This window comes from Notamacropus eugenii, chromosome 1, assembly GCF_028372415.1.
Source record: "Notamacropus eugenii isolate mMacEug1 chromosome 1, mMacEug1.pri_v2, whole genome shotgun sequence".
NCBI classification, from domain to species: Eukaryota; Metazoa; Chordata; class Mammalia; order Diprotodontia; family Macropodidae; genus Notamacropus; species Notamacropus eugenii.
Genome location: NC_092872.1, coordinates 748,103,273 through 748,391,630, shown reverse-complemented (window position 1 = coordinate 748,391,630; position 288,358 = coordinate 748,103,273).

The following is a 288,358-nucleotide window of genomic DNA, read 5'->3' as shown; positions in this document are numbered from 1 at the left end:
TCAAATAGAAGAGAAAGAGGCTTGCTGGTTGGTAAAGACAGATAATGTCATTTTAGCAGCCTGCAGAGAGAAGGCCTCCCTATTCAACTCTGATTTCAGTCTTGGCTTTCCCACCCGGGACAACGGTTTTCCAACTGAGAAGAACATAATGCTGTGAAAAGACAATGGAAGCCAAAGATGAACAAATTCATGCTAAGAGAGCCTCTAGAAACTTGAAGTACAACTTGTTGGTTGCCAGACCCAGATACATTCCAACCCCCACTGTTCAATGCCACTGTAATCCAGAAGAAGGGCCATTGATTTGTGGGGTAGTTACTGTTAATTGCTTTAAGTAGGGATCCAGTGTTCCATCCATTCTTAGGGTAATTATAAGCCACAACACAAAAGACAAGAGCATGAGCCTCATGGTCTAGGTATTGTCTAGTCCACTATTCAGCAGCTCCATGGTGCAGTGGATAGAGCACCAGTGCAGGAGTAAGGAGGACCTGAGTTCAAAATCTCACCTCAGACACTTGACACTCACTAGCTGTGTGTCCTTGGGCAAGTCATTAACCCCAATTGCCTCATCCTGTGTCATCTCCAGTCATTCTGATGAATATCTGGTCCCTGGATTCAGATGGCTCTGGAGGAGAAGTGAGGCTGGTGACATGACCAGCCCTCCCTCACTCCAAATGAAGTCAAGTGCAAGTAATGTCATTATTTCTCTGATGACATGGTCTTCTTCGGCAACGAAGGATGAACACACACACACACATAGTGTGACAAAGTTGAACAGAAGAACAATAAATGCCTATGAGGAATACATATATATATATATATATATATATATATATATATATATATATATATATATATACACACACACACACACACACATATAGATACATACACACATATATATGTATATACATACATACATACATGCATGCATATATATATACATATATACATATATATATATATATATATATATATATATGTTCTTGAGGATGTTTCCTCAGAAATGTTTCCTGAGAAATGAGAATGAGGGACTGAGTCAAGATAGGTGTAGGTAACAGTATCTTTGAGAGTTGTCTTCTAAGCCTTTCCCTGTTCTGTTAGGTTTGAGCCTGATCATTTGGGGGAGGGAATTTCTCTTCAAATCTATTTATTTATTTTTAACATTGTTGATTTTTTTTTCAGATTTTGAGTTCCAAATTATTTCCCTCCCTTTAGCCTCTGACCTACCCATTGAGAAGGCTAGCCTTGTATGTATGTGTGTGTGTGTGTGTGTGTGTATGTGTAATGCAGATTTACAAAATAAGAGAATGAAAGAAATAAAGAGACTGACTGAGAGACAGAGTCATTGAGAGACAGAGAGAGGAGACCAACAGACATTCAGTGTCAATTAGAGAGACAGATAGATGGAGAGAGAAAGAGAGAAACACAGGCAGACCGACATACTAAGAGAAAAAAATAAAAACAAAGAGACAAAGACAGAGCTACAGGATGATAGACAGACAGAAAAAAGGTAGCCAGAGAGGAAAAGGGAGATGTGTAAGGAGAAAGAATTAGAGAACTCTTGAGAAATTAGGGAGCAGGACAGAGAAAGTGGTCTTGGATTGGAGAGACAATTTCAGAAGCTGGAGGAATACTTAGTATCCCCTACTAATCTGGCAACATTTAATAGCAAAGCTCTATAGGTGGATGGTTATACCGTAAGCATTACTACCATGCCTTTGAAATGTGAAAATAGTCTGATGTCCAGGATTTACTGAAGTAAGTTTTTTGAAAGTTATCTTCTATCTAGCTGGATCCTTGATGGATAGAAAATTCAGAGACTGCTATTGATGACAGAAAGATCTCAGGTACTTCCAAATGATGATCATACTACTCTACACTCGTAGAATTATAGGCTCCTTACTAGTTATTAGGCTCTCTACTAGAACACCGATATCTTTGAGACACTCCTAGGGCAGGTTTCACTGTCAATGTGATGTGATTTGGATTTGCCATTGCCTGCAAAGAGAGAATTGAGTTCAGGGAAACGAATGACTTTGAGTTAAACCAAGCAGTTAACAAACAAAACCAAAACTTTGAAAAAATAGAAGATAATGTGAAACAATTCATTGGAAAAACAATTGACCTGGAAAATAGATCCAGGAGAAATAATTTAAAAATTATAGGACTACCTGAAAGCCACGATCAAAAAAGAGCCTAGACGTTGTCTTCCATGAAATTATCAAAGATAACTGCCCTGATGTTCTAGAATAAGAGGGCAAAATAAATATTGAAAGAATGCGTTGATCACTTTCTGAAAAAGACCGGAACAGAGAAACTCCTAGGAGTGGCCAAATTTCAGTATCCCAGATTAAGGAGAAAATACTGCAAGCAGCTAGAAAAAAACAATTTGAATACTGAGGAAATACAATCAGGATAACACAGGGTCTGGCAGCTTCAACATTAAGGGATTGAAGGGCTTGGGATGGGATATTTCAGAAGTCAAAGGAACTGGGATTGGAACCAAGAATTACCTACTCAGCAAATCTGAATATAATACTTCAAGGGAAAAAATAATCATTCGGTGATATAGATGACTTTCAAGAATTCATGTGAAGGAAAAGACCAGATCTGCATTTAAAAATTTGGCATCCAAAGAAAAGAATCAAGAGAAACATGAAAAGGTAAACAGAAAAGAAAAATCATAAAAGACTCTCTAAAGCTGAACTGTTTATATTACTACATGGAAAGAAAATATTTTTAACTCTTTCAAATCTTTTCTCAGTATTTGGGTAGTTGGAGAGATTGTACATACACACATATACACATAGATAGATAGAGAGTACAAGGTGTTTTATATCAGAAGAGATGATATCCACACAAAAAATAAAATAAAATAAAATATTAAGGGGTGAAGGAGGAAAATTCCGGGAAGAGAAAGGAAGAAATGGAACAGGGCAGGCTATAACTCATAAAAGAGATAAGAAAAATCTTATTCAGCAGAGGAGATAAGGAAGAAGGGGGGGGAATAAAGCTACTCTCTCCACATGTGGCTGAAGGAGGGAATAACATACTAAATTTGATATGAAAATTTAGATCACACTACAGGAAAGAAGGAGAAGAGGTGACAAGTGGGATAAGGGGATTGTTAGAAGGGAAGGCAAATGAGAGAAGGGAGTCACTAGAAATAAATACTTTTGAGAAGGGACAAGGTCAATTGTAGGGGAAAAAATAAGGGGGAATAGAATAGGACAGAGAGCAATATAATTATTACTATACAACATGATTATTATGGAAGTCTTTTGCAAAAGAACACATATTTAGCATATATTGAATTGCTTCCCTTCTCAGTGGGGCTGGGGAAGGAGGGGGGAGGGAGAGAAGTTGGAATTCAAAATATTAGAAAGGAATGTTGAGAATTTTTATTGCATATAATCAGGAAATAAGAACTACAGGGAATGGGGTATAGAAATTTATCTTGCCCTACAAGAAAAGAGAGACAATGGGGATAAGGGAAGAGTGGGGTGTGATAGAAGGGAGGGTACATTTAGGGTAGGAGTAATCAGAATGCAAGGTATTAGGAAGTGGGGGGAGGGGAGTGATGGGGAGAAAAATAGGAAATGTTACAAAGTGAGGTAAAAGCAATTAGTATTAAAACAATTGACTGAATTAATTACTGAGAATAAATCAATGACATCTTTAGTTTGGGGAAAAGAATTTCAGTCTAAATTTCCTAGAGGAAGATAGCCTCAGATAAAATTTGGCATTGATGGAAAAGTTAAAGTTTTAATGGTAAATTTGATTTTATGATTTCTATTTAATCAGAACTAGAACATGTATAGAAAGGCATGTAAGCACTTAAGACTTGCCTCAAAAGATGTTCCTTAGCCAAAATGAAAGTTGTAATCATATTTGAAACCTGGTTATTGGAACTTGCCATTTTTTAGATGCTATGGGACTATTAAGTGACTGTTCTCCTGAGTCTAACTCCAGGTATGGGTAGCAAGAAAGGCGCCAACCCATGATGTCAGTAAGCTAGTGAGATGCTGGTATGAACTGCAAAAGGTGATCTCATGGGAAGGCTGGGAGAGCAACTGTTCAGCCTGGGCTGAGGTAAGATTCTCCTGATTCAGTTTCTCCACTGACACCTGGCAGACCTTAAGCCTGACTGAATGCAAGTTGATAATCTAATCCTGCCTGGAACTGAAATGAAGTCAGGGAGATATTGTATCCCTGCAATGTCCCTACTCTTGGTGGCAATTTCCTATAGTCAAAAGGTTAGCAAGCTTAATACCAGATCTGTTCAATTATAGATTATTTGTAGGGGAATATCAGAGGTTAATTCTAAAATTAACCTATTAGGCATAGGACTTTAGACCAACAGCAATAAGTTAGGGTTCTTTAATTCTTAGTAATACTGTGGAGACAATTAGGTTAAGAGCTTGTGAAGTTAGAAACTTAAATATTATTTGTGTCTCAGTTGGTTAATGTTTAAAAAAAATTCTTTTGTGGTCCATAGTGTAAATGTTTTAAAAAGAAGTATCACCTGACCAAAAGTTTGAATTGCCTTATCTATTATAAACTGCATTAAAAATAAAATGAAAAATAAATAAATAAATAAATGAATTTAAAAAAATATCAACCTTCATGTCTAGATCATGTACTCATATTGATCTTATATTGGTATTCCAGGGGAAATGCTGATCTGACTTAATTTCTTCCAACGTAATTGCCAATTTTTGTAGCAGTAGTTTTTCCCTAAAATCATGAATTCTTTTCTGAAGTCTGGATCTTTGAGTTCCTCAAAAACTAGATTATTACAGTCATTTACTAGTATGTGTTATTTATCTAATCTATTCCACTGATTCACCATTGTATTTCTAAAGCAGTACCAGGAGATTTTGATAATTACTGTTTTGTAATACAGTTTAAGATCTGGTACTGCTACACCACATTCCTCCACATTTTTCTTTTTCAGTTGTTTTGTCCTTTTAATATTCTGGTCCTTTTGTTTTTCCAGACAAATTTTGTTATTACTTTTACTAGTTTCTTAAAGGACATTTTTGTTTGTTTTGTGTTTGTTTGTTTGTTTGTTTTTTTGGTAGTTTGATTGGTATGGCACCAAATACATAAATTAATTAGGCAAACGACATTATTTTTTTATACTGGTTCAGACTATGCATGAAAAATTAATATTTTCCTGCTGTTTAGACCTGACTTAATTTCTGAGAAAAGTGTTTTGTAATTTTGTTCATATAGTCCCTGGACATATCTAGCAGGTAGACTTCCATGTCTTTTAAATTTTCTGCAGTTATTTTAAATCGAATTACTCTTCCTGTCACTTGTTGCTGGACTTTGTTGGTAATAAATGGAAATACTGATCACTTATTTAGGTTTATTTTGCATCCTGCAACTTTACTGAAACAGGTTTTAGTTGATCCCTAAGTTTCTCCAAGTATGCCATCATATTACTTGCAAAGAGTGAGGGTTTTGCTTCCACATTTTCTATCCTAATCTTTCAATTTATTATTCTTATAGCTTGCAATTCTAGTATAATACTGAATAATAGCAGGAATGATGGTCATCTTTGTTTCACACCTGATCTTTATGGGTTGGCTTCCAGCTTATCCCCATAATAGATAATGCTTGTTGATGGTTTTAGAAAGATATTTCATATTATTTTAAGGAAAGCTCAATTTATTCCTAGAATTTCTAGTGTTTCTAATAGTAATGAGTGTTATATTTGGTCAAAATCATTTTCTGCATCTGTTGAGATAATTATATAATTTCTTTTGGTTTTATTACTGATATAGTTAATTATTTCAATAGCTTTTCCTAATACTGAAGCAGACCTGCATGACTAATACAAATTCTACCTGATGATATTAAGTGATAATGTGATAGAGTGGTGTAATCTCCTTGTTAGAGATTTGTTTAAATTTTTGTACCAATATTTACTAAGCAAATTGGTCTATAATTTTCTTTCTATGTTTCTGTTCTTCCTCATTTAGGTTTCATCAACATATTTGCGACAGGGCAGCTAGGTTGCACAGTGATCAGGGTACTGCACCTGGCGTCAGGAAGACCTGAGTTCAAATCCAGTCTCAGATACTTACTAGATGTGTGACCTTAAGCAAGTGACTTCATCCACTTTGCCTTAGTTTCCACATCTGTAAAATGAACTATAGGAAGAAATGTCAAACCACTCTAGTACATTTGCCAAACAAAACAAAACAAAAAATAAATGAGGTCTTGAAAATTCAGATTCAACTGAAATAACAACAACAACAAAAGAAAACATTAACATATTTGCACCATAAAAGTAATTTGGTAGGACTCTTTCGTTACATATTTTTTTCCTACATGGTTTATATAGTATTAGAATTAATGGGGTTGCAGAGCCAAGATGGTGGACTAGAAAGACACACTCATGCAGGGTCTCCCCCCACAGCCCAAAAAATACTTGTGGAGAGGGATTCTCAACAAATTCTGTAGCAGCAGAAGTGGAGAACAACAGAGTGGAGGAGATTTCCAGCCCATGGTGACCTGAAAGGTCCCCGGAAATGCCGGTTGTGCTGGATGCAGAGTGGAGCAAGGAGCCCAGCCCAGCCTTGGCTGCACTGCGCAGTGCAACAAGACTCTGGGAAGAGAGTCAGAATCTTCAGTCACAGCAGTGGGACCTCAGATCCGTGGCCCACAGGAGCCAAAGTTCAGTGATAGGGTTTTATCAGCTGGCCAGGAAGGGAAAAGGGCCTTCCCATAGCTCCAGCAGCACGCAGCAGCCACATAGGCTGCACAGCCACCAGTGCAGACCACACCATTGTTGGAGCGTAAAAACCCCTGGGGGCACTGAAGAGCTGAGTCTTACCTCAGCCCTGGGTGGAGGCCTTGGCCAAGCTGGTTTTTGTCTCACACTGAATGGCAGCCCTACCTATCCAGCTTATCTGAAAATCAGGAACTGGAGGCCAAGTGACTATGGAGAAGTATCTGCTAAGATTCTGGGAACAAAAATCCCTCTCTGTGTCCAGACCAGTACACGCTTGATTGTGCCACCTTGGAGGAACTGAGATCTCACAGATTCCCAGAGTATACCCAATTCTTGACAAAGGACCCAAAAGTCAAGTAACTGGTTGGGAAAATGCCCAAAAAGGGGAAAAAAATAACACCATAGAAGGTTACTATCTTGGTGAAGAGATATCTCCTCCCTCCTTTTGGATGAGGAAGAACAATGCTTACCATTGGGGAAAGACATACAAGTCAAGGCTTCTATATCCCAGACATTCAAAATAAATATTCAGTGGGCTCAGGCTATGGAAGAGCTCAAAAAAGGATCTTAAAATTATCAAGGAAAACTTCCCTGATATTCTAGAGACAGAGGGCAAAATAAGTATTCAAGGAATCCACCGATCCCCTCCTGAAAGAGATCCAAAAAGAGAAAGTCCTAGGAACACTGTGGCCAAATTCCAGAGTTTCCTGGTCAAGGAGAAAATATTGCAAGCAGCTAGAAAGAAACAATTCAAGTATTGCTGGAATACAAACAGGATAACACAAGATCTAGCAGCTTCTACATTAAGGGACCAAAGGGCATGGAATATGACATTCCAGAAGTCAAAGGAACTAGGACTAAAACCAAGAATCACCTGCCCAGAAAAACTGAGTATAATACTTCAGGGGAAAAAATAGTCTTTCAATGAAATAGAGGACTTTCAAGCATTCTTGATGAAAAGACCAGAGCTGAAAAGAAAATTTGACTTTCAAACACAAGAATGAAGAGAAGCATGAAAAGGTAAACAGCAAAGAGAAGTCATAAGGGACTAACTAAAACTGAACTGTTTACATTCCTACATGGAAAGACAATATTTGTAACTCTTGAAACTTTTCAGTATCTGGGTAGTTGGTGGGATTACACATACACACACACACACACACACACACACAGCACAGAGTGAATTGAATAGGATGGGATCATATCTTAAAGAAATGAAATTAAGTGGTGAGAGAGAAACATATTGGGAGGAGAAAGGGAGTAATGGAATGGTGCAAATTATCTCTCTTAAAAGAGGCAGGTAAAAGACTTTTCAGGGGAGGGAAAAAGAGGGGAGGTGAGAGGAAAAACATGAAGCTTGCCCTCATCACATTCGACTAAAGGAAGGAATAAAATGCACACTCATTTTGGTATGAAAAACTACCTTACAATATAGGAAAGTGGGGGAGAAGGGGATAATGCAGGGTGGCGGGGATGATGGAAGGGAAGGCAGTGGGAGGAGGGAGCAATCTGAAGTCAACACTCTTGGGGAGGGACAGGATCCAAAGAGAGAATAGAAGCAATGGGGGGCAGGACAGGATGGAGGGAAATATAGTTAGTCTTACACAACACGACTATTATGGAAGTCATTTGCAAAACTACACAGATATGGTCTATATTGAATTGCTTGCCTTCCCAAAGGGAATGGGTGGGGAGGGAGGGATGAAGAGAAGTTGGAAGGCAAAGTTTGAGGAACAGCTGTTGAGTATTGTTCTTGCAACTAGGAAATAAGAAATAGAAGTAATGGGGTATAGAACGTTATCTGGCCTTTCAGGACAAAAGAGAAGATGGGGACAAGGGAAGGGAGTGTTGTTAGAAGAGAGGGCAGATCAGTGATAGGGGCAATTAGAATGCTCGGAGTTTTGGGGTGGGTGGAGGGGAGAAAATTTGGAACCCAAAATTTTGTGAAAATGAATGTTAGAAGTTAAATAAATAAATTTAATTTAAAAAATGAAAAAAAAAGAATTGTTCCTTAATTATTTTGTAAATTTCACTTGTGAATCCATCTAATTGGTGGATTTTTTTTCTTAGATTGCTCATTTATAGTTGGTTCAATTTATTTTTCTAAGATAGGGTCATTTAAATATTTTGCTTCCTCTTCTCTTTTTTCGGTGCATTTTTATTTTTGTTAATATTTAGTTATCTATTTTAAAAGCTATTGTCCTCTATTTGGGCAAAATAAGCCCCAATAATTGCATTAATTTCACTTTCAGGGTTGGTGAATTACCCTTCTCATTTTTGATATGGGTAATTTGATTTTCTATGCGTTTTTTTTAAAGAAATCAAATTAATCAGTGATTCACCTGTTTAATTCTTTTTATTGTTTTTGTAAAACCATGACCTACTTTTTTATAATTCAGTGGCTTTCTTACTTTAAATTTTTGTATTTTTCCTTTGTTTTTCAGGTTTCCAATTAGGTGTTTAATTGGGAATTTTTACTTTGGTACTTTCATTATTTAATTTTGCCAGGCCTAGAGGCCTGAGGGCTACCCGAGTCTTACCTTACCTATCGCAGGTCTTCGGCTGGCCAAACCGGATAAACGTATGAGAGAAGAGACGTTCCAGAGTCGAACAAGGGTTAAGCTTTATTCAGGGTCTTGGTTACATGTGCAGGGGGAACTCTTCCTTAGGAGAGAGGGAAATCTCCCAAGGAGGCAAAGATCTTACAGTAAGAGAATGAAAGCAGAAGTGGAAGTGGGGAGAGAGGGGAGAGGGGCCTCTGTCCTGTAAGGGTCCATCTGCGCTAAGAGCACCTTCAGGCTTTCCTGACCCTACTTAAGCTCTCCTTCCGAATAGTTTGCACCTGAATACCGTGCCTATTAGATAACAATGGGTGTGCTCAGATCTGGGCCAATCTCGAGGGCGGGGATGCTCTCTCCCATCACGTTCTCACGGGAAGAGGCGGAAATGCACGAGATCGCTCAGTCTCACACCTCAATTCCCTGCTGTTCCCTGGGGGGCCTCATGAGAACTCTAAGGTTTAGAAGTTCTCACCTTTACCCGCCCGAGACTGTCCACATGGAACTGAGCTTACACCCCCAACATAATTTGGTACAATTCATTAATCTGTTCTTTAGTTTATTGATGTAGGCATTTAGAGATAGAAATTGTCCCTTAAGTACTGCTTTGGCTGTGTCCCATAAATTTTGTTATGTTGGCTCTTGGTTGTCATTCTCTTAATGAAATTATCGATTGTTTTCCAATGTTCCATGCTTCTCTTTAATCTCTCTCTCTCTTTTTTTTTTACCTCTAGTTTAGATTTATGTAGTTTTGAAAGGAAAATTGAGGTCACCCACAAGTATAGGTTTAACTGCCTATTTTCATTTGTAACTCATTTAGCTTTCCATTTAAGAATTTCAATGCTATACCATTTGGTGCATATATGTTTAATATGGAAAATACCCCATTAAGCATGGTACATTTTAGTCAAAATGTAGCTTCCCTGTTTATTTTTTTAATTAGATCAATTTTTTCTTTTCCCTTTTTTTGAGATGATAATTGCTACCCTTTTTTTTAATTTCAGCTGAAGCATAATACTTTATGCTTCAGTCCATTACATTTAATCTGTATGTGTCTCTCTGCTTCAGATTTGTTTGTTGTATGCAACATATGTTATGACTGTGGTTTTTATTCCATTCTGCTATCTGTTTTTGTTTAATTGGCAAGTTGATCCCAGTTATGTAGCTCCTTCCATCCTGTTTTCTCAGTTTATACTCTCTCTCTCTCTCTCTCTCTCTCTCTCTCTCTCTCTCTCTCTCTCTCCCTCCTTTAACCCTATTCCTCTTCAAAAGTATTTTTTTCCTGAATACTTTGTTCTGTAATCCACTTTTCTTTCTATCAGCCTCCTCTTTTTCTTATTCCCATCCCCTATTACTTCCACGTAGGATGTGATAGATTTCTTTTAAAAATATATTATCAATTTCAGTTTTCAACATTCACTTTATAAGATGGTAAGTTTTAAAATTTTCCCTCTTCCTCCTATCCCCCAACCCCAAAATTCCATGCAATCTGATATAAACTATGTATGCACAATCATATGAAACATATTTCCATATTAGTCATGTTGTGAAAGAAGAATCAAAATAGGAAAAAAAAACACAAGAAAGAAAAAGCAACAATGATAAAAGGGAAAATTGTATGCTTTAATCTACATTAGACTATATAGTGCTTTATCTGGATGTAGGTAGTGTTATGACAAATTTATTATGACACATTCATACCAAACTAAAGATGTAGGGGCCTGAGATGTACTCACATTTCTCTTTGAGGTTCTGTATATAGCAGTTTTGGCAATATTTTTCTTGAATTTGTGTCTTTATCTTCTCTGTCACAATAGTAATTTTCAATGATCAGGTTTTCTTTTTTTTTTTTTCCTTCCTCCCTCCCTTCCTTCCTTCCTTCCTTCCTTCCTTCCTTCCTTCCTTCCTTCCTTCCTTCCTTCCTTCTTTCCCTGCTTCCTTCCTTCTTTCCCTGCTTCCTTCCTTCCTTCCCTTCTGTTGTTTGCTCATTTTCTTAACTTTTTTGCCTTTTTTACTTGAGTTTTTCTTGAGTCATGTTTCTTGACTATTAAATTTATGTTATAGTTGGGCTCTGCTCCCGGGGATGCTGTCACAAGTTTCAGGGTTTTTTTGTTTTGTTTTGTTTTGTTTTTGGTGTCTTGAGTTAGTAAAGGGATCTGTAAGTTTTCAGTTCTTCCAAGATCCAAGAAGAGGAGTGGCTCCTATCCTTTGTTTTGGTCTGTGAGTACTGGAAAGAACTCTCTTACACCTTGGGGCTGTGACCAAGTCCTTTCGCCCCAGGTTGGCAAAGTTTAGCATGCTAGAATTCTTCCTCTCCCCATGATTCTGACCAGGCAGCATAGATGGGTAAGGCAAGAGAGTCCTATCACAATGACAGAAAATAATCCCCTGTATTCTCCCTATGATCAATTTTCTGACTCATTTTACTGTTTATGGGCTGAGAGGTCTGGACGCTCTGACCCCAATTCAGCTTCTCCCAAGGTCTGCTTCTGGCTTCCTGTTGAGTGACCTGGATTACACTGCACTATCTCATGCCAACGAGATAAACCTTTCTTGTTTATCTTCTAAGTTGTCTTTGGAGGAAAAATTGTTGCACTCTTTCCTTTGGCTGCTTTTGCCACTAAAATTCTTTTTTAAATGTTATTTCAAAGTCATTTCAAGTAGCATTTAAGAGATGTCAGTTGAGTTCCTGTCATTCTCCCACCATCTTGGCTCTACCTCCCTATTAAACTCTTTAACAATAAATCCAAAGAAATAAAATAGGTTATACTATGCTTTAAACAGTAGAATTTTCTCAACACACAAAAGGAAATATTGCTATTCATTCTACTTAATATAACTGTTTCTTCTCCTTAGGAAGGAAATGTCCCCAGTTGCACTCATGAGTTCAGTATCCATTAAATAAATGGATGCGTTATTATGCAAGTGGTGATTTTGTCATTTATGTTCAGGAGCAGAAATCCATGTTTACATAAGACACACATTGAATCATGGGAAAGCTAGAGAAACAACATGAGGCATTGACCCTTAATAGTAGAGGCTTAGCTCATGTGCTACTTTCTACATGAAGATTTTCTTCATCTACCTCTCTCCCATCATCTCATAAAGCTTTGTTTTAACTTTGTATATAATTTGTTCATATCATTTCCCTGATGAAATATAATAGCAACTGCTTGAAAACAGGGCTTATTTTATTTTGCCTTTATGTCTATATACTTTATAGTGCCTGTAGCGTATGGGAGACAACTCATAAATTCTCCTTGGTTGAGTCTTTCCTATCATCGGCCCAAAAGTAAGGCTACTTACAGCATTAGAGAGAAACAAACCCCCTTCTCCCCCCAAATTAGCTTATTGTCTATCCAGTCTTGCCATTTCCCAAAGCCTAATTAAGGCAGGCAGCATTGCCTGCTTTCCACTCAATGGAGCTCTTTTTCAGGGTGCCTTGGGGACTATGTCTTCTCCATTTCAGCTCTCTCCACCCTCACACCTGGTCATTGTCCAAGCAATTAAAGCACTTTGACCTATTGACCAAACCATCACTGAAAATCAACATTCCTTAGAGACTTTTAGTCCATATCAACTCAATCTACAAATAGTTTAAACCTCAAGGAAGGATCCCAAACTGTCTAATCTCATTTGTATGAACTTTTCCCAAAGCTCAGATACTCTTTGGACTCCCTTCTCAATGGTTAGCATACTCCTAGCCCCACCCCCATCCCACTGACATTAAAATTGACTCTTCTTTAGATCCACCCCTGTCATACATCACCACCTCTTATGCCCCACTGCACATCATCCTCTTCCACTATTCACACTGAAACATTTTGTTAATCATTGACAAATGTCCTTTTATTGTAAAACTCTTTCTAGCTCCCTCCATTTTTAGGCTCTCTCTGGAACATGACTCTCCTGACAAAACTGATTTCCTCACCACCTATTTTAGTGTTTTTTTTTTGAATCACTAGTCATGATGTGGGGGCTGGAATACTCCTTGTTCCCCTCTGTCCCTTCTAGACCCTCCCTTGATCACTTTCATTAATCTATCTTTCCTACTCTGAGATTCACACTATCAGAGAGTACTATATAATCCAATCCTGGAAGCTATGAACCTCCAGGACATTCTCCTTTCTTCAATGAAGATAGTACCTTATTAACAGTCTTTCTTTCCCCTCTATCCCCTGCCCACATAGTAGGGGACTTCAAGACATTTATCAAATATTACCTCTTCAAATAAACCAATGTGTCATTTCCTTAATCTGTTCCTTTCTCATGACATGTCCAACCATTTTATATTAGCTACACACAGAGATGGTCAAAGCCTTGGTCTTGTCACCAGTGTTTTACTTCTTTGTTCATGAACCTTGAAATTTCTCTATCAGATCTTTTTTTATTTTATTTTTTGCTATCCCTCTGTCACTATGTTTCATATCCTCTAACTGTAATCTTTGAAGCCATTGTGTTATCTATTCATTTGAACACTCAATTCTTTCCCAAGATGTAATCCTTAAGGTGTCTGCTTTTTATTTTTAATTTCTCATCTTAATTCCTTGGTAGTCCAACTCAACTTTACATGGTCCACCGCTTCTGATTCTCTTGCCTCCTTGTCCTATCTCTGATCATACATTATTAAGTTTCAATCCTGTATTATTCCCATCATTATCCACTTTACTCCTTTCATTCATTAATGAATGGAGCTGGACAAAATTTTGACTGGGCCTAAACAAATTTAAGATATCTTATTTTAATTGAATACTCATTGAAAAAAAAAGCATTCTGCTCCTACCTTAATGATTCATTATCCCATTCACCACAGTTGCTTTTGCAAATTGTTTCCTCTCATCTTCTCTTCCAATTCCCCTGCAAACCTTTTCAGTAAAATTCTTCATGTCATGAGAGAAAGATACTAAATTCCAGCCATTATATACCCTTTACCATTCCATATACTCTGCAGTTTAACTACACAGGTATATTTGCCATTCCCTACGCCTAACATTCCATCCCTCATCCTCTTGCCTTTCTACTATCTGTTTCCCATACCTGAAGTGAACTTCCCTCTACCCTCTGTCCCTTAGTTTCCCTGGATTCCTTTAAGACTCAACCCAAATATTATCATAGGTAGAGGTGGGTCTTTCCACATGTAGATGACTGCCCCTTTCAGACACGCTTCATATCTGTTGTATAGAGATTATTTTTATGAATGGATATATATATATATACATATATGCTTGTATGTATGTAGGTATGCATACATGTATGTGTGTATGTATGTGTTTGCTTTTTTGTCTTCCTCATTGGAATGCATACTGATTTAGAGAAGGGACAATTTGGTTTGTTTTTGTTTAGGTTTTCCTTTTGTTCATTGCTATGGGTTGGTTTTGCTTTCTTTTTCATTCGTTTGCATGTCGATGACTTCTCAGAATCCCTGACACATAGGAAGCACTGAATGAATGCTTATTGAGTAACTGAAGAAAAAGAACTCTATAACAAAAGTAAACAATATGGTATAATGGGGGATGAAGTGATCTATGTGATTTAGAAAAATAAAAATAGTGACCACAAAGAGCTAATATAGGTTGACTAATAAATGAAATTATAAAATCGCTATGTGTTAGTATTTGCTACTTTGTTTTCCTTTATTTCAGTTGAGGTGATTGGTTTTTCAGCTGAGTAGAAAATACAAAAGACCCCATGTGTCTTGATTTCAACTGATCTCAGAATACAATCACCATGATAATCTTGCCAGAAAATGGTAAAACAGATTGGTTGCTAGCACTCTAGTGGTTTTCAGCTTTTTCTACCACTTGGATAAAGAGCAATGATTAATAGCTTGTTGTCACTCTGAAGGGAGGTAGTATGTCAGAGGTCTAAGTCATCATGCCTGACATGTTCAACATTTTAATCAGTAACTTGGATAAAGATACAGAAGAACACTTATAAATGTGTAGATGGCACAAAAAATTAATGAAAGGTAGGATGACAGATGACAGACTCAAGATTCTCTTGATGAGTCGAAAGAATGGGATAAAATCAGCATACCAAAACAAAGATGAGATAAATGCGATGTCCAAAATTCAGGTTTTAGAAAAAATGATGACTGTCTAAGCAGACTTTGGGGAGGGCCTGACTTAGCAACAGCTGCATGGATCTGGCTGTGTCAGTGGCAGAAGGGGATGTGTCAACCTTAGATTGATTATGAGCTTCATTGTGATACTTGGAAAATAGGACCTTACACACAGTAGGGGCATAGCCAATGATTGATGGAATAAAATAAAGCATGACATTCAATTCCACTGTGGGAAAAAGAATACAGCAGAAGCTGGGAACAAGCCTAATAGGGCACAAAAGTTCTCCCCATCTTAGGAAACAGAGTTGTATGTACATTTTCTCAAATATGTAATGAGCCTAGAGAATAGCAAGGCCAAGCAGAGCTCATACTGATACACATGTCGGGGCTTCTCTTCCCATCATCTCAACTAAATTTCCAGGCACTTATAACAGCATAATGATGGCATATTTGAATGATACTTAAGAACAACAATATTCCTTTCACTAGGGGGAAAGAGTGAGAGTGGTTGGTATAGGGGATAATTTAATGAATGACAAAATTAGAAAAAACAATACCAGCAATGACCATTTCAACAAAATGTTTTGAGGTTTGCAAAAATCATTCATCAAAACATCCATATTTACTTGATAGTACCAATATTTCTATTTTCTAGATGAGTAAATTGAGGTTTAGAGAGAGTAAATTACTTTAAAACTGTGATTTAGTATACACAAGGTTTAAGTTCAAGTTGAACTTTCAAAGTAGAAAACATGTGTTTGGCCCACATCTGTCCTTTTTTAAGAGGAAAAAAAAGGAGTACCTGATTGATTTTTCAGTGACTGTGGCTGCCCCAATATGATTTGTTGGCTGGTACCCTGTAAAAAGAAGGACTCCAGCATACACAGGAGGGTCTGCTATCCCAGGTTCTTAGATCTGCATTTTTGAAAGGAAAGCAACTTTTTGAGGGGTAAACAATAACTTTAGTCAAGCACATATATTATTCACTTAGTTCAGAGGAAAAAGTCAGCATCCTGAACTACAAAGAAAACACAGAAGAGTCAAAATCAACAGACAGGGCTTCCAGCTACAGGACCATAAGCAATATATATATATATACACACATATACATGCATACATATATATCACAGATCAACAGACACATCCAACTGTGTGACCATTATATACATACATAGTTACCAAAAAAAGAAGGACCAAGATCTGAGTTTTCAAAGCTGGGGGCTCCTTAGCAGCTTCCCAGAGTCTCATCTGGCCAAACAAACACTTCCAAGGAATAAGCCCCAAAATGAAACCTCACCTCAGAGTATATATACAATTTTCATAGCCATAGGGTATCACATCCCCTGAGAATCACTGCTTCATTAAGAAAAGGTGTGGTCCTTCCTACAAATCTTCCCAAATTTCCCTGAATGAGCAGACCCATTAATAGGTGGGGAATATTTTTAATCTCATTAGAATTACATACCCTTTGGTGGGATGGTTAGTGGAGCCATGATTCTGGGTGATCCTATAAAAAATATCCAATAGAACACCTTTACCAATTTGTTGTCTTGAGCATAGTCTTGATTGCTTTCTTTCATTAGATGTAGATAACCAACAGAACCATTGTATGTTATATCATATGATTTGTGAGGAGAATTTTCATTCTTCAAGTTCTTGGCCACATTTTGTGGAAGTTTTTCTGAACGTTCACATTAAAAATCACCTGTGTAATTTCTTGTAATGGTAAATAAGAGGGTTAAAGATCTTCCCCACTCATCAGTGGGTCTACCCTTCAAGGACAGCTTGGTTAGGGGAGGCATAAAGCATTCATCAAGAGGTTATTATGCACCAGACACCAGGATAAATGCTGTTAATTTATATACAGGCAAAAAGAAATTTAGTTGATACATTCAAGAGTTTCATTGTACTGTAGTAATATGGAAAAAGAAAACTGGGGACAGAAAGAACACTTTGAGGACAAAGTAGAGATGCAATCTTTTGTTAATTTTCTAATGAGGCACTGGTTCTCAAGGGTTGTGATGACTTCTGGCTCTGAAAGTGTATAAATATTCTGAGGTAAGGTTTTACTTTGGGGTTTACTCATTGGAAGTGTTTGTTTGTCCAGATGAGACTCTGGGCAGCTGCTAAGGAATCCCTCGACTTTGAAAACCCAGATGTTGGTGCTTCTCTTTCTGGTAACTGTGTATGTATCTTCAGACAGTTATATTTATCTGTTTGTCGATCTGTGATATGTTTATTGCTTCTGGGAAGACAGCTGGAAGTCTTTTTTGTTGGTTGATCTTTATTTCTCTGTTTGTATTTTTTCTGAAGTTCAAGTTGCTGACTTTTTTCCCCTGAACTAAGTGAAAGATATATGTACTTGATTAAAATGATTGTTGATCCCTCAAAAGTTGCTTTATTTTTAGAAAAGCAGATCAAAACCCTGTGACAGCAAGCCATCCTGGATGTGTCAGGGTGCTTGCTTTTACAGTCATGTTCTTTTCAAACCCAGACTAGCCGTTGACTCTCTAGATTGCCTCTCTACTTTGCCCTCAGTGTTCTTCCTGTCTCCAGTTTCTTTCTCCATATTCCTACAATACAATGGAACTCTATTGAATGTATCAACTACCTTTCTTTTTGCCTATATATAAATTAACAACGCTTATCCTGGTGTCTGGTGCATAATAACCTCTTGATGAATGCTTTATTTACCTAATTGGTTTCAGAGGATTTGATTCTAAATCCCAGTTCTACTACTTTAGGAAAGTCAATGAAATTATTGGTCTCTATTTCCTAGTCTGTAAAATAGGAACAATGATACCTCTAATATGCTACTGGATGGTTGTGAGCCTTAAAACATTGAATATGTGCAAATAACAGTGTAAAAGCTAAAACAGTATAAATATTCATTCTTAGCATTTGTGTTGAGTTACCAAGGAATGACAGACAATGAACTCGTCTAGTGGTCAAGAAAACTTGCCTCCATCCTCAATGAGTCATGTGTCATCAGACAAGTCAATTAATATCTAGGTGCTACAGACAGCTGCCCAAGATTTAATCTATTAAATTGCAGACAGTTTGCAACCTATTTTGGTGAAGACAGTTCCCTATACTGACAAAACCATTCATTCAACTGGCCAATGCAAGTTGACAATGCATATCATTTTCATGGAAGTATAATGGCCCCAGAGGGGGAAGCAATAGTCCCACCAGGTAGCTTGCCAGTTCAGTTTTAGGGCATTGTTTTAGGACATCAAACTGTCATATTATATTTAAAAAGTTCTTGAAAACTAGAGAGGACTTCGATGACCTTGACCACATATGTGAAAATTGTAGAAAACATGCCATCAAGTGAAGAATTCTAAGAACTTGCTATGTTTAGGATGGAGAAACCTAAGAGAATGTTGTACTATGTTCTTCAAATATATGAAAAAGGGATTTTCTATATTACTATTGATGACAGACTCAGGTTAAACAGGTAGGAGCCACATGAAAGATGTGAGGACCCACATAATGAACATCTACCTAGTAATTAGAGCTTTCAAACACTGGTGAATACTGTTTGAAGAGAAAGGCTACATGGCCAATTTTCAGATTTCTAGCATTAAATAAGCACTTGTTTCAAAGTAACAAACATTTGCTATGTACATGCTTTTTGCCTGGCACTGTGATTGATACCATGAAGTGAAAGAGGGAAAAAAAAAAAAAGCTATTTCTTCATGGAAGTAATGTAACTTCTCCTCAAGGGGAGGAAACTACAAAATGGATTTAGAAAAAAATATGCAAAAGAAAATAATATGAACCTGCAAATTTATGGACATAGTAGTTTTCTTTGATAAGGTAGAGCACAGAACATACTTACTTGCCCCTCCTTGGTGTGTCCTGTCATTGCAAAGGCACCATTGCCGCATGTGGACTCTCTGTGATTCTACTGAACCTCATCCTTACCACATGACTCTGTGACCTTCATTTTCATCATATAGTTACCTAATGATATCTGCCACTCCAGTAATTCAGAGCTTTTCTTTGGTTACAAGCTACAGACTGCTCATAACTTCCATGACCCTCTCCATTGCCCTCTCTGTGATGCTCATTATGGATTCTTAGGAAAGTAGTGTTGCGCATCTCACAGCCACTGAAAAAAGGTGCTTTTTGGCAGCAGGGGAAACTAATGCAAATTGAAGGCTCTTCTAGCTCTTTGGCTTCCTGCTTCTCGGATTTAGTTCAAGAAAAACACTGTGAAAAAAGCCTTCTAGTACTACAGGGCCTAAAGGGATGAGAACTCCCTTTTAAAATCCTTCCCCAAAGACATGCCAGACCACTGCTGGGTTTGTTTTTCCATTTTCCATTTTGTCCTTCAAGTCTTCATTTTAGGGATTTAGCATTTACAGCAATAATTCCAATTAGGTTACCATGTGGAGGTGCTAACGAGGGAGGTCCCGGGAGTCAACAAATGTCTCTTTATTGGATTAGTTTATGGATTACTCCTTTCCTTATGATTTAATATCCTTTTATTTCTCTGTATCAAAAATTCAACCCTCATACAAAACATTAGAAATATGGAGTTTAAAGGAATAAATGAATTGTTCAAGATATAATGGGTTTTTTTTGTCTAGCATAGTACCCAGCTCATATATTTTGAAAGAAATATTCCCCACTTTTCAATTTCCCTCTGTATATATATACATATATGTATATATGTATACACACATGTGTATATATGTATATAGTTTATATTTATGTATATATGTATACCTACATGTATACCTATAAATATATACATATATGCACACATATATGTATGTGTGTGTTTATGTGTATGCACATACACATGTACATATTTAGATTGTGGGAGGTCCACTATCTTCTCCAAGTTCTCCTTTTAATGGTTTGAGAAAGATGAGAAAGGCAAATGGTGGAGGGTTACAGGGTAGGTGAACATGGGAATCCATGAAACTTCATGGCTTGGTTGTCTGGAAGCCTGAGCAAGGAAGAACAAAACTGTTTTAAAAAGAAGAGCAATGAAACATGTTCACAGGTAAATTGTGAATGGAGGCAAGAGGTAACCACATCCTAGGTGGAAGGGGATGGCATTTTGGAATGAAGGATGGGGTGGGGGTGGGGGAGGAAATATCCTTGCCAAATATACATTTCACAAGTAAAAGTCACAGGTCAAGGAAGGCCAGGCCAGGCCAGGATTAGAGGAAATTAATAGGACGGCCAAGTGCCCCTTTTCTCTACCTCTATTCAGGAGTAAGGAAATAGATCCTCTCCCTTCCCCTTAACTTCAGACCTACCTACCTATGGGGCGGGGAGGGGGGGAAATAGGGAGTTTGTTAACCAAGTGATTGTTATAGATATTTTTCTCTTTTTGTTTTTCAAAATGCACTTTATATGTACATAAAACCACATAGATATATGCACATATGTATGTTTGTACATGTAAGCATACACATTTATATACATGTATATGTATATATACACATACACATTTATGCATACACACATGTGGTTTAAAATTGCACTAAAACTTTTGAAACACTTTATATCTAAATGAACCTATATTTTTGTAATGAAATAAATTTTATTTAGAAAGATCTAAGTGGGAATGTAGTGGTCTTATGGTTTCATTACTCTAGAGCACTTCCATGATAGGAAATTCCCTAAACCAATGTTGATTGGCATCTTAACTACAGTATATAATATTAGAAAATTATGAATAAAACTGAGAGGTTAAGTGATTATCTCAGTCACAATGCAAATACCTAGAAGAAAACTATCCATACTCACAAGGAATCATATATATATATATATATATATATATATACATATACACACACACACACACACACACACATATGTACACATATGTATATATGTATCTATGTGTGTATACACACATAAATATATACATATATGTGTACATACATACACACACACTCAAAGTGTAGAAATGGAATGCCTTGTTTGAATGGGGGGAAAAGAAAGAGACCAGTGTTTCTGGATGAATGCGTCTGTGTAAGTGGCTATGGTCTTATGAGAAGCGAGCTAGAGGAACTAGTAGGGCATGTTATGAAGGAGTTTCAACATGAAACAAAAGCTTTGGTATTGATAATAGAGGTGATGGTGACAGGCAAGTGCTGGTGTTCATTGAGTCCAAGCCATTTTGGTGAGGTGGAGAGGGTGCCCTGCACCATGGTAATGACAGTATTAACAGAGAGATGGGTCATACACAAGAGATTTGGGAAAGTGAATTGGACAACCCTTGGCTGCAGATTGGATCTGAGAAGGCAGAGAAACTGAAGAGTCAGGTGATCCCCTAATTTCAATTCTGGATGACTTGGAGGATGTAAATGTCTATATGTATGTATGAGTATATATGCTGACTACATTTTGTGTTTATTTTTATGTGTGTGTCTATGCATATGTATGCACACATATTTATATATATGCAGATTTACTAGTCATATACCTGTATTTGCCACATATATTTTATGCCCAAATGTATTTGTCCATGTATTCATATAAATACATCTATGTGTTCTTATCTATTGATTTATATTATTAAAATTTGTACATATGCATAAATATATGTATAAATGTATATAAATACATCTATATCTATGGAGATATAGAAATAGAGAGAGACACAGAGAAGGGATAGAGACAAAAAAGAAAAAAAGAGATTGAGAAAAATATACAAAGTGAGTCAGAAAGTGACACAGAGAGGGTGAGAGAGATAGAAAGAGAGAGACACAGAGACACACAAAGAGAAAGGCAGAGACACAGACAGAGAGACAAGAAGATGAGGAAGAGGAGGAGGAGGACAGGGAGTAGGGGAGGAAGGGGAGAAGAAATGAGTAAGAAAACACATACAGATGTATCTTAAGAGTGGAAAGATCATTTGGGATCTTAATTCATATCTTTTGGGTGAGTGACTCTCTGGGCTTCAGATTCCTCATCTGTGAAAAGAAAATATTTGATTAGATGAAGCCAAATGGCCCTTCCAGCTCTCAGCTGTGATAAATGCCATAGTCAGGTGACTAAAAACCACCATGTGGGTACCAAACATATCTGTCCCACTTAGAAAAGAGAAAAGAGCTGAGCTGTATGATATGGAGGATAAAGCTTTGCAATGGGAGTCAGAGGACCCAGGTCCAAGTTCATGTTCAGGTTTAAATCAATAGTGTGACTTAAGAAAAGATACTTCACCTCCAAGAAGTTTCTCATTTGCAAGGTTCTGAAGTAAAGACATTGGGTTTGAGTAGCTCTGCTTCATCTCTTGTGTTCTATAAATCAAAATCATGGTACTAGACATCATGTGAGAATACCTGGTGTTGGATAAATTGTCAATGAAACTTTGAGAGCCCCCATTTGTCCATCATAAAAATGGACATAAAATTTCCGTACTGTTTACCTCTGAGCAAATCTTGAGGAAAGAGCTATATATATGTTAATGTTCTCTACCAATACAAACCATTACCCTTTTTCTTACATCAGTGTTGTCTGGGATGGTCAGGGAAGGCTGTGAGGATGAGAGTTCATGAGAACCAATGTTGCACAGTGGTTGAAGCTAGGGACTTAAAGTGAAGTGAGACCTTGGTTCAAATCCTGACCTTGATGCTTGCTAACAATGGGACCTTAACAAATTCCACTCATTCTGTCAACATGCATCAAGGTCTTACTCCGCATCAGGAATTTCCATCTCTTCTTGATATACAAAGGCAAAAATGGGTCAGGTCCTGTAATCTAGGATCCTACTTTGTAGGAGGAAGAGGGAAATTATTTAGTATGCACACAACTAAGCATAGACAACATATTTCCAGTGTGCAAGAAAATACTCAACTCCCCTCTAATTCATTCTACATGGCTATAAAATGATGAGAATGATATTAAGAATATCTCCTTCAAATGCTTGTAGTGGCACACTAATGAGATTATGAGGGTGAAGTATTTTGGATATTTTAGAGCACTATAGACATGGCAGTTATTAGCATCAGGTCATGCTGACACACACAGTTTCAATTTCACCTTCAGAAATGAGACCCAAATGGGGCCAATCTATCAACCCCATGGATTTGATTTTTGTTCAAGATTCCCTACTGTGTTCATCAGCTTAGTTTTCATCTGGTCACCATCTCTTTGAATTTAAATTCAAAAACTGCACCGCCTTTCCCTTTGCAAGATAAAGCTACTCTAAAGAAGCAAATGGATGAAGCTTTCTGCCAGGAGGTCTTACTATAAAATGAAAGCCAAATCCTCAGCAGGCTCTTTATCTAACCCCTACCCTCCCCGCTGGCCTCCTTTACGTAGGTTCCTTGGGGCCAGTTACTTACATTCTATTAATAAATCAAAGATTCTTTCCCCTTTGCCAGGCCTGTGAGCCATGACTGGCATTCTGAGCGTGCATTCTGAGCCATTAGGGTTATATGGTTTGTGGATCACCTCCCCTCACCCCAACATAAATGAGGTTCAGCCTCTATCTTGCTTCAGGATCAGAGAAAACCACCATCTTCAGTAAATCACCCCTTTTGGTAAAGACACATAATCTGATTACAAACCTCCAAGCAAAAGCTGCATATTCTGTCTGACTCTTTCTACTCTTTTCTCCTTTCTGCCATTTCTTCCACTTTCAATCAAAGTATTTTTTTCAGTATTTGCAGATTGGATCATGTCATGGCTTTGCTCAAGTCACTTTAATGGCTCTGTGTGCCAAATGAATGAGGCAGCTGATGGCTCAGTGGATAGAAGAGTAGGCCTGGAGTCAGGAAGACCTTAGTTCAAACTCCAGAGTCAGACACTTCCTAGCTCTGTGACACTGGGTATGTTCCTTAACCTCTGAAAATTTGAAAAAATGGATCCACTGCATCCCCTGGAGAAGGAAATGGCAAATTACGCCAGTATCTTTGCCAATAATACCCAAATGGGGTGACAAAATATTAGATTGAACTGAACAACAAAAAATGCCTAAAGAATAAAGTGTAGTTTCCTTCCTTCCATTCAAGGCTTATTCACGTTATCTTTCTAGAGAGACTATTGCAATTGATCCTATATCATTTTCTTATTTATCCTGTTTACAAGTAATGGATTTTGCCTTATAATTGCTTTTTACTCTGTAACTGCTTAAGTCATGTTTTTTGGTCTTTGAATTTAGCTCACAATTCTGAAATTTACTCTGTAATTGTTAAGTTGAAAAATCCAGCTCTCTTGCTCATGGAGTTTTGCTAACCTTGGGTAATGTGTGAGAAAGCAAGGAAGTTTGGACCTGATATCTCTACACCACCAAGCTGTCCTTCAAGGATGTCTGGCTTCTTCTCCAACAGTCTGGGCTGCTATCTCATGCCTGGACTCAAACAAAAAGCACTTCTTAGTCTCATGAGCAAAGGAGGGAGTGGGGATGTCATTGTCAGTCTCCATTATCAAACTTCCAACTAAACTTGTTCCTCCCTGCTTCTAAGCTCTGTAACTGATCATGTCCTTCATCCCATGATCTTTCACCTACCCTATTTTACTTTTCGTTATTTTGTTCTTTGCTCCACAAAAAAACTGTATAAGGAGAACTGTCCTCTTCCTCAGGGTCTTTGGCATTAATGGACGGAAGTCTTTGACCCATTTATTGCCAGGCTAACACATACCTGCTAATACATGTTCTCTTGGTTGGTGATCTGCCTCAGTTTACCTCTTTGTTAAAATTCAACTGTGATACTAGTTTCAACTTATGCCACTCTTCTCTCTCTGTTTTATGCTATGGTGAAATGGACCAGTTTTACTTCAAGTTCTGGTCATGTCCTATAGTTTATTGCCTACATCAATGGGTTCAAAGGCTTGCTCAGAGAGCTATAAAAGTCTAGGCAAGGAATTTAACTGTTCTATGTCTCATTTTCCTCATCTGCTAAAGGGGAGGGGTTGTATTTGATGACAACTAAATTCCATGCTATCTCAAACACTATCATCCTACAATCGTTACCCAAATCATGCCAGGAATGTTCTCTTCCCTTCACCTTTCCAATATACCCACAACATGAAATATAAAACAAAATATTAAATATTCATGTTTCCTTTTCAGGGATTTTTTGACTGCAGATGCCATTGATACACTGAAAATGCAAGAGAAGTTCTATTACTGGGTGAGACGTATTCATGCAAAAATGCATTTTAGTTGCATTCATTAATTGGAGACTTCCCTGCAGCAAATCTTCACAATTTTTTTTTTAGGTAGAAGTCAGGGCTTAGATTTAAGAAGATGAACTTGAATTCTACTTCAGACACTTTGTAGCTGGGACACTAGGGAAGCTATTTAACCTCTGTCTACTTCAGTTTTCTCATCTGGAAAATAAGAATGTAATAGCACTTTTTTCAGAGAGTTGAAAGAATATAATGAGCTAACATATATAGAGCATCTTATAAATCTTAAAGTGATTTGTAAATGTGTGGCTGCTAAATACTCTTTCCCTTCTGACCATATGTTCTGTCTATCTGTCTGTCTGTCCATCTGTCTATCCATCTGTCTGTCTGTCTCTGTCTCTGTCTCTGTCTCTGTCTCTGTCTCTCTCTCTCTCTCTCTTTCTCTCTCTCTCTGTATGTAAATGTCTATTTCATCTCTCCTCCATTTTATTGAATTTGCCTTCCTCAGGTAACTTTCTTAAGTCTCAGTATCACAGATCCTGAGCAGCAGAACTGCAGTTGCTTTATAAGTAGCTTTCAGTCAGTGCCCTAGAAAGCTGAGTGGGAGACTTTTGGTTTGCATTCCTTGGGAAATTTTGATGCCGTGGCTCTATTTGTTTTTGTTCATGAGCCCTATATAGTGAGATGCATGAGATTAATGTCTTATAGCTAGTTTACTCTGGGAGAGCTGTTGGAATTCCTTTGCCCCATTCTGGAGGAATGCTCTTGTCTCATGAATTTTCTCGCTTTCTGTTTCTCATGAAAATGTGCCAAGGTATAATAGTAAATGACATGGAGATTACTTTTGCTGTGTTCTACCAAAGTATGTGCATCTCCATTTTCTCTCTCCTCTCTCCCTCCCTTTCCTGTGTGGTCCCCCCTTCTATTCTTGATAGCCCATTTCCTTTCTGGAAAGCTTCTAATGAAGGAAAGCTAACAAAGTGAAAGGAGACATGAAGATAGGTTAAAAAGACCTGAGAGTATTTAAGTTGTAGAAGAGCCTTGGAGTCAGAAAAAAATGGCAGTGATTTGAACATAGTAGGCACTTGATCCTGGTTAAATTATCTTATAATACAATTGTTTTCAAGCATCTAAAAAGCTGCCATTTGTAAGAAATTATATTTGTCTTATTTTGTTTCAGAGAACGAAATTACCATCACTGGGTATATGATGAAGAGGCAGCTATTGAACTGTAGAATTTTTTTAAAAACATTTATGATTTCATCTGTGTAGGCAATTGCCTGAAGTATTGACAGCATGAGTGATTTCCCCTGGATAACACAATCCCTATATTGAAAAGGATTAATTTGAACTCAACTTTTTTTTGAATTTGAGGGAATCTCTCCTTATCTTCATTGTACCATACTGACTATTTATAAATATACGATTGATATAAGCAGAGGGAAGTAATCTTATTTTTAGGGCTAACTCACAATGTAGTGGCTTTGATTCTTCCTCTAGATCTCTTCAAAAATAGAGTCCTTGGTCATTTGCCCCGATATTTTTGGATAGTATACTGAAGTTCCTTTCAGTTTTGATGCTTGGGGGACTCTACAGAAAAAATCAACGCTCTTTCACTATTTGAAAATTGTTTCAAGGTGGTATTAAATTATTTAAATTTAATTATCTAATGATGACTGCCATAAATACCCAAATTAACTACAAAGGACATATGAAAGACATTATCTGCATCCAGAGAAAGAACTGATAAAGAGAATTATGTACAGAATGATTTTACATACATATATGCATGTGTGTGTACATACATGTGCATATACATATGTGTGTATGTGTATAGTGTGTGGGTGTATACACACATACATACACATATATTTGTGTCTACTGGAAGCCATCTCTAGTAGGCTAGGGGAGGAGAAAAGAAAAATATTGCATGATTATAGAAATGCATATGGTATTTTATTACATTATATTATATTAATTGTATTGTATTGGTTATCTGCATAATACCAAGTTGAACATAACAAATTAGCAATTTTGTGTGTAATCATCTTTTTCATCATACTATGTGTTGGAAACCCTTGTTTTATTCCATAAATTAAAAATGAGATAAAATTAAAAAGTAAAGGTTGATATCCTCCAGTTGCCAGCCTGGGAGCATCATTCATGTATGTGGACAAAGAAACGCAATGAGATCGTTAGATGACAAATTTTACATTATCAAGAAAAGGAGTTTCATTTCAAATCAAGAATAGCTTAGAAATGATGATGAACCAGTGTCAATGAGCTTCTGTTGGACTTTGTTCTGGATAAGCTTCTGAGTCTATGGACTCATTTATTCATTTATCCATTCCCCAACCCTCTACCCACCAGGAAACAGCTATTGCTACTGCTGTACTTGCTTCTTTCTATATGCTCATCACTGTATTATGTTATGGGGATTCGACAAAATGGGATCACTGCCCTTAAAGAGCTTACAGATGAATTACCATCTTGTTAGCACACTAAACAAATAGCTCAAGAATCCACCACTTGGTCTTTAAGAGTAGGTATTGCAAGAAATCTTTCCATTAAGACAGAAAATAATTCACTTATGGATTTATTGATAAGTGATAGGAAGTCCCTGCAAGGACTCACAAAGGAAGAGACTTCACAAAATGAGTGTCAAAAATCTGTCTCTAAATTCTATCTACCTACCTACCTACCTATCTCTCTATCTATCTATCTATCTATCTATCTATCTATCTATCTATCTATCTATCTATCTATCATCTATCATTTGTCTGTCTGTCTATCTAAATATATATATGCATATATACACACATCCATACACAAAGAATGCCTATATTTTTAAAATTACATAATAAATATATAGTTTCATATATAATCATCTTTTTCTGACTTACTTTGTGTATGGAAATGATCATATATGTTAATGATTTTCTAGTGCATAATTTTTGAAAGTCATTTAATTGCAATGATTTACAGTCTTATAAATATCCCTAGCTTGGTTCTTCTATTTTTGTTTTAATATGTAAATCACTTCTGTTTCATCTGAGAACCTTCTCTCCCTTCCTTTAACAAGGGGCAAGGAAATTCAAATTTCTGTTTTGTGTCTCTATTATGATATCACTAGGCAGCAATGACTTTGATAAAATAAATGAAACTGCAAAACACATTTCATCTTTTCAATGCTCAGATAAAATTGACATTCTATAAACCCCCCAAACAGGTTTTCACTCATTTTTGCCTTGAAACATATTTTGTATTAGTTTAGGTACAAAAATGAAATGAAAATTTATTGGAGATGAAAGAGAAACTTGAGGAAAGTTTTTTTTCTCTGTAGGGATCTTTCTTTTGCAAATCGCCTGCAGTTTAGAATTTCTTAGCTGTATTTTAAGAAAAAAATGACAAGTTGGAAAACGGGTCATCTAATGTATTTTTACTAATAACAATAATGCAATGGAGAATTCAGGAGGTGGAAAAGCCTAGAATCTGGGCTAATTACTGATGAGGTGTAATTGACATTAGCTTTATTCCCATTGGTGAAAACATTATGGTGAAAACTCTCATTATAGTGGCTAAACTCTCTCTCTCTCTCTCTCTCTCTCTCTCTCTCTCTCTCTCTCTCTCTCTCTCTCTCTCTCTCTGTTTGTCTTTCTCTGCATTTTTACACACATACCCATACACACACACACACACACACACACACACTTTGACAGCAAAAGAAATTGAGAATGGAAATGTCTGAAGTCAGAAATGAATCAAATTCCTTCAATTTTGTGGCAAATAATTGGGCCCTCAAGGATTTGACGCTTGCAATCGTTCCCTTCATTTGCTGTATCTACCTATCCTCACTACTTCTCTCAGAGACCTCACAGCCAGACATTTTGACAGAAGCCCTGAGGAGTAACACCTCAAAGAAAAGGGGAAAACCCCCCAAACTTTTAGGGTGAAACTAAAGTGATGTGGGCTCTATTCAGGGAAACTGTCCTCTTGGGAATTAAATCATAATATGACAGAAATTTACCTTTAAGTTTAAAGGAGAAAAACTGAATTTGTGCTTTCAATATTCGTCCATTCTATTTGGTGCCCTAAAGAAGTCCAGTCCTTAACTTGTATGAAGGACTCAGGTTTGTCATCACTTCTGGCAGCTATCCATCTGTGTTGAGTGCTGAATTCAAATATGTGGATAAATAAAAGGAATGAATATATTTTTAAAACTTTTAGAGTTGGAAGGAACCTTATAGCTAATGTCATAGATGATGAAAGGGAACCTGGAAATTTGAAAGAACTAGTCCCATGGCAAACAAGTAAACAGGAGAGGAAGGATTTTTATCTAAACCCCAGACTCCAAGTACTATTCTCTAATTACCATAGTGAAATGCCTTTTCTATGCCATACCTTATAGAATGGCTCATTTTGTAAAAGACTTGCAAAGGTAGATCGTATTTTCATAAACAGGTATTTGAAAAATACAAAATTATTTTTTGGAAGTGGGCACCTAGGTTGCTCAATAGATAGAGTGAAGGTCCTGAAGTGGGGATGACTCATCTTCCTGAGTTCAGATTTGACCTCTGACCATTGTTAGTTATGTAACCCTGGGCAAGTCGCTTAACCCTGTTTGCCTCAGTTTCCTCATCTGTAAAATAAATTGGAGAAGGGAATAGAAAACCACTCCAGTATCTTTGCCAAGAAATGTGACTGCTAAATAGAGTCATAGAGAGTCAAGCATGCCTGAAATCAATTAACAACAGCAAAACACTTTGAAAGCCATTGTCTTTTAAATTCGATAGGTCAGTGGTTTATATTATCAAGATTTTTTGTAACACTGTCTCCTTCTATTTTCACTATCCTTCCTCACTTTTGAACTGTCTGAAAAATAAAGACAGGTACAATCTAGAACTCAACTGCCTTGAGGATAAAAACCCTGAAAAGTAAAACAGTGGCAAAGCTGGTGAACTTAGAGTCAGAAATCCCTTTATAGGACTCTAATTATAACCCTGAGTTGGAGTCATGGACTCTGACTCTCATTATTTTCATTGTTGGTTTTGAATTTCTAGTGAAAAGCATAGTTGACTGCACAGAGTAGTGCTTAATGAATGCTTATTTAATGAACCTAAAATGACATAGTACCAATCATTCCTGGACCATCTCACCAGATGCATCCTTCTATGTAAACATGTAATCATTAAAGTTTATTTCCCAGGTTGTTGTTGAATCATTTCCAGTCATGTCCAACTCTTCATCACCCCATTTTGGGTTTTCTTCATCAAGATACAAGTTTGCCATTTCCTCCTGTAGTTCATTTTATAGATAAGGGAATGGAAGCAAACAGGGCTAAGTGACTTGCCCAGGGTCACAGAGCTGGTAACTGTCTGGGGCCTAATTTGAACTCAGGTTTTCCTGACTCCAGGCCAGGTACTTTACCAACTGTGTCACCTACCTGCACATTTTCCAGTTAGAGCCTCTTAATTATTTCTTAATCTACTTAAGTATGTGACCATCTGGCCCACAGCCTTACATCTTTTTGAATAAGAATATTCAATAAACAATAGTCGATAAATATATATTAACCATCTGTAAGGTGTCAGGCACTGCGCTAACTGCTGGGGATACATTGTTCCTGTTTTTTGTCTTTTACTCTCTCTTTTGAAATTAATTTCATTTTAGACTCAAACACCAAAACACAAATACAAAATAAAGACAATTTTTAAAAATCATAAACTTAAATATTGGAACTTAAATACCAACTAAGTAAAGAAAAAAAAGGCATGTCATATGCATAGAAGAACGTAAGAGAAGATTCAAAATATGTAACAGTAAATTTTCATTTCAAGAAAGTCTGTATCATAATACTTCACATTGCGTTCGGAGCTGTCCATCTTTTCTTTGCTTCCTTGTAAGTTTCCTTTTGCTCTCCACTATGCACTTTTTACTTTCTTCTTTTTTCACCCTCCCCCACAAAGGCTATAAATATGTGTGGTTATATTGCTACATAAGTATAGATATACATGTGTGAACCTATACACTTATATTCATAAATATGTAGACATAATTTCCCTAATTCTACTCCTGATCTTTGTTTTTTGTTTGTGCATGTCTTTTGTTTCCTATCCCTCCTCACTTCCATACTTTGCTTCTGCCCACTAGGTTGCCCTCTTATTATTTAGCCTACCTCCCTCCAATAATCCCCCCATCTTCCTATTCCCATAAATCTAAAATTTTTCTGTAGCTCCCTATAACCTATTCCCACATGTTCCCCTCTAGAAATTCCTCCATTATCCTCCCGTTGCCATTGGTCTAAGCACCCCCACTTTAAGCTATTCCCTCACCCTCCCTTAGGCATCTAGGTGGTGCAGTGAATAGAGCACCAGTACAGAAGTCAGGAGGACCTGAGTTCAAATATCACCTCAGACACTTGACATTCACTAGCTGTGTGACCTTGGACAAGTCACTTAACCCCAATTGCCTCATCCTGGATAATCTCCAGCCAGTCTGATGAGTATCTGGCCACTGGATTCAGATGACTCTGGAGCAAAAGTGAGGCTGGTGACCTGCACAGCCCTCCCTCACTCAAAACAAAGTCAAGTGAAAGTCATGTCATCACTTCTCTAATGGCATAGTGTTCTTCAGCAATGAAGGACTAACACACAGTCACTCTCCCTTCCAGTGATCCCTCCTTGATCCTCTCCTCCTTTGATATCCCCTTACCATTTTATTCCTTCTGAATTTAGAAGACTTTTATACTCTTCCAGATATATATGTATATTTTCCTCTTAAACATATCATCAATGACAGTTGTTGCTAGAAATACCAGCTCTTCCCCACATCTAATTCCTCAGTATCAGCTCTTCCTCTTTCACCTCATTTGTATAAAATAAGTGCCATTTTTAGCTGTTTCCAAATTGTTTTAGTTTTAAATTCATATCATACTCAGATGTACCCCAGTTTTTCTTATGAACTATCCAGTTACTAATGACTATCTTCTTTTGTATATACTTTACATTTCTTTTGGGTTTATATGTCAAATCTTCTGTTAATTTCAGGATTTTTTTTAAACAAAGTCCTGAAAGTCTGACACATAATTAAATGTCCATTTTTTATACAGGATTATGCTTAACTTTGTGGTTATGATATTTTCAGCAGAGTCTCATCACTTTTGCTCTTTGATATATATAATATATATATATGTATATATATATATATATATATATATTGTTCTAAGACCTTGTAGTATAAAGAGAATTTTTGTTCTTAAGCTCAGTTTCCCAGGGCCCATGGCCATAACAATTTCTTGTCACCCTAAAAAGTATTACCTGTGTAGATTGTAAAAGCCTCATCTTACCTGTGTAAATTTAAGAGTCCTATAAAGCAGGTGGGCTCAAGTCAATGAGTAAAGAACCCTTTGAGTTGAATGCACAAGCTAGAATGTGGTGTGTGCCTTGACTAGCCCCATCAAAGCTTGGGAAGAGAAGAGACCTATGAAAGAATGAAAGTGGAACTTTTAGGGTTGAGTATGCAAACTGGAATGCAGTGTGTGTTTGTGTGTGTGTGTGTGTGTGTGTGTGTGTGTGTGTGTGTGTGTGTGTGTGTGTGTGTGTTGACTGCTCCCATTAAAGACTGAGGAATTTTAGGGGAGTGTTCAAGTTGTGCCTATCTCAATTGACCCCGTTGAGATGTAGGGATAGTTGCTCTCCACCCCTTCTCACTGGCCCCTGTGAGAATGGTGATTAGGGATTTCTGTAGGAGTTAGTGGTTCCATTGTCAGCAACCTTTGTGAGAACACTGGAACACTGAACTAGAACAGAGTAAGATTATTAACTCCTCAAATGGTGACTGCATATCTGACCAGATCAAGAGTAAACCAGGGCTAGGAGCCCTTGATTGTACTGTGGGGATATAGACCTACAGATACTTTAGTGTCTCCTCTGATAGGTCTTGTGTGATTCTAATTCTGGAACCATCATACATAAATTGATTTTTTCTTGTTGCTTTTAATATTTTGTCCTTTAGCTGGAGATTTTGAAATTTGACTATAATTTCCCTAGGAGATTTCCTCTTAAAGACCTCTCTTTCAAGTGATGGATTTTCTTTTTTTCTATTTCTACTTCTTTCCTTGTTCTAATGTTTCAGGACAATTTTTAATTATTTCTTGTATTATTGTATCAAGATTATTTTTTGATCATAACTTCCATGTAGTATGATTATTCTTATGTTTTATTGATCTGTTCTCCACATCATTTTTTTAAACTAAGATGTTTCACTTTTTCTTTATTTTTTCTCGTATTTTGTGTAATTACTGTTTGACTTATAATTTCACTGCCTTGGCCTTGCCCAATTCTAATCTTCAAGGAGTCATTTTCTTAAGATTCTATATCTCCTTTTCTATTTAGATGACTCTTTTCATAATTTTCTTGTTCTCGAATTATTCTGTTTTTTTTCTTTATTTTTCTTCCATCTCTCTCATTTATTTTTAAAATCATTTTTAAGTTCTTCTATGAATTCATTCTGAGCAGGTGAGCATTTGATGTTACTCTTTAGGGTAGAATGGGGCTTCTTTACTACTATATCTTCCTGTCAAGATGAACCTCTATCTTCTCTATTCCCATAATAACTTTCTATGGTTGGATTCTTTCTTCCTTATCTCTGAAATTTTTTGTAGTAATAGCTTGCCTTTTGTAATCCCCTCTAGCACTGTGATATGGAGGATGATGCCTCTTGTCCCAGATCTCAGTTCTCCCCTCTAGCCTGGAATGAAAGCCAAACCTCCAGCCTTCTATAAGTTCCCACAGCTAGGCTCATTCTGCTCCAGTGCTTTTGTACTCACTGGGCATGTGCTATTTCCTTCTTGCCCTTTTCTCTCTGCAGCATATCTAGGGCTAGTATTCCTTATCAGCATAGGTTCTCTTGATCTCCCTGTCTCAGATGCCCAATTCCCCTTACTATCCAAGGGAGTTCTGGGGTTGAGGTTTCAAGGTGGGATTCAGGGACACCCTAAAGACCAGAGTACAGGAGAAGGTCATCTGGAACGAATTCACTGACTCAGATATTCTTCAATCAAGATGGTAAAGGTTTATTGCATTCTGTAAGGAACTTACAACTTAACAGGAATGATGTTAAAGCTTATACAGGAGAAGTAGTGGATTTTCTGGCAAATATGCTAATTAGGTGATAACTTACAACTTTGGTGACTAGCATCATTCACTACTAGAAACTAAGGGAAGGGGTTTCTCAGGGGTTTATTTTTCATCTGCTACTTCTGTAGCAAGATAACTTTGAGAGTTGATGTCTATAGCTTGACCTCTTGATCAAATATGATAACTTGGGAGTCAATTCATGATAATTCTATGGTTAGAAGATGGTCTTGTTTTTACAAGAGAATTTCTTTGTTCTTGTAATAGGGAAAGATATTTATTTTACTGGGGCCCATGTATGAGTAATTGCGGAGAAAGGTAGTTGTTTTTTTTTTTTTTTCTTACTGGGACCCACTCATGAGTTATTGCTAGGCATAGCATCCTTAGGCTGGGGAGAAAACTGTCAGGGATAGTGTTTTTTGAATATAGGGAGAAATGTGATCTTGGAATTAGGGTTCAAGTGCCCCATCACTGGTGTCTGGGGCTGAGGCAACATCTCAAGCATGTTATACCCAGGACTTCCTGCTTCTTATTAACAGGGACCCTTGTCTTGAGGTGTTTTCTTCTTTGCAGGAACCAGACGTCATACTGGAAGTTTTTTTTCTGATCTTTTTGAATGGTCCCAGAAAGATCCCTTTTGTGAGGTATTTGTATTTATTTTTATCAGTACTTTGTTTACCCTAAGGTACTATTTCATCACTTCTGTGAGGGAAAATATTGAAAGCTTGCAATTTTCTCACCTACTCCACCATCTTCCCATTTTCATTCTGAGAGAGGACCAATGATATCAGGAGAGTGATGACTTGACTTGTAGATGAATTGGATTTAAGTGAAGCAGGGATGTGCAAAGTCATCAGTCTCACTTTCTTCTCCAGAGTCATCTGAGCCCAGTGGCAATACATAGGTTAAGATGACTGGAAATGACTCCAAATGCAGCAGGAGACCTTGGTCTTTTTAAGCTAAGGTCTTTTCCAGGTATTAATTTTTCTTAAGCAACACTCATTCATTGATTTAAGCTTGGTAACAAATGAGGCAAAAAGATGGTACAGTTTGCATACTCCAAAGAAAATGGGTTTGGTGGAATGGGAGTAAAAAGTCTATGTTATCTCCATCTCTAGAGGCATTCTCTCCCACATGACTGTTTCTTTCCTTGATTTCTCTCTGTAACTCTCAAAAGGATAAACTTATTACATTCTATCAGGAGCAATATGTATCTATATTTTTGCTTTTAAACTGATCCAGTCATATTCAATTCTTTATGAACCTATCTTAGGAGATTAGGAGATAATTGACAACATCAATAAGTGAATAAACACAACCCTGGGAAGTATGTGCTATTTTTATCCACATTTTACAGATGAGGAAATTGAGGCATAAAGAGGTTAAGTTAATTGTCTAGGATCATAAAATTACTAAGTATCTGAGGTAGGATTTGAATTCAAATCTTTCTGACTCCAGGCATCTAGCTAACTACAGCACAGAATGTTCTAATTTTCTATTGATTCATCATAGTATAATACCAGATATGTACATTATTTGGAGATCCATCTAATAAGTTTCTAAGGCGATATAATTAAACTATGGTACTTTTGAGATTGTTGAATTTTGTGTTATAATTACGTGGGGAAAAAGACAATAAAATAAAGTTAAAATAGGACTCTGGTTATGGGAGAAAGGAGTTTTGTTTTTATTAAGAAGGAGATTATCCTGGGCATTCCCAGTAGTTTTCATCTTCTATGCTGCTGCTTAGGACATATTAAGCCCTTGTCAGAAGCCATAGCTGTGCATAAGAGTAATATGAAGACACATTTTTAGCTCCCTTTTCCTGAACCTGGTGGAATTCAGATCTACTTAAAACTGTGAAGAATTACAAAATGATGGCACCAAGGTGAAAGCCAACTGGCAAAAGGTATCAATGTCTAGAAGTGGGCCAATGCAAAATCTGGGATCAACATTATGGGCTAAGGAAACTGCCAGGAAACACAGCAGGTCATTGGAGGGAAAATAATTCTAAATACAAACAAAATTGTAATGGGAAAGATACTATACAAGATGAACAAAAGAGGTACTGTCAGGTAATTTGAGTTTCTAACACTTTTTTTGGTGTTGATTGGATTAACTTCCTTCAAATGGTCAATTATATTTGATTAACATTTGCAAAAATGAGTCCACTCACCATCTGTACATGGAACCTACAAACACTTATCGACAACACAAAATCCAATAGACCTGAAAGATGAACTGGTCTTGTTGCAAAAGAACTCAGCAGGTATCACATCCGACTAGCAGCCCTGAGTGAAACAAGGCTGGCAAATGAAGTACAGCTTACTGGAGTTGGTGCTGAATACACATTTTTTTTGGAGTGGTCACAGTGAAGGGGAGAACAGTAAAGCTGGTGTAGGTTTTGGAATCAAAACTAATCTAATCAGCAAGCTTGTTTGCCTGCCAAAAGGAGTGAAATACAGGCTCATAACAATGTGATTGCCACTTGCTTGAAAAAGTCATGCTACCATCATGAGCTCCTATGCTTCCACCATGACAAACCCTGTTGAAGTCAAAGAAAAATTGTATGGATACCTAGAAACCCTTATAGTCAATGTGTCTAAAGAAGACAAGCATATAATTCTGGATTATTTAAATTCCAGAGTAGACTCAGACTACCAGATTTGGCAGGGAGTCCTAGGGAGGAATGGAGATGGAAACAGCAACAGCAATGGTCATTAACTTCTGAAGACTTGTGCATCTCATGACTTTCTCATCACTAGCACTGTTTTCTGTTTACCTAAACACAATAAAACTTCAAGGATGCACCCTTGCAACAAACATTGGCATCTGATAGACTATGTGATTGTAAGGAGAAGAGATAAACAAGATGTGAGAGTAACACAGGCAATGTGTGGTGCAGAGTGCTGGACTGATCATAGACTAATCATTTCCAAGCTAAATATTCCCATTCAAAAAAGACAAAAATGAATACCAAAGAAATTAATGTCAACAAATTAGAGCTCTTCTCTGAGCATGTACAGTATTTTGCTAACTTGGAGGAAAAGTTGAGCCAATACACATTTGACAACAGTGAAGCAGAAAAAGGAGTGGGCAGCTTTCAGAAATCTGGTATACAGTACTGCATTTGCTCATCTGGGTCAGAACACTTGCAAACACCAAGACTGATTTGATGAAAATGATGGGGAAATTCAGGAGCTGATAAATGAAAAATGAGAACGCCACAGGATTTACCAAAAGGATAGTTCATTCACTTCTAAGAAGGCAACATTTAATTTCATAAAAAGCAAAGTGCAAGCCAAGTTAAGGAGATACTGGAATCTTGGCTCAGTGAGAAAGCAGATGAAATTCAGTTTTATGTTGATAGTAACAATCCAAAGTGATCTTATGATTCCCTGAAAACTATTTATGGACCAAAAACCTATGGTACATCACAACTACTCAGTGCTGATGGAGCTATATTGATTAGTGATAAAGACATGATCCTAGAGAGATGGGCTGAACACTTCCATAGTGTTCTCAACAGACCATCATCAATCAATGCTGAGGTCACTGATGATATAACTAAGATTGAAGTCAATCTCTCCTTAGCTGAACTTCGAACTGAAGAAGGGGCTTTGAGGACCATTAGGCTCCTTTCATGTGGCAAAGCACCTGGTGCTGATTCTATTCCAGCTGAGATTTATAAGGGAGGGGATCATTGCTCATACAAGAACTGACTGAAATTTTCCAGGTTTTATGGCCTGAGAAAGTTATGCCTGAGGAGTTCAAGGATGCCTCCACTGGCCATCTCTATAAAGGTAAAGGGAATAGATTGTCCCATGACAATCACAGGGCAGGGGATGGTCTCTCTCTTAGTCATTGCTGGCAAAATTCTTGCTAGAGTCCTTCTTAATAGGATGATCCTTCACTTGGAAAATGATCACATACCTGAAAAACAGTGTGGTTTCAGAAAGGGCCAAGGAACAGTCAATATGGTGTTACTCCCCGACAACTCCAGGAGAAATGCCAGGAACAGAACTGAGGTCTGTACACAAAATTTATATATCTTACCAAGACATTTGACACTGTCAGTCATGAAGGCTTATGGAAAATTATGTCAAAATTTGGTTGCCCAGAGAAGCTCATCAGTATTGTATATCAATTTCATGCTGGCATGTCTGCCTGTGTTCTGGATAGTGGACTATGCTTTCGTGCCTTTCCATTCTCCAATGGAGTGAAACAAGACTGTGTGCTGGTTCCTTTGCTTTTTAGCATGATGTTTGCAGCCATGTTGTCAAATGCTTTGAATGAGGATGCACATGGCATCAAGGTCAAGTACTGTACTGATGGCTAAGTTCTTCCATTTGAAAAGGCTACAAGATAAGAGCAAAGTGGAGGGAGTGTTGGTGCAAGATTTTCTGTTCACAGATGATTGTGCACTCAATGCAACCTTGGAAGCTGAGATGCAACCAAGTATGGATCAATTCTCTGCTGCCTGTGCTAATTCTGGTCTAATAATTAACACCAAGAAAACCCACTTCATCATCCACCACCACATCATCCATACGTGGAACTATTGGTCACAACAAATGGTTATGTTTTGAATGTTGTGGATGGTTTCAGTTACCTTGGTAGTGTATGTTCCTGGGATGTACACATTCACAATGAAGTTGACATATGCATTGGCAGAGTTAACTCAGTGTTTGGGAGGCTCCAAAGAAAAGTTTGGAAGAGAAGAGATATTAGACTGACTACAAACTACAGAGTCGTTGTGCTGACCTCATTGTTGTATGCCTATGATGTACAGTCTTCCAGTGCCATGACAGGAAACTGAATTGCTTCCATCTGAACTGTCTCAGGAAGATTCTGAGGATCACCTGGCAGGATAAGGTACCAGACACTGAAGCCCTTGCTGGAGCTGAACTGCCAAGCATTCAACCTGTTCAAATGCAAACGCATGCTTGCTAAAAAGACTACTTTATGGAGAACTTGCATGGGGCAGGTGATCACATGTTGGTCAGAAGAAGTGATAAAAGGACACTCTCAAGGTCTCTCTCAAGACTTTGGATTTGACTGTGCGACATGGAGAACACTGGCAAAAGACCACTCAGTATGACATGCCCACATCAGGAAAGGTGCCATGCTCTATGAGAAAAGCAGAATTGAAACAGAACAAAGGAAACATAAGATGGACACATTTGAGTAATGACCCCAAATATTCATGCAGACTCAATTGCACAATCTGTGGTAGAGCATTCTTAGTTCGTATTGGTCTTATCAACCACTATTCAGAAACACAAAACTTCACTTTGTCATGGTGATGTCATTTTGCTTGTCTTCGAGAAGGAAGGACAACAACCAAGCAACATCTGATTACATGTCCTTCTATGTCCTTAATGGTTACTAGTGTGAATAGGTAGAGGAAAGGTGGGGTATTAGGGACAGCCACCCAGCTGAACTCTTCTAATATTCCCTTACTAACAACTTTAAAATAATATCTTAATATTTCACAGTGGCAAATCCAACAAAAAGTTAAGATGAGATTTTTTTTGAGCCTGAGCGAAATAAAACTCCTACGAACATTATAACCAAAATCCAGGGCTCCCCAGTCCAAGAGAAAATACTTCAAGAAGAAAGAAGTCATTCAAATATCATGGAGCCATAGTCACTACCAGACAAAATTTAGTGGCTTCCATTTTAAAAATAGCCAGAAGGCTTGGGATATGATATTCACAAAGGCAAAGGAACTTGCATTACAACCAAGAATCACCTACTTAAGAAAACATTTCCTTCCCATTCAAAGGAAAAAAAATAGCTATGTAACGAAATAGAGAATTTTCAGGCATTCCTAAGGCAAAGACAATGGCTGAATAGAAAGACTGACATTCAAACCAAAGACAAGGGAAGATTTAAAAGGTAAAAAATGACAAAGTCAACATAAGGATCTCAAAAAAGTTAAATTATTTACATTCCTCTATGGGAATATGATGCATTTAGCTTCATTGTTATTAGGGCTGTTAGGCAGAGGACATGGTTATGAATGATTATGTTATAATGACCTTACAAAATGAAGGAATGAGAAAGAGGGATACACTAGGAGAATGACAAGGGAGAGTTAGAATGGGGTAAATTTTCTCACATAAAAGAGGTATGCAAGGAAAAGTTTTTGCAATGTAAGGGAAAATGGGGTTGGGTAGCAGGCAATGCTTAGACCTCACTGCCTTTTGAATTGATTCAAAGGGGAAGACTACATACATATTTGCATACATACACGCATGTAGAGACATACACATATGTAAAATGTTATATATGTGTGCATATGTATATACACATGCACACATATAAACAAATATAAATGCATGTATACTTACATACATACATATACGCATACACGTATACACATATATAGACATATACATACATACACAAGTGTGAGTGTGTATGGATACACGCATATTCACTTCTGGAAAGAAATATAGCATACCAAATTGGGAAATATGAGGAGGAGAATGATAAAAATGGGAGGGAAGGTTAAGAGAAGCAGTGGTTAGAAGCAAAGCAGACTTTTGAAGAGGGGCACAAAAAAGGAGAAAGAAAAGAAACAAAAAAAATGGGATAGAGTTAAATATACAGTAATAGTAATACAGAATCCTTCCTATCTGTGCTCTATGATACAGAGGGTATCATACCCTCCCTGAGAGTCCTCTGTCCAAAAGAATGTCCATTTTCATCATTGAAACTTCACAAGAAATCTTGGCCTTTACCAGCTGGATTTCTTCCTTAACTATAGTGCCTTAAACCCTATTCACTATGACTCTCATTGATTACCAGACATAGGTCCCAGCCAAACCACACATCATGGACATTGTTTGAGTTCTGATGACTCAGAGTGAATAAATGGTATATTTTTTCTGTCCTTGCCAGAAACCTTGAGAATCTTACCCTCCCAGACTGATGTTTGATTTTTTTTTTTTAACTAGGTAAAAGAGGCCATTTTTTGCCTCATTTTTTACCTAGCCTTGATTACCGAATGGGCTTTACTCAGTCAGGCTGAGATCTGTTAAAGACCTTAGTTTTAAAAGACCAAAGTCTCCCATTGCATCCAAGGCCATCTTCAGTCTTCCTGATCTATATTTTGTCACTGGACATGGATGGCTCTGGCAGAGAAAGTGAGGCTGATGTCACTTTGCACATCCCTCCCTCACTGAACTTGAATTCACTTGCAAATCTTGGCATCACATTCTTGATGTCATGACCCTCTTTGAGAATGAAGAACAAATAGCAATGCATGATACTATACAATATTAGACAAAGGGTAAGTGGGGTTAAGTATTTTTGTCTAACCCATTGTTTACTAAGAAATAAGTCAACATACTAGCTAGTTTATTGGATTCAGACAAAACCAAACATTGATTGAAATACGGCTTTTCACCTTTGCTAACTGAGTGGCTATGCATTGCTCATTTGCATAACTTCTCTCATTTTAATTTTCCTCATTAGAAAAATGGAAATAATAACAAAAATAATAATACCTCCATTACCTACTGAGAAAAATTACTATGAGACTCAAATTATGTATTATGTACAATATTTTGAATTCCTGATAATACTGTAAAAAATTCTATGTATAATTACTGATAGCAGGCATGGTTAGCAAATACCCATTGTCAGAAATACTTTGTGGTCAAGTCTGTATTGCCAAAAGCTAGAATAAATCTATAAATGTAGCAGCAGAATTCTAAGATAAATCACAGTTCATTTGAAGGTATTTTAGGTTTTCTGTTTTTTTTTTTTTCTCAGCGTATTTACGGTCTTCTGAGATAGTTCAGCAACAATTTAGCTCAGTATACCTTTATTATACACATTATACATTCAGTAAATTGTGCTAGTTTCTGGGATTAAAAAAAGAACCAACTAATTTTCTTCCCGTGAGAAACTTAAAAATCTAGTGAATTTATATCAAATGCTACATGGTCATTTTCCATGCAAAGTAAGTGGTTCTAACTAATGCCAATTACATAATATGCACTTTGGGCTCACTAAATATTATTTTTTTTTAATTTAGATCATGTGTTTTATTGATTTTGGAAAAACATTATCCCCATATGTTTTGTACGGTATCAATATTAGGAGTTTTTCTTTTATTTAACTAGAATTAGTGAATTGTTCCCACTATAAATGTAGTATACAAACATTAAAATTCTCAAGACTGGTCCATTCAACGTTTGCTAGAAGAAGATTTCATCTCAAATATTATGCAGTCATGTGTAGATGTCTTTAAAACTTAAACAAATTGATGATATCACCATGTAGGGCTGTAATTTTAGAACAAATATTTTCCTAAAGAATGTTGATTCCAAATAGGAAACTCAAGCCCCTAAACAAATGGTGAACTGAGAACACTGGTGAAAATGTTTTCTTAATAGGCTTGGGAAGCTTTAGTTTTAGGTTAAATAAGGGGAGAAAAGGATGCTATGCTATCATGTATTTTGTTCCTATGGGCGTTGACAAAACAAGTCATGCTTCTCTTATACATGGCCTTCTGATTCCCCTGTATTTGTCACAGAAAAGAAAAAAAAATTCTGCACAAAGCAGTATCAGGAAGTGGGCTGCTGGTTTGAAAATTTTATGATTTAGAAAGGAGAATTTTCTCCTATCTGGAAATATTCTCCCATATGACATATATTTGTATGAATATTTTAAAATTTATTTGTATAAAAGCAACTGTACATATATACAAACGTGTGTATATATGTGTGTGAGCATGTATGTATATTTATATATGTATATATATTTGTGTATGCATGTATATATGTGTGTGTATTTGTATTTGTGTATATGTATATGTGTGTATGTGTACATATATATGTATGTGTGTGTAGATATTTGTATTTGCACCAAGTGTATCTTTGCTCTGTGACTTCTGAGAAACCTTCCAATTCTAACCCTCTGATAATCTATGCTTTATGTTGTAAGAATTCTATGATCAAGGTAATTCATAAGAGGAAAGAAAAATTCCTTGAAATGAAGCATCATAATAACTCAGTCTAAAAAAGTCTTGAAATATATTATCTTACACTCAAACCTTCTTGAAAGAGAGGCATTATTAATACTTCAAATTTCACAATTTTAAGAGTAAGCTGAGTGACATAGTGAACAGAGTGCAAGTCCTGGAGTCACGGAGATCTGATTGCTAATGTGAGTTCAGATACTTCCCATCTATAATACCCTGTGCAAGTCAATTGACTTTTCTTTCCATCAGTTTTCTCATCTATAAAATGGGTATAATAATAGCACCTACTTCCTAGGACTTGGAGGGAAAAAAATGAGGCAGTAGCAGCAAAGAGCTTTCCAAAGTTTAAACTATTGTATAAGTGATAAGAATAACAAAGTTCTGGTAATTGCAAATCAGAATTGAATTTATTTATCCCAAGTCACATGGCTGGGAAGTTTTGAAGTCAAAATTTAAACATATAGAAGCTCCTGGAAAAACTCCTCTGGATATATCTGGGGGGAGAGTCTGACCAGACTTTGGGGGTGTAAAATCCAGTGGGTGACGGACTTTGACGGATTCGGAGCCCAGGCTGGACCAGAGGGTCCACGGGAGGGATCTGTTCCGCGGGGGTAAGACCCCGGCGCACAGCGCAGCGCGGTCAGCGCGGCAGGGCGGAGGGGACCAGAGGAGCCCGAGAGTGGCGGGCGAGACCAGCGGAGCAGGAGATAAGCCAGGCCGAGCCGGTGAGAGCCGCTGAGTGCCAGACATCAGCGCAGCAGTCCTTGAAATCTTCAGCCTGAAGACGGACTTCGGTGGGTCACTACTTAAACTTCCAGGAACTGGGATGGCAGAGTGATCAGTAAGTGCTCTCTCCTCCCCCCTGATGACCGTGAGGGAACCATAAAATTCTTCCCCAGATTAATCCTGGATCAGCGGGAACAGCAGAAGGGGGCGGGTGGTCTCATAACACCAGAGGCTGGAAAAGTGGCAAAGGGGAATTCTTCCTACTGTGGTGGAGGCGATCTGGAGGGACAGACGACCCAGGGCAGAGAAAATTCGTACTGAGACCCAGGCAAGCCTCAGAGCCGGGAGACGAGCCCCAGGAGGGGCGGGAACACGCGTTAGCCTCTAGGCGTGCCCCAGCCCTCCAGGGGAAAAGGGAAGACAATAGGGAAGCTGGGATTACCATCCCCTGACCTTGCCTTTGCCTCAAGTCAGCTGAGGAGATAGCCTGAGACCAGACCACACCTCCCACACACCTAACAAGCTAACCCCAGGGTTGATCTGGGAAACAAAAAACAAAAGCCTGCTTTTAGCCTAGACACACATCAGCTCAACTTAAAGATCTGTACCTTCTGACTGAAAGAACCAAAAGCTACAACACTCAGCCAACATCATGAATCGGAAAAAGCAGACGAAAAGTGAAAAAACCATAGAATCTTTCTATGGGGATAAGGACCAAAACACAAACACCAAAGAGGTTAGAGCTGAGACTGTATTTCCATCTGAAACCTCAGATGGGACTATGAATTTCTTGCAAGCACAACTAGATTACCTGGAACGTCTGAAGAAGGATATAAAAGAAAAACTTGCCAATGATTTTAAAACTATAAAAAAAGAATTCACTGATGAGAACATCACCCTGAAAAAGAAAATTGAAGAAATGGAAAAGGAAGTTCAAAAATTAACTGGAGAGAATAATTCCCTAAAAGGAAGAGCTAATCAAATGGAAAAGGAAACCCAAAACCTAATTGGGAAAATTGATCAGATGGAAAAGGAAACCCAAAACCTAACTGGGAAAATTGGTCGAATGGAAAAAGAAGTACAAAAATTAAATGGAGAAAATAGCTCCTTAAAGGGAAAAATTGGTCAGATGGAAAAGGAGATGGAAAAGCTAACTGAAGAAAACACTACGATGAAGATTAGAATTGGGCAAGTAGAAACTAATGACTCAATGAGGCAACAAGAATCAGTCAAACAAAATCTAAAGAATGAAAAGATAGAAGAAAATGTAAAATATTTAATTGGAAAAACAACTGACCTGGAAAACAGATCCAGGAGAGAAAATCTAAGAATTATTGGCCTGCCAGAAACCCATGATGAAGAAAAGAGTCTGGACAATATCTTCCAGGAAATCATCAAGGAAAACTGTCCAGAAGTACTAGACTCAGAGGGCAAAATAGTCATCGAAAGAATCCACCGTTCCCCTCCCGAAAGGGATCCCAAACTCAAAACCCCAAGAAATATAGTTGCCAAATTCCAGAGCTATCAAGTGAAGGAGAAAATACTACAAGCAGCCAGAAAGAAACAATTCAAATATCAAAGACACACAGTCAGAATCACACAGGACCTTGCAGCTTCTACATTAAAAGATCGAAAGAATTGGAACCCAATATTCCGTAAGGCAAAGGAGTTGGGACTTCAACCAAGGATCAACTACCCAGCAAAGTTCAGCATAACATTTCAGGCAAGGAGAAAGTCATTCAACGAAATAAGGGATTTCCAGAGCTTCCTGACCAAAACACCAGAACTCAATAGACAATTTGATCTTCAAATACAGGTCTCCAGAGAATCATAAAAAGGTAAACAGAGGGGAAAAAACAAAAACAAAAACTTGCTACTCAATTAGGGCAAACTGTTTACCTCCCTATAAGGGAAGATGATACCTGTTAATCTTGAGAACTGTGCAGCTATTATGATAAAAGGGATATATGTAGAGGGAATGGGCATAAAGTAAATGATGTCATGTCAAAAATATGATTTAAGTATGAGAAGGGAATGTAATAGGAGGTGTGGAAAGGGGGAAGCAGAAAATGGCAAATTATATCACAGGAAGAAGTACAAAACTATAGTAGAGGGAAGGAGGGGAGGGAGATGAGCATTGTTTGAGAGGTACTCTCATCTGATTTGTTCAAAGGAGGGAACAATAATCTTAAGTAGATAAGCCTAACTAGCTCTATAGGTAGTAGGAGGGGAAGGGGGAAGAAAGGGGAGGGTGGCTAAAAGGGAGGAAAGAAGCAAAAAGAGTAAAGGGAACTAAAAGGGAGGGGGGTCAAAAGAAGGAGGGGAAGGCTGCAGGAGGAGGGGGAGAAAAGTGAATACTATTGAGGAGGGGAAGGGAGACGGGAGAGCTAAAAGCACAAATGGTGGGAAAGAGGTTGGAGGGAAATACACAGATTGTAATCATAACTGTGAATGTGAATGGGATGAACTCTCCCATAAAACGGAGACGGATAGCAGAATGGATTAAAAGCCATAATCCAACAATATGCTGCTTACAAGAAACACATTTGATACGGGGAGATACACATAGGATAAAGGTCAAAGGATGGAGCAGAATATATTGTGCTTCAGCTCATGTAAGAAAGGCAGGAGTAGCAATCCTAATCTCAGACAAAGCAAAAGCAGAAATAGATCTAATCAAAAGGGATAAGGATGGAAACTATATCCTGCTAAAAGGCACCATAGACAATGAAGCAATATCATTACTAAACATGTATGCTCCAAGTGGTATAGCATCCAGATTCTTAGAGGAGAGGTTGGGGGAGTTGAAGGAAGAAATTGATAGCAAAACTATACTAGTGGGGGAACTCAACCTCCCCCTGTCTGAACTCGATAAATCCAACCTCAAAATAAACAAGAAAGAGGTTAAGGAGGTAAATAAAACTCTGGATAAGGTAGATATGATAGATCTTTGGAGAAAATTAAATGGGAATAGAAAGGAATATACTTTTTTCTCAGCGGTACATGGAACATTTACAAAAATTGACCATGTACTAGGACATAAAAATCTCACAATCCAGTGCAGAAAGGTAGAGATAATCAATGCATCCTTTTCAGATCATAATGCATTAAAAATTACATGTAATAAAAGGCCATGGAAAGAGAAACCAAAAATCAATTGGAAACTAAATAATCTAATTCTAAAGAAGGGTTGGGTTAAAGAAGAAATCATAGAAACAATCAACAATTTCATTCGAGAGAATGACAATAGTGAGACAACATACCAAAACTTATGGGATACTGCAAAAGCAGTTATTAGGGGAAGTTTTATATCTCTGAATGCTTACATAAATAAAATAGAGAAAGAGGAGATCAATGACTTAGGCTTGCAGTTGGAAAAGCTAGAAAAAGAACAAATTGAAAATCCCCAAGTAAATACCAAATTAGAAATACTGAAAACCAAAGGAGAGATTAATAAAATTGAAATTAAGAAAACTATTGAATTAATAAATAAAACCAATAGTTGGTTTTATGAAAAAACTAATAAAATTGATAAACCTTTGGTCAATCTGATTAAAAAAAAGAAAGAAGAAAACCAAATTACTAATATTAAAAATGAAAGGGGTGAACTCACCTCCAATGAGGAGGAAATTAAAACAATAATTAGAAGCTACTTTGCCCAACTTTATGCCCACAAATTCGATAATCTAAATGAGATGGATAAATATTTTAAAAAATACAAATTGCCCAGATTAACAGAAGAGGAAGTTGAATACTTAAACAACCCCATCTCAGAAAAAGAAATTGAACAAGCCATCAATGAACTCCCTAGGAAAAAATCTCCAGGGCCTGATGGATTCACAAGTGAATTCTATCAAACATTTAAAGAACAGTTAATTCCAATACTACGTACACTATTCTGGAAAATTGGGGAAGAAGGAGTCCTCCCAAATTCTTTCTATGATACAAATATGGTTTTGATACCCAAACCAGGAAGAGACAAAACAGAGAAAGAAAATTATAGACCAATTTCCCTAATGAGTATAGATGCAAATATTTTAAATAAGATTCTAGCAAAACGAATACAGCATCTTATCACGAGATTAATATATTATGATCAGGTAGGATTCATACCAGGACTACAGGGCTGGTTCAATATTAGGAAAACTATTAGCATTATCGATCACATCAACAACAAAGCTAACAAAAACCACATGATTATCTCAATAGATGCAGAAAAAGCTTTTGACAAAATACAACATCCATTCCTACTAAAAATATTGGAGAATGTAGGAATAAAGGGAACTTTCCATAAAATAATAAGCAGTATCTATCTAAAACCTTCAGCAAGCATTATATGCAATGGGGATAAGCTAGATGCATTCCCAAAAAGATCAGGGGTGAAACAAGGTTGTCCATTATCACCACTATTATTTAATATGGTACTAGAAATGTTAGCTGTAGCAATTAGACAAGATAAAGATATCCAAGGAATTAAAATAGCCAAAGAAGAAACTAAGTTATCACTCTTTGCAGATGATATGATGATTTACCTAGAGAATCCCAGAGATTCAAGTAAAAAATTACTTGAATTAATAAACAACTTTGGCAAAGTTGCAGGGTACAAAATAAACCCACACAAATCTTCTGCATTCCTATATATTAGCAACAAAGTCCAACAGCAAGAGATAGAAAGAGAAATCCCATTTAAAGTTAGGGTAGACAGTATAAAATACTTAGGAGTCTACCTGCCAAAACAAACCCAGGGATTATATGAACACAATTACAAGACACTTTTTGCACAAATAAAGTCAGATTTAAGTAAGTGGAAAAACATTAGTTGCTCATGGGTAGGCTGGGCTAATATAATAAAAATGACAATTCTACCCAAATTAATATACTTATTTAGTGCCATACCAATTAAACTATCAGACAATTACTTTCTAGAGCTGGACAAAATAATATCAAAATTCATTTGGAAAAACAAAAGGTCCAGAATATCAAAGGGACTAATGAAAAGAAATGCTTGGGAAGGTGGCCTAGCGCTACCAGACCTCAAACTGTACTATAAAGCAGCAATTATCAAAACCACTTGGTATTGGCTAAGAAACAGAGAGGTAGACAAGTGGAATAGACTTGGCACTCAAGATGCAGTAGGCAAGGAATATAGCATCCTTCTGTTTGATAAACCCAAGGACCCCAGCTTCTGGGATAAGAACTCATTGTTTGACAAAAATTGCTGGGAAAACTGGATAACAGTGTGGCGGAAATTAGGCATAGACCCATACCTGACACCGTACACAAGAATAAAGTCCAAATGGGTACATGATTTAGGTATAAAGATTGATACCATGAATAAACTGGAGAAGCAAGGAATAGTGTATTTATCAGATCTATGGAGAAGGGAAGAATTCTTTACTAAAGGAGAGATAGAATGCATTATGAAATGCAAAATGGATAACTTTGAGTACATTAAACTGAGAAGTTTTTGCACAACCAAACCCAATGCAACCAAAATCCGGAGGGATGTAGTAAATTGGGAAAGAATTTTTACAGCTAAGCTCGGGGATAAAGGCCTCATTTCTAGAATATATAGAGAACTGATCCAAATGTACAATCATACAAGTCATTCCCCAATTGATAAATGGTCAAAGGATATGAACAGGCAATTTTCAGAGGAAGAAATTAAAGCTATCTATAATCATATGAAAAAATGCTCTAAATCACTATTGGTTAGAGAGATGCAAATCAAAACAACTCTGAGGTACCACATCACACCTATAAGATTGGCAAACATGACAGAACAAGAAAATGATAAATGCTGGAGAGGATGTGGGAAAGTTGGAACACTAATTCATTGTTGGTGGAGCTGCGAGCGCATCCAACCATTCTGGAGAGCAATTTGGAACTATGCCCAAAGGGCTACAAAAATGTGCATACCCTTTGACCCAGCAATATCGCTACTAGGACTATATCCCCAAGAGATCGTAAAAATGGGAAAGGGTCCCACATGTACAAAAATATTTATAGCAGCACTCTATGTAGTTGCCAAAAACTGAAAGTCAAGGGGATGTCCATCAATTGGGGAATGGCTGAATAAATTATGGTATATGAATGTAATGGAGTACTATTGTGCCATAAGAAATGATGAACAAGAAGACTTCAGAGAGGCCTGGAAGGACTTATATGACCTGATGCTGAGTGAAAGGAGCAGAACCAGGAGAACTTTATGCACAGCAACAACCACAGTGTGTGAGAGTTTTTTCTGGTAGACTTGGATTTTTGTAATAACACAAGAACTTCTTACCAAAAAAAAAAAAAAAAAATCCCAATGGAGGATCTCAAGGCAAAATGCCTGCCACACTCAGAGAGAGAAATATGGAAGTCACTCACATATTGTAGCAGATCATGTTTGTGTATGTGTATGTGTTTGTGTATCATGTTCTGATTTGTTATACGATTTCTTTCATTTATCTTAGTCTGACTACATAGCATGACTATAGTGAAAATATACTCAATAGGAAAGTGTATGTAGAATCTATACAGAATTGTATGCAGTGGTGGGGAGGGAGGGGGGGATTGGGGGGTAGGTGGGGGGGATAAAATCACAATTGTATGGCAGTGACTGTTAAACATTACAAAATAAAAAAATAAAAAAAAAATAAAATAAAAAAAATTTAAACATATATCCTACTGAATCCAAATCAAAAATAAATTAATGATGCTAGTAATTGACCTTACTAGCTTGCTCTTAATATGACTAACTTTAACTAGGTTTAGATTTAAAGTGAATAGAGCACCATAGAAAACCTGACATATTTTTAATACTGTACTGTATAGTCTCTTCAATTTAACCTGCATTTAGAAGGTGGTTTAGGCATTCCTTCTGAAAGGAGCCTGAATATGTAAACACCTAGATTGAAATGAGTATATCAATAGATCATATTCATCTGAAGAGTGGTAAGAATACTTTCTTAAAATAAAAACTAAAAAAAAAATATCAAAAAGTTTAAAAATGAGGAGAAAAAATTTCATTTTACTGGCAAGAAACAAAGAGAAATAAAGGCATGTGCAAATGAGTCAATTACTTAGATAAGTCCTTTTTATTATTAAGTTTGCATTCCATGCATCTCATGACAATATCTATCGAGACTATGATGCTGAAAGGCACTCAAAATGACTTGTCCGAGTGCATGAGGGCTTTCATCCTATTACAATAACTATACCTCATACAAAGCTGTTTGAAAAGATGAGCTTCATTGCCTTGCACTCATAACACTTCTCTTCTCTAACCCCTTTTCATACACCTGTTATCTCATCCCTGGCTGCCACAGATCAATTTGTGGTGAATGCCAAGTTTTCTGGTGTAATAGGAGCATGTAATTGGGGGAAAAGTAGCATGACCATATCTTATCAGTTTTTGGCAAACAGCAAATTTGCTGATATGGAAGGTCACAAGATAGCAGGTGGACACTGGGCTGTAAAGATAGGCTACTGGTACATGATGGAATTGAAGTTGGCTCTTGAAGGAAATGAAATAACTGCATCCTTATCCACAACAAAAGGAAAATTTTTTGAAAAGCTGTTTTGTATTTTTTTGCAGGTTGCTCTCAAATTCTGACTTCACCTTTTTTCTCATTTTTCTGCTCCAGAAATAGAATCTAAAATCAGGGAGCTATGTATTGCCCTAAACATATTTCTGGAGAAGTTATTTGGGACTAGGCTAGAAGAGTAATTAAATAGTCATGGAGAATGGTAAATGACTCTACTACCTGCTCCTGGAGAGGCAAAAAACATGTGTTCAAAATTCTTGACATACAGTAAGGCTGAAGTTGGTCAGGGGCATCTCCATCATCTGGAAATAATATGGTAAGCTCAAGGAAGGGAAGAGCCACTTGGTTGTCTAGGAAAGGAAGGCCAGAGCAAGGTCTCAAAAATGAGGCAAAATATATCAGTAGAAGAATATGAGCCAGAAATGACTGTTTTTCTTCAAACTTTTTCAAGATAGGGCAACCGAATCTCATTCCCTCTCCCAAAAATGAAGGATTGAATTGTTCATGTCTTTTAATACAGTGGTATCACTGTTAGGAATACAGCTTAAAGAGGTCAAAGAGAAAGAGGAAGATGTACTATGGAGCGACATATTCATAGCAATGATTTTCGTGTTAGTGAAACATAACCCCCAAAATAATGCAATTTTCATCTATAGGGAAACTGTTAAATAAGCTCTGGAATATGAATATAATGCAATATTATCATAAGAACTAAAAAAATATTAAGAATGTAGAGAAACTTGAGAAGACGTGCTGAGGAAAGAAACCGATGAACACAGTATGTAAGAAAAATCAATACCAAAACAAATGAGAATTCAAATTGATTTAATGGACAAATCTGATTCTGGGGAACAGATGACAGAGCCCCGGTAGGTGAAGGATAAAGGCTTTTGAATGTTTACATGCAATGTAACACATGGATGACACATAATTAAGTTTTGCTCAATTATTTTTCTTTAATTCTGTTGAGGAATGTAAGAGGAGAGTGCTATGGTGAAGTGAGAGTAATGTTAAGAATAGTAAAAAATCACAGTTAAGAGAAAACACCTATTGAATTATTTGATAAGATTAAAAAAATCTTTGAAGAGTCAAAGAATGGTGGCTCTAGGAAAATGTTCTCATTAAATAAAAATTGAGTATAAAACCTTGTTTTAATTCAGACTCTGTCTTTATCCAATTTCAAGATTTTCTTCAGAAAATTGCATTCTTTGAAAGGTTACCTTCCTAAAAATAACAAGACCAGAGGATGGCTCCTCATGTTAAGTGGCATTACCACTGCCTATAAAGAACTAGGTGTGTGTAACTTGAAAGGTCAACAGTCCTTCTATATGTTAATAAACAATTAACATTCCCGAGGAATGTGGCATTTGGCTCTGCAACAAGAAATTCTGCACAAATTAACTATTTCTTTTGGAAAAATAATGAAATTCAAATGAAAAAATGTTTTACTACATAACTACTATGGGTTAGGTATTGGGAAAACAAAGATAAAAATGAAATTGCTCCTGTCTTTAAAGAGCTTACATTCTAGTGGACATTTGGGTTGGGGGAAAAAAAAACTATAGATTTATAGATGTGTAAAAGCAAATTAACTTTAACAGAGAGATGGCAATGACATCAAAGAATTTCTGAAAGTATCTTACAGAAAGTGGCACCTGAATTCTACTTTAAATGAAAATATTCAATCTTTTCCTTAATATTTGGGTATGAAGAGGGAATACATACCAACATTGATTGGGGATCAACCATATAATGGCATAGAGAGGGCAAATAAATGGAATTCTCATCACACGTAATAGGATATTTGAATAACATGAAAATAATGTGAATTAAGGCTGGAAATGTATGTGGAACTGATCTTATATAAGATTTTTAATGCCTGATATTCAAATTTTATATTTATATTATATCCTAATGACTATATTGGGCCACATGAGATTTTTTTTCTTTTAGTGTTTATTTGTTGTTGTTGTTGTTGTTTCCATGAGGGAGTGATATACTCAGATCTCTGTTTTATGAATGAAAGCTTGAGTGCTATCTCTTCCATGAAGCATTTTTTGGAAATATCCCCATGTCTCATGTTTGCCTTGAACCTGAAAATGACTTATTTGCAACTGCCATACTCATGTACCATGTACTATTGAGTTCATATACACCATAGTCATACTCTAGATTATTTGGAAGAATGACAGTTTGTGTCTTTGTTATTCACAAATGGTTTTCATTAGGAGATACCTCCTGACAACTTTAGGGGGTCTCTTCTGATGCATTGTAACTAACACAACATTTCCTAAATAATGGGAAACGGGAAAAAAATGAACAAGAGTGTATCACTGCATAAAATAGGCCAAATCAAATATTCAAATATATGATACAGATGAGTTAGAGACTGATAATTCTCATTAACATTACCAAAATTCTCCCTGGTATTCTTGGCTAATATGTCCAGCTACTCTCTGCCATAAGAATACAAATTCTACCAGAATCTACTAAATGAGAAATACTTTGAGTTTGATCTTGAAGACTTACTGTCAACCTCTTTGAATGTTAACATTTTCAGTCAGTCAACAGGCATTTATTAAATGCTCTGCACAAGGCACTGAATTCATATATCATGCAGAAAGTCACGAAGATCATCTTCTAAGCCATGAATGAGTTGAAATCCAAAATAATAAAGAAGTTAATTATAACACTAAATTCAAAACTGTTTTGGAATATTCATTCCAATTCAATTTAATTATAATTTATCCACATACATACATATTGGATAGATTGACACACTCAGGTTGTTTTAAAAATCTATCTTACCCAAAGGGAAATAGGAGGGGGAAGAAATATTAGATATGGGGAGGGGATGATAAAAAGGAGGGTGGATTAAGAGAATAAGTGGTTAGAAACAAAAAAGACTTGAGGAGGGACAGGATAGAAAGAAAAATCAATTAAAAACTGGGATGGAGGAAAATATAGTTAGTGGTCATAAATATGAATGTGAATAGAATGAATTAAATTATAAAACACAAGTCAATAGCAAAATGCATTAGAAGCAAGAATGAAACAATAGCTTTGTAAAAGAGTTAAAGTTTAGGTACAGAATCTAGACCTCAATATTTGAAAGGAAAATAATGCTAAAAAGAAATAGTAATTAAAAAATAGTTAATCAAAAGAAATACATATTGACACTCCCTCAAATATCAAAATCATTCAGTTCCTAAACATATTCATTTTCTATGGCCTACTACTCCACTGAATCTGAGACACTTACAGATGTGTTTATATGTTTGATCTTCCCTTAATACATAAATGTACAATATCCATGTGAAAGAACTGTGAAGTCTTATCATACAATAATCTATTAATTTTCTACTTCTTTCTTTGCCTTTTCTTATAAAACTCTGTCCTTTATACACAATGTGATATTCAAACCCCTAAGTTCTTTCCCATCATCATATCTGCACTATGCACTCTCTTCTTTGTCCCAACTTATTCCGTTACTCACAGTTCAATTCTATACTGTTTTCTTCTCTTGCATTCCTAGTTCCCTTGTCATATTACCATGCATCTTTCTAAGCTTCAACATTGAATCACTCCCATCTTTTGCAGCCTTTTCTCCTACATAAGTGCTTCTCAAAAAAGGTAAAGATAATAATTCAAACTTTCTGTTAGGTTCACTACAAATTTATGTTACATATTGTCAACTGGGTCTTTACTCCTGATAGGTCATCCTTCTATTTCTCCTTTATTAACTCACTATCCCTTTCAGAAAACGAGTTATTCCAGGCCCTGAAAAAGCTAAAAAAATCAATAAAATGAATGAGGCAGAAGGAAATAGGGAAATAAAAGACATTGATTTAAGGAAAACTTTTAAAAAAAGTCAACAGTTTGGTTAAAAAAAGGCACAAAAACAATGAAAAAATCATCTTAATTAAAAAGAATAGTGGAATGGTAAAAGAAGCACAAAATTCTACTAAAGAGAACTCCTAAAAATTCAGAACTGGTCAAATTGGAAAAAGTTCATGTGAATTCACAGAAGAGATTTATTTAAAAAGCAGAATTTACCAAAGAGAAAAGGAGGTACTAAAAGTCTCTGAAGGAAATAATTCTAAAAATTTTAAATTGGGCAATTTGAAGCTAATGACTCCACAAGACTTCAAGAAACAATAAAACAAAGACAAAAGAATGAAAAAAAATTGAAGAAAATGTAAAAGATCTCATTGCAAAAACAAGTTACCTGGAAAATGGATCCAGAATAAATAATTTAATAATTACTGGACTATGTGAAAGGCATGATTTAAAAATATAAGTTCTCAGACATCATTTTCCAAGAAATTATCAAGGAAAGCTTGCCTAATATACTAACATTGGAGGATAAAATGGAAAAGAAAATAATTCACCACTCACCTTCTGAAAGAGATCTCAAATTGAAAACCTCCAATAATATTACAGAAAAGTGCCAAAGATTCCAACCAAGGGGGAGAGGGGGGGAAATATTGACAGCTGCCAAAAAGAAATGATTCAAATACCATGGAGACACAATCAGCGCAACAGCAAGAACAACAAAAATAAATTTAGCAACCTCTACATCATAGAATCAGGGGATTTAACATATGAAATCTTATAGTTGAAAGGAGTTAGGATCATAAAGAAGAGTCATCTATCCAGCAAAACTAAGTATTATCTTTCAAGGGAAAAAAATGTGTATTAAATGAAATAGAGGGCTTTTAAACAGAAGGCTCAAAAAAGCATATAAACATTTACTTGAAAGAGAAGTCATATGGAATTTAAGAAGGTTCAATTGCTTAATTTCTTACATAGGAAGATGATATATATTCTAAGAACTGCATAAATGTTAGAGCAGTTTAATTATAATTGTGAGCCGGAATAAAATGAACTCAAACAACAAAACACATAGGAGAGTCAAGTAAAAATAAAAACAGAATCCCACAATGTGATATTCACAATGTTCACAAAAGAAGTATTTGAAGCAGAGAAACACAAATAGGGTAAAAATAAGGGCAAAGCAGAATCCATTATGCTACAGTTGAAGTAAAAAAGAAAAAAAATGGGATAGCAATAATGATCTAAAAAAAAAAAAACCCAAAGCAAATATATTCTAATTAAGAGATATAATCAGGGAAACTAGATTGTTTTAAATGCATTATAGACAATGAAATAACATCAATAATAAACATATATGCACCAAATGGCAGAGCATACAAATTCTGAAAGGAAAAAATAAATGAAGTACAGGAGGAAAAAGAAAGTAAAATTATACTAGTGGGGGACCTCAACTATCCCTTTTCAGAACTAGATAAATCCAAATAAAATATAAAAAAAGGCATAGGATTTTAGAAAAGTTTTGCATGATAGTACTTTGGAGAAAATAAAACAGAATAATAAGAAATATATCTTTTCACTTAGAGGTACATGGCACCCACACAAAACTTAACCACATAAAAATTAGGATACAACAACCTCACAACTAAAAGCAGAAAAGTAGGAAAATTAAACTCATTTTTTTCATATCACAATGAAATAAAACCACACTAAGTACAATTCTGTGGAGAAAGATTATAAATAGATTGGAAACTTAAGAAACCAATTCTAAAGAATGAATGAATCAAAGAATTAATAATAGAAACAATCAATAATTTCAGGAAAGTGAATGACAACAATCAGACACCATTTTAAAATTTATGCTATTCAGCCAAAGCAGTGCTTAGGAGGAAAATTCAAATCTCTAAATACTTTCATCAGTGACATAGAGAAAGAACAGATCAATTAACTGGATATGCAACTAAAATAAACAATATTCAAAGAAACCTAGACAAAGAAAAATTAAAAACCTCTAATTAACAATATAATTGGAAATCTGAAAATCAAAAGGGAGATTAATACAATTGACACAAAGGAAACAAATAAAATTTTATGAAAAATAAGCAAACAGACAAAAGTAAAATAGATAAGTCATTGGTTGATTTGATTTAGAAAATATAAGAAGAAAATTATAGAGAAATTATTAAAAGTGAAAAAAGATGTATTCACCACCATGAAGATGAAGTTAAAACAATTATTATCAGCAATTTTGATCAATTATATGTCAATAATCAAACAATCTAAGTGAAATAGATGAACATTTATAAAAATATAAATTTCCCAGATTAATAGAAGAACCTGGAAAGATAAACATGAATTGATGCAAAGTAAATTAACCAGAACCAGGAGAACATTTGTACACACTATCAGCAATATTGTATGATGATGTAATGGCAAACCAAATATGATCTTTTGGTGTTTTTGTTTTAGTGTTATCAAGTGCCTCTGATTGAATCTTGCCTTTATTAATCAAGAGTCTTTTCACAAGGTGTACAATACAGAAACAAGAGTTTCTTTAATTAGAAATAGTATATGTATTTGTATTGTCAACAATTTTAATGTGATTAAAGATCATCCTTGCCTATTAATGGGCCTGTATATTTAGGGGAGTTTGATTAAGGAAGATTTGTGGGAAGGACCAAGCCTTTTGTTAATGAGTCACTGGTTCTCAAGGGTTGTGGAGGGTTGTGGGATTCTCTAAATCTAAAAAAGGTATAAATACTTAGAGTTGAGGATTTACTTTGGGGCTTCATTTTTGGTAAGAAGGTTTGAGTGCCAGATGAGAACTCTGGGAAGCCACTAAGGAACCCTCTGGCTTTGAGAATGCTGATGTCATACTTCCTTCTCTGGTAGCAATCGTCAGAAATCTGTACATGTCTGATAAGTTAGGGTCAGTCAGAGGAAGTCATGTCTGTTTGAATACTTTGGGGTTTACTGGCAGGAAATGTTTCTTTGGCCAGATGAGGACTCTGGGAAGCTGCTAAGGAGGTCCCCTTCTTTGAGAATCCAGATGGCATGCTTCCCTCTCCAGTAACTATGGTCAGACATTTGGGGTCCAGTTTTCTGTTGAATTCAGGTAAAGGAAGTCATATCTGTGGATCTTTTGATTTTACTGTATTTTCTTTGAAGTTCAGGGTACCGACTCCTCTGAATTAGGTGAATGACACATGTGCATGGTTAAAGGAATGAATGACTCATGTCCTTGATTAAAGTGATTGTTAACCCCTCAAAAGTTGCCTTTTCTTTTGTGAATGCAGCTCTAGGAACCGGTGATAGCAAGTCCCCCAGTTTATGTTGGGGCACCAACTGGTATTGATGATCAGTTGTAAATGATATAACTATTTTCAATAATACAAAACAATTTTAAAGGACTCATGATAAAAAGTGCTATGAGCCTCCAGAGAAAAAAATGTTTATCTGAATACTAACTGAAGTATCCTTTCTTTTCCTTCATTTCTTTCTTTCTTTCCTTCCTTCTTTCTTTCTTTTTCTTGTATTTTATTCATTTTCTTGCATAAAATGACTAATATACACATGTTTTATATGATTTAACACTTATAATATATCTAATTGCTTAATACTGAGGAGGGAAAAAAGGGATGGATAGAATTTGGAATTCTGAATAAAAAAGTAAAAATTAAAAATTATATATAATTGTGGAAAACAAAATATTATTTTTCAAAAATCTCTAAGATAGAAAACATTCCCATCATATATTATCCAAGAAATATTGCACAGGTAAACTCAAGGGTTAATCTAGAGAAGTTATATCATGGCCATTCTAATGGTTAAAGGATGAAAATAAGAACAGAGAAATAAATTCTTTTAATGGGACAGCCCTGTCCATGAATTGGCTGGAGGTGATCTGTGTCCATGGAGGTACTAGTATTATTCACCTTATGGATATTTGAGAGTTTTACAAAGGCAATGTTCAAGGATCCATATTGTCACACATTTCTATAGTTCCTCCCTCTTATCTGTGTAAATCACACTCAAAAGAAATTGTCAGGTAACGATCAATAATATTTCCTTATTTCAAAAATGATGCCACATACCCAAAAGAAATTAATTTCTCTCTTAACTGAGGTGTGTTGAGTGAATTAATTTTCACTCATAGCTCAGGACTTCAAAAAAAAAATTAGCCACACTACAGATGGTGGTAGAGAGGGTAAGGTGGAATCTATCTCCTTTAGATCCTATTTTAGCTCCTACATTTGAGAAATAGAATTGGTATTTAGCTTAATAAATCCTTGCTTGTTGTTGTTGTTTTATCCTCAAAACACCTCAACCCTACTGCGTAGTGTTTATTGTTTCATTGAACTTCTCTGAACTTTTGCTTTCATTTCAGCAATAAAATAAAATAAAATCTTTTTGGCTCTCATGCTGATCTTAAGAGAATCAGTACTTCATGTAAAACAATCACAGAATTCTAAGACTTGTTAACATTTTCATGTCCCTATTATTTGTTTTTGTCCTCAGAAGACCAAACTTTTTTTTATTTTTTTTTATTTTTTTTTAACTTTTAACATTTATTTTCACAAAGTTTTGGGTTACAAATTTTCTCCCCTTTTATCCCCTCCCCCCCCCAAACCCAAGCATTCTAATTACCCCTGTGACCAATCTGCTCTCTCTTCTATCCTCCCTCTCTGCCCTTGTCTCCGTCTTCTCTTTTGTCCTGTAGGGCCAGATAGGTTTCTTTACCCCTTAACCTGTATTTCTTATTTCCGAGTGGTAAGAACATTACAGTTGATCCTAACACTTTGAGTTCCAACTTCTTTAGCTCCCTCCCTCTCCACCCCTTCCTTTTGGAGGACAAGCAATTCAATATAGGCCAAATCTGTGTAGTTTTGCAAATGATTTCCATACTAGTTGTGTTGTATAGAACTAACTATATTTCCCTCCATCCTATCCTGTCCTCCATTACTTCTATTCTCTTATGATCCTTTCCCTCCCCATGAGTGTCAACCTCAAATTGCATTCTCCTCCCCATGCCCTCCCCTCTATCCTCCCTCCCACCCTGCTTGTGTCCTTGTCCCCCACTTTTCTGTATTGTGAGATAGATTTTCCTATCAAAATGAGTGTGCATTTTATTCTTTCCTTTAGTGGAAACTGATGAGAGTTGACCTCATGATTTTCTCTCGCGTCCCCTCTTTATCCCTCCACTAATAAGTCTTTGCATGCCTCTTTTATGAGAGATAATTTGCCCCATTCAATTTCTCCCTTTCTCCTCCCAATGTATTTCTCTCTCACTGTTTGATTTCATTTTTTTTAAAGATATGATCCCATCCTCTTCAATTCACTCTGTGCACTCTGTCTCTATGTATGTGTGCATGTGTGCATGTATGTGTGTGTAATCCCACCCAGTACCCAGATACTGAAATGTTTCAAGAGTTACAAATATTGTCTTTCCATGTAGGAATGTAAACAGTTCAACTTTAGTAAGTCCCTTATGACTTCTCTTTGCTGTTCACCTTTTCATGGTTCTCTTCATTCTTGTGTTTGAAAGTCAAATTTTCTTTTCAGCTCTGGTCTTTTCATCAGGAAAACCTGAAAATCCTCCATTTCATTGAAAGACCATTTTTTCTCCTGAAGTATTATACTCAGTTTTGCTGGGTAGGTGATTCTTGGTTTTAGTCCTAATTCCTTTGACTTCTGGAATATCCTATTCCATGCCATTCGATCCCTTAATGTAGAGGGTGCTAGATCTTGTGTTATCCTGATTGTATTTCCACAATACTTAAATTGTTTCTTTCTAGCTGCTTGCAATATTTTCTCTTTCACCTGGGAATTCTGGAATTTGGCCACAATGTTCCTAGGAGTTTCTCTTTTTGGATCTCTTTCAGGCGGTGTTCTGTGGATTCCTTGAATATTTATTTTGCCCTCTGGTTCTAGAATCTCAGGGCAGTTTTCCTTGATAATTTCATGGAAGATGATGTCTAGGCTCTTCTTTTGATCATGGTTTTCAGGTAGTCCCAGAATTTTTGCATTGTCTCTCCTGAATCTATTTTCCAGGGCAGTTGTTTTTCCAATAAGATATTTCACATTATCTTCCATTTTTCCAATCTTCTCGCTATGTTCTGTGATATCTGTCTTTCTCATAAAGTCCTTAGTGTCCATCTGTGCCATTCCAGTTTTGAAAGAACTATTTTCTTCAGTGAGCTTTTGAATCTCCTTTTCCATTTGGCTAATTCTGCTTTTGAAAGCATTCTTCTCCTCATTGGCTTTTTGAACCTCTTTTGCCAATTGAGTTAGGCTAGTTTTCAAGGTGTTAATTTCTTCAACATTTTTTTGGTTCTCCTTTAGCAGGGAGCTGATCTGCTTTTCATGCTTCTCTTTCATCCCTCTCATTTCTCTTCCCAGTTTTTCCTCCACCTCTCTAACTTGATTTTCAAAATTCTTTTTGAGCTCTTCCATGGCCTGAGCCCATTGGGTGGGCTGGGGCACAGAATCCTTGATTTCTGTGTCTTTGCCTGATGGTAAGCATTGTTCTTCCTCATCAGAAAGGAAGGGAGGAAGTGTCTTTTCTCCGAGAAAGTACCCTTCAATTGTTTTATTTCTTTTCCCTTTTCTGGGTATTCTCCCCAGCCAGTGGCTTGACCTCTGAATATTCTCCTCACACCCACCTTGCCTCCTGGTCCTCCCAGCCAGCGTTTTGGGACTGAGATTCAAATGCTGCTTCCAGCCTTACAGCTTTTGGCAGGGTCAGGGCTGCTATTCAGTGTGAGAATTAAGTTCAGATGGTCAGGTCGGGGCAGGGCCACCTCTCAGGCTCAGTTCCCTCAGGGGGTTTATGCACAGACCTTCCACAATGGATTCAGGCTCCCGCCCGCTTGGGGAGCCCCTGTCTGCACCCGCCTCTCAGCTTCTACCTCCCGGGGGGGCCTGAGTTATGGGGGCACCCCACTCCCCTCTCGACCCTCCAAAGAGACTCTTTCACTGACCCCTGTCACCTGTGGGTGGAGGGACTTGTGTGGCTGCTGGAGATCCCGTCCCTGAAGCCTGCTTGGGTCTGTTTCTCTTGGTGCTGTGGCTGCAGCAGGTCTGGGCTGGGCTGGGCTCTGCGTCTGCAGCGCGATGGACCTTTTGTGAGAGGTTTGCAGGTCCCTCTGTGGGTGGAGGGACCAGTGTGGCCGCTGGAGATCCCGTCCCCGTAGCCTGCTTGGATGTTTTCCTCACAGTGTCGCGGCCGCTGCGGGGCTGCACTCAGCTCCCAGTCCTGGTGCCCAGTCCGCAGCGCGAAGGACCCCCACGAGAGGTTTGAAGGTCTCTCCGGAACAGAAATCTCCCTCGCTCCAATATTCCGTGGCCTCTGGGTGCAGAATTCACCGTGAGTTGGTCCCCTCTAGCCGTTCTGTGGGTTGTGGGTTCAGAGCTATGTGTATGTGTGTCTTTCTACTCCGCCATCTTGCCTCCGCCCCCCCAGAAGACCAAACTTTTTACAAAATGTGACAATTATGAAGATGACAGTGTAGAAACACACATACACTCTAACACTTCACCCACAGCCCATAAAATACCTTTAAAAATGACTCTCAACAAATTCTAGAGCAGGAGAAGCCACAGAATGATGGATGAAAGACATGTCCAGCCAAAGGTAACCTGGAAGGCCTTCAGGAAAGGTCAATCCCATGAGACACTGAGTAGAGTCGACCCCAGCCCTGGCCATTACACAGGGAAAAACAGGATCACAACAGAGCCGTGGGGCAGAATCCCTAGAAAGGAGAGTCCCAGATCCCTCTATCCACAAGCAACAAAGAAAATTTGAAAGGTCAGTGTGGGAGGGCTTTCCCAGCTGGGCGAGAGGGGAGCAGGGTCCCTCCAGCACTGACCGCAGGTGGTGGTAGAGGTCACAACAGCAGCTGCACCACCAGGCATCTATGGTGGCTGTGGAAGTAGCCTTGATCCATTGTCCAGACAGTTCAGCTTAAAATCTCTAGGGGAATTAAGAAGGGGATCTGAAACTCAGTCCTCAGTGGTGGCCCTGCCCCCATCCCAAGCCCCTGGGGGAATTGAGCAGCTGATCTGAATCTAAGCCTTGATCAAGGTCCTGGGGGAAGGAGGAACACTATGACCTTTTGACAAAGAATTCGGAAGTCAAGTAACTGGCTGGGAAAATGCCCAAAAAGGGGGAAAAAATAAGACCATAGAAGGTTACTTTCTTAGGGAACAGGTATCTCCTTCCATCCTTTCAGATGAGGAAGAACAATACATATTGTCAGAGGAAGTAAAGGCTTCTGACTCCAGTACCTCCAAAATGAATATGAAATGGACTCATGCCATAGAAGAGCTTGAAAAGCAAGTCAGCAGCTTGATAAAGGATAATAATAATAAAAAAAAAAACATGCTGAGGAAAATAACACCTTTAACACTAGGCTAATTCAATTGGAAAAAGAGGTCCAAAAAACAGATGAGGAAGAGGATGTTTAAAAAGCAGAATTAGCCAAATGGAAAAGGAGTTTCAAAAGCTCACTGAAGAAAACAGTTCTTTAAAAAGGAGACTGGAGTTCAGGGAAGCTAATGACTATACAAGAAATTACAAAAGAAAACCAAAAAATTGGAAAAAAATGGAAGGTAATGTGAAGCATCTAATTAGAAAAACAACTGACTTAGAAAATAGATCCAGGAGAGACAATTTAAAAAAAATTACGGGACTACTTGAAAGTCATGACCAAAAAAAGAGCCTAGACATTATCCTTCATGAAATTATCAAGGAAAAATGCCCTGATATTCTAGAACCAGAGGGCAAAATAAATATTGAAAGAATCCATAGATCACCTTCTGAAAGAGATATGAAAAGAGAAACTCCTAAGAATATTGTGACCAAATTTCAAAGTTCCCAAATCAAGGAGAAAATATTGCAAGCAGTTAGAAAGAAACAATTTGAGTATTGTGGAAATGTAGTCTGGATAACACAGGATCTGGCAGCTTCTGAATTAAGGGATAGAAGGGCTTGGAATATGATGTTCCAGAAGTAAAAGAAACTGGGATTAAAACCAAGAATCATCTACCCAACAAAACTGAGTATAATACTTCAGGGGGAAAAATGGTCATTCAGTGATATAGAGGACTTTCAAGCATTCATGATGAAGAGACTGAATAGAAAATTTGACTTTCAAACACAAGAATCAAGAGAAGTATGAAAAGGTAAACAGGAAAGAGAAATCATAAAGGATTTTCTAAAGCTGAACTGTTTACATTCTTACATGGATAAATAAATTTACAACTCTTGAGACTTTTCTCAGTATTTGGGTAGGTGGAGGGATTATACACACACACACACACACACACACACACACACATGCACACATACACATATAAACAGAGATTACAGGTTGAGCTGCATCAGAAGAGATGATATCCATAAAAAAAAATTAAAATTAAGCGATGAGAGAGGAAAATATTGGGAGGAGAAAGGGATAAATGGAATGGGACAGGCTATCACTCCTAAAAGAGATAAGAAAAATCTTGTTCAATGGAGGAGAAAAGGTAGGAGATGAGAGGGGAAAAGTCAAGCTTACTCTCTTCACATATGGCTTAAGGAAGGAATAACATCCTGACTAAATTTAGTATGAAAATCTATCTTACACTACAGGAAAGTAGGGGAGAAGGGGAAAAGTGGAGTCAGGGGGATGATAGAAGGGAGGGCAAATGGGAGAAGAGAGTAACTAGAACTAAACAATTTTGGGAAGGGACAAGGTCAAATGAGAGTATAGAAAAAAATTGGAGACAGGGTAGGATGGAGGACAATACAGTTAGTATTACACAACATGATTATTATGGAAATCTTTTGCAAAAGACACACATATAGCCAGTATTGAATCGCTTGGCTTCTCAGTGGGGATGGGTGGGGAGGGAGGAAGGAAGAGAAGTTGGAATTCAAAATATTAGAAATGAATGTTAAGAACTGTTATTGCATATAATGGGGAAATAAGAAGTATAGGTAATGGGGTATAGAAATGTATCTTGCCCTACAAGAAAAGAAAGATAAGTATAAGGGAAGAGTGGGGTATGATAGAAGGGAGGGCACATTGAGGGAAGAGGTAATCAGAATGCAAAGTGTTATGGAGTGGGGGGAGGGTAGAGATGGGGAGAAAAATTGGAACTCAAAATTTTGTGGAAATGAATGTCGAAATCTAAAAATAAATAAATAGAACTAAAAAATAGTCAAAAATTATGACAATTATTTGTTGAATTACTCTGGGTAAGCTTCTTAACCTTCCTGTCATGAAGATGACACAATATTTTTCATGCATATTTCAAATGGATCATGAGGGGAATTTATGAATTTGGCTATCTATTTCATGAGACTGCTTAGAAAATACAGGGTTATTCTTCTGCACCATAAACATAACATGTAAATATATTTATGTGACTGTATTAGAAAACTATATTTTTTATTATTGTTCCAAGATAGGACTTCCTCTTACAGATAGACTTATACATCTATCTCTCTGAAAATTGGCAAGTCATTGATGTTCCTGAGCCTTCATTTTCTCCTGTACCAAATGAGGATTGAAGTATTTATAGTACTTAACTTGTAGGGTTATTGTGAATCCCCAGTCCCACAGTGTATGGATGAGATTTTGTATGCCCTAAATGTGAAATATAGTTCATCTACTACCTTTCATTCCGTATGTATCTATGCTGATCTGGAGTGAACTAGCAACTTTTCAGTTGGTAAATCACCTAGAGAATAAGACTTCTATTACAAATTGTCTTCACACCATCCAATCTGACTCTTCTTAATGCCCTTGCCCAGTGAAGTTAATTTATGCTCTCTCTCTCTCTCTCTCTCTCTCTCTCTCTCTCTCTCTCTCTCTCTCTCTCTCTCTCTCTTTCTCTCTCTCTCTGTCTCATATGTATGCATATATACATATGTATGTGTGTATATGTACACATGTATATGTGTGTATAATTTATGTTGATTTTCTTTTGTTTTCCTTATACGTTTACATGATATTTTGCCCAGGAGAATTTAGTCTCTTCAAGAAAGGAGATGATATGAATGGGGTATTTTGCATCTGTGTGTGTGCATGTGCGCATGTTGTCTTCCTATTCATGGTGTCTATTATTTTTTCAGGTACACAGCCAGTGTTTAATACTGATGCTGAGTGAATGAATTAATGTTATACCTGTATTTCCCTTTTCACTGTTCTACTAAATAGAGAAGCTTAACCTAGCAAGTACACAATAATTTCTGATTATTCAATGTCACATTTTCATAGAATATCCATTATTTCTGTCACAGATTGCTTTCTTTATATTAGTTTCATATTAGTTATGCACAAATGGATAACTTGCCCTATTTCATTTTAAGAGTCTACTATTCAGTAAGGACTAGTTTCAGGAATGAAATGAAATTGATAATATATTCTCATTTTACCAGGTACAAACATTCATCAATTTCAGACTTATGCTTTTTTCCCATTCCTCATTCCAATTTGCTCAATTATCATATACTGAAAGTATAAGTTTGATCACTCTGAAACTTCATAAAATATTCCAATTGGTGGACATCCATGACATAAGTATGTTTAAGTCAACCAGACATACAGGTTCTGTCTACTTAGAGTGTTTCTATTTTTCCCCTTTTCAACTGACACATGCCAAACTTTCAGAGAAAATGTAAAGATAACTATGATGTTACTGGTACTACATTCTTACTAAATTTTCTTTTACCTAAAGTTATGCAAATTTCTGCATCATTACTGATATTTTAAATCCATTCATCTCAATCATAATATTAGTAAAAATAATAACTGTAATTTCTATAACATTGTCAGATTTGCAAAATAATTTTCTGAAAACAGCTTTGTGAGTTTGGTAATATGGGTGTGCACATCATCATTGTACAGAAGAGGAACCAAAGACTATTTTTAGACTGTTACCTTCCTCCTATAAATGACCTCCAATCTATATTTTCTATTTACATGATAATTCCTATAGTAAATAAGATACCTAACAATAAGAATAACTTCATTTTGTCTTTGCACCCTCAGTTCCTGACACAGACTAGACATTTAAAAAATGTTTATTGAATTCATATGAATTAAACTGAGCTGTCAAAATTAGTAAAAGAGAACAGTAGTGAACGCTGTCACCTCATATCAGAAAAACCTTGTGGTATTATCACCCCAATCTCAGCCCCAGTTCATAATTCAATAAGGGTCACAAAAGAAATCAGCATAATATTAAATACAAATCAGAATCACAATGGAACCTTTCAAATGAGTCCTTCCCCTCCCCCTTCCCACCCACTGCCTCTTCCTTTTAAACTAATACCCTTATTAATGAACTGTGAAAGCTGACATTTCCAATAAGGAACAATTAAATCTGAACCCAAATTTAATGAACTCATTCATTTAAAAAATAATAGCTAACTAGCAGGAGGTTGGAAAAAAATGATTTCCAAGATTACAAGTCATGAATATGAAGAAAGATGAGGATAAAGTAAATTAAGTCTGACTCTATTAATATGCTCTAAATACTTTTATTGCTAAGAAAAATTAAACAGGAAACATTCCATTAACAATTTTACATAAAGCATTTATATATTTATTGTAAATAGTTAATCCTACATATCTGGATTTCTATTTTATTAGAAAGCATATATTATAATGAGGATCAGCTAACTGCTTGCTCCACACCTAGTGGAATCGTAAAGTGAACTAGTTACTATATTTTTGTATCTCAGCTATTTAAAGGGATTACTCATTATTGGCAGACTGTGGTTAGAATACAGTACCAGTTCAGTAGGCAGGCATGGTGGAGAAGGACTGGAAATTTGTCCTGTGAGGCAGGGAAGAACTTCTCTGGGAATCTCTTGAAATTCTCCCTCTTCATAGGGCAGTACACATCTGAATGCCAAAGCTCTCCCTCCTCATTCCCGTCTTTTCCTTTCTTTGTATCTCCAGTACTTACCACAGTGCCTGACACCTAATAAGGGCATAATAAATTCTAGTTGCCTAATAGACTTTCAAATTCTGAATGGTCACTTACTTGGTGTGGTGAAAAGGAAATTATTTTTCAAGGTTGTGATAAAAAATGTGGCCTCAGGTTGCTGACAGCTCTAAAATTCTATGATTCTGGGATTTTTCTAGAGACAAAAGTAACAGGAATTAATAGCATAGTAGTAAAGCAGAGCAATTAACTTACAGACTTAGGTGGTGCTAAATTTGTTTCAATACCATTACATAGTATATAGTTATATTAAATGTTTATCACCATAGGGAATTCCTACTGTAGGTACCACCTTCATCAGGGTCAACCATAAGATTTTAGATCTTTAGTAGATATGCCTTAGGCCCAGAGAGGGTAATTGACATCTTCAAAGTCACTTAACTACTGGAGGAGGGGGAGGAATTTGAACCCAGTTCCCCTAGACAATAAGTAAAACAACATTCCTTCTTAGCCAACTGGATTTCATAAAGCCTAGTACAGCCTGAATTTTGAGCCAGAACTACCTGTATTAAAAAAAAAAAAAGAATAGTTTCAAGCATCTATGTCCAATACTATAATGTGGTTGCAGTATACCTATGTCGTAGGCATAAATTTACTTCTCAACATGGTCTCCCTCTTGTTGGACATGTTTTTCACAAAATTTCTTGCTAAATTGCTTCAAGACTATTTCACATTTATTGCATGCATTTGAGGATTAAGCAATATCATAGATCCTTTGATATGGTACCATTGAAATAACATTGATGATTCTTAAGACCAAACATCATCTCCTCCTTCTCCAACATAGTATCATACTGAGTTGCATCTTCTACTTGCTTCTGAAAGACAGAAAATAACATATTTTCAATGTCACATTCATCTGAAAATGTTAGTGTATTTTTTCTTAAATTAGAAATTACTCAAAGAGTGGACCACATTTTTTATCCATTATACTTGGTAGAAGTTTTTAATACATTCCTCTTTAACAAAAGAATAAAAAGAAAAAAAAGATATAGAATGTAAAGTCCTTCACAAATAGATTTAAAACGTATTTTTAAAATAGTAATATATCCATGTGGGATTTAATAATTCTATTTTTTTTCTGAATATAAGTAGAAAGACATTCTTGAAATGAGTTATGTATAAAATATGAAATCATCATGGTAATTATGTCAATAGATTAGCATATTACCACCAATAGTCTTGAGTATTGATTGAATATTATTTGCATAATCTATAAGCCATTTGGAGGGACTAACCGTAAAACCCAACTACATCAGAAGCACAGCTCACCACCTATTCCAAAGAGAATAAAAAGTCCAATATTGTAGGATTGACTAAAGTACCTAGCTCAACTGTGTCCACATCAGAATGTGCTTGATAACCATACAAAAAATATACTGTGAGCCTTGAAACATTATATGTTTATAAGTCAAACTCTTCTTATTCAAATTAGGAAATTCATCAAACCAGATGAGGCAAGGCCATGAAGTGACTTGCCTTAGATATCCTAGGAGTTGGTAGACCTAAATTTCAAACCCAGTTCCACCAGTTTCAAACTCCATGTTCATCTAATCATACCACATTGTCTAACGGTAACAAACAAACAAAAAAGTGCAAACCTCTGCCAGCCTGTCATATTCCTGTGACGCTGAATGTGGAAACAGTGTAGGAATTTATTTTCTGCTAATATTCTCCCCTTGAAAAGAAATATTCTCAATGGTCTAGATATAGAGTTGATGATTATTTTAAATCTAATCATGGTTACTAAAATATATTATATTCTCCACAAAACTGTAATTCTCCTTTATAGGTATGTTCCTCTCAAATATTTTAAAAATTTTTTCTTTTGATACTTTTTAAACTTGTAAATAGAACATTGGGAAAGAAACTCTCTCTCTTTCCACTCCCTGTCTCTCTCTTTCATTCACACACACACACACACACACACACACACACACACACACACACACACACACACACACCATATTTACAAATATTTCCCAAGAAACAAGGATAGACAATTTTAGAATATGTAGGACTAAAGTGTCCTTTGATTAATATAGGGCCATTTTAGATAAAAAATAAATACGTCATTCTAACAGATAACTTTGCTAAGGGAATTACAGCTTCATTTAAACTACTAACAAAACCTTCACTCCAGGGAAAATATGTAGAGACAAGAAATAAAAAAAAGACTCTAAGTCCATATCTTCTGAAATTCTGGGTGTATTTCTCAGGAACTTCTAAGCACCAGAGGCCAGAACCCCCGATACCCCCCCCCCACACACACACATGCACACCAACTTACTGATGGGACAAAGTTCATACAGGAAAAGGCTGAACTTCCCTACCCCTGCCTCTGCTCTCTAGTTTTACATCAAATCTACTCCAGTCCGTTGGACTCTCTGACCATCATTAGCTCTTTACACATTCTGAAATCAAAGCTTGTGGGAGTGGAGGATGGGGAAGATCAGAAGGGAAGGAAGGAACACCCCTGAGAAGGGTCTGAAGTTGAAGCATTGTCAGTTTGAGAAAGCTGATGGGGTGGAGGTAGACACATAGTTTGAGAGTTGGAGACCAAGCCAGATGGAACATGGAGAATAGAAATGACTTTCCTAGAGGCAAAAGGGTAATGAATATCAAGGCTTACGTGAAGATAATCTAAAAATCTGAGAGATGGAAGACACTAAACTATCTGGTCTGATCCAGACATGAAAAATATCTTCACTATAACATACTTGATAAGTGATATCAGTCTTTTGATTTCAGTTTCTGTATTCTCCCTACTTGACTATGCTATACTTCTTAAAGCACTTTTGCTTCCAGATCTCAGATTTATGTACAGAAATGTGACTTGAAAATTTGTCTTCAACATGTCATGTACAAGATGCAATTGACTGATCAGGAAGGAAATGCAGTGCCTGAATTATTAATAGCCTTCTGGTGATAGCTTTATTCCTTTGAGCCTCCCTCTTTTCTCCTGGCCAGTTTTCCACACAGCACCTTGGGTATTTCTTCACACACCTTTTCTCTTCCTTCCCTCATTCTCACTCTTTTCTTCAAACTTCTTTTTGTCTCTCAGGATGCTCAACCAGAAAATACACCTCAAGAAAGTGAACTCAACTTTCAACTGGCTGTTCTCCCTACATCTATCTTAATTAAATATATATATTTTTTGAGCATCTGTACTGGAAGTAGCTGAATGTGTGATAAGCAGAGGGCTGATATTACTAACTTTATATTAATTCTCATATGTCTATGTTCACCTACCATGAGAGGCAGTCCTCTGACAGGCTTCTTAGATACCTTCAATCTGAGAGATGGAGAAGCCTGGATATAGAGCAGAAGGTGCCATCTTTAAGTCAACTTTTCTTTCAGACAGATAGACAATCAACTTGAATCAAGGAGGATCAATTTTAGGAATGGAGGATTCAATTCAATAAACATGTATAAGCACCTAATGTTTCTCTGGCACTGTACTGGAGATAAAAATAAGATAAAAACGGTGCCTGATTTCAAGGAACTTAAGACAGACAATGGGGAGAAACACAGAAAGAAGCAGTAGAGGTGGGGCAGGCACGAAGAGGCACCTCTGGGTGATGAGAATTCAATAATAAGCTTATTCAGGGGGAAAGTATGATTTTCCTTGCAGTCAAAATGAACTGTAGCTGCAGATAAAGAACAGGAAAAAATAATAAGTACAGCATTAGAATAACTTTAAAATAAGGAATAAATTTAAACTCAGGCAAAGTTAAGAGTTAGATGCATTGTAGCTGAATGTTTGTAGAGGGAGAAGAGAGGGAGGACGGATGACAGAGAGGGAGAGAAAGAAAGAGGGATATTCAGGTGTCATGGTGCAGTGAAATGAGTGCCAGACGTGGAGGTGAGAGATTTAGCTTCAGATCATATTTGTGTCTTTGTCCTAACAATAATATTTTAAACAACCTCATTACTTTGGAATTACTATTTCACCTCTAAGATTCAGTTTACTAATCTGGAAAATGAGAATAACAATACTTACACTACCTGTGTCACAAAGATACTGGGAGAAAGACACTTTGAACTTCAAGTCACCATATAAAGAAGCATAAGGATAGGGAGGGACTTTTGATCTATCACCTAGAAAGGAGACCCTAGGAAGAAAATGATTTCTACTATTAGATTTCTACTATTTTCCTACAACTTAAAGACTTTGAGGGAAGTGAGATGTTAAATTACTTGTGTAGGATTATGCATAACATAATTCCTGGCTTGTAATAAGCACTTAATAAACACTCATTGATGGATTGACACAGAAAATCCTGCTAAGAATATATACTAGATTTGTAACCCTGGGCAAGGCACTTAAATTCACCCTGACCCAGGTTCCATGTTTGTAAAATAGAAACAATAATCTTCCCCATTCAATAAGGTGGGGCTCAAATGAATTAACATACATGAAATACTTTGCACACCTTGATTTGCTATATACATGGTAGGTATCATTGTTGATGTTCTTTTCATGGTGGGTGTGGTGGTAGTGATAATAGTTATATAGCATAAAAAATACTTGAAATAATAAAAGCATATTATACAGAAAATTTCTCTCTAGATACTGGTTGACCTGACCAGTTCTGAAGTCCTTTTTGATTTTGTCATTTAGAGTTGGAGTACTTTATGTAATGATGATTGCATGTCTGTATTTGAGGATAATAGAGGTCTGGGGTTGTTGAAGGAAGGGAGGCCTTTAGCTGTGGGCAGTGATTGCCACAAGGTACTGTCAAATGAAGATGCAGTCATTACCTGTAGGGCACCCTCGAACCTGGATTCTCATGTTGCAATTTATAAGGTTGGTACAATATTGGCCATAACTGGGCTAGAGATCTTGGTCATTATTGTAACACAAAGCCTGACAATCAGTTAGCTGGGATCTGGCAATGCTGCACTTATGTAACTAATACTTAATCCATATCCAAGTGTATTTGAAGTAACGTCACTACCAAATTGATCCAATGCACTTCGGTTGTTATCATTAATTTTTTTAAAAGACCACTGACAAGGTTATTAGTCATCTTATATTCAGAAAACACATGCATACATCAAGTTACCTTAGCAAATATCCATTTATCACAACTCATATGAATATTTTATGACATTCATGATATTTTTTAAAGTTCTTGAGTACACGTGGTCAGATCAAATTCAAGATGAGTCAGTCATTTTAGGATTGTGTCTATTACAACGACTGAGAATCACATAGAAATTGACATAGTAATTATTGTAATTGTTTGTCCTTCATTCTCAAAGAGGACCACGACATCAGGGAGGTGATGCCATGACATGCAAGTGAATTACAGTACAGTGAGAGAGGGCAATGAAAGTCACCAGTTTCACTTTCTCCTCTAGAGCCATCTGGGTTCAGTGGCCAGATATGGATCAGAACTCCTGGAGATGACCTGGATGCAGTGGGATATCTTGGCCTTTGTAAAAACTCACATATGTAGAAGATCTCAGTTTGACTGAGACAATGATCAATCAGTGATTATGGCTAGATATAGAGATAGAGATAAAGGAACATATATAACATGTCCTCTTGAAAAAAAAATACAATGAATTGCTGAAGGAAAGTGTTTCTCTGCTATTTTTAATTTCAGAAACTAAGGAATTTCATGTTGACTAATAATTTTGACCATTGCACATTGCCACCTACCGTGGACTGCATTAAGAGAGTTTACATAAAAATAAATTCAAAGTTATAATGGCCTTTAGTGATTACATAGTCTAAACTCCTCATTTTCTACATGAAAAATTGAAGGCCAGAGGAGGTTAGCTGACTTGTCCCCTTGTCTGGAGTCACACACAGCTCATAGATAGAAGCAAAGGCAACTGATTGTAAATCCAACATCTTCTCAACTGACTCATGGTATAAATATCATTATCACGTGATGGTGCCTAATTTTCATGATTATAAATATATGTAAATATTAAGAATCTTGTTTTTTTCTGCTGGCATTTCTCCTTTCCTTCATTCTGTTTCTCAGCATTGCTTTTCATTTTATCTCTTCTCCAATCATCAGACAATACATTCCCTTTCCATACTTTTGCCAAATTCAGAGAAAGCCATGACAGACTTTTACCAAATGATGAATGTATTGTTTATATGTCAGTGCTAACTTCTATGAGCAATGACGGGGGAGAGTAGGAGAGGGGAGAAGCAACCTCAGCCATGGGAAGGCTCTGGATATCAGAGAGTGCAGATCTGGCTGTTTAGGGAAATTTTCTTAATTTATGAAGACCGATGTTAGCATTCTGTTTGTCAGCATGCTTCATCAATTGCACTTTTACTTAAAGTCACTCTTTTGCACATGTTTGCACATCTCAGCAAACCAAAGTTAATTTTATACTCGCTTGTCCTTTTAGAAAATGACACTATTCGTAAAATCTACATAAAGTCTTAAATTCCATTAAATTCTATAGTTCTATTACAATTAATCTTGTGGGAGAAAGACAGAGAGAGACAGATACAGAGAGACACAAACACAGAGAACTAGAATACTGTTTTTTTTTTTCTCTAGAACTTTGGACTATTTAAAAAATGGGAATTAGAGAAATATTTGAGCTCAAGATGGAATAGTGATTCCTTCAATTACACTTAAGGTCTTTTGATATTGTGAAACAAATAACCTGAATAAATATATCAAGGATGATTAAAATCTCATTAAAGCATGTAAGCAGAGTAAAATTTGACTCACTGGATTTTAAAAAATTCACCAAATAACAATATCCATACCTAAAACTCTTATTAAAATGAATATGACATTCAACTCATGTGGTAACTACTGTTATCTTGGTCTCAAAATGGAGATATTTTTTCCCAATAATGTGATAAGACTTTAATGAATAAATTAATACATTATCATGAAAATTTAATAAATTGCAAGTCTAGTGCTCACTAGTGTTGGTTTGTCATTTTGGCCAGATGGCAACACCTTGTTCAGCCGTCATCAAAATTTGTGGTCTCAGATGTTCCTACCAAAAGCATGAAAGGTTTGTGCAATAGGAAAAAGTACTATTAACTATAATAGCCTTCAGTAGCATTTATAAGAGGATGAGGTGGAGTAGGATGTGGCTTAGACAAGCTTATTTCAGAACTGGTGTTGCATATGACATGGTGAAACAGCACTATCAGGAGTCAGCAAGCTAGGCTCCCTTCTGACCCTCTGATCCACTGCTAGAAGACCCTTGGGCAAGTGACTCAACCTTCACACACGAGAAAACTGAGCTTTACTTTTCACATGGATGAAAAGAGAGAATTGGAAGAAATAACCTCTGAGGTCTCTTTCTGGTGTAAAACTATGATATGATCCAAAGTACCAATGAGTCAGCAATAATGGGGTATGGTAAGTGCAACAGAATCACGTCATCATTAGAATCAGCATCATTTCTCTAGAATATATTTAACTTATTATTTCAAAGCAAGAGAAAGGGGGAAACATGAGAGACAGACAGAGATACATACAGACAGAAAGAGAGAGAGAGAGAGAGAGAGAGAGAGAGAATAGAAAATGTTTAGTCACTCCTTCAACAAGACTTTAATGACTTATCATGTGGCAAACACTTCACCTTTCCATTCAATAAACTTATTCTTTTGAGTAAATCTAAATGGGTAGCTACAACTAGGCTTTTACTTCAAATGTATCTCCTCCTAGTCATATTTCTTAGACTTTTAGAACTAAATGGAGAGACAGCCTTAGCTGATCTTTTTGATATTCTTGGTCAGATGCCTACTATGTCCCTTCTGATGCTCCACTCTCCTCCTTTTCCTCACTGGGAAGTGTTCAAAAGAAAATATTATGTGGTGATGTGAACATATCTAGGGCCCTATGTATAGATGGCAATCGTTCCAGCTAGGTGGCAGAGTGGCCTAGAGCAGTGGGCTTGGAATCAGGAAGGCTTTATCTTTATGAGTTCAAACCTGGCCTTGGACACTTCCTAACTATATGACTCTGGGAAAGTCACTAAATTCTTCTTGCTTTTGCTTTCTTTTGTGGAAAATGAGCTGGACGAGGAAATGGCAAAGTCCTTCAGTATCTTTGCCAAGAAAACTCCAAATGGGGTCACCAGGAGTTGTACAGAACTGAAAAAAATGACTGAACAGCAGCAAACCATTCCATGCACGAAGACTCTTCAAGATTCCTCACTTACAGTTTTCATATTAACTAAGGATTTATTTTCCCCACCTACCTCCCTTGTTTTTCTTTGGGTAGAGATGTGGGATCATGAAGTCACAGAACAAGTGTTAAGTATGGGGCTGAGAGCTAAGCTCTAGAGATATGTAGCAAGACAAAAGGGGGTTCCGGCCCTCTAGGAATTCATATTCTAGTGGTGGAAACAGTACGCAAAAAACAGCAAAGGGCTAGAGTAGGGGTAGGCTTTCTATCCTACCTTTTTTGGAGTTCAGTGCCTTACAGTAAGACTAGAAGTGGATTCTGAAAAATAAAATTTACATTAAAATTATTTTCATAGCAAATATCTCAGATAATTTTGTTTCACATTGAGTGCCTTTAAAAATCAATTATATTTTATTTTCAGTATCATATTCCCTCTACTTGACCCTTACTCATGAAAAATGTAAGAAATATGAAAACCACAACAAATATAGTCATACAAATATATCTATTACTCATGCTTAAAAAAAGAAAAAAGAAAGGAAAGGAAAAAGAATAAAGTGAAAAAATGCTTCTCCTGCAGCCCTTAACATACTCTTAACAACACCCACACACTCATGCTCAGAAATAAACACACTTGCACCCCTGTGTACACACCATACATTGAGACACACACAGATTGATGCCCAGTCTTGCAGACGCACTCAGAATGATGGATTCTTTTCCAAAAACTTACATATTTGGTCACACTGAGATATATTGTATTCAGGGACCCAGGACCAGATTACACAAACCTACAACTCAACACACACACACATACACTCATAAGAAAGCACTCTAGATATGTCATCAAACAAGTGCATCCATAAGGAAACATTGACATTCAGACAAACAGAAACATCAATTCAAGTGGTACATAGTCAGCCTAGCTGTAGTACCCTATACTCATTTACAAACACACAAGTATACTTTTGCCTCCCTCCTCCCCCTTTCTTTTTTTAAATTTATCTATTTATTTTTAGATTTTGACATTCATTTCCACAAAATTTTGAGTACCAATTTTTCTCCCCATCTCTCCCCTTCCCCCACCCCATGTTACCTTCCATTCTGATTACTCCTTCCCTCAATGTACCCTCCTTTGTATCACACCCCACCCTTCCCTTATCCCCATCTTCTCTCTTTTCTTCTAGGGCAAGATATATTTCTGTAAACCATTATCTGTATTTCTTACTTCCCAGTTATATGCAGCAATAATTCTCAACCTTTGTTTCTAATACTTTGAATTCCAACTTCTTTCTTTCCCTCCCTCCCTACCCATTCCGACTTAGAAGGCAAGCAATTCAATACAGGCTATATATGTGTCATTTTCCAAAAGACTTCTATAATGGTCATGTTGTGTAAGACTAATTATATCACCCTCCATCCTACCCTGCCCCCCATTTTTTTCTGTTCTCTCATTTGACCTTGTCCCTTCACAGAAGTGTTTACTTCTAGTTAATCCCTTCTCCCATTTGGCCTCCATTCTATCATCCCCCTGACCCCACTTATCCCCTTCTTTCCTACTTTCCTGTAGTGTAAGATTTTCATACTAAATTTAGTGAGCATGTAAGAGTAAGCTTGACTTTCCCCCTCTCATCTCCTACCTTTTCTCCTCCATTGAACAAGATTTTTCTTATCTCTTTTATGAGTTATACCCTGACCCATTCCATTTCTCCCTTTCTCCTCTCAATACTTTCCTCTCTCACCCCTTAATTTTATTTTATTTTTTATGGATATCATCTCTTCTGATTCAACTCAACCTGTACTCTCTGTCTATGTGTGTGTGTGCATGCGTGTGTGTGTGTGTGTGTGTGTGTGTGTAATCCCTCCACCTACCCAAATGCTGAGAAAAATCTCAAGAGTTGCAAATATTATCTTTCCATGTAGGAATGTAACCAGTTTAGCTTTAGAAAGTCCCTTATGATTTCTATTTCCTGTTTACCTTTTCACACTTCTCTTGATTCTTGTGTTTGAAAGTCAAATTTTCTTTTCAGCTCTGGTCTTTTCATAATGAATGCTGGAAAGCCCTCTATATCACTGAATGACCATTTATTCCTTTAAAGTATTATACTGAGTTCTGTTGGGTAGGTGATTCTTGGTTTTAATCCTAGTTCCTTTGTCTTCTGGAATATCCTATTCCAAGCCCTTTGATCCCTTAATGCAGAAGGGTTATCCTGACTGTATTTCCATAATACTCAAATTGTTTCTTTCTAGCTACTTGCAATATTTTCTCCTTGACCTAGGAACTCTGAAGTTTGGCCACAATATTCCTAGGAGTTTCTCTTTTCATATCTCTTTCCGGAGGTGATCAGTGGATTCTTTCAATATTTGTTTTGTCCTCTGGTTCTGGAATATCAGGGCAGTTTTTCTTGATAATTTTATGAAAGATGATGTCTAAGCTCTTTTTTGATCATGGCTTTCAAGTAGTCCCATAATTTTTTAAATTGTCTCTACTGTATCTATTTTTCTAAGTCAGTTATTTTTCCAGTGAGATGTTTCACATTATCTTCTATTTTTTCAATCTTCTGGTTTTGTTTTGTAACTTGCTGGGTTATTTCATAGTCATTAACTTCCCTGATCTCCACTCTTTCTTTTAAAGAATTATTTTGAACCTTTTTTTTCCATTTGGCTAATTGCGCTTTTTAAAGCTTTCTTCTTATTATTGACTTTTTGGACCTCTTTTTCCAATTGAGTTATTTTTAAAGGTATTATTTTCCTCAACATTTTTTTTTTTTGGTTCTCCTTTAGTAAGTTGCTGAATCACTTTTCAAGCTCCTCTATGGCCTGAACCCATTTCATATTCATTTTGGAAGTACTGGAGGCAGAAGCCTTGACTTCCTCTGACAGTATGCCTTCTTCTTCCTCATCTGAAAGGATGGAAGGAGAAACCTGTTCACCAAGAAAGTAATCTTCTATTGACTTATTTTTTTTCCCTTTTTTGGGCATTTTTCCAGCCTGTTACTTGACATCTGAATCCTTTGTCAAGAGGAGGGTCCTAGTGCTCCTCCTCCCCCCAGTATGGTGCTCAAGGCTGAGATTCAGATCAGCTGCTCAATTCCCCCAGAGGCTTTAAGATTAGCTGCTTAGACAATGGACCCAGGCTGCTTCTGTTGCTAATGTACCCACCCGCTGCCTATGGTTGTCATTTCTGCCACCACCTGGGGCCAGTGCTGAGGGGACTCCTCTCACCTCTTGCCCAGCTGGGAAAGCCCTCCCACACTGACCTTTGGAGCTTTCTTTGTTGCTTTTGAGTTGAGGGATCTGGGACCCTCCCTGTTGAGAATTCTTCCCTGGAGGTCTGTTCAGGTCCTGCTCCTCCCAGTGCCAATTGGCCAGTGCTGGGTTCCACTCTGCTCAGCATCCCATGTGATAGACCTTTCCTGTTGGCCTTCCAGGTTACCTTTGACTGGAAACCTCTTTCACTCTGTTATTCTGTGGCTTCTGCTGCTCTAGATTTTGTTGAGAGTCATGTTTTACAGGTATTTTATGGGCTGTGGGGGAAGTGCTAGATTATATGCATCTTTCTACTCTGCCATCTTGGCTCTATCCCCCTTCTCCCCCTTTCTTTTTTTTTTTTTTGTTGTTGTTTTTGTTTGTCTTTCATTCTCTTTTTTCTTTTTTCTTTTTTTTTTGTTGTTTTTGAATATCATTATTTATTTATTTATTTATTTTTATTTTATTTAATTTTTAACATTCATTTTCACAAAATTTTGGGTTAGAAATTTTCTCCCCTTTTATCCCCTCCCCCCCCAAACCCAAGCATTCTAATTGCCCTTGTGACCAGTCTACTCTTTCTTCTATCATCCCTCTCTGCCCTTGTCTCCATCTTCTCTTTTGTCCTGTAGGGCCAGATAGCTTTCTTTACCCCTTTACCTGTATTTCTTATTTCCTAGTGGTAAGAACATTACAGTTGATCCTAACACTTTGAGTTCCAACTTCTTTACCTCCCTCCCTCTCCACCCCTTCCCTTTGGAAGGTAAGCAATTCAATATAGGCCAAATCTGTGTAGTTTTGCAAATGACTTCCATAATAGTTGTGTTGTATAGGACTAACTATATTTCCCTCCATCCTATCCTGTCCCCCATTACTTCTATTCTCTCTTTTGATCCTGTCCCTCCCCATGAGTGTCGACCTCAAATTCCACTCTCCTCCCCATGCCCTCCCTTCCATCATCCTCCCCACTCTGCTTATCCCCTTATCCCCCACTTTCCTGTATTATGAGATAGGTTTTCATACCAAAATGAGTGTGTATTTTATTCCTTCCTTTAGTGGAATGTGATGAGAGTAAACTTCATGTTTTTCTCTCACCTCCCCTCTTTTTCCCTCCACTAATAAGGCTTTTGCTTGCCTCTTTTATGAGAGATAATTTGCCCCATTCAATTTCTCCCTTTCTCCTCCCAATATATTTCTCTCTCACTGCTTGATTTCACTTTTGTAAGATATGATCCCATCCTCTTCAATTCACTCTGTGCACTCTGTCTCTATGTGTGTGTGTGTGTGTGCATGTGTATGTGTGTACTCCCACCCAGTTCCCAGATACTTAAATGTTTCAAGAGTTACAAATATTGTCTTTCCATGTAGGAATGTAAACAGTTCAAATTTAGTAAGTCCCTTATGACTTCTCTTTGCTGTTCACCTTTTCATGGTTCTCTTCATTCTTGTGTTTGAAAGTCAAATTTTCTTTTCAGCTCTGGTCTTTTCATCAAGAAAATTTGAAAATCCTCTATTTCATTGAAAGACCATTTTTTCCCCTCAAGTATTATACTCAGTTTTGCTGGGTAGGTGATTCTTGGTTTTAGTCCTAGTTCCTTTGACTTCTGGAATATCCTATTCCATTCCCTTCGATCCCTTAATGTAGAGGGTGCTAGATCTTGTGTTATCCTGATTGTATTTCCACAATACTTGAATTGTTTCTTTCTAGCTGCTTGCAGTATTTTCTCCTTGACCTGGGAACTCTGGAATTTGGCCACAATGTTCCTAGGAGTTTCTCTTTTTGGATCTCTTTCAGGAGGTGTTCTGTGGATTCCTTGAATATTTATTTTGCCCTCTGGTTCTAGAATCTCAGGGCAGTTTTCCTTGATAATTTCATGGAAGATGATGTCTAGGCTGTTCTTTTGATCATGGCTTTCAGGTAGTCCCAAAATTTTTAAATTGTCTCTCCTGAATCTATTTTCCAGGTCAGTTGTTTTTCCAATGAGATATTTCACATTATCTTCCATTTTTCCATTCTTCTCTCTTTGTTCTGTGATATCATACTTTCTTGCAAAGTCCTTAGCCTCCATCTGTGCCATTCTAGTTTTGAAAGAACTATTTTCTTCAGTGAGCTTTTGAATCTCCTTTTCCATTTGGCTAGTTCTGCTTTTGAAAGCATGCTTCTCCTCATTGGCTTTTTGAACCTCTTTTGCCAATTGAGTTAGGCTAGTTTTCAAGGTGTTAATTTCTTCAACATTTTTTTGGTTCTCCTTTAGCAGGGAGCTGATCTGCCTTTCATGCTTTTCTTTCATCTCTCTCATTTCTCTTCCCAGTTTTTCTTCCACTTCTCTGACTTGATTTTCAAAATTCCTTTTGAGCTCTTCCATGGCCTGAGCCAATTGGGTGGGCTGGGACACAGAATCCTTGATTTCTGTGTCTTTGCCTGATGGTAAGCATTGTTCTTCCTCATCAGAAAGGAAGGGAGGAAATGTCTGTTCTCCAAGAAAGTAGCCTTCAATAGTTTTATTTCTTTTCCCTTTTCTGGGCATTTTTCCAGCCAGTGACTTGACCTCTGAATATTCTCCTTCTCCCCCTTTCTTAAGCAAGGAGGAGGACTGTATGGTTTGTAAAAGGTTCACATTCCTGACTTGCTGATGGAGTGAGCAGGCCCTCCTAAGTCCCTGCCATCAGCCTGTTGGCTTTCTATGCCTTCAGGGGGTGAGAATTGTGGGTGGGGAACCTGAGTCTGCAAAAGGAGTCTTAGCAGTCTCCTTTTCTCTCATGTAGTGTGTTCTACTGCAATAAGCATTTAATTCAGAGGGAACTTGTTTGAAGCCCAGCTCAACTCCTTAGTCTCTACATGACCATGGGCAGGTCACTTCTCTCAGCCTCAGTTTCCTCATCTGTAAAATGAGGACGTTGGATAAAATGACTTTTAAGGTCCCTTTTCTCTCTACGTCTTTGCTCCTCCCCTTTGAAGAGAACGGATAGCCTGAGTTTCTTTCCCTCTTTGCCCACTTGGTTCTTGGAGGTGTGGGATTTCCTTGAAGCATTGAGCGGGATCTGAGGAGTGATCCCTGGGAGGCAGCCCAGGTGGGATCTAAACCTCCCTGGCTCTTTGTCTGTGAATGGATAAAGATATTCCCAGTGTGGGTATTTCCTCCCAAGTGCCCCAGGACTCCCTAGGAGCTAGTTTTACTTGGTCCTGCTTGGTTATGGTGACTCAGAAACCAGAACTTTCCTCTTTCCTGGCCCTTGTGAATCTGGAACAAGATGAGAGTGAGAGAAGGATGAGACTTCTTCTTCCCCAGAAACACTCCTGACATGAATGATGCCATTTGATTCAGTGAAAACTGGGCCTCCTTTCCTAACTCTCAGTGGAAACACTCCCATAGCCCTTGCTGTCTCGAGTTCTGCATGTTAAACTTTTGCTCTAGAATGTAGGGACATTGTTGGAGATGTTGCTCTTTACTCTCAGATCCTCTTCAAGTTCAGAGTCCAGGTCTGGAACCTGCTGCAGAGTCTAGACCTTCATGTGAGAGTTCTACTCTCCAAAGTGGGGACAAGACCCAGGGCTAGACTATTGATATGGTCAGTCTGGACCAAATGCTACCCTCCCCCAGCACCAGATCACATTGAGTCAGATGCAGTTGGGCTATGGAGTGGCAAGGGGCAGGGCCTCCTCCCAACTATGGGCAGTAGATGCCATTACAGAACCACTGCCATGGCCCTGAGAACCCTTTGCTCTATGGAGGGGAAGTGAAGTTGCAGAAAGTTTGGGTGACTTCCCCACAAGATTCACTCAACCTCACTCAGGGTAGACCCAAGGTTATAGATGTGGGTACCCCTAGCATACTTCTTCCTAGTTGATCATGCTCCCTCTCCTCCCCCCTTTACCTCCTGGACCTTCTCCATCTGGTACTTCTCTCATTGACTGAAGCAGATCCAGGGTAGGAGGGCACTTAATGCCTTCTTTTCCTTTCTGCTTTGCTGACCAGTTTGGCTTTGGTGGGGAACAAAAGGATGCACTCTTCCCCCTATCCCAGGATGGTGTAGAAAGACCCAAAGTTTTGGAGCTGGACCCTTTAAAGAACAGGGCTATATACAAGACACTGACTCAGACCTAGGTGTTGGAGTTGGGCTCTTTGTGAGCACCTCCCACTGGAGTAGCCTGGCCCACTTCCCTCTCCTTGGTGTACTGAGGATAGCTTTCACTGTGCTTCCTTCATATCAGGGTTTGGTCTATGAAGATCAATCCAGGCTGGACTGGGGTCATTCCTTTATTGGACCAAGTAGTTTTGGGACAAAGACTCTCCACCCCTGTGAATTCTCATGTTTCCACTACCAAGAAGAGCATTCTTTTCATCCTTATGACCCCATGGTTCAGAAGTCCCCAATTATGTGAATTCTAAAATCGACAGACTAATGAGCTGGATATCAGTGCCCAGGAAAATTGCATTCTAGGGAGTTTGGAAGTATTTATAAAGGGAAGCAAATGGTGATCACTAGGAGCCAGCATGAGTCCACTAAGATGAAGTCCTGACAGCCTCTTCTTTCATTTTTTGCCAGGGTAGTCAGACTGATAGGTCAGGGAAGGTGAGAGGCCACTGATTTTGGCAGTTCTGACCAATGGCCCCTGTGGTATGAATCATGATAACAAAGATTTCAACGCTAGTGATATTTTTCCCTTGAAAATTTTAAGAATGAAATTATGTGTGTACCCAAGGAAAAAAGAAAAAAAATAATGAAGTGGGGGGGGGGGGGGCGGAGCCAAGATGGCAGAGTAGAAAGAGGCACATACACATAGCTCCTAAACCACAACCCATAGAACGGCTACAGGGAAGTAACTCATGGCAAATTCTGCACCCAGAGGCCACGGAACATTGGAGCGACGGAGATTTCTGTTCCTGAGAGACCCGCAAACCTCTCGCGGGGGGGGTCCTTCACACTGCGGACTGGGCACCGGGACTAAGAGCTGAGTGCAGCCCTGCCGCAGCCGCGGCACCAAGAGGAAAAGATCCGAGCGGGCCTCAGGGACGGGATCTCCAGCAGCCACGCGGGTCTCTCCACCCACAGAGGGACCTGCAAACCTCTCGCAAAAGGTCCGTCGCCCTGCAGACGCGGAGCCCAGCCCAGACAGGCTGTGGCGGCGGCCGCAGCACCAAGAGAAACAGATCTGAGCTGGCTTCAGGGACGGGATCTCCAGCGGCCACACAAGTCCCTCCACCCACAGGTGACAGGGGTCGGTGAGAGAGTCTCTTTGGAGGGTCGAGAAGGGAGTAGGGTGCCCCCATAACTCAGGCCCCCCCGGGAGGTAGAAGCTGAGAGGCGGGTGCAGACAGGGGTTCCCCAAGCGGGCTGCAGACTGAATCCATTGTGAAAGGTCTGTGCATAAACCCCCTGAGGGAACTGAGCCTGAGAGGAGGCCCTGCCCCAACCTCAGCACTTGATCTTAATCTCACACTGAATAGCAGCCCTGCCCCCGCCAAAAGCCCTAAGGCTGGAAGCAGCATTTGAATCTCAGACCCCAAATGCTGGCTGGGAGGATCAGGAGGTGAGGTGGGTGTGAGGAGAATATTCAGAGGTCAAGTCACTGGCTGGGAAAATGCCCAGAAAAGGGAAAAGAAATAAAACTATTGAAGGGTACTTTCTCGGAGAAAAGACACTTCCTCCCTTCCTTTCTGATGAGGAAGAACAATGCTTACCATCAGGCAAAGACACAGAAATCAAGGCTTCTGTGTCCCAGCCCACCCAATGGGCTCAGGCCATGGAAGAGCTCAAAAAGAATTTTGAAAATCAAGTTAGAGAGGTAGAAGAAAAGCTGGGAAGAGAAATGAGAGACATGAAGTCAAAGCATGAACAGCAGATCAGCTCCCTGCTAAAGGAGAACCAAAAAAATGCTGAAGAAAATAACACCTTGAAAAATAGGCTAACTCAATTGGCAAAAGAGGTTCAAGAAGCCAATGAGGAGAAGAATGCTTTCAAAAGCAGAATTAGCCAAATGGAAAAGGAGATTCAAAAGCTCACTGAAGAAAATAGTTCTTTCAAAATTAGAATGGCACAGATGGAGGCTAAGGACTTTATGAGAAAGCAAGAAATCACAAAACAAAGCGAGAAAAATGGAAAAATGGAAGATAATGTGAAATATCTCATTGGAAAAACAACTGACCTGGAAAATACATCCAGGAGAGACAATTTAAAAATTATGGGACTACCTGAAAGCCATGATCAAAAGAAGAGCCTGGACATCATCTTCCATGAAATTATCAAGGAAAACTGCCCTGAGATTCTAGAACCAGAGGGCAAAATAAATATTCAAGAAATCCACAGAACACTGCCTGAAAGAGATCCAAAAAGAGAAACTCCTAGGAACATTGTGGCCAAATTCCAGAGTTCCCAGGTCAAGGAGAAAATACTGCAAGCAGCTAGAAAGAAACAATTCAAGTATTGTGAAAATACAATCAGGATAACACAAGATCTAGCACCCTCTACATTAAGGGATCGAATGGCATGGAATAAGATATTCCAGAAGTCAAAGGAACTAGGACTAAAACCAAGAATCACCTACCCAGCAAAACTGAGTATAATACTTCAGGGGAAAAATTGGTCTTTCAATGAAATAGAGGATTTTCAAGCGTTCTTGATGGAAAGACCAGAGCTGAAAAGAAAATTTGACTTTCAAACACAAGAATGAAGAGAACCATGAAAAGGTGAACAGCAAAGAGAAGTCATAAAGGACTTACTAAAGTTGAACTGTTTACATTCCTACATGGAAAGACAATATTTGTAACTCTTGAAACATTTCAGCATCTGGGTACTGGGTGGGATTACACACACACACATGCTCACATGCACACATACATAGAGACAGAGTGCACAGAGTGAATTGAAGAGGATGGGATCATATCTTTTTTTTTTTATTTAACTTTTAACATTTATTTTCACAAAATTTTGGATTACAAATATTCTCCCCTTTTATCCCCTCCCACCCCCAAACCCAAGCATTCTAGTTGCCCCTGTGACCAATCTGCTCTCTCTTCTATCATCCCTCTCTGCCCTTGTCTCCATCTTCTCTTTTGTCCTGTAGGGCCAGATAGCTTTCTTAACCCCTTAACCTGTATTTCTTATTTCCCAGTGGTAAGAACATTACATTTGATCCTAACACTTTGAGTTCCAACTTCTTTAGCTACCTCCCTCTCCACCCCTTCCCCTTGGAAGACAAGCAATTCAATATAGGCCAAATCTGTGTAGTTTTGCAAATGATTTCCATACTAGTTGTGTTGTATAGGACTAACTATATTTCCCTCCATCCTATCCTGTCCTCCATTACTTCTATTCCCTTATGATTCTTTCCCTCCCCATGAGTGTCGACCTCGGATTGAATTCTCCTACCCATGCCCTCCCCTTCATCCTCCCCCCCACCCTGCTTGTGCCCCTGTCCCCCACTCTCCTGTATTATGAGATAGGTTTTCCTATCAAAATGAGTGTGCATTTTATTCTTTCCTTTAGTGGAATGTGATGAGAGTAGACCTCATGTTTTTCTCTTGCCTCCCCTCTTTATCCCTCCACTAATAATTCTTTTGCTTGCCTCTTTTATGAGAGATAATTTGCCCCATTCAATTTCTCCCTTTCTCCTCCCAATATTTCTCTCTCACTGCTTGATTTCATTTTTTTTTTTACGATATGATCCCATCCTCTTCAATTCACTCTGTGCACTCTGTCTCTATGTATGTGTGCGTGTGTGCATGTGTGTGTATGTACTCCCACCCAGTACCCAGATACTGAAATGTTTCAAGAGTTACAAATATTGTCTTTCCATGTAGGAATGTAAACAGTTCAACTTTAGTAAGTCCCTTATGACTTCTCTTTGCTGTTCACCTTTTCATGGTTCTCTTCATTCTTGTGTTTGAAAGTCAAATTTTCTTTTCAGCTCTGGTCTTTTCATCAGGAGAACCTGAAAATCCTCCATTTCATTGAAAGACCATTTTTTCTCCTGCAGTATTATACTCAGTTTTGCTGGGTAGGTGATTCTTGGTTTTAGTCCTAGTTCCTTTGACTTCTGGAATATCCTATTCCATGCCATTTGATCCCTTAATGTAGAGGGTGCTAGATCTTGTGTTATCCTGATTGTATTTCCACAGTACTTGAATTGTTTATTTCTAGCTGCTTGCAATATTTTCTCTTTCACCTGGGAATTCTGGAATTTGGCCACAATGTTCCTAGGAGTTTCTCTTTTTGGATCTCTTTCAGGCGGTGTTCTGTGGATTCCTTGAATATTTATTTTGCCCTCTGGTTCTAGAATCTCAGGGCAGTTTTCCTTGATAATTTCATGGAAGATCATGTCTAGGCTCTTCTTTTGATCATGGTTTTCAGGTAGTCCCAGAATTTTTATATTGTCTCTCCTGATTCTATTTTCCAGGTCAGTTGTTTTTCCAATAAGATATTTCACATTATCTTCCATTTTTCCAATCTTCTCGCTATGTTCTGTGATATCTGTCTTTCTCATAAAGTCCTTAGCATCCATCTGTGCCATTCCAGTTTTGAAAGATCTATTTTCTTCAGTGAGCTTTTGAATCTCCTTTTCCATTTGGCTAATTCTGCTTTTGAAAGCATTCTTCTCCTCGTTGGCCTTTTGAACCTCTTTTGCCAATTGAGTTAGGCTAGTTTTCAAGGTGTTAATTTCTTCAGCATTTTTTTGGTTCTCCTTTAGCAGGGAGCTGATCTGCTTTTCATGCTTCTCTTTCATCCCTCTCATTTCTCTTCCCAGTTTTACCTCCACCTCTCTAACTTGATTTTCAAAATTCTTTTTGAGCTCTTCCATGGTCTGAGCCCATTGGGTGGGCTGGGGCACAGAATCCTTGATTTCTGTGTCTTTGCCTGATGGTAAGCATTGTTCTTCCTCATCAGAAAGGAAGGGAGGAAGTGTCTTTTCTCCGAGAAAGTACCCTTCAATAGTGTTATTTCTTTTCCCTTTTCTGGGTATTCTCCCCAGCCAGTGGCTTGATCTCTGAATATTCTCCTCACACCCACCTTGCCTCCTGGTCCTCCCAGCCAGCGTTTGGAGACTGAGATTCAAATGCTGCTTCCAGCCTTACAGCTTTTGGCAGGGGCAGGGCTGCTATTCAGTGTGAGAATTAAGTTCAGATGGTCAGATCGGGGCAGGGCCGTCTCTCTGGCACAGTTCCCTCAGGGGGTTTATGCACAGACCTTCCACAATGGATTCAGGCTCCGCCCGCTTGGGGAGTCCCTGTCTGCAGCCGCCTCTCAGCTTCTGTCTCTCGGGGGGGGGGGGGCGAGCCATGGGGGCACCCCACTCCCCTCTCGACCCTCCAAAGAGACTCTCTCACCGACCCTCGTCACCTGTGGGTGGGGGGGCTTGTGCCGCCGCTGGAGATCCTGTCCCTGAAGCCTGCTCGGATCTGTACCTCTTGGAGCCCCGGACGCCTCAGGTCTTGCCTGGGCTCTGCGTCTGCAGCACGACGGACCTTTTGGGAGAGGTTTGCAGGTCTCTCCGGAACAGAAATCTCCCTTGCTCCAATATTCTGTGGCCTCTGGGTGCAGAATTCACCGTGAGTTGGTCCCCTCTAGCCGTTCTGTGGGTTGTGGGTTCAGAGCTATGTGTATGTTCGTCTTTCTACTCCGCCATCTTGGCTCCGCCCCCGGATGGGATCATATCTTAAAAAAAAAAATGAAATCAATCAGTGAGACAGAAATATATTGGGAGGAGAAAGGGAGAAATTGAATGGGGCAAATTATCTCTCATAAAAGAGGCAAGCAAAAGACTCATTAGTGGAGGGATAAAGAGAGGAGGTGAGAGAAAAACATGAAGTCTACTCTCATCACATTCCACTAAAGGAAAGAATAAAATGCACACTTATTTTGGTAGGAAAACCTATCTCACAATACAGGAAAGTGGGGAATAAAGGGACAAGCAGGGTGGGGGGGATGATAGAAGGGAGGGCATGGGTACGAGAGTGCAATTCGAGGTCGACACTCATGGGGAGGGATAGGATCAAAAGAGAATAGAAGTAATGGGGGACAGGATAGGATGGAGGGAAATATAGTTAGTCCTATAGAACACAACTATTATGGAAGTCATTTGCAAAACTACGCAGATTTGGCCTATATCGAATTGCTTGCCTTCCAAAGGGAAGGGGTACAGAGGAAGGGAGGTATAGAAGTTGGAACTCAAAGTGTCAGGATCAACTGTTGAGTAATGTTCTTGCCACTAGGAAATAAGAAATACAGGTAAAGGGGTATAGAAAGCTATCTGGCCCTATAGGACAAAAGAGAAGACAGAGACAAGGGCAGAGAGGGATGATAGAAGAGAGAGCAGATTGGTCATAGGGGCAATTAGAATGCTTGGTGTTTGGGGGGGAGGGGATAAAAGGGGAGAAAATTTGTAGCCCAAAATTTTGTGAAAATGAATGTTAAAAGTTAAATAAATAAATTTAATTATAAAAAATAATGAAGTGAAAAAATGCCTCAATCTGTTCTCTAAGTTCATTGTCTGGGGTGGGCAGCACATTTCATCATGAGTCCTTTGGAACTATGAGGGGATCATTGTATCAATTACAGTTTTTGTCTTTCATAGTTGATTAGTTTTATATTATTGCTACCACTGTAAACAGTACACTGTTTTGGCTCTGCTCACTTCACTTTGAGTCACTTCATATACATCTTGTGAGTTTTTATTTTTTCTGAAGCTACCCCCTTCATTATTTTTTAATAGCACAGTATTATCTCATATTAATATCACATAAATTGTTTATCACAGTTGGTCATCCCCTCAGTTTCCACTTTTCTGCCGTGATAAAAAGAACTGGCTAAATACTTTCATGCATAGAGTTTGTTCTAACTTTGTTTTCAAATGTTTTTGCAGTATAAATTTAGTACTAGTATTGGGTGGTTCAAAGGTATATACAGTTTAATAGCTTTTTGGACATAGTTCCAAATTGCTTCCTAGAATGATTGAACTAACAATAGATCCACCAACTGTGCATTAATGTTCCCATTTCCCCATATTTTCCCTTCCAGTATTTGTCATTTTTCTTTTCTGTCATCTTAGCCAATATGATAAGTGTGAGATGGTACCTCAGAGTTATTTTAATATAAATTCCCTAATTATTTGTGACTTAAGAGTATATTTCATACGACTACTGATAGCTTTGTTTTCTTCCTTTAAAAACTGCTTAGTCATATGCTTTGATTATTTATCATTTGGGGAATAGTCCATAATCTCATAAATTTGGAAAAGTTCCCATATACTTGACAAAAGATACCTGGATCAGAGAAATTTGCTGCAAAGATCCCTCCCCACCCCCAGATTTTGCTTTTCTTTGAATTGTAGCCACATTGGCTTTGTTTGTACAAAAACTTTTTTAAAAATTTCATATAATTAGTTATTGATTTTATCTGTCATGAGCATCACCCTCTCTTGTATGTTTATGAAATCTCAATCTGTTCCATTAATCAATTACTTTATTTCTTAATCTGTACCATATTATTTCGATGATTACAGACTTCTAGTACTGTTTTAGACTTGTACTGCTAGGGCCCCTTCTATTGTTTTGGTTTTTTTTTCATTGATTCACTTGATTATCTTGCCCTTTCAATGAATTTTATTTTTATTTTTTCTAGCTCTATGAAGAAATTCTTTGTAGTTTGATCAGTGTAGCACTGAAGAAGTAAATTAATTTAAGTAGCACTGGCATTTTATTATATTGACTGAGACTACCCCTGAGCAATTAATATTTCTCTAATTATTTACATCTGCTTTTGTTTGTGTGAAGAGTGTATTGTAATTGTATTCATGGAGTTCCAGTGCCTGACTTGTACTGGCTCCAGTGAGAATAGAAAGGATTTCTCAACTCAATCTTCTTCAAACCAATAGGGATCTTTAAATACAAAACCCAGGGAAGGAAAACTAAGGATTACAATGGAGAAAGTCCAAGAATTTATCAAATGCTGTCTATGTCCTTTACCTGGGAATTTGTCCCTAGAAAAGGAAGGGAAAATGGGGTTTAAGTCTCAAAAGGAAGAGCCCAAGGGTTTCATCTAATTCCCTGCAGTTAAAATACAACAAACCATAGAGCAGCACTGTAAGCATGCTGCAGAGTGCTTGCCAAAATATCTCTGTGAACAATCTTTTTGATTCTATTTTATCTGCCTTCAATTAGAAGAAATTCAACTGGAAGTGACATGTCTAACCTCAGCTGATGCCGCTACTGCTTAGACACTCTTGATTATCTTCTGCTTAAGTGGCATTCTCTCTCTACTTTCATGACACTGATTTCTCTTGGTTCTCATACTATCTGTGTGACTATTCATTCTCAGTCTTGTCTGATGGATCTTTGTCAAGGTGACATCTATCAATAGTAGGTGTCCTTCTTGTCTCTATCCTTAGCTTTTTTATTCTTTCCCTATGATATCACATTTTATGATGCCATTAGCATCTATGGGTTCAATCATCATCTTCTCAGATGGAGAGTAGCAAGTCTATTTATTGACATTTAGTCTATTTGACTTGAGTCCCATCCCACATCACCAAATATCTTGTGTACATTCCATAGGCATATCAAACTCAACATGTTCAAAACCAAATTCATTACCTTTCCACAAAGCCACCCTGTCTTCCAAACTTCCCCATTACTCTTGAGAACACATTCATCCTCCCAGTCATGCAGGCTTGCAACCTGGTTGTTATCCCTGACTCTTCACCTGACCTCACCCAATCAATTGCTAAGTCTTATAGATTCTACCTTCACTAAGTCACTCCACTCTAATTCACCTTCTTTGGACTCACATATACACCACTCTAATTGAGGCCTTCCTGACTTCCTTCCTGTGTATTTTTATGTCTATCCCATTTAATTCTCTGCCTCAAGTCTCTCCTTATTCCAATTTATCTATCACTATATTTCATAAAACTTAGATCTAACCATATCATGAGCCTATTCAATAAATGTCAATGTTCCTCTATAATCTCCATGATCTAATGTAAATTCTTGTGCCTGACATTTCACATCCTTTCTAATCTGACCCTCTTTACCCCCACGTATCTTATAGTTTAATCCACATAACTCTATCAAGTCACACTTGAATACTTGCTGTTCCTGAGCCATGTCACTCCACATCTCTTGTTTCAGTGGCCACCTTCTTGACTGGGATATGTCACTAATTCACTTACATCTTCTAATTTTCCTAGCATTCTTTGAGATTTAGTTCAAATCCTATAGACAGGTGGTTCAAGGAATAGAGTGCCAGATACACATGAGCGAGACCAGAGTTCAAATCTGGCCTCAGATATTTATGATCTGTGTATCGCTGGGCAAGTTAATTCACTGCTGATTGCCTCAATTTACTCATCTGAAAAATGAGGAAATTTTATTACATCAACCCCCAGTGTTTTTGTGAGGCCAAAATGAGGTAATGGTTGTAAAATGCTTAATACAGTACCTGGTACATAGCAAGTGCTATATAAATTGATACTGGTGATGCTGCTGGTGATGATGAAGAATGTTTTTCTTAATTTTTTCTAGGTTCACCCAGCTTTTAAAGCCTTTACTCTGAAATTAATTTTTCCATTATTCTGTGTATATCTTGCATGCACCTATCATTAACCTGATAATGTTATCATTAGAATGTGAGATTCTGAAAGGACTTTATTGATTTACTTTTTATCCCTTGAACTTGGCTATACTAGCACAAACTAATAAATTAATAATTGTTGAAACAAGGGCTTATTGAATGATGATGATGATACACATGCCTGTTTCTATATCTATTTGTCTCTCTATTTATCTACCTGGCTATCCATGATGTTTAACAATGCCTGTTATAGTAAGTACTTGTTAAATGTGTGTATATTATATACAGACATGTTTACACATACAGGAAGCACTTATTTTTCATATATATAGGATGCACTTATTAACACATATGTATGCATTTAATTTCTATTTCTTTGTGTCATTTCTATGCATTCAGTTGCTATCCATAGCGCTTAATAATGCCTGGCTTACTATACAGAAATTCAAGCAAACAGGATAATGACTACTAGACATATTATAGTCTTATATTCAATTCAGGAAGACAACACATAATGGGGATCTGGAATGTGTGAGGGGAGGTGAAAGGAAGGAAGATAGCAATACATTTTGAGAAGATATGAACAATATTCCTATGGAGTCAGTTGAAATAAGGCCCTTCCTGAAATCCAGGATATATATCTTAGTGGGTGTTCATTCCCCTGATTTTAGTTCTTTTTTATAATTCAGTGTTTTCAGATAGAGTTCCCTGTTAGAGGGGGGAAATGTCCAAATCTTGATTTTGAATTCTGGGAGTTATTGTCTAAGAAAAAAATTATATTTTCTATATTTTCTTATTGCCCCATGGTTCTCTGGCTATCTCCAGACTTGGCCCACTGGTAGAATTTGATTGAGTTAAGAGGTGGTCAGCTGGTTAGTTGTAGAAGAGAAGGCATGTGATGGAGACCAAAGGTAGACTACTAGGTGTTTTCTGGGTATGATGAAGGAATGGCAGGTACCAGAAGGGAGAGAGAAGTCTGTTGAGGTATTCTGTCAAATAAACTTAGAGACTCTCAACTAGGTGGTTCAGAATTGAATTTACTGTCTTAGGTACTACTAATGAAGAATCAACATTTTGGGGAAAGGTATAAAGGAGTGACTAGACCCAGCTGAAAATGTTGGCTGTGCTCATCCCTTTGAAATCAGGCTAAATCTTAACTCTCGCTTTGCTTCCTCAATGACCATAGAATCCTGGAACTTTCTGCTTGATTTCTACTATTTATTTTAGCTGTTTCTATTTCCTGATGTTATCTCTTGTCAACCATGATCAATTATAATTGCTTTATAATTCGTATCCTTTTTATTAATTGCATGCAGAGAAGGAACGTATTGTAAGAAAACATTCTGTGCACTGTTATTCATAGGATTAAATTGTTTAGAGGTTTAAGCATTTGTCTAGGAATCTAAGAAATTTCTCATGGGGGCTGAGCCAAATTATGATTAAATTTTATAATTTTGATTCATTAATAAGTTTTGAACTTCTTAATAAAATAGATAACACAACATGACTTGGTATTATGATTTTAAGCAACCTGGTGAAGCACATTCAGGGTGTTAGAGAATGGGTGTCATAAGGAAAGTTCTGATCTTTGAACTGAGAGCCCACATCTCAAGGTATGTGACAAATAAAGGTCTTACTTTCTGGGATACATAGTAGGAAGAGAAAACTGAGGTCTGAGAAGGATATGTCTTCCCATTTTTCACACTAAACCTTCAAACCTTACCAAATGCTTATACTTACTGGTTATAAAAGTGACACTTCAATGATAGGATAAAGATAATCTCTCTCTCTGTCTCTCTGTCTCTGTCTCTGTCTCTCTCTCCCCCCTCCTTTATGTATCTCCCTGAACTGAGCCGGTAATTTTGCTGGTGTATGGAACTCTTGTTAAGAAATGTCTTCTATCAATCCAAATATATATATATATATATATATATATATGTATGTATGTATGTATGTATGTATGTATGTATGTATGTATGTATATATACACATATATGGTCTGTAATTTAAAATCATAAAAGTTTTCCTATGGTACAGATTCAATGATTGTCTCAGAGTAAAATAATCACAGAGTCAAATTGTATGAGAAGCAGGACTGGAATTCAGGTCTTCTTGACTCATAAGTTTGTTCATTAAATATTTTGCCAAACTACTTCTCTCCACTTTGTTTTCTACAAAATATTTTTAAAAAATTATTTTCAAGCTAGTCAACCCAAATAAAGGCATAAATTTTCTACTTCCTTTTGAAAAGGTATATATAATTTGGTCAGGATGAATGAGCAAAATTTCTCGGAAACAATTATTCCCTGACTGGAAATGGGGACTGCTGAGGTTCTGGCTGTCAAAATCCCTGATAGAGGAAGAAGTTGCGGGGGAGTGGCCTTTGATCCCTTTCTTTGTGAACTTCCAGGAGGAAACCTAGAATTGATTAGGCTAATTTTCAAGAACTATTGTTTCACTGAAGTCATTGTATTTAGGTCCTCTTAAATAATTAGTTTGGTGAGCCATATTTTTAGTCAACCGTTTTTTAGTAGTGTCTGGCACATCATGACACAAATTGTGGTTTTCCCAGCAAAAATAATAGAATGGTTTGTCATTTCCTTCTCCAGATCATTTTTAGAGATGAGGAACTGGGGCAAAAAGGGTTAAGTGTGACTTGTCCCAAGTCACACAGTTAGTAAATATATGAGGCCAGTTTTCAACTCATGAAGATGAATCTTTCTAATCCCAGGGCTGGCACCCTATCCACTACACCATCTACCTACCCAGCCTTATTTAAAGGCATAAATCAATTGAATTCCACCTGGATTTATTTATTAACCATCTTCTATGAACATATCACTGTTTTTTTATGGAAACATAAATAAATGAAGAAATATCCACTATTCCCCATAAATTTATAATCTCCTGGAAGGAAAATATATACACAGATGAAAAACAAATGGATGAAAGAATGAATATATACTGAGGTATGTAAAGCAAATTCAAGAGGGGGAGATCACTAAGAACTGTAGGAAGATCTTGTGAATTTTAAGTAAATATATAATTTTTATAAATACACATTATATGTGTAAATGTATTTATAAACATATAATATGTTTACAGATAATAAATATTTATAAATAAATAAAAATATCCCTTAAAATGAAATATCAGGCTCTTCCTTAAGCCAAACTATAGATTCTGAGGGAGAGAAATGAACGGGGGCTGTAATATAGCCATGAACAACCATGTGAGTAAAAATGTGAAGTCAAGAAAAGAAGAATTTCTCTAATTTCAAACCCACCTTTCCTCAACTTTGAACTACTTCTCTCACCCCAACTCAACTCCAAATTTTAATTCATCTGGAGATCTCCAAGTTGAACCTGAAGTGTTAGATGACAGTTATATTTCAAGGTTTTAATAAACTAAGATAACTTATTCTTGTCTTTTTTTCATCCTGAGTTTTCATGATTCAATCGATTAATCATTAAAAAAAAAAAAACTTGTTATGTTAGTGGTTCAGTTGTCAATTGTATCCCATTTTTCGTTGACATATTGAAGGTTTTCTTGGCAAAGATAATGAAATAGTTGGCCATTTCTGTCTCCAGTTTATTTTCCAAGCGAGGAAACTGAGGCAAGTAGGGTGCCCAGGATCAAACAGCTATTGTCTCAAGAAGGATTTGAACTCAGTTTCTCCTGACTCTAGGAAAAGCCCTCTATGCAGTGCACACCCTTGCTGCTCCAAACACTTATTAAGCACCTACTATGTGCCAGCCATGGTGCTAAGCACTGGAAATACAAAAAAAAAAAAGAGGAAGAAGATTGTCCCTTTCCTTGAGGAGCTTACAATCTAATTTGGGAGACAACATGCAAATGCATATATGCAAAGCAAGCTATGTATAGAATCTATAGAATATAATTGATGTGGAGAAGACACTAGAACTAAGAGGATTTGAGGAAAGCCTCTCCAAAAGGTAGGATTTTAGATAGAACTTAAAGGAAGCCAGGGAGGTGAGTAATCAGAGAGAAGAGACAGCATTCTGGGCATGGGAGACAGGCACAGAATTATTGGATGTGAAAGGTAGACTGTCTTTTTCCTGGAACACCCAAGAGGCCAGTGTCTCTCAATTGAGGAGAAAGTGTCAGACATTAAGCTGTAGGAGGACTAGGAAGGTAGGATGGGTTACTTTATGCAAGGTTTTGAACAACCGTTTTATATTTGAAACTCCAGGAAATAGGAAGCCTCTGGAATTTATTAGTCAGGGAGGTGACATGGTCAACACTGTGCTTTAGGAAAATCACTTTGGTGCCTACAAAAAAGATGGAATGGAGCAGAAATAGATGTGATGGGGCACAATACTATAATAATCAAAGCATGAGGTCAAGAAGACCTGCACAAGAAAGGTGGTAGTGTCAGAAGAGAGAAGGAGACATACTCAAGAGATGCCACAATGGTGAAATCAATATGCTTTGGCAACAGTTTGGATACAGTGGGTGGGGAAAGTGTTTAAAAGATAATGAGAAATTCAGGATGATTCTTAGATTGTGAACCTGTGGGACTGGAATGATGGTAGTACCCTCTACAGTGATAGGGAATGTGAAAGGTAGGGAGGATTTAGAGGAAAAGATAAGTTCTGGATATACTGAGTTTAAGATGCCTACGATACATTCAATTCTAGCTGTCTGAAAGGTAGCTGGATATGTGAGATTAGAGGTCAGAAGAGACACTGGAATAGGGAAAGTAGATTTGAGATTGATCAGCATAGATTGACAATTAAATTCATGGGAGCTGATATGATCACCAAGTAAAGTAGTATAAAAGGAGAAGAGAAGAGGTCCAAGAACAGAAAACTGAGGGACACATATGGTTAGAATGTATGATATAAGAGATGTAGAGGAAAAACCAGTAGAAAGTTCTGCCCTAAAAACATAGAGGGAAGAGAATGTCAAGAAGAAAGTAATCAATGGTGTCAAAGATTTCCTAGATCATTAGTAACTTTGGAGAAAGAAAATGCAAAAGAATAAGTTCTGAAGTTAGATCATAAGGGGTTAAAAAGAGAATGAGAGGAAAGGAAGTGGAGGTACTTGAGTTGACTGAACTAGGCAGTGCATTCAGACTCTGAAAGAAAGGAGAGACATTTCTTATGAACTTTGAAAAGGGGCTAAGAGAATGCCTGGGAACTCTAATCTAGTGATACAGCAGGTTACACAAACACACACACACACACACACACACACACACAGAGGCAGCGGGAATTGAGCCACTGATCTGGGTCTCAGTCATGAGTGGCAGTCGTGGGGTGAGGAAGAATGCTGGCATGATGGAGCTGGTGGAGGCTCTGGAAAGGGAGTTCTACTTTCAGATCCTGGACAGAAAAGCTTTGGTAGCTCCCAGACCAGAGTGCAGGCTAGGAGAGAAGTAAAGTCCTCTCCCTTGATTGTGCCATCATGGAGAAACTTAGAACTTACAGGTCCCCAGGGTATAGCCCCCTCTTGACAAAATACTCAAAAACCAAGTAACTGGCTGGAAAAGTGTCCAAAAAAGAGAAAAACAAAAAGACTACAGAAAGTTACTTTTTGTTGAACAGGTATTTTGTTCCATTCTTTCAAATGAGAAAGAACAACACTTCCCATCAGAGGAAGACATAAAAATCAAGGCTTCTGCATCCCAAACCTACAAAATAAATATGCAGTTGTCTCAGGCTATGGAAGAGCTCAAAAAGATTTTGAAAATCAAGTAAGAGAGGTGGAGGATATTTGGGAAGAGAAATGAGTGCAATGCAAGAAGATGATGAAAAGCAAGTCAACAGATTGCTACAGGAGACCTAAAAAATGTTGAAGAAAATAACACCTTTAAAAACAGGCTAACTCAACTGGCAAAAGAAGTCCAAAAACCCAATTAGGGGAATACTTTCAAAAGCAGAATAAGCTAAATGAAAAAGGAAGTCCAAAAGCTCAATGAAGAAAATAGTTCTTGAAAAATTAGAATGGAACAGAAAAAAGCTAATGACTTTATGAGAAATCAAGAAATTACAAAAGAAAAACAAAAGAATTAAAAAATGAAAGATAATGTGAAATATCCCATCATTGTTAAAACAACTGACCTGGAAAACTGATCCAGGAGAGAAAATTTTTAAATTATGGGACTATCTGAAAGCCATGATCAGAAAAAGAGCTTAGATAAAATCTTTTGTGAAATTTTCCAGGGAAACAGGCCTGATATTCTAGAAACAGAGGGGAAAATAAATATTGAAAGAATCCACTGACCACCTCCTAAAAGACATTCAAAAGGAGAAACTCCAGGAATATTGTAGCCAATTTCCAGAGTTCCCAGGTCAAGTAGAAAATATTGCAAGCAGTCAGAAAGAAACAATTCGAGTATTATGGAAATACAATCAGGATAAGGCAAGATCTTGCAGCTTCTACATAAGGGACTGAAGAACTTGGAATATCATACTCTAGAAATCAAAGGAATTAGGATTAAAACCAAGAATCACCTACCCAGAAAAACTGAGTATAATACTTCAGGGGAAAAAATGGTCTTTCAATGAAATAGAGGACTTTCAAGTGTTCTTGATGAAAAGACCAGAGCTGAATGGAAAATTTGACTTTCAAACACAAGAATCACGAGAAGCATGGAAAGGTAAACAAGGAAGAGAAATCATAAGGGATTTATTAAAGTTGAACCGTTTACATTCCCACATGGAAAGATGATATTTGTAACTCTTGAAACTTTTCTTAGTATTTGGGTAGTTTGAAGGATTACACACACACACACACACACACACACACACACACACACACACATCATCTATCTATCTATCTATCTATCTATCTATCTATCTATCTACACACACACACAGAGAGAGAGAGAGAGAGAGAGAGAGAGCATAGGGTGCGTTGAATAGGAAGGGATGATATCTAAAAATATAAAATGAGGGGGTGAGAGAGAAGTATATTGGGAGGAGAAAGGAAGAAATGAAATGGGGCAAATTATCTCTCATAAAAGAGACAATAAAAAATTTTCTTCAGTGGAGGGGTAAAGGGAGGAGGTGAGGGAAAAAGTGAACCTTATTCTCTTCCCATTTGGCTTAAAGAAGGAATAACATGCACACTCAATTTGGTATGAAAATCTATCTACTGCAGGAAAGTAGGGGACAAGGGGATAAGTGAAGTGTGTGGGGGGATGATAGAAAAGAGGGCAAGTGGGAGAAAGGGTAATTAGAAATAAACACTTTTGGGGAGAGGCGAGGTCAAAAGAGAGAATAGAATAAACGCGGGGCAGAATAGGATGGAGAGAAACACAGCTAATCTTTCACAGCATGACTTTTATGGAAGTCTTTTCCAAAACTGCACATGTATAACCTATATTGAATTGCTTGCCTTCTTAGTGGTGATGAGTGGGGAGGGAGGAAGGAAAAGACATTGAAACTCAAAGTTTTAGGAACTAATGTTGAGAATTGTTTTTTCATACAACTGGGAAGTAAGAAATACAGGTAATGGAACATAGAAATTTATCTTGCCCTACAAGACAAGAAAAATGTTTGAGATGAGGGAAGGGAGGGGCATGATAGAAGGGAGGGCAGATTGGGTGAAAGGACAATCAGAATGCATGGTGTTTTGGGGTGGAGGGAGGGGAGAGATGGGGAGAAAATTTGGAACTCAAAATTTTGTGTAAATGAATGTTGAAAACCAAAAGTAAATAAATAAATAAATATTAAAAGCCCACCTATCTTTCCAGAATTATTTCCTTCCACTTACTATCATATATCTGGCCTATTTATCATTCCTTGTACTGATCATTTCAGCTTCTCCCTCAATATATTTACAGAATGTATCTCTTGTCTGGAATAAACCATTCCTGGTTTTCCTTTACCAACTGTTCCTCTTGGAATTCTTAGCTATAATCAAGCTTTTTTTTTTGTACCAACCACTGCAACATTCCATTACTGCACACCCTCTGCTCTATGGCTAGACCTTCTTGTCTTACAGAATGACTTTGAATATATTTTGTGTTAAGCTGTCTATTTGCTCTTAGGTGTTATATATCCAGCTTCTCCATAGAGGATAAGAAGTAAATGTATGATATCATTTGTTTTAAGGGTGTGCGTGTGCTTGTGTGTGTGTGTGTGTGTGTGTGTGTGTGTGCATGTGTATGTGTTATGGACTTCTTTATCAATATGGTAAAGCCTATGGACTCTTCTAAGATTAATATTTTTAAATGTATATATTAAAATGCATAGAGTGACAGGAAACCAAATGTCAGCTGTAATTTTTTCCTTTTTTAAAGTTTATCAACCTCCTGAAATCTATAAAAGAACCTTGCCAGGGAAAGGGTCTTTAGATTTTAAATTAAGAACTGCTGAATCTAGAGTAAGGAAAACCCATCTACTCTGTCTCTCAGAAGCTTAACTCATTCTCTTCAATTTATCGTCTTTGATAGTTTCATAGAACACTGTCATTAGCCTCAGACATAGTAGATGCTTAAAAGTTTGCTTAAAAGTCAATTATTTGTTAAATAAAAGAATGGAATATGATACCATATAAATACTATTGGCACAAGCAAGTATCAAGAATTTTGAGGTCTGACTATGATTTTGCTCCTCAATGGCTATGTGATCTTGAGAAATCATTTAACTTTTTTTGTACTAGAGGTTCCTCAATTTTAAGGTGTTGGGATAGAATTAGATGATATTTCCAGTCACTGGCAGGTCTCAAACTCTCAGAGTTTAAGTTGGAAGAGGTTAGTAGATTGGGAGCAGATGTTGAGAATTCTTTTTGAATTCTGCAATACTAATTAAGCTGATGACAGCCAAAGAGATAGTCGTACAAATGTTATCTTTGATATTTCTCATCTAGAATGGGATAAAGGAACTATGTTTTCTAATTAAAAGATTGCTGTCCTTTAGTATGTGGTTCAGGAATTTCCAAAATAACTTGAAAACTGCCAAATCAAAGTGATTTGGGTGGTATTACGCAAAGATGGTTGTCTTTGGTAAAAGCTGATAACTTAGCTTCTTCATTACTTAGCTGCTTTGGAATGATTTTCAGTCACTTAGCTTCAATATGCAATTTCAATGAACCTCTAGCAGTTACATGACTTACTAATGTAAATTTTGTCTCATTTCATTATTTTTACCTTTTTTTTCTTGAAAATTATTATCTACTATATCATCGGATGGGATAAAAATTACTTCAATGTTTTGAAGATTTCTATCCACTATATCCACTATGGAATGCTATTGGAAAATAATCTGTGAGCAAAAGATCTGTGGTACCTAGTGGACTGGAGGCTTAATTGAGAGTTATAGTAAAAATTTTTAGTATTTTAGAAGAGAGAAAGCACAATTTTATTAAGAATTAATAAAAAGATCATATAGAATGAAGGCAGTGATTCTTCCAATATACTGGTTCTAGGTCAAACAACAGATATGCTTTGATACAGGTAGTTCTCAATTAGTGTAAAAAATGAAACTAATAAAGAGTTTTCTTGAATTTGAATTCACATTGTCCAAATTTATAATTAGGTACAAAAGAATATTTTGCTATACCTCAGTGGAAATATGCATTGTGAATTCAAATAATGCAACCATTCAGTAGGATTTGTTGTTCACATTAATATGAACCTAGTTACATTGGGTTCTAAGTACCACATTTTAAGAACATTGAGAAGTTGGAAGAATGTAGAGAAAAAAAATTATTTAGAAGATGAGGAAACCAAAAATTAGACCATAAATGCTTCTGAGATTATGATAATCTTAAAAGGATTGAATAGCAAGGGGTTATTGATTGATCACTATCTTCTTTTACTTGAAAGACTGGCAACTCTGACTTTTGCTTGGACCCAGGGTGAAGAAAAAAAAAGACTGATGGATAAAAGTATTAAAGTAATTTCAGATTCATGGGAGGGAAACTTCTTAAAATTAGAAACAATAAAGAACAGTTGTTGTGAGTACCCTCAACCTAAGGTCTTCATGCCAAGACTGAATAATCACTTGGTTAAAATTAGATAGGATTTACATGTAAGATATAGTTAGGATTTCTGTTCATGTCAACTTGAGGCAAGAAGTATTTATTCAATACCTCCTGCATATCTTCCATGTACCAGATATTGTGATAAGTTCTGGAGATAGAAAGAACTGGGAGGGGAAGTCCATGCTCTCAAGGATCTTACAGTCTAATGGTGGAAACACCATCCAAGCAACTGTCTGAACTATCTCCATATGTCTATCTATCTACTCTCTACTCTCTATCATCTATCTATCTATCTATCTATCTATCTATCTATCTATCTATCTATCTATCTATGAATTGCCAATTAGCTTGAAAGAAAGGCACTAATATTAAAGAAGACTGGGAAAGGTTCCTGGTAGAAAGCAAGATGCATGTTATGAACTAGAATACTTTGAAGTAATTTTCAAATTGGCGATTTTGTGATTCTATGGAATAAACCTTTTTGCTTATTGAGAAAAATGAATTGGTGCCCCCAAACAAAGGCTAAGTTATCTCATGTTCAATACTCATTGAACGGAAGTGTGGTGGGTGGGAAAGAAATGTTTAACTTGGAGTAAAAAGGACAAGATTCTAATTCTGGATCTTCAACTCACTTCCTAATAACTCTGGGAACATAATTTCCAATTTGGGGGTCTCATCTCTAAAACAAACTTGTTCAACTAGATAACCTTTAGGTCCATTCCAGCTTTAAATCTATGATTCTTTAATTCCATTGAATTTTCTCTTCAAGCACTCAAATAAGCAAAATTCTGGTCCTTCCCATAAATAAAAGTTATGCAGTCAATATTAAGCAGTATTTCAAATGAATGACTTGTAATAATGCCCTCAAGCCCTACTCCTTCTCATACCACTTAATCAACCCCCTTCTTCCAATTTGCTAGAAAAGCTGTGAAAAATAATTTGAACCAATTGTAAGCTTTTCCCCCTCATTATCCTTATAATAATGGGGTAGCCATGACAGTCTAATGATAAGAGTACCAATGATTCTATTCAGTGTGAAGAAGGTGAAGGCATGGGCTAGATTATTTTTGTAAATAACTATGTGATTAATTATAGTACTTGGCTTTGGGCCTGCTTTCTTGGGGAACTTGGATCATAACTTATATTAAGACATCAGCTATTCTTTTTTTTTCCACCCTCCCCCAAGGAGTATTAATATATATATTTTTAGGGAATGAGTGAATGAATGAACAAAATAAATAAAGGGCAACAATCCAATACTTAATTTCAAATAAAATATAACGATAGTGGAACAACTAAGTTGTTGTGATATTGGGAGATAACTATTCATTCAGCAATTCATTAATTCTTTCAGCAATCATTGATTGTGAGCATACTACATGAAAAAATTCCTAGATGTTGGAAGAGTTATAGAAATACTTAAAAACTGAGTTTCTACCTTCACGAAGTCTCCATTCTAGCAGGTTACAAGTTATAAACTCTGTGAAGGTACAGAATATTTCATTTATGTCTCTGAACCCCAAGCACCTAGCACAGTTACTGATACCTGGCAAGAACTGAACAAATGCTTATTGATTTATTAATATTACTCAAAAATTCTATTGTATTCAGGAAACAGTAGGAAGGTATAGAATAGATATGAGTAGATAGAGATAGCTCCCCAGAAGTGAAATCTCTACAGTTATGAAATTCCAAGTCTTAAGTCAATAGATTAACTGAAGTCCACTCCATACATTCCTCTTTGGAGCCTGGTTCCACCCTATGAAATAGGTACTGTATGCTTTATTTTCCCTCTTTTACAAATGAAGAGTTGGAGACCCAGACCTATTAAGTTACTTGTTAATGGTTATATCAAAAGTGAGTGCTGGAGGTAGAATTGGAACAGAGATATGATATTCCTGATTCCAAGGTTGTCCCTCTATCCACTTTGCTAATCTGAGCAGCTGAAAGATCGTCAATGCTATGTGTAAGATCAGTTCATTTTCAACATCAATGGTATGGGAATTAGAAGTCATCCTTGTTTCCCTACATGCCCCAAAGCATGGTCAATGTGCATTGAAACAAAATAAGTAAAATTGTTACCTTGTAATTCCTGCAATTCTGTTTTCTTTTCTTTTTTACATATTCACCATCGTCATGTTTCATAGAAGAATTAAAATGAATGGGAGAAATCATATAGCAAATCAAAATTTAATACAAAAGAAGATGATCTGCTACATTCTGTGATTGAATTCCATAGTTCTTTCTCTGGATGGGGAAGTACTTTACCTTAAAGACTATTGGAATCTTTTATGTCCTTCTATTGCCATGAGGTTCTAAGTCAACTGGAAAAAATCCTCACACACTGTGTTCGTTTCTGTGAACAAAGTTCTCCTGATTCTGTTCCTTTCACTCATCATCAATTCATATAAGTCTTTTTAGCCTTCTCTGAAGTCTTTCTGTTCATCATTTCTTGTAGCAAAATGGTATTCCATTACATTCATATGCCACAATTTATTCAACCATTCCCCAATTGATGGGCATCCTCTTGATTTCTAGTTTTGTGCCACCACAAAGAGTGCTGCTATAATATTTTTGTACATGTGGGACCTTTTCCCATTTTTATGATCTCTTGGGGATACAGTCCTAGAAGCATTATTGCTGGGTTAAAGGGGATGCATATTTTTGTAGCCCTTTGGGGCATAGTTCCAAATTGCTCTCCAGAATGGTTGGATCAGCTCACAGCTCCACCAACAATGAATTAATGTTCCAACTTTCCTGCATGGTCTCCAACATTTGTCATCTTCTTGTTCTTTCATGTTAGCCAATCTGAGAGGTGTGATGTGGTATCGCAGAGTTGTTTTAATTTGCACCTCTCCAATCAATAGAGATTTACAACATTTTTCATATAACTATAGATAGCTTTAATTTCTTCCTCTGAAAACTGTCTGTTCATATTGTTTGATCATTTATCAATTAGGGAATGACTTATATTCTTGTACATTTGACTCAGTTCTCTATATATTTTAGAAATGAGACCCTTATCACAGACACTAGTTGCAAAGTTCTTTCCCAGTTTTCTGTTTCCCTCCAAATCTTGGTTGTATTGGGTTTGGTTCTGCAAAAACTTTTTAGTTTAATGTAATCAAAATTATCCATTTTGCAGTTCATAATGCTTTCTATCTCTTTTTAGTAAAAAATCCTTCCCTTCTCCATAAATCTGATATATGCACTATTCCTTGCTGCATTATTTTGTTTATAGTATCAACCTTTATACCTAGATAATGTAATTATTTGGACTTTACTTTTGGGTATGATGTCAGGCAACTCTGTCACACTGTTATCCAGTTTTCCCAGCAATTTTTGTCAAACACTGACATCTTATCCCAGAAGTTGGGGTCCTTGAGTTAATCAAACAGGAGATTGCTGTATTCATTGACCACTCTGTGTTGTGTACTTAGCATATTCCACTGGTCTACCTTTTTGTTTCTTAGCCAATACCAAGTGATTTTGATAATTGCTGCTTTATAATACCATCTGAGATATGGTAGAGGTAGGGCACCTTCCCTAGTATTCCTTTTCATTAGTTCCCTGGATATTCTGGACCTTTTGTTCTTCCAGATGAACTTTGGTATTATTTTTTCCAGCTCTAGAAAATAATTATCTGATAATTTGATTGGTATGGCAGTATATAAGTAAATTAATTTAAGTAGAATTGTCATTTTTATTATATTGACTTGGCCTACCCATGAGCAATGGATGTTTTTCCACTTACTTAGATCTGACTTTATTTGTGTGAAGTGTGTTGTAGTTGTGTTCATATAGTCCCTGGATTTGTTTTGGTAGGAAGACTCTTGAATATTTTATAGTGTCTACCCTAGCTTTAAATGGAATTTCTCTTCCTATTTCTTGTTGTTGGGCTTTGTTACTAATATGTAGAAATGAAGAAGATTTCTGGGGGGTTATTTTGTAACCTGCAATTTTGTCAGAATTGTTTATTATTTCCATTGTTTATTATTTTACTTGAATCTCTTGGATTCTCTAAATATGTCATCATATTATCTGCAAAGACTGATAACTTAGTTTCCTCTATGTCTATTCTAATTCCTTCAACTTCTTTTTCTTTTTTTATTGCTTCAGCTAACAATTCTAGTACCAAACTGAATATTAGTGGTGGTAATGGATATCCTTGTTTCATCCTTGATCTTATTGGAAATGCATCTAACTTATCTCCATTACATATAAAGGTTTCTGAAGATTTTAGGTAGTTACTGCTTATTAATTTATGGAAAGTTTAATTTATTCCTGTGCTGTACAGTGTTTTTAATAGGAATTGGTGTTGTAATTTGTCAAAAGCTTTTTCTGCATCTATTGAGATAATCATGTGTTTTTTGTTAGTTTGTTGTTGATATGGTCAATAATGCTAATACTTTTCCTAATATTGGACCAACCCTGCATTCCTGGTATGAATCATATGTGATCATAATGTATTATTCTCATGATAAGTTGCTGTATTTTTTTTGCGAAAATTTAATTTAAAACTTTTGGATATATATTCATTAGAGAAATTTGTCTATGATTTTCTTTCTCTGTTTTGTCTCTTCCTGCTCTACATATCAAAACCATATTTGTATCATAAAAAGAATTTGGGAGGATGCCTTCTTCCCCAATCTTCCCAGATAGTCTATACAGTATTAAAATTAACTGTTCTTTAAATGCTTGATAGAATTCACTTGTAAATCCATCTTGCCCTGGAGATTTTTTCCTAGGGAGTCTGTTGATGGCTTGTTAAATTTATTTTTCTGAGATGGGATGTATTTAAGTATTCAACTTCCTCTTCTATTAATATAGGCAATTTATATTTTTTAAATAATTATCCATTCTATTTATACTGTCAAATTTGTGGCCATAAAGTTGAGCAAAGTAATTTCTAATTATCATTTTGATCTTCTCATTATTGGAAGTGAGGAGGAAATTTTTTTCATTTTTGATATTGGTAATTTGGTTTTCTTCTTTCTTTTTTTTACTCAAATTGACCAATTTTATTGTTTTTTCATAAGACCAGCTCTTAGTTTCAGTTATTGGTTCAATAGTTTTCTTAATTTCAATGTTATTAATCTCTCCTTCGGTTTTCATTATTTCTACTTTGGTATTTATTGGGGATTTTCAATTTGTTCTTTTTCAAGCTTTTTCAGGTGCATGCCCAATTTATTGATCTCCTTTTTCTCTATTTTATTCATGTAGGCATTCAAAGATATAAAGCTTCCCCTAAACACTGCTTTTGCAGTATCCCATAAGACTTGGTAGGTTGTCTTGTTATTATCATTCTCTTGAATAAAGCTGTTGATTGTTTCTATGATTTCTTCTTTAACCCACTCCTTCTTTAGTATTAGATTATTTAGTTTCCAATTAATTTTTGACCTATCTTTCCATGACCTTTTATTACATACAGTTTTTATTGCATTATGATCTGAGAAGGATAAATTGACTATCTCTGCCTGTCTGCACTGGATTGTGAGATCTTTTTTTTTTTTTTGCCCTAGTACATGGTCAATTTTTGTATATGTGCCAGGTACCACGGAGAAAAAAGTATATTCCTTTCTCTTCCCATTCAGTTTTCTCCAGAGATCTATCATATCTGCCTTATGCAGAGTTTTATGCACCTCCTTAACTTCTTTCTTGTTTATTTTAAGATTAGATTTATCAAGTTCAGAGAAGGGGAGGTTGAGGTCCCCTACTAGTATAATTTTGCTGTCTATTTTTTCCTATAACTGCCTTAACTTCTTTAAGAATTTGGATGCTATACCACTTGAGCATGTATGTTTAGTAATGATATTGCTTCATTGTTTATGGTACCTTTTAGCAGAATATAGATTCCTTCCTTATATCTTTTGATTAGATTTATTTCTGCTTTCGCTTTATCTGAGATTAGGATTGCCACCTGTACTTTTCTTACATCAGCTGAAGCACAATATATTCTGCTCCAACCTTTTGCCTTTACCTTGTGTGAAGCCTGCTGCTTCAAATGTCTTTCTTGTGAACAACATACTGTTAGATTATGACTTTTAATCCATTCTACCATGTCTTCATTTTCAGGGAGAATTCATCCCATTCACATTCACAGTTATGATTACTATGTGTTTCTTTCCCTCCATCCTCTTTCCCACCCTTTGTGCTTGTAGTTCTCCTTTCTCCCTTTCCCTCCACAATAAAGTTTTAATTTTTGACCACCACCTCCTGTAGTCTTCCCTTCCTTCTTTTAGCCTCCTTCTTTTTTATTCCCCTTTATCTTCACTACTTCTTTACCCCCTTTTAGTCTCCCCTCTACTTTCTTTCCTCCTTCCCCTCCTACTGTCTATAGAGCTAGCTAGATTTATATACTTAATTAAGTTTGTTATTCCCTTCTAGAAGCAAATCAGATGAGAATACATCTCAAACAATGCTCATCTCCCTCCCCTTTTTCCCTCTACTGTAATATAAATTTGTACTTCTTCATGTGACATAATTTACCTTTTCCTGCTTCCTCCTTTTCGTATCTCCTAATGCAACCCCTTCATATGCTTAAATTACATTTTTATCATCAAATCATTTACTTTATTTCTCCTCCCTCCATCTATATATATATATATATATATATATATATATATACATATCCCTTTTATTTTTCATAATAGATATACAATTCTCAAGATTAACAAGTATCATCTTCCCTTATAGGGAGGTAAACAGTTTGTCCAAATTGAGTAACAAGGTTTTCTTTTCCCATGTTTAAATTTTTACACCTCTCTTGAGACCTGCATTTGAAGACTGAATTTTTTTTTTTTTTGAGTTCTGGCCTTTTTATCAGTAATATATGGAAATCCCTTGTTTCATTGAATGTCCTCTGCTCTGGACTCCTGCCCTGAGTTGCTATCCTGCCATGCAGCTTCCTCAGGCTACCCTGGGGCTTTCCTGCTCTGCCCTGCTGCAGCCTGGGATGCATTGTGCTGTGTGCTGTGAGCTCTTCCACTCCCATGAAACAGATTCTTCCCGTCGATCTTCCAGTCTGTCCTGGGTTGTGAATCTGCTACACTCTGTCTCCTATTGGATTCTGCAACTCTAAAATTTGGTCATAGTCTCTTTTTAGAGGGGTCTGAAGGAGTTTTTCTAAGAGCTTAGGTGAGTAGTTGCTCTCATTCTGCCATCTTGGCTCCACCTCTAATTCCTGCTATTCCAAAACACAGTGACTGACTGCTGAGTTTCAGGAAGGTTCCTTGATATTAATGGGAAGATTGTCCAGAGTTAATAACTCAAGATGGAATCAAGTATTTTGGGAGGTCTTCTGTATAGGTATTTTATGGGCTGTGGGTTAGGAGCTAGCATATGTGTATCTTTCTACTCCGCCATCTTGACTCCTCCCCCCAGAATCAAGTATTTTGTTTTGCAATACTGTTTCCTAACTTTGCTGGGCTCAAAAACAGCCTTAATGTCATAACTCAGGCTATTGAAGAACAGAGTCAAAAATCCTTCCTATTAAAAAGCATAGATGTTCCTGTTCTAGGTTCTATATTTGAAGAAACAGAAATTCAAGCCATAATTTAACAGGCTGGGTGGGGGAGATATAACTGAATTGCGTGATAGAGTGAGAATGGAATCATAGAAAGTAGACCCGAGAAAGACTATACTGGTCAACTAACAACTCAGTTTTACAGATAACAAAACAGCCTAAGAAAGATCGCAGTAGAAGTAACATAACTTCTACTACTGCAAAATTTTAAGCCATGTCTTGCCTCTTTAATGTCATATGTATTTTAATCATGTATATAAAATTGTGTTTACTATTTAGAAATTTTGGAACTATATTTTCAAATTTTCACTCATGGGTACAAGTGCATGGATACTGCTTACTACATGCTTACTACTGTGTAGTGGTTATATTGCTACATTGTGGATGCTTTCTCATTAACATAAGAACTCTCCTTGACAGAATGAATGTCTCATTCAAAGACACAAAGTAGAAAGAAGAGAAGCCAGCATCTTGGGATGAGGTCCTCACATCCAATCAAGTTTACCTTCCACATTTTGTAGGCTATTATATCTGTCTCACATTATAGAAAGAGAAACTGAAGTCCAAAGATATGATTTTCACAAGATCACATGGTAGCAAGCAGCAGAAAAGAGATTAGACCTTGAGTTATTAGATTATAGGATCATAGGTGTAGAGCTTGAAAGAACCTCATAAATCATATAGTTCAAACTCTTTTTTTAATAGAGGAGAAAACTGTGGTCAGCAAAAATTAAATGAATTGCCCAAGGTCCAATAATTCGTAAATATCTGAGATAAGATTTGAATTCAAGTCTCCACTTTCTAAAGATGGTACTCAATCTACTGAACCCCACTATCTTCCTTGGAAAATTTAAAACAGGACCCATGAAGAACAGAGTAGATGGACTGACAAACTTAATTTGAGGAGACTCATGATTGAAAGTAAAAATCTTTAAGTATTCCAAATATTGTTAACGAGGAGCATCAGTGATCATTTCCCGTTGAGAAGATGAATGAGAGGAAATGGGCTTGCAAATACAGTGAGAAGAATGTTAGGTAGTGGAGAAAGAAAAAAAGAATGCAGTTAGACATAAAGTACATAGCATGAAATTATATCATTTCCTTGCTGGGGAATCCTCTGGAAATGGAGAAATAATTTGACTGTGACTGATTTTCCTTGAAGTAAGCAGACAAGATAAGGCTCTATTATTAGAACAGCAACTCTAGCATCCAGAAAAGGTTGGACTTGGAATTCAGAATACCTGAAATGTCGTGGCACATTAAAACATTCCCAGCTGCATAATCATGGAAATTTAACATTGTTCAGCCTTACCCCACAAGCTTTATTATTGAATCAAACCTTTAGCCAATCCTTTATTGTATGGATGTAGAACTGGGGCCCGAAGAAGTTAGTTGAGTTTTTCAAGATCTTTCATGTAGTTGTTGTCCATACTTTATTTTCAAAGCAGATCAATGAGGCCATGGTGTGATATCTTGACTTGTGCATGAATCATTTTTAAGTAAGGCAGAGTTGCAATAAATTATCAGCATTACATTCTTTTACAGAATCTTCACAGTCCAGTGTAAGACAAAATTACAGAAAGCTGGGGATGGCTCAGGATGCACTGGATGACTTGGGCATTTTTGATGTCTGACCAAGCTATGAGCATTCCACAGCACTTGCTTCAGTTGCCTTCAGATTTATTGGAACAAATTATTGTTATCCATTCATTCTGCCAGAGAAATCTTCACAATTTTCTATTTAAGACCTGTTGGTTTCCCTCAGCCTGGTTTAGTTTATCAGCTGAGTTTATTGAGGAGTGGCCACTGTGTATGCTACAACTTCTTGGAACCACAGCTAAGAGTTGGGTGCAAATGGACACCAAAGTTGGATGAGCAGCCCTGAAAAGTACTCAGAAAACCCTCATGCCAAACTGCTGCTCCTTCTGAACACCCCATGTACCTCAGATAGTAAGTCATGGAGGAAAGATTTGAACTTAAGCTGTCTGACCTCAATTCAAGTACTCTTCATTATATCACACTTTGGAGACTTTTGGACCACACTTAATCATTCTGGATATTAGTTGTTTTATCTCTAAAATGATGACTCATGGCCAAGTGGTGGCAAATGATGGCCTTGAAATAAAAGAGACCTGGAACTAAATCCTAGGTGTGTCACATACTGGGGACACTGGGGAGGTATATGTGACACTGAGGAAGTAACTCATTTAATGTTTCGGTGATCTAGGCAATTCCCTCAACTGCTGATATACACTGGTGGATAGAGTAACCTTATATGGGTGTTCCATAGAAACTATAGATCCAGATGCCATACTTTATTTCCAAACCAAGGGAGTTGGAATAGATGACATCAAAAATCACTTCCAACAATAAATCTGTTATACTATGATCAAGTTTCTCATCAATAAATTAATTATAATAAATTTTGTACTTACACGGAGGAAAGGACTCAAAACCTAATTGTTATATGTGAGTTGATTTTCTAATTCCTGGCTTATACTCCTGTAAGAGAGATAAACAAAGCACACAGGAGGGCTGCTAGCACAGGTTCACTCTTGATTTGGTCAGACAAGAAAGATGCTAAGAAGGGGTTAATGACCTTACTTTATTCTTGTCTAGTTTTCTCAGAAGTGATTGCTGTCCTAAGAGCACAAACTCCTACAGCATTCGCTAATCACCCTTCTCTCAGGTACTGGAAGAGAAGGGTTGGGGAGAAACTACCCCTCTGTCTCAATGGAGTCAATCAAGATAGGCTCAACTTGTGCTTCCCCTAAATCCCCTGAAGCCTCAATGGAGGCCAGTTGAGGAGAAGACGGATCTCTACCCCATGCCTTGATGGAGGCCAGTCAAGACATGCACAGCATTCCAGCTTGTGCACTCAACCCTAAGGTCCCCCCAAACTTCAATGGGGGCCAGTTGAGATACACGCAGCATTTGTGCATTCAACCCTGAGGGTTCCTCATTCACTGTCTGGTGACCACTTGTTTTACAGGTTAACAGACAAAGAAAGCATATTAATCAATAGCCTCATAAGATTTCATCACAGAATCCCTGTATCTCATTGTGCAGCTGCAGTGAATGCTTAGATTATTTACCATTATATAACTCTCTGCAAATGGTGGAGATGTTTTGAACCATAACTGTGGGAATTCATATCTCATACCTGGGAACTGAGTACTGTTATGGCTGTGGATCCTGGGAAACAACTCCAAGAAATAATAATAAAAATTAATTCCATACACTAAAATCTACCTTACTCACACTAAAAGTCACTTTCCATACAACCCCAATTGCACTCTTTGTTAAAAAAAAAATGCACATTATTATATTAGGAAGGGGAATTAAGTAATTATTTTTTCCATCTCCAATCATCTATATTTCATAATATACAAAATCCCAAATGTATCTGTAAAGAAAGACATTTTATTTATCTATGTTTGTGTTTCTCTGATACTTGAAATATTCAAACACAGAAGATTCAAAAAGGCAAATTGACATTGGGTATCAGTGTAGCATATATTTTGAGGTTCTTATCCCAATGTTTTACTATTGGATCAGGTCCCCAAGTCTTGCTACATATTCCCCTCAGAGTGTAGAGGTACCCCTGAAAGGGTTAGAAACTTATTTTGACATTATTGCTTTGAGTCCATGTTCTGGTATGTTTATTACCATTTACTGTTAATTTCTTACCTATATTATGGATGGACACAGTTATCAATGTTCTACTATCCATTCAACCATTTATTATCAATTAACTTTCACAAAGTTATGTTTTCCAAGAAGATGTAGCAAAAACAGAAGCAACAAATCATTCCCCCAAATTTGGAGAAGATGCTGCCCTTCTTACGTGGTCTCTGGGGAAACTTAAAGTAGTTACTGCAAAGAATTCACCCCCAACAAGTTGCTGGATGCAAAAAAAATTACTCACTTGAAAGGCACTCCCTTGTTGTAGGACATGGTGTCTTAGCTACTGTGGATTCCTGCTGGTCCCATCAAGCACCTTTTGTACTTGGACAGCAAATGACTTGAATGCTGACAGATTCTACTATAGCTACTTGACCCTTCAAAATTTCACAAAGTTTTACTGAAAATGAAAGGAAACATAAACAGGAAGGATCCCTACCTTAGATGTATCATTCCTCAAGAGGACATTTACCCCTCCCTAGCCTTGAGAACCATAACCTTGAAAGCCCTCATGCACTCCTCATTTTAACATAATACAAGAGAAAAAAATGAAAGGAGGGAAAAGAAAAAGCATTGACATGTTGCCTATCATGTCCTAGGAATAGTGGTAAGTATTTGGCACATATTGTCTCTGAGTTACAAGTCAAGGAGTTGGAAACTTTTGTATGTCCTCTAAGCTTCAGTTCAGTGGCCAATCAAAAAGCTTCACTTTAACACATAGCAAGCAGATAGGAAACACTCATTAAATCACTATGCAAATTCTGATGTTGAAAGCAGGGGTCTCCATTATTGAGGCTCAGTAACTTTTTGAGCAGAGGACTGTTTCAGGCAGGGCATACACTGCATATGGTTCTCAGTCCTGGGCTCTCTGACCAGTCTCCAACTATGATAGGATAAAATTTAACACACATCTGAGCAGACACCCTCTTTCTGAAAATGAAAGTGATTCCCCAGTGAAATATTGTCTTGAGAGTTGGTGGGTTTCCTCCCATGGAAGTCTTCAAGCAGATGCTGGATGAGTATATCTTGGGTATATTTCATGAACATTTCATTTCTTTTTCAGATAAAAGAATGATGAGATGTCTCCTGAAGTCCCTTAAAACTCTCCTGTTATCATCATTCTTCTGTGGATCTTTAAAATGCCAGATGTTAAGGTAAGTAGATAAAAGCCTGAGAGACAGAGAGAATTAGAGACAGCTGGTAGAGTATAAGGTTACATTAAGAATACTCATACAAAGTATAGCACCTTCTCAAGGTTTTCCTAAGCTCAGGGGTTATTGCTGTGGAATAAAGAAGTGCTGAAAATCTTCTGCTATTTTAAGGTTGGCTTCCCCCCAGACCCAAGCTTGGATAACTTTTTTGGTGTTCCTGTAACACTCACTTGTCATTTCTGGACATAATAAAAGAGGTTAGCATTCTATATGAAATAATGAAATGTAAATCATTCTGTTTATACTTTTAAAACATCATTATTTCCTTCTACCTCTTGTCTTACAAGGATGGAGGCAAGCTAATCCCTTACAAAAGAATTTGGAATCACTAGGAATGGGGTAAGGTAGAAAATGAAGGACATTATAGAAGTTTGGTTCTCTGGAAGCCTTGAAAATATTTTTTTATAAATTGAAAGGAGGAGACATTGTGAAGATTGTGTTCAAAAAAATAGTAAAGAGGTTTAGAAGAAAATCATCCATTAGAATCTAAGAAACATGGAACAGAGACTTAAATGGAAATAAAAGATGTGAACAGGAGATGTAGCAGTTCTGAGGAAGGAGAACAGAAACAGTTGAAAAGTAAGAGCCCATATGTGCTATTTGAGGGAAAAACTTGCCCATTTTGTCTCATTTTAAGAAAAGGAGTAGTTTACAGCTAATGTAGTTAAGAAAGAACTGAAAATCTTGTGGATTTTTTTTTGTTACTGTTGTTATTACTTTTCAAATACACATAATTATTTATCCCTGCCTTTCTCACTTAACTCGAAATGAACAAATCCTAAACCCTGGGCAATGTGTTTAATGGCCAGAGGGCAGGATCTGTGATCAAACATCACTTCAATCACTGGTTTCCAGACTCTGCGTAAGTCATTCAATGCTTCAGCGAAGTAGCTGATGAATAGATCACAGAACTTGGAGTAAGGAAGACCAAGAGTTCAAATCCTGCCTCAGATAATTATTGATTGTGGCCCTGGACATGTCATTTAATAGAAGGCAAAATGGAGATAATGATAGCACCTTACAGGATTCTAATTAGAAACAGATGAAGTAATATAGCGAAATTAGCAAACCTTAAAGTTCTTAGGTAGATGGATAGATAGAAAGATACATACATAGATGGATGGATAAATAATGTTTGTTATCCTATTGATATTTGTTAATCTCTCTGAATCTCAACTTTTTGGCTCTAAAATGAGCATTTTGCTATCACTTATCTCATAGGGTTTTGTGAGGATAATGAGTGAAAACATTTAAACCACATCTCTAAAAAATGTAAGTTTTTGTTTTCAACCTAGTCAAGAGTCATCAGTCACCAGGTGGGAGCTCTCCGAAGTGGGGCATGGGAGAAGTGGGAGAGGACGTTGTTTTACTAAAAGGTGTTTTATAAATCAGTCCTTTCCACAGGAGCATGAAAAGAACAAGAATTTTTTTAGTATCCCTTGTTGGTATATTAAAATATATATTTGTCGTAGTTGAAGCTTCATTCATTTACTCCTGATTTGTTTCTTTTCTCTCTGAGAGAAAATCTAAAGAATTGACAGCTCTAATTCTGACTTTTATCAAAAAATGCACAATGATTTCATTTGAACAAAATGCATTTCCTTGATGAGAGAAAATTTATTTTGAATACAGCTATAGAAAGTGAGATAACATGGCTACCATGTGACCATACATTTATGAAAGCAAGATTAATTTAGACCTTGATAATATTTTCAGTTGGCTCCTTTCCCTACAGCAGGGGACACCCAACTTTCCCCCCAATCTTCCCTTATTCCTGCTGCCTTACAGTAGCTGTCTGCTCTAGCAAAAAAAGATTCCTTACAATTTCTTAGAATACATGTTATATTTTGTTTTAATTTCTTTTAAAATTAAACATCTATATGTAATATCAGATGGCTATACTTCTTTAAGCATCTAGTGACCTGATACTTGAAGAAGCAGTCCTTAATATTGGACTTGGTAGAGATGCTTAATTGTCATTAGCAGTACTGTAGTTCAGAACCCCCAAACTCAAGCAACTCAGTAGTTTAAAACACAAACTTTGACTGGTCAAATGCTTCTGAAATAATACCTGCTGAGTGCCAAGTTTTCAAAGGGCTTTGAGAAATTGAAAAACATTTGCAGTAAGGCAACCAACATAATTCAGACCATATGAATACAGAAACACACACACGTGTGTGTATATGTATATAAATATGTACATACATATGCACATGCATATGCCCACTTACATATGTATATATGTGTAGGTATATACATATGTGCACACACGTGCATATATGTGTGTATATGTATGTATTTATTGCAACAATTGGAGATGTTTAGAGAAAACATATTTTATGAGTGATATGATCACTGTTTTTTGGTCCTATGTTTGAATGATGAGATTTCTTTGCTCTTTTCCTCTTTGGTCTCATAGAGCAAATTTTTTTTTAAATTTAGTTTATTTATTTGTTTTCAGTGTTCAACAATCACTTCCAGAAGTTTAATGTTTTCTCCCCCTCACTCTCCCTTCCCTCCCTGACAGATTGTTGTTTTAAATATAAAGATTAGATTAGATCACTTTCTAATGCGATATTTTGTGACTTCCCATCCTGACCTGAAATGATTTCTATTGTATTTGGTAAACTGTTACAACAAATATTGTCTATGTACTTCATTCACAAGGTATCATGTTGTACCTTGTGATGTGCCTTTCATTGGTGTCTTCAACTACTACTTAAATCTGGTTTTGTTATTTAAATTTAAAAGGATTATATCCTATTTCTTCAAATATAGTGTAGGTCATTTTACTGAGACTGGATAATGTTCTTCCGGAAAAGATTTTGGGGGTATTTCTGTTCAAACCTTGGTTGGGTCACAGATAGAATTTAAGGTCCTTTGAAATAAATATTGATTTTGCTCTTTATATCCCTAACAGCCCTTTGCTAATTGCCCATCATACGCCAAGAACAATGTTAAAGGCTGGGGATACAAAAACTAAAACCAAATTGTCTCTCTTTGGAAGTCCCACGCATTCTATCAGGACACTGAATGCACATAACAGGTAGTTGAGAACTGCCTAGCTTCCTAAAATGTGGAGATCAGAATGACAAATGTTTCATCTCATCCCTGAGAGGAATTGGGATAATCATCAGTTTTAGTCCAGAACATGAGAGTGAGTCAAAGGGAAATGCAGTGTTGGAGACATCATTGAGAGAAAGGAGTGGGCATTATAATAGTTGACTAGCAGCAGGACCATGGAGACAGCACTCACAGCATCAAAAAAGATTTAAAAACTGATGTGAAAAAAATTAGAGATGTAAGTGCAATAGACAATACCAGAAACTGAAATAATGACCGGAAAGATGACAGTACAAAGAGCACTGCACTGTGGCAGAAAAGTGAGACATGCAGGATGACCAAAGGGCCCATACAGAATACTGGAACTTCTCAGGCTGCAAGTGCTGATTATAGCCAATTTGTCTAAGTTTAAGAGAAGTACCAAACAAGTGTCTACTCTTCCATCAAATTTCTCTCCCATTGGTTGACCAGCAAATGACATTATAATATAACCTACTTACAAGTTGATTCTTTCTAAAGTGCAGATTTGACAGTCCCTCAATGTTCATGAACCCTAGGTGCCTTCCCTCAGTTTTAGGATCAAATATATAAATTTTACTTTTGAAATGTAGATCTCTTAATAATTTGACTCTTTTCCTACCTTTCTGATTTCTTTACACTTTATCCACATCCAAATCTTCTAAAATACAGCATTTCAGGGCTCTTTTCAGTTTCTCAAACATAATGTATGCTCTCCCAATCACTATTGTTTCACACTGGCCTCTTCACCTCCACTTTTCAGTTTTTAATACTTTCCCCTTTCAGATTATGATAAATCTTCTCACTATATATTTTCTGTATTCATAGTTATTTGTCTCCATTAGAAAGAAAGCAACTTGAGACTTGATATTTTTGTTTTGTTTTCTTTTGTTTTGCTTAGTTTTCTATCCCTAACTCTTTGCACATTGCCTAATACATAACGATATTTATTATAGGTTTTATTGACTGGTTGACTGATGAACTATATATCTTTCTTGTATCCTAGTTTTTGACTCAGAATTAAAGAGGGTTAGCCACAGATATAAAAATAAAATAAAAATATAGCAGGTATTCACAGCACTATCTGAATGTTAGGAATTTTCCAAATTGAGGGCTCTAAGCTATTATGATATATATATATATATATATATATATATATATATATATATACACACATATATATATGTATATACACATATATATATGTATATATATATACACACACATACATACATATATATGTGTGTATGTATATATATGTGTATGTATGTATGTATATATGTGTGTATGTATATGATTCTGAAATAACCCCCACAAAACAGAAAAAAAAAAAAGAGTAACACTTGAAACTGAAGACAGTGCCATTATTCCCAGTATAGAAACTGAGCTCACAGTTCCAGGCAATGTGCTAAATAGTAGGGATACAAAAAGAGGGGAAAAAGACATTCCTTGCCTCAAGCAGCTCACAAATGAATGACAGAGACAATACGCCGAAGAAATAAATACATACAAATTATATACAGAATAAGTGGGAAATAATTAACAGAGGGAAGGCATTAGAATTATGAGGAGTTAGAGAAGACTTCCATTAAAAAAGAGATTATTTTGGGACTTAAAGGAAGCCAGGGAGGTGAGTCTGAGCAGTGGAGAGAGAGAGAGTATTCCCAACATTTGGGACATTCAAAAGCTGAAAGCCAAGAAATCAAGAGTCTTTTTTGTGGACCAGCCAGAAGACCAGTGTCATTGCACCAAAGGGTATATACCTGGCAGTAAGATACAAGAAAACCAAAAAGATAGGAAATCAATAGGTTATAGAGGGTTTTGAAAGCCAACCAGAGCATTTTATATTTGTTCCTAGAGCCAATATGAAACCATTGGAGTTTATTTGAGAAGTCATATTATCAGATGATTGCCTCAGAAAAATCATTCTAGTGACTTAATGGAGGGTTAACTGAATCAGCAAGAAAGTCAAGAAAGCCCACTACTAGATGTATGACAATAATCCCTGCACGAGGTCATGAAAAGTAACTAAAGCCGGAGTAATTTCAAAGGAGGAAAAGAGGAATATTCAGGAGATGGTGCAAATGTAAAACTAATAGACCTTAGCAAGAGATTACATATGGTGGATGAGAAATTGTAAGGAGCTCAAAATGATACAAGAAGGTTAAGGAAAAGCCTGAAAAGTATTAAGTCCTATCAATCAAGGAGGAAGGGGATAGACACAAATTTTATTCCCATTGTTAGGTCATTTCAGTCATGTTTGACTCTTGGTGACCCCACTGGGGTTTTCTTAGAAAAGATACTAGAGTGGTTTTTCATTTTCTTCTCCAGTTCATCTTACAGATGGAGAAACTGAGGCAAATAGGATTTAGTGACTCATTGTGGTCACTCAGCTAGTAAATGTCTGAGATCAGATTTGAATTTAGATTTTCCTGCCCAGATAGACAATAGATAGATGATGATGATAGATAGATAGATAGATACATAGATAGATGATAGAGAGATAATAGAATAATAGAGACAAATGTTGATAACAGATAAATGCATAGATATGATACACTAAGTCCTAGAGATGCAAATAAAATCAAGAAACAAAGACATTGCTTTCCAGCGGTGTACTTTATAACAGCAAACGATGACATTTGAAGGAAAGCTGGGCATTTTGGGTAGAAGAAGCCTAGTGAGTCGGCATGGATACTATGAGGAAGTGCTACAAAGTGGCATCATAATTGGGTTCTCCAAACTCATGTAGCAGAATTGCCCACGAAACCCAAGATTTCAATGGTGGAAAGATGATGATTACAATGAGTAAGTAATATTCAAATTCGATAATTAGGGCATAGTTGGGAAGCATCAAATAGGATCCAGACTAATCTACTCAAGAAATGACAGTTATAACTTACATTAATATATACAAAATGACAAGTATTTGGGGAATATGGAGGGACTAGTCTCTGAATGAGGAGAGCAGAAGAGGCTTCATGAAGCAAAATTCCTGGCTCCAGCTTGTTGCACTTCCAGCAGGATGGCTTATATTAGTCAATAAATATTTCTTGATCAGCCAAAACTATGATATTCTGTGATTCAAATTACATTCTCCTTTCCATGTACTTCTGGCAACCTGAAATTTCCTTGTTAATCAAATAACAAGTGAAATGGGAAGTTATAATAGTAATAGAAATACCATAAGTTTAATCCTGTTCTTGAAAGCCTGTATTAGGAGAGTCAATTCTAAATTTTCCTGCCTTGCTCCATTACCTTGACTGCATGATTCTGTCAGGGGTTATCTCCGTAAAGGCATAAGAGATAAGTATAAGAACAGAAATTGGGAAAACCTGAATTCAAATCCTCCTTCAAACACCTAATAATGGTGTTCCTTTATAAGTTACTTAACCTCTGGGAATCTAAGATCTTTTAAATCTAAATTAAATACAAAATGGGAATACTAGTAGTCCCTCCCTCACTGAGTGGTGGTGAGATCAAAATGGCAGAATGCTTGTAAAGTATTTTGCAAACCATAAAATCCACATAACAAAATATAAACTGCATTTATAGTATGCTTGTCCTTTTTCTGCTTGAAATCTCTTGAAGCCTGGATTGATATGTAGCTCTCCTTTTCATTTTTTTGCAGTCTCAGTCATCAGCAGATGACCCCTAAGTGAAATAAGAAGTGTTAATTAGAACCCTGTAGGATCTAGATAGATTTATTTAGATCTCAGAGGGAGCTCCATACTGATAGATGGCCAGAAATAATTCTCAGCTTCAGAAATGGTCAGAGAAAAACAAAGTTGAATAGGAACTCAGAAGTTATCTAGAAGTACAATATCAACTGTACTTACTTGGCTATCCTCTCTAAAAACAAGGGTTGTATGATTCAGTGTCTCCTGGAATGTTTCTGGGGATGAGCAGCCCACCAAGTGTCCAAAAAAATTCATTTCTGGACTCTCATTGGTAGGAAGCTATTACTTCTCTAAATCTCTGTCTCAATACCTTCCATCTGTTGCTTCTAGTTTCATCCTCATGGACTAATCAGAATAAGGTGAATTTCACATTTAAATATATATTCAATTGCCCAATTGCCTAGGTAGTTTAATTCATTTGGAATTTCCCTAAAACGGAGATCACACCAATTCATATCGGCTTCTTCCCTCTGACTTTTGTTCATATCATCCGTTAAGTTTTTTTGTATTTGATGCTGTTGTACTTGTTATTTTTTAACATGGGATCCACCCAACATTCTTCTTCCTCATCTTTTACCAATGCCATGTAGATGCAGTGAAACACTGAGCTGTCACCTTTTATCTCTCCCCCTCACCAACTGTCTGATTCATATTTCTCTTCCTATCAGCAATTCCCTACTAGCATCCTTCTTACCTAATTTTTTTTTTTTTTGGAAATTTCTAATTTGTTCTTTGTTATATCATGCTCATGCCAACATATGCCTCATCAAGTCTACTCCTGATGATATATCACAGTGTGAAGGTGACACTAAGTTTTTGAAAGCCAGTCAACTGCCATTCTAAGTTTCTTGCATGCTAATGCAGCTTCTAATTGGGTTTTAAAAGGAGATCATCTACTTTCTGAGAACAATTTGAATTAAATACTTAGAGGCCAATCACTGAGAGACTGGCTTCTCAGTGATGACTTCTTTGTCCAAAGACATCTATTTGTTTTACATAATTATAACAGCTGTGACAGCAACAGCAGCTACTACTACTAATATGAATAAAAATAAGAATAACACTATTACTGTTACATTTGTGTACCAACATCAGCTTTATGATAATTGACTGAAAATAATTCCATAAGAAGATGTTGAATTCCACATATCATAATAATCCTTATTTTACCAAGGACAAAATTGAGATTCAGATTTTAAATGGCCAACTCACAGAGATGTAGCGAGTCAATATCAGAGTTGAGTACTGAACAAATTATTCGGACTCTATTTTGTTCCTTTTTCCCCTCTTGCACCATGATGTGGTTATGCAATGAGATTCTGAGCAATGTTGTTGGAAACTTCAGCATCTCATTTCATGATCTGAAGTTCAAGTATTGATTCTTGTACCACTTACTCCTCCTTCTGGGGCAAAACATATATAGCATAACAACATATAACGTAACATAATGGGGCATAGCATAACATTATAACATTACAAAACATAACACATATCTATAAAAACAAATCAATTAAAACTATAAGAAATCTATAATGAGTACCAATAATCATGTAATAGTAAGGGTGACATAACATCTATGGACTTTCAGAAGAAATTATTATTCTAAATGCAAAACAGCCTTAGATCCATTATTAAGCAAATATCTCCTGCATTTTTTTAAAGTTGGTTAAGAAGACCTTAAGAAAGTTCACAAAAAAATTTTTAATGTACACATTAAAACTAATAGTTGAAGAAAAATGCTCAACATACAAATATACATGAATAATAAATCATAAAATTTCAGAAATAATACAAAAGAAAGATTCAGGAAGACTTGAAAGCTGTCACAAAATGTTTCTTAGAATGGTGGTCAAATGACAGAGGAATTATCTTGGATCTGCTCAGTCTCAGTAGCAGAACAAGGAATATCTAGGAGACTTGTATATAATAATTAGATAATAGTACAGAAATCCTGTTAAAGCTCTCCTAAAAAGAAATAGGTTACCTCAGAAGTTGTGAGCTCCTCCTGTCTAGGGATTATCATGTAGTGACTGAATGATCATTTGATAAGAATATTTCTAAGGGAAATTGGGACTTAGTGCATGTTGAACTAGACTTATATGTTGAAGATTCCATGAACCTGGGATATAAAGGTCTGGAACATAAATTCCCAAAGTGGATGATACCACCTCCTGGGGGTGGCTCTAGAATGACCGGGGGGATTGGTAGTAACTTTGGGTGCAATTGGGGGTGTTGAATAAAAATAAGTGGACGGTGGAAGCATAAGGAAAGAAGAGAAAAATCATTCCCACATATTTCATCTGTTGAGTAACAGAGGTAAAGTCATAGTGATTACATTATTTTCCAAATAAACAAACAAAATGCCAGTTATAATCAATCAATGGTGAAGTCCACCAGCAGATCTTAACATGTGAGTGTTGGAAGGCAAGCATGTTGTGCATTGTCGGGAAGTCCAGCAGGAGTATGTGCATGTAATGACTTGTTTGTGATATGATACTATATGGTTACATGGCACAATGTTGCATCATCAAAATTTGAATGCAGGAAAGTTCCACAAATTTACAATAAATCACTAAATTAAGTTGTGTCATTTTAAAAATCATAATTTCTAAGTTGACAAAAATGTCAAAAAACTAAAGAAAGTAGATTTATAGGGAGCACTAATTATTATTATTATTTTTAAAAGGGGGTAGTAGACTAAATAAGATTGGCGACCTCTGTTGGGGGTGTAAGCTCAGTTCCATGTGGACAGTCTCGGGCGGGTAAAGGTGAGAACTTCTAAACCTTAGAGTTCTCATGAGGCCCCCCAGGGAACAGCAGGGAATTGAGGAGTGAGATCTCGTGTATTTCCACTTCTTCCCGTGAGAACGTGATGGGAGAGAGCATCCCTGCCCTCGAGACTGGCCCGGATCTGGGCACACCTATTGTTATCTAACAGGCACGGTATTGAGGTGCAAACGATACGGCAGGAGAGCTTAAGTAGGGTCAGGAAAGCCCGAAGGCTCTCTTAGCGCTGAGGGGCCCTTACAGGACAGAAGGCCCCTCTTCCCTCTTTCCTCTCTTCGCTCTTCCCTCTCCCCTCTCTCCCCACTTCCACTTCTGCTTTCAATCTCTTACTGTAAGATCTTGACTCCTTGGGAGACCCCTCTCTCCTAAGGAAGAGTTCCCCCTGCACATGTAACCAAGACCCTGAATAAAGCCTAACCCCTGTTTGACTCCGGAAAGTCTCTTCTCTCATACGTTTATCCGGTTTGGCCAGCCGAATACCTGCGATAGGTAAGGTAAGACTCGGGTAGCCCTCGGGCCTCTAGGCCTGGCAGACCTCTAGTCTAGAATTTAGTCTAGAACCAATTGATGCCAACAGAATTCTATACTCAATAGAGAATTCCTAGTTCAAACCCAACTCAATTTATAAAGTAGATACCATCAAAGCTGAACTTGCAGGACTCAGAAATGTCTAAGAGATTGACCTAGGTAGAAATTTTTAAAGTTACATAGGGTTAGAGTAATGGACAAACACAGGGAAAAATGAATAATAAGGATTATATATCCTATTTTAATCTCTTTCTTCTTTCATTTCTGTGTATTTCACAAAATTAATGTCAGAAAGCAAGTGCTAAAGATTCACTCGATGACAGCCGATACTTTCATGTGAACTTCTAATTTATATAAATTCAGGGAACTGCAAACCCTGTGTCATTTCTCTCTTTACCCTTTTTAATGAGTTTGTTTAAACTGGAGCCTGAGGGCTCTAAATGATGGTGAGTTTTTAGGTGAAGCTCCAGATTCTGCATTCTAAGAATTTCCTTTTTAGAAGTATTCTGAATGATTTAAGAGGAAATAGAGGTGAGTCAGAGATGAGACTGAGCAATCAGAAGGTTCCTTCTTACAGGGGCAGACCAGCTTGACTTTTAGCCTTGATTTTCAGCAAACATGGTATATTTTCTTATATAAATTAATCTTTGCTGGAATGCTGGACCATAGCTTTGGAACTGGAGAAGATCTTGGATATCTTAGATGCCAACCCATTCATTACGTAGTTAATAAACATTCAGAGATATAAAATAATAATGTATCCCACCCACAAATACACATAAATTGATATATACATATATGCGTATATATGTGTATTCATGCATGTAAATAGATTTAGACTTGAATGGTCCTGCAGGTATCCCTTCTCATTTCCATGTCTTATTTATGTTAACTTCAAAACTCAACTCCACTTCGATCTTTTACATGAAGGCTTCCATAGCTCAGTAATTTCCAGGGCCTTCTACCCCAAACTGCTTTGCATTCCTGTTTTACTTATCATCTATATACTCAAATGTTCATATACTTTCTCTCTCAGTAGAATGTAATTCCCTTGAGGGCAGTAAGTTTTTCACTTCTGTATCTACCTTGCTTAGTGCTTAGCACTAAGGTTCCTAAGTACTTAATACATGTACAAGGACTGACTGATTCTAGTCCAAACTTTTCATTATACATATGAAAAAAGTAGGTCCCAGAGATATCAAATGACTTCTTCTGTAGTCAAACAAGTACCAAATAGAAGAGCCTGCATTCTGATTCAGGTATTTTGACTCCAAATTCAGTATTCAACCCTCCCTACTCCCCAATACACATACACACACACTTCCCACTTCTCTATGGCACCTTCTTATAATCTCAAACTATTGAAACCTGTTATCTTATTATTGAAAATGTGAGAAAGAGAGGGAGACAGAGAGAGATGGACAGTCAGATGGAAAGACACAGACACAGACAGACGGAGACAGAGAGACAGAGACACAGAGAGACAGAGAGAGAGATAACACCAAAGAGTAGAGAAGAGGTTAAATGACTTACTCAAATAAACATAGGTAAAATTACAGTAACATAAAGTTATAAATAAAAGGATCCTTCGTCATCTTTAAATCTGATCCTTTCATAGTACAGATACAGACACTAAATAATAGTAGCCATCCTGCACATAACACTTGAAGGTTTACAGAACACTTTATATGTGTTCTTTCATTTGATCATCATAAGAACTTAACTGCTAATATTACCTGCATTTAAATGGAGGTTCGGAGTTTAAGTGACTTGCTCATAGTCACAGAGCATTTAATTGTCTGAGGGTGGATTTGAACTGATTTCTTCCTTACTCTAAGTCCAGTACTTTGTCCACTGAGAAAACTGACTGCCTAATCATAGGCCTAGATCTAGAAAGGACTTGGGGCAATACCATCTAGGAAAAAGTTATTAATAATTTCACTATAATAAACTTTGGTCAGACCAAGCCTACATTCATCTAGGCCATCCCCTTCAAGAAAGTAAATCTCATTGAGATGAAGTGACCACCCCACCTCCACACAATTATAGTAAATGTCTGAGGTGAGATTCAAAATCAGCCATTGTTCTTCCTATTTTCCCAAACTGCCTCTCTAGCCCTTCACAGTCTCTAAATAAGGCATTAGCGATAAATATCTTTAAAAAATAAAATTTCCCATTCCTTCTGTGAGATTAGCATATTTCCCAGAAAGGCTTTGGTTTCTACAACTATTCCTCCACACCCACCATCACACACACACAGACAGACACACACACACAGACAGACACACACACACAGACACACACACACACACCATCCTCACACACAATTCCCTGTCTCTTGCTATTTACAGTCTTATACTAGAGTGTTCAAAATAACAAGTCCGTCCTAGGAACGAAGAAATTTCATATGAGAGCATACATATTTGCCTTCAAATGAAGGAACTAATAGATTCAGAGGAGGTCTGCTAAATGGAACATGCCCATGGTATTTTTCCTTGCATAGGGCTAGTTTAAGAATACATAGAGGTATAGAGAGATATTAGATACATGTACTTTTCATGATTCTGGGACCCCCAGTCCTGGGCTCCTAATAACCTCTATCAAGGGTTTAATCCCCTAGTTCAAAATAATCTTAGAGTTCCTTTTTGAACTGAGCATTGTGCCTCTTCTGGGGGTACTGTCTTCAGAAGAGGTCACTAGACCAAGGGACGCATTTGAAAGAGATTTGGTTTGACCTCACCTTTCACCAGGTAGGATTTACTCTGTAAAGAATTCCTTTCCTCTAAATTCAAATACAGTCTCTGTGCAGGGAAGGGAAAAGCACCCTGTAAATATAGTGACTTATGGAAACATGAGAACAGAACTGAACATCCACATACTACCAATGAGGGACCCTGCTTGAAGAATCCACAGAGCTGTTCTGATATGCTCAGTTATTAGAACTGGCTCCCTCCTCAAGGTGTTTATGTATCTGATTCCATTGTGTAGCTCTCAGCAGGCAGTAATCATCCTGAGGGCTAAAACTAGTTTAGTTTGTTTCTTTGTCTCTTGTATATCTTTGAATCTTCTTGGTGGAATGAGTTGATGAAAACAATTTGTTTCATTGGCCATGAAGATAGTTGAAATAGGCACTGTGGAGTTCTTGGAGCTTGGTCAGACCTCCAAGTCCCCAAGGTCATCTGCTGCATTCCAGGACATCTCGAATTGCCTTGACTTTTGTCTCGCCACTGGACTTTAATGACTAGAAAATAGAGTGAGGCTGAACATTCTGTGCAACTTGGCCTCACTTAAAAGCAATTCAGGCATGAGTCAATACATCACTTGTGATATCATTGGGCCTCCTCAAACAACCAAAGGGCAAACAACCACAACATTGCCCCATAACTACTAGCACACTAATTTGCTCATATTTGGCTGTTGAATGGATGAGTGTTGGGAATCTCCCTGATTCAAGAAGTCATAAATTTCCCAGGCCATAACATTCTCACCTAATAAAATCCATACGCCAGTTAATTATTTTAAGTTGAAATTTGGAAGGCAAGGAAAGAAATCTCAAGGAAACTAAGAAGCAACCAGGAGGCAAGGGAGTCTAGAGTGACAAAAGTAGGGACCCTCAAGTCATGGGACTTGGGTTCAATGAAATCTTAGACAAAAAGAAAAAAAAATACCTTTATTTGGCCTAAGTTTTCTTATTTATAAAAGGAGGGGTTTTCACTTAAATGTACTTTTTGTTTCCTTCCAGTGTTAGATCTATAGTCTTATGTATAATGAGGGAAGAAAATGGTCTGAATAATAAATGAAAGGCAAGCAAAATGGAGGACAAGTAATTCTCCAGATTTAAAGCTCCAGATGAGCACATTATATACCTGATGGGCATAGGATGCTGTGATCAATCCACTCCACAATCATTTCTGTAATTAAACTTCATCCTGAAGATTGCCATGCCAAAGAAAAGTTACTCTCAGTTCATTCACCTTCTTGAGGGTAGTTTAGTTTAGTAGGCCCTTCACTTTTATAGTAATGCCAAAAAGTGCTTGGGCCAACTTGTCAGAGAAATTTATTTATTTTTAAATGGATGTTCTACAGGGTGTCTATTCCACATATCATGATTTATTTGTTCAAAGAACCCAAGAAATTCCCTCCTGTTCCTTGTTATCGATTTGTCCCCTGGCTTGGAGCAGTCAATAACTTTTCATCAAGAAGTAATGCATTTCTCTGTCTCCCTAAGTCTCTCAATGTCTCTGTCTTTCTCTCTCTCCCTTTCTCATATGTAAATGATTATGTTTATATCCATCTACATCTATATATGTTATGTGTGTGTGTATATATATATATATATATATATATATACATACATTCATGCATATGTACACACACATTATTTGTATTCAATTATTTCAATCACGTCCAACTCTTTGAGACCAAATTTGGTACTACATTAACAAAGATAATGGAGTGGTTTGTCATTTCTTCCAGCAGCTCATTTTACAAATGGGTAACTGAGGCAAACAGGCTTAAGTGATTTGTCCAAGGTTACACAGTTAATAAGAGTCAAAGACAAGATTTGAATTCACAAAGAGAAGTCTTCCTGACTAAAGGACTGGCACTGTACCCACTATCACAAGCCCTTGTTTCTCTCTTTCTCTCTCTCCATCTCTCTTTCTCTGTCTCTCTTTCTGTCTCTCTGTCTCTCTCTCTCTTTTTCTCTCTCTCTATATGTATATACACTTATGGTATACATAGAAGATATGTTTCTATGCAAAATGTCTATATGTACACATATGTATATGTGCATATGTGTATATAAGCACACATACATAAACACCGTGTCATGAATGTGAACATAAGAGTTTATATTAAGTATATGCATATGTTCCAGTACATATATATGTATATGTATGTAAATATGTGTAGATATGTGTTTATATACACATATGTTCATTATTATCTTTGTTTAAATGTATTCTATATAACATTTATACATAGACACACTGTCACCCCTCCCCCACCACCATATATGCTACGTAGCTTTTGATTTTCCACCTCTCAGATAATCTCCAGTTTTATCACTAAACATGAGGTCATTTCGTGCAACTGTCTAGTCTTTGATTTTCCTTTTTCTGGAGAATTGCCCTCCTTGGTATTTCTGGAAGCATTAATCAAGGATATTTGAGTGAGTTTTAACATAGACATTACACAGCACACACCAATCTCCCCCCAATACATACACACACACACACACACACACACACACACACACACTATTTACGTGATTAGAATTAACTGAGGAAAACTTGGTGAGGAAAGTCCAACATCTTACTTCATCTGTGAATCCACTGCAGACAGACCTCACTCATGATTCCCTTTGCTGTCACTCATCATGGTATTCAGAGCAGAAGTTGGGACTCCATGCCTCCTCCTGATAAAAGAGCCATACAGAGACTGGTGGGGAGTTGAATCATGGCTTTTGTTTCCGTATTTTCCTTTTTAAATCATATTTATAGATGGAAGGGGTGTTATAACGACAAACCTTTATATACAAAAAAATCAAATGACTTCTCTACTGTCACAGAGACAGGACGTAGCAGAGATGGAATTTTTAACCCGTGTCCTAATTCAGAACACTAAATTACAATGCATTTTTCATTGTCATCTCCCTGCCCATCTTTGTTTAGATCAGTCAATAAATCAACAAGCATTTATGAAGTTCCTTTCATAAGTCAGGCGCTTTGCTAACCAATCCAATTTGAAGTATATTGCCTGATTTTTTTTTCTGAATTCTATTCTTGGTAGAAGCTGATTATTTAAATCTTTGACAAAAATATTCCCCTACACTAAGAATTCTTAACCTAAATTCTTCAGACCCCAGGGTTACCTGGATATATTTCATAGGATGGGGTTAAGGATCTCTCTCTCTCTCTCTCTCTCTCTCTCTCTCTCTCTCTCTCTCTGTCTCTTTCTCTCTCACTCACTCCCTCTCTCTCCCTCCTTCTCTCCCTCCTTGCCCCACCCCTCTGTCTGTCTATCTCTCTCTGTTTCTCTCTATCTCTCATTTTTATTTCAATAGATTGGCTTCCTTGTATTTTTATGTCTTTTTAACATTTAAAATTTTTTTTTTCTAGAAAAGGGGTCAACAGCCTTCATTTACTAGACTACCAAAGGGGTCAATGACCCATAAAACTCAAGAAGCTTAGATCTAGATTAGTTTCCTCCTTTAATTTATGAGGAAATTGATGTACAAAGAATATGATGACATACCTATAGTCTTCTAGGTAGTAAGTAACAGAACTCAGATTCCAAATCAAACTATCTAGGTTAAAGCCATTTGTCCACAGTTTAATAGACACTGAATTGGGAGGAAAAGAACTTGAATTCACATCCTTTCCTTGTTACAACATGTGACCTTGGGCAAGTCATTAACCCTCTCTAAACTTCATTGTGCTTAAGTATAATATAAGAGACTTGGGATATAGCTTCTAAAGTTTCTTTCTGCTGGAAATCTCTGATCTTATAAACACATGATTTCAAATGCAATGCTTTTTCCTCTGTACTTTTTTAAAGCAAAATGTTTATTGATTATTGCACACATGGAAAATTCAAAGCCTACAATCATGCATCACTTTCATACCATGAATAAAAGACAGAAGGAGATGAAATTCGGCACTGAGAAAGAGGAATGCTAAATTGTGATCTTTGCTCTGCCTCTTTGGAGAGAACCTTGAACAATTCATAGCAGAAATGAATGTTTTTAAAAACACTCAGGCATTACAATTTTTATACACATATGGATCCATACTCATATACACAATATCTATACATATTTTTTGTACCACTTAGCTTTCAGGAATTATTTTGATAACCTTATGGATAAGGATGGAAAGAAATAAAGAATTTATTCCAAGACTAGTTCAAATTCAGCAATTTCAGTCATGATGTTTGATATCAAATAGGATCTTTTCCTGATCCTATTTGGGGTTTTATTGGCAAAGGAACTGGAGTAATTTGACATTTTCTTCTGCACCACATTTTAAAGATGAGGCCAACAGGGTTAAGTGACTTAGGATCACACAGTCAGCAACTGAAGCAGGATTTGAACTCAGGGCTTCCTAACTCCAGGCTTAGTGCTCTATCTACTGTACCACCTAGCTGTAAATAGGTCCTGCCAAAATTTAGCCTTGTAAGATTTGTTTAGTTATACTTTCATTGAAAATTTTCATTTGTTCATTGAGAATGTTTATAGTCATCACTGCCTATCTCTACATTTAATTTGATAATCAAATAAGTTAATATATGTCAATTCACTTTGAAAAGAGAAAAATTCTCATAAGATGTGAGATATCATTTATCATACATATATTTGTATGTATATGTATGTATGTATTTTAAATTATAATTGAATAAAAAGTTCTCAGACTTTTTCACTTCAAGAATCCTGCTTTACTCTTAAAAATGATTGAGGATGTCAGATGAGCTTTGGTTTGTATGAGCTGTAAGTACAAACAATTACTATATTCTAATTAACATATTTACTGGGATTATAAAAATGATTTTCATCTCATGGATCCTCCAAAGAATCTCGTGGATCCCCAAGAGTCCCAAGAATTCACATTAAAAACCCAACCATGATATAAAAACTCCATCAAAAATGCTTTTGAGGAAGATGGTGGAGTGAAAGCAGGGACTCACTCACATGAGCTCTTCCACAAATTCCTTCAGATACATCTAGAAAATGAATGTGAAATATTTGAGAGTGGTAAAATCCACTAGGACATAGAGTGTGGCAGATTTCCAAGCAGGAACAGCCCAGAAGATTGACTAAAAGTATCTGTACACCAAGTGTAGATTGTGCAGGCTACACCAGTACAGACTCTGCTATATCAGATGGGGGATGACCCTGAGTGGTCTGAGTCACCAGGAGCAGTGCAGATTCCCAAACATCTCAGCATGACAGGAGTCTTGGGGAGCTGGGTAAGAGAGGACTGTGGGGTCCCTGACAGTAGCAGTAATTGCTCCTGTGCCTATCAGCACACAGATTAAATACTGAATAGTCACCTAGTTGAACTTCTGGGAGCCAAGATTTTAGAGTATACTATAAGTCCTTTCACTCTCCCTTGTTGACCTTGAAAAACCCAGAGAATATTGCCCTAGAAAAATACTAGAATTGTGGAGCCAACAGAAACAGTACAGCTGTCTTTAGCTTAGAAGGCTGGGGAAATTAACAGTAAGGTTCCCTCTTGCTGTGGCTGAAGGGGACCAGTGAAGGACCAGAGGCATCACAGCAAGCCCAGCCTCAGTGGATCAATAGGAGATCCTCACCTCCAGGAGGCTGGAGCTGGTGAGAACTGACACTAAGACCACAGGCATGCCTTAGCAAAGCCAGTGGAATTGGCAGACACCAGCAGAGACAGCATTCACCAGCCTCTGACCCAACCCGTACTCTAGTGTAGACTTAGGGATGCAGGAGACCTTCAGATGCCAGATCACCCTTCCCTCACATTACATGCCATGAGCTTCAGTGGAATGATGAGGAAACTCAGTCAGTCTTCATCTGGCCTCAGCTTTGGTACACCAGCTAACTCAGCACTGGGTAAGTTGTAGCATTATATAGTTCTAGTTGAAAGAACCAGAGGCCACAGCATACAAAGCCAATAATCAGGCCCCTAGCTCCCAGCACAGGAAATGTAGGATAGAGCCCCTATGCCCCAGAAGCAGAGATCCATTTTCAAAGCCAGGAAAAAGGCAATGACCATGAGCAAGAAGCAAATTAGAAAAGGAAATATCATAGAATCTTCTTATGGGGACAGGGAAGATGAAAATATGAATACAGAAGAGGGCAGCAGTGACAATATACCCACAGCTGAAACCTCAAAAATGAAAATGAACTAGTCTCAAGCCCAAAGAACATACTTGAAAGAGCTGAAGAAGGATTTAAAAAGTCAAATTAGAGAGGTAGAAGAAAAAATGACCAATAATTAAAAAAAAAATACAATCTGCTCCTTAACAAAAGTAAAATTGACCAAATGGACAAGGAAGTATAAAACCTAACAGGAGAAAATAACTCCTTAAAATTAACACTTAGAAAAATGGAAAAGGAGGTACAAAAGCTAACTGAAGAAAACAATTTGTTAAAAACTAAAATTAAGCAAGTAGAAGGTAATGACTCTATGAGGAATCAAAAATCAGTCAAATGCAATCTAAAGAATGAAAAAATAGAGGAAAAGAAAAAATGTCTAATTGGAAGAACAACTGACCTGGAAAACAGATATCTAGGAGAGAAAATCTAAGAATTATTGGTCTCCTGGAAAGCCATGCTGAGAAAAAGATCCTGTAGATTATCTTGTAAGAAGTCATCAAGGAAAACTACCCTGAGGTCCTAAATCCAGAGAGTAAAGAGTCATCAAAAGAATCCACAGAATGACTCAAGAAAGAGATCCCAAATTTTGAACACCAAAGAATATTTTTGCCAAATTGCAGAACAATCAGGTCAAGGAGAAAATGCTTTAAGTAGCCAGAAAGAAACAATTCAAATATTGAGAAACTACATTCAAGATCACACAGGACCTTGCAGCTTTTACATTAAAATATCAGAGAGATTGGAATATGATAATCCATAATGCAAAGGAGGTTGGACTATACAAAAGGATCAATAACCCAGCAAAACTGAGCATGATATTTCAGGAAAGGAGATTGATATTCAACAAAATAAGGGATTTCCAGGCCTTTCTGATGAAAAGTCCAGAACTCAATAGAAAATTTGATCTTCATGTATAAGACTCAAGAGAGGCATAAAAAGGTAAATGGTGGGAAATGTATTATTTAATATTAGCAGTAATATTAATTTACATCCATATATGGGAGCATGATACTTGTGAATCTTGAGAATTGCATATTTCTTATGACATTTAAAAGGGATATACATTGATAGTGTGTGGGCATAAATTAACTGATTTGATGATAAAAACTAAGAAGTGTGAAGGAGAAGAAGAAAGAACTAGACAGAAAAGGGTAAATTACATCATATGAAGAGGTACACAAACATATTATAGTAGAGGGAAAGAAGAGGGCAAGATGAGCATTGTTTCAGATTTATTCTCATCAGATTTGGATCAAAGAGAAAATAACATGGTCCATTAAGTATAGAAATCTAACTTGCCCTACAGGCATTAGGAGGGGAAAGGGGAAAGAAAAAGGAGGGGGTAGTTAGAAGGAAGGGAAGAAGTGATAAGGGGAAAAGGGAAAAAAAGGGAGGGTAGAAGGGAGGGAAGATTGAACAAGGCAGAGGTCAAAAGTAAAACTCTTGAAGATGGGAAGGGAAAAAGGAGAAATAAAAACATAAATGAGGGACAATAGGGTGAAGAGAAAGACATAGATAATAATCATCTATAAGTATGAATAGGCTAAAGTCATAAAGCAGAGGTGGATAGTAGAATGGACTAAAAAACAATATTTCTGCAATATGTTGTTTGCAAGAAACACATGTGAAACACGGTTATACACACAGTATAAAGATAAAAGGCTAGAGTAGAATATATTCCGCTCAGCTGAAGTAAAAACAAACAAACAAACAAAAAACAGGGATAGAAATCCTTATCTTAGGCAAAGAAAAAGCAAAAATAAATCTAATCAAAAGGAATAAGGAAGGAAACTATATCCTAATAAAAGATACCATAGACAATGAAATAATATCATTACTGAACATATGTACCAAGTGGTATGCCATCCAAAATTAAGGGAGTTAGTTATAGTAAGAAATAGACAGCAAAACTATACTAGTAGGGAAACTCAACCTCGCCTTCCCTAAACTTGATAAATCTAACCTCAAATAAACAAGAAAGAAGGTAAGGAGGTTAATAGAATTCTGGAGAAGATAGATAGGATAGACCTCTGGAGAAAAGTTGATGGGGGTAGAAATGAATATACCCTTTTTTCTCAGAAGTACGTAGCACATACACAAAAATTGACCATATATTAGGACATTAAAGCTCACAATAAAATGTAGAAAGACAGAAATGGTCAATGCATCTTTTCCAGATCCTGATAAAATAAAAAATATATTGTAAATGCCTATGGAAAGATAGACCAAAAATTAATTGAAAACTAAATAAAGTAACCCTAAAGAATGAGTAGGTCAGACAACAAACCTTGGAAGCAATTAACAGCTTCATCCAAGAGAATAACAATAATGAGACAATTTACCAAATCTTATGGGATATGGTGAAAGCCATTATTAGGGGAAGCTTTATATCTCTGAATGCTTATATGAATAAAATAGAGGAAGAGGAGATCAATTACTTGGGTATGCAACTGAAAAATCCAGTTAGAAAAAGAACACACTGAAAATACCCAATTAAATACCAAATTAGAAATATTTGAAAGCAAAGGAGAGATTAGTAAAATTGAAATTAAGAAAAGTATTAACCTAATCCATAAAACTAAGAGCTTATTTTATGAAAAAAAACCCAATAAAATTAGTAAAACTTTGGTCAATTTCATTAAAAAAAGAAAATCAAATTAGTATTATCAAAACTCAAAAGAGTGAATTCACCTCCAGTGAAGATGAAATTAAAGCAATAATTCGAAATTATTTTCCCCAGTTATATGCCCATAAATTTAACAATCATAATGAAATGAATGAACATTTAAAAAATACAAAATACCCAGATTAACAGAAGAGTAAGAAAAACACTTAAATAACCCCATCTCAGAAAAAGAAATTGAACAAGATATCAATGAAATCCCTGGAAAAAAATCTTCAGTGTCAGATGGATTTAGAAGTGAATTTCATCAAGCATTCAAGGAACAGTTAATTTCAGCACTATATAGACTATTTGGGAAAATTGGCAAAGAAGAATTTTGACTAAATTATTTTTATGGTAGAAACTTGGTGCTGATTGATAAACAAGCAAGAGCCAAAACAGAGAAAGAGAATTATAGACCAATTTTCCTACTTAATATAGATGCAAGAAAAAAATTTAGATATTAGCAAAAGGATTACTACAACTTACCATGATAACAATATACTTTGATCAGGTAGGATTTATACCAAGAATGCAAGACTGGTTCCGTACTGGGAAAACTATCAGCATAGCTGATCATATAAAAAAGAAAACTAACAGAAATCATATGATTATCTCAATAAATGCAGAAAAAGCTTTTGAGAATATTAAAAATGTATTCTTATTGAAAACACTGGAGAGCATAGGAAAAAATGGAGCCTTCCATAAGACAATAAGTAGTATCTATCTGTGTGTTCATCTTTTGTTGCCAAAGAAGACCATGTCATCAGAGAAATAATGACATGACTTGCACTTGACTTTGTTTTGAGTAAAAGAGGGCTGTGCAGGTCACCAGCCTCACTTTTCCTCCAGAGCATCTGAATCCAGTGACCAGATACTTATCAGAATGACTGGAGATGACCCAGAATGAGGCAACTGGGGTTAAGTGACTTGCCCAAGTTCACATAGCTGATTGTCAAGTGTCTGAGGTGAGATCTGAATTCAGGCCTTCCTAACTCCTGCACTGGTGCTCTATCGACTGCACCACCCTAGCTGCAGTATCTACAAACATATGTAATGGGTATAAGATAGGAGCATTTACAATAAGATTGGGGGTGAAACAAGGATGTACCTTATCACCACTGTTATTCAATATGTTACTAGAAATGTTAGCTTTAGCAATAAGAGAAGAAAAAGAAATAGAATGAAATATAATACACACAAAAAAAAACTAAGTTATCACTCTTTGTAGCCAATATGATCATATCCATCAAGAATCATAGAGAATCAAGTAAAAAAATATAGAAATAATAAATAACTTTAGCAAATTTTCCGGATGCAAAATAAACCCGCAGAAATCATTTGCATTTCTATGTCTCACTAACAAAACCCAACAGCAAGAGCTAGAAAGAGAAATCCAATTTTAAGTTACTGTAGACACTGAAATATTTGGGAATCTATCTGGCAAAACAAACCCAGGAATAATATGAATATAATTACAAAACACTTTTCCCAAAAATAAAATCATGTTTAAATCTTTGCAAAAAATCACTTGCTTATGGCTAGTCTGAGTTAATACAATAAAATGACAATTTTACCTAAATTAACTTATTTATTCAATGTCATACCAATCAAACTACCAAAATATAGTGCTATAATAAGTAATATAAAAATTCATTTGGAAGAACAAAAGTTCTATAATATCAAGGGAATTGATAGAAAGAAATGCTAGAGAACGTAGCCTAGCAATAACAGATCTTAAATTGTATCATACAGAAACAATCATCAAAATGACTTGCAATTGGCTAAGAAATAGGGGGGGTACATCAATGGAATAACTTAGGTATACAAGACACAGCAGTCAGTGGCTATAGCAGCCTACTGTTTGATAAACCCAAAGATGCCCACTTCTGGGATAAGAACTCACTGTTTGACAAAAAAATGCTGGAAAAACTGTAAAATAGTTGAAAGAATTTTCATCAGTTGGGGAAAGGCTGAACAAGTTGTGGTATATGAATGTGATGGAATACTATTATGTTGTAAGAAATGCTGAACAGGCAGACTTCAGAAAAACCTGGAAAGCCTTATATGAACTGATGCTGAGTGAGGTAAGCAGATCCAGAACATTATACAGAGTAACAGCAACTGTGTATTAGAACTGTTTTTAATTGTCTTAGCCCTAGGACCTAAAACATTTCCAAAGGATTCATGATAAAAAATGCCATCCACACCTAGAGAAAGAACTATGGAGTTCAACACAGAATGAAGCAGGCTATTTTCTCCTTTGTTATGTTTGGTTTTTCCCATGGTTTCTCCTATTCTTTGTAATTCTTCTATGTAATATGACTAATGTGAAAATGTGTTTAATAGGAATGTATGTGTAGAATCTATATATGTCATCTTGGGGAGGGAGGTGGGAGGTAGGAGGAAAATTTGGACCCTGTGGAAGTGATTGTTGAAAACCGAAAACAAATAAATTAATAAATTTGGTGATAAGTGCGTTTGATTGATCTTATGGATAACCTATATCAAACTGCTTGCCTTCTCAATGGAGGTGGGGGAGGGAGAGAATTTGGGGCTCAATTTTTTTAAATGAATGTTTAAGGTTTTTTTTATGTGATGAGAAAAATAAATATTAAATTAAAATGTATTGAATTTTATTATTTATATGATGAATGGAATCATCTTTGCTAATGTTTTCGTATATTTTTTTATGTTTCAACTGCATGGTGGAATTCCCCACCTGCCACAGTAATCAGGGCAGGGTTGGGTAAGATTAGTGTGTGCACGTTCCATGTGCTGATGGTGAGTGGAATCATCTTTGCAAATGTTTTCATACATTTCTTTTTGCATGTATTGACCGCATAGTGTGATTCCCCTCCTGCCAATTTATATAAACGTATGTGTATATAATGTATACATAATACACAAAGATAATATAATATATAATAAAACCAAATGAAACTAAAACAAAAATGTTACATTAAATTAAATTAAAAATGCTTTTGATGTTAATAATAATATTAACCTGACTTCTTCAGAGATAGCTAGATTGCACTGAGAATGGAACACCAGACTTGGAGTTGGGGAAACCTGAGTTCCAAACTAGCCTCAACTACTTACTAAATGTGTAACCCTTGTATAGTCATTTAATCTCTATCTACCTCTGGATCCTCAAGCATAAAATGAACATAATATCACATACCTCTCTTGCTTATTGTAAGTATCAAGTGAGATAACCTTTGTGAAGTACTTTGTTAACCTTAAAGTGATATATAAGTGCTATTATAAATTAAGTAATTAATACCATTAATATTAATGCCAACTTATAGATATGATCATTAATAACAACTATGTTATTGTTTTATTATTATTAATACAGATGTGATCATTAATAGCAATTGTTATTGTTTTATTATTATTAATAAATATGACTACCATTTATTTAGTGCTTTAAGATTTTCAAAGTATTTTCAAAAAGTGTTTCAAAGTATTTTAAAAATGTCTCATTTATCCTCATCACAATTCTCTAGAGGTAAGCGTTACATATGAAGAAATGGAGACAAATTTTAATTGACCTTTTTAGGATGTTGCACCTGATCAGCATCTAAGATGAGATTTGAACTCGTCTTCATTGTATGTCCCACACTCTATGCACTGTGACAACTGGATACCAAAGGATTTTTATGATAATGATAATGAAGATTAATATTGCTATCAATGTTTTCATTACTATTTTTTTCCTTATTCTTGTTGTTGAAAAATGGAAGCAATGCCTTGTGATATGTTGTCGCATTCCAAATCCTTCCAAACCTAGGCAAACATCCTTAGTCAATTGATACATCTTGAGAACATCAAAACTTTTGATTTTCTATATATAGACATAAAATGTGTGTGGATGTGTGTGTGTATTTTTTACACAGGAGTCAAATATCATAAAATGTCCTAGGGTACAGAAACATCCTCCAATATTCTAATTCTATTTGTGGAGAGAGGATACTGGTGGGATGAAGGCCAGGGAAAAACTCATTGGGATGTGTATGGTCAGCTGCCAGCCATCTAATTACTATCTTTTTTAACAAATAAGTGTTGCTACCCAAATGCTAAGCTTGGTTGTTTCCATGCTACTTAAGGACAGCGAATGTTATTAGCGCCATCTAAGTTTTTGTTTTGTTTTGATTTGTTTTGTCACCCTTATACAAAACTCATATAATCTTTTCTTGATTATAGCCCTATGTATATGTGAATTTATTTCTGTTTGACTTTCTCTAAGCTTTCTTTGTGAGTATATTCTCCTCCCATTTCCCTGAGATCATGTGATTCAAGAATAGATAACAATTTTAATATTAGTTTCAATAAAACATAATTAGAGAGTTAAATATATTTAGATGTCAATTATAGCATATATTATGAAGTAAATTGTAAATGATATTCTATAATCAACTGTTCGGGATTTTCTGTTCCATGCTTCCATCTATTTGGACAAATTTGGGCCTGACTCCATATGAATGAACTGAACTCAGTTTGTTTACAAATTCCTATGCCCCTTTGTGTACTCTATCATCCAAAAATAGCAAAATAGAAAACAATCATTTGTTTGTCGATGACTAAGAATTTTTGAAGTATGTTTGTCTATCCTTGGGAATTCTCAATACTGTATCTATAACCATTTGTTTTTCTTTTTTTCCTCCCTTCTTTTGTCCCTCCCTTTCTTCCTCACTACCTTCTTCCCTTCCTCCATTCCTTCTTTCCTTGCTTCTCCCTAGGTTTTATTGGAAAATACAAGTTCCCAACCAGCCAACATCATACCGTCCATATAGACAGCCATTGGTTACAACAAATGGAGAAATATTGAATGCTGTGAATAAGTTCACTTCATTTGGTAGTATACTTTCCAAGGATGTCGACATAGATGATAAGGTTGACACGCATTGCCAAAATTAGTTCAATGTTTGATAGGCTGTGAAAGTGTGGGAGACAAGTATTCCATGACCTGCCAAATTAAAAGTCTACAGAGCTATTGTGCTGTATGCCTGTGAAAACTGGACAGTCTACCAGTATTCAGGAAACTGAATCACTTCTATTTTAATTGTCTTAGAAAGATTCTGAAGATCACCTGACAAGATGAGGTACTGGACACTAAGGTCCTTTCTCTAGCCACACCACCAAGCATTCAAATGTTAATGCAGAGAGCACAGCTACAATGGACTGACCACATTGTTCCAAGGCCAAATACAAGTTTGCCTAAAAGACTATTTCACACACAACTCACAAGTGGTAAGTGCTCACATTGTGGCCAGAAGAGGGCATACTGGGACACTGAAAGTCTAGTTGACGAATGTTGGAATGGATTACATGATATGTGAGACACTGGAATAGTATTGCCAAAAATGGAGTGCCTGTATCAAAGAAGGTGCTGTGGTCTATGAGCAAAGCAAAATTGCAGTAACTCAAAAGAAATGTGAGATGCACAAATGTAGAGACATCTCCACTGCAAATGTTCACATGGCCTATGTATGCCTGACTTGTTGTAGAGCCTTTGGAGCTTATGTTTGTCTCATCAGCCATAGCTAAACACATTGTACCTTGACTCTAACATAGTGGTGTCATGTTGGTCTTCTTTGAACACAAAGGACAACAATCAATCAAACATTTATTCCATAGTTACTATACTTAAGACACAATAATAACTAGGGTGTATTTGAAAAGTTCTTTACAAATATTATCTCATTTCATCCTTACAACTCTGGCAGATAAGAGTTACTTTACATAGGAAGAGACTGAGGTTTCCTTCTACTAAGTGTCGTAGGTGGTATTTGAACTGACATCTTACATACTCGAAGTCCAGTACTCTGCTCAGAGTACCACCTAGTTGTTCTGATACATGTTTCATTCACTTCACTTGACATCTTCCCTCCTGATTACCTGGGGTTAAGGTGACCCTTCAGAGTCCCCAAGTCAGTATGCATCAGTAGTGGAACTTGAACCAGTCTTCCTGATTCTAAGACCAGCTTTATATCTACAACATAATACTTTAAATTTACTTTTGTATGTATTGAACTACCTGAAAACAAGTGAGCCCCTTGATTTCAGAGACCTCTTTTATTTTTATCTTTCTATTCTGATCATTTCTTGAATGAACTGATATAAACAAAATTAAAACACAGTCCTTTTACTAATTGACTATGTGGTCTAATAAAGGACATAAAAAACTTTTCAGTAATTGAAATCCTAAAATCTGAAAACTAGAAGTGAATTTTAAAGACATATAGTTCACCTCCTTAATTTGAAGATGAGAAAATACATTTTCAAGGAATGAACAAATGAGTTAACTAAATTTCAAAACACCTTGTGTCAAACACTAAGGATGTAAATAAATAATGAAGACACCATTAAGTATTTTCCCTTCTCTTAGGGGGAGGCAAGGTATACATGGGATTGTTGGCCAGGGAGGGTTATATTGGCTTAAAAGTTATTTGCATGCTAAGTATAACCCTAGGGGAATAGACTAACCCACCTTTCTAGGTATAATGCCAGCATTTGTTTGATTATCTTTCTAGAATTGGAAAGGCAAGGGAAAGTCAAGAAGGCAGAATTTCCAGATCTGAAAGGCTTAAAATCTCCAGGACATGCTCCCTATGGCGCAAGAGCAGGCTAGAAGATTCTCAGGAGAAAGAAAGTGAATTACACAGGTTTACACATGGAAGTAACAAAGGCCAGATTCAAAACCATAGCTTCAATCTCCAAATCCAATGCTAGTGGATACCATTTGCTCACACAAGTCTGTGCTGGATGGCATGGACGTTCCTTATAATCAGCCACAATTCTGGAAGACAGAAACCTCTAAATAACTGGAAAGCAGGTACAAAGGTTAGCTCTCACCTACTGATGTCACTGATATGCTTTGGGTTGTCTGAATCTGACAAGGATGATAAATATTTAAATCTTGGAACAGGGATGAGAAAGGGGATGCAGAACACAGATGACTCCAGGGAATAACTGTTTGCTTTGGGGTAGGGAGTAGACAGTGCCTGGAGATACTTTTTGTAGTTATTTGCAAGAGCAATGTGATTTTCTATCCCTGTCTCAGTGTATGGAGTTTGAGATAAAAAGCATAGGATCAGAGGTCAGCAAACCTGGGTTCAAATATTGGATCAACTCCTTACTACTTACATGGCTTTCAAGTGCTATGTATGTATTGTACACATTAAACATATTATATAAATTATGCTTATTATATATACTATATGTAAAACACACAATACATGATATGTGTGAGGTAGACAGTCCTGTATAAGCTGTAAATGCAAACTCTGAAGAAAACCATATAAATACGGGCAATGTTAGGCAAGTCACAAAACTGATCAGATAACAATTGAAATGTTGACACAACAAAGTATAAATCTAGAGAAATGTTGGGTTATTATTACTAAGATAAAGGGAATGTAGGCAAGAGAGTTGGGTCTGGAGTCAGAAAGATCTGGGGTTCAGTGCAGCCTCAAATAACTACTAGCCATGTGACCATGGATAAGTCAATTCTATCTACCTCAGTTCCCTCATCTGTTAAATTGGGGTAGTAACATATCTCTCAGGGTTGTTGTGAGGATTAAATGAGACAATATTTATGAAATATTTTAGATACCTTGAAATACTATATTAATGTCATTACTATTATTATCATTAAATAATTAACTGAAAACCTCTATGCATATCCCTACATATGCGCACACACACACGCAAACGTATTTCTAGCATTTGCAACTAATTCCCTCAGTTTACAGTATTAGGGAGAAATTTCATCTAGCAGCACAGATCTGCACCTTCATGTCAATTTTTAATCTGACAAAATTCCCTGAGGAGCTGTGAGAGGTTAACAGATGTCACCAGAGTGAAGCAGCAAGTCTGTCTCCAAGGCAGAACTTGACTCGGAGTTTTCTTGACTCTGAGCAAACTCTTTATGTGCTACACCACGTATCAGTACAATAGGTACAGAAATAATATGTAATTTTCTTGGTTAGAGTAGAGGAAAAGAGCAGAGGAGGCAAGAGAAGGGGGTAGGCATGGTGGAAGATAGAGACACAGAGAGAGAGAGAGAGAGAGAGAGAGAGACAGAGACAGAGAGAGGGAGACACACACAGAGAGAGAGAGAGAGAAAGAGAGAGAGAGAGAGAGATTTGTTGTATTACTAGGGTCAAATATCTAGTACATGTGTGAGGCAAGATTTGAACCCAGGTAAACCTGAGTCTAAGCCCAACCCTCTATTCCTTATAACATGCTGCTTTGATTATATAGATTAAGCTATTATGTTGATTCAAAAGCAATTACTTTTGGTTTGATTATTCTTAATATCAACTATAGTTTCATTCTGAAGTAATACAAAATTGATATATCACTATAATCTTGGTGTTTTCCACTTAAACATATTTGAAACATAACCCAAACTATAAGAGTTAATGTAAGTGAAATCCTTTTTTTTTTTTTAAATTAGAGCTTTGCTTTTCTTACAGAGAAGGTTATTGTCTATAGCCTGGGTGTTAATCCCCCAGCTGAATTGTTATGCTGAGCCAGGAACACCATGTACCCATCATGAAATGAAAGGTGTGAATAATTTAGAAGCAATTCTCCACATCCTTATATGTCCCCCACCCCCATGCATTAAAATTAAAAACCCATGGCACACAAAACCTTTTGGGATGTTCTGCACAGTCATTTTGTTTGGTTCTGTTTGAAACTCCATCCACCGATGCATATCAACAATTCATATAAAACTTTCCATCTTGGAGAATTGCCCAGGGGGTCCCAAGAACTTGAGGGACTGGCCCTGAATTAAACAACTGATATGTGACAGAAACTAGGAAGAGTCAGGGAGGGAATGCTAGAAGTTTTCAAAGAGATGAAAGAATATCTCCAGAAAGAAGGATTAGATTGATTTTACTTTCCTCTGTTAGGCTGAACTAGAAGTATTGGGGGAGAAGAGGGAAGGAATCCATTGGGAAATTGAGAAAGGGAATAGACATTTCTATAGCAACTGCTATGTGCTAGACACTGTGCTAAACACTTTACAAATGTTATCTAATTTAATCTTTGCAAAAACTACCTTCTCCATTCTGTTTACCTTCTTTCCTTCCATTTTCCCCTCTCCTCTTCCCCTTTATTTTTCTTTCTCTCTCTTTGTCTCTCTGTCTCTCTCTCTATCTCTCTCCCTCTCTCTCTTTATGCATATGTATATGTGTATGTGTTTGTATATATATGCCTATGTATCTGTATGTACACACACATATACACTCACCAGAAGAAAGGTGCTAGCATTTAGAAGGATTGGGAAAGTCTTCTTGGAGCAGTTATAAATTTACTAGAGATCTGAAAGGAGGTGGAGGTGAGGGGAGAGTCCTTTCCTTACATGGGATACAACTAACAAACACACACAGAGTCAGGAGATGTGGAGCTTCCTTTACAAAGAATAACACATTCTTGACAGGCCCATGTCACTGGAAGGAAACACAGGGAATAAGTATAGCAAGAGGACTAGAGAGGTAGGAAGGTCTCAGGTTATAAGGTGCTTCAAAGGAAAATAGTTTTATATTTGATCTTGGAGGAGGTAGGGAGCCATTGAAGTTTATTTCCTAGGCACTGATATGTTTGTATCTGGGCTTTAAAGATATCATTTTGACACCTATGTAAAGAATGGAATGGAGTGAGAGAAGATTAGAGTGAAGTACAAAAAATTAAAAAAGAGAAGGGACAAATGGGAAAGACTTATTGAGATAGAAAAATGGGAATATGTATAATTGAATATGTGGAATATATAAGGAGAAGGAAAATAAGGAGTTGAGGAATATGCTGAAGTTGTAAACTTGGGTGACTAGAAGCATGGTGGTACCCATGAGAGAAAGAAGACTGTTGAGTAGCAGGATAGATTTGAGGAAAAAGAAGATGCATTATATTTTGAAAATGGTAAGATGCCAATGAAACATCCAGAGGCTAAGATGGAACAGCAAGCCTGGTGGGAGAATCAATGCAGTCAGGAAAAAGAAAACAAAGTGAAAATATCAAGCATGGGATAGAAGTCAAAAGTGTCAAATGGTAATGACATGTCAAGAAGAATGAAGATTTTGAGTAAAAGTCAATAGATTTCAGAATTGAGGAACAGTTGGTAATTTAGGAGAGGGCATTTTCACTTGGGAGAGGGAATTTTCATTTGAATAAGAAGTTGGAAGCCAGATTGTTTAAGGTTAGGAACTGAGGGAGAGGAGAGGAAGCAGGGGCATTTGTAAGGAAACAACTGTCTCTAGTGATTAGGTGGGAAAGGGGAAGACAAGACAGTTTTTGTAGTGGATGGCCTGCATCCCCACACTGCTACGTGATGTGGTGAAGAAGAAAGACACGGGAGGCGAGGGAAGATAGGCCAACTCCGTCTATTGATCTGAGGGTCAGGGTATATATAGACAGAAACTGGAAGTCTATGTCACATTCTGCTAGTCTCCTGTCCTTTTGATTTGATCAGTCTTATTGTCTTAAAGACTGTTAGCCCAGAGGCCATCTATTTTACATATCCCTTGTTTTCTGTAGTTCTCTTGTTTGTCTCATGGAGACAGCAACACCCCAGGGGCATGGAAAACCATTCTAGATGATAATGAGCACAGTCTCAAAGAACAGTTTCTCCAAAGGTCTAGCCTGATCTTGTCAACTGCACTCCACCCTGGCCCTCAACAAGTTTTAGAATAAATATGTTTGATTAAGTGAGGCTTTCCTTTCCCCTCTTCTTTAGTATGCTTAAAAATGTCAAGATCTTGTTTTCCCTTTTTGTTTTCTATAGCTACGAGTGAAAGAACTAATATTAGGAAAGAGATACAAAATTTGAGAGATGGGGGGACAATCTGTTAAGGAAGAGCTTGGAGCCTCAAAAAATGGAACAAAGAAGAGCAAATGGAATATGATGTCAGGGAGTTTGAGATATAGAGAAGACAAGAAGTAGCTCATTGGGAATGGACACCCCACACACACATTAAACTGTGAGGCAAGGTCTTTGGCTGTGAGAGTGAAAATAAGTGTTGGCTGGATTGGTTTGAGGAGAGAAGAATTTGGAACAGCTAATGCCGTGAGTGAGATAGAGAATCAAACAAAGAGAAGTAAAAAGAGAAAGATGGTTTTGGAAGAGGTAGAGGAACTAGAGACCAAATTGCCAATATTCACTGGATTATGGAGAAAGCAAGACAGTTCCAGAAAGAAAAATACACACACACATACACACACACACACACACACACACACACACACATACTTCTATTTCAATGACTACACTAGACTATGTGGATGACAGCAAAATGAGGAAAGTCCTCCAAGATAAAGGAGTATCAAAGCTGAGCCTATCACAGTTAACTGGTTTAGGATTGGGAAAGAATTACAGCAAAGTTAAATATTCTTGCTTTATTTATTTGACTTATATGCAAAGTATGTAATATGAAGTGCTAGACTGGATGAATGAAAAGCCAGATTTAAGATTGATGACAGGCATATCAACAATTTCAAATATGCAGATAATACCACTCTGAAAGCAGAAAATGAAGAAGAATTAAGAAGCCTCTAATGAGGGTGAAATATGAAAGTTGTAGAAGCTGATTGAGGCTTCATATCAAAAGAACAAAGTTGTTTTATCATTTGATTTGATTTTTGTCTCAAGAGTATTTTTTTCCAATTATATGTAAAGATAGTTTGAAATATTCGTTTGTGTGGTAAAATTTGAGTTCCAAATTTTTCTCCCTCTCTCACTTCCCACTCCCCTTCCCAAAACAGCCATCAATCTGATGTAAGTTAATCATGCTCAACATATTTCAAAATTAGTCACATTGTGATGGAAGAACAAAAAAAAAAAACTAACATAAGGGAAAAACTCTGAGAAAGAATAAACAAAAAAAATGAAAATAGTGTGCTTTGATCTGCATTCAGACTTCTTCTTTCTCTGGACATGGTTAACATTTTCCATCACAAGTCTTTTGGAATTATCTTGCATCATCGTATTGTTAAGAAGAGCTAAGTATATTATAGTTAATCATTGGACAAAGCTGCTGACACTGTGTACAATGAATAACTGAGATCTTGGCAACTGCACCCATCACTCCCTGGCAAATAAAGAAAAAAGTGGAAGCAGAGTCAGATTTTATATCCTTGGGCTCAAAGATCACTGCAGATGACGGCTGCAGCCATGAAATTAAAAGATGCTTGCTCCTTGGAAGGAAAGCTCTGGCAAATCTGGTGAGCACACTAAAAAGTATAGACATCACCTTACTGACAAACATCCAGAGAGTCAAAACTGTGTTTTTTGTTTGTTTTCTCCAGTAGCAAAGTATTGCTGTGAGAATTGGACTGTAAGGAATGCTGAGTACCATGGAAATGATGATTTTGAATTGTGATGCTGGACAAAACTTCAGAGTTCCCCAAATAGTTAGGAGATCAAATCAAAGTTAATGAAATTAACTCACACTATTCACTAGAAGGTCAGATACTGAAACTGAAACTTAAATACTTTGCTCACATAGTACTCAGTGGAAAAGATTCTGAATTTGGAAAAATTTGAAGGTGAAAGGAAAAGAGAATGGCCAGTAAAATACAGATAGTTTAAGGGTTATCATAGGTTCCAACACTATATCTTATGGTATTTTCTGTTTGTGGGAGAGTTCATGGAGGTTACCTTTGGAAAATAGGAGGTGAGAGTTCAAATTATCACTTTGGAAGAAGGAAGGAAACAAGCTTTTTTTTAACTTCCTGATATTTGGCAGGCACTGTGCTAAGTGTTTTACAAATATCTCCTTTAATTTTTGTAATAATCCTGAGAGGTAGATACACATTTTAGCAAACTGAGGCAGACAAAAATAAGTGTCTTAAACATTACTATTAGCACACAACTATTGTCTGAGGCTCAATTTGAACTCAGGTCTTTCATACTTCAGGTCCAGTATTCTAATCACTACACAACTTACCTGCCTTTCCTGTTTCTGCTCTTTCATTTATAAAATTTATATTTAGATTGTAGAATTTTAAAGATGGTTTTTTTGTTTTTGTTTTTTGCTTCTGTATATTCTCAGAGGCTATAGCTAACATCTAGGGATGGCAGTTAAAGAGAAACAAAGAAATTAACGAAAAATAAAACAACTAGACAACGAATATAAAAATAGACAACATTAAGAAAGGCATAACTTCCACAATTAAGAATCATATAGTTCTATGTACTTCCCCTTATAAGGCTTTTTGTGAATTACTGTGTTCAGTCTTGTGTACTATATTTAGGAAGAGCACTGTTAAGCTAGACAACAAAGCAAAGTAAGAGACAGCAAAGTTGATCAGGAGACTCTAGGTCTCTTGACTATGCTAAACAGTATGGTGAGAGGGAAGGTAGTGATAGACAAAAGATATACGTAGGATAAAATAATTTCAATAAATACAAGAAACTTAAAAAAAAGAGAGGAAGGAGAGTCACAAATAACAGATACGGATATGTGCAGAGAAAGAAGACAGAGTACTTGAGTGTGTATAAAATGCATGTTTATATATACACGCATGCACACATATAAGTACATGTGTATGCATGAGAAATATAAAAACATATTTATATATATTTCTCAAAAAACAAATTGCACTTAATGAAAGCTTATTTTTTCTTATCTTTTACATTTCTTCTTTGTATATTGAAATGCTTATTGTTTTTAATTGTTCCAACATGAAAAGCACAAATTAAATACACACACATGCACTACACACACATACAAATACACACATGCATACATACACACATGCATATGTATGTATATGTATTTATATATGTGTGCATATATACACATACACACGCACATCCATAAAAAACAAATAAATTATATGCACGTATATGCTATATGTATAGAAGTATTTATATACATTTATATAGCCATACATGACTATGGACATATATGCACATCTATGTGCATATATAGTGCATGTAAATAGGTACAGATAGATAGCTAGACAGACAGGTAGAATAAGACTGTTCAGTCTGGTTTACAGATGACTTTGACCTGATTTGCTAACTCTCTTCTAGTATTAGAAGCACTGTCACGTGTAAGAGTGATTAGCCTTGTTCTTCATTGTGTCATAAGGCTGAATTGAGAGCCGTTGGTAAAATTACTGAGCTGAGGTTTTACTCTATAAAAGAAAAACATGAAACAACAATGACAGTACCTTTAAAGTGAGTGGGTCTGCTTCAGGAGATTGGTTTTGCTCAGTCATTTAATTGTGTCTGACTCTTTGTGATGTGTGTACGACAATATACCAGTAGTTTCTAAGGGTTTTCTTGGAAAAAATGGAGTGATTTACGATTTTCTTCTCCAGTGAATTCAAGTAAATAAAGGTTATAGGATAACATAGTGAGTATCTGATGCTGAATTTGAACTCAGATCTTCCTGACTCCAAGCCAACACTCTATCCACTAAGCCATATAGCTGACTCACTTCCAAAGATAGACCTCCTCATGAAAGTCTTCAAGTAAAGGTTAAATATGAGTTTGTTGGTAAAATTATAGAAAGAATTTTTGTTCAGTTATAAAATGGCCTTATGTAACCTTTAAGATCTCTTAGTCCTCTGAGACTATGTAATCAGCTGATGGATTAGGGTGTAGCAGGGAGACAGAGACTTTGACAGTAATCTTAGTGTTTCAACTCAAAGGAAACTGGAAACATTATCACCATTAAAAATTATATGTTCTCATGAAAGAGCTGATACATCATGTGTTAAACCAAACTTTTCATGTGAACGTGAAAATTTTGGTTCTTATTTTTTGCTTGTTTCCAGAAATGCTGATGAATTTTCTTCATCATTGACCTCCTGTAATTTGTTAATTGTTCTGATCAATGTATGCATCTGCAAAGTGATTCTCCATGTATCAGGACTAAGGCAATTGGTCGATATGGAAACCAAATTCATGATGTTGGTATCATAAGCATCACAGTTCACTTGAAGCTAGAAAGTCGTAGTCAGGCTGGGAGTGGAAAGAAGTCAATGAGCCTTCCAGGATCCTATGAACTAAATGAGGCCTCCATAGAAACATCTTCTTAGAGACAGATTACAATGATGACCACATTCTTTTTAAGATATCCCTTTGTCCTCAATCTCTTGATCATTACCATTGTGGTCTATGTCAGCCTAATACAGAATAAAATGTAAGTCAGTCATTACAATGTTTATACCTAGGAAAACAGGCCCAGGGAGTTCAAGGTTAGACCACTGGATCAAAGGCCAGTGGTACTTTGAAAGATTTTTAGATTCTTAAGATATTCTGAGTTTGGTAAATGTTGATGTGCTACCCAGTAGGACCATAATTTGTTAATGGTAAGAATGTGCGGTAAAGTTTAAAGTCTTACATAATGCAAATATGCATTTGGATTCTTGCTCTTTTTGTTTCTACTGAAGAGGCCTTGGATACTTTCTGGATAATTGGATAATTTCAGAGTTGTAAGTGGTGCAATATGTGGTTCAATATACATGTGAAATCATTCAGGCTTTTGAAATGTTGAGGTTTGAAAACACCAAGGATAAAATAGTGGACCACATTGCCTCCGAATGACTATTGCACAGAAATTGCTGCTATCTCTCTGAGAGTCAAATAAGAGCTCAAATATGACTCCTTTGTATTTAAATGCATATTGAGTACAAATACAAAGATCATTGGCATTGGAAGTTGGCAGTGGGAATTAAAACTGGATTGACACATTCTCTTTGTGGAGTAAAAGAGAAGCAGCATATTTTTCAAAGATGCACAAGAATACGTGACAAATGACTGCCATGCTTGGAGTTGAGGGGAAAGTGTGCTTGTACATTTGTGCAGTGTTTTTCATTTCTCTTTTATTTTTTATTTTTTATCTATAAGAATCCTATTGGCAAACCATGGATAGATTATTTTTAAAAATATTAATTTGAGAAAAGGTAAATACATGTTTTTTTAGAGGGTAAAAATGAAGAGAGGTAAGAGTTGAAAACATCTTTTCTGAGGAAGTTGTTTTGAACTTTTTGAGGATCAAATGGTTGTAAAATGCTTAGCACAATGCCTGACACATGGTAGATGCTCTGTTAACAGCTATTCACTTTCTTTTCACCTTAAAGAATCAGCCATATTGTCAGATGCTTTCAATGAGGATGAACATGGCATCAAGGTCAGTCATTGCACTGATGGTAAATTTTTCAACTTGAAAAGGCCAAGACTAAAATGGAAAGAGTGTTGGTGCATGATTTTCTGTTTGTAGATGATTGTGCACTCAATGCAGCCTCTGAAACTGAGATGCAATAAAGTATGGATCAATTATCTTCTGCTTCTGTTAATTTTGGCCTAACAATTATTGCCAAGAAAGCACCATCAGCTCCATCAGCTACCACCACACCATCCATATGTGGAAGTACCAGTTACAACAAATGGAGAAGTTTTGAATGCTATGGATATGTTCATTTACCTTGGTAGTGTACTTTCCAGGGATGTACACATTGATAATAAGGTTAACACATGCATTACCAGAGCTAGCTCAGTATTTTGTAGGCTATGAAGGAAAGTGTGGGAGAGAAGAACTATTAGACCAACTACCATGCTGAAGATGAATGGAGCCACTATGCTGACCTCATTGTTGTATGCCTGTGAAACCTGGACAGTCTACCAATGCCATGCCCATGAAACTGAATCACTTCCTTTTGAATTGTCTCAGAAAGATTCTGAAGATCACTTGGCAGAATAAGGTACAAGACACCGAGGTCATTATAGGAACTAAAATGCCAATCATTCAAACTCTACAGCAGAGAGCTCAATTCCAATGAACTGGATATGTTTTTCAAAAGTAAAGTTTAAGTTTGCTAAAAAGACTATTTTATGGAGAATTCACACAGGACAAAAACTCACATGATGGTGAGAAGAAGTGAAACGAGGACACTCTCAAGGTTTCTCTTAAGAACTTTGGAATTGATCAGGTGACATGGGAGACACTGGCACACGATTGTTCAGCATGGCTTGCCCATGTCAGAGAAGGTGTTGTGCTCTATGAGCAAAGCAGAATTGAAACAGGTCAAAGGACATACAGGATACACAAATCTAAAGTATCAACCCCCTTTATTCACAGGGACTATTTATGCTCAACCTGTAGCAGAGCTTTGCCAGCTCTAATTGGTCTGATCAGCCGTGATTAGACACACTGAAACTTGATTCTAGCATAGTGATGGCATTTTGGTTCTCTTATAAGAACGAAGACAACAACCAACCAACCAGAGTCAAACAGAGCAGCCTACTGTTTAGAGACCCCCAACCTTGTTAATGAGAGTAAGAAGGAAGGAATGAACTGAGACATGATGCTACAATATATGAATACCATTTCAAAGACACTTGTAATTGTCGACATAAGAAGATGAGAGTTAGGTGGTATAGTAGATAATATGCTAGGCTTGGAGTCAGGAAGATTCAACTTCCTGAGTGCAGATCTAGCCTCACACAAATAGTTGTGACCCTGCCCAAATCACTTAATTCTGTTTACCTCTTTTTCCTGACCTTTAAAAGGAACTAGAGAAAATAATGGAACACTCCATTATCTCCCAATTGATGTCAAAAAGAGTTGAACACAATTGAAAAGTGGCAGAATAGCAGAAGTGTTACTATGCCACCTAACTTAGGGGTTAGATAGATATGAAGATCTTTCATTAACATACATCTCATTAATGTTACTATTGCTGGGTCTGGAGTCAGGAAGACTCATCTTCACATCTGTCCTCAGTTCAAATCTGGCCACAGACACTGATTATCTCTGACTCTGAGGGAGTCACTTCATTCTCCTTCCCTCACTTTCCTTATCTGTAAAGTGAGCTAGAGAAGGAAACAGCAAATCACTCCAATATCTTTTCCAAGAGAATCCCATATGTAGACATGCAGAGTCAGACAAGACTCAAACACCTGGACAAAACCAATGTCATTTGTTGGCACCTAGGTATGCACTGAATTGAGTGTTGGGTCTAGAGTCAGAAGAACTGTTTAAACCTGGTCTTAGACACTTACTAACTGAATAACCCTAGGCAAGTCATTTAACCCTCTTTCCCTGAGCTCTGCTTCTGTGAAATGAGCTAGAGAAGGAAATGCTAAATCCCTTCAGTATTTTGGCAAGAAAACGCCAAACAGGGGCACAAAGAGTCAGACATGATGGAACAACAGTAAACTTGAACAGGAAGTTTGTTTCTTTCCCCTGAAATCAAACTTGCTTTTACCCTATTGTAATTCCTATCTTTGGCTCCTGGTGCTTTCCTCTAGATCGAGATGTGATCATTCTTTTTTTATTTTTTTTTTATACTTATTTCCAATTATATGTAATTTTTATTTTTTTTAATTTTGGGTCCCAAATTCTCTATTTCCCTCTTTCCTCCCCATCCCCCATAAGAAGGTAAACAATTTGATTACTGGTATTCCATGTGCAATCATAGAAAATATATTTTCATGTCAGTCATGTTCTGAAAGAAAACTCAAACAAGATGTTTTTAGCTTTTTTGAAAAAATATGCTTCAATTTACATTCAGAATCTATATTTTTCCCTAGAGGTTGGTAACATTTTTCATCATGAATTCTTTGAATTTGTTTTAGATCATTGTATTTTTGAGAATAGCTAAATCATTTACAATTGATCATCATGCAGTATTACTTTTACTACATATAAATTTTTCCTTGGTTCTGCTCACTTCACTTCATATCAATTCCTGTATATTTTTCAAGGCTTTTCTAAATTCTGCATGTTCGTCATTTCTTATAGCACAGAAGTAATCTATCACAATCATATATAACAACTTGTTTAACCACTCCCCCCTCAGTGGGCGTTGCCTCAAAATTTCCAATTCTTTGCCACCTGTTAAAGAACTGTTATAAATATAGGTTCTTTACTATTTCCTTCTTTTTTTAAATTTTCTGTTGGATATAGACTTAATGGTGTTCAGATCCAATCATGCAAACATTAAAATTTTGTTTCCATGCCATGATCCTTTGAATATCTGAAAAAAGTTGTCATTGGAATTCTTCAAGTAGAGGGTACATGACTGGTCTCCTGCAGGTTATATAAAGAATCTTTTCAGGTATGGGTTAGACTGGTCTAATTAGACTGGGTTAGTATCTAATATCTCTTCAAAGCCCAAGTTCTGTTATAGGTAGACTTTGAATCCAGGTTTTTCCAATGTCGTGTCCAATGTTTTATGTAATATACAATGCTGCCTTTACTGAATCAGTCAATCAATTAATAAGTATTTATGAAGCACTTACCACTTGCCAGATAATGTGCTAATTTCTGAGGATAAAAGCAAAAAAAAAGCCAAAAAGGCAAACATTGTTTTCTAAGAGATCACATTTTAATGGGAGATATAGTTTGGCAGTTATAAGATATATACAGAGGAAATAAAAAGGAGAGTTTGGAGAAAAATTTAGGAGAGACTTTTTAGGACATGTTGGTTTTAAGGTGTCTGCAGAACATCCACTTTTGATGTCAAAGAGGTAGTTGGAAAGATGAAATTAGTGGTCAGAGGAAAAGTTAGGACTGAATAAATATACATGAAAATCATCTACAAAGAGATGCCAGCTGAATCCATGGGAGCATATGAGAACATGAACCTAAATAACATGGAGGGGTGAAGAAATAACAGCACAGGACACAGTCTGGGTTGACTGTCAGGGTTAGTAGGGGTGACCCGAAGAAAGAAACTTAAAAGGTAACTGAGAAGTAGTCAGATGTAGGAGAATAGTAGGACAGAAATGTATCACAAAACCTGGAGAAGAAAAGAAGTATCCAAAAATTTAGAGAAGGAGATGGTTTAGGGAAAAATAATTACATTTGTTTTGAACAGGTTGAGATTGAGATGTCTACGAGAAATCACTTTGAGATATTGTCTGTGAAATCAGGCATGTAGACCTTGAGCCCAAGGCATACACTTGGTTTGGATATTTATATACACTTGGAAATCATTGGCATGAGGATAATGTCTGAGCAAGTGGGAGCTGATAAGAGCACCATGCAAAATAGGATAGAGGGGAAAAAGAAGAAAAAGTAGAACAGAGCCCTTGAGGGCACCTAAAGTTAGTGGTCCTAACATGATGAGAAAGAAACAAGGGAGACTGAAATGGAGGGATCACATAGGTAGCAAAACCAGGACAGAGAAACAGCATGAAAATCTAGAAAGGAGAGCATCCAGGATGAAAAAATAATCAAAAGTATCATGTACTGCACAGAGGAATGAAGATTAGGAAAGGTCATTAGGTTTCTCAATTAAGAAATCATCGATGATTTTTGAGAAAACATTTTTAATTGGATGACAAGTTCAGAAACCAGATGGGAGATATCTTAGAAGAGAGAAAAAAGAAGAGAAAATAGAGATACAGTATGTAGATGGCTTTTTCAAGGAGTTTAGCCTTGACACAGAAGAGAGAAATAGGATGACAGCTAGTGGGAATACTAGATATACTAAGATAGAAACATAAGTTGAGCTAATATCTCTAAATTAAAATGCTTAATAATGAATTCAGTAAACAGAGTCATTTTTACTGTCTACTATCAATTCAAAATACGTGATGGTTTTCAGAATATTTTATTTCACACAGTGCACTATCCAGCCTCATTCATTTTCCCCCTAATTCATTTAAAAACCCAACAAGGAACATGTTAAGCTCCAAGATTTTTTTTAATGTTAGGACATAATGCAAAGAAATTCAATGTCGTCTTTATGAAGTATGAATTAACCTAGAAGATATTTAAACTAAAATGAAAGAAATTTATTATTTCAGATGACAACTGTAGCTGTTTGTTCAGCTTGCCATAAAGCTTGGAGATAGCCTCTGCAGAAGTCCTGTTTCATTAAGGCCATGTTCATTAGGCCATGAAGAGACATTGTAATCCTTGCATGATCAAGAAGTGATTAGTGAATGCTTTGGGGATTTTGTGAGTGATGGGTGATATCTATTTTATGCAAATTATGTTTAATCAATACATAGTCTCCATGCCCTCTTATGTAAAGACATGTTCTGTTTTGCTCCTAGCTGCCTTATTCCTTGGCATCTATATCAAAGACATACAGCATAGAGCAATCAAAAAACTAATTTCTTTGGCTGTTTACCCAAAACTTCATAAAAGGCCTTACATAAAACTGGATATCCAAGAATTTAAGATATTTATATTGATTTAATTCCTGGGGTTAATAGTTTCTTGCATATTTTTGGGATAAACAAACAGATAATTTCACTTTTCCTATCAACGTTGTAATTACATCATCCCTTTCCAAATGACAAGAGCAATTATGCTCAGCTATATTACTATGATTCTTTAATCTTCCAACTTTAATGAAGCTGCCTCCAAAATACTTTGACGAGAGTCAGCATTTATATAATTCTTTACAAACACATTTCTCATTTTATCCTCATAGCCACCTGGGAGATCGGTACTATTATTAACACCATTGTACAAATGAGGAAGCTTAGATATGTATTAAATAATTTGCCCGGGTCCACAAGGCTAATAAATGTCAGAATTCAGGTCTTTCTGAATCGTGTTAGCAGTACTCTATTCCTCTGCCCCAGCTAGATGCTCATGCTAGTCCATTTTAGTCTCTTTATCAACACTCCTTGGAAAACTCAGAGTTCCTACTTTCATACAGTGCTTTCCAAGCCCTACCATAAGAAGAACCACTCAAAAACAGAGTTAATATCTAATGTAAACAATAAGTAAAGAAATAAGAAAACAATCAGTACTAATTATGTAGGAATTAAGATCCTATCACCGAACAAAAGGTAGACTCATGGTGTGGTGTCATGACAACATAGGCAATATCTCTCACAGGCACTTGTCTGTTGTCACTGTTGTCCTTGGTTACTGAGCTCATCAAAATATACACATGTACATTTTCTAGGAGAAATCTGATTTCTTTATAAAACTCTCTCTTTTTGGTCTTTATTTATTTAACTTGCTTATACAGCTTTGGGTTGATTTAGAAAGAACTCAAAGCCATCTTGAAAGAGTTGGTGAATTTCTATGGAAGGTTGTTTTTCACTTCCATTCTGAGCCAGAGGTTAAGGGCTACTCCAACTTGGACGTATATTTGTACTTCTGTGACTTCTAGAGGTTATCCAAATGATTAAATTGTTGAATTTTATTATCAAAATATTTCTGTGTATCAGGGAGAATTCATTGGAACAAAAAGGGGAAGAGGGAAAAGTCATTAAGGAGAAATAGTAACCAAAGTGGAAACAATGGCCAGCGATTTTATGATAATTAGGAGCAGGAAGGGATTTCTGCTTTGTTGTCCGAAAGGGTACATTTTGTGTGGATTTTATACCATTTATATCAGATGCAATAATCGAGGAAGAGCCTCACCTCCAATGGTCTTGCTTCTGGAATTGGGAATTCAGTTTGTTTGCTTGTTTTTTCTGGCTTCAAGTGGTATGGAAGAAGCAAGTTGGTACAAGATATGTTTCTCTCCTTCAATGTAGAGTACACTTCTGCTTCTGCTTCAAATTCTTGTCTCTTCTCTTCCTTGACTTTCCCCTTTCCTCCTCTCTCCTTTCTTTACGTATCTTTCCTTTCATTCCCTTTCCACTCCTTTCTTCATTTTCTTCCCTTCCCTTTTTCTTCTCCCTCCTCTGTGTCTCTGTCTCTATCACTCTCTCTCTGTCTCTCTCTGTCTCTGTCTCTCTGTCTCTCTCTCTGTCTCTCTCTCTCTCTCTCTCTGTCTCTCTCTGTCTCTCTGTCTCTGTCTCTCTGTCTCTCTCTCTCTCTCTTTCTCTCTCTCTCTCTCTCTCTCTCTCTCTCTCTCTCTCTCTCTCTCTCTCTCTCTCTTCACCCTTCATTTGATTTTGAAAACAATTCAAGCACCTTTTTGTCCTTCTTTCTTGAAGTGAATATCATTGTTTGTGCTATATTTTTCTTGACTAGGACCATGATATCAGAAAGGTGATGCCTTGACATGCAAGTGAATTTGATTTAAATGAGACAGGGATGTGCAAAATCACCAGCCTCACTTTCTCCTCCAGAGCCATCTGGGTTCAGTGGTGAGATGCAGATCCAATGAACTCTTTGACTTTCTAGACCCTGTGCCAAAGGAGCATAATTTTACCAAAATTAATTTCTCAAGAATCAAGTGAATTTTCTGACCAGAGCTTCATGAGAAATATAATCTTTCTTGCAGACATATTTTCTATTACTCTTAAATACTTAAGAATTAAAAAGAAAAGAAAAGTACTAGTAACCAAAATAGCAGCTTTCTCATCTACATCTAATTTGGTTTACAAATGTTTTCCTTACAACAATCTTGTGAGGTGCATAGTATCAATATATTTGCCTCACCCACTGAAAGTAGAAGAAACAGACTCTAAGAATTCAAATTACTCGTCTAAGGTCAAACAAGTAGTGTGTTTTGGGATTGAGTTTTAAGTTTGTTTTTGTTTTGTTTTTTTTTTTTATATCAGGGACAATGCTGTGTCTACTATACCACCACTGGACTGAAGTTTCTTCTCTAAGAAAAGTAATTAATCCTCTGTATTTTGGGAATAGAGGAACACAGTCTCTATAGCTGATGCTTTTAAATATTCTATAATATGATGCCAGTCTAACATTTCAGCAATTTTTACTCTCTTTACCTACAAATATTATGTATTCTATCCAATACAGATCATTTAGTGTTCACCATTTTTTTAATCTCAGTCAATTCCAATATCCTCTGAGTCCTTTCCATTGCAACAAAAGAAATACAGTTAAATAAGACTGACTCACGTTGCTACCATACCCCACAGGGTATGTGACCTTTCATACCCATTTTCTACCATATCTTTACCTACAGAAGGGAAAATATGCTCTTCCTTTCAATTTGTCTCCCTCTCTGATCCCTATTATGTTTATTTCATCATTCAGTCTTTCCCCTGCCCCCTCCCTCCCCAGATTTGAAGCTCAAGGAACACAAGAAGTGTGCCATTTTTCATCTCAGTATCCCCAGCACTAAAAGACTTACATATAGCAGATGCTTAATAAACATCTGTTAAGTTGAGTTTAATTGATTCACTATTTCTGGATAAAGTATAGGAGACTAATAATAAATCTGGAAAAGGCTAGTGAGAAAATCTCTTTAAGGATTTGTTTCCCAGTTCTCTTGGATTATATCCAATTTTGCTTGTTTATGCTTCTGTTAATTACTGCAAACTGGCTAGAAAGGTGAAGATCTCTGCCTAGCTGAAAGAGCCTGGGGACATATATAATAAGGGAGGAAAATCATCCATCCTGTACTACTCTGAGCTATTTTATACCCACTAATGGCACTTAGTATAATTCTATAATTAAATTAAAATATTGCTTTCTTGCCAAGTTGTATACATACATGTATATGTCTCCATAGAGATATATTGATATATAGACATTGTTATATAGACACGTATTTATATCGTAGTAATTAAATGAAAATAAAATACTTGGCATTTTAATAGATAAATTATAAAAAGTTCTTCTAAAAGCAAAGAACCACAAAATAATATTAGAATACAGCTCTTGTAAAAGAAAATTAGGTAGAATTCTTGCATGAGTTAATGGTGTATTTAAAATACACATCTAAGCTTTATTGACCTCCTATTATTCAGGAAATGGGTAGACTATCAGTAAGGCAATGGAGAAGGAAGTCAAAATGTCAGAAAAACCAGAGCTGTAACTTGGGTGGGATAAATGGTGCTATTTTCCAAGGGCAAAATTTAGAGGTCTACAACAATATTTTCCACCTGAGGCAAAAAAGTTTAGCAACTGACAATGAGGTAGCATAGGATGAAGGAAAGACAGTAGTTTCAAAGACAGAGAATCTGGGTATGAATCCCACCTCTGAAGATTCCTACATGTCTCATCTTAAGGCAATGTATTGATCCACCGTATAATCTCAGTTTCCCCCTTATGTAGCATAAAGACATTGGACTAGGTAGTCTCCAAAATCCCTTCTAATTTTGTGTATCATTCTCTGAATTATATTTTGGGGGAGGAATCTGGACTTGCGATCTTGTTGGTGCAGAAGACTCCCTAATGGAAAATTTTCTCCATCAATGTGGATTGGAAATTAGTTTACAATTTTCATTTTGATAGCAAACACAAATCAAAAGTAAAGTTTGAAACCAATTGCACCTGATTCTGAGGCAAGTTGGGGCAGCTAGGATGGGCAGTGAACATAGCACTTTTCTCCCAGGATTCTTTTAAGATTCAAATAAGATGAGTGTTACATAAGGGATAGTTGTTGTTGTAACCCAATATACCATGCTGCTTCTCAATCCCTACTTACTAAGAATAATTACTTAAAAAGGAAGCTGCCATTGGATTGGCTGAGGTGATGTCCTCTCTTTCTCTAAGCAGTATCCAACACACACACACAAATACATTTTCTTTATATCTGTTGTTCCAGTCTTGTCTCCCTATAATAGTTTTGTAAGTTCCTTGAGGGAAAGACCTGTTTAATTCTTATCTTTGTTTCACCTGGACTTCCCAGAAAGAGTGTCACATAGTAGGTGCTTAAATGTGTATGGATTGCTTGATTGTCTTAGGGACAAAATGTCCTAGTTTAAGCTCCTTATACATGAGAAATCACTCCTAAAACTTCAAACACTTGGGACTGGGTTGCAAGGTTCCCATTCTGCCTCATTATTTGGGTCAAGAAAATGTCACAATGAAATGAACACTAGCTAATGAATCCAACAACCTGCATTCAAGTCCCAACTGAAGTTCCAATATTTTCTATTCATATGACCTTGGACAAGTCAATTAACATCCCTGGACTACAATGCTCTCATCTGTACAGTGAGGGACAGACATTAAGGTCATCTAGAGATGTCTGAGTTCATAGAGCTAGAGACATGTAAGCTATTTTCTTCTGTTTTATATATATATATGTATATATATATATATATATACATATATATATACATACATATGTATATATATATATACATATATATGATTTTGAAATGAAAAAACTGACATTCATGATCTAACAAAAAGCATTTATGTTCTTAAATTACCATGACAGAAAGATACAGAGTTTGCAGGATGCTTTAAGAAACTGTCATTGAATGATAAACCCAAGGCTCCAGTCTCTGTAGATGTGGAGGGCAGAAATTTTTAGATTCAAGCTTAGGAGAAAGAAGTAGTTTAATTATTAGTCTCTGAATTACCTAGAAATGTTGAAGCAGGATTCAGCAAACCAGGTAGTTATCATTCTTATTGACTTATTACTTATTTACATCATTTTATTTCCTACCTCAGATATTCTACAGTATTCATATATGTTTCAATTTGTCTTCACTAGTTCAGGGAGTCGGTTTTCCCCAGGTTCTGCATCCTCCTTTTAAAAAAATGCACTAAGCAAGGACAAGTATGGAGAATTTGATATTTTTTTAAATTATACAATGTCTTGAGTTCCCAGGCACAGCAGTTTGACTGTCTCCCCTCTGAGGCTGAATTAACCTTCCTTCCTTCCCTCCATCAACCTCTCAGGACTTTGACATCATTCAAAAAATTTTATTATCTTTCTTTTATGGATCACAAAGGCCTATCAGAAAGTACTGCCCAAGTCTTCCCAGAGATGAGCCTATTATATGAGTATTCAACAGTCAAGAGTCAATATGATTTCTCTGTGTCTTTAAATATCTTTACAATAAGCCCCCAATTCCTTTCTCACCAGTATGATCATTTTCTGAACATCCTAATTCAAAGCCCAGGCCTGCCTGGTGGTTCTGAAAGGGGGATATGACTCCACTAATCAGTTTGCATGAAATTAAAAGAAAAAGATTTATCTGACATTTAGCTTCCTGACTGTAATGGTAATTTAGATGGGAAGACCTTCCCCATTCATTAATAGGCCCATGTGACTTGCTGGGTCACATGGAAACCTGAGTCATATGAGTCAGATTTACATGAAGCCTGTGGTGGGAGAAGTTTGCTGAATGGGTGGAACAGGAAGAGTGGAATAGGAGAAGGTGGAGCTAGAGCAAAACTAAGAGGAAATTGGTCAGAGTCCAGCCAGAGCTATGAAGGATGCAGACAAGCAGGCAGCTGTCTAGTGTGAATGAAAACAGATTATTTTTTATTTTGTTTAAGATAGCCTGCTTGTGGTGTGTTTGATGGAACTGGATTGCAGGGAGGGTATTGTCCTCGGCATTGTTTTTATGTATAGATTTTGTTACCATGATGGATTTGGCTTTCTAGTGTCTGAATAAATGTTTGGGTTCTGCTTTCCATGTGGAGAGTCTGTTGTATTTCACAATTCAGAATTGTGTTGGGATATTCATGGCTGCTATAGGCACTGTGAATACTGCATTGGTGCTACACTGGTTATTTCTATTCTGCATGACCCTGTCATGTATCCTTCCAAAGTAAGATATTAGAAAATTCCAAGATCACTTGGTTACTGATCCATTCTGCTTTTTGTTCATTGGAAAGTCCTTTCTCAAAGACAGAATTCTATTATGCATTTGTGCTGTTATGTATTGACAAAGTACATTTTGGGGCAAGAAGATGACAGTCATCCCTTTATTTTACAAAGGCAGAGAGCCATGACAAAAAGGAGAAAACCAATGACTCTGGAGATTTGGTGAGAATGGAAAATACAAGATTCATATCAAAAGGTAAACAGAAAACTTTCATGGTAAGGTGAACATTGTCCTTTTGGTCCACACAGTATATCATACCTGCAGGAAATTTTAAAGATCATTGTGTCGACCCCTCCCCATGTCTACAATGTATTTCCTTTTCACTTCTATATTTTAGAATCTGTTACTCCCCATAAAGCTCAACTTATAATCCTCTCCCCCCAGAAGCCTTTTTTTCATCGACTTGTTTGTAGTGTTTGTACTGTTGCCTCTTTTGTCTACAAATGATCATAGGAAGGATGATCATAAATATTTCCCTTGTACTCCCCATGGTACAAGTGAGCAAACTGAGGGAGATTAGGGGACTTGTCCCAAATCATACATATAGTAAATGCCAGAGGCAAAATTTAAGCTTAGTGATTCTTAGATAAGACCCAGTGCTCTTTTTCCTCTATCAAGAAATGTTCAATATGATCAATTTTCCTATATCAAGCCCCAGACCATTCTAAAATACAATATAAGCTTCTTAAAGGTGGGATTTTGTTCCCCTTGTGTTCTTATTCCAAACTGTTGGAAATCCAGAGTCACTGCTGTTTCATCATGGTCTGGACTGAGTAGGGCCCAACAAATGAGTTTGAAATTATGACAGGGAATGGGAATGGAGAATATCTCCAAAAATGTATGAACAAAAAAGAAAAATAAGAAAGAATGCACTGTAACTGAAGAAAAGAAAACTAGATGTTAATTTATTGCCCTTTACTATCTCCATTGTGCATGGCATAATGCTGGATACACAGGTGCTGTTTAATGAATGTTTGTTGAATTGAAATGTCTTATCCATGGGCATCTTCTTAATGTCAAAGGAAATTAAGGCCCCTAGGATGTTAAAAAGGCATGAATTTATTAAAATATCCATGAGAGTTTTACAGATTGGCAGGCATAAGTGGCTTTCAGTCAATCCTTGGAAGGAATGCCCTAAATCTATATCTCAGGTATATAAGAACATTGAACACTTACCATAGTGCCTTGTATATAGTGGGTGCTTAAAAAATGATTGTAGGATTCAACGAATTGGATTGCTGTGATGGTAATTTAAATGGGGAGATCTTTCATATTCATTAATAGGCCCATGTGGCTTGCCTGGGTCACATGGAATGAGCCAATGAGTCTGAGTCACAAGGAGTCTGTGGTGGGAAGAGTTTGCTGAAAGAGTGGAACAGGAAGAGGCAGAGTTAGAGAAGAGCTGAGAGGAAATTAGTGAGAGAGAAGTCAGAGCTAGGGAGAATGAAGGCTACTGGCTAGCGTGAATGAAAATGCTTGCTTGTGATTTTGTTTAAGGGAACTGGTTTGTGGGAAACCTAGCAGGGGAAAGGCTTGGGGTGGTGTTGTTCTCTGCATTGTTGTTTTGTATAGATTCTTATTACTATAATAGATTTGGGTTTTTGGTGTCTGAATAAATTTTTGGTTCTGTCTTCCATGTGGAGAGTCTGTTGTATTTCACAATTCAGAATTGTTCTGGGATGTTCATGGCCACCAATTCACCACTGTGAATTGGTGCAACAAATGGCGAGGAGGGTGGGATCATGAAATATCAGACCTTTATTGGGAGGCAGAGGAGACAGAGAAAGAAATGGATGTCCCAGGGTGGGAGAATTTGCCTTATTCCTCCCTAGCAAGAGAATGGCTTAAAGGCACAGGGTTTTATGAAAAAATGGAAACTAAGGCTACAGAAGGGGGAATCCAGAGACTTAGAAAGATGTTTGCAGGGAATACCAATGGAACCAGGGAAAGAAATGGCAGGGGTGTAAAAGAGGCTGGGCCTTGCTAGCAAGATATCTAATTATATGTAAAATCAGAGACAAGGTACTGGAGGAGAAGGCCCAAATGGAAAGAGAGTTAGTTGACTGGCTTACAGGAGAAATTTTTTATCCTGCGATGTTCAAATCATCCTTTAAGAGAGAAAACTAGAGAATTTCAGGTGGTGAAGAAAAAATACTTATTGTTTTGTCTCACAGGAAGTGGAAAGCTAACAATGGGAAAGTGAATGCAACCTTTGCACAGACTGGGCTTGATTCAGGCCTAAACACAGGCCAGGAGGATGTGTGTGAGGAGAATGAAACAAATGAGGATGCTGATGTTCATCCCATACTAAGAAGGAAGCAGGAGAATCATGGGCCCCTCCAAGTGCCTGGGGAGGTGATTGAGGATTTTACTCAACAGGAGGTGACAGATATTTTGAGTTGGTTTCCTCCAAAGGATGGGAGAATGGGTATCTTGGATGGCAAGAATCAGTGAAAAAGATCAATTTTCTCAAGATAAAAGATAAAAGTAAATAGCCAGTGTATTCAAAATCAGAATACATTGACAAGAAAAGTATTGTTTACTGCTCTATTGATAGCAAGGGTAGATTTTGGAAGAATAGATGGCATTCCAACTAAAAAAAAATAGATAAAATATATCAAGGAAAGAAGCTTAATTTTAGAACTAGCAGGGATATGAGAACCATCCCTGCAGTTCTATCCAAGTTCATCACACCTATAGAGGGAATGGGAAATTGACCAAACCCCAGCTCAGATTAAAGAGGGCATACCTGTAGCCAGAATGATGGCCCCCAAAACTGCAAATTAGGAAACAGGAAACAGTGCAAGAGGCCATGATAGTGGTTTCATGGACTCCAGAAGCATGACTAACCCTATATCTACCCTGCTTCTGGTTATTATATCCTTGTTTCTTTTTAGTTTTTGTCCATTCACCTTGTTTGTCAGATTTGTTTTTGCAGGCTTAATCACCTTCACTTGCAGATGCCTGATTGTTTATGCCAGATGTCACCCCCTGTCCATGGCTTTGATGTGTCACCCCTGCATCTGGCATTGACCAAGCTCAGGGTATCAGGTAAAGAACTTACCCCTCTAATGGGACCTCTTGGGGCAGGGAGAGCTCAAATCCAATCTCAGAAGGAAGTAGTTATGGAAGAAAAGACCTTAGCCCCTTAATCCAATATTTTGGACCCCATTTGTTTGAGGAGAGAATAATGCAGTGCTTGTGCTCAAGTCCTACCCTGAGATATAATTGTACGTGCTTATTTTGTGTGATCTGTGTTATTGTTATAAAGTTCTGTTGACATCAGTTGTCCCACCAACCAGACCTATGTAATGAATATGAAAGATCTTGGAGCCACATGTAATGGTAATTTAAATGAGGAGCTCTTTCATATTCATTAATAGGGTGATGTGGCTTGCCTGCCCCACTTGGAATGAGTCTGAGTCACATGGAGCCTGTGGTGGGAGGAGTTTGCTGAAGGGTGGAACAGGAAGAGGTAGAGCTAAAAGAAAGTTAGTGAGAGAGCAGTCAGAGCTAGGAAGGATACCAGCAAGCAGGCAGCTGGCTAATTTGAGTGAAAAAACTTGCTTCTGATTTGTTTAATGGAGCAGGTTTATGGGAAGCCTAGCAGGGGAAAGGCTTGGGCATGGTGTTGTTCTCTGCATTGTTACTGTGCATAGATTTCTATTACTTGGATAGATTTGGCTTTTTTTTTTTATCTCTGAATACATGTTTTGCTTCTGTCTTCCATGTGGAAAGTCTTTGGTATTTCATGATTGAGAATTGTTCCGGGATATTCATGGCTGCCACAGGTGCTGTGAATATTGCATTGGCACTACAATTGAATGGGAAGAAATTGTCTCAGAAACTTATAACTAGCTATGTCCTTTACCTAGCATGTACTGGCTTAGGAGCATATTATTAAATTTTCATTGTAAGTATTTATACCTTGCAAATACCCAAAAGCTACTAATAAGAGCTTGATTTATTATTTTGTTGATTGTCTAGATTTAAGATAGTAATGGAGAAAATTAAATTAATAGTTAAGCTAAAATGTTTCTCACATGTATTTTAGTGTTCAGAGATCCGTATGTTAAACATTTACTAACATACTCCTGCTTACAATCAATTAGTATCATTGAGAACTAGTCATCAGGTAATCTATAGTGCTAATTTATAGTGCAGAGCTCTTTCATATGTACCACCCTTCCCTTGCCATTTCAGAAGAGATGATTATACAAAGGAAAAGAACAGAAAACATGGAGGACATGGGTTCAGATATTGGACAGTGGGCAGGTCACTTATCTTCCCTAGGCCTTTGTCAACTCCTCTGTAAAATGTATCAGTGGGGCTAGGTGACATCTAACATCTCCTCCTATGTTCCTGCCAATCTTATGTTCTCATTATTTATGAAATGAAGCACTAGGACCAGATGTCTTCCACATACCTTCTAGTGCTAAATTTATGACCCTATGATCCATGCCTTTGTTTTACTCTAAAAGCTTTCCACCAGTCACCTCAAAGAGGGATAAGCTAAGGAGCTTTCTTATTTACATCTGAAAACCTCATTACTTCTGTGTTAATTGCCTAAGTTTAGGAAGATACTTGTCCCCAAACAAGATTTGATTCTGATTCAGGGATATTTGCATAATCTTCTCAGCCTCCTCCACCTCCCTCAGACTCAAAATGTGCCACTGGAGTTGCTTGCCCTTTATCTTTGCTTGTGTTCTCCCCTAGTGTGACTTTAATCTTCCCCCTTCACCCAGGTTTACTTCAAAAGAATATATATTTTTTTCTTCCTGATGTTTAAATTAAGGAATTTTTTTTTTTTTTGGTTATGTAATTGTCAAGGATGACAGTGATGGCAGGCAGGGATGGGGACAGAGGACTTACTGCAAGTTAAGCAACCTCAGGCAGAGATTTAGATCCACTATTTCTTACCCCTGTGAAGTTGGACAAGTCATTTTTACCTTTGAACCTCAGTTTCAAAGTGTCATCGACTTAAGAGGGAAAGAGCCTTAGAAATTCATCTGTTTGATCCTCTCACAGGTGAAGAAGCTGAGATCCAGAGAGTTGGCCAAGGTCACTCTAGTCACTATTCAGTTCTTCCATTACATCTGACTCTGTGACTGCCAAGCCTAGAGGCCTGTATTGGGCTACCCGAGTCTTCCTTACCTCACCTCCCGAGGTCTTCGGCTGGCCACGCCGGATGCACGTATGAGAGAAAGGACGTTCCAGAGTCAAACAGGGGTTGAGCTTTATTACAGGGTTTCGGTTACAAGTGCAGGGGGTCTTCTTTCTTAGGACGAAGAGGGGGAGATTTCCTAAGAAGGCTAAGCTTAAGGGATTGGAAGTAGAAGTACAAGCGGGGGAGAGAGGGGGAGGGGAGAGAGGAAAGAAAAGAAGCGGAGCCCTACTTTTCTCTTTGGCTCCACACGTGCTAAGAGCGCTTTTAGGCTTCCTCAATCCTACTCAATCTTCAGCCACACAGTTTGCATCTCAATACCGTGCTGTTAGGTAACTAGGTGTGCTCCAATCCGGGACGACCTCGAGGGCAGGGAGACTCCACCCATCAGGTATCTCCGGGGGAGAGGCGGAAATACCCGAGCTAGCCGAGCTAGCTCGGTCTGACCTTCTCGAACCCCCGCTGTTCATGGAGGGCCTCGTAAGACTCTAAGATTTAGAAGTCCCACTTTTCCCCGCCTGAGACTGTCCACACGGATTTGAGCTTCCAGTCCCAACATGTGACCCCTTGGATGACACTATCCATGTGGGGAGTTTTTGGCAAAGATGTGCATTGCTATTTCCTTCTCCACTAAATTATTGCAAATAGAAGTTAAATGACTTGCTCAGGATCACACAGCTAATAAGGGTCTGAAATTGGATTTGAATGTATGTCAACTTGAAGCTGCTAGGTGGTGCAGTGGATAGAGCACCAGTGCAGGAGTCTGGAGAACTTGAGTTCAAATCTTACCTCAGACACTTGACATTCATTGGCAAGTCACTTAACCCCAATTGCCTCATCCTGGGTCATCTCCAGTCATCCTGATGAATATCTGGTCACTGGATTCAGATGGCTCTGGAGGAGAAGTGAGGCTGGTGACCTGCACAGCCCTCTCTCACTCAAAACAAAGTCAAGTACAAGTCATGTCATCATTTCTCTGATGGCATGGTCTTCTTCAGCAACGAAGGACAAACACACTTGACTACTGAACCTGCACTCTTACCATTGAACTACCTAGCTGTTTCCTAAGATCAATCTATTGGTAAATATTAAAGTCAGGATATTCATCTTTAGATAGGATGTGGACAAGATCTACTATTTCCCTAGTATTGGGAAATCTCAGATGAGAAAGCTCTCTCTACTAATGTACATTGTCACCTTCTCTGTAACTTATAATTTTAGTGAGTTGTTATTGGGTACCAGGATTATATCATTAGTACATATCAAAAGCAAGACTTGAACCCAGGTCTTCCTCTCATTGAGGCTAGGTTTTTATCCACTGCTTGATGCTGCTTCTGAATATATAGAATAGATTTGCTAAATCTGGTATTCCCTACCTTGCAGTGATCTAATGAACATGAGGTCCTCCTTATTTCAAGTTCAATACTGTGCTCAGTAGGTTGACTCTCTTTCCTGGAATTCTTATGAAAACATGACCTTCCATGATTCAGAAGGAAGAAAGAAGGAAGGTAAAAAAAAAATAAAGGAAGGAAACAAATATTAATTAAGTATTTGCTATGTACTCCATGTTGTGTTAAACATTACAAACATACATACATGCATACATATATGTATAAATATAAATATGTATGCATGTATGTATCATATCTTCTCATATTACAAGAACCCTAAAATCCTGGTATGGGGATTTCCAATGTAGGTAACTGAGGTAGACATAAGATAAGTAACTGCCCTGAGATCTCATAGATAGTAAATATCTGAGACTGGGTTTAAATTCAAGTCTTCGTCACTCAAACTCCAATCTTCTACCCTCCACTGGCTAAGGTGATAAGTAAGAGATATTGAAATTGAAGTCCCTTATAACTATGATACTACAGTCTATGTTTTCTTGTACCTGAGATAATACTTCTATTATGAATTTGGATGCTAATGCATTTGGATGATATAAGTTTAATACTGATATTGTTTTAATGTTTATAGTTCCTTTCAGCATAACACAGATTCTTTTTGGAGGCAGCTAGGTGACTTGGTGGAAAGAGTGCTGATCTTGAAGGTAGGAAGAACTGAGTTCAAATCCCACCTCAGATATTCCCTAGATGTATGACCCTGGACAAGTCACTTAATCCACTACAGAAGGAAATGACAAATCACAGCTATGGCTTTGCAAGAAAACTCTGTGTGGGGAAACAGAATGAGAGATGGCTGAACAACTAAATGATAACAATGAAATTATAATTGAAGCAAGTTCCCACTGACTCCAAATCCAGTTCACTTTCCATTCTATCCACTCAGTTCTTTGTTCCTTCTTCTAGTTTACAATGAGGAATCTGGATTCCCATTAATTTCAAAATAGGGTCAGAGTATCATTCATTTTGAGCTGACAGAAATCATATTGGTCGCAATATTATGGAGCCAAAGAGCTATGGAAAGACCAACCCTCTTTTCCTACGATGAGAAAATACAAAAGGGGATATTTGAAACAATTTCCTAAAGTAATGTAATCCACAAGTGAAAGACTAAATTTCAATGCAGAAATTACCCTTTTCCTTAAAACAAATGACATAAAAGCAGCTGATCCAGACATGGTGCCTATGACTTTTCAAAGATTCATCTTTTGCTTTTATATGTTTTTATGATGTTTTTGTCTTTTATTTATATATTTCATCCTTTGTGCTTATTTTACTTTTGTTTATTTGATGACTTTCTGATTTTTTAAAAGAATGTTCAGTTCATTAATTCTATTTTTTGTATTCTGTCAATATATATCTGTGATGATAAAAATTTCCCCTTTAGGACTGCTTTAGCTATATCTCATTAAATTTGGCATGTTTTACTATTATTTTCTTCGTATAGTTATCAGTTATTTCTATGATTTGTTCTTTGGTCCACTCATTCTTTAAGATTTCATTTTCAAGTCTTTATTTGGGTCTGTATCCTTTGTGGGTCTCAAAGAAATGACCATTTTTATTGTTTTGTCTATAAAGAATATATTAACTATTTTTTTTGCATTTTTAGATTTATTTTTAAAACCCTCTCAGTTTTATACATACATGGCCAGTTTTTCTAAAAGTACCATTTGGTATTGAGATATATGTCTACACTTTTGATGTCCCATTTGGAAGATGCTATAAATTTTACTCTACTTTTCCCAGCTGTTTGCTCATTTTCGTATTATTTTTTTTCATTTTGTTTTTCTTTCTCTTAGCCATAGCCAAAACAGAGAAAGGGATGCTGAAATCTTCTGTCGCATAATGTTCCTATCTATTTCCTCTTGTATCTTAGATATTGCCATTATGAATTTGAATGCTAATGCATTTGGATGATATATGTTATTAATTATTGCTGATATTGGTTCTTTGTCTATAATTCCTTCAGAAATTTATACTTTCCTTGTTTATCTCTTTTCATACATATACATATGTTGTATATATTTCTTTATATATATGTGTGTGTGTATATTTATATGTATGTATGTTTATATGTGTCCCTAAAGCCTCTGTATTTTTGAATGTACATCTTTTCTTATTTATGATAAAGCTAAGATTTTCAGGGTCAGGAACTCTGGGCTGTATCCTGAATTGCATTACTCTTAAGAAAATATTATTCCATTCCCTTCTATATTTTCAGGTATGTGCAGAATAGTCTTGTATTATTCGAATTAAGTTATTTAAATATTCCTTTCCTTTGTATTTTAAGATCTTTGTACTAATCACTTTCAGAATTTGTTTCTGAATTGAATTTTAAATATAACTACTATGTGTCTTTGAGGTCACAGCCTTGGTTTTGGTTGGTTGGTTGTTGTAATGTTGTTTTTGCCCTGAAAGGGATCTATAAATTCTTTCAATTAGAATTTCATTTTCTAAGTTAACAAGTTCTGGGCAAATTTCTTCTATTATTTTCTTCATTTGCTATTAAGATTGTGTTACCCTGCTGTGATGTGCTGGGAGAACTATGATCCTGTACTTACCTCTACACAACCTGTCTTTGAGATCAGCATTTTTTAATTGTATATCAATCATTTCTTTTAATATTGTTTTTGCTTCTCTTATTCTATATATTCCTATAGTTCTGTGCATTTTCATTCCTAATCCATTTTTCTCTCTTGTTTTTATGGTGAGTCTTGTCATGGCAGATTCTTTTCTATACTTTTGTTGTTGTTAAACAGACAATAACCTCTGCACACATTGTTCTCATTTCCCTTTTGAACCACTCCAGAATACTTTTTTGTGTGGTTCTATGTGTTCCTCTTATTCCAAAGATGTGCTCTGTCTCACCGAGAATTAGATATTTTTCCTTTATTTTGCAGTATTTATTTAGATGCCTGAATTCATTTTCTAGATCTGGATTAATATTTTCTTATTTTATTAATTTATCTGCTTGTACTTGAGATTGTTGAGTTATCTTCTCCCTGAAGTCTTTGGTAATTTCATTCTATATTCTGACTTCTTCTACCCCTTTCCTCTCATTGTGGTTTCCTTGATCATTGGAGCACAAAGCATTTCAGTATCTTCCAATGCCCAGGAAATTCAGGGTTCAACAGCTTAGGTCTTTGTCACAACTGAATTTTAGGTGATTGAAACTGGCCCCAGGTATATTGTGTATCTTTTCGTCAGGCTTAGTGGAGCCCACCACCCCATCCTGCTTTTTTTTTTTTCTTGGTTCCTCTGTCTCTTAGTCCTCTGGTATGGCAGTGCTGGTGCTTTGGGGTTGAGGCTTTACTATGGCTATGACTATGCTGAGTGTTTGCAATGGACAGGTCAAATGAGAATAGCCTGGAGCTGGAGTCTCTGTTGCATTGGAAAGAAGGAGAGTAAATATGTTTTAGGAGTTGAATTTTGTTATAAGTCTGTGTAATATCTTTGGATCTGTTAGTGTAGACTCATAGGTGGGAGAAAGATTCTGAGTTAGCTCTGGATCACTAAGCATCAAGTCATTTTTTTTGTGGATTTTTTAACCTTCTTTTGAATTCTGGGTATCCTGCCCAATGGACACAGATCAAGTTGCTTTATCTTTGATGCACAATTTCTGTTTTGGAGAATTTTGAGAGATTATGGAGAATCATAGACCATGTCTTGTCCTTTATTTTGTTGCTCATGTTGCACATGGCTGTTTATAACCGAATTCTAACCCCATCCCCATTCGGACTCCCTCACACATATAGTCACAAGTCATGGGGAGTCAATTGGTTGCTAAGTAGCCCATATGTATGACTCATAAGGAGGAAAAATTTACTAGTAGTGTAGGGGCTAGAGAACTTGATCTAATAGGAAACTCAAGTGAGTTGCTAATGAGCAAATACAAATTTTCAAAAAAAATAGTATATAGATGGTGCTTACACAGAGATGCAGAATTTCTAGGAATATGGAAGGAAAATAAATCGTTTACAATGAGTTTCACTAGCTTAAGAATTTCTGATAAATATAGATTTGATATTTAGCTTACTAACTATATGACCTTGGAAAAGTCATTCTAAATTTCTGGGTTTCAGGTCAATTTTCAATAAAATGAAATGTTGGAAAGAGATAATTGTGAAATGCTTTTCAAACTTTAGACTATATGATACTATTCTGTCCTTGACAAACTATTAAGAAAGAGAAAATATTTGGACAAGGTTGATCCTAAGGTACGTAAAAATTGGTACGATACTTTGTCAAAAATTTCTAAAAGGCTCAATGTTTTCCAATTAAAATTTATAACCATATTTCCCAGAGAAAGGACTGGCTTTTTTTCTTTAAATTTCTCATGCCAAATCTGTAAAATCAAAAGTGAAAGCCAATGGGTATACAGTTTTCAAGTGCATAGATTCAAAAAAAAAAAGAAAAAAAAATGTCACCTTTCCACAATTTATTATTCAATTCAATGAGTTAGATAGGATCCTTTTGAAATGCTTACTTCAGAACAAAATTTCTTTAGCTTGATTTTTGTATTTTAAAATAAAATGTAATTTCACTGTAGGACTATAACTATAAGAATCAAAGATAGGAATGATTATTGCAAAGGACAGTGCTTGCTTGTCATTAGCTTTAGAGATATTATGGAGGCAGAACCAAGATGGTGGAGGAAAGGCAGGGAATCACTTGAGGTGTCCCCAAAACTCTTGAAAATACCTGTAAAAATGACTCTAAACAAAGTCCAGGGTATAAGCAGAAGCAAACACTTTTGAAAAATTTATTTGAATTTTTTTTTTACAACATTCAGTTCCACAAACTTTTGAGTTCAAAATTTTCTTCCCTTTCCTCCCATTCTTCTTCTCCAAGATGGCATGAAATCTAATATAGGCAGTACATATTCATTCACAAAAAACGTATTTTCACACTAGACATGTTGCAAAGAAGAATTCTAATCAATGGAATGAAAAGAAAAGAAACTAAACAGAACAAAACAAAAAGAGAGAGAACAAATAGTAATCTTTGATCTGCATTCAGATTCTCTAATTCTTTCTCTGGACATGGATAACATTTTCCATCATTAGTCTTTTGAAGTTTTCTTAGAACCTTGCATTGCTGAGAAAAGCCAAGTCTGTCAAAGTTAGTTATCAACAATGTGGCTGTAACTGTGTACAATGTTCTCCTGATTCTGCTCCCCACACTCAGCATCTGTTAATATAAATCTTTCCAAGTTTCCCTGAAATCTGCCTGAAAATCGTTTCTTATACCAAAATAGTATTCCATCATATTCGTATATCACAACTTGTTTAGCCGTTCCCAAATGGATGAGCATCCCCTCAAATTCCAGTTCTCTACCACCACAAAAAGAGCAACTATAAATACTTCTGTATGTGTGGGGTCATTTCCCATTTGTTTGATCTATTTGGGATACATCCTTAGAATTGGCATTGTAGGATAAAAACTTATGCACACCTCTATCGCCCTTTGGGGATAGTTTCAAATTACTCTTCAAAATGATGGGATCGGTTCATAACTCCATGAACAATGCATTAGTGTTCTAATTTTTCCACATCTTCTCCAGGATTGACAATTTTCCTGTTCTGTCATGTTTGCCAATCTGACAGATTGGTGGTACCCAAGAGTTGGTTTCTTTTTTTAAATTTATTTATTTATTTTTATTTTTCAGCAGACATTTCCACAATATTTTGAGTTCCAAACTTTCTCCCTATTTTTCCTCTTTGCCCATCCCAAGACAGAAAAAAGGATTAGACTATTTAGTTTCCAATTGATTTTTTAGTCTACCTTTGATGGGCCTTTCGTATATATAATTTTCATTGCAACTTGAGCTAAAAAAGGATGCATTTAATATGTCTGCTTTTCTATATTGGACTGTGAGGATTTTATGCCCTACTATGTGGTCAGTTTTTTTGTAGATGCCAGGTAACTCTCACAAAAAATGTATGGTTCCTTCTGTGCCAATTCAGTTTTCTCCAGTAGTCTACCATATCTAAATTTTCTAAAATTCTATTCACCTCCTTAACTTCTTTCATGTTTATTTTTTTATTAGATGTATCTAGTTCAGGGTGGGGGAGATTGACATCCACCACTTGTATTGTTTTGATGTCAATTTCTTCCTGTAACTCCCTGAACTTTTCCTCAAAGTATTTGGTTTCTGTACCACTTGGTGCAAATATGTTCAATAACGATATTGCTTCATTGTCTATGGTGCATTTTAGCAAGATATAATTTCTTTCCTCATATCTTTTAATTAAATCTATTTTTGCTTTTACTTTATCTGAGATCAGGATTGCTACCTCTGTTTTATTTTTTTTTCTCCATCTGAAATATAATATATTCTTCTCCAGCCTTTTCCCTTTACCCTGTGTGTATTCCTCTGTTTCACATGTGTTTCTTCTAAACAATATATTGTAGGATGATGGTTTTTATCCATTCTGCCATCTCATTCCATTTTATGGGAGAGTTTATCTCATTCACATTTAGTTATGAGTACTATTCGTGTCTTTCTCTTCATCCTATCTTCCCACCTTCTTATGATTTTCTTCCTCCTTTCTCACTTTCCCTCCTCACCAAAGTTTTGCTTTTGACCACTTCCCCCTCAAACTTCCCTCCCTTCTATCCACCCCCTCTCTTTTCTTTCTCTTTTTCATTATTCTTTCTCCCCCCCTCTGTCATTTCCTTCCTTTTCTCTTGTCTTTTCTATATTACTCCTTATAGGGCAAGTTAGATTTCTATACCTGAGTATCTTATTCCATCCTTCAACCAAATCCAATGAGAGTGAAGTTCAAAAAATGCTTATCCTTCTTTTTTTCCCTCCAATATGTTTTTGTGTCTCTTCATGCGATGTAATTTATGCTTTTCTGCCTCCACCTTTTCTATTCTCCCATTACACTCTTTTTTCAACTCTTATTTAGGTTTTTATCATCATATCAATATCAAATTAAACCTGACCCCTCTATCTATTTATTTCCCTTTTTATATGGTATAATAAAGTTACAGATTTCAAGAGTTGCAAATATCAACTTCTCATGTAGGGATGTAAACACTTTGTTCCTATTAAATAACATTCTATTTTTTTTTCTCCTTTTGTTGTTTGCCTTTTTATGCCCCTCTTCAGTCTTGTATTTGAAGATCAAATGTTCCAATGAAATCTGACCTTTTCATCAGGAAAGTCTGGAAGTCCCCTACTATATTGAATGTCCATCTCTTACCCTGAAATATTATGCTCAATTTTTCTGTGTAGTTGATCCTTTGTTGTAATCCAAGCTCCTTTGGCTTATGAAATATCACATTCTAGTCCCTCTGACATTTTAACGAAGAAGTAACAAGGTCCTGTGTAATCCTCACTTTGGTTCCATGATATTTGAATTGTTTCTTTCTGGCTGGTTGTAGGATTTTCTCCTTGACCTAATAATCCTGGAATTTAGCTACAAAATCTCTTTGTATTTTTACTTTGGGATATCTTTTAAGAGATGATCAGTGGATTGTTTCAATAACTATTTTGCCCTCTGGTTCTAGGAACTTAAGGGCAGTTTTTCTTGAGGATTTCTTGAAAGATGCCATCAAGGCTCTTTTTTATCATGACTTTCTGGAAGACCAACAATCCTTAAATTATCTATCCTGAATCTATTTTCTGGGTCAATTGTTGGTATATGACCCAATTCTGGGTCAAATGAGATATTTTATGTTTTCTTCTACCTTTTTTATTCTTGTTATTTTGTTTGAATGATTTTTGATGTCATTTACTTCCTCTTGTCCACTTGTAATTTTTAACAAATTGTTTTCTTTAGTTAGCTTTTGTATGTCCTTTTTCATTTGGCTAATTTTACTTTATACGGAGTTGTTTTCTTTAATGTTCATTTTTTTTATTTTGTCAATTTTATTTTGAATTTTTTTTCTTCTATCTCTCTTATTTGATTTTTAAACATCTTCCTGGGCTCTTTCAAGAAGACTTTTGGTGCTTGAGACCAGTTCATATTCCCCTTTAAGGTTTTGGATATAGGTATATTAACTGTGCTTTCCTGTCCTTAATTTGTGTTTTAATTTTCCCTGTCAACAGGATATTTCCCTATGGTCATTTATATTTTTTATTCTTTTTCTTCACGTTGTTTGCCTTTTTTTTCTAACTTTTAAATTTGATCTCTCCTTTTGGGGCCCAGGGGGCACTATCCCAGACTTCTTTTGCTAGGAATCTGTTTACTGATTTTCTTTGATGTGGCCTCTGGTGCTGGCATTTAGGGTTGTAGTGATCTGGTAGGTGATCTGGTGCTTAGCTGAGGGTATTGTGGGATTGTTATTGGTGCTTGCCTGTTCCTTTCCCTGGAGTTCAGGATCCCCCACTGGTCTGCTGAGTTGAGGTTTGCTTTTGGCCTGCTGGAACAGCTCCTGTCCTGTACTGATCCCCTGGAGCCACAGCAAGAGATACCTTTCCTGTTAATCCCCCTACCTTCTTGTGATAAAAGACTGCTGTAGTCTCTTTCTTCTGGTTCTATAATATTCCAAGATTTTTCCTTGGCCACTGTTCTCTGGTTTTTCAAGGGCAACAAAGGAGGGTGAGAGTGACTTACTGTCTATTCCTCCATCTTAGCTCCCAAAAGTTTTAATAGATTACTTTCAAATGTTTAGTCTATGGACTAATGATCCCAGGAGTAGTTGCTGCCAATGCCACAGGCCTGACTGCACTTCTCTCTCACCCAGTTAGGACATACATCCCTCCTGCCCAGAGAGGTCTGAGAATTGCCACTACCACCAGTGATTCAGTCCACTGGGGTCTGCTCCAGCTTTGCTATGGTGGAGTCTATGTTGGTGCAGCCTGTGTGTTAGACTGTGCTCCTCTCCCAGCCAGGTGCAACAGTTACTTCCTGTTGACTTTTCAGGTTCTTTTGACTGGAAATCTGCCACAATATATCTCTGCATATTCTGCCACTCCAGAATTTGTTCAGATTCCCTTAGTAGAGGTATTTGAAAAAGTTTGGGGAGAGCTCAGGAGATTTCCTGCTTTCCCTCCTCCATTTTGGCTCTATCCCAGAAGCAACCACTTCTGAGGAGGGAGAGGGTGAAAGAAGACAATAGAATAAAGTGAGTGTCAGGATGGAATAGAGGGAAATATAGTTAGTCTTTCACACAACATGACTACCATGGAAGCATTTTACACGACTACATCTGTATAACCTATATCAAAATTGCTTGCTTTCTCAATGAGGGTGGTTGGAAAGTGAAGAAGAGAGAGAATTTGGAACTCAAAGTTTTAAAAACAAATATTAAAAATTGTTTGTACATGTAACTGGGAAATAAGATACACAGATAATCAGGTATGGAATCAGGTATCCTTTTCTACAGGAAAATAGAAGGGCAAAAAGATGAGAGAAGGGGGTACAGCAATAGAAGGGAGGGTAGATTAGGAGAAGGGGTAATCAGTAGCAAAACATTTTTGAGGAGGTACAGGAGGTACAGGGTGAAAGGGGTAAGAGAGTGCAATAAATAGGGGAAGGAGAATAGGATAGAGGGAAATGAAGTTAGCAACAGTAAATATGAAAAAAAAATTGAAGCAAAATTTCCCTGATAAAGGTCTCATTTCTGGAACGTATAGAAAACTGTGTCAGATTTATAAAAATAAGAGCCATTCCCCAATTGGTAAATGACCAAAAGATATTATCAGTATTCAGATGAAGGAATTAAAGTAATTTATGGCCATATATCTACATATCTATCTATCTATCTATCTACATATATGTATATATAGATATATATGCATATGTATATACATATGTATATTTGTATAAGATAACTCACTATTGATTAGGGTAATGGGAGTTAAAGCAGTTCTGAGATATTACTTCATACCTATTAGATTGGCTAATAGGACAGAAAAAGTAAATGACAAATGTTGGAGGGGATGTGGGAAAAATGACACTTTAATGTACTGTTCTCCAAGTTGTAAATTGATTAAGCAGTTCTATAGAGCAATTTGGAACTATGCCCAAAGGACTATAGAAATAACAGTACTAAGGCTTTATACACAAAGACATAAAAACTTAAAAGGAAAAGCATCTATATGTAGAAAAATAGTTATAGCAGCTCTTGGGGAGTAAAGAATTAGAAATTGAGGGGAAACATCAATTGGGGAGTGACTGAAGAAGATGTGGTATGTAATTATGATGGAATAGTATTCTACTACAAGAAATGATCAGCAGGATACTCTCAGAAAAACCTGGAAAGACTTACATGGATTGATTCAAAGTGAAATGTGCTAAGTACAAAATAAAAGTAAAATTCTTATGATGATCAGCTGACAATGACTTAGCTATTTGGAGCAATACAATGATCCATGACAACTCTGAAGGACTTAGAATGAAAAATGCTGTCCATCCGCAGAGAAAGAACTGATGGTGTCTGAATATAGATTGAAGCATTTTTTCCACCTTACTTTTCTTGAGGGTTTTTTTTCTGTTTTCTTTCACAACATCACAATCATCAATATGTTTTGCATGTCTATACCTGTATAACCTATATGGAATTCTTTACTTTCACAGTGGGGGATGAGAGACAAAGGGAGAGAATTTGGAACTGAAAGTTTTAAAAACAAATGTTTAAAAATGATTTCATATGTAACTGATCAAAAAGTAAACACTAAATAAGTACAAGATATTCTGATTATTTTTAAACTGATTTAATCACATATTAAAAAAAAGAATAGGTTAAGATAATATATATATCTATATTCATGGCTCCCCAACTTTACTTCCTTATCGTTATTTGACCCCAGATTAATTGCTAATTATCCTCCTATTGAGAATAAGCCAGGGAAACAATCATTTCATTTGTGATAAGCAGTTCTCTCAATTCTCTCAGCAATGGGTTATATACATACACACTCTCTCTCTATATATATATATACATATATGCTATGTATATGTATATATATATGTATATATATATATATGTACACATACATACATACACACACATTTTGCTAAGCTAAGCTAAGCAAGAATTTATTGACAATGTGGAAGAAAATAATGAAGGTATGGACATCAGGATGTCAGTCACATTTGTCTCATCCCATATTACCATGAGATGTCATAGGATGATTTGAGTTTTAGTTACTGCAGGGGTTTCCAAACTTCCGAACTTATTTGGCCTCCTGTCTCCTTTTTCACACAACCCTAAAAAATACTCAGTGCCTCCTGGAAATCCAATTTCTTTTTCCCTTTGACTTTTTGAAATTTGTATCATTTCAATAAAATACATATTTTCATAGGCTCATCTTGAATTTAATATTTTTTGTAAATTTGTGTTTTTTTCTACATTGAAATTTTGATTATACAATATTGCATCACGTAACCATATAGAATTTTATCATAAAGAAGTCATTGCACACACATATTCCTGCTCATGCATGCTGGAATTCCTGTCAATGTGCATCATGCTCACCTGCCAACATTTGCTTGTTAAAATCTCTCAGTGAACATGACCATTGATCCATTATAACTTGCATTTTGTGTGTTTATTTGGAAAATAATGTGATAACTATGGTTTCAGCATGTACATATGTTAAATATGCATAAATTAAACATGCACAAATGTTTTTTCGAAATTTTCTTGTTTTCTTTTCTTTCTTCCCTGTTTTCCTTATGCTTCCACTGTCCTCTTATTTTTATTCAATACCTCTTAATTACATGTGATGCTACTATTGACCCCTGGATTGTACCAGCACCCCTCATGGAGCAGTATTGCCCTCTTTGAGAATCTATGAACTACATTCTCATTCACATTCAAACTCATTATACTTGCCCATAGGTTGTTTTTTCAAATATCTTTCAGTAAATTAATGATTTCATTGGTGTTGCTGCTTCCTATTAGTGTAAACAGTATAGAGAATACCAAGTTGTCTTAGACTCAGGGATGAGTTCAAGCTGGACCCTGGAATAGAGATGAAAAATCTACCTTTCTACCATCTTTGAAGTATGTGAGACACTATAGATGAAGAATATTTCATTTTCTTGAGACTCATAGGATCAGAGTTCTATAGGGACCAAAGAAACAGTCTGATCTATCCCCATCCTTCATTTTAAAGAGGAAGACTGAATTTCTTCAAGGTCAGACATATTCTGAGCACTAGCTGAACTGAATCTATAAGAGATTAAACTAAATAGAAATACATAAAACCTTGCACTCAGATATAAAATAAATCACACACACACATGCATAAACACACAAACAAATAGAAAAACCAAAAACAAAACATCAGCAAAAGCAATGAGATCTAGCCAAAAGACAGAATGGGATAAGTCAAGAGGTAAATGGCTTACTGGTCACTGGAGGTCTTTATGTTAAGGCTAAATTATTCATTTTTGGTGATGCTGTTTGGGTACAAGATGAGGTCCTTTTTCTGAAGCCACACTGGCTCTCAAGTATATGATCATCTTCCAGGTGAAGGATAAGTCTATTAAAGTAGGACTCTAGCAAGAACTTTGCCAGCAATGACTAGGAAAGAGACCCCCTGTGATTGTCGGAGGACAATCTATTCCCTTTACCCTTATAGAGATAGACAATGGAGGCATCCTTGAACTTCTGGGAGATAACCTCCTCTTGCCATATAAAATGGAAAATTTTAGTCAGCTTTTGTATGAGCAGTGGTCCCCCTACCTTGTAAATCTCAGCTGGAATAGAATCAGCACCAGGTGCTTTGCCACATGAAAGGAGACTAATGGCCCTCAAACCATTTCTTCAGCTGGAAGTTCAGCTAAGAAGGGATTGACTTCAACCTGAGGTAAATGGTCAATGGCCTCAGCGTTGATTGATGATGGTCTGTTGAGAACATTATGGAAGTGTTGAGCCCATCTCTCTAGGATCATGTCCTTATCACTAATCAATGTGACTCCATCAGCACTGAGTAATTGTGATTCACAATAGGTTTTTGGTCCATAAATGTGTTTGTTTACCAACAACTTCAGGAAAAATGCCAGGAGCAAAACAGATGTCTGTACACAACGATTATAAATCTGATCAAGCCCTTTGACCCTGTTAGTCGTGATGGTTTGTGGAAAGTTATGTCAAAATTTGGTTGCCCAGAGTTCATCAATATTGTATGTCAGTTTCATGATGGCATGTTTGCCCAGATTCTGGATAATGGACAACGTTCTCGTTCCTTCCCAGTCACCATTGGAGTGAAACAAGGCTGTATGCTTCCTCCCATGCTTTTTAACATGATGTTTTCAGCCATGTTGACAAATGCTTTCAATGAGGATGAACATGGCATAAGTGTCAACTACTGTACTGAGGGTAAGTTCTTCGATTTGGAAAGGCTACAAGCCAAGACCAAAGTGAAGGGAGTGCTGGTGCATGATTTTCTGCTTGTAGGTGATTGTGCACTCAGTGAAGCCTCTGAAGCTGAGATGCAACAGAGTGTAGATCAATTTCCTGCTGCCTGTGCTAATTTTGGCCTAATAATTAATACCAAGAAAACACAGGTGCTCCATCAGTCACCACCACACCATCCATATTTGGAAACGTTGATTACAACAAATGGAGTTTTGAATTCTGTGGATAAGTTCACTTACCTTGGGAGTATACTTTCTGGGAATGTACACCTTGACAATGAGGTTGATGCATGCATTACCAGAGGTAGCTGAATACCAAACTGAAGGTCTACAGACCCATTGTGCTGACCTCATTGTTATATGCTTGTGAAACATGAACAGTCTACCAGCGCCATGCTAAGAAACTGAATCACTTCCATTTGAACTGTCACAGGAAGATTCTGAGGATCACCTGGCAGGATGAGGTACCAGACACTGAAGTCCTTGCTCAAGCTGAACTGCCAAGTATTTAAAATATGCTTCAGAGAGTGCAACTCTGATGGTCTGGCCACGTTGTTCAAATGCAAAATGTGTGCTTGCCAAAAAAGACTATTTTACAGAGAACTCACATGGGGCAGGCAATCACATAGTGGCCAGAAGAAATGATAAAAGGACACTCTCAAGGTCTCTCTCAAGAACTTTGGATTTGGCTGTGCATCATGGGAGACATTGGCACAGGACCACTCAGCATGGTGTGCTCACATCAGAAAGGGTGCTGTGCTCTTTGAGCAAAGCAGAATTGAGACAGCAGAAATGAAATGCAGTTTGTGCAAATTTGGGGTATCCACCCCAAATATTAACAGGGACTATCTGTGCCCAACCTGTGGTAGAGCATTCTGATCAGCCACAGTCAGACATACTGAAATTTTGCTTTTTCATGGTGATGTCATTTTGGTCCTCTTCAAAGACAAAGGACAACAACCAACCAACAAGTTTAGGTCCCTTTCACAACTTAGTTTTGATTATGCTGTAGTATTTGGGGTTTTCTATATTATTAACATAGCATTTTGATTGTCATCCATCAATAAGCATCTATTAAATGTTTTCAATGTGCCAGATCCTGTGCTAAGTTCTGTGGATGGTACCTGACCTCACAGAGCTTACATTAACAAGCAAATACAACATCTTTATCTAACTGTGTATCTGTGAGGTTTTGTTGGTAAGGAAGGAGGGAGTTCACTTCAAGGTACAGTAAGAATAGGAGGCATCTTGTTTCCTCTTATTTGACCAATGATTTGGAATGTGGGCATTTCTAGAGACCTAGAGTCATGTCACTCTCCCTCCCACTGGGAGATACCTATTCTCTAGTTTTGATTACTGGAGAGGGGTTTCTCTGAGCATGTGGAGAGCTGACATTAGTCTCCAACCTCATACAACTTCCATAATTTTATGTACTGATGAAAGACAAAAGCTGAATTAAAATTATACTTTACAAAATATGAAATCAAATGTACACTGTTTCATATAACATGGACTCTCCTGTCTGAGGAGATGGCTTTTTTTTTAATTTTATCAGTTAATATACTTAATTTTAATTGGCAACATTCACTTCCATAAGTTTTAAATTTTCTCTGCCTCCCTTCCCTCCTCTTCCCTAAGACAGTGTACAATCCAATGTTGGCTCTACATACACATTCTTATTAAACATATTTTCACATTAGCCATGTTGTATATAAGAATTAGGACATATGGGAGGAACCATGAGAAAGAAAAAACAAAAAAACAAAAAAGGAGGCAAATAATATTCTTTGATCTGCATTCAGACTTCATATTTCTTTCTCTGTATGTGGAAGGCATTTTCCATCATGAGTCATTTGTAGTTGTTTTAGTTCCTTGTATTTCTGAGAAGAATCAAGTCTATTGACATCAGTCATCATACAATGTGACTGTTATCATGTACAATGTATTCCTGGATCTGCTCTCTTCATTCAGCATCAGTTCATACAAGTCTTCCCAGATTTTTCTGAAGTCCACCTGCTCATCATTTCTTATAGCAAAATAGTATTCAATTACATCACGTATCACAACTTGTTCAGCCATTGCCCAATTATTAGACATCCCCTCAATATGCAGTTCTTGGCCACCACAAAAAGAATTGCTATAAATATTTTTGTACATGTAGGTCTTTTCAAGACACCTGTTTTCACTGACATCTCAGATTAAAAAAAAAAAAATCACCGTGTCTGTTTCTCTCTCTCTCTCTCTCTCTCTCTCTCTCTCTCTCTCTCTCTCTCTCTCTCTCTCTCTCTCTCTCTCTGTCTATATCTCTCTTTGACTCTGTTTCTTTCTCAGACTCTCTGTGTCTGTCTTTGTTTATCTCCATCTCTCCCTGTTTCTTTTTACCTCTGTCTCTTTTTCTCTATCTCTCTGTGTCTCTGTCTCTGCTCCGCCTCTTGTTTCAGTATCTTGCACTCTGTCTGTCTTTCTCTCACACAAACACATACACACATGTTAGCTTGTTCAAGGGGAAGTAGGTTGACATTCTGCTTTTCTTTTGAATCCATAGTACCTCAAAGCTTTAGCACCATTTTAGTCACAAAATAGGATGGCTTTGTCAGAGAAATGAGAATAAGAACAGATTTCAGAATTGGATTTCCTTTCATTCAAAAAATGTATGTACTAGGCTATGGTTTAAGACTCTAATATCCAATTTTGGCCCTAGAGTGGCCTGTTATAATTATCATGAACAAGAAATTATTAAGTTGCAACTCTTGGTGAAATACTGGGGATTGAAAAGAAAGAAAAAAAAGGATAGACAGTTCCCCTCATACACACATACACACTCACACACACACACGCACACACAAACACACCCACCTGCTTGTATACCCCAAATATATATCTATATGTATAAATATGCATGTGTATAGATTTATGCATACATACATAATGTGCATATATAAACCTATACACATGCTTGTGTGTATATACATATGCATACATGTATACATGCATGCACATGCACATATCTTGTTCAGTCATGCCCAACTAAGTCCAAATCCATATGGGGTATTCTTGGCAAAGATACTGGAGTTGTTTACTATTTCCTCCTCCACTGGATTAAGGCAAGCAGAGGTTAAGTAATTTGCCCAGAATCACACAACTAGTGAGTGTTGATATCAAATTTGAACTCATGTCTTCCTGACTCAAGGTCTAGTGTTGTATTCACTGAACCACCCTAGCCATCTCCACATACACTCTCCCCAACATATTTAATGTGTATATTCCTTTTACCTCTCCAAACCATAGTTTCCTCATATATAAAAGATTGTAATTCTATTTACTCAGTTTAATGTGTTGTCTCATGAAATAAATGAATTAATATATGTAAAACATTTGTCATTACTTTTGTGGCTGCTTTACTTGTCTTCTGATACGTCATCTTACAGGCTTCTGATTCTCTACTATCACTTTACTAGGAGAAGCATTGGTGCCTGTTTCTCTATGTAGAGCAGAATAAAGTCATGTTGTTTCCTCAACTAATTCTGATACATGTGTTGAGAGTGAATTTATGGAAATATGTGTTTAAGCACTGATGTGTAGCAAGACAGAGTGTTTCTGCAGGAGGGAAAACTCTCTCTCTCTCTCTCTCTCTCTCTTTCACACACACACACACACACACACACACACACACACACACACACACACACATACACACACAACTCTGACGTATAGCCTACCTATCAATACAGATAGACTGAAAGTTAAATGGACAGTGAATTAATTCCTGAAATCCTATATCCAGGTCAAAACTAAATGGCCACAGATTCTGATTAAGTTTCCCGCGTCCTTTAATTTCAACACATCCCATTATATAAATTAGGCTGAAGAGAGCACAAATATAATGTCACAAAGAGATCACATTTTCCTGTAATCGTAGAAATTCAGGAATGGGATGGATGACAGAGGCCAGTTGGCCAAGCACACATATGTGCACAAGAATCTCCTTTCTCTATCGCTATCTCCAGTGGAGGGAGGGTACACCACCACTCGAAGACATTGATTCTGCTTTAGAACAGCTGATTATTAGAAAGATTTTTGTTTGCTGTTTTGTGTTGTATTCTCCCAGACATTCCGTGTAAATTTTCTCCTTCCCAGTTTCCACCCATTGCTCTAGTTTGGCCCTCTAATAGCAGCAATCCTTCTTCTATCCAGCTCCTTAAAAGTACATGAAAACAACTACTATCTCCCCCACCCCCTACTAGTCTTCTTTTCTCTAGATTAAGCATCCTCAGTTTCCTTAAGTGATTCTCCTGATGTTGGAAATCAAATCCCTCCTGTATTCTTGAAACCTTTCTCTGCTTCCTCTCTAGCTAAGCAACATCCATTGAAAATACAGAACCACATTTTCTTTGAAGAGGCCTAGAAAATAGGCAGTAAAGACCGCCACACCCTTGTTTACAGATAAGCACACTGGGACTCAGAGATTCCTCCATATTCATATGGCTGGTACTATGAATAAATGGAAAAGTGGGAATCCGAGTCCAAGTCTTCTCACTCAGTAGTCATCTAGGATGCTTATCACTCTGGTAGAGTTCTCATGGTTCTCTTCTCCATGGAAAGAAAGTGATCACTGAATTTCCCAAGCAATTGGTTGAGGCAACTTAACCTAATCCAATAATTTATCTTAATTCTGTACTTCTTGGCTTCCAATGCAATAAGCCTTCATTCTCTGAATACTTATGCATATTTGGCAGGATTTCATCTGGATAGTAGGAACATTACAAAAAAAAAAAAACCAGAGATAGACTTATTCAGCACCCCAGGCCGAATAAATAAATAAACAATCCCTGGCTACTTCCTTCGCTAACAGTTCAGTCAGTGTGGTCGTAGAGAGAACGCTGGACTTGGAATCAGTCAGTCAATAAGCATCTATTAAAAGATTAAAAACCTACCATGTGACAGTCACTGTGCTAAGCACTGGAGATGAAAGGGGAAAATAAAATACAATAAATACTTTACAAATAATCCCTTCTTCCAGAGACTCACAGTATAATGAAGAAGAGGACATGAAAACAAATATGTTAAACAAAAAATAAACAAACGATAAATTGGAAATTATCACCAGAGGGAAGGCCTGTGAATTGAGGGAGAGGGAAAAGTTCCTTGTAGATAGGGCTGTTTCATTAGATACATGAAGGAAGACAGGGAAGTCAGGAGCAGAGATGAGGAAGAAAAGATTACAACACCCACAAGACAGCCAGGGAAAATGCCCAGAATCACGAGAGGGAATGTCTTATTTGAAAAAAAGCAAGGAGGCCAGTATCATGAGTAAGAAACATATGCATGTGTGAGAAGAATGTAAACATATAGGAGAAGAACCATAAGATTATGAGAGGCTTTGAACACCTAACCCAAGCTTTAGAGAGCCAATGGAATGTGTGTGTGTGTATGTGTGTGTGTGTGTGTGTGTACACATGCATGCATATGGTGATGTATTGGAGAGGTGATATATTCAGATCTATGCTTTAGGAAAGCTACTTTCGCAGCTGAATGGGGGATAAACTGGAGCTAGGGAAGATTTGAATTGAGATCAACCAGAAGGCCACTGGAATAATCCAAGAGTGAGACGATGAAGATTTGCACCAGGATTATGGCAACATCAAAGGAAAGAAGGATGAAATTGGAAGAGACAGTAAAATCAAAAAATCTGGGCAAGAGTTTGGCTGGTTTGGCTGAGAGACAGGGAAGAGCTGAGAATGACATTTAGGTCAAGAGGCTGAGGGACAAGGAGTTTGGTGTGACATGAGCAGGTCAGAAAGACCTGAGTTCAATCCTATCTCAAACACTTACTAACTTTATTACCCTGGAAAAATCTTTTAACGTCTCTCACTTTGAGCTTCTTTACTTGAAATAGAAATAGGGTTCTCTCTGTCTATAGGTTTCTATCTAATCTATAGATACATAGATTATATATAGTATATACATATGTATATATATTATGCATACACATATTATATATATGTATATAATATGTATACACACATACACATGCAAAACTTAAAACTATATGTAAATGCTATCCATTAATAGTTACAGTGCCTAGTAATAGATATTCTTTTCACTTTAATCTTTTGATTCAGAATTCAGTTAAACTCAGCAGGTGTTTCTCCTGCTACTATTTATGTATGTCACTAACCTGGATTTCTTCAAATAAAGACAAAAAAGGTAATAGTGATGGTCTTCAGGTTGCTCATATTCTACTAAGACATACCATAAATCTAAGAGAGGACAAGTGTTCCCTTCCCAGCCTTCTACCAGCATCTTGATCTTTCAGTAAAGCCTGCTTTAAAACTGCTATTAACCAGTAAAACAGGAAGGACACACTGGAGGAGATGTAAGTGACATGACTTTTCCATGGTCCCAGAGTTAATAAGGGTCAGAGGCAGAATAGAAACCTAGTTCTTTGTGACTCCCAGTCCAACACTCTTCCAACCGGCAAGACCAAAGGTGGAATGCATTTAAACAGTGAAGTTGGTAGAGCACTCGGCCTGGAATCAGAAAGTCCTAAGTTCAAATGTAGCCTCAGATACTTACTTGTTGTGTCACCCTGGGTAATCATTTTATTTTTTGCCTCAGTTTCCTATTGGGAAGTGTATGCCCAGCTCTCTAAATTCCCTCGACACTAGGGAATTAGGAAAATGTCAGCTATTTTTTTCTCTTGTTGTTTTTCAAGGCTTACTCCCACATCCTCCTTTACAGAGGGAGGGATGTCCAGCCCCACTCCTGTAATGAGTTATTCCTCTTCAGTCCCCAAAAAATCACTTTTGGGTTGTCTTTTACAGATTTGGAAAACATTTAGCTTCCCTATAGAACTTAAAAAGAGAAAACTAATGTTCTTTTGCAGCACAGTTTGGCCTCAGTATCACATGGAGGACCATGAAGTGTGGCCCATTTTGGGGACCTTACAATGTAATACTTTTACAAGTATTAGAGTTATATTGTTGCCCAGAAGGAAAGTGGATAGAAATGCCCTACATAATGGCCTTCATTGAACTTTCCCAGAACCCCATCTTTAAAAAGGATTGTAAAATGCTTGTAGGTAGAGACACCCCACAAAAGGGCAATGTATGTAAACTGGATATTTTGGATGACCCCCTTTTTATGGCCCTCAGGGCCATGGACTCCCTCTTTTCCTGCCTCCTTTTCCACCATCCCAACTCTGACTCCTTCCCCAATCTCCCCTCAGTTTTCTTCCTGTTCCCCAACCTCCTATTGCTCCCATGCCTTTCCTAAGCCCTCCTGCCACTTCTCAACCTCCCTCAACCTTCCTGATTTCCCATACCTTCCCCTCATTGGCCAACTCTTCTTTCCTTTAGTGTCCCTTTCTTTTTTCTCTACCCCAACCCCCCTTGATTTCTGCCTCATTTACCTTCCATGTCTCTTACCCTGTACTCCTCTACTGGCCCTTTCATTCAAGGAAACCCTATTCCAGTTCTGAGCTCAGACCCCACCCTCACAGCAGTCTCTATAGTATCTCTGCTCATGACCTTCCCCTCCTTGGGGCCTCTAGCTCATGTCCCAGCCATGGGCCTGACTGAGGTGCCTCCCTCTGCAACTGCTCTTCCTGAGACAACATCCACTCTGACCTTAGGCCCTGCTCCCACTGCACTCTCTGGGGAATCTCCCCCTTTGATCCTTACTCTTCTTAAGGTGCCAGAGGATCTTTCCCCCTGTCAGCTCAATCCCTTGACTTTGCAGCCCAAACCAGTACAGTCAGCATCCCCCAGCCCTGCTCTCACAAGAAATGGGACTTCCTATCTTTCTTCCCAAGCCCCTTCAAGGCTTTTCTCCCCTGAAGGAAGTACCTGCCTTTAGTGGGACAATTCTGTTCTGTTCTCCATTTCAGATCTCACTGAGGATAAATGGAAACTAGGGAGATACCTGGAAGACCCCACTAAGTTTACTGAGTGTTTTAGAGACATATCCCTGTTCTCTACTTGCTGCACCATTGAGGAAAAGAGGTGAGTCTGGGAACACACCCAAAAGTTTGGGGATCATTTGGCTAGCAATGATCTCACGAAATACCTCCCCCCCTCAGGAGCAGCTGCTGTTTCCACTAGTAACCCAGGATGGGATAGAGGAAAGAGAGACCATAAGGTAATTTGCCTGTTAGAAGGCCTAAAATCTACATTTAAAAAAAAAATAAATTTTCTAAAAGTTAGGAAAATTACTCAGGGAGAAAAGGGAAACCCTGCCCTCTTTCAAGACTGGCTGGTAGAAGCTATTAAAAAGTATAAAAATTTGGATCCTGACTCTATAGAAGGGACAGCAATCCTTAGTGTGTGCTTTATTAATCAGTCTGCCCCAGATATTAGGAGTAAACTGCAGAAATTGGCAATGAGATCCCAAATACCTCAGGCCCAATTACTGGAGACAGTCTCTGGAGTCTTTAACATCAGAGACCTAGCTGCAGCAGAGGAAAGGGATGGAAGGGCAAGAGTTAGAGGCAGAGAAGTAGGGAAGCCTGCTTTCGATGCCACAAGGGGGGTCACTGGTCCAAGGAGTGCCCCTCCAACCATGCCCATGTGACCAGAAAGGACATTGGAGGAAGGATTGATCCCATGTTGGAAAAGTCGTAGAGCTGCCCTCCGGTACCCTGTCCTCCAGTCTTCTCAAGACTTAGAAAGATGGGGAAGCCTGGAGCTTGGCAGCACTCCCACTTTCTCCACCTCTCTCACCAAGTCCTGGGCAAAAATTGAGAATGAAAGTAAGGTTACCCACTTTAACATGGCTATATTCTCTGTTTTAACTAATTACTCTGGCCCTACTTGCCCCTTGACCCCTTGGTTCATAGGCATTGAAGGGGAAACTAAGAAATGTTTCCAGACATACCTGCTCCCTAACCTATTTGAGGATCTGTTGTTTAAACACTCCTTCCTTATGCCCTCCTCTGACCCAGCCCCCTTGTTCGGAAGGGACCTGATGGTGAAATTGGGTAGTCAATTTTCTCTAGTTAAAACTCCCATCTTCCTTTTGCCTCTGATCACCAGATCTCCCCATGCTTGCTTGAAAGTGTGGGAGACAGTTGAGACAATTGTTTGGGATTCAGGATTTCCAGGGCAAGCTACTTCTGCCACTCAGTCATTGTTAGCCTCCCATATCCTAAAATGTTCCCCCATCTCAGCCAGTATCTGATTAAGTCTGAGGTCTGGGAAGGATTACAACCTTTAATTGAAAAATTTCTTAAGTATAAAATCCTTGTCCCTTGTTCATCTCCATGGAACACTGCAATCCTTCCTGAAAAAAAGTCTAATGTAGACTACCAAATGGTTCAAAATCTCAAGGTTGTTAAGGAAGCTGTTATTCCAACAGATCCCTGGGAATTTCTGTATACCTCTTCACATAGACTCAAAATTTATTTTTGCCTTTGAATGTATTCTTCCTGGGGAATCAAGTCTGTGTCAGCTAACATGGACAACCTTGCCCCCCAAATTTTGAGATAACCCTCATTTATTTGGCCAGGCTTTGGGAAGGTATTTAAAGGACCTGAAACTAACAGATAGTAGCTTAATTCAGTATGTGGATGGTATTCTTATTTGTAGCACCACCCAGGAGTTTTCTTTGACTGCTGCTACAGAAGCTCTTAATTTCTTGGGCACTCAATGCTATAGGGCCTCTTTGAATAAAGTCTAGATGGCATGCTAGTCCATTAATTATCTGGGCCATGAACTCACTCCCATCTCCCTCTCCTTAACCTCCAAGAACAAAAGGACTATTCCTGTTGTAACCACTAAGAAACAACTTTGAGTGTTTGGGGGCATGGAAGGCTTTTGTAGACTCTGGATTCCTGATTTTGGTTTTATTGCTAAACCCCTTTATGAATCCACTCAAGGTCCTGACTCAGATCAGGCTAAAGCTTTTGAGACTTTCAAAACTAAACCTAATCTAGAAAAGTCATTCACTCTGTATGTTGATGAAAGGAGAGGACCTGACCCCAGACCAGCTGATGTTTTTATTTACTCAAAATATGCTTTCTTGTTCTACATGTCCATGGCGCAATCTGGAAAGAAAGGGGATACCTGACAGAAAAGAACCTCCCCTATCAAACATGCCCTTTCATCTTTTGGCCTTGCCATATTCATCTTCAGTTCTCTCCAGAGAAATTGTCTTTTATGCCAGGAAAATTGTCTTTTCCCTATACTCCTTTTGTGCCTGTTTGTTCTTTGTTTGCTTAACCTCCTTGCCAGGTTTGTCTTTTCCAGAGTACAAGGCATCAACTTTCAGAGGACTGTTCCGGTTATATAGCCCCTGAACAGGACCCATGGAGGCAGGGACAACTCTATATCCCTTGCCAAGAGGAAGCAGTTTCATAAGCTGAGACCTTTGCCCTCTAGCCCAAAAGAATTTAGGTTACATCTCTTTGAGAGGGGAATGATAGGATTCAGACTCTGGAAACCTCCTTGAACTCCCCTTGAACCTTCCCACTTAATCTGGACTTTCATACTCAAATCTGTTACCCATAACCTAGCCTGGCCCTTCTTTGTCTGTTATCTCTGGATTGCCTTGCCTGCTTCCCTCCCATATCCTCTATTGTCTGATATCTCCTGATTGCCTCCAGCTATTTCCAACCCTAGACCAGCCACCCCAATTCCATTAAGGTCCTCCTTGCACTTCTCCTCAAGACCCTCACTAAACCCCTCCTCCCATCACTCTAGACTATTGGGCCACCTCCAGATCCTTCCTGCAGTCTTTTCTGTATTTCAGTTTCATCTTGCCTCCATGAAGGCACTCAGATTCAATCCAGCTGAGACTCTGTCTAGCTGAAATTCTATCTGGCCCATTTTTGAATACAAGCATTACAAATTCTTATGCTCCTTAAGAGTCAACCCAATATGGAAAATCTTTAATAAACTTTGTTTTTCTTTGGATTAAAAAAAAAAAAAACACAAGCAGTAGATGGAATGACTTTCATTTGAATTTCAGTCTAGCTAAGTTCAGAGGCTGAAAATCACCTGGTCCAGACAGGTCATATTTTCAGCATCAGCAACTTACAGAGACAGTTCCCAAAGGCACCCACACAGAACAGCCAGAGTGTATACTGATGGAGTGGATAGAAAGTCTACTTTAAAGGAAGCTTGAAAGAACAGGGTTCAAATTCTGCCTCAGATATGTCAGGATATGGAATGGATAATCCATTTCAATTGTTGCAGCCTTACATTCCTCAGCTATAAAATGTGGACAAGGATAGTACCTCCCCCACAAGGTTGTTGGGAGGATTAAGTGAATTAACATATAAAACATTTTGTAAAATTTGAAACAATTTGTCATCAAAACTGTATATAAACTATTTTATTCCTTGAGTATTATTTTGTAAATTCATTGAAGATGTAGCTAGATAAAATGATAATGGCTATAATAATTTGCAATAATATATGGTAAATGAGGAAGTGGATAGAACAGTGGGCTTGAAATCAGCAAGGCATCTTCATGAGTTCAAATCTGACTTCAGATACTTACTAGGCCTATGACCCTGGGCAAGTTGCTTAATTCTGTCTGCCTCAGTCTGGAAAATGAGCTGGAGAAGAAAACGACAAACCATGCCAACATCTTTGTAAAGAAAACACCAAATGGGTCACAAAATCAGAGATGACTGAAAGGATAGACAAACAAATTATTATTATGTTACAGGTAAGAAAACTGAGGATCAAAGATGGACATTGGCTTGCCCAGGGTCACATAGCTATTAGATACCCTCTTAATTCAAAAGGAATGTACTTCTTTTTTTTTTTTTTTTATTTTGTAATGTTTAACAATCACTGCCGTACAATTGCGATTTTATCCCTCCCCACCTACTCCCCACTACCCCCCTCCCTCCCCATGACTGCATACAATTCTGTATAGATTCTACATATACTTTCCTATGTAGTCAGACTAAGTAGTCAGACTAAGATAAATGAAAGAAATCGTATAATAAATCAGAACATGATACACAAACACATGCACATACACAAACATGATCTGCTACAATATGTGAGTGACTTCCATATTTCTCTCTCTGAGTGTGGCAGGCATTTTGCCTTGAGATCCTCCATTGGGATTTTTTTTTTTTTTTTGGTAAGAAGTTCTTGTGTTATTACAAAAATCTAAGTCTACCAGAAAAAACTCTCACACACTGTGGTTGTTGCTGTGCATAAAGTTCTGGTTCTGCTCCTTTCACTCAGCATCAGGTCATATAAGTCCTTCCAGGCCTCTCTGAAGTCTTCTTGTTCATCATTTCGTATGGCACAATAGTACTCCATTACATTCATATACCATAATTTATTCAGCCATTCCCCAATTGATGGACATCCCCTTGACTTCCAGTTTTTGGCAACTACATAGAGTGCTGCTATAAATATTTTTGTACATGTGGGACCCTTTCCCATTTTTATGATCTCTTGGGGATATAGTCCTAGTAGCGATATTGCTGGGTCAAAGGGTATGCACATTTTTGTAGCCCTTTGGGCATAGTTCCAAATTGCTCTCCAGAATGGTTGGATGCGCTCGCAGCTCCACCAACAATGAATTAGTGTTCCAACTTTCCCACATCCTCTCCAGCATTTATCATTTTCTTGTTCTGTTATGTTTGCCAATCTTATAGGTGTGATGTGGTACCTCAGAGTTGTTTTGATTTGCATCTCTCTAACCAATAGTGATTTAGAGCATTTTTTCATATGATTATAGATAGCTTTAATTTCTTCCTCTGAAAATTGCCTGTTCATATCCTTTGACCATTTATCAATTGGGGAATGACTTGTATGATTATACATTTGGATCAGTTCTCTACATATTCTAGAAATGAGGCCTTTATCCCCGAGCTTAGCTGTAAAAATTCTTTCCCAATTTACTACAACCCTCTGGATTTTGGTTGCATTGGGTTTGGTTGTGCAAAAACTTCTCAGTTTAATGTAATCAAAGTTATCCATTTTGCATTTCATAATGCATTCTATCTCTCCTTTAGTAAAGAATTCTTCCCTTCTCCATAGATCTGATAAATACACTATTCCTTGCTTCTCCAGTTTATTCATGGTATCAATCTTTATACCTAAATCATGTACCCATTTGGACTTTATTCTTGTGTACGGTGTCAGGTATGGGTCTATGCCTAATTTCCGCCACACTGTTATCTAGTTTTCCCAGCAATTTTTGTCAAACAATGAGTTCTTATCCCAGAAGCTGGGGTCCTTGGGTTTATCAAACAGAAGGTTGCTATATTCCTTGCCTACTGCATCTTGAGTGTCAAGTCTATTCCACTTGTCTACCTCTCTGTTTCTTAGCCAGTACCAAGTGGTTTTGATAATTGCTGCTTTATAGTGCAGTTTGAGGTCTGGTAGCGCTAAGCCACCTTCCCAAGCATTTCTTTTCATTAGTCCCTTTGATATTCTGGACCTTTTGTTTTTCCAAATGAATTTTGATATTATTTTATCCAGCTCTAGAAAGTAATTGTCTGATAGTTTAATTGGTATGGCACTAAATAAGTATATTAATTTAGGTAGAATTGTCCTTTTTATTATATTAGCCCGGCCTGCCCATTAGCAACTAATGTTTTTCCACTTACTTAAATCTGACTTTATTTGTGCAAAAAGTGTCTTGTAATTGTGTTCATATAATCCCTGGGTTTGTTTTGGCAGGTAGACTCCTAAGTATTTTATACTGTCTACCCTAGCTTTAAATGGGATTTCTCTTTCTATCTCTTGCTGTTGGACTTTGTTGCTAATATATAGGAATGCAGAAGATTTGTGTGGGTTTATTTTGTACCCTGCAACTTTGCCAAAGTTGTTTATTAATTCAAGTAATTTTTTACTTGAATCTCTGGGATTCTCTAGGTAAATCATCATATCATCTGCAAAGAGTGATAACTTAGTTTCTTCTTTGGCTATTCTTATTACTTGAATATCTTTATCTTGTCTAATTGCTACAGCTAACATTTCTAGTACCATATTAAATAATAGTGGTGATAATGGACAACCTTGTTTCACCCCTGATCTTATTGGGAATGCATCTAGCTTATCCCCATTGCATATAATGCTTGCTGAAGGTTTTAGATAGATACTGCTTATTATTTTATGGAAAGTTCCCTTTATTCCTGCATTCTCCAATGTTTTTAGTAGGAATGGATGTTGTATTTTGTCAAAAGCTTTTTCTGCATCTATTGAGATAATCATGTGGTTTTTGTTAGCTTGGAATGTACTTCTTCCTCACATCCTTCTCATATAAATTCTACCTCCATTTTCTAAGGGTGGGATTCCACCTTTATCCTAATTAATCCAATAATGCTTAGATATACCAATTAAATCAATCAAAATCTAAACTACATATATTTAATGATAATGAACACTTTAAGGTTCACAAAACACTTTACAAATATTGTCTATATTTTATCCTCCCAACAAATTGTGAGATGGAAACTATTGTTTTTCTGATTTTAAAGATGAGGAACTGAGGCTGATGGAAATTGGTAAATGACTAGGGTTACCCAGCTAGTTACTACATGAGGTGGGATTGGAACTCATCTTTTTGACTACAAGTCTAAAAGTCTATTCACTGGGCCATCTATCTGTCTTATGTCAATTTGAGGGGGTTATGGTACTTTAACCATTGAATAAAAGCAGATGGTAACCCATGGAGACTTCTTGTGAATGGATGAATCATCAATCATCTGTCTGGAAGAGAGAGAGAGAGAGAGAGAGAGAGAGAGAGAGAGAGAGAGATGATATCAATGAGGTCAGTCAAGTTTGGAGTAACATTATTATAATTGTAGGTAATCTCCTATTTGGGGTATCCACTTTAAGCCAAAATGCTGAAAGGGAATTGCTATTTGTAGGGATGGGAGAGTTTTTCCACCAGTATTTAGTTCCCCCTCTTCCAGTTGACCATATAAGAGATTTGACTAAAAGGATAGAGTGCATCTAATTGGAGTCAGAAGACTTCAAATCAAGCACGTAATTATATTCATCCTGGGAAAGACAGCTTCAGGGAAAGAAACTCCTCCTTGTAGAGAGAAGTAGTGGTTCCAGGCTCTCCACAGGTACCCATTCTGTGAGTTCAGAAGAGATCTATGCCTCAGGGGAAGTTCAGTGAGGCTCTCTGATTGGAGGAAACTAATTCCAGTAAACTAAGAGACTGCAGAAGTCTTTCAAGTATTCTTTAGTATCTTTACCTTTTTTTTTTTTTAGTTTGTGCTCACTTCTCCTATATATAATACACCTTGCTTGTTTTTCTTCATTCTCAAAGAGGAGCAAAATGGCATCACCATGATAAAGTGGTCTCAAGTGTTCAAGTGTGACTGATTGGACCAATATGAGCTCAGAATGCTCTACCACAGACTGGGCACAGACAGTCCATGTGAACATTTGGGATGGATACTCCAAATTTGAGCATCCTATGTTTCCTTTGTGCTGTCTCAATTTTGCTTTGTTCATAAAGCAGAGCACCCTTTCTGATGTGGGCACACCATGCTGAGTGGTCCTGTGCCAGTGTCTCCCATGTCATACCATCAAATCCAACGTACTTGAGAGAGACCTTGAGAGTGTCCTTGTATAGCTTCTTCTGACCACCACGTGATGTCTGCCTCATGTGAGTTCTCCATAAAATAGTCATTTTGGAAGCACACATTTTGCATTTGCACAACTTGGCCAGCCCATCAGAGCTGTGCCCTCTGAAGCATAGTGCGAATGCTAAGTAGTTTAGTTTGAGTAAGGACCTCAGTGTCTGGTACCTTTTCCTTCCAGGTGATCTCCAGAATCTTCTTAAGACAGTTCAAATGGAAGCAATTCAGTTTTCTGGCACAGTGCTGGTAGACTGTCCAGGCTTCACAGGCATACAACTAGGAGGTTGTTGGGACTGGAAGCTCAATTCCGTGTGGACAGTCTCGGGCAGGTAAAAGTGGGACTTCTAAATCTTAGAGTCTTACGAGGCCCTCCATGAACAGCGGGGGTTCGAGAAGGTCAGACTGAGCTAGCTCGGCTAGCTCGGGTATTTCCGCCTCTCCCCCGGAGATACCTGATGGGTGGAGTCTCCCTGCCCTTGAGGTCGTCCCGGATTGGAGCACACCTAGTTACCTAACAGCACGGTATTGAGATGCAAACTTTGTGGCTGAAGATTAAGTAGGATTGAGGAAGCCAGAAAGCTCTCTCTTAGCACGTGTGGAGCCAAAGAGAAAAGTAGGGCTCCGCTTCTTTTCTTTCCTCTCTCCCCTCCCCCTCTCTCCCCACTTGTACTTCTACTTCCAATCCCTTAAGCTTAGCCTCCTTAGGAAATCTCCCCCTCTTCCTCCTAAGGAAGACTCCCCTGCATTTGTAACCCGGACCCTGAAATAAAGCTCAACCCTTGTTTGACTCTGGAATGACCTTTCTCTCATACGTTTATCCGGTTTGGCCAACCGAAGACCTGGGACAGGTAAGAAAGACTCAGGTAGCCCAATACAGGCCTCTAGGCTTGGCAGGAGGTCAGCACAAAGGCTCTGTAGACCTTCAGTTTGGTATTCGGTGTAATACTTCTTCTCTCCTAAACTTTTTTTTGGTGCCTCTCAAACACTGAGCTAGCTCTGGCAGTGTGTGTGTCAACCTTGTTGTCAATGTGTACATCCCTGATAAGTACACTACCAAGGTAAATGAACTTATTTGAAGCATTCAAAACTTCTGCTTTCGTGGCAACTCATGGTTCCATGTATGGATGATGTGGTGATGGCTGATGGAGCACCTGTGTTTTCTTGGTGTTAGCTATTAGGTCAAAATTAGCACAGGCAGCAGATAATGGAGACTTTAGGCAAAGTTATGGGTAAGTGTGCCCAGGTTGAGAATAAAAACCATTATGTAACCATTATTATTTCCATTTAAGTCAGCTGAGTAAATACCTTTTCTCAAAGCTAATTGGGTCAACTGGCCAGGTATCTGTTAATAGGATTCACTTTGGTACTGTCTCAAAAGCTAAAATGTCCTAGTTATAGACACATAAGTTTATCCCTAGAATTCAGAGAGAACTCATTCCCTAGGGACCAAAACTACAAGTATTAGTACAAATTGGGAAAATGGCTCTATAAGGGAGGGATTGAGGCAATATTTCAAAGCATATTTCAGGTGGCATTGCCTACAGAAGCATTTTATGGATCAACTCATTGGTGTTCTTTCACCTTCAAAACTGCTTTTTAATTTGCATTTTATATACTCTGCAATGTAACTGCATATCTTTCTACATGCTTACCTTCTATCCCAATACCTCACCTCCCCATCACTATTTTTAGTAAAACATAAACAAAGAAAAATATAAAAAATAAAATAAAATATAAACTCTACCGCGGCAGAGATTTTTTTTGTCTTTCTCTCCCTAGCACTTCATATAGTTGGTATAATATCTTCCAACATAGATGATCCCTCAGAGATTTTTTTTTGAATTAATTTGAATTGAATTCACAGGTTTCAGAGGTTCTAGAGCTAGACAGAATATTTTTAGCTTATTTCTCCTACCTTACAAAAGAGGAAAATGAGGCCCTCAGAAGGGAAGCAGTTCTCCTAAGACCACATGCAAGACAAGTAGCAAAGTGGGAATTGAATTTAGGAAAAAGAATCAATATTATCTCTATGCTGCTATGTGATTCCTGTTTGACTGTTTATATTGTAATTACTTTATTAAGTTTGTTTTAAACCCTTAATAATAACTGAGATTTTAACTTAAAAATAAATACTTATTAACTGGCTGGTTAGACTAACTCTAAGATCCTTTCTAATATTCAGATTCTAAATCCTATTAGTCTTAAAAAGCACTCCCTCCTCACTTCAATTTGTTGAGATCACCAATTTCTTTCAGTCATCTAAATTTTTACCTTCTAATTAAATCTTTCTTCATTCTTTCAGTTGCTAGCAACTCTCCACCAAGAGTTTCCATTTATTTTGGATATACAGATTATTTAATGACATGTTTATATGTCATCTGTTTTAATAGCATGTCATCTCCTTAAAAAGAGGGGTTATTTCCTTTTATTGTTATATCTTCAGCACCAAGCACAATGAATGCCATGTAACTAGGTGGTACAGTAGATAGAATGCCAGGTCTGGAGTCAGGAAGACTCATATTCCTGAGCTCAAATCTGGTCTGAGACTTACTATCAAATCACTTAATCCTGTTTTACATCAGTTTCCTCATCTGTAAAATAAGCTGGAGAAGCAAATGGCAAACCACTCCAGTATCTTTGCCAAGAAAACCACAAAATGGGGTTCCAAAAAGTCATATATGATTGAAAATGACTGCATAGCAACATTAATCAAGTTTGATATTTAATTGTTTCTTGATCAGGTTCCAAGTGTCAGTATTTTAGAGTAAGAAGATCTGAGTTCAAATACTGCTTCTGATGTATCCTGTTTATGTGACCTCAACAAGTTTTGTTTTTTGTTTTTCATTGCTTTTTTTTTTTTTACCTTCTTGGGCTTCACTGTTTTCATGTATAAAATGAATATGTTGGATTCAATGGCCTCTGAGGTGCTTTTCAGCTCAAAATCTATGATGCTGTGGAACTAAGGTATTTTTCTTCTCTGGGCCTCACTTTACATATCTATAAAATGAAAAGATTGAACTAGACTGTTCTGGAGTCCTTTGCAGCTTTAGACTCATGATCTTATAGTTTCTACCATAATTATCTTGGCCATAGGGAGAGTTGTGGTCATCCAAAGTTTGAGTTTCATTCTGTCTTTAAATTTAGCAGTGGAAAAGTTAGTCAGGCATCAACAGTTCATTTCAAACCATCCGGCGAATGTCTACCACATCTGCCTGGTTTGCTCCTATTTAATATGCAATGGAATTATATTGTATCTGAAATATATCAACTTTAAATCTGTTTCCACACAACCTTGAATGCCTTTCTGGCAGTATATCAGTTCATCAGTCTGGCTTAACTAGTGCTGCTTTTTCATTTTTTATGGCATCCATAAAATCTCGGAATGGAACCCTTTGATTTTTTCAGCAGTAATTTTTATTACTTTTAGTCTTTTTTAAAGTACTTGTCAGGGAGACACACTACTTTGCACAGGGTATATTTGTCATTGCTGCATTATATTTTTATTTCAATTTATTTTAGATGGAATGGCTAGTGTACATCTAAATAATGTCCACAGAACTTCAAACGGGGTTATTAGAAGTCTAATTAGAAGAGATTCAAATTCATTGGAGCAATAACATTCCTTTTGTTTCTGTTGTCCTCATTTGCTAGTAATCTGGCTTTCTGGGGTATGGGGATCGTTTCTTCCATGACTTAATGTGACTCATAAACCTGTGATGCAATCCAGGGAAGAAAAAAAAGGCAGAATTCCTTCCTGTAATTTCATGATTTTATTTTAAAACTTCAGGCTGTGATCATTTTCTCCTCATCTCTGGTCTCATTAAATATGATCCAGAATATCTTTCACCTGCAAAATTGAGGCAAATGAGGAGAGATTCCTTTCCTTGCTGTTAAGGTTTGCATTTCTGAAACTGACACGTAAGACATCAGGGTAGAAGTTCTTACTTCTGTCCTAGATGCAGTATGAGTGTTTGCATCTGAACATACAATACAATGGAGTGAGGAGAGACTTGAGGCGCGCAGATCTTGTAACAGGATATTGCAATAATCCAGCTGGGAGGTGATGATGAAGTGTCAGAGACAATGAAATCTAGGATGATTTTTTGGTTGTAAACCCAAGGGCATGGAAGGATGGTGCTACCCTACACAGTTAGAGCAAAAGTAGGGAGGGGAAAGAGCTTAGGGAGAGACTTAGGGAGTTCCATTTTGGACACATTTAGTTTACTGGACATCCAGTTTGGGATGTCTGAAAGGCTTTTGACTATGCAAAATTGGAGGTTAGCAGACAGGTTAGACAGGATGAATAGGTCTAAGTATCTAATGATACTTATGATACTAATGATAACAGAGATGTTAACGAAGTCTAAAAGTTGATCCAAGCACCAAGTGAAGTAGTATCAAAAAGGAAAGAAAAAATAGCCCCAAGACCAGCTCCACATTCCTCTTAGGCAATGGATATTCAATGACAAAAGTGAAGCTATCCTTACGCTCTAGGAGCTCACATTTTTATGGCAGGATACACAACTCAAACAAATAAGAACAAGGCAATATAACTTGAATAAAGAGGTACTATTGGGGACATGAGTAAAAATTCCATAGAGAATGTGGCATGTGAGTTGAACCTTAATGGAAAAGATTTCTGAAAGGTAGAGATGAGGAGATAGCTCATTCACTTCATGTTGACTTCCTCACTGTAGATTGCCGTACAGCTGAGGAAACATCAGTAATACCAGTACATTAATGGTGAACAGAATGTGACCACAGATGCTTGAGTGGGTGTAGCACCAGTGCAATATTCTCTGTGCCTATGGTGGCCAGCAACATCTCAGCTCAGTTCTGAATTGTGGAATAAAACAGACTCTTCACATGGAAGACAGAACCAAAACATTTATTGAGACACCAGAAAGCCAAAACCATCATAGTAACAAAAATCTATACACCATAACAAGGTAGAGAACAACCCCATCCTAAAGACTTCCCTCTGCTTGGCTTCCCACAAAGCAGCTCCATTAAACAAAATCACAAACAAACTCTTCCACTCATGCTAGCCAGCTGCTTGCTTCCTTCCTAGCTCTGACTGAACTTTGACTAATTTCCTCTCAACTCTGCTCCAGCTCAGCCTCTTCCTATTCCACCTGTTCAGAAAGCACCTCTCGCCACAGCTCCATATGACTCAGACTTCCATGTGACCCAGGTAGATCACATGGGCCTATTTAATGAATGAGGAAGATCTTCCCATTTAAATTGCCATTATAGTGGTAGAATTTTGGGCACAGACTAAAAAGTTTCCCAGGAGAAAAGATCTAGTTATGAAAATGTTCAAATGTCCCAGAAAGTAGAGTGGCCACTAATGACCCCAGTCTTACTGATGACAAGGTTTGGTAGCATTTATCCTTCTTTTGTTCCTGACCTGGGCTAGTTTCCACCTCTTTGGGCAGACTGGTGGGGCCACTCTGATTCCAAGAACTCATATTATTGGTGCCAAACTTAGTGTGAACATCCAATAGCTTTAGTTCTACTGTAACTCCTCAGATCATGTGATCAATCCAGCAGCCTCATCCTCCCCTAGGATTTGGCATTATAGGTGTGAATGAACATGCCTGGTTTATTCCTTTGCATGGTTTTTTTTTTTTTTTGTTGTTTGTTTGTTTTTAGAAATGAGTGAATGTGTTGATGTAACTGCAATTCTATCAAACTACTCAATCCATTCTCAGCCTAACTCTTCTAAGTATGTTGGCAGCAACTATAATATTTCTTCATTTTATTAGGGGGAAAAGTCTGTGGCCAAATATGTCTAAACAACTCCCTCCAAACAGCTCATCAGTACTTCCAAGTTATTCTCAGTTTGTTTAATGAATATTAATAGGACATTTAAATAATACCTAAACAATCCCTGTGCCAGCTTGGAAGAGGAACAATCCTTTCTCAGGAATTAGATCTTGTGAATGACATTGAGAAAGGGTGCTAGGTTAAATCATTTTCTCCCAGTCCTGGGCGAAATTAGCATAGATTTAATGCCAGTGATAATTTTATGCAATTGTGAGATCAGGGGTTTAGTGGAGCTGGAAAGGAGGCAGGGATTGTCTTCTGACTGGGCTGAATAAACCCCTCTAATCCCTCTCTGTTAGCTTCCTCCTCCATCTGGGCTCTGGTTAAATAAAAAAGCCAAAGAAATCAGGATTCCACTGAGCCTCCTGAGGCTTCTGCTGAGGGAGACTGAAATGGTATCTCCCAGACACTGAGGCTCAGTATCACTAACAAGACTAATGGGTAGATGGAAGGCCTCACTTTCCCTCACTTCCATTTGCCTGCAGGTTGCAGAGCTATTGCAAAGGAAAGAGTGATGGATTGGAATTCATGATTCAAATTTCACCTTGGATATTGATTATCTGTGTGACCTGGTTCAAATCACCTCTACAGGACTCACTTTTCTCATCTGTAAAATGGGAGGTTGTAGTGGATGGTCTTCAAGGTAACTTGTTGCTGTAATCTATGATTCTGAGTTCCTTCCCTCTCTAGAATATTCACTTTCCTTATCTGTAAAACTAAGTGCTTCAGCCAAATGATTTCTAAGACTCTTTCCAGTGTTGAATTTGTGATCACACGAGTCTTTCTGGCAGAAAACAATTTATTAGTTTTAATCAAAGTCCTTGGTACTGGGTGTTATCAATGGAAATTACATTAAATAAGATACATTATAATCTGCTTTGCAGCTGTGCCTTAAGGATCTTGTGTCCTTTCCCTGTGACTGAAACCTCCTGCGTTTGTTGTTACCCCAATTAGACCCTGACCTCCGTAATAGGAGAGACTGTCTTTTATATTCATGCTTTCAGTGCGTTATGCAAAGTATTCTTTCTCTATCTCTATCATGTATGTTATATGTATTTATACATGTGTGTATATATTATATGCATGTATGTGTGCATATATATGTATATATACATATACACACATACATATATAATATATGCCTATATATGTATATCTATACATCTATATACACATACACATATATCTATATATACATATATACATATATACATACATACATATATACATATATATGTATATATAGTAAAAAGATATGGTTACTCTCATGTGGTCATTAGGGTTAGGCTCTAGAAATGTGATTCCACTGGGCCAGAGAACTCTCAGATGAGAAAACTTCTACACATGATGGTTAACACTGTAACAGCAAGGACCCCAACATACACAGGACAGTCTGCTTCATGGGTTTTAAGATCTACTTTTCTAAAGGGAAAGCAACTTTTGAGAGGTCAACAATCTACTTTAATCAAGCACATATATTATTCACTTAATTCAGGGAAAAAAGTCAGCACTTTGAACTTCAGGGAAAATACAAGTAGAAATTCCAAACAGAAAGACCAACAGACAGGGCTTCCAACTGCATAAGCAATGCATACACCACAGATCAACAGACAAATCCAGCTGTCTGACCATGTATGTATAGTTACCAGAGAAAGAATCACCAAGATCTGGGTTTTCAAAGTGAAGTTGGTGGTGAGGGGTACAGCTCCTTAGTGGCTACCTAGAATCTTGTCTGGCCACTCCAATGTATAAGACCCAAAGCAAAACCTCACCTCAGAGTATTTATACACTTTCCAGCACTAAAGAGCATCACAGCCCTTGAAAACCATTGCCCCATTAGAAATTAACAAAAGATGTGCACCTTCCTACAAAACAAATCTCCCCTAAGCCAACTTCCCTTAATGGACAGGTCTATTAATAGGTGGAGAAGATCTTTAACTCTTATTGACATAATTAAAATTACAAGCACATTCTCTGAAACTCCAAGTTGTGGACAGTTTGTTAGAGAGGTGAGAAGTTGAATATATCTGGAGTCACAAAGGTAATAGTTGAAAGACAGGAATTAGAACCTAGGTCTTGACTCAGGCCAAGAAGTTATTGAGACCTCTGTGGTACATCAGGGTGAGTTATTTTTGTTGTTGTCACTGATTCAGATCAGTCATGTCTGCTTCTTTGTAACCTCATTTATTTATGTGTTTGTTTCGACAATGGAACTAAAGTAATTGGTCACTTACTTTTCCATCTCATCTTACAGATGAGGAATTGGGAAGACCAGGTTGCAACCACAGTCAAAAGGCTAGTAAGTGTCAGAGGCCAGATTTAAAGTCAGGAAGAAGAGTCTTCCTAACTACAGAACTGGTACTTTCACCATTGCACCATCTATCTGCCTCATGGTGGGAGGTATTAGAAGCCTCAGAAGAGATAAGGTATGAGAAGCTCTTTGTAAAGAATAAATCCCTGTATGGGATAAGTCTTTGATGTTGTTATCTAGAGACATCAGTATCCCAGGTATTCATACAGCTATGGTATTGGTTGAGCATCTTGCTGTATATTTAATTAAATAAATTATTTTTCTTTTTTCCATTTTGAATGGCAACCTCCATTATGCTGTGTTCTCATGTGACGTTGGGTGACTTACTTTCCCTGAACCTCAGTTACTTTATCAATAAAATAAAGAATTTGCACTGCACAGATCCTTCCCAGCACCACATCCTGTGATTTCTTAATTCAAGGATAAAAATAGATTAAAAACTAAAAGGGGTAGTTAACATTTTGCTTGGCATTATCTGGACAGCTACATAAATAGATACAGTTACTGGGCCATAGTGAAGATCTACTTCCCTTGTGGGATAGAAATTTAGTAAAAAGTGCAGCCAGAGCCATAGGGGGTGATTGGTTTGATCTAGACCTTCTTTGACTCCAGATAACCTACCCTACCTAGATAGGAGCTGAGGTGTGACTTTCCTTTTTTTGAGTGAAAACTCTGTTTTGAAGGAAATCCCCTAAGGTATTTCCTTTTCTTTTTTTAGACTTCGTTATTGTATTTCTCCTGAGTATTGAGACAAATTGAATGCAGACATCCTGATCTTTTAACTGTTAGTCAATTAATTGGGTTCCAGTGTATTGCTCATAAATTGTAACCTAATGATAATGCTGACCCCAAAGAGAAGAGCTGGAGTCATAAATGTGTCAGATGAATGGAAATTCATTTTAGAACTGTTGTTTTATTGCCTCGGTTGGCTGAAATTGGAATTCAAACTGAATAGTTTAAAATGCTAATAAAAATATGCTTGAACTATAGTGTGCATCTAATCCAAAGAATTCACAGCACATTATGAGAATAACTTCTTTCATTCTCTGGGGAATTAAAGCTCCTGTGCTGGAGGCATTAGGCACAAGTTGTGCTTACACTTGAACAGCATCTGAGATATATTCACTGGATATTTTTTCTTTCTTTCCTTCTTTCTCATTCTTTCTTTCTCCTTTCCTTCCTTCCTTTCTCTCTACCTCCTTCCTTCCTTTCTTTTTTTAATTATTATATTTGTTTTCAGTTTTCTGCAATTACTTCCATATATTTTAGATTTTTTTCCTCTCCCTCCTCCTCCCTCCTTCCTCACTCTCTCCCCGAGATAATGTGCAATCTTATACAGGTTCTACACATGTGTGTTCATCCTTCATTGCTGAAGAAGACTATGCCATCAGAGAAATGATGACATGACTTGCACTCGACTTTGTTTTGAGTGAGGGAAGACTGTGCAGGTCACCAGCCTGACTTCTCCTCCAGAGTCATCTGAATCCAGTGACTAGATGTTCATTGGGAAGAATGGAGATGACCCAGGATGAGGTAATTAGGGTTAAGTGACTTCCTCAAGGTCACATAGCTAGTGAGTGTCAAATGTCTGAGATGAGATTTGAACTCAGGTCCTCCTGACTCCTGTACTGGTGCTCAATCCACTACACCACCTAACTGCCACATATATTCTTATTAAATGCAATTTTCACTTTAGTCATGTTGTACAGAAGAATTAAAATAAATAGGAGAAACCATAAAAAAACAAAACAAAACATGACACTAGAGAAAATGATCTGCCTCATTCTGTGATCCAGTTCCATTTTTCTTTCTCTGGATGTGGGAGATGTTTGGCCTCAAGAGTCCATTGGGGATTTTTTTAGGTCCTTGCATTTCAATGATGGACTAAGTCTACCACAAAAATTCCTCTTCCACTGTGATTGCTGTGTACAAAGTTCTCCTGCTTCTACTCCTTTCACTCAGCATCAGTTCATATATGTCCTTCTAGGCTTCCCTGAATTCTTCCCGTTCATTGTTTCTCATAGCACAATAGTATTCCATTACACTCATATACCACAACTTGTTCAACCATTCCCCAATTAATGGACATCCCCTTGATTTCCAGTTTTTTGGTCACCAGAAAGAGAGCTACTATAAAGATTTTTGTATATGTGGTACTCTTTCTATTTATATGATTTCTTTGGGATACAGACCTAGAAGTAATATTTCTGATTTAAAGGGCATGCACATTTTTGTAGCCCTTTGGGCATAGTTCCAAAAAGCTCTCCTGAATGGTTGGATCAGTTCACAGCTCCACCAACAATGAATTAGTGTTCAACTCTACCACATATTCTCCAACATTTATCATTTTGTTTTGTCATGTTAGCCAGTCTGATAGGTGTGATGTGGTACGTCAGAGTTATTTGATTTGCATCAGTAGTGATTTAGAGCACTTTTCCATATGACTAAAGACAGTTTTAATTTTTTGCCTTTTCAAATTTTTTTAACCATTTGTCAATTGGAGAATGGCTTGTATTCTTGTACATTTGACTCAGTTCTCTATATATTTTATAAATGAGACTTTTATCACAGATACCAGTTGTAAAAATTCTTTCCCAGTTTTCTGCTTCCCTCCTAATCTTGGTTTCATTGGATTTATTTCAATTTGATGTAATTAAAATTATTCATTTTCACTTCATAATGTTCTCTATCTCTTGTTCGGTCAAAAATTTCTCCATTCTCCATAAATCTGACAAATACACTATTCCTTGCTCCCTTAATTTGTTTATAGTATCTGTTTTTATACCTGATCATGTATCCATTTGCATTTTATTTCTGTGTACAGTAGTTTCTGCCACACACACAGTTATCCAGTTTTCCCAGCAATTTTTGTCAAATAGTCAGTTCTCATCCCAGAAGCTGGGGTCCCTGGGTTTATCAAACAGTAGTTTGGTATGTTCTTTGACTACTATGTATTGAGTACCTAACCTATTCCACTGGTTTACCCATCTATTTCTTGGCTAGTACTAAGTGGTTTTGATTCTTTCTTTCTTTTTCTCTTCTTCCTTCCTTCCTTCCTTCCTTCCTTCCTTCCTTCCTTCCTTCCTTCCTTCCTTCCTTCCTTCCTTCCTTCCTTCCTTCCTTCCTTCTTCCGATCTTTTTTCTTACTCTATCTCTTTGGTTTTCTTTCTCTGTCTCATCTTTATTATTTATTCTTTTCTCCCTTCCTTTCTTTTTTAGTTTGTAAAATTTCAGGAATTCAGAAAGATAATTGATCTGAGAAGTCATCAATTTGACCCATTACAGGAAAAAAATACGCCATATTCACCAGCCTTGGTTCAAAAACCTCCAGTGATAGTATTGTACCTATCCATTCAGAAAATCTCTATTAGACAAAAATGATGCCATCATGCTTCAATTGCTTCTTTTGCACCTTTAATTCATTGCTCCTAGCTCTAAAACTTAGGTGACAAATGAAAAAAACAATCAAATGTCTTTCTCATATAATAACCTTTCAAATAACTGAATAGAGTTTGACATGCTTTTTATGAATCTTCCCTTTCTTCTTCATGAGTAAACATATCCAGTTCCAATATGAAATTTTCATATAGCATGGGCCCGAGCACTTTACCAATTTTGTTGTAATACCTTGTAAACTCTTTATATTATCAAAATTATCCATCATGCAACGTCTAAAATTAACAAATAGCTCTGATATTATCTGACTAGGCAAAATATAATCGGCGTAGATCTTCATTATTTCTAGAAGCTATAAAATATTTAAATGCTCCTAAATATTACCTTGGCTTTTCTATCTAACATATCACATAGTTGCTTTGTATTCTTAGAGACAGGTGTAAATAAATGAAAGACTGGGCTTACATTTAAGCAGTCCTAAATTAAAACCCTCTTCTAATGTCAAATACCTTGTCACCTTAGGTAAGTCACAATTCTCTTGGTCTCATTTTCCTTATCTGTGAAATGAAAAGTTTGGATTCTATCATTTCCAAGGGCTTTCTAGCAATTGATATGCTATCCAATGATTTTAGACCATACTGAATAATCACACCTTCCTCAAACTCTACCATGCATAATAATTAACCCTTTTTTCTATCTCCAGAAAGGATGCTGAGGTCACACAAATCCATAGATTCATAAAAATTTTCATGATGATGGAGATGTAAGTTCAGAAATTTTGTTGGGTCAAATTTATGTCCCTTAATTAACATCTAAGGCTACCTTGTGGAGGGAGGATAGAGTTTTATTCTGAGGCCATAGACAACATTTCTGATTCTCTTCTAGGAGAAAAGAAAGTTGATAAATATATTTTTTTGAAAAAAAGAGGTTTACAGTTAAATCATTGAGGTTCTGCAATGCATATTAAGTGTGTTATACTTTAATCTGTAGATAATAGGCAACCACTGGCTTTCACTTTGTTTGGGTTTTTTGTATGTTTGTTTGTTTTTAAGTGAATGATAAACAGAAAATGGTGGTTTAAGAATGATCTTTTGCATAATGGAAGAGGAGTTGTGCAGGAAGTAGGAAACATGGAAAGAAATTGATTAGTTATCGCACAATGATAAGGGTAAGGGTTACAGTGGTGGCAGTGACATTGTAAATGAAGACATAAATTTAATTGCTGATTTAAAATGACAAGGATTCTTGCTTCTCTCTCATTCTCTCCACTCATATTGGCATAACTCTAATTTATCTCCTTTCACTAATTTTGTGATAGATTCCTTCTGACTAGGTCTTGATGCCCCAAGTTTCCCTTCTCTTTATTCCCTTCTCCACACAGTTACCAAAAGAATTTTCTTTAAAGTTCTGACCACATTGCTTTTTGCCCAGCAGACTCTAATTGTTTTTACTTAGAAATCTTGTGATTGACATTTAACGCTTTTTACAATCTAACTCCAAAATATCTTTCTAGAATTTTTACACTTCCTGTTCCATCTTACATCTACATAGTCCTCATAAGATGTGACATAACGAGTGTCTGGGAATACATTTTCCATTCTACTTCTTAAAATCTCTTTCCTTGAAAACTCAGCTTAAATGTCACTTCCAAGATGAGGCTTTCCTTGATTTCCACCTGTTGCTGCTGGCTTTCCCCAGACAGTTGGATTAAATTATTTTGCATGTGTTTTGCTTAAGAGACAGAGTAGTATAATGCATAGAGATATGGCTTGAAAATCATATGGATGGGGTCCAAATCTTCCCTGTTAATCTTCATGGCTATGTGGCTTTTTCCAAGACAGTTGAACTCTCCATGCATTGGGCACCTCTATAAGTCTGTAGTTTTCAGGAAAAAAAAATGCTGACCTGAATTGATAGAGGGATTTGCCTCTACCAGTGGAATCACAATTCCAGTTTCGATTCTCTCCAGAACTTTATATGTCGGGTTGCCCAAAGTGTTAGTGCAGTTTTAAAGTACTGAAGCTAAAATTGCAATAAGACTTTTGTGACACCATTAGATATTTAAATCTAATCTCTGCTAATGGAATATATGTTTATTGAAGGCAAGGGCTTAAATTTGTGCCTTTACATCCACACTGCCTAGTTCAATGTCTGACACATACCAGTTGCTTAGGAAATGTTTATGGATTGATTAGTTGATATCAGTCTTCTTGAAGAATTTTCTCTACAGTCCTCCTACTCCCAATGATTTTTGACAAAGAAAGGACAATTATACAAATTGAATAAATTGAATAGTGGATGAAAAAACATTTCTTAACCTTTAACTTTATAGCAGGTACTTTTTTACTAAGTGGAACTTGGAAAAAGGATGAAAATGTAAACTTCATTCAAAAAAGCCATCATAGCCATAAAAAATCAAAAGATCCCTTCAATAGTTCTGGTCATATTACATTCTTACAATACTAAGAGTCAAAAACAGATATTTCCTACTAAGAGCAATACTTTTAAGGTGATCTGGCCATATCAAGTGCATGGTTAATTGTTTTTTTTTAACACATTTTCTTTGGTAAACAAGGACATAAAAGTTAATAATTATACTTTTTTGTAAGGAAACAACTTTATTTTTATCACTACTATTTTAATTTTTTTCCACTTTTTTTTAACATTTTTATTTTAACTTTTGGCTTCCAAATTCTATCACTTTTCCTCCTTCCTTGAGATGGTAGACAATTGCATATAGGTCACACATGTGCAATTATGTAAAACATTTTCTATATTAGTTATTTTTCACAAGAAGATTCAAATAAAAGAAAAAAAAATGAAAGAAAGAAAGTAAAAAGTCCCCTTCAGTCTGTATTCAATCAATGTGAATTCTTTTCTGGAGGTGGATAGTATGCTTGATGAAAACAGCTTTAAAAACAGAACAGTGATGGTTTGTTAAAGGAGAAAGAAACAAAAAAAAGCTGAATTAAGTCAGATCTTCCTCACTCCAAGGTCAGCACTCTACCCACTGCCCCATATAGTTGCCTAGACAACACATCTACCTGAGTGCAGAGTAATGTACTGAAGACACATATATGTACAAAACCAGTCATCTAAGGAGGAATGAAGCTTCAGTGAATGTGGCTCCTTCTCCTACATAAGGGAGGAAGGAGCAAGTATTTATTAAATGCCTACTATGTGCCAGGTACTGTGCTAAGCACTTTGCAAATGTTATCTCATTTGATGATCATGGCAACTGTGCATAGTAGGTGCTATTATTAATTTCACTTTAAATATAAGAAAACTAAAGCATATAGATGTTAAGTAGTCTGTCTAGGGTTACACAATTAGTGTGTTTTGGGGTCTAGATTTGGACTCAGGTTTTCCTAACTCTGGGGTAATTTTCTGTTGACTAAGTCAAATGCCTGCTTCATTATAGAAGAATATAAGGTAGATATTCAAAAATAGTCTTTTAACCCAAAAAGTACCGGGAGTTGTAACATATCACTTTGCTATTTATGTTTGTTATAGATTCCCATCACTAAATCTAACCTCACTCTTCTGATGAATGCAAGACTGTCTGTGGAAGAGCATATCCCAGGCATCTGGGGGAAAGTTTGTAGCAACTTTTTTTTCACTATCCCACTTCAGTAATTATCTTTGATAAAATTAATTTACAGAATCATACACCACCCTATATATATCACTTTATCTGAGCTCTAGACAATTGCTCTTTGGGTCCTTGAAGGATGAAATATTCATTACCAAGGCACTAAATAATATATATTAGTACAAATTATGCATACGTACCCACCAATACTTTCAGAGGTATAAAAAGCCTGGCTTCTATAAAATGTCCAAATTCAGAAAGCATGATTTGAAAAGTTAGTAATCATAAGAAAATGTTGAAGATAAATAAGTTAGATGCACTCAAGGGAGAAACCTAGAAGAAGATAGTAGCGGCACTTAATCTCTAAGTGGAACATCAAAGACAATATAGTTTTTGTTGTTGTTATTCATAATTTCATCTTGAACTCTTGAAAAATGATTTTGCTGAAAATATAAAGGAAATTATAGTCTTTCAGAAAATAATCCAAAGGAAATGAGAGCCTTAGAAGACAAAAAATAGTAGGGATATCATATTCTATTAAAAATAACTTATCTACAATAAAAAATGTCAATGAGGGATAATATAAGAATCATTAGATTATTAAAAATGATTAGAAAAACACAAGAAAAACAAAATAAAACCAAAAATGTAGATGTCAAAATTTAAGAAATCTTGAATGAAAAGGAGCAGACATATCAGAACAAGGAAAGGGCATGTTGTGGGGGAACAATTTTTCTACCTTCTGATAATAGTTTAGAATAAGAAAATATCTTTTAATAAAAAAGTTAAGTAGAATAAATGGTGAAAATGAATACAGCCTATTTGTCTAAGGAAGCATTCTTAAAGTCCCCAAATGTTCTCTGAACTTTTGTCAGTGAGATCTACAAGGTAAATTTGTAAAAAAAAAAAAAAAAAAAGATGTTTTGATTTTAATATGCAAATAGCCATAGATATAATCCACATAAATAAAATCTTTTGCTGTATACATATGTACATAATGGTCATATTTTTTAAAGTATAAAGGGAGCCTTAGAATAGAAATCTTGAGAACTATTTTGGTAACTTAAGGCAACAAACATCTATTCAATGCCTAGTATGTGCTAGCAACTATTAAAAAATGGTGGGAATCCAAAGCATTCCAGAATATCCCTACTATTAAGGATATTTTATTCTAATAGGGGAAAGCAACAATAACAGCAACAACAACACACACACACACACACACACACACACACAGATGCATGCATAACTTGAAAAAGTGAGATGAAGAAACCTGGGAAATGGATTGACATTGAAATGTACAAAATTGGAATCTAAAAAACGGAGGAAGGTTGACTGGCCTGGGCCCCAGCCCCAAAAGATGACTCAAGTCACACTCAGCAATGGTGGAAGGGCACCTGCATAGTGGTGTTCTAGGTTGAGAAGGTAGCAGAGAAAGATGAATGTTCCAGACTGAGGACACCCCATAGGTAGGGTGTTGAAGTCTAGAGAGCACAACCCTCAGGAAGGAAAGAAAACCAACATCCTAAAAGTGCAATCAATAGTCACATCAAGTCAGAAAACATATTAACAAAGAATCATCAAACAAGTGTCTGAGTCATGCGGATTTGTTTATGAAAACAGGAAGGTTTATGATGGTAATTTAGAGAAAAATCATTGTCAGTGAAAATCAAAGGGTTATACTCAATACCTAGCAGAATAGCTAGCATTTATATATCACTTTAAGTTTTGCAAAGTGTTTTACCAATATTATCTCATTTTCTCTGGGCTTTTAAATAGCCCAGACTTTGTGATCAATGCAGATTATGCAAAGAGGTTATGATGCATATCCCGGCAGCCTATTAAAATTAGCTCTTACTGAATATCTAAGACAATATGACCAAATGGCTAAAATTACACATTGGAAGTTTGCTGTCTTTCATGGACTGGAAAATAAATCCCTGAACTACAAATTTATACATCAAAATATCCTCCAGAACTCAACCACTAAGCTCTATAGAAATGAGAGATTACCATAGATTGTACTATCGCTCATACTCACCTGTATACGACATTCATTCATAAAATCTTCAGAACAACATGATGAATATTTTCATGGAAAATATTCATAATCTCCAAGTTTTGTGAAATAAAAATCTTTCAAAATGTAGCATCTTGGAAGAGGAAATTAAAACTGTAAATGAATTCAATGGAACGCTTGGCATCCCAGTTGTCTTGTCTACTCCTGGAATAGAACTGAGAACATTTTCCAAAAGTCCACTGGAAAAGATCTTTCATTCTAATGTTTTGTTCCAATATAAAAAACAGCCTTTAAAAAATGGTAATCTGTAGAAAATTGAGCATAAATGAATAATGGTAGGATGGTTACTTGTTTCAGAGTTGGTTCTATTCAAACCCTATTAAAATATGAGAAGAATGAGATGATGGAAATAATAAATTATGAGCATAGTAATTACAAAATTTGTAACAACAACAGCAACAAATGCAATCAGTACAAAATAGTGGGAAAGGGCATGATGACAATAAAAAAGAAATTAAATACTTGAATTAGAATCAGAGATCCAAGGTTGGAGTCCTGGATCTGCTCTGTGATCTGAGATAATTTATTTTGATTTAGAACTTCATGAACTACATTGAGTGGGATTGCAAAATGGAGAAAATATTTGCATTATCAGCCAGACAAGGACATTGTATGCAAAATCCTTCAAAAACCATAAGTCTCCATGTGAACACAAGTGGTGCTAATATATTATTTCTCTGAGTGTGTCTCTAGTTCCAAAGAAATGTCAATTTTGATGTGAAAAAGGTAGAATTGCATTATCACAATGGCATATAACTCAATAGAATATTTTCCTTTAAAGGGCTCTAGCCAAACCTGGATATTATTCCTCCTCCCCATTGGTCTGTATTTTCTAAGGATTAAGAGCATTAGGTTCCTCTCCTCTGATGCCTGCTTGAAAAATCTTACTTGGATAAAATGGCCTTGGCTGTCTAATCCCTTCTGACTATTTCTTATAGACACTAGCCACAGGAATGACAAGCAGGAGACTAGGTCCAAGCTGCACCACTGGGAGGCAACTCCATTATCATCTGTCTAACATCTTAATAGCTCTTTAAATGCAGGATTCAGTAGCAGGGCATATCCTGGAAAGGGTCCAACCCATCTTTGCTCACTAATCCCAATTGGCAGTTGAAATGCTGCAGTGAAAAATGGCAAAGTGACTCCTTTTATGATAAAAAACTCCTACACTTTGGTTGGCATTTAGGGGCTTTTGTTATCAATAGCCTTTCTTCCCTTTAATACTTCTTTGTAGAACAGTAATGATTGAATCTGAATATGTATAATCACATGCATTGTGCAGCTGAGATCAAAGGAATTAGGATCTATTTGTGACAAGAGAAGCTTTTGTCCCCACGTGTCTCTGTTGTTATTTCATCATCACCCCCCCCCCTTTGGAATTGCTCACAATGGCTAAAATATGAACAGAAATAGCCCAGCTCTGAAATCATTACTTGCATGTATTACTAAGTAGGATCCAGAACATATATCAAAGTATCACTGGAAGGCAGAATTGAAGGAGAAAGCAGAGACGACCAAGTCTGACATTTAAGTAGTTCTTCTATAGTAGCCTGGACAAGAAATCATCATAACTTTGAATAACTTCAGTGATGAGAATAGTCTTATCTCCTGAGGCAACGTTTTCCACTTCAGGCCAACTCTCACAGAAAGGAAAATTCCCTTTAGTTTGTGTGTAATGTTGCATTCTGAAATGTCTATTTTTCACTTATAATAACTACATTAATACATACATATATACGTATATCCCAACCTCTCTCCATGCATGTATTATATATGTATTTTCATACCTATATCTATCAACTGATTTATCCACACATCTGTACATATGACATACATGTAGATATATAAATATATAGATATATGATTATGTCAATATAGTAATATAGCAGAGATCTTTTCCTCAAAAATAAGGGCTATACATAGAACTAGAGATGGAGATAGAGATATCTGATGGGACTTCTCACTTCATTTGAATAGGAATGGCAGGATGAGGATATTCCTTTTACTAAAGAAGATTGGTACTTGTTTTAAAATCCATAGATTTTGAGAGCTGCTGGTGCACTGAGAGATTATGAAACTTGTCCAAGACCACACAGTTAATAAGTGTCACATGCAGACTTTGAAATCCAAATCTTACTGCATTCCAGGTAAGCTTTCTAATCATTTGCCCACACTGCTTCTCTGAGGGGCAGCTAGGTGGTACAGTGGATAGAGCACCAGGGCAGGAGTCAGGAGGACCTGAGTTCAAATCTCACCTGAGATACCTGACAGTCACTAACTGTGTGACCTTGGGCAAGTCACTTAACCTCAGTTGCCTCATCCTGGGTCATCTCCAGTCATCCTGATGAATATCTGGTCACTGGATTCAGATGGTTCTGGAGGAGAAGTGAGGCTGGTGACCTGCACAGCCCTCCCTCACTCAAAACAAAGTCAAGTGCAAGTCATGTCATCATTTCCGTGATAACATGGTCTTCTTTGGCAATGAAGGACACACACACACACACACACACACACACACACACACACACAAACACTTCTCTGAATAGTGCAACTTTTGAGCATTGTAAGTAGCTGACTGGTAGTTAAATGGTATAAATTGGGACAAGTATTGAATCTAGAATCAGAAGGATTTCTGTTCAAATCCCATGTCTGACATAGCTGTGTGCCAAGTCACCTTGTTCAGCCTATGTTACCTATTATGTAAAATAGAAATAACGATAGTTTTATCTAATGCACAAGAAATGTTGTAAGGCTAAAATTAAACAAATGTATTAAATGTTTTGCAAACCTGTAAACAAAGTCTGCATCAAGTATTATTAAAACAATGGTATGTTAAATGAACTTTTTTGGAACATATTATAAATAAATCCTGTAGAATATATGAAAAAGTGCTCTGGTCATTATTACTGAGAGAATTATGAATCAAAACAACTCTAAGATTTTGCTTCATCCTATTGACAGTTATAAAAAATAAAAATAACAAATGTTGAATGCAGTTTTGGTGGAGTTATAAATGGGTCCAGCCATTGGGCGATGCTGTTTAGAACTTTGCCCCAAAGTTACAAAACTGTGTGTACCCTTGTTTTTTCCTGACCAATACCTCTACTAGCTTTATACCACTAGGAAAACAAAGAGATGAAAGGACTGATAAATACAAAGCATATTTATAAAAGCTTTTCTTGTAAAAGCAGATAATTGTAAGCTAAGAGCAAATCCATCAATTTGGAAAATGCTGACTAAGTTATGGTGTATTAATGTTGTGGATTACTATGTTTCATGAAAAGGATGGAAGTAGTGGTTCTAGTGAAACCTGGAAAGATATATGAACTGATACAGAGTGAGGGGAGCAGAACACTTACAACTTTTTGTACAATAACAACATTTTAAATATACACAAATTTAAAAGCCTTAAGGACTTTGATTAAAGAAATGATCACTCATGATCACAGAAGGCATACAAGGAAGCATGCTACTAGAATACTGACAACAATGATGGATGAATGAGGCATAACTTGGTTGGATGTAGCCAAAGTAGGAATTTGTTTTCCTTGACTGTGTATGTTTGTTATGAGGGTATTTCTTTATTCTTCTTTTCTCTTCTCCTGTTCTATTTTTTTCTTTACCTTTTCTCTCCTTTCTTCTTTTTTTTAATTTATCAATGGGAATGATAGAGAAAGAAATAAAGACAGAGAGAAACAGAGACAGAGAGAAACAGAGAGACAGAGAGAGAGAGAGACAGAGAGAGAGAGAGAGAGAGAGAGAGAGAGAGAGAGAGAGAGAGAGAGAGAGAGAGAGAGAGAGAGAGAGAAAGTATGGAAGAGCCAAGGCCCATGGATTATCTGAAGTCTAAGGGTACCAAGTAAACATGTTATTTGTACACATTGAGTATTGTGACTATGGTGTGTTTTATTCTTCCTTCAGGTGGCAGTCCATGGACCCATAGCATGTTTGATCTCTACTTTTGTACTAGAAAGAACAGCCCCAGAGGGGGCATCTGGAAATCTTAGTTTGAGTCCCTAGGCCTGCCACAAACTTCCTCTGTAATACCAGGCAAGCCTCTTAACTGCAGTGAATCTCAATGTATTTCTTCCAACATAAAACGAAGAGGTTGAACTTGGTGATCTCTGAGGACCATTTCAGTTCTAATATCCTAGAATTCCCTATGTCAGAGGTAACTTCTGCAGCTTTAGGGACTGGTGCTGGTCTTTCCTGGACTGCACTTTTAAAAGAAGCCCAGTTTTCTCTTCAACCCTCATACCACCCTGTGAGTCATCAGACAACAAAAAAATCAGGTATTGCTGTGTAAGTAGGAAATTTATCTTCCTGTTCATTAGTCCGAGCTATAATTCTTGGAAAGAGTCATTCTAACTGACACTTAGTGACCATTTACAATCTTTTTGATTTAGTAAGGCATATGTTAAGTACTATTTATTAGAAATAAATTGATTTCTGCCACTGCCATACATAAGAGTACATGTAACTCTTATTTAAAATTCCTGTATGATGTTCAAGTTAAATTTGAAGTAATTTAACTTTATTTAATTGATCTTCCAATGAATTTTGGTAAACATGTTGTCATCATTAGATACATCCTATTACTACACCCATTTAGATGCTGTTGGAGGGCATTTGAAAGTGTGGGCTCATAAACTACCTGCAAGGTGCTCGAGTCAATGAGCAAATATATTGGATTGAGGATAAAATCTATTAACCTTGTTCTTCTACCTTATTCCTTCAAGTCCAATGCTCAGTGCTGTGTCAGGAAGATGTTTAATTAATGTTTACTAGGAGAATGAATTAAAGCATGGATTAAGGAATGGGTGGATAACGTTCTCATGAATTAGAAATAGCCTTTCTTTGCTATAATCCTGAGTTATCTGTGGGTTTACTCCATGATGGAAGATCCATTTACAAATAATGATTCAAAGGAAGTTTGATAAGTAAAAATAAGATGTCTGGGAAAAGTGCCCTAGAAATATACATAACTTCCTAGTATAAGGGATAGAAGATGAGACTAGGATTCAGGAAGTCTTGGATTTGAGTTCTATATCTGGCACAAGTAGTTGTTAGATACTTTGCAAATCCCTTAAGTTCTCTGAACTTCAGTTTTTCATAAGGAAAATGGGGACATAAAAGCACTTATCTCACAGGGCAGTGAGGATGAAAGGAGATATGGGGAAAACTGTTTACTTTGAAGTGTCACATGCAAGGGAATTATTATTACATGAAGAAAGAGGAACTAATTTTACCTGAAAGGTCATAGGAGGAGGTGACAGGTGAGCTTGGTTTTGAAAGAAGGGGAAAATATAATTCCAGCTTAAAAGATCAAAGTAAATGATGAACAGGAAAACTTCAGAGAGGCCTGGAAGGACTTATATGAACTGATTCTGAGTGAAAGAAGCAGAACCAGGAGAACTTTGTACACAGCAACAACCACAGTGTGCAATGAATTTTTCTGGCAGGCTTAACCCTTTAGAGCAATGCAAGGCCTAAAAAGTTTCCCAATGCACTTTTGAGACAAAATGCCTTCCATATTCAGAGGAAAAAACCATGGAAATGGACTGCAGTATGAAACAGACTATTTTTTCTTGTGTTTTGATTTGTTTTGTTTTCATGGTTTCTCCCATTCATTTTAATTCTTCTGTGCATCTTAACTAAGGTGAAAATGCATTTAACCTATATACTATATATTTAACCTATATAAGATTGGACACCATCTTGGAGAGGGAGAGGGGAGGGAGGACAAGCAGGGAGGAAGGGGTAAAAATTGAAGATATATGGAAGTGATTGTAAAAAATTGAAAACAAATAAATTACTTAATTTAAAAATAAAGAAAATTTTTTAAAAAATCTAAAAAAGATCAAGGTAAACAATGACACAATGTTGAGAGAGGGAAATCTACACAAAGAGATCTTAGCACATTTAGTTGGATCACATACCTTATAGTATTTATGCTCAAGGAGGCTAGATTTAATGAACACTGACAATTATGTAAGGAAATCTTAGAAATTTCTACAAAAAGCAAAACCTACAGCACATCTAACAAAATAGAAACTAGGTACAATAATTATATACCAGACAATCACTTAGTCTATGGTTTGGAAAGTAGGAAGTCTCATACTGCCATTATCGACCTTGAGATAACATCAACTATTCAATCAAAAAACTGGAATGAGAATATAATCACCAAGTGATCTGCCGATCAAAACCTACATATTTGACCTTGATCCATGAAAACTTTATTTTTTTTAATTAATTAATTTATTTTTAGTTTTCAACATTCATTTCCACAAGATTTTGAGTCCCAAATTTTCTCCCCATCTCTTCCTTTTCCCCACCCCAACACACCATGCTTCTGATTCCCCCTTCCCTCAATCTGCCCTCTCTTCTATCACACCCCTCCCTTCCCTTATGCCTGTCTTCTCTCTTTTCTTGTAGGGTAACATAGATTTCTATACCCCATTACCTGTATTTCTTATTTTGTAGTTGCATGCACAAACAATTTTCAAAATTCATTCCTAAATCTTTGAGTTCCAACTTCTCTCCCTTCCTCCCTCCTTATCCCCACTGTGAAGGCAAGCAACTCAATATAGTCCATACATGTATAGTTATGAGAAAGACTTCTGTAATAGTGATGGTGTGAAAGACTAACTATATTTCCCTCCATCCTGTCCTGTCCCCCATTTATTCTATTCTCTCTTTTGTCTTTGTCCCTCCACAAAAATGTTTACTTTTAATTATTCCCTCCTCTCATTTGCCCTGCCTTTTATAATCCCCCCACAGCCCATTTTTCCTCTTCTTCCCTATTTTCCTGTAGTATAGATAGATTTTCATATCAAATTGAGTGTGTGTGTTATTCCCTCCTTAAGCCAAAAGTGATGTGTAAGCTTCACTTTTTCCCTTTCACTTCTCCCCTTTTCCACTCTATTGAAAAAGCTTTTCCTTGCTTCTTTTATGAGACTTAATTTTCCCATTCCATTTCTCCTTTTCTCCTCCCAATATATTCCTCTCTCACCCCTTAATTTTATTTTTTAGATATCATCTCTTCCTATTGAACTCACCCTGTGCCCTTTGTGTATTTATATACATATGTATGTATGTATATACATATGTATGTATGTATGTATATAATACCTCCAACTACACAAATACTGAGAAAAGTCTCAAGAGTTACAAATATTATGTAGAAATGTAAGCTGTTCAACTTTAGTAAGTCCCTTATAATTTCTCTTTCCTGTTTGCCTTTTCATGTTTCTCTTGATTCTTGTATTTGAAAGAGAAATTCTCTATTCAGCTCTGGTCTTTTCATCAAGAATGTTTGAAAGTCCTCTATTTCATTGAATAATTATTTTGTTCCCTAAAATATTATACTCAGTTTTTCTAGATAGGTGATGCTTGGTTTTAATCCTAGTTCCTTTGACTTCTGGAATGTCATATTCCAAGTCCTTCAATTCCTTAGTGTAGAAGCTGCTAGATCTTGTGTTATCCTGATTGTATTTCTACAATATTCAAATTGTTTCTTCCCGGCTACTTGCAATATTTTCTCCTTGACCTGGGAACTCTGGAATCTGGCTACAATATTCCTGGGAGTATTTCTTTTCAGATATCTTTCAGGAGGTGAATGGTGTATTTTTTCAATATTTACTTTGCTCTCTGGTTCTAGAATATCAGGGCAGTTTTCCTTGATAATTACATGAAAGATGACATCTAAGCACTTTTTTCATCATGATTTTCAGGTAGTCCCACCAGTTTTAAATTATCTCTCTTGGATCTATTTTCCAAGTCAGTTGCTTTTCCAATGAGATATTTCACACTCTTCCATTTTTTTTCATTCTTTTTGTTTTGTTTTGAAATTTCTTGGTTTCTCATAAAGTCATTAGCTTCCATCCTGTCCATTCTAATATTTAAAGAATTGTTTTCTTCAATGATCTTTTGAATTTCCTTTTCCATTTGACAATTTTGCTTTTTAAAGCATTTATCTCCCCATTGCTTTTTGGACCTTTTTTTGCCATTTAGGTTAGTTTATTTTTAAAGGGGTTACTTTCTTCAGCATTTCTTGTGTCTCTTTTAGCAAGTTGTTGACTCTCTTTTCATGATTGTCTTGAATTGCTCTTATTTCCTTCCCAAATTTTTTCCTCCACCTCTCCTATTTGATTTGCAAAATTTCTTTTCCATGGTCTGAGACCACTGCAAATTTATTTTGGAGGTTTTGGATGAAGAAGTCTTCACTTTGATGTCTTCCTCTAATATTATGCTTTGTTCTTTCTTATCTGAAAGGATGTTCACCAAGAAAGTAACCTTCTATACTGTTACATTTTTCCCTTTCTTGGGCATTTTCCAAGCCAGTTATTTGACTTTTGAGTCCTTTGCAAAGTGGATGGTATACTCTAGGGACCTGTAAGTTCTCAGTTTTTCTAAGGTGGTACAATCAAGGGAGATGAATTTACTCCTCTCCTGAACTGTACCATGCTCTGGGAGCCACTATAAGTTTTTCCGCCCAGGATCTGCGAATAGAGTTCCCTCTCCACAACCGCCTCCAGCTCCACCATGCCAGTGCTTCTCCTCACCCCAGAGCTGCCACTCAGTGCTGAAATTCAGATCAGCTGCTTGATTCCCCTAGAGGCTTTAGCCTGAGGGCTCCAAAAATGAATTCTGGGTTACCTGGGGCCATGGCTAGGGCAGAACCCTGATCCCTTCTCACCCAGGTGAAAGAGCTTTCTTACTGACCTTTGAAGCTGTCTCTGGTGGTTGTGGGTTGAGGAATCTGGGAATCACAGGTGCTACCCAGAATTCCACTCCTGTAGCCTGTTTTGATCTTGTCCAGGCTGAGCCATGAGGCCAAGGTTGGACTCCTCTCCATTAGTTGCATTCCTCTCCAAGACTGAATTGACAGACCTTTCCTGTCACCCTTCCAGCCTTCCTTGGCCTGGAAATATCTTTCACTCTGTTGTTTTGTGGCTTCTTCTGCTCTAGAATTTACTTAGAGTCATTTTTAAAGATATTTTATGGGCTTTTGAGGGAGAGCTACAACAAGTCCATCTTTCTACTCTGCCATCTTGGGTCCGCCCATTGATCCATGAAAACTTTAAAGCAATGTTTGTAATAGATGACCCAATATCAAAGGCATATGGATATTTTATCACTCTTGGATATAGGTATTTTATTTGAATACACAATAATCTGTAGAATATTGAATATGAATGAATAATAGCTTGGTAGCTTCATCTGAAGAGAGTATCTATCAGATCAGCAGTGTACAAATAAAAATGAGGGAGTACTACTACTGTTGTTGCTGCTACTACTAGTACTACTAGAAATATGGTGATGACAATATTAATAATAAAATGTGGCAGCAATGGAATTATAATGATAATAATATTATTAGTAACAACTTGTACAACCTTACCAGGAATAACTGGCAAAATGAGGGGAAACTAACTAATTTTCTTAATATTTGATTGATATAAATGGTAACGATTCTCAATATATGATTTAATCTCTTGTTTTCTTTCTTTTTGTATGAACCTTTTTTCCATGATTAAATGTTTTCATTATTCTTCTCTGATGCTTGACTTCCCTATCTTCCTTCAAGGTGCAGATAAAATTCCATCATCTACTGGAAGGCTTTCCTTATTCTCTTTAGTCCTCATGCATTCCTTCTGTTGATTATTTTTAATTCATATTGTTTGTATTTTTTAATATGTAGTCACTTGCATATTATGAACACTTTTTGATAGGAACTGCCTTTTGAATTTTTTTTTAGCATCCCCAGCACCTTGCACATACTAGGCCCTTGATAAATATCCAATGGCTGACTGACATCATTGCATATAGAAATATGGAATCCCCCTATACTTTTATTGACATAAGAAAGTCCTGGGTGAAGAAATGTCCACCTGACAAATACAGGTAAATGCCTTCTTTTTATTTTTATTTTTTTTTTTGCCTTATAAAGGATCAAGTGACTCACCTAGCTAGGGTCACTCCATTAGGATGAGTCAAAGGTGGCACTTAAATCCAAGTGTTTCAGGCTGCTGCTGCTGCTGTAACCACAACAAAGGACTGATTCTGATTTCTTATATACTCTTTGAAAGAGAGAGAGAGAGAGAGAGAGAGAGAGAGAGAGAGAGAGCCTATGCATGTCAAGGTAGACTATACATTACTCGGTTTTGATTCCTTGCTATATACTTCTATAACACCTACCACATACAAGACCCTGTGCTCCACTAAAAGGATGCAAAGATAAATATACACATTTTAATTTAATGATCATGTCCTTGACATCATGGTCTATACATATCTATTTTTAGGACAGCACAGACAGACATATACATAGCATCATTCTTATGATGCAGAAGAGTGTGATAAACCAAAGTTGTAACTGGAGTCAGGATAGCTAGATAGCCAGTCCACCTTCTGTTGAATGCCTTTCTCACCCCAACCTCTCAATGATAGTTTGTTCCCTCTGAGTGCCTCTGTCTCTTCCTTTGAATGTACTTAATTATTTACATGGTTTCTGCCATTTCAGAATGTAAGTTCTTTGAGGGTAAATATTATGTTTCTAATTTTTTTTGTATTGCCAATGATTCTCACAGGGACTTGACATAAAATCACTTAAAAAAAATTTGACTGATTAAAGAAGGACAGCTTTGAAGATGGTGGAGTAAACAGTAAATCACAGTAACTCTTCCATACTCACCTTCAAACACCCATAAAATAGAGCACCAAACAAATCCTGGAACAACAACACTAGCAAAAAAAGAGTGGTGAAACCATTTTTTAGCCCAAGCAACTTGGAAGGTTGTCAAGAAATGTCCATCTCACTTTGATGAAAGGGGAGTACAATCTATGAAGAGAAGCATCCTGGCAAGCCAGCAGAAAGCCTAACCTGGGCAAAAAAGGAGGATATCATGAGCACAGTGTGATGAAACAGGCCAGTATCAATACCAGGACTGCCCCACCCCCAAAACACACACACACATGCCTTATCATCATCAGGGGATATCTCAGAGAACCACATGTGCTTTAATGTAGCACCAGGCAAACTGGAATCCTACAGTGGCCAGACCTTCACATGCTACAGCACAGAGACAGGCAAAGACGTAAATGTCAATCCTATAGATTCCTAAGCAAACAACCAGCAGTCAGGCAGCAGGCTTGCCAAGCTTCAGCATAGCCACAGGCAAACAGGTAGCTTTCAGAGGCCTGACCAAAATGTGCTTCAGTGTAGTTACAAAAAATTCAGAAACATCCCACTCAGCCTCAGCACAGCCCAGATCCCACCACTAGAACTCCAGCTCAGCAGCAGGTAAGCTGCCAGACCACTGTGGTCTCCAGTACCACCAGCTAACCCACCAACACAGTACCAGACATATGCATCCTTCGTGGGCCTCAGACTAGACCAGCACAACACAAAGAAAACAGCCAGAGTCGCAGCCCCTGGAGAAAAAAGCCTGAGATAGTGCCCCTTCCACTCTGGGAATAGAGCTCAAATTTAAAAGTAAGGAAAAAGCCCCCTTCTCCTACCAAAAAAAAGATAGGCAAGAACAACAATAACAAAAAAAATAATAATAATCTGATCATAGAAAGTTATTATGATCACAGGGAAGACCAATACAAAATTAAATCAATAATGTCAAAACAACTGTGGGTAAAATTCCAAAGAAAAACAGGAAGTGGTCTCAAGCCCAGAAAGAACTCATGGAAGAGACCATAAAAAAGCTTAAAAATCATATAAGAGAGATAGAAGAAAAATTGGGAAAATAAATGAGAGTGGTACAAGAGAATAATGAAAAAAATAAGTCAACAGCTTAGAAAAGTGCTTAAAAAGCAGAACTGGCCAAATAGAAAAGGAGATGCAAAAATTCATTGAAAAAACAACTCTTGGGGATACAGTTCTAGAAGCTGTATTGCTGGGTCAAAGAGAATCCGCATTTTTGTAGCCCTTTGGGCATAGTTCCAAATTGCTCTCCAGAATGGTTGGATCAGCTCACAGCTCCACCAACAGTGAATTAGTGTGTTCCAACTCTTCCACATCTTCTTCAACATTTATCATCTTCCTGTTTTGTCATGTTAGCCAATTTGATAGGTGTGATGTGCTATCTTAGAGTTGTTTTGATTTTCATCTCTCTAATCAATAGTGATTTAGAGCATTTTTTCATATGATTATAGAGAGCTTTAATTTCTTCCTCTGAAAACTGCCTGTTCATATCCTTTGACCATTTATCAGTTGGGGAATGACTTGTATTCTTGTACATGAGACTCAGTTCTCTACATATTTTAGAAATAAGGCCTTTATCACAGACACTACTTGGAAAAATTATTTCCCAATTTCCTGCTTCCCTCCTAATCTTGTTTGCTTTGGGTTTGGTTGTGCAAAAACTTTTCAGTTTAATGTAATCAAAATTATCCATTTTGCACTTCATAATGTTTTCTGTCTCTTGTTTTGTCATAAATTCTTCTCTTCTCCATAAATCTGATAAATACACTAATCCTTACTCCACCAATTTGTTTATAGTATCAGTCCTTACACTTAGCTCATATACCCATTTGGACTTTATTCTTGTGTACGGTATCAGGCATTGGTCTATGCCTAGTTTCTGCCACACACATAGTTATCCAGTTTTCCCAGAAATTTTTGTTGAACAGTGTGTTGTTATCCCAGAAGCTGAGGTCCTTGGGTTTATCATAGAGTAGATTGCTGTATTCATTGGCTTCTGTGTCTTGATTATGTAACCTATTCCAATGTATCCCCAAGAGATCATAAAAATGGGAAAGGGTCCCACATGTACAAAAATATTTATAGCAGCTCTCTTTGTTGTGACCAAAAACTGGAAATCAAAGGGATGCCCTTCAACTGGGGAATGGCTGAATAAATTGTGGTTTATGAATGTAATGAAGTACTATTTTTCTATAAGAAATGATGAACAGGAAGACTTCAGAAAGACTTATTTGAACGGAAACTGAGTGAAAGGAGAAGAACTAAGAGAATTTTGTACACAGCAACAATCACAGTGCGCAAGGAATTTTTCTGGGATTTTATACTTCATTGCAATGCAAGGACTTAAATAATTACCAATGGTCTCTTAAGGCAAAATTCCTTCCACATCCAGGGAAAGAAGTATGAAATTCAATCACAGAATGAAGCAGATCATTTTCTTTTGTATTACGTTTTGCTTTGTTTTATGATTTCTCCCATTCATTTTAATTTTTCTATGCAACATGACTAAGGTGAAAATATTTTTAATAGGAATGTATGTGTAGAACCTGTATAAAATTGTATGCCATCTCAGGGAGGGAGCAGGGAGGTAGAGGGATAGGGTGGGGAAAAATCTAAGACATATGGAAGTGATTGTAGAACACTGAAAGTAAATAAAATAAAAAAGAAAACAACTCCTTTAAAAGTAGAAATGGCCAAATTAAAAAAAAAAAAGGTACTGAAGCTAACTGAAGAAAACAATTCCTTAAAAATTAGAATTGGGCGAGTGAAAACTAATGACTATATGAGACACCATGAATCAATCAAACACATTCAGAATAATGAAAAATGGAAAAAATTATAAATTATCTCATGGGAAAAACAACTATCCTACAAAATACATCAAGGAGAGGCAATATCGTAATCATTGGACTACCTGAAAGTCGTAATCAAAAGAAGGACCTGGATATCACCTTTGAAAAAATTATCAAGGCAAACCTCCCTCATATCCTGGAACCAGAGGGTAACATAAGCATTGAAAGAATCCACTAATCACCTAAGAAAACAGATCTCACCCAAAGAAAATCAAGGAATAGTGTAGAAAAATTCCACAACTATCATCTCAAAGGAAAAATAATAATACAAGTGATCATAAAGAAACAATTTAAATGTTGGGATTCACAGTTGGGATCACTCAGGGATCTGCTAGCTAAAACATTAAAGGATCAGAGCAATTTGGAGCTATACCCAAAGGGCAACCAAACTGTGTTACTGTTAATCCAGGAATACCACTATTGGTATGTATACCAAAGATATCATAAAAATGGGAAAGGAATCGACATGTGCAAAACTATTTATAGCAGCCTTATTCATGTTGGAAAATACTGGAAACTGAGGGGATGCCCATCAATTGGGGAATGGCTGAATAAGCTGTTGTACATGAATGTAATAGAATATTATTTTGCAAGAAGAAATATTGAACAGGCACATTTCAGAAAAAAAAAAAACTTGGAAAGACTTATACAAACTGATGTAAAATGAAATCTGCAGAACCAGGAAAATGTAGTATACAGTATCAACAACATTGTGTGATGATCAAGTATAAGTGACTTATTCCTTCTCAACAATACAGTTATCCAAAATCAGTACTAAGAACTCACAATGGAAATTGTTATCCTTATCCAGATAAAAATAAAACAAAATAAAACAAAAAACCTGATGATAAACTCTGAATGCAGATCGAAACACTTTTTTATTTACTTCATCCTTTCTTGTGTTTTTTCCCTTTTGATATGTTTCTTCTTCCATAACTGTGATAAATGTGAAATATATTTTGCATAATATCTCATGTATAAACTATATCAAACTGCCTACCATTTTCAAAAAAGGGGAGGGAGAAAGATTTGGAATTGAAAGTCGTGTAAAAAATGAATGCTAAAAGCGTTCTTCATGTGTAATGGGGGTTATTTTTCCTCACAGATGTCACTTTGTGTTCACTGGCTTCTAATTTATATACTTCATTCTCTTCATTGTGAAAATGGGAAAATGATTTCCTCTTCTCTCGTTCTGTAGTATCAGTCCTTATATACAAAATATTTCAAATAAAGGTGACAAGGCCACAAGATGTACATTTTTCAGTTTTCACAGGACCCCTTGTGATATTTTTTCCCTTTGTCTCATTAATATTTCCAATATTTTTTAATGACAGTTTTTTCCTTTTGCTTCTAGAACTGGTCCTTTGGTTATTCTTTTTCCACTCAAGTATCTTTTCTATTTATCATTACCCTCCGGCATGCAGTTTGGAAAATTCCTCTTTCCCCCTTCACCTCCATGCTTTGCTTGACCCAGTTCTCCAGTAATTAGTAATACAAACTACTGTATGTGAAGTAAGAATAGAAAGGAATAAATAGATAAATGTAAAGAAGTAAGGGTAAAGAAATAAATAGAACCTCATCCTTAGCAGCTGTATGACAATGTCAAGTCATTTTTTCTCTCTATGCCTCAGATTCCCTATCTGTAAAATGACTATAGTCCAACTAGTTATAGAACTGAACCATGGGTCATAGATAATGTCATTGAAGCACGTTATTAAAGTGAGTTTTGTGAAAGTAAGTTAGAATTGACTATGCTCTCTTTATCTCCTTTGCTTGATTTAGCAGTCTCTAATTAGTGATGGACTTTTGTTACTGTCATTTGATTAGGATCATTTGTTACTCAGGCATTTATAAATTAGATCTCTATAATTTGAAATCTTTAGCATTCTATTGGAATTATGGTCTTAAAGGTCAGCAGTAACTTGCGAATCAAAGGTAATGGTATTCCCTCAAACTTCACTCTCTTTAATCTCTGGAGATTTATATTCTTTTTTATTTCTACATAAACCACATTCTCATGTATCTCCAGCTAAAAAAATGGACTTAGATCCAAGAAAACCTGGGATAAAATCCTTCTTTTGACACGTACTAGCTGAATCATCAATAATCTTCTAGTCTTCTTGCCATCGCTCCAAGACTAGAACTTCCAGAGAAAATGCAACTCATATGAGTAGAAGAAGTTCCTTCATCTTGAGGGTGAACTCTGCTGGTGAAAGCACAGGTGCAATCCCTAGCTCCGTATTGAACTCCTTTACCCTCATTTCCTGATATCCTTTATTCTATTAGAGTGAAAAAATATTATCTTGGCCATTTGCTTGTTTTCTCTTTGTTCAAGGGTTACAAAGACAAAAAAATAGTTCTTCTTCTTTATGAGATTATGCTAAAATGAGGAAGGCAATATGTACTCATCTACACAGGGAAGTATGTATAACTAACTACTTTTAGGCACTATGGATAGGGTTCTTGACCTGTACTCAGGAATATCAGAGTTTGTATCTTGCCTCAGCATTTATTCGTTGTGTGACCTGGAACAAGTGACTTAGCCTGACTCAGTTTCCTCACCTATAAAATGAGTGTAACAGCAGTATCTACCTCTCAAGGTTCTTGTGAGCTTTAAATGAGGTGATATTTGTAGAACAATTTACAAATAAGCAAGGGTTATATAATTGCTACTTACTGTTAACTAGCCAGCTAGTTACATATAGAAAATATATAACAAAATAAGAAAGTAAATATGCATAAATTTAGACATACAAAGTAATTGGGGGAGTAGCAATTATGGGATCAAGGATGTCTTCATGAAGGAGAAGGAACGAAAAGGAAGGTAAATATTACACGAGACAGAGATGTAGAAGTACATTTCAGGAAGTGGGATGCTTGTATTTCTCCTTTTACTTAAATTTTGTTTATCCCTTAGAAGGTTATTCAAGTGGCTGTATCAAAATATGTAACAGGCATCAGTTTAGGATTGGACCAATTGGTTAACTATGTGAACTTGGAGTAATCCAAAGTTGTTGTTGTTGTTTTTATTTTTTTCTAAATGCTCCTAATTAAGGACTTAGAGTTTACTGGCCCCATGAGAACAAATGGAAAACAGCTAAAAGCAGTTTATCACTTTTAAGGTTTGAATAATGCAAAATCTGTTATGGGAGGCTGAATTAATGTCAAAAGCTTTTATTCTATCCCTCTCCTAAGTGAAAACCATTAGCTTGTAATAAAATGGGGAGTCTGGGTGGCTGATGTCAGAGACAAGGAGTTCTGCTCTAGGTAATATCCTCAGGGAAAAGGAAAGATCCTAATCAAATATATGTGATATGAGAAAAGTAGGTAGTAATGATAATTCCAGAGAAAACAAGAGAAAATATAGACCCAGTTAAAAGAGAAGAAAAGAAACTGTGTGTACATGTGTGTGCATGTGTGTGTGTGTTTGTCTTTCGTTGCCAAAGAAGACCACGCCATCGGAGAAATGATGACATGACTGGCACATGACTTAGTTTTGAGTGAGGGAGGGCTGTGCAGGTCACCAGTCTCACTTCTCCTCCAAAGCCATCTGAATTCAGTAACCAGATATTTATCAGGATGACTGGAGATGACTGGAGATGACTCAGGATGAGGCAATTGGGGTTAAGTGACTTGCCCAAGGTCACACAGCTAGTGAGTGTCAAGTGTCTGAGGTGAGATTTGAAATCAGGTCCTCCTGACGCCTGCACTGGTGCTCTTTCCCACTGCACCCCACTTAGCAGAGAAACTACAATTTGGAGAAAGTACCATGTAATCAATTAATAGAAACAAATATATATATACATATATACACATGAATACATACACATGTGTATGTATGTGTGTATGTATGTTTTCATAGTATCTAAATCCTTAAAGGAAATGCTAAATGATTTAAAATGAGTTATAGAGAACTAGGTAATAGAACAATAATCCTTGGTTATCTGAATTTACTATGTACAGACATAGGTAAATCCAACCTACAAGAAAAACAAAATAAGAAGTTAAGAAAATCAACAGAATTTCTGAAAAACACTAAGGTGGTAGGCCTCTGGAGATTGTTGAATGAGGATCAGAGAAATACATACATCTCAACTACACATGGCACATTTATTTTTTCTAAAAAGGCCCTTGGATTAGGGCATAGAAATATCAACAATGAAGATACGACAATGATGATGGCAGTTTATGCAACTCCTTAAGGTTTGTAAAATGTTTTACATGTTGTTCCCTTTGATATAAAAACTCTTGGAGGAAGATGCTATTTTACCTTCATTTTAGAGATGAGCGAATTGGAAAGTAAAGAATGTTACTGACTTACCAAGGGTCATATAGCTAATGAATATCCGAAGCAGTTTTGAATGACGATCTACCTGACCCAGGTCCAGCGTGCCATTCACTGCATCATCTTGCTGCCAATATGAAACGATGTGATATAAAATGACATGACATTACAGGACAAATGATGAAACAACATGATGTAATATTTGATGTAACGTGATATGACATGAAACGTTGCAACACAATGTGGTATTACAAAATAACATACATAATGTGCATAATAACATAAGATGGTAAAATATTACAATATGAGTGACATAATATAGCATACTGAATCACAGGATAACTCAGGGTAGAATAGCATAGAATAATACTCTGTGATATAATAAAATATAATACAGTATAATTTACTATGATACAATTTAATTATTATGATATTATGATATAATATTGTATGATAATGTCTTAAAGATATGAAAGCCGTTTTCAAGAAAAGAGTCTGGACAGTATCTTTCATGAAATTAGCAAGGGAAACTACCCCAATATCCTAGAAATAGAGAGTAAAATATTTATTGAAAGAATCAATTGATCACCTCCTGCAAGAGATTCCCAAATAAAATTTCCAAGGAATACAACACACAAATTCTGTAATTATCAAGTCTAGGAGAAAATACTGCAAGGAGCTAAAACAAAAAAAAAAAATACAAACGAAGGAGCAACGGTCAAGATTACACTGGATTTAGTAGCTTTTACATTAAAGAATTAGAGGGCCTGGAATATAATATTCCAGAAGTTAAAGGAGTTTCGATTAAAACCAAGAATCAAGTACTCAGTCACATTGAGCACAACCTTTCAGTGGAAAAGATGAGCATTAAATGAAACAGAGAGATTTCAAACTTTTCTAATAAAAAGACTAGGACTGAACACAAAATTCAGACTTTAAACGCAAGTCTTAAGAGACACATAAAAAGGTAAAGAGGAAAGAAAAACAAACAAACATGTTTTTCAGTAAGGTTAAACTGTTACTTCCCTACACAGGAAAATAATACTTGTAACTCTTGAGAACTGTATCTCTATTAAGACAGTTGGAAAAGGATATGCATAGACAGAGGATGTGGGTTCAAGTTGATTTCAATGTAATGAAATAAAAAAGAGGTAAAAAGAAACTACGCTGGAGAAGAGGAATAGGGCAGGCAGAAAGGGGCAAATTCCATCACATGAAGAGGTACAAAAGACATATTACAGTAGAAGGAAAAAAAGGAGAAGGACAAGCTAGGATTGAAAGAAAGTAGAAAGCTGGGAACCATTTTTTTTTTACATCCATTGTTTCTGATAAAGGCATCATTTTTGAAAATTATCATCACAGAAATAATAATGGAATCCAATGAGAGCTGATGAAATCAATAAGCAAAATGATATAGAGGAAGATTAGAAGAGGGACCAGGACTGAGCTATGTGGGACATGCTAGGTGAGTGGGCATGACCTGCATGAAAATTCAGCAAAGAAGACTCAAAGGGAATAGTCATACGAGAAAGAGGAAAAGCTGGAGAGAACAGTGTCACAACTTGGAGAAAGGAGAATATCAAGAAGAAGAGGGTGATTGACAGGGCCAATGATGCAGAGTTCAAGAAAGAAGGAAAATGATAAAACACATATCCACACACACGCACACACACACACACATACAGACACACTCACACATTAGATTTGTTAATTCCTAGACTGATAGTAACTTACAGAAAGCACTTACATTTGAAGGATGGAGTGAAAATCAAGAATACTAAGGAAATAAATTCAATAGAAAGGAAATGTCAATATCTATTATTGCCAGCCATCTCAAGTTTAGGCTCAAAATTCAGGAAACATATGGGGTCATAGTGAATGAGAATGGTTGGACTGAGTTAAGAGTTTTCTGATGGGGAAGATGAATACATGCTTGTAGACAATTTGAAACAATTTGAAATTTTTAGACAATTTGAGATCAGAAGAAAAATTTCAGGATGTGGTTTGTGCCCTGGGAAGAGTAAACATGTCTGTTTAGGGACTGCTTAAAGAACAAGCAGCACGCCCTGGGATTAGTTGGTTTGGGAGGTTGTTTTTGCCCCAGACATAAGAAATGTGATACCGAGGGTAATTGGGCATCTGAGCCAGTAAGATAAAGGAATCCTCTGCTGACAAGGAACACCAGATCCAACTGTGCTATGGAGAGCTGCTGGGGTAAGAAGGAATAAGAACATGCTAGTTAAGTGTAGAAACAGTGGGGCAGAAAGACCCTGGCTGTGGTCACTTACAGGAGATTTGCTTTTAGTTTCAAGCTAGAAGGGAGAATTGAAGATCTGGGGCAAGAGTCACCATCCCCTCTACCCCAGGGTTAGAGGTGATTACAAAAATTGAGCTATCATCACAAAAATTGCACATGCAAAGGAGAAAGAATTCAATCACACACAGTTATTATGGGTATAGAGAAAACCAGAATTCAGCTTCAGGGGAGGATATAGAAGCAAAGAAATTCCATTCTACTCCCAAAGAATAACATTAAATGACCATCTGCCTAAAAAAGAATTTATTTGTAGAAAATCTTTAAAAAACTCTTTTAAATTCAAATCACTAAGGTAGGGGAAAATCATTAATAGAGTAAAATAATCCAAGAAAAACAGAAAGATTTTTAAAGGAAAGCCAACCAGTTAGAAAAAATGATCCATAATCTTAAGGGAGAAAATGATACATTAAAAATTAAAATTTGGTTAGGCAAAGCTAGAGAGATTACAAGAGATCAAGAAATAATTAATCAAAATATGAATAATGAAAACATAGGAGAGAAAGTGAAATATAAGAAAAGCAACAGGGGGGCGGAGCCAAGATGGCGGAGTGAAAGCAACGACTCACCTAAGCTCCTGGAAAAACTCCTTTGGATATTTCTGGGGGGAGAGTCTGACCAGACTTTGGAGGTGTAGAATCCAGTGGGAGACGGACTTTGACAGATTCGGAGCCCAGGCTGGACTGGAAGGTCCACGGGAGGGATCTGTTCCGCGGGGGTAAGAGCCCGGCGCACAGCGCAGCGTGGTCGGCGCGGCAGGGCGGAGGCGACCCGAGGGGCCCGAGAGTGGCGGGCGAGACCAGCGGAGCAGGAGATAAGCCAGGCCGAGCCAACGATATCAGCGCAACAGCCTTTGAAATCTTCAGCCTAAAGACGGGACTTCAGTGGGTCACTACTTGAACATCCAGAAGCTGGGATGCCGGAGTGATCAGTAAGTGCTCTCCCCTCCCCCCCCGATGACCGTGAGGGAACCATAAAATTCTTCCCTAGATTGATCCTGGATCAGTGGGAGCAGCAGAAAGGGGCGAGTGGTCTCGTAACACCAGAGGCTGGAGAGGTGGCAAAGGGGGATTCTTCCTACCGTGGTGGAGGCTATCTGGAGGGACAGACGACCCAGGGCAGAGAAAAATTCGCACTGAGACCCAAGCAAGCCGCAGCCCGGGAGACGAGCCCCAGGAGGGGCGGGAACACGCATTAGCCTCTAGGCGTGCCCCAGCCCTCCAGGGGAAAAGGGAAGACAATAGGGAAGCTGGGATCACCATCCCCCGGACCTTGCCTTTGCCTCAGGCCAGCTGAGGAGATATCCTGAGACCAGACCACACCTCCCACACACCTATCAAGCTAAACCCAGGGTTGATCTGGGAAACAACAACAACAAAAAAAAGCCTGCTTTTAGCCTAGACAAACATCAACTCAACTTAAAAGATCTGTATCTTCTGACTGAAAGAACCAAAAGCTACAACACTCAGCCAACATCATGAATCGGAAAAAGCAGACGAAAAGTGAAAAAACCATAGAATCTTTCTATGGGGATAAGGACTAAAACACAAACACCAAAGAGGTCAGAGCTGAGACTGTACTTCCATCTGAAACCTCAGATGGGACTATGAATTTCTCGCAAGCACAACTAGATTACCTGGAACGTCTGAAGAAGGATATAAAAGAAAAACTGGCCAATGATTTTAAAACCATAAAAAAAGAATTCACTGATGAGAACATCACCCTGAAAAAGAAAATTGAAGAAATGGAAAAGGAAGTTCAAAAATTAACTGGAGAGAATAATTCCCTAAAAGGAAGAGTTAATCAAACGGAAAAGGAAACTCAAAACCTAATAGGGAAAATTGATCAGATGGAAAAGGAAACCCAAAACCTAACTGGGAAAATTGGTCGAATGGAAAAAGAAGTACAAAAATTAAATGGAGAAAATAGCTCCTTAAAGGGAAAAATTGGCCAGATGGAAAAGGAGATGCGAAAGCTAACTGAAGAAAACAATACGATCAAGATTAGAATTGGGCAAGTAGAAACTAATGACTCAATGAGGCAACAAGAGTCAGTCAAACAAAATCTAAAGAATGAAAAGATGGAAGAAAATCTAAAATATTTAATTGGAAAAACAACTGACCTGGAAAATAGATCCAGGAGAGAAAATCTAAGAATTATTGGCCTGCCAGAAACCCATGATGAAGAAAAGAGTCTGGACAATATCTTCCAGGAAATCATCAAGGAAAACTGCCCAGAAGTACTAGACTCAGAGGGCAAAATAGTCATCGAAAGAATCCACCGTTCCCCACCGGAAAGGGATCCCAAACTCAAAACCCCAAGAAATATAGTTGCCAAATTCCAGAGCTATCAAGTGAAGGAGAAAATACTACAAGCAGCCAGAAAGAAACAATTTAAATATCAAGGTCACACAGTCAGGATCACACAGGACCATGCAGCTTCTACATTAAAAGATCGAAAGAATTGGAACCCAATATTCCGTAAGGCAAAGGAGTTGGGACTCCAACCGAGGATCAACTACCCAGCAAAGTTCAGCATAACATTTCAGGCAAGGAGAAAGTCATTCAACGAAATAAGGGATTTCCAGAGCTTCCTGACCAAAACACCAGAACTCAATAGACAATTTGATCTTCAAATGCAGGTCTCCAGAGAATCATAAAAAGGTAAACAGAGGGGAAAAAACAAAAACAAAAACTTGCAACTCAATTAGGGCAATCTGTTTACCTCCCTGTAAGGGAAGATGCTACCTGTTAATCTTGAGAACTGTGCAGCTATTATGATAAAAGGGATATATGTAGAGGGAACAGGCATAAAGTAAATGATGTCATGGCAAAAATATGATTTAAGTATGAGAAGGGAATGTAATAGGAGGTGTGGAAAGGGGGAAGCAGAAAATGGCAAATTATATCACAGGAAGAAGTACAAAACCATAGTAGAGGGAAGGAGGGGAGGGAGATGAGCATTGTTTGAGAGGTACTCTCATCTGATTTGTTCAAAGGAGGGAACAATAACCTTAAGCAGATAATCCTAACTAGCTCTATAGGTAGTAGGAGGGGAAGGGGGAAGAAAGGGGAGGGTGGCTAAAAGGGAGGAAAGAAGCAATAAGAGTAAAGGGGACTAAAAGGGAGGGGGGCTAAAAGAAGGAGGGGAAGGCTGCAGGAGGAGGGGGAGAAAAGTGAATACTATTGAGGAGGGGAAGGGAGACGGGAGAGTTAAAAGCACAAATGGTGGGAAAGAGGGTGGAGGCAAATACACAGATTGTAATCATAACTGTGAATGTGAATGGGATGAACTCTCCCATAAAACGGAGACGGATAGCAGAATGGATTAAAAGCCATAATCCAACAATATGCTGCTTACAAGAAACACATTTGAAACGGGGGGATACACATAGGATAAAGGTCAAAGGATGGAGCAGAATATATTGTGCTTCAGCTCATGTAAGAAAGGCAGGAGTAGCAATCCTAATCTCAGACAAAGCAAAAGCAGAAATAGATCTAATCAAAAGGGATAAGGATGGAAACTATATCCTGCTAAAAGGCACCATAGACAATGAAGCAATATCATTACTAAACATGTATGCTCCAAGTGGTATAGCATCCAGATTCTTAGAGGAGAGGTTGGGGGAGTTGAAGGAAGAAATTGATAGCAAAACTATACTAGTGGGGGACCTCAACCTCCCCCTCTCTGAACTAGATAAATCCAACCTTAAAATAAACAAGAAAGAAGTTAAGGAGGTAAATAAAACTCTGGATAAGGTAGATATGATAGATCTTTGGAGAAAATTAAATGGGAATAGAAAGGAATATACCTTTTTCTCAGCGGTACATGGAACATTTACAAAAATTGACCATGTACTAGGACATAAAAATCTCACAATCCAGTGCAGAAAGGTAGAGATAATCAATGCATCCTTTTCAGATCATAATGCATTAAAAATTACATGTAATAAAAGGCCATGGAAAGAGAAACCAAAAATCAATTGGAAACTAAATAATCTAATTCTAAAGAAGGATTGGGTTAAAGAAGAAATCATAGAAACAATCAACAACTTCATTCAAGAGAATGACAATAGTGAGACAACATACCAAAACTTATGGGACACTGCAAAAGCAGTTATTAGGGGAAGTTTTATATCTCTGAATGCTTACATAAATAAAATAGAGAAAGAGGAGATCAATGACTTAGGCTTGCAGTTGAAAAAGCTAGAAAAAGAACAAATTGAAAATCCCCAAGTAAATACCAAATTAGAAATACTGAAAACCAAAGGAGAGATTAATAAAATTGAAATAAAGAAAACTATTTAATTAATAAATAAAACCAATAGTTGTTTTTATGAAAAAACTAATAAAATTGATAAACCTTTGGTTAATCTGATCAAAAAAAAGAAAGAAGAAAACCAAATTACTAACATTAAAAATGAAAGGGGTGAACTCACCTCCAATGAGGAGGAAATTAAAACAATAATTAGAAACTACTTTGCCCAACTTTATGCCCACAAATTCGATAATCTAAACGAGATGGATGAATATTTTAAAAAATACAAATTGCCCAGATTAACAGAAGAGGAAGTTGAATACTTAAACAACCCCATCTCAGAAAAAGAAATTGAACAAGGCATCAATGAACTCCCTAGGAAAAAATCTCCAGGGCCAGATGGATTCACAAGTGAATTCTATCAAACATTTAAAGAACAGTTAATTCCAATACTACATACACTATTCTTGAAAATTGGGGAAGAAGGAGTCCTCCCAAATTCTTTCTATGATACAAATATGGTTTTGATACCCAAACCAGGAAGAGACAAAACAGAGAAAGAAAATTATAGACCAATTTCCCTAATGAATATAGATGCAAAAATTTTAAATAAGATTTTAGCAAAACGAATACAGCATCTAATCACGAGATTAATACATTATGATCAGGTAGGATTCATACCAGGACTACAGGGCTGGTTCAATATTAGGAAAACTATTAGCATTATCGACCACATCAACAACAAAGCTAACAAAAACCACATGATTATCTCAATAGATGCAGAAAAAGCTTTTGACAAAATACAACATCCATTCCTACTAAAAACATTGGAGAACGTAGGAATAAAGGGAACTTTCCATAAAATAATAAGCAGTATCTATCTAAAACCTTCAGCAAGCATTATATGCAATGGGGATAAGCTAGATGCATTCCCAATAAGATCAGGGGTGAAACAAGGTTGTCCATTATCACCACTATTATTCAATATGGTACTAGAAATGTTAGCTGTAGCAATTAGACAAGATAAAGATATTCAAGGAATTAGAATAGCCAAAGAAGAAACTAAGTTATCACTCTTTGCAGATGATATGATGATTTACCTAGAGAATCCCAGAGATTCAAGTAAAAAATTACTTGAATTAATAAACAACTTTGGCAAAGTTGCAGGGTACAAAATAAACCCACACAAATCCTCTGCATTCCTATATATTAGCAACAAAGTTCAACAGCAAGAGATAGAAAGAGAAATCCCATTTAAAGTTAGGGTAGACAGTGTAAAATACTTAGGAGTCTACCTGCCAAAACAAACCCAGGGACTATATGAACACAATTACAAGACACTTTTTGCACAAATAAAGTCAGATTTAAGTAAGTGGAAAAACATTAGTTGCTCATGGGTAGGCCGGGCTAATATAATAAAAATGACAATTCTACCCAAATTAATATACTTATTTAGTGCCATACCAATTAAACTATCAGACAATTACTTTCTAGAGCTGGATAAAATAATATCAAAATTCATTTGGAAAAACAAAAGGTCCAGAATATCAAAGGGACTAATGAAAAGAAATGCTTGGGAAGGTGGCCTAGCGCTACCAGACCTTAAACTGTACTATAAAGCAGCAATTATCAAAACCACTTGGTATTGGCTAAGAAACAGAGAGGTAGACAAGTGGAATAGACTTGGCACTCAAGATGCAGTAGGCAAGGAATATAGCAACCTTCTGTTTGATAAACCCAAGGACCCCAGCTTCTGGGATAAGAACTCATTGTTTGACAAAAATTGCTGGGAAAACTGGATAACAGTGTGGCGGAAATTAGGCATAGACCCATACCTGACACCGTACACAAGAATAAAGTCCAAATGGGTACATGATTTAGGTATAAAGATTGATACCATGAATAAACTGGAGAAGCAAGGAATAGTGTATTTATCAGATCTATGGAGAAGGGAAGAATTCTTTACTAAAGAAGAGATAGAATGCATTATGAAATGCAAAATGGATAACTTTGAGTACATTAAACTGAGAAGTTTTTGCACAACCAAACCCAATGCAACCAAAATCCGGAGGGATGTAGTAAATTGGGAAAAAATTTTTATAGCTAAGCTCGGGGATAAAGGCCTCATTTCTAGAATATATAGAGAACTGACCCAAATGTATAATCATACAAGTCATTCCCCAATTGATAAATGGTCAAAGGATATGAACAGGCAATTTTCAGAGGAAGAAATTAAAGATATCTATAATCATATGAAAAAATGCTCTAAATCACTATTGGTTAGAGAGATGCAAATCAAAACAACTCTGAGGTACCACATCACACCTATAAGATTGGCAAACATGACAGAACAAGAAAATGATAAATGCTGGAGAGGATGTGGGAGAGTTGGAACACTAATTCATTGTTGGTGGAGCTGTGAGCGCATCCAACCATTCTGGAGAGCAATTTGGAACTATGCCCAAAGGGCTACAAAAATGTGCATACCCTTTGACCCAGCAATATCGCTACTAGGACTATATCCCCAAGAGATCATAAAAATGGGAAAGGGTCCCACATGTACAAAAATATTTATAGCAGCACTCTATGTAGTTGCCAAAAACTGGAAGTCAAGGGGATGTCCATCAATTGGGGAATGGCTGAATAAATTATGGTATATGAATGTAATGGAGTACTATTGTGCCATAAGAAATGATGAACAAGAAGACTTCAGAGAGGCCTGGAAGGACTTATATGACCTGATGCTGAGTGAAAGGAGCAGAACCAGGAGAACTTTATGCACAGCAACAACCACAGTGTGTGAGAGTTTTTTCTGGTAGACTTAGATTTTTGTAATAACACAAGAACTTCTGAAAAAAAAAAAAAATCCCAATGGTGGACCTCAAGGCAAAAAGCCTTCCACACTCAGAGAGAGAAATATGGAAGTCACTCACATAATGTAGCAGATCATGTTTGTGTATGTGTATCTGTTTGTGTATCATGTTCTGATTTGTTATACGGATTCTTTCATTTATCTTAGTCTGACTACACAGCATGACGATAGTGAAAATATACTCAATAGGAAAGTTTATGTAGAATCTATACAGAATTGTATGCAGTCGTGGGGAGGGAGGGAGGTAGTGGGGGGTAAGTGGGGAGGGATAAAATCGCAATTGTATGGCAGTGATTGTTAAACATTAAAAAAAATAAAAAAATTAATAAAAAAAAAATAAAAAAAAAAAAAGAAAAGAAAAGCAACAGATCTGGCAATAGATTAAGCAGGAAAAAAACAAAAATAATCAGACTAACTAAAAGTTATGATGAAACATAGAATGTTGATACAATAATATAAGAAATAATCAAATAAAATTGTTCTGAAACATTAGAACAAGTGGGGGAAAGTAGAAATAGAGAAAAAAGAGGAGAGGAGCCAAGATAGCAGAGAAGAAAGATACACATATGCTAGCTCCAAACCCACAACCTGTAAAATACCTGTAAAGCAGAACTCCCAACAAATTCTGGAGCAGCAGAAGCTACAGAACAAAGGAGCGGAGGAGATTTCTGTTCCAGAGAGACTTGAAAAACTGACCTGAAAGGTCCCTCGAGCACCAGACCTAGAGCAGAGCCCAGCCCTGCCTTGGCTGTGTGGCACTGAGAAGAGCAGATACCAGCAGGCTTCAGGGATGGGGTCTCCAGCAGCTGTGCAGGTACCTCCACCCACAGATACCAAAGGTTGGTGAGAGGGTCTTTTTGGCTCGCTGAGAGGGGAGTGTGGTGTCCTCATGACTCAGGCCACCTCAGGAGGCAGCAGACAGGGGCTCCCAAAGCAGGCAGGAGCCCAGATCCATTGTTGAAGGTCTCTGCATAAACGCCCTGAGGGAACTAAGCCCAAGGTGGCCCTTCCTCCAGCTGAGCACCTGAACTTAATCTCACACTGAATAGCAGCCCAGCCCCTGCTGAAAGCCCTGAGTCTGGGGAGCAGCATTTGAATCTCAGCCCCCAAGCACTAGCTGGGTGGACCTGGAGGTGGGATGGGTGTGGAGAGGACACTCAAAAGTCAAGTAAGTGGCTGGGAAAATGCCCAGAAAAGGGGAAAAATATAAGACTATAGAAGGTTACTTTCTTGGTGAACAGCTATCTCCTCCCTTACTTTCTGATGAGGAAGAACAATGCTTACCATCAGGGAAAGACATAGAAATCAAGGCTTCTGTATCCCAAACATCCAAAATAAATATTCAATGGGCTCAGGCCATGGAAGAGCTCAAAAAGGATGTTGGAAATCAAGTTAGAGAAGTGGAGGAAAAACTGGGAAGAGAAATGAGAGAGATGCAAGAAAAGCATGAAAAGCAGGTCAACACCTTGCTAAAGGAGACCCCAAAAAATGCTGAAGAAAATAACACCTTGAAAAATAGGCTAACTCAATTGGCAAAAGAGGTTCAAAAAGCCAAAGAGGAGAAGAATGCTTTAAAAAGCAGAATTAGTCAAATGGAAAAGGAGGTTCAAAAGCTCACTGAAGAAAATAGTTCTTTCAAAATTAGAATGGAACAGATGGAGGCTAATGACTTTATGAGAAACCAAGAAATCACAAAACCAAAAGAATGAAAAAATGGAAGATAATGTGAAATATCTCATTGGAAAGACAACTGACCTAGAAAATAGATTCAGGAGAGACAATTTAAAAATTATGGGACTGCCTGAATGCCATGATCAAAAAAGAGTCTAGACATCATCTTTCAAGAAATTATCAAGGAAAACTGCCCTGAGATTGTAGAACCAGAGGGCAAAATAAGTATTCAAGGAATCCACAGAACACCACCGGAAAGAAATCCAAATAAAGAAACTCCTAGGAACATTGTGGCCAAATTCCAGAGTTCCCTAGTCAAGGAGAAAATATAGCAAGCAGCTAGAAAGAAACAATTGAAGTACTGTGGAAATACAATCAGGATAACACAAGATCTAGCAGCTTCTACATTAAGGAACTGAAGGGCATGGAATAGGATATTCCAGAAGTCAAAGGAACTAGGACTAAAACCAAGAATCATCTACCCAGCAAAACTGAGTATAATACTTCAGGGGGAAAAATGGTCTTACAAGGAAATCGAGGACTTTCAAGCATTCTTGATGAAAAAACCAGAGCTGAAAAGAAAATTTCACTTTCAAACACAAGAATGAAGAGAAGCATGAAAAGGTAAACAGCAAAGAGAAGTCATAAGGGACTTACTAAAGGTGAAGTGTTTATATTCCTACATTGAAAGACAATATTTGTAACTCTTGAAACTTTTCAGTATCTGGGTAGTGGGTGGGATTACACACATACACACACACACATACACACACAGAGCGCAGAGTGAATTGAATAGGATGAGGTCATATCTTTTTTTATTTTTTTAATTTTTTAATGTTTAACAATCACTGCCATACAATTGAGATTTTATCCTCTCCACACCTACCCCCCCGCTACCCCCCTCCCTCCCCATGACTGCATACAATTCTGTATGGGTTCTACATATACTTTCCTATTGAGTATATTTTCACTATAGCCATGCTATGTAGTCAGACTAAAATAAATGAAAGAAATCATACAACAAATCAAAACATGATACACAAAAACATACACATACACAAACATGATCTGCTACATTTTGCGAATGACTTCCATATTTCTTTCTCTGAGTGTGGAAGGCATTTTGCCTTGAGAACCACCATTGGGATATTTTTTTTTTAAGAAGTTCTTGCGTTATTACGAAATTCCAAGTCTACCAGAAAAAACTCTTGCACACTGTGGTCGTTGCTGTGCACAAAGTTCTACTGGTTCTGCTCCTTTCACTCAGCATCAGGTCATATAAGTCCTTCCAGGCCCCCTGAAATCTTCTTGTTCATCATTTCTTATGGCACAATAGTACTCCATTACATTCATATACCATAATTTATTCAGCCATTCCCCAATTGATGGACATCCCCTTGACTTCCAGTTTTTGGCAACTACAAAGAGTGCTGCTATAAATATTTTTGTACATGTGGGACTCTTTCCCATTTTTATGATCTCTTGGGCATACAGTCCTAGAAGCGATATTGCTGGGCCAAAGGGTATGCACATTTTTGTAGAGCTTTGTGCATAGTTCCAAATTGCTCTCCAGAATGGTTGGATGCGCTCGCAGCTCCACCAACAATGAATTAGTGTTCCAACTCTCCCACATCCTCTCCAGCATTTATCATTTTCTTGTTCTGTCATGTTTGACAATCTTAGAGGTGTGATGTGGTACCTCAGAGTTGTTTTGATTTGCATCTCTCTAATCAATAGTGATTTAGAGCATTTTTTCATATGATTATAGATATCTTTAATTTCTTCCTCTGAAAATTGCCTGTTCATATCCTTTGACCATTTATCAATTGGGGAATGACTTGTATGATTATACATTTGAGTCAGTTCTCTACATATTCTAGAAATGAGGCCTTTATCCCCGAGCTTAGCTGTAAAAATTCTTTCCCAATTTACTACATCCCTCCGGATTTTGGTTGCATTGGGTTTCATTGTGCAAAAACTTCTCAGTTTAATGTAATCAAAATTATCCATTTTGCATTTCATAATGGTTTCTATCTCTTCTTTAGTAAAAAATTCTTCCCTTCTCCATAAATCTGATAAATACACTATTCCTTGCTTCTCCAGTTTATTCATGGTATCAATATTTATACCTAAATCATGTACCCATTTGGACTTTATTCTTGTGTACTGTGTCAGGTATAGGTCTATGCCTAATTTCTACCACACTGTTATCCAGTTTTCCCAGCAATTTTTGTCAAACAGTGAGTTCTTATCCCAGAAGTTGGGGTCATTGGGTTTATCAAACAGAAGGTTGCTCTATTCCTTGCCTACTGTGTCTTGAGTGCCAAGTCTATTCCACTTGTCTACCTCTCTGTTTCTTAGCCAATACCAAGTGGTTTTGATAATTGCTGCTTTATAGTACAGTTTGAGGTCTGGTAGCACTAGGCCACCTTCCCAAGCATTTCTTTTCATTAGTCCCTTTGATATTCTGGACCTTTTGTTTTTCCAAATGAATTTTGATATTATTTTATCCAGCTCTAGAAAATAATTGTCTGATAGTTTAATTGGTATGGCACTAAATAAGTATATTAATTCGGGTAGAATTGTCATTTTTATTATATTAGCCCGGCCTACCCATGAGCAACTAATGTTTTTCCACTTACTTAAATCTGACTTTATTTGTGCAAAAAGTGTCTTGTAATTGTGTTCATATAGTCCCTGGGTTTGTTTTGGCAGGTAAACTCCTAAGTATTTTATACTGTCTACCCTAGCTTTAAATGGGATTTCTCTTTCTATCTCTTGCAGTTGGACTTTGTTGCTAATATATAGGAATGCAGAAGATTTGTGTGGGTTTATTTTGTAACCTGCAACTTTGTCAAAGTTGTTTATTATTTCAAGTAATTTTTTACTTGAATCTCTGGGATTCTCTAAGTACATCATCATATCATCTGCAAAGAGTGATAACTTAGTTTCTTCTTTGGCTATTCTTATTCCTTCAATATCTTTATCTTGTCTAATTGCTACAGCTAACATTTCTACTACCATATTGAATAAGAGTGGTGATAATGGACATCCTTGTTTCACCCCTGATCTTATTGGGAATGCATCTAGCTTATCCCCATTGCATATAATGCTTGCTGAAGGTTTTAGATAGATACTGCTTATTATTTTATGGAAAGTTCCCTTTATTCCTACATTCTCCAGTGTTTTTAGTAGGAATGGGTTTTGGATTTTGTCAAAAGCTTTTTCTGCATCTATTGAGATAATCGTGTGGTTTTTGTTGTCTTTTTTTTTGATGTGATCGATAATGCTAATAGTTTTCCTAATATCGAACCAGCCCTGTAATCCTGGTATGAATCCTACCTGATCATAATGTATTAACCTCATGATAAGATGCTGTATTCGTTTTGCTAAAATCTTATTTAAAATTATTGCATCTATATTCATTAGGGAAATTGGTCTATAATTTTCTTTCTCTGTTTTGTCTCTTCCTGGTTTGGGTATCAAAACCATATTTGTATCATAGAAAGAATTTGGGAGGACTCCTTCTTACCCAATTTTCAAAAATAGTCTATATAGTATTGGAATTAACTGTTCTTTAAATGTTTGATAGAATTCACTTGTGAATCCATCTGGCACTGGAAATTTTTTCTTAGGGAGTTCATTGATGTCTTGTTCAATTTCTTTTTCTGAGATGGGGTTGTTTAAGTATTCAACTTCCTCTTCTGTTAATCTGGGCAATTTGTATTTTTTAAAATATTCATCCATCTTGTTTAGATTATCGAATTTGTGGTCATAAAGTTGGGCAAAGTAGTTTCTAATTATTGTTTTAATTTCCTCCTCATTGGAGGTGAGTTCACCCCTTTCATTATTAATATTAGTAATTTGATTTTCTTCTTGCTTTTTTTTTAATCAGATTGACCAAAGGTTTATCAATTTTATTAGTTTTTTCATAAAACCAACTATTGGTATTATTTATTAATTCAATAGTTTTCTTAATTTCAATTTTATTAATCTCTCCTTTGGTTTTCAGTATTTCTAATTTGGTATTTACTTGGGGATTTTCAATTGGTTCTTTTTCTAGCTTTTTCAACTGCAAGCCCAAGTCATTGATCTCCTCTTTCTCTATTTTATTTATGTAAGCATTCAAAGATATAAAACTTCCCTTAATAACCGCTTTTGCAGTATCCCATAAGATTTGGTATGTTGTCTCACTATTGTCATTCTCTTGAATGAAATTGTGGATTGTTTCTGTGATTTCTTCTTTAACCCAACCCTTCTTTAGAATTAGATTATTTAGTTTCCAATTGATTTTTGGTTTATCTTTCTATGGCCTTTTATTACATGTAATTTTTAATGCATTATGATCTGAGAAGGATACATTCATTATCTCTACCTTTCTGCACTGGATTGTGAGATTTTTATGTCCTAGTACATGGTCAATTTTTGTAAATGTTCCATGTACCACTGAGAAAAAGGTATATTCCTTTCTATTCCCATTTAATTTTCTCCAAAGATCTATCATATCTACCTCATCCAGAGTTTTATTTACTTTCTTAACCTCTTTCTTGATTATTTTGAAGTTAGATTTATCGAGTTCAGAAAGGGGAGGTTGAGGTCCCCCACTAGCATAGTTTTGCTGTCAATTTCTTCCTTCTACTCCCCCAACCTCTCCTCTAAGAATTTGGATGCTATACCACTTGGAGCATACATGTTTAGTAATGATATTGCTTCATTGTCTATGGCGCCTTTTAGCAGGATACAGTTTCCATCCTTATCCCTTTTGATTAGATCTATTTCTGCTTTTGCTTTGTCTGAGATTAGGATTGCTACTCCTGCCTTTCTTACATGAGCTGAAGCACAATATATTCTGCTCCATCCTTTGACCTTTATCCTATATGTATCCTCCCATTTCAAATGTGTTTCTTGTAAGCAGCATATTGTTAGATTATGGCTTTTAATCCATTCTGCTATCCGTCTCCGTTTTATGGGAGATTTCATTCCATTCACATTCACAGTTATGATTACAATCTGTGTATTTCCCTCCATCCTCTTTCCCACCATTTGTGCTTTTAACTCTCCCATCTCCCTTCCCCTCCTCAATAGTATTGACTTTTCTCCCCCTCCTCCTGCAGCCTTCCCATCCTTCTTTTGACCCCCCTCCCTTTTACTCCCCTTTACTCTTATTGCTTCTTCCCTCCCTTTTAGCCTCCCTCCCCTTTCTTCCCCCTTCCCCTCCTACTACCTATAGAGCTAGTTAGGATTATCTACTTAAGATTATTGTTCCCTCCTTTAAACAAATCAGAGGAGAGTACTTCTCAAACAATGCTCATCTCCCTCCCTTCCTTCCCTCTACTATAGTTTTGTACTTTTTCCTGTGATGTAATTTGCCATTTTCTGCTTCCCCCTTTTCACACCTCCTATTACAATCCCTTCTCATACTTAAATCATATTTTTGACATGACATCATTTACTTTATACCTGTTCCCTCTATGTATATCTCTTTTATCGTAATAGCTGCACAGTTCTCAAGATTAACAGGTATCATCTTCCCTTATAGGGAGGTAAACAGTTTGCCCTAATTGAGTAACAAGTTTTTTTTGTTGTTTCCCCCCCCTGTTTACCTTTTTATGATTCTCTTGAGACCTGCATTTGAAGATCAAATTGTCTATTGAGTTCTGGTGTTTTGGTCAGGAAGCTCTGGAAATCCCTTATTTCGTTGAATGACATTCTCCTTGCCTGAAATGTTATGCTGAACTTTGCTGGGTAGTTGACGCTTGGTTGAAGTCCCAACTCCTTTGCCTTACGGAATATTGGGTTCCAATTCTTTCGATCTTTTAATGTAGAAACTGCAAGGTCCTGTGTGATCCTGACTGTATGTCCTTGATATTTGAATTGTTTCTTTCTGGCTGCTTGTAGAATTTTCTCCTTCACTTGATAGTTCTGGAATTTGGCAACGATATTTCTTTGGGTTTTGAGTTTGGGATCCCTTTCGGGAGGGGAACGGTGGATTCTTTCAATGACTATTTTGCCCTCTGAGTCTAGTACTTCTGGGTAGTTTTCCTTGATGATTTCCTGGAAGATATTGTCCAGACTCTTTTCTTCATCATGGGTTTCTGGCAGGCCAATAATTCTTAAATTTTCTCTCCTGGATCTGTTTTCCAGGTCAGTTGTTTTTCCAATTAAATATTTTGCATTATCTTCTATCTTTTCATTATTTAGATTTTGTTTGACTGATTCTTGTTGCCTCATTGAGTCATTAGTTTCTACTTGCCCAATTCTAATCTTCATCATATTGTTTTCTTCACTTAACTTTTGCATCTCCTTTTCCATCTGACTAATTTTTCCCTTTAAGGAGCTATTTTCTCCATTTAATTTTTGTACTTCTTTTTCCATTCGACCAATTTTCCCAGTTAGGTTTTGTGTTTCCTTTTCCTTTTGATCAATTTTTCCAATTAGGTTTTGGGTTTCCTTTTCCTTTTGATTAACTCTTCCTTTTAGGGAATTATTTTCTCCAGTTAACTTTTGAACTTCCTTTTCCATTTGTTCTATTTTCCTTTTCAAAGTGATGTTCTCATCAGTGAATTCTTTTTTTTATAATTTTAAAATCATTGGCCAGTTTTTCTTCTATTTTCTTCTTCATCTGTTCCAGGAAAGCTAGTTGTGTTTGCGAGAAATTCATAGTCCCTTCTGAAGTTTCAGATGGCAGTACAGTCTCAGCTCTGACCTCTTTGGTGTTTGTGTTTTGGTCCTTATCCTCATAGAAAGATTTTATGGTTTTTTCACTTTTTGTCTGCTTTTTCCGATTCATGATGTTGGCTGAGTGTTGTAGCTTCTGGTTCTTTCAGTCACAAGGTACAGAACTTTGTGTTGAGCTGATGTGTGAAGAAGCTAAAAGCAGGTTTTTGTTTTTTGTTTCCCAGATCAACCCTGGGGTTAGATTGTTAGGTGTGTTGGAGGAGTGGTCTGGTCACAGGAGATCTCCTCAGCTGAACTGAGGCAAATGCAAGCTCAGGGGATGGTGATCCCAGCTTCTCTATTGTCTTCCCTTTTCCCCTGGAGAGCTGAGGCATGCCTAGATGCTAATACGTGTTCCCACCCCTCCTGGGGCTCCTCTCCTGGTGCTGAGGCTTGCCTGGGTCCTAGTTCAAGTTTTCTCTGCCCTGGGTCCTCTGTCCTTCTGGTTTGCCTCCACCACAGTAGGAGGAATCCCCCTTAGCTATTTTCCTCGCCTCAGGTGCTTTGAGACTATTGGCCCCTTCTGCTGTTCCCACTGATCTAGTATTTTTCTGGAGAAATATTTTATGATTCTTTCATGGTCATCAAGGGGGGAGGAGAGAGCATTTACTGATCGCTCCTCCATCCTGGCTCCCGGAAGTTCAAGTAGGTGACTTATCGAAGTTTAATCTTCAGGCTGAAGGTCTCAGGAGCTGCTGTGCTGATATCTGGCTCTCAGCGGCTCTCACCGGCTCGGTTTGGCTGGTATCCTGCTCCACTGGTTCCGTCCACCGCTCTCAGGCTTCTCAGGTCCCTTCCGCCCTGCTGCGCTGTCCGCCCTGCGCTGTGCACTGCAGTCTCACCCCCGCGGAAGAAATCCTTCCCGTGGACCTTCCAGTCTAACCTGGGCTCCGAAGCCGTCAAAGTCTGTCACCCACTGGATTCTGCACCTCCAAAGTTTCATCAGATTCTCCTTTCAGAGGTATCCAGAGGAATATGTCCAGGAGCTTAGGTGAGTCATTGCTTTCACTCCGCCATCTTGGCTCAACGCCCGAGGTCATATCTTAAAAAAATGAAATTAAGTGGTGAGAGAGAAATATATTGGGAAGAGAAAGGAAGAAATGGAATGGGGCAAATTATCTCTCATAAAAGAGGCAAGTGAAAGACTTTTAGTGGAGGGAAAAAGAGGGGAGGTGAGAGAAAAACTTGAAGCTTACTCTCATCACATTTCACTAAAGGAAGGAATAAAATGCACACTCATTTTGGTATGAAAACCGATCTTACAATACAGGAAGTGGGGGAGAATGGGATAAGCAGTGTGGGGGGGGTGATGGAAGGGAGGGCATGCGGAGGAGGAAGCAATTTGAGGTTGACACTCATGGGGAGGAGCAGGATCAAATGAGAAAATAGAAGTAATTGGGGGCAGGATAGGATGGAGGGAAATATAGTTAGTCTTATACAACAGGATTATTATGGAAGTCATTTGCAAAACTACACAGATAAGACCTATATTGAACTTCTTACCTTCTACAGGGAATGGGTTTGGAGGGAGGGATGAAGAGAAGTTAGAACTCAAAGTTTTAGGAACAACTGTTGAGTATTGTTCTTGCTGCTAGGAAATAAGAAATACAGGTAATGGTGTACAGAAAGTTATCTTGCCCTACAGGACAAAAGAGAAGATGGGGACAAGGGAAGGTAGGGATGATAGAAGAGAGGGCAGATTGATGATAGGGGCAATTACAATGCTCAGTGTTTTGGTGTGGGGGAAGAGGACAAATGGCGAGAAAATTTGAAACTCAAAATTTTGTGAAAATGAATGTTAAAAGTTAAATAAATAAATTAAAAATCAAAGAAAAGAAATAGAAAAAAATCCATTGATCACCAGTTAAAAGAGATCTTATGAGGAAAGCACATAAGAATGTCATATCTAAATTCCAAAACCCCAGCTCAAGGATAAAATATTAAAATCAATAATAGTGAAACAATTTAAATATGATGGTGCCACAACTAGATTCACTCAATACCTAACAATGGAGAAATTAAAGAATCACAAAGGTCTTGAAACACTATATGTGAAAGAGCAAAAGAATTGAGGTTTCAGTTAAAAATATACCCAGCCAAGTTAACCATAAACCTGAATGGAAAAATAAAACCATTTCCTCAAATAGACTTTCATGACTTTGTTAAAAAATGAACTTGCTAGAAGATTTGACATACAAAGTTAAGAGAAATACGAGGTACATACCAAAAAGTGATTACAAGGGATTCAGTAAGGATAGACTTTATATATATTCTTTTTAATATATGTAAAATGCAAAACATATGTGAAAGATTCTTAATAATTTGTTAGCTCATAAGAAAGAATGGTAGTAAACCTGAGTATGATATGAATTTCAAAGGCAAAACTATATAGGAACAACTAAAAAGAGAAGTTATTTTACATAAAAGAGGTGAAAGAGGAAGAGTCAATATAGAGGAATTAGAAGGGGGAGGAGGGCTGGTAGTTCTGATAACCTACTTTGATTGGGAATGGGTTTAAGACGGAACAATACAAACACTGCACAGACACACACACACACACACACACACACACACACATATATATGTGTGTGTATGTATACACACACATATATATGTGTATGTATATATACACACACATATCCATATAAGCATACATATGTGTTTGTATTTAGAAGAGTTTAAAAGTCTTCTTAATTCAGAAGAAATAAATAGTAAGGAGATGAGGAAGGGGGAGAGGACAAAGGAGGAATCTTTAGAGTGGAGGGTGAAGGATTAGGTAAAAGGGGGCAATTGAAGAATATTTATGGGAATGGAAGAATAAGATGGGATCTCCAAAGGGGAGGGTGAGGGAATAGGTTATAGTTGGCTATAGAAGGATGTTAAGATTGATGGGAATGGGTGGATAAGGAAGGGGTCCTTGAAGGGATTAGACAAGTAATAGGAAGGCAAGATAGTGGCTAGAAGTGAAGTAGAGGAGGAAGGATAGGAAACAGGAGATATGCATAAACATAAAACTAAAGGTCCAGAGTCGAATTTGCTTGGGAAAGTTTATGTCTATATATGCATGTATATAGGTAAATGTTTATATACATATCTATAGCTATAAAGAAATATATCTGCACTTAATTGTAGTCTTCTGGGGAGGGAGGAGTGGAAGGGGGATGCAGAAAAAGAACAAAATAAAATAGTGTACAGCAGAAAACCAAAGAAAACTTATAAGGAAGCAAAGAGAAGATGGACAGCTCTCAACATACAGGCTTTCTTGAAATGAAAATTTATTGTTGCATATTCTGAATCCTCTTTTATCTTCTGCTATGAACATGATATGCTTCCCCCATTTCTTACTTTGTCTTTAAATTCCAATATTTGAATTTATGATTTGATTTTGTTTCTTTTCTCTATTCTATATTTGTGTTCTGGTTTGTAAGTCTAAAATAAAAATTTAAAAAAGAAGGTGGGATGAAAGAGATTACTTGCACATATGGGAAGATTAGCTTTTATAAAAAGAAGAGCCTCCTTTCCATTTAAGAAAGAGCTGAAGGAGGAGATAGGGACAGGAAACAATTGTGTGATGTGAGGTGAGGTGGAAGAGAGAAGAGGAAGCTATTGGTGAATGGTGTCCTCTGTCAGTCAAATATTTCCTTCCTCCAATTTGTTCCATTTTTCCAAGTCCCACTTCTAACATGGAGTCTTTTCCATCTATTCTAATCTAAATACCTTTCTCCACATTATTATTTTACAATATTTGTAATACCTGCTACCTATAATACTACATGTAATCAATGGCTATATTATGTATTACTTTGCATAGTCCAATAACCTTTTTAAGTTAATATTTCTTACTTGCTCAGTGACAATGCAAATCCCTTAAGGGTGGGGTCCCATTCTCTAAGCCTCTCTTGTCCTTTCCACTGAATAGCATTTGATAATTTTCTAAATGAGTGATATTTAAACTTTCCCCACAAAGGTGCTAATTTATCCCTTTTCAGTTTCAATAATCACTTCCATAAGTTCCAAATTTTCTCCCTTTCCCTCCCCAAAATGGCATGCAGTCTTATATGGGTTCTACATTTACATTCCTATTAAACACATTTTTACATTAGTCATGTTGCACAGAAGAATTAAAATGAATGGAAGAAACCATGAGAAAAACAAAACATAACAAAGGCGAAAATAGTCTGCTTTGTTCTGCCTTCTGATTCTTCTCTGGATGGGGATGCCGTTTTGCATCATGAGTCTTTTGGGAATGTTTAGGTCCTTATGTTGCTGTGAAGCATTAAGTCTATCAAAAACAGTCCTTGCGCACTGTGGCTGTTACTTAGTATAAAGTTCTCCTGGCTCTGTTTATCCAAACTGTTTGTGTAACTTGATTATGTAACTCACATGTTTATACATTTACTTCTTTTTAAATGAAAAAATATCCAATTCTACAAAATAATTCATATAATTACATTTGTACAACATAGTAATGTTAAAAAGATTAAAGAGGAAAAAAATATTTGATTCTAAATTCAAGAATGAAACTAAACTTTTATTAATATAATGTAGATAATTTTAGTACCAGTGTGGAGTGTGTACTGCACTAAGGAAAGACTGGAAGGAGGAAGACCAATTATAAGAATACTGAAGTAATTCAGAGGAGAGACAATGAAGGCAGCAACCCAAGAGTTGGTTCCATGGGTGTTCAGAAGGTCATGGATGTATGAAATGTGGTGGTAAAAGCGACAATACTTGTCAATTTATTGCCTTGATGGGGTGAGAGAGTGAGGAACAAGGATGTTATTGAAGTTATCAACCACAGAGTCTGGAAAAAAGGAAGTTCAAAGGAGCATTTTTATAAAATAAGAATATGAGGAAATCTGCAATATGCCATAACATGTCTGCTCTTCCTGCTGGATTTGTTATACTTCAATTAAAAATGAAAAGGTGAGGGAGGACTTTTATTCATTGACCATTATCTTGGAATGTCTTTCTTGGTTAATAAATGATCTACACCATAAGTGTTCTCTGTGTTGGAAACAAATGACCTAATAATGCCTTTGGACCTACTGCCATTGGCATCTTAATCAATAATAACTGACCAGAGAGAGGTTTCTGGCCCAGAAAAAAAGAGATTTTCAGGAACTTGGTTAGCTGGGTCAGTTGCCAATGTGGTAGAGTATTAGGTGACAAGGACAAGTGAAATTATACATGAGATAAACCCCAAGATTTAATATTAACAGGTTGCATGGGAAGAAACCAGTAGTCCCACCCCCCAATTACATGATCAGAGATCCCTTAACCATCAGGCCACAGCAGAATTTTGTAGTCTGGCAAAATTTGGTGAATACTCAGAATAATGTTTTTAAATGAACAAAATAAAATATATAAGATTATAAAGGAAACCAAATATTTGATACAAAATTATCAAAATATCATTTAAAAATTCTTTCTCAGACTCCAGGATAAGGAGTCTTTCACTAAGGGCAGGAGAAAGAGTAAGATAAAGAAGGAATGAGTGACAGATAAGGGAAACCTAGATATGGTTATGAGAGAGACAAGTGCCAGTAAATAGGAAGAGACTAAACATAAGAGAAGTAATGGCCATGATAAGAATGGTGATGATTTGTCAGAAAAGCCACAAGGAAATAGGATCAAGGCTGTAACTAGAGGTATTTGCCTTGGCATGTAGAAAGACCATCTCTTTACTTGAGACTGGAAGTAAGGAAGAGATAGTAGAGAAAGGTGTATTAGTGATGTGAATTAAGGAAGTTGAGAGATTAGATGGCTCAGTGAATAGTTTCATTTTTCAGCGAATATGAGGCAATAAGAGTTAAGACCGTGGGTGAAAAGGGAAGACTTTGGAGAGAAGTAGAAAAAGATAAGAAATCCCCACTGACTAGACCTGGAGTGTGGGTCAATAGATTATTTGCACTGATATTCCCAGTTGAGGGCCCAGTTGAGAGAATAAGATGAATTTGTAGTGGATTCAACCAGTATTGTGTTGTGAAGTTTCTCACCTCTAGTCAGCACCATCTGAATGGCAATGAAGATCAATCATGTAGGAAGTATCCATATTGGTCATTATTTTTACATAATCAGCAATCACCTAAGACATATGGAAATCAAGAATGACAAATGATCAAAAAGAGTTGATTCACCAGATGGTGAAGAAAGAAAATGAAGAAAAGTATAGCTAGATTAAGAATTATGACCTGGGAAGGAAATGAAGGTTGAAATGAATGGAACTTATAATTGGGAGAGAGAACAAAGTGAATGTGATACAAAGATAGACATGGCATGATGAAAGGTTATAATCAGATAAAGGAATTTGAGTTCCTGCATATAGAAGCAGAACACTTGTAAGTGAGGGCAAAGTCAAGTTGCATTCCTCTGTACAAATCTGAAGTGCTGTTGTGTAGAGTATATCATAAGAGTTGAGTAGATTGGGGGACTAAGATATTAGAGTTTTGGAGGGGATATAATTAAGAACTGAATTCAAATTCTTCCTTTGAAGCTGGTCTGCCTATAAGAACCTAGACAAATAAACTTACCCCTTTAACTCTCAGACAACTCTCTGGGACTTATTTCCTGTGTCAAGGGATGAACAGGACCTGAATTGCTGTAAAGAGCACTCACTTTGTGAGATCCCTTCTATGAAAAAATCAGAGATGGTGAGAAAACAAAGGAAACACTAAAAACCCCTTGTGCCTTGTATTTTTTATGTAAAACTACATGAAAAGAATCAGGCAAAGAATTATTAAGGCCTTACTAAAAATCCTGATTTGAACATGTTGAGTTTGAGATTCATTTGTGACATCCAGGTGATGTCAAGTAGCAGATAGTTGGAGATAGGTAGCTGAAGCTCAGGAGAAGGATGACAGGATATTTAGAATTGGGAACCAGCTGTTTTAGGATGATAGTTGAGGTCTTGTATGTGATGTGTGGTGTGGTGGGTGGGTGTGAATGTGTGTGTATGTGTGTGTGATGGGTTTATGTTTGTTGAGAGAGAGAGGGAAAGAGAGAGAGACAGAGATAGATAGAGAGAGCTGTCTAGGCAAGTTCTTTGAGGCAGATACACATGATCATTTTATATTTTGACATTAGCACATGAATGATTATCCTGAAAAGGACACAAAAAAAAATTGCATACTAGCAGGTATTGTGGTTGTCATTGTTTGTGACTTTTGAGAGGTCTTCTGATATAGACCAGATACACGTAACTGGGTTCCAAGTCAAGGAAAGCTGAGCCCAAGCCCCACCTCTGCTCTATACTAAATTTCACTTAATGTCCCTTGCTCAAAGAAACTCTCAAAGACAAATTGCAAAGAAGCTGCTAGCCCTCATTAGTAGATGGAGTTTTCTCTCCTGGATGGTCCCTACATGGCTGAAATCACATTACCATTCTGTTAGCCTAGAAATTTGATGGCATTGATGGAGAGAATTCTGAGATGAAGAGAAGGGGATGAGCCTCCTCACTTCTGAACTCCTACAAAGAAAGGAAGGAGAGAGCAAGGAAAAGCAACCTCAGACAACATAGGACTTCAAATTTTGATATATAACATTTTCTGATACTTGCTCTTATCAGGTGGTTTGTGCTAGGATCTAGGTCTGTTCATCTATGTCCTTAAGAATTTTAAGAAAGTCTATGTCTTACTAATGCCAAGCTCAGACAAATGGAAGTTTCACCAACTCCCCAACTTTTCTTAGCAACAAATTGGTTCCCAATCAATCACTAAAAATGCATTTATTTATTAAGGCATCCTGCTATGTTAACAGAGAATGTTGTTTCTTACTCCTGTCAACAGGAATCATGCTAGGTCCCATTATTCCGGGATATTGTTTTGCCTGGAGCCTAGTTGGGGGGATTCGGATATCCCCACACATACATATCACCCCCACACACAAATAAAAAAAATCAAATAGCCAGAAGGTAATTGAGTGCTGGTTGCTAACATGCTACTGGCTGGGAGGGATAAGAGATAGACTGGTATCAAGCAAAGATTTCCAGGGAGCTATTTTTATATCACATAATCCCCTTTTCTCCTACCCTTGCCTAATCTCCATAGAATGGGTTTCTTTCCAGAACTCTCCAGGTTCTTGCTGCTTTATAATATGTTTTGACATGGACCTCTTAGCATAAACTGATTTTAAAGGAGCTCTGTTCACAACCCCCACTGCAGTGTCCCACTCCGACATTCAATTTCTTGGATCCATCATCTATTCCAAACCTCTTCTCACAAGCCCACATTTTCTAGAGGATCTTTCCCTGACCAGCCAGAATGAAAGGCATAACATCCTATTAAATGACATTTCCCCAATATTTCCATGCTGCAGTGGATTGTGATATCATATATGACCCTCCTATAATACAGATCACAATATGAATGCCTGCCCATTCTCCAAACCCTTTGTCTATGAGTATTACCCAAATACCTGGTTGAACAGTCTGGGAGCTGATTCCACAAATCTGGACTCTACTTGGATCCCAGTGCAATAAAATATTATCCATTGATGTACTTTTCCTTAGGCTTCTTGTCTAGGACTTCATTTTTGTTGGTCATCTGTTTTCCAATTCTAGGCAGCCAGTCAATCAATCATTATTTACTAAATGCCTGCTATGTGCCAGACATTGTGCTAAGAGTTGAGGATGTAAAGAAGAGTAAAAAAATAAGTTCCTCCTCTCACGGAACTCAAAGTCTCAGAGGTGAGACACGTAAACAAACATGTTCAAACAAGCTATGCACTAAATAAATCAGAGGCAATCAAGAAAGGAAAAGCAGCAATATAAAGAGAGATTGGGAAAGACTTCTTATAGAATGTGAGATATTAGCTGAGATTGAAGGAATCCAGGAAAACTAAGAGGAGGAGATAAGGAGAAAGTTATAAGCATGTGGAACCACCACTGAAAATACAAGTCATCAGGAGATGGAATATTTTATGTCCAAAACAAAGACAGTGTTACTATGTCAGTGTCTGTGTGTGGAGGGAGAGGGTTAAGGAGGGGGATTGAAAAGTAGGAAAAGTAGGAAGGGCCAGCTTATCAGAGGATTTATGTTAACAAATGGTTTTCTTTTTTGGTATGGGAGGGAGTAAGGAGCCACTGCAGTTGATTGATTCCAGGTTTTACTCTGACTTGTGATTTAGGAAGCTCAATGTGGTGACCACATAGAGGATAAGGAGGAATAAGAAGTGACTTGAGTCTGGGAGACCCATCAGCGAGTGAGTACAATAACCAAAGGGTAAGGTGCTGAAGGTCCTACACCAGGGAGTTGCCAATGTCAGAGGAGAGAACGGGACATGTTATAAGTGGTATTATAAAGGGAGAAATGGCAAGGTCTGGCATTTGTTTGGATATATATGGATAAAAGTAGGGACACAGAAAACACCTAGGTTGTGATCCTCAAGACTCAGAAGATGGCAGCATTCAGAACAGTAATAGGGGAGTGGGAAGAGAAAAGTAGAGGGAGAGAAGACATTCAATTTGGACATGTTCATCTTAAAATGCTTACAGGACATCCAGTTTGAAATATCTAATAGGCAGCTGGAGTGTGAGACTACAAGTCAGGGGTTAAATTAGGGCAAAATAAAGCAAACTGAGTGACAGTTGCGTAGGAATGCTTGTTGAATGAATGGGAACTACTGAAATCCTCCAGTGAAATAGCACATAGAGAGGAGAGAAGACTACTTAGGACACATCCTTGGGGGACACAAACAGTTGGGGATTGTGATGTGGATGAAAATTCAACAAATGAGAATAAGGAAAAGTCAATCTTAGGAGAAAAAACCAGGAGATAGTGGCATCCTGAAAACCTTCAGAGAAAGTAGTATTAATGAGAATGGGTTGACTGTCAATGTCAAAGATGGATGAGGGGTGAAGAATGATAAAGATGAAGTAGACATAATTAGGTTGGGCAATTAAAAGATCATTTGTATCAAAGGATAGGATAGTTTCAGTTGCATGATGAAGTCAGGGACCAGAGTGTAAAAAATTGGAGAGTAATGGAATTGGATACACTTATTTTAGACATCTTTCTGAGCCTCAGATAATTACTAGTTCTGTGGTCCTGGGGAAGTCACTTAAACCTGTTTGCCTCAGTTTCCTTATCTCTAAAATAAGATGGAGAAGGGAATGGCAAACCACTACAGTATCTGCTACAAAAACCCCCAAAGCGATCACAAATGGTAAGGCATGACTGAAAAATGAATGAAATTTTAGATGACATTGTCAAGAAGGGTAGCTACTAAATGGAGAAGGCAGAGTGGGGTGTAGCAAATAGGTGCTGTTGTACTTTCTGATGATGGGGGACACATTAAAATTTTATTAGCAGTAATGAAGCAACTGGTAAACAATGTGAGAATGAAGCTAAGTAAGATAGTGTGGAGGATAGAGAAACTTCTGATTTCCACTATTCCCTGCTCTATTAAGGTTTGGTGCTTTATCAACCAGTTCTTCATAGAATATGGCCTCAGAAGGCAAATAAACATTTCATCAGACCAGAATATAAAGTGAATAACAAGGAATTTGAATTAAGTGGTGAAGTCTTTATTACCAGTTTCAGAAAATTACCTCCTCTCATGTGTTTAGACCCTGGAGGGTATGAACCCACTTCTATCCACTCTTTGTGTTGCCTTAGGTCTATAATGATAAGCAAGGCAAAGGAATCTTAGCAACTTGCCCATGAGAATGTTTCTCAAAATAGGTACAGTGACTCCTTGGTCATTTTTCTCCTGCTCTGTCTCTGTCTTGTCTTTTTTTTCTCACTCCAATTCCATCTTGCAGTTGTTATCTACCTTGTAAGATTTCATAATCCTTTTTTTCTTAACTAATTGGAGTATCACTCAATTGTCCATGGGAACTCAGAAGAGGACTATACAACATTAAAATACATATATAGATTTCTATAATTTTATGTTGCCTTTATTGCCAAATATACCTCTATCTTCCTTTTGTTTCTTAGAAAATCATCCCCTGACACAAAAGAGTGGGGAGAAATCACTATCGAAATTCTGGCCAACCTCTTAATTCTAACTTACACCCTAGCAGAATAATAATGATAATGATGATGGTAGGCAGAAGTTATATAACTCCTTAAATTTTGCAAAGTACTTTACAAATATTATGCCTTAGTATCCTTACAAAGCAGGAAGGCAGTAGTTGTTATTTTTCCTATCTTGTTTATGAGGAAACTGAAAGAATTTGAGTGACTTTTCTGTCTTGGCACAGCTATTAAGTGTCTGAGACTGAACTCAACTTTTCCCACTCATAGTCCAGTTGTCTATATAGCATGACACTTGGCTTCCCTTTTGGAAAATATCTCATATCCTGGGAGTACATAATCCTTCACCTATGAAGAGAAGAAAGTTTTATTTCCATATGTATTCTTCAGAGACAAATTCAGTCATAAAATTATTGTCTCTGAAAATTAAAAATACATTACATGTTTTTTTTTTTATTGTTTTGGTGGAAGGTTCATTTTTTATTCTTTCTGAGAAAGAACCATTGTACAGGACAGAGAAAAACAGTAAATTTGGAACTGAAGGTCTATGCTGTGTTTTCCTATTTGGAAACAAATGATCAATCTACTAATGTACTTTCAAAAAGCAGGAAATTCCAATAACTACATCCTTAATTCTGAGGTCTGCCCTTCAGAGAGCAGTCTTACAGTGATATGCCAAGTGTAACTTGAACTTTTTATTTTTGTAATGCATAGGATTTAGGTAATTTGTGACATTTCTTTCAAATATTTTTAAGCCTCTTCTTTTCCCCACCACACTAATTCCTTTAAGGAAAGTTAATCCCACCAGTTTTAAAATTGACTCAATTGACTATTTTAGGCTGGAGAAGATGCTTAAAAATAAAATATAAGCTTTGACTTTTATATAGAACAAGAAATCTACCAACCAACCAAGTAAACACCAAATCCTGAACAAATGGTATTCAGGAGATGAAAGTATTGGTCAAAATTTCTCCCTTCCATATTGCCTTGTAAATATTCTCTATAACAATTTTTTTTTTGGAAAAATGATTTTGTACCAACCATTTTTTTGCCTGCTGAAAGAATGAATGAATAGATTGGAGCAAAACATTTTATTAAGAGCATATAGGGTGCCAAACCACATGCAAAGTATTTCCCAACGATTCAGTCTTTTTGTTAATTACATTTCTTAAATTCATTAAAGGGAATGGCTTTTTTCAGATTTGGGGCCATCTTGGTAACAACAATCCTATTTTCCAGTTGCAGATATGTTGGCCTATCTTCGCAAAAGAATGCAACAAGTAAATCATGTAGTTACATCAAGCAGGAAAATCTCTTATTCTTTAACAATATAACTTCCCCAAATCGGCAAAAGCCTGAAAATAAGCAAGAGACATAAGCTGAAAAGAAGACTGTGTCCCAGGGTTGTGCACAAGGAAGCATTTATTATGAAGTGACAGTTTCCTCTGGGCCTTATCCAGGTCTATTCAATTTTTTGAAAGAACAATATATTAATTATATAAGTGACTTACCTCAAGTCTTTGCTGCATGTGATTAATTATCATTTGACTTTTCCCTTGTACAATATTTTTGAAGAACAAAACTATTATTCTTCAGGGCAAAATTTGCTCAAGCTCATGTGTATGCACTTGCATGTGTATGTTTAAGTCAGCTGACCAAGCTAAGGTCAGTACTCCTTTTTGAAATACAAATTCTGAAATTTTTCTCTTATGTTCCCTCCTTAATCATGTCTCCATCACCCTCTCTCCTCTTCTCCTTTTTTCTTTGCCCTTCCTCTCCTCTTCTCTCTCAACTCCTCCATTACATTTATACTTTCCAACTATTGAACTAATCTTCTATATGTAATTATTAACTGATAATAATGTAAAAATTATTTTAATGGATTGTTCTAAACTCTACTAGAATTCTATTAAACACTTTTTTGCATTGGTATTCATCAGTAATATTAGTTTAGAAATTTCTCTCTTTTATCCTCCTACAGTTTAGATATCAAAACTATATTTCTTCATGAAAAGAATTTCTTAGGAGACATTATTTTCTCATTTTTTGCAAATGATTTATATAACACTTGAATTAAGTGCATTTTGAATATTTCATAGAATCAGTTTTGAATTCATATTTAGTTTTATTCTTTTTTCCCTCATACACTCATTTTATGGCATATTCATTTTATTTTTCTGAGATTTATGTATATTTCCTATTTCTTATGCCATTCTTATGGGTACATTCACATGTTCACTTTAGATACTTCTTTACAAAGATATTATACACACACACACACACACACAGATTTTGAGAGAGAACGTGATTTAAAGATTCACTAAGAATGTCTCTTACATTAGATTAGCTGAAACATATGAATAACTTATTCCTGAGCACAGGAGAATAAAATTTGTGGGGAGGAGAGAAGGGAAGAATGAGACAGTTTTGACATAGTGCTTTCTCACTTCAATCCCCAAAAAAAGAAAATCTGAAAATAGATAAACTGAAAATAAGTTGAATTCTGCATCTTCATCAGCACAAACAAAGCTCATATTTCTATAGATATGTGTTAATCTTTGCAAAGCAAATGCATGTATTTTCTCATTTTAGTATCACCATTCCTCTTTAAACTATGTGCTGTTAGCATTCTGGTTCTCATTCATTTGTTTATTTATTCATTCACTCATTCAACAGAAATTAAGCAATAAGTATCTAGTGCATTCCAGGTTTTGAGCTACATACAGGTGATAGAGTAATAGAAAATAAGTCCTTGCCATGAAGGAGTTTAAATTACATTTTAGCAAATGAGGATAATGACATTCAGAAGCATTAAGTGTTTTGCTTAAATTCACACAAACCTAGGTCCAGGAATAGAATGTGAACCTTAAACACCAATAATGGTTTTCTTTCCAAAAGATACTGACAAAGATAAACAGGTATCAGGAGGCAATGAAAGTGTGTCATATTTGGAGAGAGTGGACCAAGATTGTATACTATGCCCCAATATTTGTTCAATTTTGGGAAAGATGTTGTGTACAGCTCATAAAAAGGTATATTCCTTTCTATTCCCATTCAAAACTTTTCTAAGATTCTGTTAGTCTCCTTGATTTCTTTTTTCTTTATTTTTGTTAGATTTATCAAGATCTGAATAGGAATAGTTGAGGACCACCATGAGTGTAGTTTTACTGTTTATTTCTGTAATTCATTTAACTTTTCATTTACGATTTTTGATGCTATGGAGGATGGAGTCAAGATGGCTAAGCAAAGGCAGAGATTCCTCCAACCTCTCCCAAATTTCCCTCCAAACAATTTTAAGCGATGCCTCAAAACAAATTCTGAAGTGACAGAATTCTCTGAAGAATGGGGTAAAATTTTCCAGTCTAAGGCAACTTAGAAGTAGGCAGAAAAGATCTTTTACACTAGGGAGAAAATAGAATACATTCCAGCACCGTAGTTGGAGACACCTGAATCAACAAAGGCAGTAGTAGTTTCTGTATTGCTCATCCTATAGATAATGTGTTCAACAATTGGCATCAAACAACTGGTCAGAGGGGGATTAAAAGGTGCCCTTTGCTCACACTGGGTGCAAGATTCTCTTGCATTATCCATACTTCAATCCAAGTTGAGGTCATGGGAAACAATCTCTGAGTGAGGAGGAGCTTTAGCACACCTGAGCTCATGGCCACAGAGGAGTGGGGAAAATGGTCATGTTTCCAGGGCAGAAAAGAGTGCTTATGGTCATTCATAGATCAGAGCATAGGCCAGGACAGGATTAAACATGCCTCTCCTTAAATGATTACTTTGGAAGAATTGAAGAATTATAGACCCTCAGCACCATCTTTGAAAACAGGTGCACAAAAACCCGGAAATTTTCACAGTGCCCCCTGTGGAGCCTGAAGAATCAACATGATATTCACAGTGCCCACGGTAGCCTCGAATGTGCCAGCACAATTCTGAATGGCAGAATACAACAGACTCTCCACATGGAAGACAGAACAAAAACATATATTCAGACACAAGAAAGTCCATTCCATCATAATAACAAAAATCTATATACAATAACAATGCGGAGGACAACACCATCCCCAAGCCTTCTCCATGCTAGGCTTTCCACAACTAGCTCCATTAAACAAATCATAAACAAACTTTTTCACCCATGATAGCCAGCAGTCTGCTTGCCTGCATCCTTCCTAGTTCTGATATATTTGCATTGATGTATTATATGTGTGTGTGTATATATTATATATAATATACAATATATAAGTGTGTATGTATATGAACACACATATATAATATACATATACATGCATATATAAATACACACACATATATGTCATAAAGCCACAGTCAGTTCAACACAAGATTTATCAGATACAATATTAATAGACTAAAAGGTTTGTTGTATTATACATTGTTAGGATATTCCACAGTGCACAAAATCTAGGGTTACAACCAAGAATCACCCACCAGAGAAAAACAAAATGGACACCAATGAAATAGAGAAATTTCAAGCATTTCTGATGAAAAAAACAGAGTTGAGTAGAAAATTTGACTTTTAAATACAAGACTCAAGGGAAGCATGAAAAAGTTAAAAGGAAGGAGAAATCATAAGACATTCAGTAAGGTTAACCTAACACGATATTGACCAATATCTTGCACCATTTACCTAGATAAGGTCCAAATGGATACATGACTTAGATATAGATAGAAATTTTATGCAAAAATTTACAAAGGATAAAAAACATTATTTATCAGACTTATGGATACCTGAATAATTTATGAATAAATAAGAGATAGAGAGCAAAATTATATGTGAAATGGATAGTTTTGATTCCATGAAGTTAAAAAGATTTTGAACACATAGAATAATTATAGCCAAGCTCAGAAGGAAAGCAGAAAGTCAGAGGGTGTGACAATGTAAGTAGTTTATCAGAAAAAGGTTTCATATTTAAATATATAATGAATTTAGTCAAATGTATAAGAATAGAGGTTATTGCCTCAACTGACAAATGTTCAAAGGGTATAACCAAAATAGTTTTCTGATGAAAAAAATCTAAACAATTTTTAGTCATATGAAAAAATACTCTAACATATTATTAATTAAAGAAATGCAAATTAAAACTGTCTGTTTTTGCTGGGTAGTCCAAAATTTCTTTCACAATATGATTAGTATGGATGAGTTTTGCTTGGCTGCATACATATTATCTGTATCAAACTACTTATCTTTTCAGTGGTCTGGGGATTGTGGAGATAGAGGAAGGGAGAAAATTTGGAACTAATAATTTAATAATTATAACAATAATAAATATCAAAAACTCGATGAAAATTCAATATTGAATTAAAAAAATAATCTGGATGCTTTGCCAGTTTGGGAATATAGCCTTAATTTTAATGTCGCTTCATTTTCTCTGGTTCCTTTCAGCAAGTTGTTGTTTTACTGCTTGTACCTTTTCATTAGGTCTATTTTTGCTTTTGTTTTTTCTGAGATCCTGATTATTACCTTTGCCTTTTGTTTTTACTTCAGTTGAAATGTAATAGATTCTTCTTCAGTATTTTATTTAAACACTTTGTGGGACTCTCTGTTTCAAGTGTGTTTCTTGTAAATAAACTGTTTTTAGATTTTGGCTCCTAATCCAGTCTAGAGTCTGCTTCTGTTTTATAGGTAAACCCACCCCATTCTCATTTCCAGTTGTGATTATTAACTGTGCATTTTCCTCCATCTATTTTCTTGTTTCTGTTTCTTTTTTTTTCTTTTCTACTGTCCCTCTGCTAAAGTCTCCTTTGCTTTTGATCACAGCTTTCTTTCATCTACTCTGCATTTTATCACCACTCCCTCCCTTTTCTTTTCCCTTTTTCCTCCTACTTCTCTGTTGGGTAATTGGATAAGAGAGATTTCTACCAGTAATTCTACTACTATTACAACTACTACTACTACTGTTATTATTACACACACACACACACACACACACACACACACACACAATCACACATTACCCCTTTTGAAACAATTTAGATGTGAGTGAGGTTCAAGCTTTGCTCATCCCCTATTGTCCTTCCCCCACATCTCTGCATTGTAAATGCTCTTCCTTGTATACCTCTTTTATGGGACTTAATTTCCCTATTCATTTTTCCTCTTTTTTTTTCCAATGGCATCCTTCTTTCTCACCTGTTCATTTTTTTTTACATCATGCCAAAACTCACTCCTACACTGTCTTTCTATGGAGAATCCTTCTAACTGCCCTCATAACAATAGAGATCTTAGGAGATACATGTATCATCTCCCTATGTAGAAAAAATTAAAGTTAATATTAATAATATGGCCTTTATGATGTCTTTTTAATTTTTATCTTTTTGACATTAATTTTTAATCTTCCATTTGAAAACCATTTATTCTGTTCAGATCTCATCTTTTCATTGGGAATGCTTAGAAATCAAGCATTTCATTAGAATTCCATTTTGTTCCCTTGAAGAATTATACTGTTTTTTTTCCCCTTTTTTCTGCGTAAGTAATTCTTGGTTGTAATTTTAGCTCTTTTGATATATGGAATATCACATTCCAAATTCTCTACTCCTTTAAGATACTATCTGCTTGATCGTTTGTGATCCTTGTGGCTCCATGGCATTTGAACGGTTGCATTCTGGTTACTATCTTTTTGACCCAGGAGCTCTGACATTTTGCTATCATGTTGCTGAGACTTTTCAATCTGAGATGTCATTCTGGTTTTGATTGGTGAATTCTTTCTATTTCTATCTGACTCTCTGTTTCAAAGATATCAGAACAAGTTTTCCTTAATAATTCCTTAAACTATGATATTTAGGATATTTCTTTGATTGTGGTTTATAGGTGATGCAATAATTCTTAAATTAAATTTCCTCAGTCTCTTTTTCAGACCATTTTTTCCTACTAAGCTATTTCACACATTCTTCTTTAAAACATTTTTAATACTTTCTTAATGTCTTATGGAGTCATTAGTTTACACGAACACTGTCTAATTTGTAAGAAATTATTTTCTACAATAACTTTTGTGAGATTATTTCCATTTTGCCAGTTCTGTTTTGTTAAAGTAATATTTTTTTTCAGTATTCTCCCCTCTTTCCCATTCTGTTCATTACCATTCACAATTGTCTTCTTTTGTTTTAATTTATTGTTTCAAATTTTTAAAAGCTGAAATTCATTAATTTTTAATTAATTAATTAGATTAATTTTTAGTTTTCAACATTCATTTCCACAGTATTTTGAGTTGCAAATTTTCTTTGCATTTTCCCCTCCCCCTAACCTGACATGGCATGCATTCTGATTACTTCCTTCCCCAGTCTACACTCCCTTTTATCCTCCCCTACTCTTCTCCACTTCCCCTTTACTTTCTTGAAGGGCAAGATAGATTTGAATATCCCATTGTCTGTATATTGTATTTCCCACTTGCATGTAAAAACAGTTTTTTAACATTTGTTTTTAAAACTTTGAGTTATAAATTCTGTCCCTTCTTCCCTCTCTATTCACCCTCGTTAAGAAAGCAAGCAATTCAATATAGGTTATACATATGTAGTTATGCAAAACACCTCTATAATAGTTGTGGTGTGAAAGACTATGTTTCCCTCCACTTATTCCACCCCCCCCCAATTATTCTATTTTCTCATTTGACTTTTTCTAAAGTGTTTGCTTCTGACGACCCCCTTCCCCATTCTGCCCTCCATTCCATCATCCCTCATTTCTCATTCCTTTCCCCCTATTTTTCTGCATGGTAAGATACTGAACTGATTGTGTATGTTATGCTCTCCTTAAGTCAAACCCAATTAGCATAAGATTCACTCATTCTTTCTCACTTCCCCCTGAATTCCCCTTTATTGTGAAATCTTTTTTATTGCCTCTTTTATGTGAGATAATTTGCACCATTCTATATCAACATCTCTCCTTCTTCCAATATATTTCTCTCTTAACTCTCAATTTTATTTTTTTAGATATCATCCTTTCATAGTCAACTCACCCTTTGCCATCTATCTATCTATCTATCTATCTATCTATCTATCTATCTATCTATCTATCTATCTATCTATCTATCTATCTATCTATCTATCTGTCTGTCTGTCTGTCTGTTGATCTATCTCCTCCAACTACCCTAATATTGAGAAAGGTCTCATGAGTTACAAATATCATCTTTCCATGTAGGAATGTAAATAGTTCAACTCTAATAAATCCCTTATAATTTCTCTTTCCTGTTTACCTTTCCTGTTTCTCTTGATTCTTGTATTTGAAAGTCAATTTTTTTTTTTTTTAATTCAGCTCTGGTCTTTTCATCAAGAATACTTGAAAGTCCTCTATTTAATTGAATGTTCATTTTTTCCCCTGAAGTTTTATTGGGTAAACCATTCTTGGTTTTAATCCTAGCTCCTCTGACCTGCAGAATATCATATTTCAAACCTTTCATCCATTAATGTAGAAACTACTAGATGTTGTGCTATCCTTATTGTATTTCCACAACATTTGAATTGTTTCGTTCTGGCTGCTTGAAATATTTTCTCCTTGCCCTGGGAATTCTGAAATTTAGCCACAATATTCCAAAGAGTTTTCTTTTTGGGATCTTTCTCAGGAGGTGATCACTGGATTCTTTTCATTTCAATTTTACCATCTGGTCCTAGAATATCAGGGCATTTTTTCCTTAAAAATTTCTTGAAAGGTGATGTCTAGGCTCTTTTTTTTTTATCATGGTAGAACAATAATCTTTAAATTACCTCTCCTGGATGGATTTCTCTGGTCAGTGGTTTCTTAAATGAGATATTTCACACTTTCTTCTATTTTTTCATCCTTTTGGTTCTGTTTTATAATTTCTTAGTTTCTCACAAAGGCATTAGATTCCATTTGCTCCATAATAATTTTGAAAGAACTGTTTTCTTCAGTGAGCCCCTAATTTATTTAATTTAAGTGGGTTTCTGTTCCTGGTTTGAGTGTGTGTAGGGCGTGGTATAGAAAGGAGGGACTCTGTATCAAGTTTCAGGCTTTTTTTACAATTCTGTTGTCAAAGCTAGTCCTGGGGGTTTGAAAGATTTTTTGTCTTTCCCAGGTGGTAACAACTTGGGAGAGGTGCGGTCATTGCTCTGAGTTGTTTTTTCTTTATCTTTTTCTTTTTGCCCCAGAAAGCCCTCTGATCCCTTGGGACTGCAAGCAGTACTGCTCCTCAGGGCCCCATTTTCCTTGGTCCCAGTAAATAAAACAGTTTTTCTGGACCCCTGATCCTTGTGGCTAGAAGTGATACTGCTCCTCAAGGTTTCCACTACCTCTTGACTGAAAGTGTTCTTCTCCACTCGAACTGGGACCCAGTAGTAAATATAGGCATTTTAGTTGCTAAACAGTTGCCCCTCTGGGTTTCAACTTCCTCTTAAATGAAAGTGTTCCTCTCTACCCTTATACTATGACCTAGAAGTAGATATAGCCAAGGGAGTTACCAAACAGCATCTGTTCTTATGCCCAGTGATAGCCCACAATATATAATTTCTGAATGATTGCCAGACCCCCTTACTCTCTCTGGCTTGAGAGCTCTCACAATCACTGCTGCTTCTTTCACCATCACTCAGTTTCACTGGTGGTGTTTCATCCCTGTTGGCTCTAAACTAGTGTCCTCCCTTCACATCACAAATCTATCTTTCCAGTCTCCTGTGTTGTCTTTGGCTAGAAGAGTGTCATACATGACTATTTTGCTGGTTTTACCCTGAAAGTCTTGAGTAGACTAGGATTTGAAAGAGAAGAAAACTAAATGAATTCACAGCTGATTTGATGAAATATTTAAGAGGTTAGGCTAGCTCACAGAGTTATCCTAACTTGGCATAAGTTTGACCCAGTTGAAATTGTAAGAGAAGGTTAGATTATGTGATTAATAATTTTTTTCAATTTCTTAATCTATAATTCTTTGAAGTAGGGAGAAATTAAGGGGAAATAAATGTAGGAATTTTTGGAATTTTCATTTTGGAATTTTTTTTTTTGCCATTTATTTGTACTAAAATAAATATTACAATATAATAAACCCTTCAGGACAAATGAGTGAATTTGTTGGAGATTAAATTGAGGGCAAATATTGAGCAATCAAATTGGTGGGGGGGAAGTGAGAGAATATAGTCAGGAAATGTTTTAAGACATGACTTTATTTCCTTAAATTACAATAAGGACAAGTACTACACTTTTAATTTGATCAATAGTTTTTATTTCCATGTCATCTTTATTTTCCCCTAGATTTTACATGTCAATCAGGTCACTAGGGAAAGGGCTGGACCACATCAAGGTTTTTTGGAGCCTTTGCCATTTGGAATGAACTGCTTTAGGCCTCACTTAAAGAGCCACCTGGTGGTCTACACAAATACACTTCCTAGAAGTAGCTGTAAGTCATATGCCCTAGCACCATCCTACTGTTTGGACTAAAAATAGTCTTGTTCAAGAGTCCAAGTGTTCCAAGTTACTTGGTAAAAAGTTGTGCAGATATGACAAAAGGAGAAGATATGATTTATAGTCAGCCTTCTGGTTTTCATGATAAGTGAGTCACATACATGAAGATGTTAGTTTGCCTAAAATTGTTACCAATTTCATGGAGAACATGAAATATGATTTATAAATAACAGATATTTTTCTAAATAGTAAGATTGTCCACCAGTTCTGCTTGCAGATTACTGCATATCACTGAGGATCCTTCTCCTACTGTCTTCCCTTCTCCCCTTATTCCCTATGTCTGGGCCATCCCAGAAGCCTGCCTGTGAGCTCATCTGCTTTTAATGAGATGAGAGTCACCAACTATATTCCCTATGGTCAGACAAAAAAAACAAGCCTTACAACCTACCTTGAATTTAGGCCTGAGACTTGTTAGATTTTAAATACAGATCACTGGTGCTATCATCAGTGCTACATTCATAAACTTAAAATTTTGGGGCCTTACCAATTTCTCTGCTGGAAAGTCTTAGGAATTTGTTTCTTAAAATGTTCCTGACAACTAATTTTTTTTGTTTGTTTGTTTTGCTTTTCCTCAATGAGAGTGTGAGCTGGTACTAACTCCTTAGTTTTGTTTGTATTCCCAAGAAATCAAACTGTAGGAAGCAGCACATAGTGAATTTTTAATAAAAACTGTCTTATTCATTCATCAACCCCCAGTAAAATATACAAATTTTCAGTGATATCTGTAGGCATTTGCACACACATGTACACACTAGCCAAAATATTCATACAGGATAAGAAAATAGATGAAGAATACACATTTATCCAAATGATGACACGTAGTTTTATTGAAATTAAGTTGAATCAATCATTCATTAACCATATCTTAACATAAACAGTCTAATATTGAATAAAGTGGGCAAAGAACACTATTGTTCAGAGCTTACAATGATTTTAAATGGCTTTCACTGATGTCTTTGAACCGGTCAAGCAATGATGTAATGTTGTGAGAATATAATTTACAGTAAACCCAAAAGTCAATAAACGATGAATGTAATTGAAAAGTATATAATGACATTTTACAAGACTTACTTGCACAAAAACAGAAATTTAAAAACATAATAGCAAAGAGACAAAAGACTGAACAATTGAGACATTCTATGAAAGTGAGGAATAACTGATGGCAGCCCTAATATTCTAGGGTAGTCAAAATATGGAAACATAATATTCTATTATAATAAAACAGGCAAATCAGAAAGATGCACAGTTCATCAGAGAGGTCTTCTATGTAAAGTGGATAAAAAGAGATAGATAAGAATTATACAGAAAGAAAAAGTATAGTAAAATCTTGATCATTACTATAAAAAGAGATTTCCTACATTACTAAGATCACAGTTATATCAAAGACTTGAAAAGAAAAAAGATCAGAAGGTTTTGCCAGAAGCCAACTATGTGGTAGGGAGTGGTGACTAATGCACTAAGAAAGTTGCCTGAAGGAACACTTTACACTTTCTATTTAATGAAATATTTGTAAGGGTTCTGTAGCAATCCCTTTTGAATCTTCTAATGGTTTCTAGTGAGTAAAGTTTGGGGAAAGATTGGCCCAAATTTCTACATCATTCTTTGTTGTTATTTAGATTTTATTTTTTTCCCAATTACATGTAAAACAATTTTTAATATTCATTTGTAAACTTTCAGTTCCAAATGGTTTCCCTTCCTCTTTCTCCAGACCCCTCATTAAGAAGGCAAGTAATTCAATATAGGACATATAGATAGATAGATAGATAGATAGATAGATAGATAGATAGATAGATAGATAGATAGATAGATGGATAGATAGATAGATAGATACACAGACAGACAGATAGATATAGATATAGATAGACATATCCATATATATAATATATGTATGTGTGTGTATGTGTGAGTGTGTAGTTATGCAAAACATATTTCTATATGAGCCACATTGTGAAAAAAATCATAAACACAAAAGAAATCCTCAAGAAAAGGAAAGTCAAAAAAATGCTTCAGCCATCATTAGTTCTTTCCCTGAGAATGGATAACATTTTTCCTATATGTCCCTTAGAATTGCCTTGGATCATTATATTGCTGAGAATAGCCAAGTCATTCATAGTTGATCATCTTACAGTAGTACTGTTACTTTGCACATAGTACATTTCGCTTTGTTTCAGCTTCTGTAAATCTTTCCATATTTTTCTGAGGATAACCAGTTCATTGTTCCTTATAGGAAAATAATATTCCATCACAATCCCATACCACACTTTGTTCAGTCACCCCTTGATTGATGGGCATCCCTTTAATTTTCAAACCTTTGCCAATAGATAAGATTTTTCTACATATAGGTTCTTTCTCCTTTTTTTTTTATAAATTTCTTTTGGGATACAGACCCAGTCGTGGTATTGCTAGATCAAAGGGTATGCATGATTTTATTCCTCTTGACATTGGTTCCAAATTGCTCTTTAGAATGGCTCAATCAGTTTACAACTCCTCCATTAATGCATTGTTTTCGCTTTTCCCACATCCTCTCTATTATTAGTTATTTTCCCTTTCTGTCCTATTAACCAAACTAAAAGTATGAGGTAATACCTCAGGATTATTTTAATAGGCATTTCTCCTATCAATAGTGACTGAGAGCATTTTATTTCATATGACTATAGATGGTTTTGATTACCTCACCTTTTTTTCTTACCTCTTGTATTTTGCTCATTTATCAGTTGGGCAGTGGTTCTTGTGATTTTTTTATATAAATTTGATTCCATCCTCTATATGTTTGAGAAATGCTACCTTTATCAGAGAAACTTCCTTATAACTTTGTCCCAAAAGGTATATTTCCCTCCATCCTATTTCTCTCCCTCCCAATTATTCTATTTTCTCTGTCTTTTCACCCTGTCCCTTCTCAAAAGTGTTTTGATTCTGACTACTTTCTCCCTCAATCTGCCCTCCCTTTTATCATCCTCCCTTCTCTTATCTCCTTCCCCTTCTACTTTCTTGTAGTGTAACACATTTTTACACCAAATAGAGCATGTATGTTATTCCCTCTCTGAGCCAATTCCAAAGAGAGTTAGATTTACTCACTCTTACTTCCCTCTTCTTTCCCTCTGCTGTAAAAGGTTTTGTCTTATCTTTTTATATGTGAGATAATTTGCCACATTCTATTTTTCCTTTTCACTTCTCCCTCTCTTACCTCTTAATTTTATTTTAGATATAATCATTTCATATTCAACTCACAACTGTACCCTCTATACATATACACTCCCAACTACTCTAATAATGAAAAAGGTCTCATGACTTTTAATTATCATCTTCCTATGTAGCAATGTAAACAGTGTAACCTTATTAAGATCCTTATGATTACTCTTTCCTATTCACCTTTGTATGCTTCTCTTGTGTCTTGTCAAATTTTCTTTTCAGCTCTGGCCCTTTCATCAAGAATGCTTGAATACTTAATTTCATTGAATGTTCATTTTTTTTCCTCTATGTGATTATATTCAGTTTTGTTGGATAGTTGATGCTTTGCTGTAATTCTAACTCCTTTGCCCTTTGGAATATTGTATTCCAAGCCTTTTCATCCTTTAAGCTAGGAGCTGCTAACTCTAATTATATTCTGTCTATGGCTCCATGATATTTCAACTGCTTCTTTCTAGATGCTTGCAGTATTTTCTCCTTCATGTGGGAGCTCTAGAATTTAGTTGCAATATTTCTAGGAGTTTTAATTTTAGGATCTCTTTTAAGAGATGATTGGTGGGTTCTTTCAACTTCTATTTTATATTCTGGTGCTATAATATCAGGACATTTTATCTTGATAATTTCTTGAATTATAATGTCTGAGGTAATTTTTTTGATCTTGGTTTTCAGGTTGTCCAATGATTTTCAAATTTTCTCTCCTGGACCTAATTTCCATGTAAGTTATTTTCCAATGAGATATTGGCATTGTCTCTTTTTTTTCATTCTTTCTGTTTTATTTTATTCTTTATTGAAATCCCATAATGTCATTAGCTTCCATTTGCACCATTCTAATTTTTAAGGCATTATTTTCCTCAGTGAGCTTTTGTACTATCTGTTCCATTTGGCCAGTTCTACTTTCTAAGTAATTTCTTTCTTCCTTCAGTGAATTTTTGTGCCACTTTTTCCATTTGACCAATTCTGCTTTTCAATTCATTCTTCTTCTCACTTTTTGGGGGAGTGCCTCTTTTTCCATTTAAGTTTCTTAAAGAGTCTATTTTTTAAGGAATTCTTTTATTCAGTATATTTTCTGTATGTCTCCTTTACCATATTATTGATTTTTTTAATGATTTTCTTTCATAACTCTCACTTGTCTTCCCAACTTTTTCTCCACCTCTCTTACTTGATATTCAGAATCCTTTTTTTAAAGTAGGCCTTTTCTTCTAGGATTAAGGGCACACTGTCCCAAACTTCAGGGTTTTTGTGCAGTCGTTTTTAGAAATATTTCTAGGAATCTGTAAGTTTTCAGTTCTTCCAGGGTGGTTTGATCTAAGGAGAGGTTGGTTTACTGCTCCCCTGGCCTGTACTCTGTTCTGTGAGCAATCACAAGGATGCTTTTCTGCATGACATGGTGATGAGGGTCCCTGCTTCACTGTGACACACAAGTTGTTGTGTACTAGTGCTCCTCCTCATCCTGGGACTTCATCTGGGCCTGCAACCCAGATCTGAGTAGGGGAAAAGTAAGAGGGTCCCACCTCAGTGCTAGCAAAGACACCCTTGTAATCTTGTTCTTATCAGTTGTTTGATCCCATTACTATTTATGGACTGAGAGCTCTCTAAGTAGCCTTTGCTGCTGCTGATGCAATGGCTGCCAAGGCCTGCTCTGGGTTAACAGTGACTGTGTCGGTGCTGGTACAACCTGTGCTTAACTGTATTTCCCTCTCACCCTGGTGTATCAGACCTTTCCTTAGAACTTTCTGAGTTGTCTTTGACTGGAAAATTATTTCACCCTGTCCTTTTATGGGTTCTGCTGCTCCAGGAATTTTTATGGCATTGTTTAAAGGTGTTCATAGGAGTTTTGTTAGGAGCTCAGGTGAGTCAAGGACTTTTCTTCACCCTCATGCCTCTGCCTCTCCCCTGCATCATTCTTTATGAGCCTGTATATACACCACATCTCTTGAGAAGAATTCAGGATTTTTTGTTAATTCAAGTGTCTAGGAGGTAGACTCTACTAAATAAAGACAGAGTTTGTTTTTAGAAAGATATTTAAGGGAAACTGTCAAACTCACAGTCTATCGGGGAAATAACTGACTTGATAATGTATATACAAACTTAATATAAGCTGAGAACATGGAATATCAGGTGATTATAGTTAACATAGAAAATATATTTATGTCTATCAAAAAGGATTCCTCTATAATTAAAATAGGATCTTTAGCAATATAAGTCAAAGTCATTCCTAGAAAGAATATAATTATGGATTACCAATTGAGAGTTGTCCTGAGCCCAGCCAGACATAGCTGGATGCAAGGCCATGTATGAATATTTGCTCCTAGCAAACAGTAAGAAAATGAAGACTGTTAGTCACCTTTCTATTGGAAGAGAAGATGCTGAATTAACATGAACCTCTAAGTATAGTAATCCTTCTCTTCCCAAGGGAGATTTGCTTTCCACTATGCCCAGCCTCCAGCGGATGAGAAAGTCAGGCCAACAGAATGATGAAGCTTTTCGAAGACACTGCTTTGTTTTGGTCAACCAGAACAGAAGGTAGAAAAATAATATACAAACTACATGGTCACTTTATTCTGTAAATCACAATCTCTCTCATAACTCTGTGTGTTGGCACAAGTGATACCCCATTTTTGGCATGTCTATTCTATTCTCCTCCCCTTAGCTTTGTTCAAAAGACAGGCTTGGATCACCTTACGCATGATTTTTTTCCAGGTCTTTCATGTGTACACCTAAGTTATTATTAGTCTATCTTTGGAATTGTTAGGTATTCTTGTGATTTTATTTATTTGTACAAATAATGCATATCTTCTTCTTAAAATGTAACATCTTTGAAGTCAAGGCCCAGCTTATTTTAACCCGCAACACTTGGCATAGTAAGTTGAATAAAATACTTGTTAAGTGAAGTTCACTAAATTGAGCTGACCTAAAAGGAATCCAAATGCCTTAATATGCCAGTGTCCCATAAGAGGAAAATTAGTTTTTATCAATAAGGTCTGGAACTGCTCATGACAGAAGGTCTGCGTTACTTGAAGGAAAATCTTTTTCTGGAAACAGACTCTTTCATTCAAAAAGTTACATATTTAACTGCAATATTTTTCAATACGGTGAAGTAAAAGAAGTCTTGAAAATTTACTGCCCTAATTTTTGTAGGAACAAAGATTTATAGCTTCAAAGGATATTAGAGGTCTACCATTAGTCTATCACTATCATTTCATTGAAAAAAGATTTTAAAAAAAGAACATGAAAATTAATCAACTTGGCCAAGGTCATATCTACAGGAAGAAGTGAGATAAACTTCAAACTCATGTCTGTGGACTCAAAATCTGGTACTTGTTCAATTATGTCACTTTGACCAATTATTTTGTGTATGGGATAATGATAATTACACAAGTGTGTATCTACACTCATGTACGCATAAAGCTATATCTCTAAATATACACCTGTGAGTACACATATCCATATACATATTTGTTAATATATGCATGCATCTCAATATTTACATATATAATTTCATAATTCTACACAAATGTCTATACATAGGCACATGTTTACATATATACACATATATATATTCATACATATATATATAGAAAGAAAGAGAGAGACAGAGAGAGAAAGAGAGATGACACAGTATATATTCCTCATAGTTTCCATAATTATAATTCCTAATCATCAATAAAGCTTTTAGGGAAAAAAGAAACAAAACTTGTTTATTCTGGAGAAGACTTGGCTTGGAGGTGGTTAGTATGATTGCTGAATTCAAGTATTTGTATTCTGTCAATGAGATGATTAAAAATAATCACATTGTTTGACTTTTGAGGGTAGAGCTAAGAGCAAGGATGGAAGGTAAAAAAAGTAAATGTTCTCTCAATGTCAGGGGAGAAAAAAGCAATGCTAATAATGAAAGGTGCCCCAGGGATGAACAGGCTACTTCAGAAGGCACAAAATTACTTCACTTTGGAATTTCTCACAGAGATTCTGGATGCTGACTTCTCATGGTTGTGATGGTGGATTGTTTTCCAAATATGATTTGGACTAGATGGCTTCTGACATCCTTTACAACTCTCATGTTCTGTGATTCTGTAATGTTTTTTATTAAATGAATATTAATTCTCTCCCATCCCAAGTCCCAAACAGATCCATTGTGAGAGGTTCCATTTTTCTGAAAAGTAAATGAGACAATTGGTTTCCCATGCAATTTTTTATGACAAACAACATGTCAAATGCTTAGATGTTATAGTATTTATAATATCTCTGGTAGATGCAAGGGTGGCAGGTTTTATTATTATTTTTTTCCCATTGAAAGTAAAGGGGAAGAAGAGATAATTTGTCCTTAAAATTAGACTTAAGAAGTTGGGGACAAGATGACAGAGTAAGAGCATGGACTTGCTAGTGCTCTCCCCCTAAACCCTGCTAAATGCCTATAAAAAATGACTATAAGTAAATTCTGGAACAGCAGAATCCATAGAGTGACAGAGTAAAGCAAATCTGTAGTGCAAGACAGCTTGAATGGTCACTAGGAAGTGTCTGTTGTGCCACCCTGGGAGCAGAGTTTATTCCAGTGTGGGCCACACCAGTATAGACATGACAGAAGCAGGCCTTAGGGGGACTAAATCTTGGATACCTGTGAGGGTTTCCTGACTTCACAACCCCAAAACTCCAAGGAAAAATTGGAAGGTCAGTGAAAAAAACCTGTAGGGCCTGTGTAAGAGAGTAGAGAAGTCTGACCCTGGCTGTAGTGTGGAAGAAGGGGGAGTGGTAAGAGGAACCCACTGCAGCCACAGCAGCAGCAGGGGCAGCTGTAGCCACTCTTTCTGGACCTCTAGGCCCACAGATTGTGGGGGGGGATTGAGCAGTTGACAGTATGTCCACCACCCCCACTGCATGCAGAAAACTACCTTAAGAAAGAGTTCAAGAAACAAGGAAATAGTTGGGAAAATGAGCAAAAACCAGAAAAAAAGAATCAGACTATAGAATCTTACTTTGGTGACAAGGAAGGCCAAAGTATTAAAAACAGAAAAAGACAACAAAGTCAAAGCTTCTGTTACCAAAACCTCCAAGAAAAATATGAATTGGTCTCAGTGCAAGGAAGAGCTCAAAAATGATTTTGAAAATCAAATGAGAGAAGTAGAGTAAAAATTGGGAAGAGAAATGAGAGTAAGTCAAGAAAATAATGAAAAATGAGTCAACAGCTTGCTAAAGGAGACACAAAAAATGCTGAAGAAAATAAAACTTTAAAAAAATAGACTAACCCAAATAACAAAAGAGATCCAAAAAGCCAATGAGAAGAAGAATACCCTAAGAAGCAGAACTGGCCAGATGGAAAAGAAGTTACAAAAGCTCACTGAAGAAAACAATTCCTTACAAATTAGAATGAAGCAGATGGAAGCTGGATTTTATGAAAAAATCAAGAAATTATAAAACATAGCCAAAGGAATGAAAAAAATAGGAGGCAATGTACAGTATCTCATTGGAAAACAACTGAATTGGAAAATAGATCCAGGAGAGACAATTTAAAAACTATTGGACTACTTGAAAGCCATGATCAAGTAATGAGCCTAGATATCATCTTCCAAGAAATTATCAAAGAAAACTGCCCTGATATTCTAGAACCAGAGGGTAAATAGATATTGAAAAGTAAAATTCCTAGGAATATTGTAGTCAAATTCCAGAGCTCCCAGGTCAAGGAGAAAATATTGCAAGCAGCCAGAGAGGAATACTTCAAATATTGTGGAAATACAATCAAGATAACACAAGTTCTAGCAGCTTCTATATGAAGGGATAATAGTTCTTGGAATATGATATTTTAGAGGTCAAAGGAGCTAGGAGTAAAACCAAGCATCACCTACAAAGCAAAATTGAGTATAATACAGCAGGGGAAAATGGTAATTCAATGAAATAGAGTGCTTTCAAGCATTCTTGTTTTAACTACCAGAGCTGAATAGAAAATTTGACTTTCAAACACAGGAATCAAGAGAAACATGAAGAGGTAAACAGAGAAATCATAAAGTACTTACTGAATTGAACTGTTTATATTCCTGCAAAGAAAGATAATACTTGTAACTCTTGAGACTTGTCTCAGTATTAGGGTAGTTGGAGGGATTATATACATATAGATAGAGGGCAAGGGTGAGTTGAATAGGTAGGGATGATATCTAAAAAAAATAAAATTAAAGGGTGAGAGATAAATATATAGGGAGGAGAAAGGGAGAGATGGAATGGGGCAAATTATCTCATGTAAAAGAAGCAAGGAGATGCTTTTTTCAGTTGAGGGGAAAAGGGGGAAGTTGAGAAGGAAAGAGTGAACCTTACTCTCATCACATTTGGCTTAAGGAGGGAATAATGTACACACTCAATTTGGTATGAAAACATATCTTACCCCACAGGAAAGTAGGGAGTAAGGGCATAAGTAGAGTTTGGGGGTGATAGAAAGGAGGGCAGATGGGAGGAGGAGGTAATTTGAAGTAAAACTTTCTTTCACATCTGATTCATCATCTCATCAAAATGGACATTGATTTACAGTGGTCACATAAAGCAACCAAAAAACAGCCAAGAGAAAGGTATAGAAATCAAAGTTGTTGACTAAAGAAAATTCAGCTTAGCTCCTGTCTCCTTTCTGTGTATTCTTATTTGAAGTTCTTGGCGAATTTGTAGCAAAGATTGTTTGGTTCCAAAAATACATATTTTACTTCATTGATTTATTATTCTGAGATAAAATCTAGCATTTATTATAATCCAGATTTTCCCTCAAGGGAGAACAACTGGATGACACAGGGCAATAGGGAAGAAAGAATCCTAAGCTCCTGCTATTGAAGAGCAGGAAGATAAAGAGGAAGCTCCTCAGGCAGGACACTACATAAGCCTTGAAGCAGCAGATCCTGCAGATGCAATAAGATGGTCTCAGCTCTTTAAGGACTGAAGAAAGTTCTAAAAGACACTCTACTCTTTACAGTATTTTTACCATATCTGTCTAGCAAAAGACATTGCAATATACTCTATTCATTCCCATCACTTAAATATATCCTGTATCTTATATTTCCCGTCAAACTTGAAGAGGTCATGGATTAGATAGTAGTAAAAAAAATTAAAAAGTCATGTACCCAAGCATCTCTCTTCCCCTTCCCTTCTTTCTAAGTTGCTTTATTGGCATATGTCAACTCACATCACTAGGTGGACTTGAATCAAATAAAGAAATAGTGTTTTTGTAGATGTTGGGGTATTTTACAGGTGCTCTTTTTACATATAAAATGCCTGAGGATCAGAGAAATGAAGGAAATGTCATAGGACCACAAAACTAGTAATGTCTAAATTAATATCTAACATAATATTGTAATAATTAGCACATTTTAAGCCTGGGGAAAATACAATGCCCCTCAAATTCCATGTGGTTCACAGCTCTGTCACTTGAGGGATTTATTTATGAAATTTACTTAAGAGATCAGCTGTTATTTCTCTAATCTCTCAGTTAGGAAAAAGTCCAAACTTTGAGAACAAGATTTTGCTCTCTATCTAGTTTCATATTTATAGCTATCTCTACCTAACTCCTGGGTAGCTAGATGGCATGGTAGATAGAGTGGCATGCCTAAACTCAGAAAGTCTCATCTTCCTGAGTTCAAATCTGGCTACTGGCTATGTGACCCTAGGCAAATCAACTACGCCTGTTTGTCTTAGTTTCATCACTTGTAAAATCAACTGGAGAAGGAAATGGCAAAACTTCCCAGAATCTTTGCCAAGAAAACCCCAAATAGGATCAGACAAGATGGTAAAACAGCTAAATGAGAACAACAGAAGCTGATTCCTAGTCTGTGTGTGCTTAAGGCAAAATTCAGGTTAGTACAAATATTGAGGTAACAAAATAGATAATTTTAGTCAAAGTGTTATAAGGACGTCCTTTGGCCCAGATCTTCTTTTCTGAGATAACAATAGACATGATATTTCCCTTATCTGTCAAAGTTCAGACCTATATTTTCCCACTTCATCCCCAGTTGTGCTAGAATGCTGTTTGTCCCATAATCTCTGACAAATGCTTTTAATTCTTTTAATAATTTTTAACTGACTCCTGGTACCTGGCTATATTTGCTCAGATTATTGGAATAAAATGCTTGCATGATGTCAATTACAGTCTGAAAGACTTCTTGCACTTACTCTACAATCTATGAAAAAAAAACAATTATACATCTTATCAAATTACTTATGTGAGGTAGGATTGAGAAAATCATTTATACCATACTTAGAGCTACCAGTATCAATACTTGATAAAAGAAGACACAAAACATGCATTCTAAAACATATTCACGAATTTGATATAGAATTGATTTCTTAAATATAATAACAATATAAATTGCTATTATCATTATTTGTCTATTCATTAGTCATGTGTAAATCTTCATGACCCTGTGGACCATCACATGTCAGTACTGTTATGAAGGTCTTTTGTCTTGGATATTACAGTGTTTGCCATTTTCTTTTCCAGGGCTTTAAGGCATAAAGAGGTTATGTGACCTGCCTAGAATTACAGCTAGTGTCTGAGACTGGATTTGAACTTAGGTCTTCTTGACTCCAAGCCCAGTGAGGTATCCACTGAGTGACCTGGCTGCCTCTGATAAAAATAATAATTATATGAATTGTAATTATAATGATAGCTATTATTATTATCATTATTTCTTGCTGAATTTCAGGTCCTGGACTAAGCTTTTTATGACTCTTTTCATTTCATGTTCACAATAGCTTTGAAATGTAGGTACTATTAACTGAAGTGATTTGCCCAAAGTTACAAAACAAGTATATGTCTGAGGCTAGATTTGAGCTAGGATCTCATTCACTGACATTACGACTCTTATGGCCTGCCTGGGAGTGCTGATCAGAGTGTTTTCTAGGGAGTGGCTCATATGTCAGAACTTTTAAGATGCTTAAATACTAGAATCAGTCAAATAACTAATTGAAAACTAAGATGCTCTGCATTTTTATCCCTCTCCAGCAGAACTCTCTACACAATCTATAATAATACCTGGCATTTTAATACCCATACTTTGTATTTTCTACAGAACTGCATGTGCATTACAATGGTCTAGACTCACAGCATTCACATAATAGACACCATAGGCACTGTTTTCATTCTTTCCCATAGGATGAAATTGATGCTCAAAGAGAAAAAGTGATTTGCCCATCATCAAATATTGATGTGGTTCCCGAATGCCAAGACTTTCCACTAGAATGTACTGAGATACTGTTTTGCCTTCAAGAAGATTATACTCTCCTTAAGAAAAAAAAAAGCTAATAGGGCTAGAACTTTCTTTTTTAAAGTAATTTAACCTTGCAAAATGAGTGAAATTGAATTAACAATATATGGAAAGAGCATAACAAAAGGCAGAGTATAATTCATTACCAAATAAGAGTTGTGTTCCATAAATACTATTGGGTTTCAGAGTATGGACAGTTCTGGGGTAATCTGGGATGTTTTCCAAATCAAATTTATAGAAGGAATCAACAGAGTAAAGAATCTAATATATGGAATAAAAAATCAGTTGATATGTTGATAAAACACTAGTTGAAGGAACTAAGGAAGGTTAGTGTCCTTAGGCTAAACAGGAGCATGACAGCTGTCCTAGAGTATTTGAATGACTGTCATTTGGCAGAAAGATTCAACTTGTTTTTCTTGTTGCCAGAGGGCAAAACCAGTAGAGCTGAGTAAAGGTTACAAGGAGGCAGATTTTTTGTTTGTTTGTTTGTGGAAGATAAATACGATATATTTTGGTATCAGTGGGGCTCAGATATCATTTGTCAAATGCAAAATATTACACTCTAGGATCATCAAATATCTATCATCCTATGAATGAATGTTCTCGCTAAATAATATTGAGCTTATATTAGCTAAGTTTACAAAGAAATCAGGAATTTCTTCCCTGAAGTTTTATTTCTAGGCATCTATGAAGCCCATACAGTCTTTTGTCAGGGACTTTATGAAGGGCATTCATGCTTTGGGTAGCAGTTTAACTGAGATGTCTTTTGAACTGCCTGATGATGATGATGATGATGATGATGATGATGATGATGATGATGATGATGATGGTGATGATGAGAATACTCTATTTTCTTCTCCATGCTGTCAACTCTCTGTGCTTTATATCTAGCATGTTTTCCTTCCTCACCTCCACCTCTTAGAATTCATAACTCATTTAAGTTCCATAAAATCTTAGATTTAGGTCATGATTTATATAAGATAATATGGATTTAAAAGGTAAAGGCATAGGACAATCATTTAATCCTCATTTCTCCATTAAATGTGAGAAAATGACATCTCAGAAAGGTGAAATACTTTGCTCATGGACTCGTGCAAGGCAGAGCTCGAATTGGAAGCTGGGTCCTCTGATTCTAAGTGTAACA